The 288358-nt window shown below is 39.8% G+C and overlaps 8 protein-coding genes across 13 annotated transcripts in view; 6 read left to right on the top strand and 2 right to left on the bottom strand.

Moving 5' to 3' along the window:
• The first annotated feature begins 12497 nt into the window (after positions 1-12497).
• On the top strand, positions 12498-14071 carry LOC115779431 (serine protease 57-like). Its single transcript, XM_030728098.1, has 5 exons — positions 12498-12551; positions 12723-12876; positions 13119-13248; positions 13407-13661; positions 13751-14071. The coding sequence occupies exons 1-5, from the start codon at positions 12512-12514 to the stop codon at positions 13901-13903; spliced, it is 732 nt and encodes a 243-aa protein (XP_030583958.1). The 5' UTR covers positions 12498-12511; the 3' UTR covers positions 13904-14071.
• A 1983-nt stretch (positions 14072-16054) lies between these two features.
• On the top strand, positions 16055-20175 carry LOC115778967 (spindlin-1-like). The gene is made up of 5 exons (XM_030727369.1): positions 16055-16205; positions 16917-16958; positions 17291-17538; positions 17710-17943; positions 18620-20175. Exons 2-5 carry the CDS (start codon positions 16939-16941, stop codon positions 18823-18825), a joined length of 708 nt encoding a protein of 235 aa, XP_030583229.1. The 5' UTR covers positions 16055-16205; positions 16917-16938; the 3' UTR covers positions 18826-20175.
• A 209-nt stretch (positions 20176-20384) lies between these two features.
• Positions 20385-24845, bottom strand: micos13 (mitochondrial contact site and cristae organizing system subunit 13). The gene is made up of 4 exons (XM_030727370.1): positions 24676-24845; positions 24200-24356; positions 21590-21647; positions 20385-21373 (listed from the first exon to the last, which is right to left on the bottom strand). The coding sequence occupies exons 1-4, from the start codon at positions 24702-24704 to the stop codon at positions 21276-21278; spliced, it is 342 nt and encodes a 113-aa protein (XP_030583230.1). The 5' UTR covers positions 24705-24845; the 3' UTR covers positions 20385-21275.
• Positions 24846-25104: 259 nt separating this feature from the next.
• On the top strand, positions 25105-30823 carry LOC115778495 (hydroxysteroid 11-beta-dehydrogenase 1-like protein). Its single transcript, XM_030726537.1, has 6 exons — positions 25105-25294; positions 27636-27766; positions 27974-28177; positions 28259-28352; positions 29612-29777; positions 29855-30823. Exons 1-6 carry the CDS (start codon positions 25210-25212, stop codon positions 30036-30038), a joined length of 864 nt encoding a protein of 287 aa, XP_030582397.1. The 5' UTR covers positions 25105-25209; the 3' UTR covers positions 30039-30823.
• Positions 30824-37144: 6321 nt separating this feature from the next.
• On the top strand, positions 37145-43704 carry LOC115779330 (hydroxysteroid 11-beta-dehydrogenase 1-like protein). The gene is made up of 6 exons (XM_030727935.1): positions 37145-37284; positions 41550-41680; positions 41805-42008; positions 42090-42183; positions 42757-42922; positions 43009-43704. Exons 1-6 carry the CDS (start codon positions 37200-37202, stop codon positions 43208-43210), a joined length of 882 nt encoding a protein of 293 aa, XP_030583795.1. The 5' UTR covers positions 37145-37199; the 3' UTR covers positions 43211-43704.
• A 33307-nt stretch (positions 43705-77011) lies between these two features.
• rgmd (RGM domain family, member D) lies at positions 77012-82792 on the top strand. Its single transcript, XM_030726536.1, has 3 exons — positions 77012-77233; positions 80003-80514; positions 82050-82792. Exons 1-3 carry the CDS (start codon positions 77140-77142, stop codon positions 82746-82748), a joined length of 1305 nt encoding a protein of 434 aa, XP_030582396.1. The 5' UTR covers positions 77012-77139; the 3' UTR covers positions 82749-82792.
• A 6314-nt stretch (positions 82793-89106) lies between these two features.
• Positions 89107-263680, bottom strand: celf5a (cugbp, Elav-like family member 5a). Of its 5 annotated transcripts, none has more exons than XM_030726977.1 (12): positions 263323-263680; positions 247679-247761; positions 166037-166085; positions 123434-123562; positions 121350-121429; positions 113482-113628; positions 105618-105783; positions 97167-97379; positions 96757-96852; positions 95571-95714; positions 93336-93499; positions 89107-92860 (listed from the first exon to the last, which is right to left on the bottom strand). In XM_030726977.1, exons 1-11 carry the CDS (start codon positions 263678-263680, stop codon positions 93372-93374), a joined length of 1593 nt encoding a protein of 530 aa, XP_030582837.1. In that variant the 3' UTR covers positions 89107-92860; positions 93336-93371. The 5 variants fall into 5 exon arrangements, with proteins under 5 accessions (XP_030582837.1, XP_030582839.1, XP_030582841.1 ...); XM_030726979.1 differs by having other exon boundaries at positions 96763-96852; XM_030726981.1 differs by having other exon boundaries at positions 105639-105783.
• An 18152-nt stretch (positions 263681-281832) lies between these two features.
• Positions 281833-288358, top strand: part of creb3l3a (cAMP responsive element binding protein 3-like 3a) — an 8489-nt gene continuing 1963 nt past the window's right edge. Inside the window, exons 1-10 of one of the 2 annotated variants that reach the window (XM_030727749.1) lie at positions 281833-282149; positions 282481-282585; positions 282724-282970; positions 283642-283775; positions 284687-284797; positions 284899-285005; positions 285520-285588; positions 285787-285871; positions 286243-286336; positions 286999-288358. The exon at positions 286999-288358 is cut by the window's right edge and continues 1963 nt beyond it. In XM_030727749.1, coding sequence (XP_030583609.1) covers positions 282129-282149; positions 282481-282585; positions 282724-282970; positions 283642-283775; positions 284687-284797; positions 284899-285005; positions 285520-285588; positions 285787-285871; positions 286243-286336; positions 286999-287315 — 1290 coding nt within the window. In that variant the 5' untranslated portion in view covers positions 281833-282128 and the 3' untranslated portion in view covers positions 287316-288358. The remainder of the gene's footprint in view (positions 282150-282480; positions 282586-282723; positions 282971-283641; positions 283776-284686; positions 284798-284898; positions 285006-285519; positions 285589-285786; positions 285872-286242; positions 286337-286998) is intronic. The other variant, XM_030727750.1, reaches the window with a different exon arrangement.

Here is a 288358-nt window from a genome sequence, read left to right as displayed (position 1 = left end):
ACAGATTCCTTGATCCTTCAAGTAAGCCTTGCACTCTTCAGTGGTTTTTAGTCTGAAGCCACGGCACTTCTTTAAGGGGTGAGGTTTGTTATGGATCGGGCAATGCTTGGCCACATCATCTTTAAGCGATGCTTCGTTTTGTATAAGTCCTGAGGAGACTTTGGTCTTGTGCACTGAGACCGGGGTTCTGAAATTTAAATGACGCGAGATTGGATTTTCTGTCGCAGAGCTGCTTCCAAAAAAGGCAAAGCTAGGATCGTTTCTTGTTTTGGCTTGGTAGCAGATAAAGGTGGTGAAAAAGGAGAAGGGGGGGGGGTAACCGACCTTATAGTCCTCTTTATACTTTGACCCTTGAGTGATCCATTTTTCTTGCAGGTTGTATGGCAACTTTTCCAGAATGGGTTTGATGCCACGAGCAGTGTCCAAGTATGCCAAGCCGGGTAAGTAGCCATCCTCCTTTGCTGAGAGTAGCTCCATCAGTAGATCCCCGAGCTCTCTTAACTTGCGATTATCTTTGTTTGTGATTTTAGGAAAGTTGTCCAGCTTCTTGAAGAGAGCACTTTCTATGACTTCTGGAGCACCATAATATTCATCCAACCTGTCCCAGGTCATTTTAAGTGCAATATTTGGGTTGTCAATATGAACTGCTCTTAGGCGTTTGACATATCCTGAAGACTCCTTGCCGAGCCATTTTGAGATTAAATCCAACTGTTCACTGGCAGTGAGATCCAAATCCTTGATGGTGTTCCAGAAGGCAGATTTCCAGGCTCTATAGGACTCTGGACGATCATCAAAGTGTGATAAACCAGTGCTCACCAGCTCTTTGCTTGCCAAGTACTTCGCCATGTTCATCATTACTGAAGACTCTGGTGGGTTTGTGTGAGAAGTGTCAGAATACTGTGGAAAAGTTAACTTGGTATTCGGCTGAAGTGTATTGCGCTTTGGTTGTTGTAACTGTATCTCGTTTTGAACTTGAAAGTGATCTTCTCTGGCTAGCTGGGCTGGTGTAGTCGAAAAGTGAGTGGTCCGATATGGGTTAGGGGCTTCTGAACTTGGTTGTGGCTGGAATGGTGGGGACCAGCAGTCTTTCACAGTATACTCGTCTTTATTACTGTACTTGGTTGGTGGCTGTGGGCCATTCTCAATGGGATACTCTGATATCTGGGACATATTGACAGACTCAGTATGTTGGTTAAGCTGCATAGTTTGGTCTTTGATGTAGTCACTTACACGCTCGTGTGTATTCTGCATCACATTCGAGAGGCTTTTCCAACTATGGTGTTCTTCGGCCTCCTGTTCTGCTGCTGCTTCCAAAACCTCAGCTTGGGCGATAGCAGCTGCAGCTTCTTTTTCAAGATTCAGTGCTTCAAGGTTGGCTTCTAGTCTTGCTTTGTCAACTTTAATGCTGATCTCTCTCTGGGCGAATGAAACACGTGCACGAGCAGCTTCTGCTTTGGCCCTAGCGCGTGCTGCTGCAGCACTGACTGATGATGTACTTGAGCGTTTTGAACTTGAACCAGCACTTCTTCTGCTTTTAACTGACACTCCATCTTGAGGAGGCTTCAGGTCTTTAGGTCTTGCACCTTCAGGGTGTACTTCATCCATATTTGTAGATGTAGCTGTTTAATATTGTTCAGCCAGCTGCAAATCGTCTTTTTACTATTCTGCTCTCCTTGTGTGTGTCTAACACAATTTAGCAGTAAGCCTAACTCCAGTCGAATGAATACGTGAGTCAGGATGTAGCTTCCTTAGCTCCACTTTATTTTGATGAACCACGTACACGTTTAACATGGAGTAAAACTGTAGGACAGAAATAAAATAGCTACTTTTAGTTTAGCATCATTAAAAAGGAAGGTTAAACATAAAAAATTGGAATGCCTTGTTTGCCTTGAAGTAAACCAACATGAACCCATAGGCATCGCACAACAATCAAACCTCACATTTACTGTAAACATTCTCCACAAATAATACTTAAATAAATTGTACTGCTGAATATTAAATCAAAACTTACAGACGGTGGTGTCGATGGCGTGAACAGAAAGCAGATTGCAATGGATGAACTTTCTCACGTGGCTGACTAAACTAAAAAAAAGATGGCTGACTTCCTGTTACCTGCCCGAGATGACCTTCAAAATAAAAGACTGGATGAACTGAGATTAAATTAACATTCATCATTTATCTTATAACAGGTTAAAGGGCAGAACACCAACATTTGGAGTCTATCACCCGAGAAAGCCACACCAGATCAGAGTAGTTTTCGACTCTAGCACTCAGTACAATGGCATCTCTCTGAATAATGTACTACTCACTGGACCAGACCTGAATAACAGCCTCTTAGGTGTACTCATCCGCTTTAGGAAGGAGTGGGTGGCAGTGATGGCAGACATTGAGCAGATGTTTTATTGTTTTCTCGTGAGAGAGGAACATCGAGACTACTTCTGCTTTCTGTGGTATCGTGCTAACGACCTAAGCAAAGATCTAGTTGAGTACAGGATGCAAGTCCATGTATTTGGCAACAGCCCCACACCAGCGGTGGCCACCTAATGCCTTAGAAGAGCTGCTCAGAGGGGAGAAAAACAATATGGGTCAGATACCAGACACTTTGTAGACAACTTCTATGTAGACCATGGTCTTGTTTCCTTACCACCAGAAAAGCAAGCAATCTCCCTGATTAAGAGAATGCAAGCCTGTCTTGCAGAGTCAAATCTGAGGCTTCACAAGATTGTATCAAACAGCATAAACGTTCTCAGAGCATTTCCAGCAGAAGATCATGCAAAAGATCTTGATTTAGGCACAGAAGCTATTCCTACACAGTACAGCCTCAGTTTGAGCTGGAAGTAGCTACAGATACTTTCACTTTTCAGGCATCTTCCAACAACCAGCCATTTACACAGCGTGGTGTTTTGTCCACAGTAAACAGCCTCTTCAATACACTTGGATTTGTGGCTCCCATCACTATTCAAGGAAATTTCCTACTCAGAGAGCTGTCTGCATTAGGAAATGACTGGGATGTGTTGCTCCCATCAGAAAAATACAGTGAATGGGAAGCGTGGAGGGACTCATTACAGGAACTCCAACAGCTACATATCCCTCAAGCTTACATAATAAACTCCCCAAGCAAAGAGAAATCTGCATCTTCTCAGATGCCTCAACCAAAGCTATCGCCACTGTAGCATACCTAAAAACAACAGAAAAGGAAGGTCAGATTAACAGTGGCTTTATCCTAGGAAAGGCAAAACTGGCACCGTTAACTGAGCCCACCATACCCAGATTAGAACTGTGCACGGCTGTGCTGGCTGTGAAAATGGCTGAGCTTATTGTTCAGGAGATGGACTTAGAGCTTGATGCAGTCACCTTCTATTGTGATAGTGAAGTGGTGCTTGGATATATGTCTTCCAGGGGCCAGAGCAGGCGACATTCATGGAAATTTGAAACTGCTGGCTAAGGCTAATCGTAGATTTGGTAAGATCGTTATTCACGTCGGCAGTAATGACACCCGGTTACGCCAATCGGAGGTCACTAAAATTAATATTGACTCGTGTGTAACTTTGCAAAAACAATGTCGGACTCTGTAGTTTTCTCTGGGCCCCTCCCCAATCAGACCAGGAGCGACATGTTTAGCCGCATGTTCTCCTTGAATCGCTGGCTGTCTGAGTGGTGTCCAAAAAATGACGTGGGCTTCATAGATAATTGGCAAAGTTTCTGGGGAAAACCTGGTCTTGTTAGGAGAGACGGCATCCATCCCACTTTGGATGGAGCAGCTCTCATTTCTAGAAATCTGGCCAAATTTATTAACCCTCCTAAAAACTGACTACCCAGGGTTGAGACCAGGAAGCAGAGTTGCAGTCTTACATGCCTCTCTGCAGCTTCTCTCCTCCTGCCATCCCCCCAAAACCCCATCCCCATGGAGTCGGTGCCTGCTCCCAGACCACCAAAAAACAAAGCTAAAATCAGCAAAAAGCCATTTAAGCATAAAAATTCAAAAACAATAAATAATACAGCTTCATCAACTGCACCAAAAAATAAAACAATTAAATGTGGATTATTAAACATTAGGTCTCTCTCTTCCAAGTCCCTATTAGTAAATGATTTAATAGTTGATCAACGTATTGATTTATTCTGCCTTACAGAAACCTGGTTACAGCAGGATGAATATGTTAGTATAAATGAATCAACACCCCCGAGTCACAGTAACTGTCAGAATGCTCGAAGCACAGGTCGAGGAGGAGGATTAGCTGCAATCTTCAATTCCAGCTTATTAATTAATCACAGACCCAGACAAAGTTTTCATTCTTTTGAAAGCCTGACTCTTAGTCTTGTCCATCCTAATTGGGAAAATCAAAAACCTGTTTTATTTGTTATTATCTATCGTCCACCTGGTCCCTACTCAGAGTTTCTGTCTGATTTCTCAGACTTTTTATCTGATTTAGTGCTCAGTTCAGATAAAATAATTATAGTCGGTGATTTTAACATCCATGTAGATGCTGAGAATGACAGCCTCAACACTGCATTTAATCTATTGTTAGATTCAATTGGCTTCTCTCAAAATGTAAAGGAGCCCACCCACCACTTTAATCATACTCTGGATCTTGTCCTGACATATGGCATAGAAACTGAAGACTTAACAGTATTCCCTGAAAGCCCCCTCCTGTCTGATCATTTCTTAGTAACATTTACATTTACTTTAATGGATTACACAGCAGTGGGGAATAAGTTTTATTACAGTAGAAGTCTTTCTGAAAGTGCTGTAACTAAGTTTAAGGATCTAATTCCTTCATTGTTATGCTCTTCAGTGCCATGCGCCAACACAGTACAGAGCAGCTACCTTAACTCTGCTCCCAGTGAGGTCGATTATCTCGTCAATAGTTTTACATCCTCACTGCGTATAACTTTGGCTCCTCTGAAAAGGAAAGCTTCAAATCAGAAGTGCCTGACTCTGTGGTATAATTCACAAATGCACAGCTTAAAGCAGATAACCCGAAAGCTGGAGAGGGAATGGCGTCTCACTAAATTAGAAGATGCTCATTTAGCCTGGAAAAAGAGTTTGTTGCTCTATAAAAAAGCCCTCCGTAAAGCTAGGACATCTTACTACTCATCATTAATTGAAGAAAATAAGAACAACCCCAGGTTTCTTTTCAGCACTGTAGCCAGGCTGACAAAGAGTCAGAGCTCTGTAGAGCCGAGTATTCCTTTCACGTTAACTAGTAGTGACTTCATGGATTTCTTTACAAATAAAATTTTAGACATTAGAGAAAAAATTATTCATAACCATCTCAAAGATTATTCTTCATGTCCGGCTGCTTTCAGCACTGCTGGTATTTGTTTAGACTCTTTTGCTCCAGTTGATCTTTCAGAGTTAACTTCAATAGTTACTTCCTCCAAACCAGCAACATGTTTATTAGATCCCATTCCTACTAGACTGTTCAAAGAAGTCTTTCCAATTATTGATGCTTCAATCTTAAAAATGATCAATCAGTCTTTATTAGTTGGCTATGTACCACAGACCTTCAAGGTGTATGTAATTAAACCTCTACTTAAAAAGCCATCACTTGACCCAGCTGCCTTAGCTAATTATAGGCCAATCTCCAACCTTCCTTTTCTCTCAAAGATTCTTGAAAGAGTAGTTGTAAAAAAGCTAACTGATCATCTGCAGAGGAACGGTTTATTTGAAGAGTTTCAGTCAGGTTTCAGAATTCATCACAGTACAGAAACAGCATTAGTGAAGGTTACAAATGATCTTCTTACAGCCTCTGACAGTGGACTCATCTCTGTACTTGTCCTGTTGGACCTCAGTGCAGCTTTTGATACTGTTGACCATAACATTTTATTACAGAGATTAGAGCTTGCTATAGGTATTAAAGGTACTGCGCTGCAGTGGTTTGAATCATATTTATCTAATAGACTCCAATTTGTTCATGTAAATGGGGAGTCTTCTTCACACACTAAGGTTAATTATGGAGTTCCACAGGGTTCTGTGCTAGGACCAATTTTATTTACATTATACATGCTTCCCTTAGGCAGTATTATTAGAAAGCACTGCATCAAGTTTCATTGTTATGCAGATCATACTCAGCTTTACCTATCAATGAAGCCAGATGACACACATCAATTAGTTAAACTGCAGGAATGTCTTAAAGATATTAAGGCCTGGATGACCTCTAATTTCCTGCTTCTAAAAACTGAAATTCTTGTACTCGGCCCCACAAATCTTAGAAACATGGTGTCAAAGCAGATACTTACTCTGGATGGCAGTACTTTGGCCTCCAGTAACACTGTGAGAAAACTTGGAGTCATTTTTGACCAGGATATGTCCTTCAATGCACATATTAAACAAATATGTAGGACCGCTTTTTTGCATTTGCGCAATATTTCTAAAATTAGAAACATCCTTTCTCAGAGTGATGCTGAAAAGCTCATTCATGCATTTATTACTTCTAGGGTGGACTATTGTAATTCATTATTATCAGGCTGTCCTAAAAGCTCCCTGAAAAGCCTTCAGCTGATCCAAAATGCTGCAGCTAGAGTACTGACAGGGACTAGAAAGAGAGAGCAGATTTCTCCCATATTGGCTTCTCATCATTGGCTCCCTGTTAAATCTAGAATAGAATTTAAAATGATTCTTCTCACATACAAGGTCTTGAATAATCAGGCACCATCTTATCTCAAAGACCTCATAGTACCATATCACCCCAATAGAGCACTTCGCTCTCAGACTGCTGGCTTACTTGTGGTTCCTCGGATACTTAAGAGTAGAATGGGAGGCAGAGCCTTCAGTTTTCAGGCCCCTCTTCTGTGGAACCAGCTTCCAGCTTGGATTCGGGAGACAGACACCCTCTCTATTTTTAAGATTAGGCTTAAAACTTTCCTTTATGATAAAGCTTATAGTTAGGGCTGGATCAGGTGACCCTGAACCACCCTTTAGTTATGCTGCTATAGGCCTAGTCTGCTGGGGGGTTCACATAATGCACTGTTTCTTCTCATTCACCTTAGTTACTTTGTTTATACTCCACTCTGCATTTAATCATTAATTGATATTAATCTCTGGCTCTCTTCCACAGCATGTCTTTCTCTCCCCTCAGCCCAACCGGTCGCGGCAGATGACTGCCCCTCCCTGAGCCTGGTTCTGCTGGAGGTTTCTTCCTGTTAAAAGGGAGTTTTTCCTTTCCACTGTCGCCAAGTGCTGCTCATAGGGGGTCGTTTTGACTGTTGGGTTTTCTCTGTATTATTGTAGGGTCTTTACCCACAATACAAAGCGCCTTGAGGCGACAGTTTGTTGTGATTTGGCGCTATATAAATAAAATTGAATTGAATTGAATTGAATTGAATATATACACAATGAGTCAAAATGGTTCTATGTGTATGTTTACAATAGAGTTCAAAGAATTTAACAATCCAGACAGCCAAAACAGTGGCAGTTTGTTTCTACAGAGCATAATCCAGCTGATCACGCCTCAAGGTCTGTTCAACTTTCTCTGACATAGGATGTCCTATATAGACATGTCTTTTTCCTTTATTGCTCCTCTTGATTGTTGTGGAATAGGTAAGTACATTTAAAGAAGCATGGATGCTGGTGCTATTTTACATTTGTATTTTGATATTTGATATGTGGAATTTTCATTTCTCTCTGTACTAACAATGCAGTGGCAGCTATACCTTATGCATTATTCAACATGCATTTAGAGTTATATTATATAACTGTGTTACTCATTTTGCTTATTGTATTTCTTTGTTTCTATGGTTTAATTTCACTCTTATTCAATGGTATATGCAGCTTGAAATAAAGCACCTGGAGCATGAACGCTACATCCTGACTCCTGTATTCTTTTGAATGGAGTTTGGCTTGCTGCTGAATTGTGAACGTTCGCACAAACAAGGAGAGCAATATAGAAGATGATATTTTTAAATTAAAGTTAAAGCATCTTCATGCTGACACTCTAGCAGTTCATTCCCAAATTATTTCCCTGCTGTGGAGAAAGGCTGATAGAGATCAGTTGCTTAACTGAGCATACACATTCCCCCACAATAAAAGAATGTGCCAGACCTGGGCCCAGTCACACACATATTGACTAATATAGAGAGAATGTGCTACAAAGTCAAGCATAACTTTCTTAGTGTCAGACACACGGTAACACATCTTATACACCCTTATGAAATTCATCAGTTTGTAGAAATGTGCAGGAATGAATCAGTTCTTTAACTACAACTGACAGGTATGGATGACAAAGGGATGACATTTCTATAATGTAAGAGAATGGCTCAGCATCTGATATAGACTTTTTGTATTCAAAATACAGACCTGAGCTGAAAGCCCTTTCAGACATCTCAGTGAGCTAAAATGTTCAAGAGCCTCTTCCAATGGCTGAACAGCAGGCATCTTCTCCACAGGGTAATGAGATGAGAACTATAAAGCAACAGATTGATTGTTTAGCTATAAAGCAGATAAAATACTGAATAATGAAGTAAGATTAGTGTACAAAAAGTAAATGAGTGATAAATCAGCAAAAAAAAAAAAAAAAGACCTGTGTATGTGCGTGCTGTCGTACAAACTATAGCAACAGCTTATCTTGATGCTGTGGTGTCTGTGGTTCATCTAGTTCACTGCAGAACTCAAAGCTCCTGTCATTTATCTGTGCCAAGGCTATTACAGTATATTGAATAGGATGCATTCAACATGAAAGAAAGCACATAATATCACAGTGTATGTCTACAGAGAAGAGGTACATTAAAATAATACTGCAGGTGCATTGGACCTGATATTTGACTATCAAGTCTGTGTCATCTGTTGGATATAAGTGACCAAGTCAAATTACACATATTGTGTTTACTAGAACAAAACAATATTTTTGTGATTAGATTGGCAGTTTATATGAAAGCAACCAAACTTAATACAGTGAGCAACAGCCTTCATAATAAAGGAAATATTGTTGTAATCAAACTGTAATCTGCTAACACTGTTGTTTCTGTCATTATAGTTCTGTGTGTTATGTGCTGTGGTACTAGCACATTACAAACCATGCCAGAGTGGTGGCTGGGACTTTATGATAGCGTGCCATCTTGCAGTTTAGCTCCTCTGTCTTCTCCAGTTAGTTTTTTTTACTGCGTCAGGCGTTTGATGTTCTGCACCTCGTTACACATTTAGCAGTAATTGATGAATTGATGGAGTGATCTTTTTTTTTTCTTTTCTTTAATCTGTGTAATCCATTGCTGTGATGCACTGTGTAACATTGTTTTGACATCCACCCATCCATTGTCTTCTGCTTGTCCAACTAGCTTTTAAATTTTTTTTAACATAAGTTATAGCTGATTTAGCTAATAATTGTTTAACAATCTAATTTAATTTCCTAGTAAGTCAGAAAATCTGTAGTATTTTAAGATGGCAAAGGTCACTGACAAAGGAAATTCTTCAACCAAGTCTCCTGTTCAAAATAAACACATGGTGTGATCTGGCTAATTAAATAATACTAATTAAAAAATTGTTTCTTAACTGGAAACAGAAGAGTCTGATGATAGAACTGAAGCAGGAAACTGGTTTCTGTGGTTCATCACTGAATGCAAAGAAGTGTTTGAGTTACGTAGCTGTCTCATCAAAAACCAAAATATCAAAGAGAAAGTAGATGGAAATCGTATAGACCAATGTGTGAGTTTCCAAATGTACTTAACTCCAAAAACACTAAGAAGAAGCAGTTCCAGTCCCTGCAACCGGCAGACGCTTTAGCTGATTTGAATGTTGTCCGTCTCACAAACATGTCGCTCTCCAAACACTGAATCACAGAGATAACACATGGATCATATTGTCCATGCCCATAATTTCCAAGGTTTAAAAAGTTAAAATCACGAAATGGTTTCTGGTGTACAAATACTACTACTGTTATACTAATACTACAACAGCTACAGTACATGAACAAGAGAGAAATTGGCAAATTAACTTGTGCCAAAATAATACGATTAGTGTGTGCATGTGTGTGTGTGCGTGTGTGTGTGTGTGCCAGTCTGTCCCTCTCTAATTATTTCCGATAACTCTATCAATGTCCTTTGTTTCTTAGCATTTGTAGCCAATAGAATTTTTTTCATCAGAGAAGCAACAACACCGTCTCAGTGGAAGTATGTCAACACCTCACAAATGCAGCAGATTAGGGTTCAAGAGACTTAAAGATTGAGAGCTTCATCAAGTGCGAGAACTGGTTTCAGGGGCCTGAGTTCATGCCAAATGAAGGTGAGTGGCCAGAGCAGCCCGAACAAATTTACCTGATCAAATGCTGAGGTGAAGACATCTGCTGCAGTACCATGCTCAAATCAGGATGAGTACAAAGATCTGCTAAACAAACTTATTGAGTATTTTAAGCTTGGCACAAGCTTGAAAAGGCTATTGTTTAGATTTTGTGCTTTAAAGAGACACTGGGGAATCTAAGTGAGAAAATACATAAGAAATGGAACAGGCCATACAATCCAAAAATGATTTAGAAAAGCAAAGAAACTTGACTGAATAGCAGATGGTGAGATGTAAGAAGAACCTGGCTAAAGGAATACTTCTGAAAAAGAAATGATCAAATACAGTCAGAAATAGACCTACACAGAAGAGATAAAAGCTTTGCTGCTTGGAAACGCCCAAGTGAGAAGAAACAGTTCAAGCTTCAAATTGGCATGTTGAGAGTAGGAGGGCATCTGAGCAGATCAGTGATGTCCAAGGAAGCTGCTCAGACCACTTAATCCCAGTGCGCCTTGTGTATGAATTCTTGTTGTGCTTAGTGACCTCGAACCACTTTTATGTGGTACACTGCACTCAAAAATCTGTCAAAATGTTTTAGTGCGACTTTGGTAAGGGACGCTTAAGAAAGATCAATATTTTCCAGAGCGTACAAAACGTACGACTGGGGGAGGGGGGGTAACACCCGGGGAACGCTTTTCAAATAGTTAGAAAATGTCGGTCGGTCTGTGTAATTTGAGCCCTGCCGTCTGACCGCCGATGGCCGAGGCATCCACACCACTGCGTGTGGATCAGTTCAAAGGCCTCATTGAATTCTCTAAAATAGGCCATCATCGATTCACAAAATGATTCTACTGATGATATTAGACAGGAACAAGCTGTGAGTGCAGCGCAGCAGGTATAGAAAGCAGCCAAAGCCGCTGGAGATAAATTCAACAAGAAGTGGAAGCATTGTTCAAAAAACGGAAACCGTACACAGTAAACCGCAGAAAACGGTGATGGATTTTATTCCACATGTTCCTGGCCTATTTTCATCTATCCTGGCCTGTATATTTGTATATTTTAATCTGACGATCATTCTTTGCTTATATCGGTAAATAGACAGGTGCACAGGATTTGTGAAGGGCTTATATATAAAATTACTTGTTGTTACCCTCATTAATAAAGAATATATTGTAGCTTCTGTTAAGACGTTGAAGAAAATGGCAAAAGATTGCCAGCAAAAGTTGACCTTTTATTAACAATTAATAAAAGGTCAGATGACTGCCCCTCCCTGAGCCTGGTTCTGCTGGAGGTTTCTTCCTGTCAAAAGGGAGTTTTTCCTTTCCACTGTCGCCAAGTGCTGCTCATAGGGGGTCGTTTTGACTGTTGGGTTTTCTCTGTATTATTGTAGGGTCTTTACCCACAATACAAAGCGCCTTGAGGCGACAGTTTGTTGTGATTTGGCGCTATATAAATAAAATTGAATTGAATTGAATTGAATTGAATTGGTTGCTGTTGCACTGTTGCACTGTCAGGATACATGTGATGATTAAAAATACTTTCTGAAGTTTGACATTTTTGGTATCTATTTTTTTTTTTTTAATTTTCAGCTACTTGTTGCCCCACAAAGATGCAAAACTAAAACCATATTCAAAGTTGCCGTATTAATCGTTGCCATTCTTAATTTGGAGCGTTCATTTTTTTTAATTTAATAAACCAAACACAATGGGCTGTTTCTCTGTGTTCAGTTGAGCTCACCACAAACATGTTGTCGAATGTTACTAAAAAGATTTTCTTTCTTTCTGCCTCTTCTGTAATCACTGCACTTCTTATTCTGTACATGTAAAGTGCATCTATCAGTTTTCTTACTGGAGAATCTTACACAGCTTGCGGTTGCCACTTAAAGCAGAAGCTATTCAAAATGGCATAATTTCTTAACAATACTCTTTTTAACGCAACCACGACTTTAAAAAAGCGGGAAATCTAAGTATCCCATACAAAAACAGATAAAACCGCAAAGACAGACATTAGATTTTTTTTTTTTTCCACAGGCATTTACCTTTACAAAAGTTTTATAGTTAATTGCAAAATAGAATTTGGGAGAAACCCTTAAGGAAATCTGAACTTTCTCAGCATTGTGAGCCTCTGGTAAGCTGTTAAAGCTTTAATGCCACTCCTCTCTTATGAAACCTTGTTTTGTCATTTTTACTAATAATTTTGCAAGAAAGTCAACAACGTGTTAGCAAATGCACTGAAGCAATAGGAGAGACTATAAAACAAGACCTTCTCTTCTCTAAAAAAGTAGTGTGAATTTTTCCAGCCACCATGGCGCTCAGATACCTTCTTCTGCTGTTTGTCCTCAATGGTAAGCTTTCTTGCCTTTTACGATACCAAAAATAAATAAATTTAAACAAAAAAATCAGGCAAACACTTTGCATATTTTTCTCCATAATGTTTCATTTCATTTTATATTTATTACAAAACATATATTGTCCTGGATTACTAGAAACAAATGACGCTGTAATTTGTGCTACAGGAGCCGACAGCTCTCGTATTGTTGGAGGCCGAGATGCCGCCCCCCACTCACGGCCCTACATGGCCTCGGTGCAGTTTAGAGGTCGCCATTTCTGTGGGGGAGCACTAGTGAGAGAGGACTTTGTGCTCACAGCAGCACATTGTGAGACACTTGAGTATGTATTCAGTGTTTGCTTTAATTAGCAGCATTTACAGAACTCTAACAGCTAGGAATCTGAAATCTTTTTAAATCTGATTAAAACTTCTCTATCAGTTTTTCCCCCCATATCATAATAACAATGTCTTGTATAATTTGGGATGCTGAGAGAAAATAATCCATGACAGGAAACGCTATCTGTTAAAATCATTCTCAATCTTAAAATGCATGGCTTTAACCACATGTTGCTGCAATTTGAAGGTTACACACAGTCGTGCTTGGGGTTGATTCCCTGAGCAGTAATGAAGCTACAAAGCAGCAGTTCATTGTTGTCAGAGTCTTCCCGCATCCAAAATATGATGGAACAAACAATGATCTCATGCTCCTCAAGGTGAGAACAACTGCTGTCTACTAATAGTTAAAAGTGGGTTGATGTCTCTTCATTAATATTTCTGCTTTGCAAAAAACACAACTTGGGATGTTAAGATTATGCTAACTCTAACATCAATATGCTTTTTTGTATGTTTATGCCACTGATCTCCTTTTCAGCTGAACCGCAGGGCCCAACTGTCTGAAGCAGTGCAGGTGATCTCTCTGAAGCCAGGCAAGCTGGAAGGTGTGAGCCAGTGCATCACGGCAGGCTGGGGGGATATAGGGGATAACAACACCTTACCAAACAGGCTTCAGGAGGTCAACGTCACCACCCTGCCGCAAAGGACATGTGAAAAGAGATGGGAACCACTTTCTGTCGCAAGCTCAATGGTTTGCGGTGTGGGGGACCACCGCTTGCAAGGATTCTGCACAGTAAGGAAAGAAAAATGTACAATCAAAACTCCTGTCTTTTTAAACATAGTCCACTTATTGTTAAGTGTTCTTTGTCATTTCTCTTCAAGGGAGATTCAGGTGGACCGCTCGTGTGTGATGGAGCTGCAGCAGGTGTTATCTCCTTCTCTGGGAGGCGATGTGGAGACCCCAGTAAGCCTGATGTCTACATGCGCATATCTTCTTACCGGGCATGGATTCAAAACGTGTTAAAGAACAATTAGGACAGTGAATTTAATTGATAATGGGTCACAATTCTTGAGTGGATTATAGTGCTGTAGTTGTGATGAGGATAATCATGATTTTTGGTCATTCTGCACTCATCATAATTTTCTTTTTGCTGTGCAGTATGCTTGTTGAATAGATTAGGAAAGGTTGAATTTAAATTTGCAAAGCTAAAATATAAGGTAAATTCCTATGCACACTTTTTGTTTTTGCTGTTGCTGTATTTCAATGTGTGCCAAATAACACCATGTGAAATCATGAATAAAATAAATTTGTTCTACAGTCATTATAACTTGGGATTTTATTTATTTATATTGATGAACCAAGATGTTGCATGGAAATCTACCAAACATTACATTAAACACATTTTAAACATTAAAATGGTTTGCATGAATTTATAAATTCATGCAAACCATTTTTTTTCTCATCATGCAGTGATACTAGTACAATGATACCACACTGAAGAGTTTTTCTGATTACACTTACATTTTTTAGTGGGAAGCACAGGCTGTGTGCCTCACTGAGGATCTTTGGCATACTCAGATGCACTGAGGCTACAGCAGTGATCAGTCTAATTTCCAGGCAGTCTTTTTCATTCTATTGTTTTAATCAGTTATTACAAAAAAAAGAGGTCTCACACAGATATGTGGATCCTTTTTTTTTCTCTCAGTTTTCAGCTTCATGGCAGCTATATTTCAACCATTTCAACAAGTGTCTTGATTTCTTTCTGTCATTAAATATTGGAAAGTCACTCCACAGTGAGCCTGATTGTATTTGTTGCTCTCTAGATTATTTATTTAATATAAAATGTGTCCAAGGTCAATGCAGCTGTCTACCAGGAAGTTTTAGAGCACTTCATGCTTCCTGCTGCTGACCAACTTTATGGAGATGCAGATTTAATTTTCCAACAGGACTTGGCAGCTCCACACAGTGCCAAAGCTACCAGTACCTGGTTTAAGGACCATGGGATCCCTGTTCTTAATTGGCAAGCAAACACCCCTGATCTTAACCCCATAGAAAATCTATGGGCTATTGTGAAGAGGACAATGTGATAAGCCAGACCCAACAATTCAGAAGAGCCGAAGGCCACTATCAGAGCAACCTGGGCTCTCATAACACCTGAGCAGTACCACAGACTGACTCACTCCATGCCACGCCACATTGCTGCAGTAATCCAGGCAAAAGGAGCCCCAGCTAAGCATTGAGTGCTGTACATGCTCATACTTTTCATGTTCATACTTTTCAGTTGGCCAACATTTCTAAAAATCCTTTTTTTGTATTGGTCTTAAGTAATATTCTAATTTTCTGAGATACTGAATTTGGGGTTTTCATTAGTTGTCAGTTATAATCATCAAAATTAAAAGAAACAAACATTTGAAATATATCAGTCTGTGTGTAATGAATAAATATAATATACAAGTTTCACTTTTTGAATGGAATTGATGAAATGAATCAACTTTTTCATGATATTCTAATTTTATGACCAGCACCTGTATGTTACTGGCTGGGTGTTACTGTTAAAATAAGAGTAAGATAGATTCAGAGCTGTGTGTGGCAGGACACAGACAGGTGGCAGGACAAAATATGAAGGTGCCCACATCTATTAACCGCCAATACTGGAAAAGCCTACATGCATTTAGTCATCAGTCTATATATGCTGTGCAGATGAGATTAAAATATGTGGGGATTTTTGTTGTTGTTGTTTGCTTGTTTTAAAAAAAAAAAGCAGTACCATTTCCTTTGATAAAAATTTTTTAGAAAGTAAAGGTTGCCACAGGCCAAACAGTGTCGCCAAAAATAAATAAATAAATAAATCATTTAATTTAAAACAAACAAACAAAACAACTATAAAACAAAATGCTGTCTGTCCCTTTAATTGAAACCAAGGCAACTCCTGCGTCATAGAAAATTCTGACCTCATTTTACCTGCTGTGGTTTGTGTTGTGTAGGTACCTTGTTATGTCGCTCACGTGTACTAATAACTTAACGGCTTTATTTCTGAAACACGCGAATTCATAGGATTTATGAATCACTGTCGGAAACTGTTAAACTCCTGTTTAAAAAAAAAAAAAAAAATCAGTTTCACCGAAACAAAAACATCATTTCCCACTATTCACTGGGCTCTTGTCCACGTTATTCGCTGTGGCCATGGTGACCCAATGCTTGCTGGGAAATAGAGTCTCTTCTGAACGCGTTCCTGTTTCCTACAGGTTTCGCGAGATTTTACATAGGCGGGTTGGTGTGTGGCAACATTTCTCTGCCAGACGAGCTGAACAATGCTGATATGAAATCTGCTTAAAGGTAATGAAAATATGTTCCATGTAGAGAATAAGGCTGTAAACACCCAGTTTCTGGTTGTGTTTGCTAGCTGCCATTAGGGAGACCGAAGAGCGGATGTATTTATCCGCCTACACTTACCTACAATAACATCTGCATTGAGGCAGAGCTAAGACAGTGTTTCTGATAACCTACAGAGGTGGTGTTAGGTTGGATTTAGTCCAGGACAGGTAGGGTACATGTGACTTGCAGCGTCTTATGGCCTTACCACATCACCTTATATATCTAACTTTGTAAATCCTTTGGGCTACAATATAACCGGCTAACGTTTCAGCCTGTCATTTGGCACATAACAGTGAAATGTCTTTTATGAAAGTTGCCAGACGTATTTTTTTTTAAGACTTTGTAATCTTAAATTGAGGGGAGACTTGCTGTCAGCTATAACACACACAGTTTTGCCTTAGTATACAGTGACCTCTATGGTTGCGTGGTGTCAATAAATACCCAGGAAGTTATTCCGTCATGCTAATCCATTGGCTGGAGGAGTTGTCAGTCTGTTGAGCAGGCAACACACACACACACACACACACACACACACACACATATATATATATATATATATATATATATATAAGCAAGAGAGGGAGGGGCCTCTCTTAATGCGTAGCACACGTGTGTTTGTCTGTTTGACATTCACAAAATAACTAAAAATCACCCTGTCTTTCTTTTAATTAGTAACCTTTGAATTTCTGGAGGCATGTCCAAGAAAAGGGGCAGGTATGTAGAATCAAATCTACTGTATACCTCATCACATTATAGCATCATTGTCACAAACAGCTAAAAGAAAAAAAAAGTGGTTAAATCAGGTGTACGTCACTGGAAGGAATAAATAGCTGAAACGTGTGACAAAAATCATACTGTAATTTGATCTGGGTGCATTTTAAAATAGCAAATTAGGTTTAAATAGTGGGAATGATGTTGAGAGGCCTGGATAAGAAACAATGGTTATTTGTAGTGTGCTCAGTTCAGCATGTGTTTAAGGTACATACTCTGTTTTAAGCCTCAACCACAGGCTCGCAGACCTGCATATTTGTCTTGTTTTTAACCAGAAAGCGGAGCAGCGGGGAACTGAGTGACACAGTAACCCCAGACCCCAACTGCATTCTGGGACTCCGTATTCAGCATAACTGGCGGGAGAGGGGAAACCAGAGCAAATGGAAGGGAACAGTACTTGACAGAGTTGGTGTGAATCCTTCCCTCTTCATGGTGAAATATGATGGCTTTGACTGTGTCTATGGCATTGAGCTGTTCAAGGATGAGAGAGTGTCTAACCTACAAGTCTTGCCAGAAAAAGTTGGTAAGTTGGTGCACGCTTTTCCTTCAGTCAGTGTCTGCTTTCTTCAGTTCATACTTAAGATTCTGAAGTCAGCACATTTAATCGTTTTCTTTTCATTTAGATGACAGCTGGATCGATATTGTGCTCTTTCGTGCTTCCATACTGTCTGCCCTCATGATTCTTTCTTCACAGTAAACAATAAAGTCAAGATACCTCCAGGGGCGGAGGAGTTGGTTGGCAAAGCAGTGGAGCATTTGTTTGAAAAGGAAGATGGAGAGAAGAATGAGTGGAGAGGCATGGTCCTCTCCAGAGCACCAGTTATGACCAACTGGTATTATATTACTTATGAAAAGGACCCCGTTCTTTATATGTACCAGCTATGGGATGACTACGCTGAAGGAGACCTCAGGATTCTGCCTGAAGCAGGTATTGCTAATTTGTGTTTAACAGAAGCATCCTTATACAAAACTTCACTGAGTTTTAAACAGCACTGTCCTAAGGCTTTAGAGAGGAGTTAAAGCAGGGCCACTTGAAGTATGAAAATCAATTTTCCACTTTGAAGACCATCTGAGCAATTTTTTTTCTTTTTTTGCACGCATACCATGTGAGCTAAAAATCAAGTATTTTATGTTAAATTTGATTATTACTGCTACAGGATATTTCTGCCATGGTGTAAAAATAAAGGCCAACATTTGAATCAGAAGTATCATCAAACAACCATTTCTGGATGGGTTCCAGCGTATGTTTAGACATGCGGAAATTTCCCCATCTAATTTGGGAATTCAAATATTTGGCAGAGATAAGTATTCAAAATAACTCCAAGAGAAGTTTAATGTAAAGAGAGAGAAATCTTTAGCATTGCTAAGCATTTTAAAAGTACACATGAGTACCAAAGCCAAAGTATAAAAACAAAGTAATTTATTTTTTAGTGAAAACTATAAGAATGACACAGTCTATTCATTGTTTTATGTTTTGCTTCATTTTTCAATTCAGAGCAACAGGTTTCATCACAGCAGTTGCGACAGGGATTTTATTTTACTGTTCATGCCGTTTCTTCTGGAATTATTGTCTAAGCTTTGTAATGATTAACTCTTGTCCACAGAAAACAAGCACCTGCTGCCTGCAGACAGGAAGCCGGGAGAAGAGACGGAGAGTCTCGTTGGGAAACAAGTGGAGTACGTTACTGACAAGGGTGTGAAGAGAACAGGCCTGGTCATCTACCAGGTCCCAGCCAAGCCCTCTGTCTACTATATCAAATATGATGATGACTTTCATATTCATGTCTATGACCTTGTCAAAACCACCTAGAGATAGTGGACACTTTTATCTCGTTCCCCAGCATTTTTCCATCTGCTACTGTTCCACTCATTGCTGCAATCTTTTATTCAAAGCCTAGACGGGTTTAAATAGTTGACATGCTTTACTGTTCAGAAGTCAGTGCAATCTCTTTTTTTTTTTTTTTTTGTATGCACAGCATAACTGTAGCACTGCTATGCTTGGATGTTTTGCGGAGAGAGTCTTTGTTTTATTGTTGCTGCTCTATTTTAAACATCACTTTAAAGTTTGAACAGGCGAAGATTACACTGCACAGCATTTGTAAAGTTGAAAATACGTTATGCAGTGTTTTCTGAGATCTGTCTCTTAATTAAATTCCAATGACTAACAATGCTGCTTAGTATCTCCTTTCAAAGGGCACTTTATTTTGGCTTATCTAAATTGATGATAAGCATGACACGCACTTGTGAACTAGATATTTTTCCATTAAGTTAATTATTAAAAGAAGTGGGCAGTCACACGTGTGTGTTTATTTAACAAATTCAAACACACTGTTAATACTAGAAGACATAAATTGAAGTAACATTGTAAAATCACCTCGAGGCCCATTATTTTTAAAAGCCAACATGCACCTTTGCACCATGTGAAGTATTGTAGCGTTCATAGCCGTATGAAGTGGCTATATGCTGCATTATGCCATTCATGCTGAACATCTCCTTGTGACCTTGAAGGAAGGTTTCTTCACAGGCCCTAAATTGGAACAAAAGCGCAAGTAACACATTTGTGCTGGTAATTAATGTACTAAATTTGTGTATGAATTTGATCCCACTGATATCATAAAGTGCCTTTTGGCTTGTCATTTTGCAATACTGCACTTATTCTGAGTGTGCTCTTGTTAATGAACCTTTGCCTGTGGAGGCTGCTATGTGGTTTTCATTTTGAAGTGGCGACACTGACTAGAGCAACGTTTTAAAATTATCAGTTTGTATTAGTGATGTGTGTGTGTGTGTGTGCTCTTAATGCAGTTTGAAAATGTTATTCAAACATAATGCACATTATCATTGGTTGTAAAATCTCATTGTGGGGAGCACTTTATTGTATAAAGTTTACATATTTAGGTTATGGTACACTAAGTTCCCCAAAATGCTATTTCCTTATGTGCAAATGTGGAAGAGTTACACTTTAAGATACATGCATGAAAAGGAAAAAAATAAATAAATAGCTGCAGTACATGACAGTATTTAATCTTCAAAACTTGTGTATGATTACTTGTAATGTTGCCTGTTGTGATTACTTCAGTTTATTGGACTGTCTCATTAAAACTTCACCAGCTTCTTGTAAAAAAGTAATCTACATTAAAATATATTTAAAGATTGTAATCAACCAATTTGTTCAGTGACCCATTTTGACTCCTGCCTTTAGAACTCAAGTCTTGTAAATATGAGCAGCCAGTTTCCCAGTCATGGATTAAACCTAGTCCTAGACTTTAAAGAAAAATTCCATGTCAAACTCTACTGGGAAAGGTATTTAGGCTGAGATTAGGTATAATCCATGTCTGGGAAACTAAGCCTATATGTTTGGTTGCCATATGGTCTTTAGTATTTGCTGAACTGGTCTCAAGCTTATCAGCTTTGCATTTTTTTTTATTGTTTTGCTGTAAAAACTGCATGCATCACATTGATCAGTGCCTCAATGTTTCTCAACTTTATTTGAATATGAAGAAGTGACCATATTGGGCAGAATAAGTAATGCTTTCTTACATTTAAATAAAAAAAAAAAAAAAAGGTTGACAGTCAACATCACCGGCAGCGGTGCTGTGGGGTGTTTCTGCATTGTGTAAAGTGGAGTCACGGAAGGCTTTGTGGGCTCTTCACGCTTTTAGTCATCTCCTCCTCTTCTGAAGTTGTAGCAGATTCAGCAGTGAATTGTGTCATTATTATTCTGTCATGATTATTAAAGATTTTTGCACATTTGTATGGCCTTATACTTTACACAGTGTGACTACTGTATGCTTTATGACTCAATAATGAGACAAGATGTTTCAAGATTGGTATATTGCTCATAAACTGTGAAATTGCATATATATACACACACACACACACAACATACATTCTCTTCATAACATTTGGGCAGGGTGAGAACAGGGCAGAATAATAGTCTACTGGACAGTGCTGATAGGAATTAGTTGGTATACGCAACTTTGAGGTATACACAAAATGAAAGATTACTTTTTTAAAAATAAATTTTGCTTCCCATTATGTACATGTACCATCAAAGGCCACTATCAGAGAACCACAGTACCCGTGAACCAGAGTACACTCTTTGCAGCTAATTTTTTTTTACAACTTCTTTTAATCTAGCAGTTTTCTTTCATGTTGGATGTTGCTTCTTGTGGCAGGGTACAACTTTCGAAGAAAGAACGTCATTCTGAAGTGCAAAAGTCAAATGGACTGATAGGTTGAGGTTGCCCAGAGAGTTCATGTTCACTTCGTGAGGTCCTTCAAGTACTGCAGGCCCTGATTTGTGTATTCAGTGACTTTAGTTGGGGCCTCAGAAAGACTTGAAATTGTCCACCGTACTCCTACAACAAAAGAAAAAAAAAAAAAAAACATAGTTTGGGTTTTAGATATAAAAAAATTAGGGTCTTCACAGGGTCAACATTACACTGAAAATTACTGCCCCAAAGTAATTCTAAAAATATTACCGCATGTAACAAATTAAGGACACAACTGAAAGTCTGTGAACACTTGTAAATTTGTACCATTTTTAAAAAAGGAACAACAATATCAGTTCTTACCAGAATTCCACGTATCAACTGGGGAGAATTCAACCTTAGGCACGGTTGGAAGCTGAGCCTGGGTAGAGTGACAGGATGCATTAGTCTCTGCTAACAGCATAGTACACTGCAGTGTAGCTGGCTTTGCAGTTGTGTGTAAAGTAAAATGTCTAACTAAGTGGGATCATATTTCTCCAAAATTATACTAGAGAATGATTATGAAATACAATTGGGATTTTTTTTTTTTTTTTAGGGAAAAAAAAAAATACTGATACTTTGTTATTTTGCAAAGACACTGTTGGATAAATGAGATATGGTGTACTTATTGTTTTATCAGTGCTCTGATAGGAGTTGGTATACTCCTTATTTACATTAAGTAAATAAGTGAAAACACTCCTCTGGAAGTTTAAAGTCTAATCTGTCCTCTGTGTGATTTGGGGATATATACTAATCCAAAAATTTTATAGAACACTTTGAAAACACATCACAACTCAATGGCTAAAAAAGAAGTCATACTGGATATCTATGCTAATATGGACTGGATAATGTGTTAGGAATGAAAGGATGCCACTTTCTTTGATGGAAATAAAAAAACCAACACACAGACGGCTGAATTCAAAGATACCCTGAAAATCAAATTGAAAAATTGATGTGGCAGGCTAGACCATTTTGCTGAAATTTTATTTCAGCAACTCAAAATGGTACTCAGTCTTTTGTATGGCCCCCACTGGCTTGTATGCATGCCACCACCAGACTGCTCATGCTGAACGATGTTAGCAGCATTAACATTGACCACGGCTTCTCCAGACCCTGTCACATGCTCTCATCTGTGGACAGCACAGGCCACCAGTGGTGAACCTGCCAATTCTAATATTCTTTGGCAAATACCAATCGGGTTTCACGGTGCCTGGCAGTGAACACAAGGCCCACTAGAGGACATCAGGCCATCCTCATGAAGTCTGTTTCTGATTGAGACATTCCCACTGTTGGAAGTCATTTTGTAGGGCTCTGGCAGTGCTTATCATGTTCCTCTTTGCATAAAGGAGCAGATACCGGTCCTGCTGATGGGTTAAGGACCTTCTACAGACCTCTCCAGCTCTCCTAGAGTAACTGCCTGTCTCCTGAAATCTCCTCCATGCTGTTGACACTGTGCTGGGAGACACAGCAAACCTTCTGGCAATGGAACATATTGATGCGTCATCTTGGAGGAGTTGGGCTACCTGTGCAACCCCTCTGTAGGGCCCAAGTATCAAATCATGTTCCCAGTTGTGACACTGAGCCTAGCCAAATGCACAACTAGTTAAAAAACAGAAAAAGTGAAGAGGAGAAAAAAAAAAAAAAAATTCATGTTTTGGGGTTGTCTCATTGTTGCCCCTTTAGTGCACCTGTTGTTAATTTCATTAACACCAAAGCAGCTGAAACTGATTAGCAACCCCCTCCCAGAACTTTAATTGACTGGATGCTATATTCTGATTAAAAAGTGTTTCTTTAACTTTTTTATATATACACACACACACACATTATATACATACCATGTAGTAACACTGAATGCAATATAAATAACAATTTTGTTTATAATGGAAATTTTTTTAACCTATGTTTCAGGCCAAAACTTGCTTTTTATAGGAGTTCAGAAATACAATCTAAAACAAGTAAGGATTGGATAAATACCATTCATTCTTTGCATTTTGTTTTAATCACCTGAACCCTTTTGTGAGCCATGTACTACAAAACCATTTCAAAATACCCAGGATATCTTTCTGTTATCTGGCTTCAATTGCAGTAACACTGACAACCATGATAAGCAGGAAGGTGGTTACAACTCGTTAACCCAGGGTTTTATCAATCTAGCTGTGAGTGCATTCGTGAAAAGGGGTGGTGGTGTTGGCAGCGCATGACCAATCACAGACGCGAACAGGTCTATTTGCAATTGAGAAGCTGATCTTACAAAGAAATATAAAACTATGATATTTGAAAAAATATAAAGAGGTTAAACAAATAATACAGCAACATCAGTGCTGCAGCTAAAACAGCGGTGTGAGTGAATGTGAGAAGAAAGGCACAGTTCAAGTGCTTTAAACACTTTGGTCAGTAATGCTGGAAAAGACATACTACACTAATAATACAATTAACAGACTTAAGGATTTAAGATACAGGATAATCTGATGGATTATAATTATTAGAACTGCTGATTACTTCATTTTCCAGAGAGTTGATTGGTCAGTGTTGATTTTATGCCTGATGATCTCTACTCTAGACCATAACCTGCTCTAGAACAGGTTAGGTCATACATTACCATGGTGCAAACCGCCTTTGCAATACTGAAAACCGAGGTTACCTGGATATGCCTAAATCCTGCTTCATAATAAATGCCTTAGGAAGCTGTGCAATGTGAGGTTGTACTATAAATATTTATGTATTGTAAAAGAATTTTCTGATATCATATGGAGTGGGCTACGAGACAGCAAATAAATTTCCACACATTTATGGTATGAATCATAAAATGCATTGTCTGCAGCGCTGATCTATTTAATGCAATAAGTTTCTAAATCATTTTACTTTATGCTGTATTCTGATGCCTATTGGCACTGATCCAGAAAGGCCTGGTTATTTAAGACGTGCATCTTGTACCTCCAGACCGAAGTATTTCATCCATTCCTCGATGGCGGGTGGCATTACTGCTTTGGCCTTCTCCAGGGCCTCTGCGCCCTGTTTACTGTTCCCCAAGAGACCAGAGTCATAGGCAACATAGACAGCTCCCCCTGCAATGGTCACCTTGGTGGCCAGTCTGGAAATGAAAGAACAGAGGCAGTCAGGCTGTTAACCTGAATGACCCAACCCCGCAACAAACGCATCACACTTATTAAAAGCACATCACAATTTGCTCTTTGATGAATGATCAGTTAATAGTCACTTTACAACAACCCGCATGAGCTCACGTTGTGGTAGAAATACGTTAAAGCTAAATTATGGAGTTAAAATGCAACAGCTGAAAAGGTCCCGGTCAGCCTGACAGCTATCTTAGCCTTAGTTAGCTTACCGACTACTGGAGCATTTACAGCACCAATACTTTAAGGAACCACAGTAGTTGAATTAAAAATACTAACTTCATAACAGGCCAAATCCTTGTCGCCATGGTTCAGCGCGGTCTATTCTCCTTTTAGAAGCTGTTATTACGAGAACTCCAACAATGAGCCGTAGTTCAGGCTAAGCTGGTTAGCTGCACTGAAGGACAACGCTGCTTGACGTTCCGTGCGCACCAGTGTTTTGTCAATAAAGTTGCTCTTTCAAAAGTCAGTGGGGATGTAATTTCGGAGCCGCAGATTCGACAACTATGATTTAATTAATTAACTATGATTTTAATTAATGTTTTTACTAAAAATTTATAGCCAGTTAAATGAAACATTTTATTTTAAAAATGAGTTAAGGTAGTAAAAAAAAAAAACTTGTTTCTGTCTACAAAACTGAGCAGGCCTTTTAAGCCACTTGTTTGAACAACACACGCCCCTTCTAAAGTGGAAGGAGGGGAGAAGTGGGAGCTTGCATAAAATGCACTTTGTTTCAGCAAACTGGAATTGTGAAAGTCGGCATAAACGTCTAAAGCTTAGCACCTTCAGATCAACTTGCACCAAATTCCCATAATGGGCGCTTTCACAAAAATGATTTTAGTTAGTATTTGTGTTGCTTTCCTGGCTGCCAAATGGACCGCACCGAGATTTGATGCAGGTAATGTAAGACCGTGTTCACTATCATTGTGAGAAAGTTAGTATGTACTTTTTGCCGTAAACCTGCAGAAGGCACGCAGTTTTATCCAGCAGACAATAATATCACAGGTGGTGTGAGATTTCTTTCGCTTCTCCTAACCTAAGCATGTTATTTATGAACAGAATGGTGTGAAAACCATGTATTATATAAAGACAGGTTAAGCAAGTCAGACTTACAGGCTTACTTAACTTAAAGCTGAAGGATTCAATAGAGACGGGAAACTTATGTGAAATCGTAGATACTCTTCTGGCTGTCATAGCCTAACTTAGTATTTCCTTGAATCATCATTGTTCTGAAAATTGAAGTCACGATTACAAGATATTAGATCATATTTATGAGAGTATAATGATATTAATATCATATATATTAATTTTTTTCCGTTATGATGAATTGCATTGGATCTGTTTTTTGTATGTTTGTTTTTCAAGTTGTTTTAAATATCTATGAACTCTGTGGTTATTGCTGTATATTACATGTGTGGTGCCATCCAAAAATGAAAAGGATGTTTTTAATATTTGATAGGCTTTTGATTTTGATAGAGGCCCAAAAACATCTGGGCCAATAACTGATATGCAGCTTTATGGCCAGTTGTAGCCAGATTAGGGAGATAAAGGGTCTGAAGTTGAGTCCAAGAACTCAATTTGCATGTGGAATATGGGGTTCAAAGATGTACTGTTGAAACTGAAAATCAGCAGTTTGCTACATTCTTGGAAAAAAAGAAACAATGCATCAGAAGGCCTGGAAAACAAGAAGAAGAACAGATATCAGAACTCTCAGTAAAAATGCCAGGTCAGACTCATAGAAACTGAAAGGAAGGTTTCATGATCCAGAACATACCAAATCATCACCAAATAGAAGGCAGTGGTTTGGCGTGATTGTGTATAGCTGCCAACTTGGAAAGATGGTATATTAACATTTTAATGATTCGTTCAGGAAATTGAGTGAAAAACAGCACAAAATGAGCGAGTAATTGATGATAATCAGCTCTCCACTTGTGACCAAGGGCTTACCAAAGAGAGAATGCAGCATTTATTCACATTTTGAGAACACATTCTATAATCAAGTTTCCACAAGCAATGGATTTATGTGGTCCATGGCGGTGGACTAGTGTTACATGCTAACGTATCACATGTTTTCTTTTCAACAACTGCAACACTATGTGACCTTACAAAATACCACAGTCTAAGTATGTTTTCTACAAGGTGATTTGTTTCAGATGCCCATAGATGTATAGAGGTTAGTGATCTTCAAAATGCAGTTTGATTGGCTGCTTCCTTTTGAAACATAAACCTGTTCTGAGACGGTACTGACATGTGCTCCATTCTCCAGCATGAGAAGTGAACATTTTTAAACCTACATGACATTTAAATCTTCATAGCACCAGGCAGAGTTAAAGCAACAAAATCAGTGATATTTTCAAAAACAAAGGATACGCATTTGTTGGACATTGAAAAGCTCATAAAAACTCTGGCTAAAAAAATCAACGCAATCCGAGCATTTTACTACTCTATATGAAGAGTATGCATTTAATAATGTCTCAGGGCTGAAAAGTGTCTAATGCCCTTTGACCTGAAGCAATAAATCGAGGACAAAGATTAGCTTATCTTTTTAGGGTATATGTTGATAAATTAAACCGAGATAACTATTTCATATTCATCCATCCATTCGCTTCCGCTTATCCTGTTCAGGGTCGCGGGGGGGCTGGAGCCTATCCCAGCTGTTATAGGGCGAGAGGCAGGGTACACCCTGAACAGGTCGCCAGCCTGTCACAGGGCCAACACAGAACAACCTTTCACACTCACTTTCACACTGTCATTCACACCTATGGGCAATTTAGATTAGCCAATTAACCTAACCCCAGTAAGTGCATGTCTTTGGAATGTGGGAGGAAACCGGAGTACCCGGAGGAAACCCACACAAGCACGGGGAGAACATGCAAACTCCACACAGAGAGAGGGAGAGGCCTGGGCCAAGGTGGAATCGAACCCAGGCCTTCCAGATGGTATTCTATCTGTGAGGCAGCAGTGCTAACCACTGCGCCACCGTGCTGCCTATTCATGAATAAGTAATGCTCATCAAGTCAATGCTCATATTCATCAAGTTAAATTAAAAACATTTTCTGCATGTTTAGACAGATTAATAATGTATACAATAATAGTAACTGTGGTAGCTCTTTATTTATTGTTGATGAATAGAAATAACACATTTTTGTTGTTTCTATTAACCATTCATTTACACTTTTTGCATGTTTGGTGTATTAATATAATTGCATGTAGTTGAATACAGCAACATTTTGTTTCAGATTCTCTCCGAGGTGCTAAGGTATTGGTGACTGGGGCCAGCACAGGTATTGGTGAACAACTAGCGTATCATTATGCCCGCTTTGGAGCCAAGATTGTTATTACAGCGAGGAGAGAGAAAGTGTTACAGCAGGTCAGTTAACTTAATAACATGTACAGTGTTCAAATACTATCATTTACTTCTTGTGTCTTGTGTGAGTCAGATACAGTTTTTTTTATTAGAGGTAGACTAACTAGCACTTATAAAACTAGACCAGAAAACAGTGACAGGTTAATAGAAACATTGTCTTGTTCTTTGAAGAAACTGACCAGTTACATTCTTAATGATCTTGGCCTATAGGTAGTAGAAAAGTGTCTGAGTTTGGGAGCCCAGAAAGCTTTTTATATAACAGCAGACATGGCCAGTGAGTCTGACACTGACAGAGTGGTAGATTTCGCTCTGGAGAAGTTGGGAAGTTTGGATTACCTGGTTCTCAATCACATTGGCTCAAGCCGCTTCGGCATGTGGGATGGAGATGTAGAACACACCAGATGGTTGATGAAGGTAACGGGACATTTTGATGGTCATTTAAAGCATAAAATGAAAGGAATGCCCTGATTTATGAATGTGTGTTTGTGTATAAAGGTCAATTTCTTCAGCTATATTCAGATGGCTTGGAAAGCTTTGGCCTCCCTTGAGCAAAGTAAAGGATCACTGGTGGTTGTTTCATCAATCTTAGGTAGGTTTTCCATATTATTTTTATGCCTAGCTGATGATGACAAGCTATGAAATACCAATTTTGTGTATACATATATACCTGCTAATGCATTCACCCACCAAGTACAATAATTTGGCATATTTTTAAACCCATTTTCTACAACAATAAATAAGTAAATAATGATAATACAGTAATTATGATTAACTTAATGTATTATGATGACAGCAGTAAGGAGTCTGGACCAAGGATATTGGTGCCCCACTCCAGAGCCAGAGCTAGGAAAGGAGCTTGTTATGCGAGGACCTGGTGGCTGGGGCATGAGTTCTGGTTGGGCTCAACCCAAACAACCCCAATTGATCTCTCATACTACGGGCCCACTACCTGCAGAAGAAGCTGTAGGGGTAGAGTGTTTTCTGAATTGGGCACTGGTCAAAGGCAGAAGCACTGGCAGGCCAATCAGTGGCTTTTCAAACTGGTTTAATGGACATGGATCCTCTTTACTGGGGAAGGAGGCCGAGCTAGAGCACAAAGCTGACCACCAAAACTAAGCTGTCGTTTTACTGATAAGTTGTTACCAATAATATGTGGCTCCATCTGCTATAATTGTAATTACAAGGGGTCACCGCAGCAGATGGAGGAAGGAAGAAGAAAGAAGCTTTGATAAAATGAAAATGAACCACATTTCAAAGTGAAATAGGGCGCCCGGGTGGCTTAGTGGTGAAGCCGGCGACCACATACGTATGCCGCGCTTTGCGGCGCGGGTTCGAGTCTTGGCCTGTCGCCAATTTGCCCGCGTGTCTTCCCCTGTATTTTCCCCCATTTCCTGTCTTTCTCCACTGCTAACAAAAGCCGCTGTGGCCAAAAACGCAAAAAAAAGTGAAACAAAGGTTAGCATAACAGAATCAGCAAATGTAGGTACATTTAAAAAATGTACCTACATTTCCTGTCCATAACCTACCCTCTTCCCCTCCTGCAGTGGATCTGTGAGAGAACAACTGGACTTTTGTTCTAGTCCAGTTGTTCTCTCAGAAAGTTTGAGAACAACTGGACTAGAGCGAAAGATAAAAATGTGGACTTTCAAAGTTCGTTTCGACATTGAAAACAAAGGAACGACATAACAGTCTCACCTTGAATTAAAGTTAGAAGCTGTTCTGAAGCCTGAAGTCATTAAAAAATGATCTTCGTTGTCTTGTTTTCTGTCACTCCGTGATATGTTTAGTAGCTTTTCTGGAGCTTTCAAAGAGACTTCTCTTACTCTAACAGGTGTTGATTCTTCACAGGTAAAATGTCTTCTCCCTTTGTGGCTCCATATACCTCAACCAAATCGGCCTTGAATGGTTTCTTTGGGTCACTTCGTTATGAGCTGGCTATGAAGAAGAGCAATGTGTCCATCTCTGTATGCACGCTCGGTCTCATTGATACCGATTCAGCTATGGAGAAAGTCAGGTTAGTCAAACATATGTGCAAAAAAATTTGGCATCAAATAATTTGAGCTATAGTTAACTTTTTTTTTTCTATTCTAGGGGAGTCACTAATGTACCAGCCTACCCCACCACAGATGCAGCATTGAACATCATCATTACAGGAGCTACAAGACAGCCGGAGCTTTTCTACCCTTGGTTCACATACTTTATAGCTATCACCAAAGATTGGTTTCCTTCTCTCACAGACTATATAATCCTGAACTCCTACAACTACATCCCGTGAAGAACATTTATTCAGCACAATTGAAGTGCAATGATACTGTCCTTGATTAAAAACATGGATATTTAAGATGAATATTGGCGTAGAGCTTTGAAATTCTAATACACCCAATTTTGTGGCATAGTTTTTGACTTTCCAGTTTCCATGTTGCTAGTCATGGTTTTAAGAGCAGTCCAGTTATAAAATGTTTATAGGGAGAAAAGCTTATTGCTTGTATTTTTAAAAATTTAGGCTACTGTTGAGATTAGTGCATCTTCACAGTACAGCTACTGCTATCCAACCTTTATTGCACCAAAAAAACATCTGATTTACTAATGATAAGACACCCCCCACCTTAGATGAAATTCAGTTATGAAAGAAATAAATAATAAAATAATATATTACTGCTGTTCAGTGATAAAGAACACAAAACAAATACAAAACAAGCAGGGTACAGGATAGTTTGCCAGGGCTAACACAGAGAGACAGACAACTGTTCACACTCACATTCACACCTGTGGGCAATTTGAAATCACCAATGTGTGCCACTAACATTGTACCATAAAATACAGTTCAACATATTTTAGTTTGGTACAGCTCAGTGGAAATGTGAAGAGTAGGAAGGAAGCTAGTGGGCTCACACAGTGCAGAAAGTAAATGCAACAACAAAGAAAGAGTCATGAATGTGAAATTATATGATAAGAATAAAAGGAGGATGATGCACATAAAAGCAAATTTAAAGGAAACAATAATGTTTTGTCCTTTTTTTTTTTTTTTTTTTGCATTGGATTAAAGGAAAAAATTTTAATCAGAATATAGCATCAAGCCAATTGAACTTCTAGGATATTGATTTGGTCAGTGAAGTAGCAGAGGGGGGTGTTAATTAGTTTCACCTGCTTTGGTTTTAATGTAATTAAGTGCAGTAAAAGGGCAACAATTGGACGACTGAAAACTGGAATGCTTTTACAGGTGGAGGCCACTGAGATTTTTTTTCCCTTTGTATCTTTTCTGGCTGTTTTTTTCACTAGTTTTTACATTTGGCTAGGGTTGGTATGAGGTGATACCTGGACCCCACAGAGGTTGCGCAGGTAGTCCACTGCTGGATCATTTTTTCACTTTGATTTTTGGGGCATCTTTTAATTCAGCCCTCTATTGGTTGATCATTTTTATTTCCATCAAACAATTCCTAACACAATGCCCAGTCCATATCAGTATATATATCCAGCATAATTTCTTTTCCCCGTTGAGATCTGATGTGTTTTCAAAGTGTTCCTTTAATTTTTGGGATTAGTATATTTAACTCTGTGGGGGGAAAAAAAAAAAAAAAAGGTGATTAGTACTTTAAGTATCCACTTGAGGGCAGTAGTGCCTAACTAGTGCCAGTCTGGAAATGAATGAATGGATGGAGTCAGAAAGCTAGCTTAACCTTTATCCTACTGACTAAGGCAACATTAATAGTACCATTAAAGAAAGGAGTATTGGAGTGAAATTAATCATTAATAATACTAACTTTACTAAAAGCCATATCTTTACCACTACAGTCCTGCTTGGTGATCCCTTTGCACCAGTGTTGTGTCAATAAAGTTGCTCTTTCAGTTTTTAGCTGTCACCTACAAATAAGTCTTGCCTGATAAAATCAAAGAATACATATTACCCACTGAATTATATATATATATATATTTTTAAATATATCCCTGATGTTAAAGGCAAGTCCACTTCTTATATATTCAACTATTTTTTTTTTTTTTTTTGGAAACTCTAGAAAATGTATTCCCACGTTCTCCCTGTGTCAGCATGGGTTTTCACTGGGTACTCCAGTGGACTGTTCAAAAATGTCTTTATGAAGTGGGGCGTGTTGTTGTTGCCATCATCTGCTCCTTCTGTTTTAACCAGATTATGTTTTTATTCTATTTATGTTTTATTTTTTTTGTTTTACAACTGCACGACCTGAAAGCTGCCCCAAAAGTGAGGTAAAAATGTCTCAATAGTCTTATACCCCATCCCCTCTGTGCAAAAGTGCATCGCAAATGAATTTTTCCCAAATAATTTCTTTCTGCAATTTCAAATACTTTGTATCAGACTGATTTGGTTTCAAGATACCACTTTTCAAATAGGTTTGTTTTTAATTAGCTCTATTACTGGATGCTGTACAACAGAGTGCAATGTCATGAAAAATGTTCACCTCCTCATGCAGCTGTCAGCTTTGACTGGCAGTTGAAGGCATGGAGAAATTTATGTCTTCAGGAGCTGCAAGTAGAGCAGACAGCTGCATTTCTTTGACTACAGCTGTCTATTTCAGACTGCAAAGTGAGTTCTGCAGCACAACATATATAAGGATGCTGAGGGATCCTCAGATTTTTTTTTCAGTAAGTTAAATATGAGTTTTCTAAGCCAATCAGTAAATTGCCATTATTAACAATTACAACAAGCAATCTTTACCTATGAGTGGGTCAAGCAGGTGGAAGCTGGCTTGGATGTTTTCATTTTAGCTCATTAAACATGAAATAACTTCCTTGAGTACTGGAAAGTTCATTGAGGCAGGTAGTCGAAAATGAAGTGAGCTGAGGCGCTGAGACTGTTTCAGGCCTGCTCATGACTTCCCACCTAACATTAGTGTTGTTGTACTTTTATTATGGACACATTTATTGTTGCACTGTGAGAGCAGTGACTTTTGCTCAGCTCCTGTGCAGGGCTGAACTCATTTTATGAATTTATTCATCACTGAAACAACACTAGTAAAGGTTATAAATTACTGTCTTGTGGCTTCTGACTCATTTTTGTGTTTGAATTGTTAGACCTCAGTGCAGCATTTGATCATAACATTTTAATACAGAGATTAGAATACACTGTTGTTCCCTATGATCTCTTTTTCTTTCCTCTTCTCTTTCTTCTTTTCCCTTTCTCCTCATGCCTCAACCAGTTGTGGCTGATGGCTGAACCTCCCTGAACCTGGATCTGCTGGCGGTTTCTTCCTGTTTAAAGGGAGGTTTTCCTTCCCATTGTTGCAAAGTTCTTGCTCATAGGCGGTCATTTGATTGTTGGGGTTTTCTCCTGAATACTGTAGGGGCTTTAGCTTACAGTATAAAGCAGGCGTGGGCAACTCCAGGCCTCGAGGGCCGGTATCCTGCAGGTTTTAGATGTGTCCCTGATCCAACACACCTGAGTCAAATATACAAGTCATTAGCAGGACTCTGGAGAACCTGACTGCATACTGAGGAGGTAATTCAGCCATTTGATTCAGGTGTGCTGGATCAGGGACACATCTAAAACCTGCAGGATACCGGCCCTCGAGGCCTGGAGTTGCCCACCCCTGGTATAAAGCATCCTGATGCCACTGTTGTTGTGATATGGTACTATATAAATAAATCTGAATTGAATTTTAAATATCTAGAGGACAGCAGTTTGTGTGTCTCCACATATACATGGGCAGAATCCTTAAAATTAAAATTACTTTCTCACAGTATTTTAAACTGACATTTACTATCTGTATGTAGCCAAACTGTCTCAATTTTTAACATATATTAAAACTAGTCAAAGTCTTGTAGGTTAGTATTATGAGCTCGGTTAGTCTAAGACAAACTAGCAACTTCTCCCTAGTTGAACATCATATATATCATACGAACATCATATAGTGTTCTATATGATGTGATGCATTTCTCACATCATTGTAGAGGAATTTTGTCCCACTCTTCTTTACAATGTTGCTTCAGTAGATTGAGGTTTGTAGGCATTTGTTTATGCACAGCTCTCTTCATGTCCCACCACAGGATTTTAATAGGGTTGAGGGTTGGACTTTGACGCCATTGCAACATCTTGAGTTTTTTTTTTTTTTTTTCCCAGCCATTCTGTTATACATTTACTGCTGTGCTGGGGATTATTGTCTTGTTACATGATCCAGTTTCAGCCAAGCCTTAGATGCCGTACTCTTTAAAAATCAATAGCTGCAAGGTGCCCAGTTCCTGTGGCGGCAAAACATAAGCTCTATATCACTATGCTCGACAGTTGTTATGAAGTATTTGTGGTGATAAGCTGTATTTAGGAACTTTGTAAACCTTAAGCCATGCTGCCATGTTCTTTTTTTTTTTTTTAAACAAAGAAGAGGCTTTTCTCCTGGCATCCCTTCTAAATACACAATATTTGTTCACTTCTTTTCTAATCGTATAGTCACGAACATGCTGACTGAGACCTGTAGAGTCTGAGCTGTTGGGGTTTTCTTTTTAGTTTCTCTGAGCATCACACAGTCTGACTTTGGGTCACTTTGCTGAGATGTCCACTTCTGGGAAGATTGTGGCATTCTGTTAACACATACTTGAATGCTTCAGGAATCTTTTGCTTTTATACTTACTTATGATCATTTAATCAAAAGCATTTGATTAAGAGCACCTAGCTGCTTTTTCCCCTCTTAATTCCTATAGAAGCAGTAAGGGTATAGTTAGTTTTTCACTGAACTGACTGCATTTTGTACAGTTTTCCTATAGGTGAGCACAACTGAACCATACCTGGAAACCTGGATCATCATCTAGCCTTTGCATCTTTCATTTCAAAAAGCATGCTCAAAGGTAAAATATTTTGCCTCCGCTTTTATTCTAGTTGTTTTTATTTGTTTGCTTTATAACAGCTCACATGTCAGTCAGCAGAACTGTAGAATAGGGAAAAAAGTAAAATGTCAAAGAAGGTAGGGAAACAGAAGATTGTCAGGGCCTCTAGAACAGCAGGTCAGCCTTCATTTCAGATGCTTTAGACCAGTGATTCCCAAAGTGTGGGCCACTGCCTCCTGGAGGTCCACGAAGGTATTGCAGGGGGACATCAATAATAACACAAATTCAGTTTGAAATTACTCACAAGTATGCATAGTTACATATTTATATGAATGTATTTATTTATATAAAAAGTCAATTAAAACTAGCAATAGGAGGTTATTAGTTAATGATATTACTCATTACTCTGATCTAAATTTGCTGCTCTTGTGTCCAAGTGGCAAGAAGGTCACGTATTGGCATTAGCAATTTCACAGGGATTAGGATATTCTGATTTTTAAGTGGCCCTGAACACTCTTGACTTTGGGAATGGCTGCTTTAGACCATTCTTTTCTGTAATTAAAGAGCTGCCCTAATATTAAGACCCCAGCACCACCTGACAACATGAAGGAATCATCGTGTTTGTCCACTCTAACTGCTGAGTAAATGTTGTGTCTTTTTATTGGAATATTTATTTATATTTCTCTAGTGATTTTTAAATTAACAATTGGTGAAAAATGTACACAGGCAAAAATGACACTGTTGTCACCCTGTGACTGTTTTACTGAGAGAGTAAGTGCAAAACAAATAAGTGAATACTGACTAAATCCACATGTACATGTAATTGGCATCATTACATATCTTTCATGTTTCACGGGTGAGGACTCAAACGCTGGACACTGAAAAATAGTCTTTACGGAGTTTATTTACAAGGTAAGTCAAAACTAAAAGGCTGCAGAGAGTCAATGGCAGCTTAAGGCTGTGGGGTGTCCATGAGCGTCTCACACACATTCATAAACATCAACTCCAGAGGGGATTTCCAAGCGCATAAAGTCTGTATAGAGAGGAATTAATCCAAGAGCAAAAGGTAGCAGAATCCAGAACAGGCACCAACTTGAGTACCTGGCTGATGCAACAGTCTGATGAAAGCTTCCACCAGCTTATAACACCACTTCATCAGTGCACATGAGAAACAGGTGAGTGATGAATAACCTGCAGGCCACCAGGACACGCCTGCCTCCGCACACAGGCAAGATACCGCACGACATACCCACAAGCACACAAACACACACACACACACACACACAGACAGGCAGAAAAACAAAACCACAGAGAAAACACAAACAAAGGGCAGGCCAACCAGAGCTCCCACGGGATCATGACCTCATCATGCTGGTCCACTCACCTACTTACATGCTGCTCTTTTCATTGAAGCACATAAAGTATCAGTCTGTTTGGTGTTTAACAAATAAGTTCAAGTGCTGAGACTGTGCTTGTCAAAATTTCTCAAAGAATACATTATACAACAGCATTACATAAACCTGATATGATGCAAACTAAAAAGACTTAACTTGTATGTTGACTTGAAAACTTTAATCAGAGATTTTTTTAAAAATGCACTGTGTTCTGCTAATAGTGTATTTACTGTAGGAAACTGACATAGTCCCTGGATCTAGGATACAGAGTTTTGAGTTTAGTTCCTGGTTTCTTCTTCATAGTTATATTCCTAGCTTTGGGGTTCTTGTCTAGTCCTGCCCATGGTTTCAGTTTATTGGTGGTTGCTTTCTATCCCTCATTTAGTCATCATGCTTCCCCTGTGTTCCCTGTTAGTTGATATTAGTGCCTTTTTGTGTCCAGTCTGTCCTAGTCTCATCTCTGTCCCTAGTGTCTCTGTGTCTTCAGCATTAAAGCTGTATTTTCTGTTCACGTCCTGACTCCCAAGTCCTGCATCGGTTTTTGCTGCACTTTACGACAGAAACAGAGGCCTCAGAATTAGAGGGTTATGCATTTTTATATCTGTATGTGTGCTTTATTGGAGGGTGATGTGCAGTGCTTCTAACATTACACTAAACAAAGGTAGGATTACACTGTTCATAAAGTGCTGGGTTTTGCTAGCTTACCTATGCCAGCATTGCTGGAAAAACATGTTTATTTGAAGGAAATGCTGGTGGAGATTGTAAGCCCTGCTTGACCCTTGCAAAGAGTTTATATATATATATATATATATATAAGTGAAGAGCAACTGTCAGTCACTCAATGAGAAACTCAATGAGAAAAACACAGGTGTGTAAAGAGAACTACAAGATAACAACACAATAAATTGACATATTAAAGTTTTAACTGTGCTTTTTATATAATCAGCGTTTCTGAGCTGCAGCTTCATAATCCTTTTGGAATAAATTTATAGCCAATTAAATCAAATATTGGATAATATGTAAAAGAAAAAGTTATAGACTTTTAAGGAAATGTTTTTAAGTATGAAAAAAACTTTATGTCTGAGAAACGGGGCAGACCTGTTTGAAGTCCAATGAACCACTTCTCTGAAAGCCTAACCCCTTACAGAGTGAGAGGGGGGAGGGGAAATGGGAAGGTTACTAAAATGCACCTTGTTTCCTCAAACTTGTCTAAAACCTAGCACTTCCAAATAACTGGCAACAAGTTGCTAAAAATGGGAGCTTTCACAAAAATTATTTTAATTAGTGTAGTTGTTGCTTTCCTGGCTTCCAGATGGACTGCACACAGATTTGATGCAGGTAATGCAAAAGCGATCGTGTTAAGTTGTTACTGAGAGCAAATGCTTATCTGTGTTTGGCTGTAACCTTTGGTTCGATAACATTAAGAGCAGCACATGTGCATTTTTATCCTGCTGACAAAAAGTCAGACGGTATTAAAGCTACATACAGGCAGGAGTGTTATTTAACAGAATGGCATGAAAGCATTTTAATAGAGTCTGCGTGTGAAACACAAGCTCTAAGTTTTACTTAGTTAAGTTAGAAGTTAAAGGTAAAAGATTCATAAGAGATTGTGAATTATGAGTTAGTAAATAAGACTTAGAGAAAATGTCTTATAATTGTGATATAATCATAATTATGAGAATATTTTTCTGTTGTGACACATTTGTTTTATCTTCTTTTAAAAAAAAAAAAAAAAAACATTTTCAATGGCTTCCAGGGTATTGGCAGCAGGAATAGGTGTCATAAAATAAATGCTAGATGGAAATAAAAAACAAAAAAACAACAAAAAAAACAAACAGACTAGGGATTAAAACTAGGGTTTTTATGGTTTGTAGTTAATGTTTGAGTGGTTTAAACAGTTATACAGACAATAAAACTGTGCAGTGCCGTCCGAAACATAAGCAGATATTTTTGACCTTGTTTTTTTAATTTGATTGGCGCTTTAAAATAATCACTGATAAGCATCCATCTTTATGGCCAGGTGCGGCTCGATCAAAGAGAAAACAAGTCTGAAGTGCAGTCCAAGTGTTGAATTTGCATTCAGATGGTTCAAAGGAACTGCCAAAATGGGTCTAAGGCTGCTGATAGGATGAATTCTGAAGCATGTATCAGTAGACTGTCAGATTCTGTTAAATGCTACAAAACCGATGGCACAGCACTTCACATTACAGATGAATAATGACCCAAAAACACACAGCAAAGGCAGGCCAAGTGCTTCTTAAAGCAAAGAAGTGTATTGTTCTTGCATTGTTCTGTTGTTAAATTACAGCAATTTTTATACGCAATCCCCCATTTTCAGAGGTTCAAAATTAATTGGGCAGTTGACAGACAAGTAGTTTCATGGTCAGGTGCTCCCTTATTATTTCATGACAAATGAAGCAGATGTATCTAAATTTGATTCCGAGTCTTGAATTTTTATTTTATAGCTTTTCACTGTATTTTTAATATATTTTTAAATCTGAAGACCAAAGAGTTTGTGAAGTGAGGGAGGCCATCGTTAGGTTAAAAACCACAATAAACCTTTTAGAGAAACAGCAAAAACTTTAGAACTGGCCAAATAAACAATCTGGTGCTTTGTTAAAAAGAACTGCATTTACCAGCTCAGCAACACCAAAAGGCCTGAAAGACCACAGAAGACAGCTAAAGTGCATGATGACAATTATTTCCATGGTTAAACTCAAGACCAGGAAGGTCAGATTAGACTTTGCACTCTAATAAAGTGGCAGTGGAACTGGACCACTAGTGTTTAGTGATAATATGACTGCTGATAGAAGCAGCAGGATGAATTGTAAAGTGTGCAGGGCCATACTCTCTGCTCAGATCCAGCCAAATGCTGCAAAACGGATAAGACAGAACTCCACAGTGAAAATGGATAATGACCCAGAACACACTGCAAAAGCAACCCAAGAGTTTCTCAAAGTAAAGAAGGATATTCTTCAATGGCTAAATCAATCACCGGATCTCAACCAGACACAGCATTTTTTTTTTTTTTACAAATATGAATGCAGAAAGACCCACAGACAAGCAGCAGCTGAAGGTGGCTGCAGTAAAGGCCTCGTGGAGCAAGTCAGCACAACATTTGGTGATGTCTGTGGGTTCTAGACTTCAGGCAGACATTGGCTGCAAAGTTTTTTTCACCCAAATTTGTCCCATTAATTTTGAACCTCTGAAAATGCGGGACTGCATGTAAAAATTGCTGTAATTTCTAAACAGTTCATGCTGGATTTTTGTCAAATCTCTTGAATTAAAGCTAAACATTTGCACTGAAATCACATATTGATTGTTTAAGTTACAGCCTGCTGTGGCAGTAGAGACCAAACTACAGAAATTGCACCTTTGTCCCAAACATTATGGAGGGCAATGTATTATAGTTTACATGATCCATATTGAATGTGTGCCATATAGTTTCCACACCCCCGGAGGAGGGAACGGGGTATTGTTTCTGGTATTTAACAATATTACAGCAAGACAACCAGTCTGATTCAAATTTGCAAATTAAAGATGAACAGTGACCCCCTAGATCACCTGATTACATTTTTGCCATAATTGGGTCAAGGTCAGAGGTCAAGTTTTTCTGAAAATCTTGTGAATGTGATAACTTGAAAATAATGTGAGGTAAGATGTTCAAATTCACACCATAGATGCATCTACTAAAAATCTTGGACAATTTTGAAACTCGGCAACCTTGACCTCAAGGTAAGGTCAAAGGAAAATTATGGGCATGGACAAAAGAACCTATGTGTTATCTCTGTGATTCCATGTTTGGACAGTGACACGTTTGTGAGACGGACAACGTTCAAATCAGCTAAAATGTCTGCCGGGGGCGGGGTTTGTTGTTGATGCGACTGTGAAGCTTAAACGCACTGCCTAAACTTGCACATGAACCATTTAAACTTATTACATGTAAACATATTGCTGTCTTCATAATGAGATAATGTGCATGACTCCTGCTTTGCATGGACCAACATTATCTATATGTAATGATGATGAAAATTATGAAATTTAGTGAAAACAGTATAAAGCCAATTCCAAAAAATTTTGGATGCTATGTGAAAATCCAACAAAACAAACTGCATCCCTCAGTTATGCTGCAATAGGCCCAGGCTGCTGCAGGGTTCCCATGATGCACTGAGTATTTCTTTTTGATTCACCACTCTGCAGTTCATCATTTGTTATCATTAATCTTTGGCTCTCTTCCACAGCATGTCTTTTGTCCTGTCTCTCCCCTCAGCCCCCAACCAGTTGCAGCAGATGACTGCCCCTCCCTGAGCCTGGCTCTGCCAGAGGTTTCTTCCTGTTAAAAGGGAGTTTTTCCCTTCCCACTGTCGCCAAGTGCTTGCTCATAGGGGCTCGTTTTGACTGTTTGATTTTCTCTGTAATTACTGGAGGGTCTTTACCTTATAATATAAAGCACCTTGAGGCGTCTGTTTGTTGTGATTTGGCACTATATAAATAAAATTGAATTGAATTATGAGAATAAAGTTCCTCATCCTCTTCAGTACATAATATCGTCAAAAGATTCAAAGAATCTTGAAAAATCTCAGTGTGCAATGGAAAAGGCTGAAAATCACAACTGGACGCCTGTGTTCTTGGTGTCCTCGGGAAGTACTGCATTAAAAATAGGACTCAGGAAAATATCCAGAAATCAAGGTTTGTGAATAAAGTCTTTCTTCATCCACATTTTGAGGGCTTTATGGTCAAGTTTTTACAGGCAATGAACTGATATGGTTTGTGAAAGTGGACTAGTGGTTATGCACTTAAACCATGTGCTCAGCAGTTACAACAGTTTACAGCCTGTCAGTTTACAACCTACTACACGCTGTATATAATTTTTGCAATAGTAAGTGACTGTATTTCACAACAGAACGGCATTTAATTTGTTTGAAATGTCTATCTAGACGTAGATATACAAATGTGTGGTATCCTCAACATACCGCTTCCATTTTTTATATGTGTGGAAATAAGAGACACATTTAAATTTTTTTCTAGCATGAGAGGTGAACGATTTACAAAACTAGATGTCAATTAAACCATACCAAACGATTAGATGTCTCAGAATCATTTTCTTGGACAAAATGTAGTCTATAAATTAAATGTGACAATTAGGTGACCATTTTACCACCTCATACAAAGAGGATGCAACCAGAAATGTGTCAGTAGTTAAAACATTTCTAAATGTCCTCCAACCTGAAACTTGCGTAGATTATGGGTTGCAAATGCAGTACTCAGAGTACTCAGGCAGGCAAAAAAATAACATAAACACAAGCTTTTTATTATGGCTGATGGCAAAAAGTCAATACATAAACAGAACAAAAAGATAAGGCATTGAAAAAAAAAACACCCCCACTCACCCCACCCCAAAATAAACAAAATCCTGATACCCTAACATCAACAACATATGGAGGCATAACTTTGGCTCATGTTCCATTTTATTTATGCAATGCAGTTCACAATAACTGTTGTCTCCACACATCTATTGCTATTAATTGCTTCTTACACTTTTGACATGTTTTCATATATTAATATAATTACATGCAATTGAAAATAAAATCATTTGGTTCCAGAATCACTCAGAGGTGCCAAAGTATTGGTGACTGGGTCCAGCAAAGGTATTGGTGAGCAAATGGCGTATCATTATGCCCGCTTTGGAGCCAAGATTGTTATTACAGGAAGGAGGGAGAAAGCGTTAAAGCAGGTCAGTTAACTTCACGTTTAAATTATTCTAATTAAATTCTGACATTTAGTTTCAGCATCAGGTTAATAAAGATTAGCTTGTTAGCTATTAAAACAACTGCATTCCTACTGATTGTGGCTTACAGGTAGCAGAAGAGTGCCTGAGTTTGGGAGCCCAGAAAGCTTTTTATATAGCAGCGGACATGTCCAATGAGTCTGACACTGACAGAGTGGTAGATTTTGCTCTGGAGAAACTGGGAGGCTTGGATTACCTGATTCTCAATCACATTGGCTCAAGCCGCTTTGACATGTGGGATGGAGATGTGGAACACACCAGATGGCTGATGAAGGTAATGGAGCATTCTGGTGGTCTATCGACAGATGAAATGAAGGGAGTACTCTGATTTCTGAGTGTTTGTTTGTCTATAAAGGTCAATTTCTTCAGCTATATTCAGATGGCTTGGAAAGCTTTGGCCTCCCTTGAGCAAAGCGAAGGATCACTGGTGGTTGTTTCATCACTTGCAGGTAGTTTTTTTTTTTTTTTATGCTTATCTCATAACAGTAGATTATGATACTATACACACACATTTATTTATCTACACATACACAGTTACAATTAACTTAATCTGGTTTTTAGAGGTAAATTCTCATACTGCTAATAAAACCTATTAGTAATACAGTATTCATCATTAACATCATATATTATGATAAATTTCTTTGTGAATCATTTTTACATAATGAATTACAAGCTGCTCCCCATGTAGGAGAAAAATAAAAGTGATTGCTCAATTTTTATCAATCATTAACAATAAAAGTGACTCGAGATGAATTTCAAGCTTTAATTAATTTCTAAAAATCCTTCAGTCACACACACTGATCTATCCAGTTTTTCTGATGCACCCCCTAAGGCTATCTGGTGTAATAAATAAATAAAAATCTGCCAAATGAAACATGCAGAGCTACCCACTGTGGTGACCCTTTGGTTACTGAACCAAATAAGGAAACAGCCAACAGTAGCGATAAGAATCCAATGGCTAAAGAAACTCAAGACATGTTGTGTTTGAAAGCTCCAGAAAAGCAGCTGTTGATGCTTCACAGGTAAAATGCCAAGTCCCTTAACGGCTCCATATACCGCAACAAAATGTGCCTTGAATGGATTCTTTGGGTCTCTTCGTCATGAGCTGGCTATGAAGAAGAGCAATGTGTCCATCTCTGTGTGCACATTGGGGCTCATTGATACTGAGACAGCTATGAGTAAAGTCAGGTTAGTCAAACATGTGCAAAAAGATCTGGCATCAAGTCATTTGTGCTATTTACTTTAGTTAATTGCAGGAATTTTCTCTGTCCTAGGGGAGTCATTAACATGCCAGCCAACCCCGCCACAGATGCAGCATTGAACATCATCATTACAGGAGCTACAAGACAGCCGGAGCTTTTCTATCCTTGGTTCACATACATTTTGACTCTTATCCAAAACTTGTTTCCTTCCCTCACAGACTACATAATCCAGAGTTCCTACAACTATACCCCAAACACAATTACAAAAACATAGATATTTGCCTTGGATGTTGGCTTACAGCTTTGCCATCAATTTTTTTAACACAGGGCAGGATTATGCCATGGACAGCTTGTCTATAGCTGGTATATTTCACTTACATTCCTCTGAAACTTAGCCTTCATATTCTAATACACCCAATTTTATGGCACGGTCTTTGACTTTTCCAGTTTCCACTTTTCTTGTCTTGCTTTTGAGAGCAGTCCAGTTATAAAATATCTACAGGCAGGAAAGCTTATGGCTTGAAATTGTTTCATTTTAGCCAACCTCAAAGAGATTAGCTCCTATCTGCTTAGTACAGCCACTGCTGTCCACCCATTACTGCACCAGTAAGTGAAAATTCAGAAGAATCCAGAAGTAAGAGACCTGATTTACTACTCAAAAGACAACTCTCTCTCTCTCTCTCTCTCTCACTCACACACACACACACACACACACACACACACACACACACACACACAACACACACACACACACACACGAGATTCAGTGTTGAATATCAAAGTTTCACATTTCTGCTATTCAGTGATAAAGGAAGAAAACCAATAAACACATTTTCTCCAGTTTTGCTTCCTGTTAATTGTGGTTACATTTGATCTTTAAAGGGTTTTTAAAGTTACTGTTAAATTTTGCTTTATTTGACAGGACAAACGGGGAAAGGAAAGCACGTGACAACAAGTCACATAAATAATCTCAAGTCTCAGGTTTCCCCACTTGAATCATGATTGTACCGTAAGATACAGTAATATTGATGAATGGATATGTGAAGTGTGAGAATGAATATAATGCAGAAGCCTAAAACACACACACACACACACACACACACACACACACACACACACACACACACACACACACACACACACACACGCAGACACACACACACACACACACACAGAGCAAGAGAGCAGTAGTAAGGTGAGATTACATTATGAAGAATGAAAGGCACATAAATCCAAAGACAGAGGAAAAATATATCCTTTTGAATTCAATAAGTAAAATATTTATTCTACTGGATCTTAAAGGTATGACAACATAAATAATTTTTCTAATATTAAGGCAGACCTGGTAGTCTGCACTACAGTACCTGAAGAAAGTAGAAATCTAAGTTGATTAGTACTTTGAATGTCCACATGAGGGCAGTATTACCAAACCATGAAAGTAACATTGGTGTTTCCTAGCATAAAAATATCACTGTTAAGAAAAAAAAACCTAATAGCGTGTATTTAATAGTATTAAAGTAAATTAGTTTCAAATATTTTATCTTTAACACACGTGTAGAATTTTTAAGCCTTCATCACCATATCAATAGTGAGCCTCTGTGTTCCTTTTCTGTATTTCCAACCCCTGGATTGTCCTCCATCTCCTTTCTTTTCCATTTCATTTAGTTTCATCTTCCCAAAGCTGGCCACAGTAGGCGCAGACTTCCTATAGAGCAGGACTTTCTCAGTGGCTTCCTTTGTGCCTTTGTTCATCATCCCCAAAGGCACCACAGGCTTCCTGTGAAGCTGTTGGTTCAATCCATCCTGGTGGTCTTTCTCTATTGTAAGACAACCTAGAAGTTGTCCCCTGCTGTCAGAGCAGTTTTCTACTGTATACCAGAGTGAGCTGTCCTTGTCACAAAAAAAAAAAAAAAAAAAGACTCACTAAAACTAGTTTGAAAAGTTGAGAAACAAACTGTTTCTTTTGAATACATTTACATGAGATTCCAGAGAAAGAATAAGACGTCCTTGATATATAATAAAGGAGTTTTCACAGTTCACTTGCACTCTGCAGTTTTCTGTCACTGATATAACTGATGGCAAGAAGTCATTGGAATACATGTTCTCTTTGTCCTTATCTCAACACTACTGGTGATTTCCGAGGATTTTGGAAACGGTATAATCTCCTTTCAGATAGCAGAGAAAGAGAAAAATCTTTCCTTTCCTCTCCCTCTTTCTGTCTTCTCTTCTGTCACACATGCACACACAGTGGTGGGGCCTCCTGGAGAGAAGAGCAGGCATGGCCTGGGAGAACAGCCAGAAACACCTGCAACAGATTAGTGCTCCTAATGCTTGGTAATAAATCCTCTCACCCTACTCTAGCATCTCTATCTGCACCGTGCATGGATCTTACAGGCTGAGGAGCATCCTCCCACAACAGAGAACACACAGAAAATATAGTAAACACTAAATCCTTAATACATTCACTATTTTATTTATATTTCTTTCCATTCTTATCCACTTCTGTAAAGGCTACAAATAAATTCCTTCTGTGTCATCAAGGGTTTTCTTTTTGTTTGTTTGATTTTTTTTTTTTCTAGCCAGAACATCATTTCATTGTGGCTGCAAACAGCAAAGGCCAAGAATAAAGTAGAGGCTCTCTGCTTTACTGGCTACACGTAAAACTTCTCCTACTTACTGAGGTATTGAGTGCAGGTTGAATTCAGCTTTTTCCCCAATGATTTAGCATGATTTAATCTCTGTACTGTATCTACAGATATACTTTAGGTGTGCTGCAGTAGTAGTAAAATCAATTAAATGGAAAATAAGTCTATTACCTTTTTCCACATATCATATAATGTGTCCTCAGTTTTACATTTGCACACAAAGTTTGCTGATGCAGCAGACATGTCATGTTTCAGACCATGAATAGTCACCTATCCATGAAAATAATCTGATGTACCTCAACCATTTTGCACCAGTCCCAGTTTATAACTCTTCCTTGTCCTGCTTCTTTGAGCATAAAGGCACCACTCAACAAATTCTGTCCAGCTACATCCATCATTTCATTGAGCTCTACAGAAAATGGGGCCTTGGTGTGTTGTGCATGTGTGCCGGCTTGTGTATATTACCTTTTATATTACCTTTGACATTAATCATGGCCACCACTGGATTGAAAATAGTTGACCAAATGCTGAGAATGGGAAATGGGAGTCTCATGGTAAGGTATGGTAAACGGCAAAGATCTATTCTATATGTAATTTAGAGGAATGCAGCACTCTGTAGTAATTTGTTCATTAAAAAACAGACATGAAAAAGAAAAAAAAAAAAGGAATTTGCTGATCATTCAGTTGTACTATTTTAATGTAAGTCTGGGACCCAAAACTGCAGCTTCTGGAATGGTCACTTGAGACTAGCTCATCAGTCCCCACAGACTGTTGTTAACTGCATTAACAAGCATGTTTACAGCCTAGCATAAAAATTGTTTTAGTCTCCATGGACAGTTTCCCCCTTCATAACAAATCTGGATCTTAAAAAAAAAAAAAAAAAAAAACTCACCCTTTTTGATTTCACTGAAAGATGTGACTGAAATGTGTTTAACTGCACAGGCAGGTGTAGCTAATAGCTGTCAGCTTGGCTTCACTTCTTCTAATTCGTCAGTGGTGTACCAAATCCAGACCTCACAGTACCTGATAAATACTATGGTCTGCTGTGAGATACTTCTAGTATTCTAGTATTTTATTTGTTCGCTACATAGATGCAGCTTGCTAGTGTCACCTGTTAAATTAGCACTTCAACCGCTCATCCAAATGTGGTCAATTCTGGTCCAGAAACTAAATGGTGAACCCATGCTGGCTCTGTCCATCATTTATAAATAAATAATTTATGATAAAAAGCAATGGGTCTTTAAAGAAATAGTTCAACATTTCATTCACGATGGGGAGCCCATCACCATGCTCAGGTAAATAGTTTTAGCTGATTGCTAAGCAGTTTTTTTAATAGGCCAAAAGGCACCGAGTGGCAAAAAAATTAAAAGATTTTCTATTGTCTCAATAAATTCTCACAGAAATAATAAACAGTTTTAATACTGTGGAGCTTTTGCAGTAATACGTGAGTGTAAGGTCAAGCCTGAAATTTGTGAACATATACTCAATGATGGAAGGGAGGAATTGCAGGCTACTCAAAACAAATAGCATAAATATTCAAATTTAATTTTATTTTATATAAGTTTTATAAATTTCATCCATTTATTCGTCTATTTAGCTGTGTGAGATGATTCATTTTGAAACGAATGTTATTCTTCCTGAGGGCCAAGCACGTTCGTGACCTCTGAAAAGTTTTGACAAAACACTGCACTAAGATAACAAAAGGAAAACGCAAGTAAGCGAGATGGGGGGAGGAAGGGGCAACGAGATGAAAACGTATGAAAGGGAGCGTCAGTGTGAATATAAACTGTGGGTGTGTGAGCGGTGGCTGAGGTGGCCCTGTGACCCCTGACCTCCTTTCCCCAGGTCCATTCAGAGCAGCACAATGGTTGACACCTGTGTCTTTTCAGTACTGGTTCTATTATTATTTACATCAGTCAGTGGGAGAGAGAGAGAAAGACAGAAAGAGGCCAGAGGTGCTGTGAAGCAGAGTGCACCAGCCTCATGCCAACAACACCCCCCTCCTCTGCCCCTAACTTTTTCAAACACAGGTGCCTTCCTATCGTTCCTTCAGTGTGTGTGTGTGTGTGTGTGTGTGTGTGTGTGTGTGTGTGTGTGTGCGCCAGTCTGTTCCTCTCTAATTATTTCAGATAACTCTAAACACATTGGCGGAAGGAGAGGATTCACAAAGAGGACAGACAGGGTATTTTCACATCCTGTACCTAATGGTCTAACATTGTTCTATTCCTGCTGTCCTGTATCATCATTAACACCGAGGGCATCGGATGGGGGGTTGAGGGAAGAAAGCTGAGAATCTTCTTACACACATTCAGAAGCAGAAACACATTTTTAACCCTTAAAAAAAAAAAAAAAAGAGGATTTCTTGCTTGATATTTTGGCTCCTACAGAAGCAAACCAGAGTGAAGAAGCCTCGATTTTCCCCAGAGCAACTTTAAGAAATAAAAGTATTCCATGTTATATTTTCTCTGAATTCGGCTTGTTTGGTAGTAGCTACCATAACCAGAACAATTTCAGTGTGATTTCAGTAAAACTGAAAGCATGTAAAATTTGAACGACATGCCCAGGACAATCCCTTCGTTATGTTCTTGTCATTTATCCCTCTCTTGCTGATCTGGGTGGTGGGGTGAGTCACTGGGAGCATGGGTGGCAGGCTGGGGGTTACATGAATTCTTTTTTTTTTTTTCACTGGGGGAGAGAATGCCCAATTAACAAAGGATAAGAAGTGAACCGTAAACACCCTCAACAAGGCCCAACAAACCTACAAGCACAAGCTCTCTCTCTCTCTCTCTCTCTCTCTCTCTCTGTCCCTCTCTCTCCCTCATCCCCCCCTGTGCTGACCACTCCCCCCTCCAGCCCTCTTCTTCCCTCTTGCACACTCACTCTCTCTTCCACTTCCCTCACAAAAGGAAGGCTCAGAGCTTACAAAGTGCCAATTAACACTGAATGTTTGCCCCTCGCACCTCCCTCTCTGAACTGCTGACAGCTCTGGTGTTTGGGTTAATACCAAAGGCCTGCAAAGAATTATAATTCTCCTCCTTTTCTCCCCCCACCCTCCCCCACACCACCTTCTCTCCCTCTCCTATCCTTTTATTTTGTTTCCAATGGGGTGGTTTTACAGTTCAATGAACAGTCAAAGGGTGATATAAAATGACTTTCCAAAGAATTTCATTTGGGGAGAAGAGGGGCTATGTTGCATTGGGACAGCCAGGGGTATGACAAGGGATAAGGGGGACACTGGGCGACACAGAGAAGCACAATAGAGAAAACTATAAAGTAGTAGTGAAAGTACAGCAAAGTAAGTTGCTTTAAAACTCTTTTTGCATTTCATGCATATCACATGTTGTTAATCCTTTTAGTCCCAACTACAAGCATAAATTAATAATTTGCTAAAGTTTTTTTTTTCCACTTTGTTTCTCTTTCGGCTCATTCAACATTTAAAAAATTTAATAAAATAAGATAAATGAAAAAAAAAAAAAACCCACTGCATACGGACATAATTTCTCTTTTGTTCTCACCCACTGGAACTGTAGGTCCCACTTGAGATGAAGATAGCGGTGTGGGTCATTTATCACAGGCGGGGCTGATGGTTATGCTATGCTTGTTTTTCTCCCTTGTGAACTTCAATAAATCAGCCCACTGAATAAAGGAGCAGCCAGTAAGAAGAGGTGAGAGGGTTAAACTCTGGGAGAAACAGAGACCACTAGACTCTTTATGGGAGCTTCTGCTTGTGCTCAATTCCCTGCCTAAACTGGGTCTGTCTCAACAATTTATGACCTCTTGGGACCAGGTCTCCACTCTCCTCTTTCTTTACTTTGGGATCAGGTCCTGAGTTAAAATGGGTTATTCTTGGCGATGGAGCAATGCTTGAATTGGATTTTGCTTTTGTCAAGAAAAGATCTGATTGGTACTTATAGGTCACAATATGGTATAGAAACAATACATGTCTTACATCTCAAATAAGTTAGTTTATTCATTGTTTAGCAGATAAATACACGAGAGGATCAACGTCCAAGTGTCTGTCCATTTAATGCAAAGGTAGAGCTTTCAGCCAGTTCCATAACAACCCAAATTTTTATTATTTTCAAAAGTGAAAAAAAAAGAAGTTTAAATAAAAGACCCTGTTGTCAGAATGCCAATGTTAGCCCTAACAAAAGAGAGTGAGTAGTATTGCTGATGTGGAACCAAGCCAGGCTGGCTTTATTTACATTCAAGTAAGGAGAGCCGAGCAGAGAGCTGACATGACCTGACACGGTTCATGGTTCCACCAGTGAGGGCTGACTGCGCCTCTACCTCAACCCTGGGACCCTGAGGTCAAAATGCTCTGCAGCCACACTGGGATGAAAGCTGCTGGTAAAACATGTGACTTGCAGCCAGTAATTTAAATCCAAAATTCTTAAATTCACCTAGGACAGAGTGCAAAATGGGAGTTTACACCTTGATGAGAATGAAGAATTCAGGTGGGAGTAAAAATCTGTGCATGCACAAGAAATCAGATTTTTTTTTTAAATCTAAGATTTATTTGGAAACAGGTGCTCCTCCTCTAGCGAGCAGCCAGGCAACAAAGGAGAGCTCTTTCTCTTCTCTGTAACATCTGATTCACATGAAGAATAATTGCTGCACGCCAAATGACAGATGCAAAGGCTAGTGATGCGTCTGTGTCAAATGAGGGTCATGAGAAAAGCGCAAAGAAGCACATGAGTAGAGAAAGATGAAGGTCAAGCTCTGGGTATGTCTCAAGAAGGGGTAAGTGAGTGGAGTCACCTTGACCTAAGTGGAATTGCAGGATTCTCTCGGAATTTTCTCTTTCTTTCATTTTACCCCCCCCCCCCCCCCAACACACACACACACACACACACACACACACACACACACACACACACCCTCCCCCCAACAGTAGTGCGTGCATGTCAGGAGTCTACGTGACCCCATCAGTGCTGAACAGTACAGAGCAGACTGCTCCTGTGGGACACAGATTCTGGTCCAGAATCTGCGACGGCCCTGCACCACACTGGAGCCTGAGCTGTAACTCACCCTCACTGTCTGTGGTATGGGATGGTGTGGAGGGAGGGGTGAACTGCAGGTCAGCCATGGAAAAGCTTGCTTTATTGTCTGTCCGAGAGAATGAAGAATAAAGGAAAGAGTGAAAGAGAGTGAGCGATGGTTGGACGTGAGGGTGGACAGCAGTGTAAGGAGGCTAGTGGCTGGACAAGATAGAAGAAGCACTGGGGGATTAAAAGGAACAAATCTGAAATTAGGATAGAAGAAGAAGCTTTCACGTGTAATAAGATGGAGTAAAAAATGTATAAAGTCTGAAGGTAGAAATGTGGACATCATTAATTCCACACGTCAGGTTCGCTCATCTCTGATTTTCATCTCTTCCATATGGCAGACTGGACTGAAATTTCTGACGGCAGAATAGCTGTAAGGCACATGGCTATCTTTAAAGCAGAGCCAATACCCTTGACACAGTATTAGAATCAAACAGCAAATCAAAGGAACCTCTATCAGTATGTATGTGCTCTACACTATAAGTGCTTATGAAATTTATATTGAGTGCACCTGACACTTTTGAAACACCACAGAGAAAAGCACTGACGGGGGGCACTGGCACATAGTGGAGAAAATACACACCTATCATTCACACAAGCAGATTTGTAGCTTTCTCTGGGTTATCAAATGAGATGATTTCTACCAGATTTGGGGTGTCAAAGTTCTTTGTCTAAAGTGATAGATGAATTCTCGGTAACTGTCCATTGTGAGGAGATGTCAGAAGGAGACAGCATGTCACCTCGCAGTGAGAGTAAAAGAGCCGGCAAATGGAAGTGATTACATCTAATATTCTCCATCTGGGAGTGATTGCCTCAGAAGACGAGTTTCAAAGAGGAGAACGTCGGGGAGAAAAGGAATAGGCAACAGCAATTTGCACAGGATTTACAAATCTCCTGAATCAAATTCGGGAATCGTTTTTGCACATCTTGTTCTCTTCCCCGAAGATAATCAGTCTTGAAATGCACGCACACATGCATAAACAACCTCCACCCCTACCCCTCCAAAAATAAACCCCTCACATTATTGCATTGTACATATTATCTGTGTTTCTGTTTTTTGCCCAAACCCTAACAGTCCCACAGAACTAAATTGTAATATTCATTGGAGCTAGGTTCAATACTCAATATATCTCTATACTGTCTGTGAGCAATCACAAACCACCCAAGAAATGGCTGCCAGTGTGTCAGAGTTGAACTGGAGCCAGGTCAGAAGTGATCAAAGACTGCTGAGGGGGGAGGGGGGGTATCTGGTCCCAATTACATTCAATCATGGGAAATTGGCAAAGTGCAAAGCGAGAGAGATCTCCATGATGAGAACAGGAGACCAGATGAGCTGAGGTGGTCTGGCGACTTTTCTGACTTGACAGAGAAGATGGGAAAATTAACATCAGGATCCTGGTGATAATGGCTTTTTTTGTTTGTTTCTGGTATATGTTGAGGTCGTAGTGACTTTGATTTAAATCTTCTTTTTTAAATTCTGTTTCTTTCTTTTTTTTTTAACTTGAATTCTAGATAACACGAGAAGAACATTTACACTTGTAAGTGAGGCGTAAAGAGTAAAAAAAGAAATAAACTGCTTGCAGCACCACATTAGAAAGTTTAATATATGAAATCTGTATTTCATCATAGAAGATAGAATGCCTTTATTGTCATTATACAGAATGTACAATGAGATTGGAGATCACCATTTATGCACTGACATAACTGGAGAGCAATGCAATGTTTAACTTTTACGTTACAGTTTCTGATCACTGTAACACTCCAAGACACTAATATTGGCCTCTTTGCTTTGGTTACAGTTTTGTGGTTGCATGCCAGCTAAAGCAAAGAACTACAACTCTTGGTAACACCAACTGTATGTTAGGTTTTCTTTATTTACAGCTGGCTCATTAACATCAGACTGTGGCAAAGACCTGGCTTAATTAACAGTGGGATGATGTGAGAGAGAACTTCTTGCACCCGCTTTGGCTAATATTAACAAGTGAGTGTTGATCAACAATCACCCCAAACTGTCAGATGGGAGTTGCTTAAATCAAAATGTGTCTGTTTCTGCATTTTTTTTTTTAAAGTCCCCTCTGACAAAGCTAGGCTGAAGGATTGAAGGTAGAGTAACAAGTAATATTATTAATTATCTGTCCAGGGTGTGCCCCACTTCTTGAGCAGTGTTAGCTTGAATAGGTTCCACCACCTTTATCTGGATATCTGAGTACAAAAAAAAAAAAAGATGAATTGATGGGGTATAATAATGTAATAATCGTGAAATAACTTTTAAATCAGCTAAATTATTGCACTACTCCAACAATGAATCAATATTGTGCAATTTGTAAACTCAGTTTGTAAACCATAAACATGATTACAGGATTTACCCTTTTTTTTTTTTTGGTGTGGAGTTCACTTTGATTCGCGATTGAGGCTCAGCTGGTTATTCCTCGATCTCAGCATGTAAACAAAGGTGACGAGGCCTTTGTCCTTCATGCCCTCAAACTGTGTTTCCCAACTGTGATCACAGAGGTAAATCTCTCCCCAACATCTTCAATCGAAAGGCTATTATTAGTTTTATTATTATTGTTTAAATGCCATTTCCAAAGGGGCAATAATGAGCAAGAACAGGACCTTTAAGCAATTGAGAATCAAAGAGTTAAGTGATGACAGTGCAGGACAATGTAATAAGTTAAAAGATGATCCAGCTCAAACAAAAGCTTTTCTTTGAATGCAAAGGTTTGGAACTGATTACATTTCCACACCTAATGAATGCTGATAAAGAAGAGAGGAGATAACCAAACAAAGGGGATTTTTTTTGTTTTTTCTGTGGGTTTCACCCTGATTTGTCAAGTGTTTTCTATGATTGGTCAGAAGCTCTAACCAAATAATGCCAACAAAAAAGTGACCCTCCACTGAGTCCCTCCTCCCTCATATCCCTCCACCCCCCACCATACCCTCCCTGCTCACCACCCGTCCTCAACAACTCACTCTCCCCTCTCTTTCATTCTCTCCTAGTTGCCTCACGGCTTGCTGTGACCCATCTTGCACCTCCCAAAGCCCACAACAGACGCTTGGTGTGTGAAGAAGGTCAGGAGTTCAGGCTTGGCTGAGGCTCCATGCCTCCCTCTGCACAGAGGAGGCTGCCCTGCGGGTTTATAATTATCTGCCGTTGGCATTCAGCACAGGTTCAAGCACAGTGCAAGCGCTGGCACCAGTGCAGGGGGATGCGCTTGGCTACACACTTGGTGATTAGTTGTCCCTAATTGTCAGTTCCATGTTCCTTTTTACCTTTCTCTCCCTCTCCTCCAGTCTCGGTCCTTCTCACCAGTTAAAACATATTTACATAAACCTTGGTGTTTAGTTTATTGTCCCTGAAATGTGCTCGGCCGCGTTGCTTTCTGCTTCTTTGGATTAGTCTGGCAAATTTTAGAATTCTTCATGTAAATGTAAAAGTCTTAATTTCCTTGCTACAAATTCATAAGAAAGTCATCTGCGATCCGAGCGTGCTGTGATCCACTGCTGCGAACACGCTGCACCTGTGAAATCTTCCAGACACAGGTAAATTCAAAGCATGGAAGCTTTTTAATTTTTTATTGGATTTAAATATTGTTTAATGTGCTATTATTTCTATGATAAATTTCAGCATTTCACTATGTACTTTCTAAACCTCACTCATGGCCCATGCCAAAACTACGGCATAAAAAGACGAGCAGGTCTACAGTTAAACTCGTTCCACAGAGGGGTGGGGGGGGTGTTGTTACAGGTCACAGTCACTGACATGAGAAAAACAGGTAAAGGAATTCTCACTACACGTCGTGAACTTTGAACTTTGAACAACTTTGAACTGCAGAGTTTTTCATTAAAATTGAGCCGAAATGCAGGGCTTACTGGCTTTAATGTGTATGTAGAATGTGACATCTTGAATATTAAAGAGAATACAAATCTTTCTCTTTTAGATGTTGTAGTCATGGTTCATCTTGTTTCACTGCAGAGTTTCCCTTCAGTTTTTGTAGAGCATCTGAGTCAGTTCCACTCAAAGGTGAATGTGTGCTTTCTATCAGGCATTTTATATTGGCAGTGACAGGCAGTGTGATGAATGACACTGGATAAATCCATTCTTCAATGCCTTCAGAGATGTCTCCGCGCCATTAGTCACTCACACTAGAGATCTCTGCAAGAGTCCATCATTGCTGCTCTAAGAAACACATCTGCAGACCTTGAGACAGACCCTGAAATGGTCTGACAACTGAACCAATGCTGTTGGGGGGGGGTGGAAAAAAAAGAAAGAGGAACAGCAGTCAGGCAGATGTGTTGCCTGGATCACTGCCAAGCGGCACCCGTCATCCTGCAGCAGACCCTTCATCTCAATATGAGTGAGAAAAAAGGAGAGTAGGAAAGAGGGAGAGATGTGGAAAACAGCAGGGTGTAGGAGGAGCTGAAGGGGGACATGGACAGATTTGGTACAAAGGCTATTCCTCCATCTTAGAACATGTGCCAAACTTCTTGGTATCATTAGACCGTGACTACACACCCACAGTTCAGTCAGCTGTGCAATCTGATGTTAGTTAGAAAAAAAAAATGGAATTTGAAATAATTTATTGTGCAAACACCTCGCTGAATGCAGCACCTTGAATAGCCTATTATTCTTTGACATTTTGGGGGAAAGCAGAACTAGCCCTTTGAGCCTTCCATAAAAATCTATATTTAACACATGCACAGATGGTTGGAATAAAAACCCACATTCGCCCCTCTTCCCCTCTGTTTTAGCACAAGGAATAAGTTGGCTTTTTTTTTTTTTTTTTGCCAATTTCCAAGAGCTGTGTGAGATGAGACGTGGATTTTTGACAGGTGTTTGTTTGAATATCAAACAGAGCAACAGAGGCCTGCAGACAGCAGGCAGATTTCATTCCAGACAAGGACTTCAGCCTGGGCCCAGACCAGTGGGGGAGAGCCCATCTTTCCATCTTTGTTCTTTTTCTGCGCTGACTTTCAGTATCATCATCTTTGTCATGGCAGTTTGTCCACTCTGGCACTGACTTTTCATGAGGTATGTGCAGAGATGGATAAGTGTTGGGTGACAAACAAAGACTCTAGGTCAGAGTTTTTTGTCTTCCTTTTTTGAATTTAGAAATATTAATGTGATGGAAGATGGGTTACATCGAGATCTTAGCTCTTGGCTATGATTTGGCTGGAGACAGTGTTTGGGGTTCAGCTACATAAAGTTAGGGTTATGTATACAGCTTACAGTATTTAGTAAAAAGCAAAGGGCAATGGTAAAATTATTTCAGATATAAACATTCATCACTGTTTACAGACTGGCGTAGTTTCACATTTTTTGCAGCATGTAAACCTTCATATGTCTATATCTTTTTTTCTTTTTTTTTTACTTTATTGCAGTGTTTGTTGTGGTAATGTCATTTTAATATCACAGCACTATCTTTTCTGTATTTCATGACCGAAAGGAATCATGGCCAAAGCTCTGTGACTTGTTCAAGGGACATGCAGACTGTACACATCACCACAAAGACTCTGAAGAGCCACTCAAGATAATTGTCTACAAAGAACACTTTGGGGCACCCCTGTCACAGTTTTGGAGGATGCAGGAAAGCCATTGCATCCACTCCTTTGTAGGAGCTGATGCTGATGTTGTGTCTTCCAACAACAGCAACCCTCTGGACCACCAGCTAAACCAATACGACAACTGACATCACATGTGAGGATGTTCAGCCAAGAGAGGATACTGTTTTTCTACCAGAAAAAAAAAAAGAAAAAAAATGTTTCCAGTTCCACAAGACTAAACAATAGTTTTAGACAATAGGAGGCATTTTATAATTCTTGGTAGTTTTTTTGTAGTTTGGGGGCATGGACTTGTTTAGTCTTGAATTTCTCATTTGTTTTGATGGCTGGCTGATGGCTTTCTTAACTGGCTAACTGACAGACTTGCTTGAGAAGTAAAATGAGAGTGGGAGGAAGGTATGAATAGCTGGCAAACTGCACCTCAGTGAGTCAACAGGAACTGGCAGCTGCCAGAAGAGGACTGTTTGGTGTGTGGCTAATGGAGAGGCAAGTAAATCTGTTTGTCCTAGACTCAGTGCTATGCTTCTTGTCATTAAATTTCTTTCACAAATCTTAATTAACAGCTCTTATTTGCAGTGAGTCTCCACAGCTGTTTGTTTCTGTCACCTTACACGTGTGAGCCGAAAGTATATGATGGAGAGCGGAGATGTGTGGAATGGGTAGGGAAAATATGAAAAACTAAGGAAGGGGTGAGAGGCCTGTATCATGATGCTTTCCTTGACTGGCGCTAAAGGAACATGGCCAATGTCAGCAAATGTAAGGTCACAGCTTGCAGATCCTGCTCACTCATGCATCACCTGTTTAGATTTCATTGCATAACCTCTTCAGGGAACAACTGGTTAGTGTAGACTAGTTACTTCTACAAGTTTTTATTCTCCTGCTGCAGCTCAGCAGCTGTAATTGTATTCACCTCCACACAGGTTGTAAGTGCCCAGAAACAGCTGAGAGACTGAACCAGCATAATAAATTTCCAAAGGGGAAAGCCAAAATCCCCCTAAGTTCCATTTTTTGTATTATTTTTTGCAGAAAGGAGAGGATTTTTTTTTTTTAAGGAATTCAAGACCATCTGCACTTTCAAGAAAAAGTCAGTCCACACAACATGTACCAGATGTGCTTTTAGGCTCCACAGCCAACTCTCCATCAACAGCCTGCACTCTCCTTCCCCTGAGGCTGACTGGCCAGCAGCATGCATAATGCCTGAGGTGTTTCAAGCAACAGGTAGCCTCAATTTCCATATTCACCCCCACAGCTTAGAAAAAAGCAATTCTGCAGATTTCTTACTGTGAAAAAACCAACAGAGAAGAGAGTCTGTTCACCCTACAGCTCCATTGTGACCATCCCCATGCTGCTTTATACTCTAACAATGACCTGCGAATGAATGCATCACCTACCATCCCAGCCCCCATACACCCCTGACCCCGGCCCATGGTGGGGTAAAGACACAACACTGTTTTCTTAACCTTAATGGAAGACAAATAGAACACCCTGAGAAGGGATTTGGAACCAAATTTGTCATTTAATTCTAAAAAGATTGCCATGTAGTGTACACTGCCTGGAATGTTTGACTTCAATCTTTCTGAGCGTTAGGGAGGAAGGTCAAATGCTTCTCTAGCAAAACCAAGGATTTACTGGCATTTACTCTTAGCCCCATGCTCTTCTTTCCATTAATCTGGTGGCATCTGAACATTGTAGCTTCATGCCTGAATGAGCACCCTGGTCACTTTTCTGTAAAAATCATGAGGAGCAACATAGTGGGTCTGAACTAATAACGTACTGAAATACATGGATTCACAATAACAGACAGATGCGCAAGATGACCCCTGAGCATATGTTAAGTTGCCAGGATCACTAAAAAGACTTTACTTAAAAGCCAGTGAAGGAATTTTAGTAATAAGAGTGTGTGTGTGTGTGTGTGTGTGCTGTTGCTGTTTAAGCCTTTAGGTTTCTGCGTGTTCGTTTGATCGAACAGGAATTACAAACAACAGAATAAGGAGTCTCAGGGAAGTAAATGTATGTAAGTAAATGTATGTGGCATATACCATGAATATTCCAACACCAGCAATAACATACAAATTAAAAAAAAGAAAATTACACTAACACTGTTTTTAAGTTGCCATGTGAAGATATTATCTATGAGGCATTTTCTTTATTCCCATTCCAAGAAACAGCTCTGTCCTGGAGCCTGTGTGCAAAAGGTGGAGGCAGCTGTCACTTGCTGCAGCATGCACAGCACACACGAAGACAATGGACAGAAGCAATCATCTAAAAATGCAGTTACACTTCACTCGAGTGAATGCTCGTTGCTAGAAGTACAAGTCTCTCAAAACCTATGGCAAAAATCGTACCACACTGTGGCTCTTTCAGTCACTTTGGTGTGTCTGAATCAAGCTTATCAATATTAAACATATGCCAAATATGTATTTGTCATTCTTTTAAGTACCTTCAGTCAAGGTTCCTGAGAGTTGTTCCTCCTCTAAACATACAAACTGGTGCTTTTACTTTGAAAGAAATCAAAGAAATTGGTTAAAAGGACTGACATGACAGTAGAATGTGACCACATCGTAAGCAATTTGAAAAGAAGTGACTCCAGTTTCTCATATGTAACTCTGCAACAGTGACACTTTCTCTGATAATATAAATGACCTCCCAAATGTTATGCTTTACTCCATAGAAGTCAGTGAGCTGGCACTCACACCCACCATGTCTGAAGTGTACTGAAAGAAAAGCCCTCACACAAACACAAGCTTCAAACAAAGAAGGAACGGGGGAATCGGTGTTGAAGGAATGTGATTCTTCTTTCAACTGCTGGTATGCTCTTCTTGCAATACCTCCTGTCAAGAGAAGAAAAATCCCAGGAAGAAACAAACTGAAGAAATGCAAAACAATGCTAACCTCCTGCCGCTTGCTGACTGATCCATTAGGACTTGTCACATCTCTCTTGTTTTTGATTTGCTGAAGGCATAAAAGCGGTTTTGGTTAATGGGTCACTTATATAATCCAGCTTTACTGTTTTGAATCTCATCTCATTAACATTTAAGTTACTTCCAGTACAAAGCAAATATTTCCTACAGTTTTTACACTGAAAGGATACAGGCAGTGAAATGCAGGTGCTTTTATTGTGAAGCAGTCACAGGAAATGCATGTATTTCTCCCCATGGAATGTGGCTACAAATCAAAATGGCAACGTTCTTTGGCTTTACAGTTTATCTATTTTGTTTTCAAAGGGGCCACTGAATGAGACAGATTAACCACAGTGAGCTACCGCAAGAAGACACTCCTGCTAGATTATAAGCTTTATTGTACACTACTGTATAGAAAGACAATTGTGCTGCACTCCAGAATGAGTATTGGTTTTATTCCAAAACACAGCTCTTCTAGCCCTTTTGGTTTTATTTAAGGATAAGCAAACCTTTGCCTGCACTTTTACCAAACTCTTTAAAAACTGAGCCAATTGTTGGCTTGTTTGTTCTTCTCCTGTTGCTTTTCTTCCTTTCCTCAAGCTGCAAGTCTTTAGTCAGAGCTTCGCTTTGACAGGTGAAGATCAACTGGAGTCATCACTATTGGCAACCACGTGGGACCGAAGGGAAGAGGTGACCATGGGGTCACTGGCAACAGAGTTATTTTATACCTGTGCAATGGCACACCCAGCTGGGTCAGGGTTCATATCATGTCTTTATCCTCTTCCTGCAAACAAACTGCTATTTCAGATTTAACTCCAAAGGCAACAAGAGAAGCAGTCTCTCATTTTGTTTCCTGTGTTGGTACCTCTCCCCTATCAATACGAAATTATGAATGTGATCAGTTCTAATACCTGTTTTACCTTGTGTTTGATTTCTTTTCACACATGCTATTAGATGACAACAACTATCCTGTATCCTATTTTCTCAAAAATGGTCAGAGAGGAGCAATTGAGCATTACTGACTTCCACTGCAGACTGGAGTGATTAAGCAGCAATCACATTTCTAATTATGATAATGTCAATTGAGCTTGTCAAGGATGAATAATTTCAGGGGAGACAGTAAAATATACCTAACAGGGCTTTTCTCAGCGGTAAACACAGGGCTTTTAAAACTGCAATTAGCCCTTTAATGTCTAACACATGGCTTACAAGCCATCCATGGGTCCAACTTCCCTTCCTTCAACCACTTTCACCTTCTCTCTGTAGGACACACTTTTCACATAGCTGGAAATCTAACCACACAAATAGGAAGCCCTCCCTGTGGAGTGGGGGTGAGGCACAGGCAGGCATATTTCAGCAATTGCAGGACAAATTGTTATTTTCCTGTGCTTAAAATAGGCACACACGAGATGCAAAATAATGTTTTTCCTCGGCCTACCTCTAACTGCATGCAGTAAATATAATGTTACACATTCCCCTCACTTGTGTGTACCGTTTTTGTTGATTAGTACAATAAAATACATAGTAAAGAGCTATTTGTTCACTGCGGTTCCTCTGAAAAATTTGAGGACAAAGACAAAAGGTCTGAAACTAACAAATGTATCATCTCTCCAACAATTGTCTCTTTTTCATTCTCCATACACCCACCCAAAGTGTTCCAGAATTCCCCCTTTAGAGACAGACACAGATAATTGGTCACAGATTTCTGTTGGCAGGTCACAAAAGGACCTTCTATTCACCCCTACACAGCTGTCTACATCCCATTCTCCCGTCTTGGTTCCCCCATTTGCAGCATCCCCTTTAACGGCTTCCCGATCAAGCAAGTGCTCAGCCATTGCTCATCCCAAAAACACAACCCCTTTCATTGCCACAGCAAACCCACCGAGACACATGCCTCTCATAACCCTGACCCAAAACCCCTTTCTAGCCTCCTTACACCCCGAGGGCTCAGCTATCCCAAGACCTTTGAAACTGTCCTGCGTTCTCTTTGATTTAAAAAAAAAAAAAAAATGCACCAGTATTTGGGATTCACAGGTTTTGATTAATGCAGCTGATGAATAGCTTGTTAATGATGACATTGTAAAAAGCTTTTTTGTTAATGGTTTGTGAGAGCACAAGTATGTGAGAGTTACTATTGTATGAAGAAAGAAATCCAATAGACATTCCCTTTTGAAATGTGTTGGCTACAGTGCAGAAGCCCAACTTTTACTTTGAAAAAATGTTCTCCGTTTTCAGTTTGCACTGCAAGGCTTGCTACTGCTTGGCTAGCAGCTTGCAGACAAGTCGGCATTCTCCCTGCAAACTACAGGTGACGCAACCTTGATTAATATATTTAGGTACTTCTCATCATTGTTGAAATATAATTGCATATCCTGGATATTCATCAAATTTATGATGTAATCAGAGGTGACAAATAATGAAGTACAAACACTTTAGTTAGTTTGCAGCAATGTGGTGAAGTTTACAGTGACGCACATTGTTGAACTGGTGCAGCTCAGCTGTGGTGTTCATGGTCAATGATCCATTACATCAAAGGTTTCAGACATCAATATCAATTTAAGCTGATGATGTTGATAATGCTCAATGAGTTCTACATTGATCCTAGTTTTATGCAACTTGGGGCTGGAAATCAAATGATTTTTGCGTAACATCTGCAAAGTTCTTGCTGAATTCAGTTTGTTACATCCACAAAGAGCAGCAGCACAGCTCAGCTGGTCACAGCCTGTGCACAAAATCTACTGGAGCTCACAACAGAAATTACTGACTATGTTCGTTTTTCTGTTTAAGTGTGAATTACAATGTAACTGTTTTGTTGTTGTTGGTGTTTTGCTTTTATTCCCTTTGCTTTTAATCTGCATGTGTTCTACACAACACATGTTCAAGCTAAGCTGTACTTTTTCACTTTTATTTGAGTAAAGAAGTCAAATTAGCCCCTCATTTTTTTTTTATTTTTTTTTTTTTAGCACAAGTGTCTCCGCTTCTACTTAGGTTCAAATTTCAACAATTTTCTGACCAGATATTTTTTGCACAGTATATTGGTCCTAAAAATAAAAGAACAATATAATATTTAATTTGTCCAGTCACAATTTGGGAAGCCACAGAAATTAGAAATATGGACATGCAGGAAACTGGGGAAAGTACAAAGTAGAGCAACACATTTCACCCTCAGTTTCCTGTACTTTCTCCCTTTTGTACCTACCTTAATAGATTACATGTGCAGAGCTGGTGTTGTGCTGAATGCCAAGAAGACTAAAACAGATATTGTGCACAAAAAGAGGTGCAAATATAAAATGATATGGTGAAAGAGCAAAAGAAGAGAACAGAAGAAGAGAGAACATTGAGCATTCAGTTTGGAGGGGAAGAAGGCGAATGAGGTGATTATAATTCCAGTCACAGCTAGCACAGCAGTTTGTGCTGTGATCCTAGATTTCTTGTGCAACCTCGCAAAGCTGTTCCCAAGGGGCTCATGTCAAGGCATAGGTCAACCACCCCTTTCCTGACTCACCACATGTTAAAGGAATTCAGTGGTGCATTGTGGGATATGACACTGGTAACCCCTGCAACTTTTTCCAAATTACTAACACATACACTCTCAAACCTGTCTGCAGTTTCAGCAGTGGAAAAATGACAAATGTTAAAATAGAATAGCAATGTGTAATAATAATCTAGCAACATGTCAGTGATAAAAACAAGTGTGCACTGAGTAAAATAAAAACTGTATTTATTCAAGTATATATTTATAATCAAGTAAATTATAATTACCCATCATTATTATTTAATTTATTGTTTACTATTTTTATTACATTTTAATTAACCACAAACCTCAGTGTAAACCAAGAAACCATGACCTGTTTCCATATATTTCCTCTTATCTGTGATAGTCCATGATATTGTTACTAGATAACTTAATAACACAAGTTTAGGCTTAACTTAATTGTGTACCAGTCTCCTCTTATTGTTATCCCTTTATGAGAGACAGTACAAGCGATTGCAGCAGAAAACAAAGATAAAGCAGACAAATAAAATACATTTGGACAGGCAAATGTTTGTAATTTGCTTAATTTATTCATCACATTCTTCTCTTCTCTTCTCTTCTCTTCTCTTCTCTTCTCTTCTCTTCTCTTCTCTTCTCTTCTCTTCTCTTCTCTTCTCTTCTCTTCTCTTCTCTTCTCTTCTCTTCTCTTCTCTTCTCTGAAACTAATTACAGGTTATTAATAATCAAACCTAAAGGTTATGGGCTGTAACTATCTGCCATCCTGCAGGAAATTGAATTAGTGAGATAAAGACTGAAACCTGAGTGGTGGATTTTTCCCACGCAGGGACAGAAAACTGCGTCACTATTAGATGTATTAATGTTGTGAAAAGTTTCTATTTACAATGTGTAGTTTGAAAACTAAATAAAACTCCATGAGACGGGAGTAATTTGAAATCATGTGGAACAAACTGTGACAATAAACAGTTTCCAAATGTTGATAGAAGGATTGTGGTAACTGACTTCATTATTCAGATCCCCATAATTATGGTAACAAATGTACTTAAAAAAATGGCTTTATAAACATCATAAAGATCTTGACAGCAAGAATATGGGGTGTCCATTTACAGAGCCATGTTTCATAGAGCAGTAATTGCCAGTTTCTTGTCTCACTGTGGGGCCTGGAGCTGTGTTGGGGTGAGAGCAAACTATGGAGCTGATGGGCATCTGTCAGCCAGCCTCAAGACGAAGAAACAAACCTGCAGAAGTGGCAAAAAGGGAGGGAAAGTTGTGAAGAAAGAGGAGAATAAACACTCCTCTGATCACTGATCACTTCTTTTGCATTACAGGACAAAAAAATGATGTATTTTTTTTTTTTTGGCTCAAACATAACACATGGTTATATTTGATGGGAGTGGGATCTGTCTTAGCCTCACTAGCTTTGACATCCACAGTGCCTATGAGCCCAGAGGGAATACTCAAAGTCACAACAGGCCTAAAGGAAGGCTCGGCCACAGGTGGTGTCCAGCAGCTGCTGTGGCTTTGTACACCCAAACACACACACAGCCTGAGCTAATGCACATTCCCTGAACGTATTCTGTCTCACACACATGCCATAAACTGTATGTATATAAGTGTGTGTGCTGCATGCCAATATATTTAACAAAGGAAGACACAAAGAAAAAGTACACATATAAGTGTATGCAGCAGCCTGCAAACCCACAGGAATAGATTATAAGATATGGAGTCATGTTTGTACATATATACACACAGACATAAACATGCCCAAGCGGTCACACAGATACTCCCTGCACTAGAATAATCCATCGTTAAGCCAAATGATGCATACTGTATACAGACACTCTTGCACCAGGCTATTATTTTAAATATTCTACTCGCATCTGGTCTGCACACATGCCAGGATGAAGTCTGCCTGTCACTCAGAACCAAGGAAAAAGAATTACTCCCTCATGACACAATGCTATAAACATGCAAACATATGCAAACGCCACACATAAGTTAGATGAACTTCTAGCCCTGCACAGCCACAATCACACACAGAAGAAAAAGAAGGAAAGAAAGAAATATGGTACTGTATGTTCATGTAAAGCCATTCACACACCCACATAGATTCCTAAGAGGAAACTCCAGGGTTGCTGTCCATCTTTCAGCTGTAATGCTCGACACACACCCTTAGAAGGGAAAACCCGCAACTTTACACTTTTACTGACTCCTGATTTATGACAGTTTTCACTGCCAACATGTCTTTCTCTATGGCCGTTTCAGTTTTGTTCAAATGTCAAGCCCTCATATGTTGAAATGTATTTCTTTTTTTTTTTTTTTACTTACTTATTTTATTACATACTTTATTACACAAAATGTACAAATTTTATGCTGATTTTATGGCACAGAGATGAATATTTCCACTGTTTGTAAATGTAACTATGCCAAAAATGTAGTGATTGATTTGGTTTTCCTTAACCATAAGCAGAATTCCCTCTGTTATGTAATCCAACAAACTTGAATAAATATGGCAAATGCTCACCAAGTTTCCAAGCAAGCCTGCCCATTTTGTAAACAAGATGAACAACAGTGGCAATTTATCCTGGATTCCAGAGCAATGAGGCAACAAATTAAAACAGGCATCAGTGGTGAATATGAGCTCTCTTAGGGAGTAACAAGACACATGACTGACAGAAACATTATGAAACCCTCCCACAATTGTCCCTTTCATTAATCCCAGGATACAGACTTTTTGCCTTCCAAACAAGTGACTCAAGTAGAGGGAGAGGACTGCAACTAGGTAGGTGGGATCTATTTAAAATCTATCTTAAATCTAAAAAAAACAACAAAAAAAAAACAACCAAGCAATCACATACATCCCTGTTTCCAACCACCTTGTTTGCATATTTGCACCCAAGAGTTTCATGTGTCACTGCACTAAACAGAATCAGAACTTGCCTAATGCTCCTGTTTTGCTTGTCTGCTTGCACACTGTCACTGGCACACTGAGCAAAAAATACAGTCCCATCAGGCCACACTTCTCTACCTCTGTCAACTGAGTGCCACATACAATGGCACATGAGAGCACAAAACAAAAACAAAAAAACAACCCGATTTATCTGATGATGTTAAAAGGGACAAAACAACGACCCCAGGGGTCTACCAACTCAGTTCAGACGATCCTCTTCACAGGGCCAGAGAGTGTTGTTTGTCCAGGCTGTGTAGAAGAAGGGAATAGAGTGAAGTTCATATTTGTACCTGGTCCCACAACACTCAACCCGAACCCCCACTCCCATTTTCCTGTCCCTTGAGCCAACACATTTCACGGCTGCCATAAAGAAAAGACACTGCCCTCAATTTCCTGTGAGAGAGGCCTTAACAGGGTAGAAAATGTTTGAAGAAGGAGAGTAAGCAGTGAGAAAAGATGGTCTAAACTGGCTACATAATACTGATAGCAATCCGAAGTGTACAGATTAAGATTAACAACACTTTTTTTTATTTATCCAAAGGGAAAAAGAATTATGGATTGATGGCATGTGAATGTTGTCAGCTTATTTGAATGTACAATCAAAGAGTAAATCAATATTCTGTCAAATTTGATTAAGTAATGCTGATGCATGAAAGTTAGGTGAGTGACTATTTGTTAATACTGCAGGCCTTGTCTTGCCCCCATGTGTTCAGATCTTATATGTCTCATCATGACTGTGCTGGAGGCAAAGTGTGCAGCAAGCATTCGTGGGAGCCTGTGATTGTTGTGCTCTCTAACATTTGTCTTTCAGGAGATGTGGGGGATAGTGGGGGATGGTGGGGGCTACTCTAAAATCTGACAAATTGCTGAAAATTGCCTTCACGCAGTCATTCCTGTTTGGACACACTTGGCACATCTGGTTGTGATCTGGCAACAAAAGTGCTGCGGTGGAGGGCTCAGCTCTCAGAGTGGTGCCACATATTATCCCCACTCTTCTCCACCTCCTCCTCTCTTCTGGTTTGGCCTGCACACATACTGATGATCTTCACCCCCAGCTCTTCTCTTTCTGTGGGGCACTTGGAGCTGATGGTGTTGTGTAGTGATGCTTGGCAGTTGTCCCAGCAGAGCATTCCTGAGCGCCTCTCTTACTTTAAAGGGTATCAGTGGGTTGTAAATGAGGCGTCTGCAAAGATGAATACAGCACTGTGATGCTGCAAGCAGCACATATTATCAAAGAGGAAAGCTGCTCACAATCTGAGAACTTTAAACAAGGCTAATAAAAGTATTGAAGTGATAAATTATCTGCGTTTGGCACAATGTAGCACACATGTCTCCTCGCACATGTTAGTAGTTCAAAAGCAGAGCATCACAATCCGCAGAGATCTTTGAGCTTTTTCTTTACGAATAAATAAATATATCACAAAAATCCTCATCTCAGTGTTTCACTGTAGCCTTTACTAATCTCCATACTCTGCACAGCATCTGCTAGGATGACTGCGTGTTTTCCATGTTAACACTGCTGCTGCTGCTCCACGGAAAAACGCAATATGAATAAGAGGTAAGATACTCCACTGACTCAAGTTCTGTGGAAAAAAAATCCCAAGCATAACTCAAGAAAGGCTCTAAAGAATATTTGGCATACACTTGTCTTCCTTTTTTCCCCCATTATGGAGCCAAAAAACAAAAAAAATCTTTCACTTCAAATAAGGAACTTGGATAGATTCAAATCTACGCTCCTTTGTAACACATACATCAAAAAAGCATGCACTGGATTGTGAAGTAGAGGAGAGGTCATGGGTAAATACTTGCAGCATTGTCAGTCCTGCAGCTGTGTGGCTGAGAGAGGAAAACTGAGTGCACAGCTGCAGACTTAGGCCTCGGCTTCTCAAATTGCTTGTGCCTCGGTTTCCTGCTCTTTTTACCCGACAGGCCAAACCAGGCCTTTATTAGACCCACCCCCACCTTAATAATCCATGATGTCACTCTCACCATCACTGCTTTGCTTTTCTTGATTTTTTTTTTCATTTCTACTGCTGGTGCCACCCCCATTGTTAGTTAAATATTAACAGGTGTTGGAGTCGAAGAGGACAAGGAGGAGAAATGAATCCATTTGGCTGAGGCTCTTCTGTTCCTGTCCATCCATCTATCTGTCCATCTACTGCTATCACCACATCTGCTTCAGTTTTTACTTCTCCTGGTTTGTTTGTCCATCTGTATTTGTAACCCCCCCCAACTCCCCCATCACCACCACCACCAAACCCCACTCCATCAGTGGAAGGAGGCTGAGGAATGATCAGTCAAGCTTTGATGCTGCTGGCCCCTGCCCTGGCTTTCCACTGCTCCACTGCACATGAGCCCAGGCAATTACAAAAGTGCTCCTAGCTGCCTACCATTAGTCTGTAATGCCCCTGTCTAGAGTACAAGAAGGGCATGCAGAAAAGAGATGAAGAGTTGGAGAAAAATGAGGCTGATGAGGAGGGGACAAAGAACAAATAACGGGCTTGTAAAACTGACTGCTAACTTTCTCACTCAAACTGTTGTGTGAAAAAGAAAGAGTAAAGTGTACTATACATTTCTGGATGCTGCAGCGCACATGTGGCAGGCAGGAAGTCCTTTGGCATGAGGAGGGGTGGGGTGGGGGGTGGGGGGGTAGGGCAGGAAAGATGATGGCCTCTTTATTCTCAGCAATCATTAGACAAGACTCCAGAGGAAGTCAGAAATCAGCAAACCATATGATCCATACTTCCTGTCTTCCTAGAATATAGGATTTGTGCTTTTTAAAACCATTCACTGTGTAGTCCACAGCTGGTTAAAGCCTGCCATTCATTGTACATAATGGTATGTCTGTGCACCATCCATTAGAAGTAAATCACTTTGGATCATCACTTCAGCTTGGGACAGTTATGCTCTGCTCTAACCAAGCGGTGGCATTTGTCAAACATACACTTTCAAAATTACATTTTTTTTTATTTCAGCTCCATTCAGACTGGTTAGTGAGTTCAAAGAGTTCAAATTCATTGTGTATTGTAAAATTATAAAACTAGCTGAGTTAAGTTAATTAACTTAAAGCAAGTTCAGTAAACTTTAGGGGAAATCAATGGACGATTGATACAGCCAAACATGCTTTCCTGTTTACAATTTTCACATTTTAAAAAGCTTGTGCGTTAAATAACATGAACTCACAGCTCCAGATGTTAAATTCATTTTGAACCAGTACAACCAATCCTAACCAATCATTCATTCAACTTAGTACTTTAAATTAAACATCTCACATTAGAAAAGTTAATGATTAGTTTCAAGTCTGAATTTGAAGTTAAATTAAGTAGCAATAAAAAAGATCATTTACGATAAATAAACTAAAAAATATTGTTTGGTTCAGCCAAATCACTGCATCATTTTTTATACATGGTAATGAAAAGGATAAAAGCAAAAACAACAGTGAGCTGTTTTAAACTGAATCTGCCAAATACCAGAGATGAAACTGTTCTTCAATGGAATCAGTTCAGGCTTAAGATGTAAAATGAGAGGTTTGGGGTCACTTTTAGCTAAAGGTTCTGATTTTGAAACTTAACCATGTATGAATGATCTTCTGCTTCCAAAAGTGATAATGACTTGCAGCTATAAGAGCTAGCAGCACCATGGATGTTTTCTGGTCTGGAGAGTGGAAAATAATTTATTTTTCTTTTTTTTTTACATTTTACATTACGACAACTTCTCTTTCTCCTAAAAGCCATTGTTATATCATACTAATTATCTTCATTCTTTGCCGTGGGTTAGTTTATATCCACTCATTCAAATTGTAACAATAACTTGGCTCATCCATGAAAAAGACTTCTGGGAGAAATCGATCTTGCTCCATGTAGCTTTCTGATATAGGAAACACTCCTGCATCCAAGCTTGACAAGAACCAATATTATGTTGTGTGATGAGTATAATCAAACAACAAAAACAGGAATGACTCTGTAACAGAAAAAGTTAAACTAAGTCCCCAGAATGTGCTTGTGCTATATCAAAAGACAAAATGCAGGGCCAAAGCCTTAATCCTATAAAATTTTCAAAATCAGTTCCAAAAGAACACACACTTTTAAAACAATAGAAACACTGTTTCCAAGGACTGCAGATGATCCAGTCCCAACCCACCCAACCCAGCTCTGTCACACTCCCCCTTGCACCTGCTGTGCACTTTGAGAGGAAAGAACAAATGGGGGAATAGACAATGAGTGTATGTGTGTATGTTTGGAAGAGAGAAGCACAAATGAACATGCAAGCGCTTTTATGAATGCGTGTGTTTACGTGCGCATGAACATATAGGAATGCATCAGTGCTTGCGGCACAAGGCAGGGCCTCAGCTCGATTTAACCCTCTGCTGAATGCCACTGTGACGCCAGTCAGACTTTGTGTGGCCACATGCCTCCACTGAAGAAGCTATGGAAAAAATCTGTGGACCAGTAAGTCTCAGAGATTACATGGCTCCTCTCAGCTCTGGCCTCAATAATGCCTCAAATCCAGCGGTACCATGTCACTGCAATTTGGGGCTTTCCTCTTTAGAAAAAAATTCAAATCTCTGTTCCATCATAGATCATTGGTCACTGACACTCTTGAAGGGCATGTTCATGAGCATGTGCATATATCCATGCTCAGGAAAGAGCTGGTTTGTGTATGTGTGTACATAAAAAAGGGGTCCATGAGAAAGTAAGAAAGGGGGCTACATGTTAAAATAGCAATACATTAACTAAAACACAACATTGGCTTGTTTTTTTTTTAATTGCCTCTCAGCTGCAATTGAATGGCAAGTGCAGCTGTCTGCATGAACAGCTGCTTGACTGAAAAGATTGGACAGAGCAGGCTCTGGGAGGGAGGAAAGAACAATACTGGAAGAATCATATGTGGACTATTTTGCAATTTCACAACTTTGAAAAATGCATGCAGGATTAGGAATCATTTTTATTGGAAATTCACAGCTGTTCCCAGGCATATTTCCCAGGGAACTTGCAGAGATACATTTTCTAAACTGTCTGGACAAAGCAGAAGCGGCATGGTGTATTGATACATAAAGTAAACTAAGGTTGTTATTTTTCTTCTTCTTCTTCTTCTTTGGGCTTTGTTTATGTGGAATTTTTGAGCCTACAAATTGCAATTTACAACTGTGAAAGAACCAGGGGGTCTAAGAGATTTGATGGAGCAGTCTGTATGGATTTCCTGCAGAATATTTGTCAGACTTGAATTAAGTACTGTTGTTTTTCTCACTCCCTCTGTCTGCCTCAGCCTGAGGCCCTGTGGCTGACTACCCCACATCTATAAATCACCAGGAACGCATGCTTATATCCTGAAGCAAGCACACTGAGTCAGTCTGGCAAGGTTAATCACATTCACATCTCCTCAGCCTGTTTGCAGCAGCCAACTGATAACCAAACACACGTTACGGGGCATGATCCCTCTTGTTTGTGAATTCTGCTCATATTCTGTTTTACCAATAATCCCACATGAAAGAGTTTGATGTAGGCAAAGCTGCGGTTCCACTGTGTTTTGATGATTGTTGCCAATCATAACCTGCTGTGTCTCTGGTGCTCGAACAGCAAAACTATAACACAAACACTGTAGGTGTAAAAGCAGAGAGATGGAGGGTGTAGGGGTGGGGCAGGGGTAGTAGTAGTAGTGGATGAAAAACAACCACAGTAAGAGACAGGAGTCTCATACACATTGCACACATGCTCAGCCTTTATTGGGGCCAGTGGTCTGCTGCACTCATATCTTTCTGTCGGTGTGTTTGATGGACTTCGGATAATATGGGAAGCTTTCCAAGTTTGACACATGGTTTAATGCCCAGGAATATGTCTGAATATAGCTAGTATAAGTATATTATCAGTGTGGGTGTGATTGCAAATGTGCATGTGATTGTACTTCAATCTTTTTTTTTTTTTTTTAAATGCTTTCATTTTTTTCCTCCTCTCAGAAGTGCCCTACCCAAATATGTAGGAATTATGCCACATCGCTCACTACCATCCTACTCTAATCAAAGTGCCGATTCTTGAAACAGACAGCTGTTGTCATGTGCCTTGATTCCAATGGCTATATGTCCCTGTAGCTGCTTGAGTTCTTAGTTGGCCAGCTGAATTTGTAGGGGGAACAAGGCTAAACGGCATCTACCAATTCAAACTCCTTTCAGAGCAGTGCGCCAATTCACAATACAGAAAAACCACAAACATACTGATCTAAGGTAAGTTTCCTTTTTTTCTCCTCTCTGGCATGACTCCTCAGATTCACACATATGTAAAGATGCTATTCAAGATTTTAAGAAAAAAATCAGTAATATTATAAGAGATCATGTTAGATTGGGCTTGTGCTTTATTTATTTGTTTTTTTTCTCATCTAATATAAAATTCATTGCAGTCAGAAAACTGTATAACTGGATCTTTCGGAGCCTACCAGAGTGTTGTTTGGGTTCCCGTTTAAATATAAACAGAGTAGGTGGGTTTAGGTTGTGTCTTTCCATGTACATGATGGCATATAGCCATATAAGGACTGGCTGAGCTACAGACTAAATGCGAATGTGAGAAACATCTGCTGAAAAGCAAGGCGAGAAAAACAGCTGTATCAGTTTCCTTCCGCTCCACACAGGCTTTTCCCCACCTAACTGAGCAGTGTTCAAAGTACAGTGTGAAGCAATGAGTCAATCAAACTTGTTCACCCTCGGCATGTTCGTCCAACTTTTGCTGCCTTAAATCAGCTCAAACAGGAGGAAAAATCTTTAAATGCTTCCTGGAATAAAAGAATTGGTAGATCATAAATGCCAAATTTATTCTAAATGCTAAATTTAAAAGTTCCTCGAGGCAACTGTTGCTGTGATTTGGCGCTGCATAAATAAAACTGAACTGAGTTAAAGTAAATGCATGCTCTAATTGGTTATTGTCTATCTATTCTTGGTTCGGGGCAGTTCTCTGTGAGGGCAAGGGCACAAACATTGTCAGCAGCTGCAGACTAACTTAGGGTTTTGTTGCAAATACAACTTAAGCTTTAGATGCAGAGAGTGAAAGAGCACGATCTATTTCAAAAGAAATCTAAAAATAAATCACACCAGGCAAAATATTTGAAAAAGAAAACTTCAGAATGGAGCAAAACCTTATTTATGTAACCCCTAACATGTCACACGTTACACTAAAATAAGTCTACCTGGATGAATTCATGTCATGAGCCATCTAATTATTTATCGCTGCTTATTTATGGTAAAGATTAGAGAAAGTTTGATGCAAAAGAAAAACAGCTTTGGATTTGTTTGATCTTTTTAGTTATGAGAAATGCATTAATTAACCAAAAGAAAAAACGTTTGGTGTGAACTTGACTGTTGAATTTTTTACATTTAGCATCTGAAATCAAATGAAGTACTATGTCTTGAGCTGGACTGTGAGTAGGCCTCTGAGCCTTTTGATTTCTGAGATCAAAGGAAGTTGTGATAAGTCATTACAAAGCATCATAATGTATCATGTTCAGGTAACTAGAAATCGGAGGGTGCTGTCACGAAAAAATAGAAAGATGAGGCATGTTCAAATAAATTTAGTCACTGGAATAAGTTTCCATGGGCTGCTTAGCAGATTTAATTTGAGTTTTTTGCTGCATGTTTTTAAAAACCCTGATTGGGAGGGGGGGGGGGTTAAAAAAAAAAAACATGGGAGAATTTAAATTTAGGCAGAGACATACCCACACAAACAAGCAGGGCTTAGGTCAGAGGTGAAATATTCCTGAACTCTCTCCCTTTAGGCTGAGGACATCAGAGGTCCCTCTGTGTGCTGCTTTCCATTTATTTTACCCATCATCCCTCATTAGGGTAGGATGACTCTGTGACCCCGGAGCTAGGGTTACCTGTCAGTTGACTGTCCATTCTTGAGCATGGGGTTTGATGCTGTGTCAACATTTGTCCTGCAAAACAGGAGTGAGGTAGAGTGAGGAGTTAATTTCCGTGGGGCGAAGAGAAAAAAATAGAATAGTTCAAATTTGTTCTGTATTCGTCTTAATTAAATAACAGTTCCTTATTTGCCTTCACACTCATAAGTTCAAGCAATGCAGGGCCCTGACTGGTGCACTGTCCACGCAGATGACACGAATGTGTGATAATTCCTGTTTACTCAGAGACAGCAATTCAAATGAACACAGTAAACACATGCTTGCATGGATATCTACGGAGGGGTTCCTACAAAAACACTCCAAAAGCCCCCTTTGTGTGTGCTGTCAGCTATCAATCAGGGTGCCGTAAGTGGGATCCTTGAGTGGAGATGCTATCAGCTCTGCCCCATATACACTCACACCACAGTTTCCCTTATCTTTGCAGAGATAACAGATCCCCTCTCACAGGGAGAGGCCTGAGCCAAATACACTCGCTTTCTGCATCTCTTTCACTATCTGTTTCAACTCTGCCACAGGCCACTTCTTTTCAGACAGAGGCCCTCAGAAAAAAAAAAAAAGAAAAAGAAAAAAAGTCAATTTGCTTGGGTTCCTGTTTAAAATTCAATAAGTGTGTCTCTTAAATTGCAGCCGTGTGGTGCTAGCAGAGGCTACAGAGGGCACGTGCTGCGTTTGATTTCAATCTCCGATGTTATCAACCTCCAGAAGAAACATGATACATGTCTCGGTTGACAAATCTAGACAGGCATGAAATTAAACAAAAATCAGAAGCATGAAACAATACCAATTTCCTGCAACTGTACTTTTTTAAAATTATTTTGTAAACATTACATTTCCGGAAAAAAGTGTTTAAGGTTTATGGTCTATGTCAATACCTAAAGTGAACAGATGGTTCAAAGTTGCAAAGTTAAGTAACTTTACAGGTTAGAGTGCAGGATGGGTAGATATTAAATTAGATTTGAAACTGAATTTTCATGTAGCCTATTGCACTTAGTGTTTACGCTGTCGAGCGGTAGATTTGTAAAATCAGTGCAGTCTTTTTTTTTTTCTTTAGTTTGAGGACAGCGAGCTGAAGAGATGGTCCTGAACTGGCAGTATTTTGGGGCTTCCACCAGACCACAGCACGTTTGCCTAATAACAAAAACAAGCATCCTGGTGTGGAGCTGGTCCCACAGTGTGAGGACCTTAATGAGGAACATGTGGAGTTGCCCAGACACACTGTCAGAGGAAACCCTATCCCTCACTCCCTCTTTTTCTCCCCCTTCCTCATCCCTTCCCCCTAGTCTCCCATTCTTTCTTTCTCACTCTCCTTTGCTTCACTTTCTACATTCTGTCACAAAGCCCGGTGTCTTTAGCACTCTTTTAGACTTCTGAAAAGTCAAATCCTTATCCTATTCTTTCTAATTGCAATAAGGTTATTTCTCTGGACTTAATGTTTTTTTTCTATTATACTGCTATTGTAAGGGACCTGCTGTGAGCAAGAGAAATGCACTAGCTTTGTTTTTTACATGATAGACACCCTTGTCATATACCTGGTCTCTCCAGCTTGTTTTAGAGAGAGTTAGTATTGTATACATAAGTGCTGGGTCATGCAATGCAATACACCAATAAGAAAAGAAAGGAAGAAAGAGGTCTTTCTCCACCCATCAAGCCTGACAGGCGGTCTCTGAGTTTCTTTCATGTGCTGAATTCATCCATACCATCCACCTGGATCAATTAACTGTTTGCTTCAGTGGCCATCAACCCCACAGTGTGGAACTTCAGCTCATTTAGTAGACACAAGCTTTTTTAAGTATAATTATGGCTTTGATTTTGTTGTTTTTATAGACATGTAACAGAGATGGGTTTGATCACTTACTAAAATCAGGAGGGTTTTCATCTTCAGTCGTTATAAAATGAAGTAAAAAATGTGTTTTCTTTTCCCAGGAAATGTCATCTCTTTCCTCTGAAGGTGCATATTGTAAGAGGTGAGACAAACCTGACACTAACTCATTTTAACTGCTGCATAACAGGTCACACTATCAGCAGATCTCGCTGCAATACTGCAGTAGTGCTCTCTGGCCAAGCTGTCATTGGAAATACGAAGTGCAACCTGTTAAAGGGAATTTAAAATATGACCATGAAGTATTGCCATAAAGTAGATCAACTAAACAAACCTCCAAAATTAGCTGCACAAACAGAGTAAGGTAGATCCCTCTGGGGAGATAAACATGGCACAGTGGATCCAGTGTGACAGAGGCCCTTCTGGCAGCTCAGAACAATCCAAACATTCCACTTCGGTTCTCCTGTCTTTCCCCCTCTCACCACACACACACACACAAACATATATATATATATATATATATATATATGAGCTTTTGCTGGAATGACAGGCCACCTGAATCACACAGTTGTGTTGCTGGAGGAGTCTGTATGTGTACAGAAAAACCAGTGATCCAGTAAGTGTGTAGGTTCACTTCACTCACATAAAGTCAGGAGGGAGGTGCTGCAAGAGACACACACATCTACAACTTAAACATTCCAGCTGCACTGAAACAAAGCCTTAACTTTTAATCTCACTGAAATTACACCAACTTTGACTCTATTTTCTAAATATCAACATTTTATTCAGTAATTGGTTGGTGCATTAACATTCTTTATTTGCATGGCACAAAAACCACAGAGTGTGTCACAGGCAAAAGGCTGAAATCTGGTGAGTCTGCATGCCTTGCAGATGGTCTGGCCTCACAGCAGCTGTGCAAATGAAAGACAGAGTGTCATTGAAGGAGTGAGAGGGATGGAAAGTTGGCCACAGAGGGAAAAGAGTAACACACAAGTTGCTAACTGAAAATGTCATGGGGAAAATTAATAGAACAGTGAGATTTTGCTAGGAGAGAATAATTTTGTAGAGAATTTTCTTTGAATTTTGGAAGGCAATGTCAGTGTTTTTTGTCACGTATGCCTATGATAATTTGCAGTTTAATGATAAACTCAAACTCAGTCATTAGGGATTTTTCACTCAATACCAGCTATCAAGCAATGCAGGGCATTTGAAATATTCACTAGATGATCTAAGAAGTGTGTAATCTGTCAGTCAAATGCTATTATTTAGTCACCAAATCTGTAGTGAGAAAACAGCAGGTGATAGTATCCTGCTCGATTCTTAAAACACAGAAACGTTTGCCCTGGTGGGTGGGGAGGGGGGATCAAACGAGACATTTGCCCACCGGTGCTTTGAAGTGCAAAAAGTCTCTGGCATAACAAGCTTATATCTTAATTCTGCATTAAAAAAACTGTATTACTCTTCACTTCTGAATATACTAAATAAACCAAACTCTACTCTTAGAGTAAATATGTGGTTTATCTACATTGTTAGTAGTTTAACTATTATAAACACGACATGCTGTGATTCTTCAGTTACAATCGGGGCAATTATAGTTTCACACCGCATCGACTGTTGTTGAAGGCCCTTTTTCCACTGTTCTTACTCCCAGTAATTGCCACTACATGTAAATATCAAGTGGTTAGTGAATAATTAGTCGTTCATTGGCCAGCAATCACCTCCGGGCCCCGTCTATACTTTAGACCCCTCCCTCGTAGAGCCGCCCTGAAGACAGGGGCCCCTTTTGAATGACAGCGCTTGGGAAGGAAGACGAATTTTTGTCTGATTTCCCGCAGCCGCAGCGTCGATGAGAAGCAGTCGAGGAACTCCATTCTAACTGAATGGATTGGTATGGGGAGAAGCGGACCTCAAACCACGGCTAAGCGGCAGCTTTGGGACTGTGTAACGTTGACGATGGTTTTACTTTCACTGCTGTTTCGACCAGGTAAGTGGTGCTTTTCCAATCCGTGCTCCCCCACTCCTTCTCTCCTGCATGCAAAGCTGTGTCCCGGCAATGGAGGTGGAGAAGGAAAGTTTTCCTGGTGTTGTGTGGCTGAAATCGGACTCTTGCCAGTATTAAGCTCTGCTTGCATACATTTTCCTTTAAGGAGTAATTAATGTGGTATTAAATAAAGGGAGAAAAGTCGCTGTTGTTTAGAAGTTCTCCGTCGGCTGCAGGGACAAAGTAACTAAAGTCCTGTTGCTGCGTTATCCCAACCTCCAGGCTGCACTGCAACACTGCTAGCAGAGCAGCACGAGTTAACTCACTTTCTGGACTTTTTTTGGAGGTTAAACTTATCACTTTTCCCATACCATACAACAACACCAAACAGTTTGCCGCTAACCGCTTAACAGCTAGCACATTTTGACACGCCTGCATTAGTGGTTATCTTTTTACTAACTTGTTTAAAGTTACAGCTTAGCTTCCCGTTAGCATAGCCCACTAGCAGCTGTCGTCCAGCACCCACAATCAACCCAAGAACAAAACCACGGAGCTTTTTTTTTTTGTTTTTTTTAGCCAGAAAATACCGCTAGTCGGATGGCAAACCACCAGATTTAGTCCTGTAAACATCGCTCTCGTTTCTTTCACGTCTGTTTTAGTGTTTGGCAAAGATAAGAAGGAGAGCGTGATAATTCACCTATTCATGTCTCATTTAGCTATCATGCATGGGGGTCCAACTTTTTGGCCTCTGAGCGTGTGTCGGGGGCTGCTTTATTCCAGCCCGAGACCATAAACCAGTGTACTCAAGAGGCACACTTTATTTGGACTGTAAACTTCACAATACCTTTCTTTAAGTTTTGTTTCTGACACGGTGGATATACAGATTTTTGTAAGGAGATTCGTTAAAGCACTGTCGGTAGTATGTTGTGTTTTTAAGCGAAAGTCACCAGCCACACTATGCTAGTGTGTGCAGTGATAACATTAAGGAATAGTCTGTTTACTAAAAATATATATTATCACTTTATACTTTTTTTGCAGTGTTAAATAACTTCAAAAGATGATGATGCCAAAACTAATGACGGCAGTACTGGCTGTTCAGCAGCTTTGCTTAAAAAAAAAAATGATAGAAATCTCAGGTTCATCTTCGATTTTGTACCTTTCACTAGTGTTATGATCAAAAAGAGGCAACTAAATCTATCAAGAAGCTGCTTAGAATGATATACTATGTCTGTAGTAGTTATAGTTCAAAGGTTATTATTGTTACTTATATAAGCCACTGTGTCTGTCTTATTATTTCTGTTGTATTACTATGCTATTAAAAGGGTTCACTAAGGGCTCAAATTATTAAATTCTTATTAGGCTGCAGTTCAGATTTGCTAATTCATAATTTACTAATGGAATTAATGTTTGTGTGGTCATTTTGATTTTCTCATTTACGCTCTTGTTTTTCCCACGTTGTCCCCAAACTTGTTGGTAGCTTACTAAGTGCTTGAACATAAAGACCCTTTGGGGAGCTGTATGGCTGTTGATGGCTGTGCTGGCAAGTGATTGTCAAAAAGTGTCAATCACAGCAGACTTGGGTGACCTCGCAGCAAGATGGGGGGAAGGCCTGTTGGAATTCAGAGGAGGGATGTGTCTGACTTGACCTCTCACACTCCATCTCAGATCAGTGCTGATATTGAAGCAGAGGCATTAATCATCTGCTCCCTCAGTGCACCAGACTTCTGTGTAAAGGGAAGGAAGGGTGGAAAAAAAAAAAAAAATATTGTGTTTACTGGTGTGAAATCTGTGTGCTTATCTTGTCTTTGTCCAGGCTGTTTCAGAGATTAGGTGGAGCTTTGAAGTAAATACAAGATTATTCTGTTGCAAATGGAGAGCAGTTTATTGCAGTTGATCTTACTCTTGGAGTAAAAGTGATGTATACGTTGAGATTCTGGCTGATCCTGATCTGAAATGGAAATGTATCTGCCTAGCAGCAGGAATTTCTATCCCAGTCAGGATATGAGACACGATACCCAAAAGTAATGAGAACACTGAAATGAAACTGATGAATAGCCACACTTTTGACTTCTCTTAAAGTAGTGGGTCTTTGTTTTCCTTGATATTAAATGGCCCACTTATGGATTATTACTTAACTGGAAGCCCCAAAATGGACCACCTAAATACCCATACTGCTTTCTGGTCTGTAGTTTGGCACTTAAAAAGCACAACTCTGCGATATTATTTCTGCAATCCTCTTGAAGTTGGCTCTTCCCATACACTGAGCCTCACCGTGCCATGCATTGTGTCCGGACTTCACTTACCTCAGCGACAGCCAAACCACATTCAACACCCTCCGGCAAACTAACACAGGTTGGTTTCCTCCTGCAGTGAGGCTACATGCTATTTCTGTGAGGGCTAGTTGGGGGAAATAAGTTTTGACTGACTTTGGAGCACAGTGTGGGATTAGGGCCTCGTGAGCTCATGCATTTGGGTTTTAATGGCTCTCCTGATTGAGCTAAACTTGATAGTGGAAAAGCAGTGACTCTGCTGCATCATCATGCACTGAGGTAATATGTCTGTAAATGTCAGATGGATGGTTGGTTCTTCTGAATTTTTTTTTTTTTTTTTGTCGAGGGAGGGGTGTACATTAGTTGAACTTTTCAGCATATTCATATTCGGGGGGGGGGGTTCTTACTCAAAAACAGAAATTCCCCATTTAGTAAATATTTAGTAATTGCAACAATTCCAATTGTAGAACAAACTTTCATGATCATCATGTTTGTTTTTCAGCACACTGCCAGCAGTGTCGAATCCAGCGCTGTAATGCGGAGTATGTGGCTTCTACCTCACCATCCAGTGGTCTGCAGGAGGACGTGGCTCTAGATGTGGACTACTGTATCGCCCTACGGGCCTATGCCCTGTGCACCCGGCGGCAGGCACGCAGCTGTAGGGGTAACCTGGTCTACCACTCAGCTGTCTTTCGCATTAAGGAGCTATTCTCTCAGCATAACTGTTCCAGCGATGGGCCGACCTCTTCCGCCAAGGTACCCAGCACGTCTCGGCCGGCTGTGTCAGAGCTCTGCGACTACGAGAATCGGGTCCTCGTGTCGGGCTCAGCTGGTCAGCAGAAGAAATACGCCCACTGTGGATTATTTGGCGATCCGCACCTACGGACATTCAGAGATGAGTTTCAGACCTGCAAGGTCGAGGGGGCTTGGCCCTTGATCGATAATCGCTTTCTGTCTGTACAAGTGACCAATGTGCCTGTTGTCCTAGGCTCCAGTGCCACAGCAACCAGTAAGGTAAGGGTAACATTAGAACAGCACTTTGGGAGGTGAAGACAATCAAACTGAGTTTAACTGGTCATTTTTAATGTATTTTGAGTTGAAACCTTACTACGGCTGTTCTTTTGGGTGCGAGCTTGTGAGCTCAAGTTTTTGCCATAAAGTATCAAACATGTGAAGTTAATCGTCATTCCATGGTGCCTCTCAAGTCTCCAGCATTCCTCATGTCTTGGAGCTCCTTCAGATCTGTGAGGGGAGAAGAGAGAGGAGGGGAGTCCTTCGGTGGTGTTGAATCACAGACATGCATGAGCGCTCTACCTTTAACACATGGGTGGTCATATGGTAGTGATTAACGCTCACTCAAACATTTTCCTCCACCGCCACGATTTGGAATGTTTTTTCACCCCTCTGGTCAAATAATTAACTCGGTGCTTTTTGTGTAAATATGGAATCATTTGGAAAAATAAAGGAATAATTGGCCGAGAGCAAGGATTTTTTTTTTTTTTTAATTCTGTTAATTAAATAGGCTGTTCTTTCTGGCCTGATTGTGGTGTGTGAGTGTGTGTTCTTCTATCTCTATTTAGCACTTAGTATGTAGCTCAGAAACCTCAGTTTTTAATATTAATGTTTTATTCTTATATTTTTTTGCCTAAGTAGTAAAAAAAAGTTCTCAGTTATAGGACATTTCTCTGGCTTTCCTAAATTCATTTTAATTCTCCAACCTAAATATAGACCAATAAACTTTGTAATGTTGTATGAAAGGATTGCTGGTCAAACTTTAAGTGAGTCGTAGCTGTGCAGCCTGATGTAAACCTGTAGTATGGGTGTAGCTTTGCCAGCGCCCACATGCCCCCATCATGTTTTTGGAGTTGTTTTCAACTGCCAGACCCAAGACAGGAAATCATTCATCAAATAAAGTACAACCTTTAAGTGTAAACGTAACCACAGCCAGTGCTTTGTCAGGATCCTTTCAAGAACCAGAAGTTAGGCCCATTTTATTTTTTTTAAAGCTCAGCTGGAGAACAACTCAGTCAGTGAATAAAATGTTAACAATACCAGAAGAGAAGGAGCGGAGATTTTAGACTATTATGTCATGCCACCTTTTGATACAATATTCACGGACAGCTAGTAGAGTTATGCTAGTTCAGCATCAGTTCTTTGATTTTTAGATAGAAAATAGATGGGAGATGATAGTGAAACTCAGAACTTCATTTTCCCTGAAAGATTACCACCATTATGTGCTACTGAAAATACCTATCCTGTCTTATATAAAACTGATTTTGTACTTGTTATTAATTAATTGGCTAAAGAGTACAACAGAGAGAAATTGTTCTTCAGGAAGACAAATGCAAACCACAAACACCCTTTGAATGTAAATATTTGGTTTTCTTCTGCCACCTTGTGGCTTTAAGGTGTATTACTCAATTTAGGAACCCACCAGGCATCTTTTATGATCTGACTTAGAGGTCCAAAGTAGTTGGTTGATGTAAGAAAGTGTAAAAATTTCAATCAGTTACTCAACACTAATTTAATTTTTTTTGCCCTTATTTCAGATCACAGTGATCTTCAAGTCCTATCATGGCTGTACAGATCAGAAAGTGTACCAGGCCACCACTGAAGATCTGCCCCTGGCTTTTCAGGATGGGACTCGCAGTGGTGGTGAAGGTGATAGCCTGACCATTGCAGAGCGAGGTGGCTCTGGAGTCGGTCGGCAGGTGAGGATACAGGCCCATTACATCGGCACCTCCATCATCATTCGGCGTGTGGGCAGCTACCTGACCTTTGCCATCCGCATGCCGGAAGACACCTTGGACTTTTCAGAAGACAGTGGTGGTCTACAGTTGTGCTTGCACGGCTGCCCGCGCAACGAGCTCATCAAAGAGCACACCCTGGGCCATCAGAGCCAGCAGCCTCACCTTCAAGGCACCAACACAGAGCTGGGTCCTTTGCGGCCTCCTCACCAGATCTACACAGTGGAGCGAGCCACTGCCAAGTGTAGAGAGACTCTGCAGGTGGAGGATGTGTACTTTCAGTCTTGTGTGTTTGACTTGCTAACCACAGGAGACCCTGAGTTCTCCATGGCTGCCTATGGTGCTCTGGAGGATTTAAAGGCACTGCCACCCAGTAAACTGAAGCAAAACTCGCCAAGGCCTACTCATCCTCATAACCGAGGGGTGCCACAGACGCTGGCTGCTACTGCAACCAACAGCTCCTTGCTCTCACTCCTACTCCTCATTCTGCTGCTTTTGTAAAATAAATAGAAATAAATATGAATGACTTAAAAAAAAAAAAAAAATAGAGAGAGAAACGTGGACACAGATGGAACATTGGAAGCATTACCAGCTTGAGGAATTTGTGGATTTTGTGAACTTTCTGTTGTCATTTGAAGGATTTCACAGTCAGAAAACATCACATTTCTTCCCACTTTGTTCTTTTTTTTTTTTCTGTGGATACTTACATGCACCACATCATTTGAATGAAAACATAAATGCATAAAGCTCACACAATTTGGGGTCTAGTACATGTTTTTGTCACACGGTCAGTTCATTTATTTACAGTTTTAAAAGACGTTCAGCTCACAGTTGTATGTGCTGACCTTGAGGCAGTAAGGTTTTTGTAAATATTTCATTCACACTCATTAAGGAAGTGCACAACCTCTAAACACTCCACCATTTGGCTTCTAGGTCCTATATAATCCAGTATCAGTAGCACACAACAGTTTAGCTGCAAATGTGTATTCATTTCTTTCTTTTTCATCTGTTGTTTAAAAAAAAATGGTGTGCTAACCACACAGGATCCAACAACTGTATGTAAAAACTACCTATCTCTTAATATATGATGTGTCAGTGTGATATTCAACAGTTCTGTTCTTATTGTCTGTGAAACACTCCCTCTTCGAGCTGTTTGGCTTCCCATTTTTAAAGGTTTAAAACACAAATCTTTATATAATAATATATTAAAAGAGTGTATATATGTGTTTTATATTGTGTAAATTTGCCTGTGTATAGATGTTTTAACTGCAATATGTTTTACATTTGTTGTGTTTAGTAGGCTATTTTGAGTCATTGTAATAAAAATAAACTAATAAGTGTTTGTGTTGTATCTGTAATATTCTTTATTAAAGTGTTGGACACTCCAGATTTTATTTTTCTTCTTTTTTTTTTGTCTCTTCTGTCCCATACTCAGCATTTTTTGTTTGAAAAAATTACATGTCATGGTCAATATTTTTGTGAAGGAGTCAATTCTGGTGGAATGAACTGTTACTGTGAATATGGAGCTACGTTTACTAATTCTAGGTCAAGACGGCTCATAAGATGAGATGCAAAAGTATGAAAGATTTCCCAAACTAATGCACTGATTTTCGGTAGTGTTTTCCAACTGTGTGCTTGCAGTGCTAGTCCTCTCCTGGTGGTGTCCTCAGTCTATAAGTCCTGACAGCTCCTAGTATAAAGACAGTTTTGACAAGCTGGCTGTGTAGCTGTAGGGATCCACAGTATGTTCTCAGTCCCCTGTGTAAATGTTACCTCAGAGTGCTGACTTGGCTGCTGGCTTTGCTTTTGTCTGCCAGAATGCTCCATGGCTCTAAATAGGATTTAGTCTGTGGTTAACACCAGGTTAGAGTCAACAACAACACACAGTGCTTCTATTTGTAATATATACGAACAGTGAGTGCTGCGATTAGAGAGAGAGCTGCGATCAGTTTTTATTTCTATTAAAAACGCAATTAAGAAAGCCCGGCACACTCCTTATGAAGACATTAAGAATTAATGCTCTATAATCAGTCTACATGGATGTAATTTATATCTTGAATTGAATTATAGGAAAGCTGACTGTAATTTTATAATACTGAGTGACAGCATGTTTCATCACACACCCAACCATACTTAATTTCTCCATGTCCCATTTCTTTAAATAAAGACAATGTGACAGTTACATGATGTGTGAGATGGCAGATGAAACCCGTCGTGAGTTTTTAATCTTTCACATGTGAATCACATTCCAGATGGATGAAATCAGGTCTTTCTTGGCTGGCTTCATCACCTCTTTCTCAGTATTAGGAGGAAGGTAGGGAGAGACTGGGATCAAGAGAAGGACTGATGTTATGATGAACTTGCTTTTTGGGGGGCAGTCCAGTAGTAGAAATAACTGCATTTACTGAATTATTGTACTTGGGCAGAATATTAATGTACTTGGATTTTTAGACCAATATTTATTTTCCTCAAGCTACTGTTTATTTTTCATTCAGATAAAGTAGTTATTTCAGATTTAGACTCAACGTTAAAAGTGAACAATCAGCTTGCAAAAACACTTAACATGTTGAAGGAGTAAATGTGGTTTCCAAGAATCTGTGGCTGTCCTAAGAGTAATCGTTTGGCCTTTAAAAAATAAAAAAAGTAAAAATGTTTGTAAATTTCTTCTTTAAAAATTACCTTGACCAAAAATGTCTTATTGTAATTGTTATTGATTGGCTTTTGTAAAGATTAACAACACTCTACATCCCATTTATCTTGTGACCCTTTGACGACCCCTGACCCTGACATTATATAACATAAAGTGAAAACTAGTTCAACCTGAAAAACAGTAAATTGTTTCCTATGCAGTGCATTAGTGTCAACAATCTACTGACGTTTTATACATAACATAAAACACCTAGCTAATATTGTGCAGGTCTCCCTAGTGTCCTCAAACAGCTCTGATTTATCTAGACATGGACAAGGGACCTCTGGGGGTATTTGTGTTGTCTGCTGTTGGGATGTTGGCAGCAGATCCTTTGGGTTGGGGGGGGCCTTTGGGGATTAAGCTTGCTCTGATGCATCCTCAGGATGCTTGTCTAAATTTGGATTTGGGGAGTTTGAGGCTGGGTCAGCACCTTGGAGTCTTTGTCATGTTCCTTGAGCAATTCCTGAGCTGTTTCTGCGCTGTGGCAGGGTGTGAAGTCGCTGCTGACACGGAGTATCATTGCTGTGAAGGTGTGTATGCGCAAGTGGGTGGTATGTGTAAAAGTAGCATCCACACGAATGCCAGGGCACGAGGTCTTTGGGGCCCTCTAGATGATGGTTTTAATGTTATGACTTTTTAATGTGTGCATGAGATATATGTTACATCCATCCATTTTCTTATTGTGTAAAATAGTATTTTGTGTAATATAGTATTTTAATTGTTTGTTTGGTACTTTAGGTAAAAGTTATGAATACTTACCTTACATTTTAATCTATGACATCTTTTTCTCTAAAGGTCTGATCTCAGCTCAGTTGAGATGATGGCATGGGGTTATATAATAACCCCATGCATGAGCAGCCTCTTATGCAGTCCGTTTAAAGGTGGCGAGCTCCTTGACATCTTTTGAACATTTAAAATATGGAACGTGCTTTTGATTGGCAGGGAAAAACGTACATTTCTCAAAAACTGGAAATGAAAAAAAACTATGTAAAATATTCCACACTCCACAGACTTCACAGGAATCCTGTCAGTGAATTAGCACAGAGGATGTAACATGCTGCCAGAGACTTTTAAAGCCTGTAAAGATTGCTTGTCCACCCTCTTTGAGCCATGCTTTCTTGACTTTCCCCTGTAAACAAGGACAATTACTAAGCTAATGAGTTGAGAAAAACTGCTTGAGTGATTGATACTCTCAATGGGGAAATTAATTTGATATTAATAGAGCACTTGGCAAGATAAATAGATAGTGGTGTGTTAGTCCTCTCCTTGATTGATAATGGATAGATTGATGGCTGTCTTAATGCAAGATGTTCCTTAGACATAAATGAGGTGGTCTTGATGAGGAGAGATTTTTGTGTCATGAGATGATCAAATGTTCAGCGCATTAGTTTCACCAAGGCTTAGTTTTACCAAGAAAAAGAGCTCCACTACAACTACAGAGGATAAATAGTGATTACTGCATATGTTAAAAAAAAAATCCTACATGAGGGGCATTCTGCCAGTTTTGACACTTCATTTCTGCATGTTAAATGATGCAAAAGATGCTGGTCAACTATTGCTGTAAATGTTTTCATCTGCTCTTGTGAGTTTCTGTTTGCTCCTTAAATAATCACCTTGCATCATTCCTGCAATTCCTGATGACTCGTAACCCTAACCTTCTGTTGCTGAAGCATTTTGCCCAATGATGCACTCGCAGTCTGATTGTTGCAGCCTGTAAATGGCATCCAGCATACTCGTATATTGCACTCTGTTACATGGGTCAATGCTGCAGAACAAAGAGTGAGAAGTTACTCATTTCTCAGGGAGTTTGCACTAGTGTGTGCGTGCGTGTGTGTGTGTGTGTGTGTGTGTGCGCGTGTGTGCTTTTAGGGTTCTAGTTGCAGCGATTACACAGCTATCTCATACTGCAGGCTCTCTCATACCTGACCAACTCAATCTTTCTGTGTCTCCTCAATAATCAGAGTGACAGCGAGCAACTAGACATATCTCACCCGCTGGCTCACTGCAGAATGGGTATTGACCTACATATCAAATCATACACTTCTGGCTTGTGTGATAGAGATGGGGGAGGGGTGGTTGTGGTGGTGGGAGATGTGTGTGTGTGTGTGTGTGTGGGGGGGGGGGGGGGGGGGGGGCACCAGATGATTGGCAGCGCTTTCTTTAGTAAACACGTTGCATCCTCTGGGTTTCTCCCGCTTCATACGTATTTGTTATAGGTAAAATAGCACATCAAAGAAAAACGTCCCGCAGATCCTACCAGCTTGGAGTTACTGCAGTTTCAGCAATGTTTCCTCTGCTACTGTAACAGTAGAGAACAGCTGAGAACACCTGGTTGTCTGAATGTGTATTTTTATTAACGAGCCTATGTCACCAAACTTTTAACAAATGGCCCCCCGGCACCCTGACGCCCTGAAAAACCCAGCTCGGAAATTAAGCATCTGCATCATAAATCTTGGAAAGTTACAATAATTTGCAATTCACTCCCTCATCAAAGGCAATATTACCCTAATTTATTATCTCCCGGCACGAGGGGTGCGCAAAGGCCGTGGAGATAAGAGTTTATCAGGAGGGGGATTGATTTTCATTAACTGATTGTAATAAAGATGAACTGCCTGCCGTGCACACTGACCAAGAGTCACACTTTATTGTAATTGGGACAATTTATTTCATGAGCCAGTAGCTCTACTTTTTTGTTCCTCCCTTTTTTTTTTTCATATCTAGCTCCACTCTTCAAAATATGAATCTAATGTGTCAGCTGTTCTGCTTCTTTTGTTACAGTGACTCCTGATGTATGAAGATGATCATTACAAGATGTATGTGGAGACAATTCAAATGTCAACAGATGTTTCTTTAGATTCAGCTTCTGGCACCAAAGCCACAGTTTTCTAAACTTGACTGATGGCCTGTGCCTTTCTTATATCAACTTATTGCTTCCTGCTTGTCTACATTGTAATGATATTTGTTGCCGTCATTCTCTTGCAGCTTTTCTAAAGCACCTCCTGACTGAGATTTTTTGTTGTTGTTGTTCCCATCAACTATGTCCTGACAAGTTAAGTTCCTGCAGCAGAGCAGCATCAGGTGACCTACCAGTGGGGAAAACCTTAAGTGACAGATAATCAAAATAATTCTATATGTTGAACCACAGTTATCATATGAATATAAAATGACTGGGATTCCCCCAATGAAGCTTTTCAGGATGGATTCCAGAGTCGACTCCTGATGGCCCGAGAGCTGCAAAAAATTGCTTCATGTAGAAAATTAAGTGTTAAAATGGTTTTAAACAGCAATCCAGAGTCCTTAAAGGGCTATTACACAATTACCACAGCTTCCTCACGCAACGTGGATAAAGTGTGAGTAAACGGCCTCTGAGGTGGCGAGCTGGACGAGGTTGCAACATCTGCATCCTGCAAAAGTCCTTCGAAATGCCGAGGGGAGCGATTGCTTGTGCAACAACTCCCCCTCTCTTTGCACTACGGTTCAGCACCTCACGCAATGTAAGTGTGAGAAACAAAACAACCAGTTTGAATTTTTATTGTAAAATTGGAAAAAAAGGAGAGAAAGAGAGAAAAGCCCCGATAAGCATTTCTTTTTGATACATATCTTTATCTTATCATAGCCATAAAATAAAATAAATAAAATTGGCAAAATAAATAAGAAAAAAAATAAATTAAATAAATAAATAAATAAACATCAAATTACATATTTGACCCGATAATTATAAAATTATTAAATCATCAGTCATTAATATGAAGTAATCTAAGCAGCAAGTATTAAGAAATTTCAACAGGGGAAAAATGTTTGGTTTCTCAGGCTAATACAGAACACATATTTTTTTTTAATATTTTTATTTTTTATAAAAAGATACTGCTTTCCCTGTCAGTTAATCCATGCTGTACTGACGCTGCCACAAAAACAGGTGGCGCTCTCCTTTTTTTTTTTTCCTCTTAAATAAAAAAAACAATACTACCTGTAAACAGCATTTTCTCCTCCAGGTTAAAAGAATAATACTGAGATTCTTCTTTTTGCGCCCTGTATTTCAGTAAAGTCTACTCACAGACTCCATACTGCTGTTTCTATGCTTTTGTATGTTTTGTGCTGAGAAACCAGAAAGTTAATATCTTTATAAAGCAACCCCCGCCCCCCTCCCCCGACCCCTCGCCAACCCCAAACTGAATGTACCCAAAGAAAGGTCCTGTGCTGATTTTCCATAATTTACAGATTTCATATTTATAATAAGCTACTATCCTTAGCATTCAAACCATAGTAAAGAATCATACTGTTAACATGAGTAGTACCATAATCATAATCTTTAACGCCCCCAAGCCCCCATTGAGCATGCTCAGAGATTAAAAAGGGCACAATGGCAACATGACAAAAAAGAAAAAAAAAGACAATAAAACATAAAAATGGATGCTAGAGTGAAAAGAATGTAAAAGATTGACTTTAGCTTGACCACATGCAGCCTAATTATAAAACTACAGGGATCATTAGTAATAACTAGCAACTTACAGATTTTAAACAAATTATTTGTGGTGGGATTTTAGCCCCTTCATCTTTTCTGAATCTTATAGTAGATATGTATATATAGGTCTATAAACTACATTAAAAAAAAAACCAAAAAAACAACACACTCATTTTCTTTTGAGCAGCGGTAGATGAAATCAGGCATTAATCTTTTGAAACTCATTAAATTTCAGCCACAGCTGGCATCTTTACTTTGTGTTATTCAAGCTTTTGTGATCGCCAAATCTATTTGAATTGTAATGACTAAAGAAATCTCCAGTAGAGATCCCATAAGAAAAGATATTTTGACTGTGTTCACAAGGCCCCACACTGCCTGGAGAAAAGGGAGGTCATATATCACAACTCCCTAAAGCTGCTTGGGCCGAGCAGCAGAGAAGAGACTAAAAGTAACTTCTCAAGGGAAAGAAAATGTCCTCAGGAAAATATATAAAAATCTAGCCTTTTCACTGAAAATGTACATTATATATCAATACATCCTGAACTGATCCTCCCCCTACAATATTATACTACTTCACAAAATCAGATACTTTATTCTACTAAACAGTTCCTGAAAATTACTGTATTTATAAGAGTAGATTTAAAAAAAAAAAAGATCTGGCACAAACTTTTCAGTCAGGTGAGGAAAGGTGAAGCTTGCATAATTTGGCAATTCATGAGGAGAAAAAGGCATTTTAAAATATTCCTTCTTACCGCATCCAAATACTGCTTGCAACAGAATGTAACACACACATAGTGAATGGGGATAACATTTAGGCGCTGTCTACTGAAAATTATGCACCTTCTCTCTTATAATACTGATCCTGTGAACATTAATCAAACACACACACACACACAAAAAGAAATGATGGGTCAAAGTAACATTAAATGAAGCTATGCAGACATCAGGATCTGGAGAATGATTCTGGAGGAAAAAAAAATTGTTATACCAGACTACAGAGGCATACGCAGTGGTCATGCTATCTGAAGATGCTTAAGTGTATGGGACAGCATTGTGATTACATGTCTGAAGCACTGATGTGTCTGAAGTTCAGAGCGATGATCAGAGTGCTGAGATCTCTCAGAGTCCTGAGGGGTAAGATGCTTCAGAGTGTAAACTGAGTCAATGAATCTGATATTAGAAAAAAATATATAAATGTAAATGTTACTCAGCAAATCACAGACTGAAAACAAACCAAACCAGTGCGTCGGTAAAAGCGAGAAACTCAAGAAAAAGATTTCATCTCGGATGCATTGAATGTGTGTCTCTCTGTAAAAAAAAAAAACGGAACCACAGATAACACTAGTTTAGTTATTTAATCGTATCTTACAGGCTTGATGTGTCGTGACCACACTGCATAGGAGCCGTGTGTGATCAGCACTAATGGTAAGCTGTCATCCTGTTGAAACAGCAGCAGCTGTAGCAGCTACACTTACAGGCCTGCTGCTGTCTAATTGATGGATCATTTTGCTCTTAATTTGACCTCCTAAGGCTGGTAATGCCAAGGCTGCTTCTCTCTGTGTACAAGCTCTTACTGTGCTATTATACCCTTTCAGAAAAAAAAAAAAAATACAGCTGCTCTTCACTGAAGAACATGTACAATCTACTCTAAACACTATATACAGATCTTGATGCATCCACCCTTCACCATAATGACACCGATTTAAGTGCCTTCAAAGTGTCCCACAGGACACGCTGCCTTTCTCTGATTTGGGAGTCCTTCTGAGACTATGGATGATAACGTGTGAGAAGAAGAGTAACATCCAGCTACTCAGAGAAAAATGAACTCTGTCACTCAGTCAATTCATTCAAAATGCCAATGCATAATTGATTGTGCATCTCTTGCCCTGCGGTGCTGCTCGCCATCTAATCAATATTATCATTACCCTAATTATGCTATGGGTTAGCTCTGGGGCACCCGTTAACTGATGGTCCCTATTAAGAGAGAGATATGCTGGCACTTGGAGGTGAGGAAAGAGAAGCAAGAGGGAGGAGGAGAAACAGGAGGGGAGTCTGCTCCCGCCTGCTGAGAGCAGCTGGAGGAGCTTGGCAGTGGAAGAGGGCACGACCCGGGAGGGACCACTGTGACACACTGATGGAAATTTTTACAACTGCTGTCAGGCTCATTTGTATATTTTATTAAGCAGTTACAGATGCTGTGCTGTTTTACTGCTGCGTATCCAACTCAGCCGGGTGGCACTTTTACCACAGTGCTTTATGGTCAGATTATCTGTACTATCAAGGCTTTAATGATGACATGGAATGATTTGTAATGACGATCAATTATGGCGCTGCAACATGCTGACAAGAACAAAGGACAGCATTGTGTGGTTTAATACACTCTAGTTCTTTAGCGTTTGCTTTGAGAAAGTGTTATTGTGTCACTTTTGGCACTATAGGACTGCTTTCTTCTTCTTCTTCTGACACAGTAACACAAACGGATCACACTTCCGAGATGAAATGCTGTGACACAGATGACGTAATGAGAGGCAAAAGAATATATCTGAACATGCCCGAAACAATGTCTAACCCATATATTCTACGGCACTAAAATAGTATAGCTTTATTTTTTTTTTTATACATTTTTTCTGTTTTGTTTTAATATTCTCAAACCCAGTAGTTATAAATGTAAAAGGAAAAGAAATCAAAAACCCTTGCTCTTTTTTTTTTTTTCAACCTGAAGCTAGTGTTTCTTCTTAAGTTTAACTTGTAATATTATTAGTAGTAGTTTGTAGTATTAGTATCATTAATACTATATATTACTGTTCAGAACAATAAAAATGTTTGGTCCTTTGGTCCCTTAGGGGTGAAAGATTTGCAGTCCTATTGTTGCTAATGGAAACCTCAGTGACTGCGCGTCTGCGCTTGCTGAGAGAGAGACGGGGAGAGAATAAGAGAAAGAGGGAAAGATAAAGAAAGTCTGTCAGTGGACGTATAGAATAGTTTCTTTTTTTCCACTGTTTTTTTTTTTTTGATCTTCAAGTTTGAACCCTCATTTGTCCAGTACAGTAAAAGACACAAGCGCCTCTTTCCTTATATATATATGTGTATATAATATGTATATAGAAATCTATTTGTTGTTGCTGCTTTTTGTTTGTTAGTTTGTTGCTTAATTAACAATTCAAGTCTCAACAAGAAAAAGTTCTGTTGTTCAGTTTCATCACATCTTTTATCAGTTTTTTTTTTCTTCTCGTCTTTCTTGCACTGTGCCATCTGTTACTGTAACGTCCCCCGGTGAAGCGCCTCCTCATGTTTCGCATCTTCCTTTTTCTGCTGTAACCTATATCTTCATATGTAAATGCTGATATGTCTTCAAAAATTCCATATGTGTTGATTTTTTTTTTTTTTAAACAGATTTTGCTTTCAAAGAAAAAAAAAAAAAGTTGAACTCCTCCAAAGATATCTTCACGTGTCCTCTAAAACCTAAAAAAAAAGAAAGAAAAGAAATAGAAGAAAAAAGGCCATTTCAAATCTCTCTGCTCATTAAAGTGTCAATCCAAAGATCCATTTCTTTAAACTTTGAGTAGTTCAGTATGGCTCTATTATATCAGTCTAATGGTCTGGAGAGAACTAACCCACACTGCCACACCAATCAATCATTGTCAGTCATAATGATGACACATTTTTTCTTAATTAACTGCTTGCACTGCATATGAAATCAAATCCATATAAGTTTCTACATTTCTTCAGATACCTTTAATATTTAAGCCTCATATTCAGAGAACATATACCAACCCAGTGCTTATCAGTCTAATGATAAGAAAGCTGTAAGAAGCCATTTGACATTTGCATGCCAGGCAAACTCAGTGTTTAGCTGCCTTTAGCTAAATCTTGAGCTTAAAAAGGAAATAGTGGTGAAAATCTAAGTGACATCCCTGTGATACTCTTTCGGGCTCACCTGTGCTGCTGCGATGAATACTGAAGGTAGGCTATGTCAGTAAGGGCGGCTGGCATCCTTCGGTCTCTTTAACTGGACTTTCAACCTCTTCATCCCAATCTGAAAGCCATTCATGGCTTGAATAGCTGCCTGTGCACTAGCAGGGTTGTCAAAGCTCACAAAACCTGCGTGAGAAAAGAATACATACATTTACCCTATCTAAGAATGATGTAAGTGCATTAACAAGCTTTTAGAAGAGAATTTGGATAAATTTTTTACAAATAGTATTTATTGCAAATGACTCATCTGGGTGTCACAAAAGAAACAGGCAGAAAAAAAAAGTCATAATCACAAATTTAAGTGTTCCTTTGGTATCATCATGTGCTGTGTACCTCTTTAAGAAGTCTAGATGGTGTTGTTGAAGCAGGAAGGAGTTTGTGACAGTAGCACAAAAAAAGTAAAAAAAACCCGATATATTTAACAGTTTGGGGGCTGTTACTGTCAAAAGATATCTCTCTCCCCGTGTTGTCTTCTGGTTGACTGTTTTTGTCTGGAAATGCAATATCAAGCTGCATTCAGAGAGGAAGCTGTTTCCATTTTGCTGGAGAAGAAGCATGCAATTGCTGATTTTGTATGGTGTAATAAAATGATGAAACACAGTGTAGTGAATCAATGACCCTCACATAAATCACTGTTATATCTGATAGCATGTACATACTTTCTTTACAGCTGCTTAAAACTACGGGCAAGCTGTCTTACATTTTGAATTTGCAAAATTTAATGAGTGATGATTAAGATGCCTGTAAATATTTACTGATTTTAACTTAGTGCTATTTTTTTTTCCCATTTTCTGACCTCTAGGGAAACAAAAGTGAGCAAGGGAAAAAAATGAAATCACAGAATAAAATAGTTTGATCAAAACAAAAGCAAACAGAATAATCATTAGGAGACAAATCTGCCGCAGACGCACAAAACCTCAGTGCATCTCCTCGAGATAAACCCCTCCTCAAACCTATGAACATCCTTTTTCTATCATCTGTAAAAATAAAGCCTTGAGAATTCAGTGACCAGAAATTGCAGTGGAGTGTGTCTCCGCCTGATGCGCTCCACTGTGTCTGTGGTGTCATTAGGAATAGCTGATGACCCATGAAAAAACAGCAGGAGGCTCTCCACGTCCACCGACACATGGGAGAGAGTCCACATGACCTGCTTGGCTCAGGTTTGGCCCATTATATGGGAAAAGTTAGGCAGCAAAGAGCCGAGCTGAATGGAAGTCTGAAGAAAGTATAGAGGCAGGGAAAGGAGGTGACCTCCTAACCCACCATCAGCTTAATGCATTTGGGCTAGGAACAGAGAGGAGATACCTGTTTAGAGGTCTAAGCTCAGTCTGCTCAGTCCTGTCAGACTACATGTGCATTTTCGCTCTTCCTCTTCATTTCTCTGTCGTTTACTCCCCATCAATCTAAGTTTATTCCCTCTTTCTCCATTCTAGATTAATTACACAAGTGTGCTCCCTCCTTCCCCAGGCCTAACATTATGTTGTAAATGCATAGTGTATAAGTCAATAGTGCAAATAGCTCTTCTTTCATGAATTTATATATTATTAAGTCCCCCAAGGGAGACAGGCCCGGTGATCAATTTTGCCCAAGGTTCTGTGGTTCCCCGAAGTGAAAACAAAAGCTGATCTATAATTGTCCTTTTCCTTCCTTCACCTCAACCATCACTGTCTGCCTTTTTTTGTAAGCCCTGGGGTTAGTCGTGTATGTAGGCTGCCAGAGCTAAATGGAACAAGAGGTGTGGAAATGTGTGAATCAGCCTCAGCAGTGAAGGTATTGACAGATATTGGGGTTACACAATGGTGATGAGGATGCTGATACAGCACCTCAAGGTTTCCAGGTCACACGGCTGCCGAACAGAAACAAGGACATGCGGTCTGATCGACTACATCCTGATTGTTTTGGCTGATGTGTACTCTGCGTACGTTCTTTTAAAGCACTGGTGCCAAAACACAACGGTCATCAAGATCCAAAATTAGGTCAGTCTATCAGGGGTAAGATCACTCAATGCTCTGTGTCCATGCACTCTCAAATGTCATCAGCGTCAACAGTATTTGGGGAAATGAATGTATATATAAACACATTTAAAACAAATTTGTTGTTATGTGTTTAAATATATAAAAATGAACAGAAAAAGTAAAGCACACATATTATTACATACTATATAAAGACTGTGTGTGTGTTGCAGTGAGGGACTCACCAAAGCACTTGCTCTGGTTGGTTGCCCTGTCCATGAAGACCTTAGAGGAAATGACGGTACCGAAGGGCAGAAACATTTGCATGAGTTCATTGTCTCCAAACTCCTGTGGCAGGTGGTAGATGAACAGGTTACAGCCTTCTGGACCTGGATGCATAAAGAGAGCCAGAGACAGAGAGAGAGAGAGAGGTTGACAGAAAAAGAGAGAGAGAGAGAAACAGCAGTCAATTTGTCTTTCTGAGCCTAAAATAAATACAAAATATGTGGAAAAAGCTGTCTCAGACATACAGTACCAGACAAAAGTTTGGACACGCTCACCCATTCATATGTGACACTATCAGTCATAACAAAAAAAAAACAAAAAAAACATCATTTTTCTTTAACATACAAAACAAATTGAAAGCTCTCTGCCTTGATTTGCTGATTCTTGGCAGATATAGACAATACAGTCTGAATTAATATTTACATCACCACTCTGCAACTTAAATGAATATGTAGTACTGAAATCACCAGACCAGTGGTGGTTTCAAAGGTCTGTGGTTATAGTGAACAGTTTCTTCACTCCTCTGAACTTGCTCGGGTATACTTTACCAAAATACTCAAGAATGTATTTAAAAGAGAAAAAATGTATCCTCTCATTTTTATGATTACTTTGTATGTTTCCTTCAGATGTATCTTCACAGTTTCAACATACATTGGACACAGACTGAAATAATAATTAAAATATACATTATGCATTGTTATTTTGTAAAAATGTGAGTTTATGAAAATCATCCCCTTGCAAATTACTTTGAATAGCGACCATTTGTTTCATATTTTCATTAATTTTGTCCATTTACTGTCGGTTTCGTCAGCACTATTATCACAGCTGAGTATTTCATTAGATATGTGAAAAAACATGAGCAATATTTTATATAATTATGCTCTCCATCAATCCCAGTGTTTTACTACTACTGAGACAGTAATACTGCTGTCTCAGACACTCCACTCTATTTATGCATTAAACACAATGAGTTTGGTGTTAAAGTAATATTCTTCTCTCGCTGTTACATTTTTATGTACATACAACAAGGCTCAAAATGAAGTGTGTACAGTGTAAAAGCAAGACTGGTCTCTCGTGCTCATCTCCTTGTTTATCCATTACAGGGTATGAGATATGTGAAGTGTAAAAGCAATAATGTTCTCTCACCCTCACCTTCTCTCTGCTGTTGCTGCTGCTGGATGACCTGTGGTGGTTGGGGCAGTGTTTGGCCAATGGGAGTCAGCGTAGTGGCTGGGTAGATCGCTGCAAACAGTGAAGCGGTAGAAGGAGAAAGGAGGGAATGTGGGAGAGACGAGTGCAAAAAGAGGGATCCCACAGAGAATGGTGTCAAGGATGCTTAAGGTCGATCACACAAGCGTAACACATGTAATCAAAGGCTCTCTGATGTTTTGTTCTAAGGCACTGTCCTACACTATCTCAATACATACCATCTCACACTACTCATACACTAAATACCCCGCAGTTATTGTCTCATAGCTGCTACTCATTTGGTGTTTACAAGCGAGTATGAACCCTCAGAATAACAGAACAGTAAACAAAACAATTCGGTGTCTCACCTGTGTACTGCTGCACACCAGTGAAGGCTTGCTGGAGGGTGTCAGCAGCAGTGGGGCTCTGGGTGGAGTAGGGCGGCAGGCCGTTGGTGTACACGGTCTCCACGGCAGGGTGTCCGTTGGGCTGATGAGGGATGCCCGTGAATCCGTTGACAATGGGTGTGACGATGCTGGGTACGGCGGAGGTGGTGATGTTGGCTGGTGGAGAACTGAGGCCTGCTGGGAAAAAGGTTCACTGTTGAGCACTTTATCGCAATCTCTATGCATAACACTACAACAGTTGTAATGCATTCAGACATATAGTAGCAGGCATACAGACATGTTTTTTCTTATTATGTACAGATAAAAACAGTTGCACATGCACGCACACACACACACATGTTCACATTAAACGCACATAGCTCGTGACCACAAGCTACACTGTGTCTTCTCTCTAATGCAAGGACACGGGTGTGACGTGAATTTGTCACATATCTGCCGTTTGTCATGACACATCCTGCAGGATAGCTGGGGAGTCAACCTGTGAAAAATGAGCCTGTCTGTAGTGTTTGTGCGATACCCTGCTGGCTCGTACTGCTCAAGATGATGAAACCACTATGCAACTTCTGAGGAAAAAAAAAAAAAGAAAAAGAAGAAATAGATCTGGACTAGATAGAAGCAGATTACAGGGGGAGATGTGCATGAATGAGCAGGTAGCAAATACACAAAGATGTTTCCTGCTTTTACACATCATAAACAAGAAGACAAAAGAACAACAGTTGGCAGTTTGACAAATGGGTGGGTCATAACATATATGGCACATGCCTGAAAGGCAGCTGCAGAAGGGTTCATGAGTGGAATCAAAATTGGATGCTCCATGTTCTCTGTCATTCAATGCATTTTAAAAAGGATCCTCCTTTAGAAAGTGCTTCCAATTATGCTGGGGACGTCAAAGTACCCATTCTGAGCAGAATCTCACTTTGTGATGGTCTCTCTAAAAGGGCTTCTCTGTGGCAAAGCATCCAAGCTCATTGAAGTATAGCTCCCCTGAGGACCACCTCTCAATCTAGAAACCCTCATCCTGATTGGACAGAAAGCCCAGGTTGTCACAGAAACCCTTCAGCACGCCATATTTCCACAATCTGGGACCTCAATAATGGGACCTCTTATGAGTAGAACAGAAAGGGTACACAATCACAACCAGATCATGCAAAACATACGCTGAGATTTATGCCAGTGCAAACATAAAGATGCTGTATGTCACCAGAGGTGGGGTCTTAAACAAAGGCACTACATCACTACCAACACTGTACATCACCAGCTGAAACCTCCTACTGCTGACTTGTATTTGGATTACATTTCTTGATTCTTTTCTTTTCTTTTCTTTTATTGTGCCTTTCTTTTCATTCCTCCCCTCTCCTACTCTGTTTTATTCTCCATCTTCTCTCACTGTCTCAGCATTTTAGCCATGAGGAAGCTGACAGTGGAGGAGGCAGATGCAGTGATCAGGGGAATTGCCCCAGTCCAATGAGAGCTGTTGTGTCTTTTGCACTGGTTTCCTTTTATTTATTTATTTATTTTTTTTTATGAAGCCTCCCCACGATTGCTTGTTTCCTGCAGAGCTGTGATGAATTAGACTGCAGCTTCAGCCCGTTCTCCTACCAGGACCCAGGAGAGCGCCGCTCCTATTCTGAGGGCTAGAGACAGCTAGTCTGCTCAGGCCACACGCACTCTACTGTACCACCAGATAATGCACCCTCTCCATCATCAGGCAAATTCATTTTCCAAGGCTTAGCCATGGTGTGGGAGCACATGTCTATGTATTTGCAGCAGTTGTGTAGTGATAGTAGGAGTAGCGGCAGAGGTTCTAGGGAGTAGCGTAGACCCCTTATGTGCAATTTCATAAGTTCCAGGGTCAGCAGTGAAACATGACATCTTTAGAAAAGTAAACCACATGACAAAAGTAGGAGACTGGGTCCAGCCACTGAGTCCAGTCACTTTATCATTTTGGGAATGCCACAGCAGGGAATCGACACAAGTCTAATAAACTAATAAAGAGTAGCACATTTAAACACAATAACTGAATGACACTATAACTGAATTGCATCACAGTAGTTTGGTTATTGGTGTGTTTTTAAACACAGATTATGTTATGACATATGGAAAAAGGAAAAGTCACTATTAAAACAGCTATTTATGTATAGCTTTTTTTTTAGCCTCAATGCCACAATCTTCCAATATCCAACATATGTTTACCCTAAAAAAATATTCTCCTCAGTTTAAAAGGGGTAATATTACTAACTCCCCTGAACTAGAAAATAACCTTCCTTTTCTTTTTATACCTCAGTGGACTTACAGTTGTTGCACTGTGGAAAATTGCATTCATGGCCTGTTTACAATGCATACCCAAGAGTGCTGATATACATGTGGCTGTCAGGATGTGTGGCATGTATCAGCCCGTAATGGCATGTTGTTCTTCACTCTGGCATAGGTGAATGCAAAGCTAAAGGACAGCAGATTACACGCAGTTAGCTCTGAACTACTTCACAAAGAGATACTGGACTGCTAAACACTATGCTTATGTGTATGTCCAATACATATACTTTTGTTGTAGAAGCAAAATTACTCTCATCTTCTTGAAAGCTTCTTCTTAGATTTGCAGTTGATTTGCTCCCTGCTAAGAAAAAAGCCTTCACATGCAACAGAAGTATTTATTATGCTAATTATATATTCAAATCAACAAGGAATGCTATACCCATACTGGAGAGTGTAGTCGTTACCAGCAGGACTGTCTTTTGCTGGAGCAAGTAATAAGCATTCAAAACAGATGCTTTCATTTAACTGATTTAAAATGTGACGCATTTAGAATCAAAGAGAAAATGTCTGTCCTCCGTGAATAATATTGTGAAAGGGAGGGCAGCTTTTCATAGTCCAGCTGCGATTCTAAGAAGATCTGTGACTTTGAATCCTGCCCTTTAGATAAGAAATAAATAAGTATGAAGCAAATCAAGTGTGACATAAAACAAATGAATGTCTTTTATTGTTACTCAGTTTAATACAAGTTTTCATCTAGTGAATATTTCAAAGCACATAAAAAACAAATTTGCGTCGGTGTGCTAATTATTTGTGAAATTTCCCCCTTTGCTCGTCATCGCCACTGATGATCTCCTTAGTGGTTATGAGAATGCATGTGTATGCTGATGACACAACTCTGATCAGCCATGTAACAGCAACGCTTAGATGGCAGTGAGCCCAAACAAATAACCAAATAAATACCAGGGTAAAAAAAATAAAAATAAAAGTTGAATTTCAATTATATAACAACCATAAACTATAAAAAAGATGGACACAGCCACTATGGACACTCATACATAGTGATTTGCCACTGATGAGATTTTGAGGTCCCAAATCAAAATTGCTTTATGGTCTATTTTATTTTAAATAACTTACAAAACAAACACAATTCTGTATTAAATAAGACTTGAGACTTGGTGATTGAGAAAATTTGTAATGAGATTATAAACCAAGTGAGAAGCAGGGTCATTTCTGCATAAAATTCTATGCACTCATTTCTTTTTGCAACTAGAGGAGTCAACCTCTGCTGGCCATCGGGAAGAATGCAAGTTGAAGGAACCTCCACATCAGCTTCACTGTTCAGATCTTGGGGCTACTTTAGTTTTGTTATAGTCAGTATATGGAAATTAATTACATTCCAGCAGAAGAAAGACTCAAAAAGAGTTTAACACCAAAAAAAAAAAAAAAACACCCTGAAGATGAGGCAGAGGTTAAAACTCACACACACACACATACACACACACACACACACAGACACACTCGGTAAATTTCAAGACACAAAAAGCTAGGTCTAGTTACCACAGGAGATAAGAGGTAAAGATATATGAAATAAGATAAGTGGCATTAAAATAAAAACAGGAAATAATAGATAAATGAGAAAACCAGGAAAGATTCAACAGCAGACTGGGATGTAACACATAATACACCTGAGGTAAAGCATGCTTCCAGCATCTGTTGGAAACAAACAGCTGACTGTAAAAGTTCAAACACCCAATCAACATTATCATGGGGATAACCGACTGAACATGATTAGCTAAGCCACAGTCTGCAAAGCGCATATCTGTAGTGTCTTGGAGGGTGCTTCACTTAGTACTCACTTTAGTGTGCTTGATAAAATTCATAAAAAAGAAAAACAACTACTGAATGGATCCCCCAACCGTATGTTATATTCAATGCACCACGTTCCTAATCTATTTCCAAACTCATTTGCACTCTCTCCTTCTAGGCTCAGCAGCACCTTCTTGCACAAAATCTTCCTCCAAACTGCTATTCAAATATGAAACAAGTTCCCCAAGTACTGAGTTGGACAGATAACAGAGAGAGGCCTCCAAGCCTTTAAGGTAGGTATACACAGACACATCCAGACCACGCAATTTATTTCCCTGCCACGCCACAATGAGCAATGTGAGCAGCCAGAAAAAAGGATTTCAGCCTCTAAATATATAATCTTATAACATGCATTCTTAATTGACTCCATTTTATACCAAACATGATTACAAAATATTTGTGATTTATTTTCAGCTGATATTAAAACAAGATTATGTGAAACTTGAACAATCAATCATTACTAAAAAAAAAAAAAAGTTTCTACACTATTAAGCCTCTACTTTTCTCTGCTCTACTTCTAAGGCTAATATGCATGCAATGCACTGACTAAAGCAATGTGCCTGACTTTCAGATCCCTGAGCAGAACAGCTGGGCAGCTCGTGAAGCTCCACTGCTCGTGCACACCGGTTTTTGCTCGCACAGATCAAATCTGGTCAAGGCAAAAGCGGCGGCTGTGGCCTCTGAACAAACTTGAAGGCAACAAAAAAATGGGCTACCTTTTGCTCACTTCTAATTTTGAAAAATGTCATGATTCTGATGCAAGAGGCATGGCTTCCATTTAAAGGCCTGAGGGGGAGCTTTTGCAACTGAGGGACAATGGCAATTTGTCCGTCACACAAGGTGCCAAGGGGCTAAAGTATCGACTTGAACAATAAGTCAGTTTTTCTTCAGGTTGATACCTTCTCCCTTCAACCTAAAATTAATATCGAAACTATATTGGAAAGACATATTCAAAGCCTTAACAAAAGCACTTAGAGTGAAAGCATTCCAGACTAAGAAAGGCTGAAAGCTCGAGGTCACACCATCACTTGGGGGACACAGGTGTTCATCTTTCCAGCTGTTTCATTTGGCTCTGAACAGACTGTAGCAATGCCTTCCAACTGGATGTGATGTACTACTCTAAACATGAAGGATAGATGATGTTTTGTTCTGAATACATATCTGCCCTTACCTGTCCTTTAAATGTTTGTGTTAGAATTAGGCCTTACAAATAATGTATCAGTACAACCACGCCATTTAGAAATGTCACATCAAACAGCTCATTAGTTTTCCAGTGCTTGTCACTATGCAAGTGTTACCCATACATGGTGTAACCATGTTTGAATCCAGCAGGGATGTTGTGGCACATTCAGGCTGGCTGTAAGTGTATGGGGGGGGGCTGTCTCGTGCTGCGGAGCATCTGCACTATACTTTGTGTAATATGCACTTGTGCATGCACATCTTCAGTGTAGAGCAGCACCATGCAACAGAACATTAGAGTGACTTTGATTACACACTTCTCACATCCTAACAAAGCATTCTTGACACTGTGTGTTCCTCACCACATATACCCAGCGGGATTCACATCTCTCTCTCCAGTTCTCCTTCCTCTCCTCCCTCACCCTCTTTGTCTCTCTCTCTCCTCCTCCTCTTAATCCAGCTTTTCCTCTCTCTCTCTCTCTCCCTTGTTTTGTTTAACTTTTATTTCTTCTGCAGCACTCAGGGAGCGGCACCTGGTGAACATTATTTTCAAAAAGCATCATCATGCATCATTGTAAGGATACATGCTCTAATCAGCTGAACCATCTGGCAAACGGCTTATGCACCATCAAGCTTAAATGCTTTGCATCTGTTGATCAAATGGATGTCTCATTGTTTTCAGGGTAACACCCTTAACCTCAGAGCCTCTTTGTACTTCAGTCTTCTGTCAAACAAGATTTGGTATGTTGCAGAGGTTATGCAGACCATTTAAATAAAAGACTAGTGTCACATTTTCACCCCAAGATCAGGAGGGATTTTCATCTATTAAACCATTATTGGTGCTTTATGTTAATGCAGAGCAGTATGTGTTACCTAGAAAGGCAGCAGTGTGGCTATCAATAGGTAATAGCTCTCATTTCAGAAGGAAGGGGGACATTAACCTTTCTACCTTTTATGCTTTTGTACACAACTGCCAAATGTCAGAATTTTATTAAGCTGATGAGACATCTTAATGCATAAATTAAACCTCTGTTGAAGCAGAGAAGCACTGTGCTCCCAGACCCAAAAAAACAGATTCTGATATTACAATGAATAATTCCACTGACTCGTGGTAGACATCCTACAGTCTCTCAGTAGTGTCAGAGTCTCTTGGCCTACTTATACAGACAGCCTTGCCAGTAACGTTATGTATTCAATGAACTCTAAATAAGTCATAGCCACAAGTGTGAAAAAGGAGAGAGAAAATAGCTGTGTATACCAAAGCAGCAAGCTAGACTACCACTCCTGCAGCTGCTGACAGCCACACTCAAATTAATGAATGAAGAAAGGGGAAATAAGATATTTTATATTAATGACACTCCTTTGAACTTCATGAAATCGATGATTTCTCTCTGGGATTAAAAATGTATTACATGCAATAATAAAAGTTAATCAGTGAGTGCAAGCTCACAAAAAAGGCATGTTCAACATTGCATAAATAGCACCACTTCATACACATCACGGGCTTAAAGACGCTCTTCTTATTCTCGCCATCTCCCAAAGCCACGGACATATTATTCTCTACTCTTTGCCCAAGAATTAATATCAACGTTCAACATTAGATTACTAACAAAAGCAAAATCAGCATTGTGTCCTTTGGAGATTTTCATTTTGAGAAACTGAAGCGCAAAAAGAGAACAGCACAAACAATAGAGTTAGACGAGACAAAGCCCTTTCACACAAACACACGCCCTGACTGACACACATACACAGATAGAGGGAGAGAGAGCGCGAGATAGAGGGGGAGGGAGAGAGAGAGAGAGAAGTCCCTTGCATTTCAGTTGCACCATCTTTCATCAGCACTATTGTGTTGCAAAATACAGGTATGCATGCTGAACACAAAGATGTGAATTCAAGTACTGTCAGAGCTGTACGCATCAAAATATGAGTTTCTCAGCAACACTTAGCTCTATGTTTAATCACTGTCTCAGATTGATTACGGCCACCCCAAAAGTGCACACACTGCACTGAAAGCATCACTGTGCATTTTTGACAAATGGGTCTTCTCTCTAGACATATTAGCTGAAGTTGAAAATTATGCTTTACACATACTGTACAGCACATATGCCCACTGCCATGCTCCATTCTTTCACTTTTTAGACACATATATAAATTGATTTTAAAGGGTAAATTTATGAGTTAAGAAGGGTTTCTAGCATTTCATTTTCCCACATATTAATTCAACCGACTGTTGATTGCGTTAAGCTAGACGATGGAGGATTTGTAAATAAAAAACTTATTTTCCCCCGACATAAACTGCAGTTCAGCAAGAATTTGATAAAGTACAGCAATTTCTGCAGAAACGGGATTCTTATGATGTCTATAAAGAAAATCTAAAACAGGCCTTGTTGTGCTGATGATGCTCACACTGACTGGTTTAAAGTTACCAAAGACATCACCTTAAAAACTCAATACTGCAGTGTTGGCAAAGTAGATGAGGGGAGCACAACAAAGACTTTGCTACTGTATTATTTATTTTGGCTCATGCTTTTGTTGAGTGGAGAATCTTGAAGTTCTCTCTGTCTCAAGAAAAATGAAACACTGCTGAATAAGCAAATGTTAAGCAGTGGGTAGGTATTTCAAAGTCATTCTCTTTCCTCTGTAATGTATCTGCATAGGAGGTGTTTGTTATGGAAAACAAAACCAACTGCATGCAGATCATGCACAAGTGGTTCAAAGCACAAGGTCAAAATACTATGTGGAAATTAGTGGCTTATCTGTAAACTTATATATTGATATTCCTTATTCTGCTGCTGCTACACTAACCCCAAATATTGTTAGCATTCACAAACAACATAAAGATGCAAATCCCACTGAATGTAGTTTTTCATCTTTTTTTTCTCGTTTTTCTCTCCAGAAGAATAATTTTGGATTACCAGTAAGCAGGCACTCCTTCTTTATTTATTTATTTTTGGCTGTGATGCATTTGTAGTTTTTTTTCCTCTCTCTCTTTTGTGCACACAAAGACTAACATGTAAATGTACATACAGACATTAAAGCATAAGCTCCCCTCACTGGCCTGGTACAAATAAACAAACATAAGCAAGAGGAAAGGGAATGAAACTGAGTGCTCACCCAGGGTTTGATGAAACTCACCCGACACCGGGGTCATGGGGGTGGGTGGGAGGCTGTTGATGTTGAGTGCCCCCATCTGGTGGATCTGTGTGGCAGGGAAAGCCACACTAGGTGTGAGGTAACCTCCGTGGCTTGCTGCCATGATGGCTGCCTGCTGCTGCATGAGCTAAAGAAGAGTGACACGGAGAGATGGGTAGAGGAAAGGATGGTTGGATAGGGTGTGTCAGACAGAGCAGGAGGGAGAAGGGATGTTAGAAAGGTCAGGGGAGGACAGATGGTAATGAAAAATATAGTAAGTTGCAAAGTAGTCAAAAAAAAAAAAGATGGGAGAAGGAGAGCAACAGAGAAACATACCAAGGGTAGAACAGAGGGGAGGGATGTATGTTGAGGTTGATGGATGGATAGTGCATGAAAAGTACAGAGAAAGTAGAGCGGAATAAAAGAAAGAGAAGAAAAAAGAAGCCTGTCAACCTATGTTTAGTGATTCTGTCTCTCCTCCCAGCTGGAAGCCTGTCACCAGCTGCAGAAACGATTTAATAGCTGTCTGTTGGGCTCACACAAATCAAGGCATTGACATGTGCACATTATCTCTGTACTCAGGGAACAGGCAAAGTTTGCAGAGTTGCAATGCTTTTTTTTTTTTTTCATACAATCGTCAAACTTCACAATACTCTGTTTGCTGTCGCTATAGAAATGCCCCCCCGCCCCCGGACTCGTTCCTAATTTTTGTGATGATTGCTGCTTGTACTCTGACATCCAGATTTTATAATGTTTTATAATTCAGACAGAAACCAGTAACAAAACAGAAGGCAGAATATATCTGGAATTGGTATATCAGTAAATGACCAAACTCTTTGCCACCAAAAAAACTTTGTGGTTTTTTTTTTGCCAAATAATGTTCTTTGGTAAGTAGACCTGCAGTCTGTGTTCAGATGTCACTAAATCCAGACTCTGAGTCATTAAAAGAATATTTTTAAAGCAGGCTTAGTAAGCAGCTCAGGTTTCAGACTGTGTTAGTAATACAGTATACAGTTAGTCGGTTAATAGCAGTCAATTTTCACCCACTGGACAATCCCACAAAGAGATAAAATCAATAGTCTTTCATTCACTCTGCATTTCTGCTTAGCATGAAGTGAGAAGTGAGTGCTGAAGCTATTTTCCATCAAATGCAGCCTATAGAGTGTTTATTCATATGCACAGGAAATGCTCGCATGCATCGCTGCCTTGAACTGCACCCACACAAACACTCACCTGTACACACAACATGCATGACAGAGACTATTTGAGCTTAAATTCTTCCTGTGCAAGCCACATGCTGAATGCGCAAATCAGAAGAAAATCCATCTTTGTACAATTACTTGTACAGTTTGTGAACCTGTGGGTTTATCTAGGGATTCAATAATCTTTTGCAGGCTGCGAAGCTTCCCATCACACATGCAATACTGTGTGGTATAGGAATACAAACACAGTTGGACCAACCTCTTGCCCTTGCCTCTGCATGTGTTTAATACTGCATAGCTTGTATCACTTTTGAGAGCCACTGATGCCCATGGCCTGAGACTCACATGAGCAGAAATCAAACTCCTCTGCCACTAGGACTAATGCTAATGATGACATTGTGAGACAGTGAAGGTATATAATGTCACTCTGCTTGTATTTGCATGTGGACCCTGCACTGGAAAAGCCAATTATTTTCCCTTAGTGCCCCTGTCAGGTAACCTGAAAGCGGCTGTCCTGCTGTAGAATGCCCAGTGCTGGCATCTCATCCATTAACCACGTGCGTCGCCATTGCTATCTATTAATGCCTTTTGTCATTTGCATAATTTTATCAACATGACAAATGGGGATCATCCATTCCTTTCCAAATAAGATGAATTGAGGCTTTAAGAGGATGTAGCTGAAAAAACCTGAAATGGAACAAGAAGCTAAACAAAAGCAATGGCATAGAAACAAATAAGTCTAGAGGTTCTGGGGTTCACTTGCTTTGGATTGCCCTCCTATTAAGACGTGAATAGGGTTGGACATCAGGTTGAAAAGTCTTACTGACCTAGTTTTACAGTATCAGTAAACTGTAACACCACCTATTGTCTTTGTTTTTTTGGGGGGGTTTCGGTCTTGTCTGGGGTCTGGGGACTTTGGGATGATTCAAATAAGCTTGCAGACCACTGGTGGCCTTGCAGCCTTATACACACTGCAGGCCTGGATCATGTAATAATGCAGTGGAAGTAAATAAACGCACACCCAGAATACTATATTCTATGTTTTGAATAATGCAATCCGTCATGCTATCCATCAGATTGTCATGGATTACAACTCTGGTATTAATTGATGCTTCAGCAAATAAATTTATACCAGCAAATTGGAAACCCAAGCATGTAATTATGTCTGAATGCAGTGGTTCATACAAACTGGCTTTAATAAAAAAATGAAATAAAATAAAATAAAGAACATAAAAGAGAGTGGTTATGTTGACAGAGATATTCAAAGTCATTCCATTTTACTTTTCATATGTACATGCTTTTTTTCCCTCCTTTTTACAAAATTTCAAAGGTATTACATTCAAAAGCCCTCCTTGTTCCTTTATTTATGCACTACCCAGCAGATAGCAAATGTCTCCAGTGGAGAATAAGCACAACTGAGTCTTCATCATCACAGATCCAACCTTTTCTTCCATTTTTCTTTTCCTCTTGGAAGTGGAAAGAAAAAGGCGGACAGAAACAAGAGGGACAAAAGAGAAGCGTATGAGATGAAAGGGAGCAAAGAAAGTTGCCCAGGCTCCAGCAGCATTCATTTAGTGTCAGACATCTGCTTTTTTATTGCAACCTGATGGCATTACTCTCCCCTGGTGCTAGCAGGCAATCACCTCTTTATCACATGGCAATTATCTCTGTAGCGCTGCTCTGTGACTCGCTGACTCTCAGCACTGTCACATGTGACCCCTTATAGCCCAACCAGCCAGTGACGGAGAGAGAGGGGAAGAGAAAAGGGGGGGGGATAGGTTGAAAAAAAAAAACAAGTGAGCGAGAGAGACAGTAGGTCAATGAGGATAACTAAAAGACTGAAGAATAAAACTCAAGGGCCTCATTTGTTACCACCATGCTCCAAGGCTGTATTTTGACAGAAAAATTACAATAAGTACTTTCATCTCTGATGCACATTGCTATAGTGTGCATATGTGTGTGTCTAGACACATGCAGGAGCTGTCCAGAGCTTGTGCTCACAAGTATAATACAGTGAAATCAGGCCACACACATGCTGGTGTATACGTGCGGGGGCAGTTTATAGTAGAGCCAAATGATGCAGTAATCTGTTCCCATCATTTCTCATGTGTGCTGTGATGCAAAAGGCTCTTTTTGAAAGTAAGTCCCTCCAACAGGGGGAGATGTTTCCTAATTTGAGTTTATAGCCATCATTCTCCCTCTCATCCACCCACACACTGTCACTATTTGCACCAAGTTAAACCATTTTCTCTCCTCTAGTTTAGCTATCTCATGCTCAGTCTAATGCATCTTTCAGGGAGGCAAGATGGCCACAGTGCTGGAGGTAATTTTAAATCGGAAATTTCTCTCTTAAACTCAAACACAGAGAAACCAAGGGAAATGGCTAGCTTTCACAAGGAGACCAGACTTGAGATGATGAGGGAGGAAAAGCGACTTTTCTCAAATCTGACTGTGTACCAATGTGATGTTTGTGTCGTGAAGAGAAAATATGAAAAGTAGTAAAAGCTGGTTTTACCACTTGCATTCAGTGTTTCACAGAAGAACTATTATAACTCATCACTAACGCTGGACTGAAACATGGAATCTCACTCCCTTGTTTTCCTTTGGCTTGTGTTTTATAAAATCACCTTTTGCAAATAGGATGTCTCCTGTCAGAGCACACCGGTGTCTGTGTCGATTGTGAAAATGGCACATTTCTCATTTTTGGCATATGTTGTCAGTGTTGTACCCCTCCAATTTGTGTTCAGAGCCCCCTCCTTCTCCTGGTTTGACTAAAATCCAATTTACTGGCTGTCAGCTCAACTCTATAATCCTATCCACTGCTGTACTGGAGAGGTAGCTCTTTGAATTTACCATTTACTGTATTTGCTGGTTATAACTATATATACAATCTCTCCCAATGTCTGTATTCTATACCGTGCCACCTCTTCTTCTCTTGGCTAGTGTATATGGAGAGTAGGGGGAGCGTGTAGTGTGTCTTTAGAGATAAAGTCCTTTTTCTGTCACTGCAGGTTTTTCGTCTTTGGGGACTATGTGTAGTTTATCTTGCAGCAAAGAAACATTCATCGTATCATTTCAGCACCTACCTGGTGACTACAGGGGAAGCAAGGCTGCAAACCACATGTATGTAGCCAGCACCAGCATCCAAATGTAATTATAACTGCTGGAAAAGCTGGACACCTACATGGAAGATAACTAATATTTCTCTTTATCTCACATTATTACTTACCTGACAGCCCCTACCAGTATTTAGATTCATTTAGTAAGGAAGATATAAAAATAAGTGTGTTGCTGATAATACACTGCTGTCTGTTGCACATTCATTACTTTATCAAAAGTTAGAATGAGTTTATCTCCAAGGTTGCCCTGCCTCAGAGTTTCTAACCCAACTTTCTTTATTTTGTCAAAGTGATTATATGTAGTTACATGGCATAGATAATATAAAGGAGAATTTCACCTTCACTAACATCATTTATGCTGTGTAATCTTTCTGTCAAGAAACCATATATGTGCAATTTCTCCTTTAGATTTAATGGTAATTGATTCTCTCTAATGCTGAAGTATCCCCCGTGCCCTTGTTACATTCATTCCGAACTCAATTTCCTAGCATCATCCTGCTGTTTGTCGTATTATATGTGTATATGACAGGGGGGGCAAGGGGGGGGGGGGGGGGGGGGGGGGGGAGCGAGAAAGAGCATTTGTTGTGCACTGTGCATGAGTGTGTACAACGCTTGTGTGTGCCTGTATGAGTCGAGACGGGTCTGTGCCACGGTAAATAAAAGTCATGGCCAACCTGAGCGGGGCACAATGGTCTCCCTGCAGACCGCTACTGCCTCCACCACCCCTTAAACATTTGCATTTCTCCACATTTCCTGGGAAAGGGCTGCATTTCATGAATGGTAATGAAGGTGGGAGTTTTACTGGAGAGAGCACAAGAGATGGCCTTGCAATTACTCGGGGATGGTCAATTTGCACATTTCACAGTAGGTCCCATGGCTGTGATATGAAAATGAGGGAAATGGATAAGCCCCCAAGACCCAGCTAACATCAACAATTAATCCTAGCATTTAGAAACTGGAAAAAATATATAACTTTAACATCCAAGTAAGTACAGGGGAAAATGACTTTGTGTTGCTCCTTCTTTGTAAATTATATTTTCTGCAGATGTTTATGTGCATTTATGCAATGTGTTGTGACTAAGGCCCAGGTATAGAAACAGATAGGATAGAAAGCTTTTCTTAAATTCATTTCAGTCTTCTTCAAGTAGTTAGTGTGTTTGTGTGTGCATACACATGGTGGCATAAGCACTGAGGGGGTGCATGTGTGTGCTCTGCCTCAGCAGGGAAGAAGAAAGTTTGCGCGCAGATAAGTTGCCTGTGGAATATTCTGAGTCAACTGCGGCCCCTGAAGCATCTCATAGGCCCAGAGGGAGGGACAGTGGGAGGGAGAGGGGAAGGGTAGAGAAGCAGTGTGATAGAGGGTAGAGGGGGCGCATGGTGAGAGGGGCTGCATAGGCTGTCTGAACTCATCAAAGAGCCGAGGGTCTGCTGTGTGTGTTTGGTGCCGTGCCGTGCCATGCCCTGGGGGGCGGTGGGTGGGCGGTGGTAGGAGGGCAGAGTGAAGCTGATGAAGGGGTTGGAGGGTACAAGCTAACCAAACGTGTTACGTGCTGAGAGTGCCGAAACCCAAGGACTAATGGAATGGCAGTACTGTTTAAAAGGAGAAAAGCTGAAAGTAGTGTTGATGGCATCGATGATAGTTTGCCAAGCTAATTTTCGCCTTTGACAATATTCGCTAAATAAGGAAAAAAGAGGGGGAAAATGTAGTGAAGTTACTCAAAGATGTTTCAGTACAAAGCAGAATTCAGTGAGACATATTCTTTGAATTTATTTGCCAGTGTGTCTCATGTAAATTCCAACACTTTGAGGGGACTATCTCAGCCATATAGTCATCATCCCAACATGGATTATTAATTGAAAGATATGGCACTGATCAGCAAACATAAATACCAGAATTAAAACAGCCTACTTGCAAAATATCAGTATGTGTCCCTTTTTCAGAATTCTGATTTTGGAATTTTTGAAGATATATTTGGAAAAAAAAAAGGCTATAATCCAAGATGATCTTTCATAACTAAAATCTAATTCTTTCTACATTAGATAAATGGGATGAGTTATGATAATGCCACAAGGGTATATATTCTCCTGATATTTGCTGCAAATATAATGTCTACCATCTGTAGCTTTCATAAGCTGGTGGAACAAATTCGTGGATTTAAACCAGTATTAACATATCTTCTGGCTACTTGAGGGCAGTGTAAACAACTGCCCCTAAGCCAGAAGATACTATGAGCACAGCACTTTAATATATTGCCTTTTGGGTCAATAAGTCAAAAATTAATTATCTTTGTGTCTGCTTCCTGGCCATGTATGAATGAGGCCCAGTAGTATTCACTCTGCTCTGCTGTTTACCAAATTCCTGTCATTTTAGCTGATAAATGTGCTACTTTATACAAGTTAAAAACAAGTTAATTGCTAGGTTTTAGCCATTGCCTACTGTGGCTGCATATGATAAAATATGAGTTTTAAAGCAAAACAGACCATGAAAAGAATTGCATAGCTTGGTCGTAATTCTCTGTAGGTTTATCATACTGAGCAATAACATTCACACACCAGCAGTCATTTGATTTGCTGGCAATGCAATCTGAGGACCCACAGGCTAGCCTGCTAACATAAGCCCTCTCCACACAGGAAGCAATTTGCTTGTTCTGCATCGCTTTGTCGCTAATGATTGGTCGCTACGTATTTACTACTCTGTCAGATGTCAATCTACAGCATCCTGCACTTTAAGTTTAAGTTTTTAAGTTTAAGTTGAGACCCGCCTACTTCATGTAACCAATTTCCCCTGTCTCTCACTTAGAGTCATTACCATGACTGTCCAATTTAACAGCCACTCTCTTCCGGCCTTCGCAGTCTTTGTGGCCTCTGAAGGACCCGGCCTACGTACATAGACTGTGTCCTTCAAAGGATGCAACCCTTGAATTTCGACACACTTATTGACTTTCCACGATATCTGGTCACCACATTGCTGCTAGTTGCTTCCTGTGCAGGCGCCCCTTCACCCCTTGTGGGTGACGGCCAATTTTGCTTCCACTGTAGCCAGGACATAAAAGCTATCTGGTTTTGTGACTTCCTGTTCCTTGAGCCATGTCATTGTTTAATATTTGAAAAAAAAATGTAAACGAGCTAATATAAAACTAAATTGTTATCAGATGAAACTCTAGATAACCTTTCAGCAAAGGGAATCCCTCTTTTGCTCTCCACACAGACTGTTAGTCCACATGCACCCAAAGGTTACTTGAATGTAATCGTTCATCAGGACTAGTGGACTACAAATGGAAACCTAAAAGCTCCTGGTGCCAAAAATCGTTTTCCTTGCCTACAGATTCTGCATATTCAAATTCAGATACATGCTTATTGTGATTAATTATAGACTATAAAATATTTTATAACAGTGTTAGCTATACCAAATCCATTAAAATAAAAAGTGTCTGTACTACTAAGGATAACCAAAAGGTCCATTAACCATGTATATAAATATAATAGGACACTGTCTGTGTGCTACATATGCCTTTTCCAACTCACCGCATGTGCGTAAGAGCTGTAGGTGCTGAAGGGAAGGGCGATGGCTGGGTTAAAGATGCCAAACTGCCCAACCATCTGCTGCATACGTCTGATGGTGCGCTCCTTGTCTGTGTCGGCAAACTTGACCACCAAGCTAGAGGAAGCACCCTGAGTGAGTAAGAAACAAAAAGAGAGAGAGAAAGAGAGACACTTAAACTTGGTTTATCCCAGGTACCGCTCACACACACACACCAACGCTCACACTAAAATGAACACAGTGTGTATATATATATCTGCAAAAGGCCTTGAGAAAATTTGCATTTATAATTAACTACACATTTAGAGACAGCTGCAAACAAACGCTTCAAAAAATGCATTAAGAACATTAGTGGTTATTACTTCAAATTTCTTAGTCTGCCATGCTCATTTGCAACAACTGCTGTTAACATCAATACCTAGTGAGCATCTCTACATAATTGTGTGTCAGAGATTTGTTTTTCATTATTGCAGAAAATTGTGGCTGATATACATAAACATGAAACGAACAGATGTGTTGAGAATAAAAATATTCTAGTTACTGAGTGAAAAGCTCAGATATGCAGACAGAATCAGCCCTCTTTCTTTCAGTCAGAGTAAGATATATACAAAGTCACTCAGGGCAAAGCTGCCTCACTGTTTATATCATAAATAGTTTATACCCCTCACCCCATTCCAGGCTTTTCCCTATTCAATTCAGTACATATATATATATATATATATATATACATCAGAGCTACTTCACTTTGTTAAGGTTAAAAGATCTGCAGTGTACAGTGATTTGAAATAAGAGCTATGATGGGCAGTGGTTCCTATTGACCTGGGTAAAAGTGTTCTTCAAAGAAAATGTTTCTTTTCAGGGCAATTTCTCTTTCTGCCCACCGTCCATTTGTCTCTGTGTCTTTGGCATTCATCCTTTTATCAAAACTGCTACCTCTTTTTGCAGCCCAATAATGAAACCAGCAGGTGTGTCTGCCACACACCCTTCATTAAAGAATCTTCAAATGATTTAGCGCTACAGTTGACCTTTTGTGTGCTCCGCCTCTCCTCCCCTCCGCGCCCCCAAACAGGCCAATCGATCCCCATAAAAGGCCGAAATATTACTCTGATCTGACAGTGTAGAAAGGTTGTGTGTCAGTCACGATAAGAGGCTCCCTGAAATTGATGCAAGATTGTCAATAACAGTGGTGACTGGTAAAGTGGCTGGAATGGGGTTATGGTTTTTAAAGTGCTAAGGAGGTTTTTTTTTTTTTTTTTTGGATCAGAATCAAACATGGAAAAAGTTGTGCTGGACTACAGGTACATAGTTAAACATGACATGTGTATTAACAGGTTATTATTGCATAACTAATTAGACTTTCTAAAGTTCTTTTCTGTGTGTTTTCCCCTCACTGAGGTATCCCTCTAATAAAGATATCTACAGACAGCAAAAGATGGTCAAAAACAGGCTTTGGACCTTTTCGACTGTAGCGTATGGATTTTTTGTTCTTCCTTTCCCTTTCTCCCCACATTTCTCAATATTCCCACTAGCCCTCTCCTCCAGGCTAACTCACTAGTTGAATTACAGGCTTGCAGTACTATAGGTGAATGGTCTGTTGGTTAGTTGGCTGTCTGACTAATTGAATGATTGCATAGTTAGTTGAATGACTGGCTGACTGGCAGGATAGTTGACTAACAGGCTAATTGAGCACTGGCTGGCTCTAGCCACATGAGCTTGTTCAGTGCATGCCATTCTGTCAGACTGGAATAATGCGTCTCCCATTCATTCAGAATCATGTACGATTAAATGATGAATAAAAACAGAAGCAAGAGATAGAAGAACACAATAAAAAAAAAGAAACAATCTCTTAAGCAAAACCTCATATTAACACTAAGCTGAGTCACTTCAAGGTTGGCAGTGACACAGTTGCACGTTTAGCGTTTGTTGTTGTCGAGCATTTTACTATCTGTATGATTAACCTTGCTACGAGGTTTAACTTTGGGAGAGTGCAGGACAGAGGTGTGCAGCAGAATACAGAGGAGATGCACTAGTACATATTGAATATTTTACCTCCCTTTCACAGTTAGAGAAGCTATTTAAGGTCGACACTCTTTGGTAATGAGAAGTGTGAATTTCTGCTCTGGTTAAGGAGATTAAGTTGGAATTTTGCAGTCAGCCCTTTGCCATCTAGAACATCGAGTGCATGCCTGCTTGAGAAACAAAGTTTATTGGCCTGTCTTATTATACAAGAGCCTTATGCCATCTTCTTTCATACTCTTGCATGTATGTCCCACTCTCTGCAAGCTTTTCTCAAGGTCTATACACTGAGACTGCCCTCCCACTGTTTCATCTAAGGACACCTAAATTTTATGGCTTGTCGGCTAAGCGTCCATTGCCACATTTGTTTATCTCAGAGGTTTTCCCATTTAGGCCTGTCAGGATATCAGCAAGCAGAATCTCCATTGCTATAAAGAGAGGAGGATGAAGTGTGAAGTGAAAGTCTCATTAAATTTTTAAGCTGCCAAGTGTGAGCAGAATCCCCCTGCCGGGCGTCTCCCAGCTGCCTAGAGAGCCACTGAAGGAGCGGGAGTTAAACAGGAAGGATAAAAAGGTACTACAGAGACTTAGAACCAAAGGAAAAGTCTGCCTCTTTATGGTTTCTTCTCATTGCCAAGGATGGCTGTGTTGGTGTCTGTTCAAGCTGCACAAGCTGAAAACCCTCATGTGAATAAAGGGGATAAAGCTCCATACCTAGTGATATATATTTCATATTCTTTTTATTTTAATGCTTGCTTGTATTAGAAAAGTTAGAAGGAAGAGAGATTCTCTGTCCAGTTTTGGGATTTACAGTAGGTGTACTGTACTGGTTTCAAGTGTCTCACTGTAAAGACTTTAATGGCGTGCCTGTCTTTCTGGGTCAGTCATACTATAACTCTGACCAACCAAGGGTTGGAATGAAACATTTATTTAAAAAATACTTCAACGAATTTATACTATTATGAAACACTTTAAATAGATTCAACAGAGAAATGCAGTCAGAATGATTTTTTTTATAATTATTTAAGACCTGCTATGGCCTGGCAATCTGTCCACAGCAAACTAGGGATGCACCAATCATCAGATATCGGTGACAGTGAGCCGATCCATGATAAAATCATTCGGCTCAGTTCGATCTTGTTCTGTATTTAGGCCACAGCAGAAGCTAACCGCAGAGCTAACGTAGTAAATAGGAAGCTAACAACAGAATGTTGACAGCATTTTCAGGCCTGCTGCACCAGCATCTTTTATATGTTTGCAAATGCTTTTTACTTAACTGCAAACTGTGGTCAAAGCGAGCTGACATCACTGAGAAGATAAGACCACGATGATTTCTCTCTTTGGTGAAGCACATGTCGGTAAGCTTTTATTATACTTATGGTAACATAATGTGTTGTCAATACAGCAACATGTTATGTTAAATGCTATTTCATCTCCGCTGTCTCCTGCCAGCTCCACGCCCGTGTGAGGAGGCAAAAGGAGAAACTACTGTGACTGTAAACGACAGCGGTTTGGAGCAGAGTGAGGAATACATATTATAACTTAAACACTGGTATCAGATATGTACTTGGTATCAGCAGATATTCACAACTCAGGTATTACGGTGTCAGTATTGGATTGGAACCAGAAGCTGGATCGAACCATCCCTACAGCATACTCAGCCTCTTGCCCAATGTCGCGAAATGCTGTGATAGGCTCCAGCTCACCACAAAGTTAATGGGATGCAAGGACTGATTATAAAAGGAAACAGCTGTGTTTTAATTTAAAAATATATTAATGATACAAAACACTTTATTGCTAAGAACAGGTTCTTCAAACTATACAAAGAAGAGTCTACGGAAAGTTTCGCCTCTCTTTAATGCATGCTAGAAAGTCTGCCAAGTTGCTAGTTTTGTTTATTTGAAAAGCTGTCTCTTTCATTCAACTCACCATTTCAAGGTAAAAAACTTCAACTTGGAGAAAGCTAACCTCTGAAAAATTAAAATAGACATTTTAAGTTTGAACTTCAGTATTTACATTAATTAAAAAGGACATATAAAAAAAGAGTTTACCTTTATAATGTTTTACAGTGAGGAGACACTTTAAAATCAGTTCTTTTAAACAAAATGTATCACCACTGTTGATGTAGCATTATATGCTCATCACATTACTTACTATTGAAAAAACTAAAAAAAAAAAATCAAATTTATGTTTAAGAATTGATGACTAAATATTCCATCCATACATTTTCTTCCAGTTATCCAATTCAGGGTTGTGGTGGGGCTGGAGCCTACCCCAGCTGCCATGGGGCGAGAGGCAGGGTGTCACAGGGCTGACACATAGAGACAGATAACCATTCACACTCGCATTCACACCTACGGCTGATTTACAATCACCATTTAACCTAACATACATGTCTTTGGACTGTGGGTAGAAGCTGGAGTACCCACAGAAAACCCACACGGGCACAGGGACAACATGCAAATGCCACACAGAGTTTGGACCTAATGTTAGGTTGTTCGCTCAGGTTTGACTGTCCTGAAAACAAGATGAAAAAAAAATGTCCTCTGTCATATTCAGAGTGTTCTACTATATTGAAGCTGTACAATTATATGCTATAGTGTTTAATTTTTGTTATTTTCATGGTGCTCCTCAATGGTTATTTTTCCAATGAGGCTACCCATTACACCACCCCAGTTAGACATAGAAGAATAAACAGACTTCCTATTCATGCTTAGCTCTTATAATAATGGATGACTGGAAACTGTTAGGTTATTAGAATGTAAATTGACTTGTTAGAAATAATACTGATTAAAATTAAAGACCTAACTTAAATAAAAGCGGAATGTTGTTTAGGGAGTAGCAACACAAAGATTAATCAACCCTGTGAAAGACTGACATTAACGCTCCACATTTCATTGGGTACACAACACAATTATTACTTATACCAGTATTTATATGTACACTGCTGTATCAGCTGTCTCTTTCATTTCATTAAAAGACGTGCCTTGGTGAGTATTAAATCCTGGCGCTCATACCACTTATATGTGCACTCTGTTCTCGGTCTGAAGTAAGATTCAGGAGATGGGGAATCACGTTTAGATGATTTTTTAAACTTCTTTTTTCTCCTCTTGGACTCTCAGTCATCTAACTCTCTCTTCTAAGCAAGCATTACCTCATTTGCTTTCTTTTGTTGTGTGCTTATCCTTCCATCATCCTGCTCTGCTGCTTCTATCTCAGTTCCTGTGTCAGCTGAAACTGCCTCAAACTCAGCTGATGTGCATACGGAGTGAGAAAAAAAAAAAAATCAGCACGGCTCTGCGGACCTGACCCACACCCCCGTCATCTCTGTGTAATTCTGTCCCGAGACTTACTTCCTACATGACCCTGCTGAATTCCAGCAATTTGTTCTACAGCTCTAGCATTTAAATGTTTAATTGAGCCACTCATGCCCTGAACTTTGGTAGCGTGTGCTAGCGATAGCAATTGGTGATCAAGGGATGGTGGCAGTGTATATGGGAGCAGAGGTATTTATGCTTGAATTATGATGGGTTAGGGTGTGATCAACTGCTGATGCAATATGGGTAGATAATTATTCATTTGTTCCACATATGGAACAAATGGAAGTATATGTACTCCCACAATGGACATCTAAACATGCACTGGCCAGCACTCTTCATGCAGTCTCTTGATGTAGATTTCCTTTTTTCATTTCCAACTCACACACAGATTAATACATACAAAATACCCACTCCTCCTCTACATGAATAACACAAATGTATTCAGCTCAAGTCCTCCGAGCTGGAAAATAAGATCAGTCAGGGAGTCTTTGACCCTAGTCCGTGGCTGGACGTGCGTGTCACAGTGAAACAGTGAGCGGAGCAGTATAGAATGAGTGTGCATGCATGTGCTCATGCAAATGTTTTACCCACGTAGTGCTTCTGTTTCTGGATATTTATGTATGCACACACAAGCATTCATGTCTGTGTGCACATGCATAAAATCTAAGAAGCAAGGGTTCATGCTTTGGAGGGGCTAGCATTAATTTGCTGTAGTTATCCATAGTGTTAATATTTGGCGCAGCACACTTCAGCCAACCGCTGCTATAGGCCTTTATTACTGTCATCTCTTTGACTGAAATATGAAAGAATGAGGGAATTGCTTCTTTTATGTGTCTGATAGGGAATTCTCTTTTAAGTTCAGGATGTACCTTGTACTGTGGCTGTCACTGGCATTTATTTCTTTGTTTTATTTCTTTGTGCATGTACTCATTTTTAATCCACCTCAAATTTTGGTAAATGAATGCTTATTTGTTTTTTTTTCATTCAATTAACATGCTTGTACATTACATCTTTTTTGCATTTGCGATTCAATTGTAATCAGAATTAACACACAGGATGTATGGTCTATGTTTTTTTTTACCAGGATCTTTGCTACACTGATGGACATGTAGCTCTGAATAGAACTGTCCTGCTGAGACATAATAGACTATCGGAGGTCCACTAATCTCAGCAAGGCAGGCACACTGTGCCCTCTCCTCCAGCAGCCACAGGATATGAGATGCTGATCAGATTTCTATAATCAATTTACCAGAGCAGGAGGTATAAATCCTGTCCATTCACTCATTCTCTCTCTGCCCCCCTCGCTCTCTGTCTCATTCTCTTTCTCCAAGACCCCCCCCCCCCCCCCCCCCCCCCCCCCCCCCCCCTCACACACACCCCCATCCCTTCAGCACCCTGCTTATAGTTGGATGAATAATTCAGCAGCCAATGTGGTGAAAGGTGGAGTAAACAAGTCTATTGCCTAATATCCCAAGAGGCTGCCAAAGAGAGACGAGTGAGGGCAGAGAGCTAGCAGAGATAGGGGAATGGAGCAACACAGAAGGAGGGTATCTATGGAAAATGGACATCCAGAGTCTTTCCTCATGACCTGCAGTCATTTGCACTTAGATTGACTCAGAGGTTGCGCCAAAATGGCACAGCTGGCTTCAAGTGGTTCTCTCTGCTTTCCTCTCTTGAGCCACACATTGGCAACCATTAATAATGAAATCATACAGTGAAACACAACACCTGTGAGATAGGGTGGGAGAGAGTTCACCGTCCCAGCCTTTCTGAAACGAGAGTTGCTGAAACAAAAATGAGGATGAAAGCACAGTATACTTCAGGCTACTGTATAAAACAAGACATGGCTGTCTGTCCGCTTGCCGAATGTCACAGAGAATAACTCTATTCAGGTTTGAAGTGCAGAGTAAGTAGCTTTTATTTTGACACAATCAGGTATACGGGGACCCTGCTTAAACATGAGACACATACAAATGAGCAGTACAGCTTTTTGTACTCACAGTAAAGCTAGTGCAGAGAGAATTCAGAGGACACAGTGTGCTTACATAAGGAGCTAATGTAATCTCACACTGGAGTTATATTCACTGATTATGCAAGCAGAACTACTGATTGATGACTCATCCAAAATTCAATTATCACTCTAAACATTTTTATCTGGAAATCAGATTAGGTTTTTTTTTTTTTTTTTAAGTACCGTGTTAATTACAGAGACAGCAGGATATTTGCTTTTGGATCTCTTTTAAAAAGCTGCCACATTTATAAAGATGGCCACATCTGATTCAAAGCTGGAAACTGAGAGTTTACAGCTCTAAATCAACAGAGATAGACTGCAGTTTTTTCTTCTTCCTGTGACCCCAGGAAGAATAGCTGCTGCATTGCTGCAGGTAACGGGGACCTTAATAAACTAAACTAAGCGTAACTGAAATGGCAGGTTGTGTGTGCGTGTTGTGTATGTTATGAAGGCTTCATGGCCGTTTGTTTCTGTGTTTTTATATGCGGGATAGAGCTGTACTCACTGGCATAGTCTGGCTGCCGTGGAGTGCACTGATTGCAGACTGAGCCTCAGTATGTGTGGAGAACTTAACGAAGGCGCAACCTGAAAGAAAGAACAGATACACACCACACACACAGGTAAACACACAGGCACACACAAGCAGTACATATACATATATATACTACAAGGGTATACTATATATGTATATAGTATACCCTATACAGTATTCACTCAAGCGAGCATTTAAAAGCATACATTATATTAATAAATTAATAATAATAGTTGAATTATATTTGACATCACAGAAATCACTGTGCAATGAGAGGCTCTTGTTGCACAGCAGGCTGCCCAACTCCAGGCATTAGGCAGGCAGACAAGCAGGCAGAAGCTGCAGGCAAGAGACTGTACTGATGAAGCAGAAAAGCATGCTATTTAGCACCACATGCCTGTCTGTGCATATTAAATACTAGCTAAACTGGCTAAACTTAACTAGAAAACCACTTAGGATCGCAGAACAATTAATTGTTTCTACAACGAAATGTTCTGATAATTTTTTCTGATTTTAACAAGTCCATCTGAAGTCCAGAAACAGCAGAATCAAACCTCTTTGCTGTAATGTCCTTAAAGAAGACTGGCAGGACTAGATCGAGTGAAAGTAAACTATCCACTACTATCCACTGAGCCACTGTGTCATCTTATAATTATACACCTAATTTCATTTCATGTTAAGTTTCTTTTTTTTAATTTTTATTTAATCTTTCATACTGTCAGTCTTATCATCTTCTCTGCTTGACCCAGTCACCCTGCCATTCTTCCTCTGTTAATGGGCTTACCCCTATGGACACCAGCCTATCACGATGCCCATTCAACTGTCAAAGCACTGCCCCCTATTGAGATATGGATAGAAAAGAGCTAGAGCTCATGATGACCTGTACAAGGATTTTGTCATATTAGTACAAACCATGTATCACTATAATTATGCATACAATCTGCAAGCCATGCACTTCCTGAACCTTTTTAAATAAACTGAAAAGAATTTAAATCAAGAGCTAGGGAGCATAAACTATTCTTAACTCCCAAACTTGATGTAATTATAGTGATGGATGTAATTGTACCAACAGGATTTTGTGACGCTGTGTTTTTGTAGGTGAAGGATTTGTTTTAATTGTTTGGACTTTTATTATTTGATATGCTATGAATGTACCACTACTACTGCTAATAAAAATAATAATAAAAAAAAGGACTGTCAGCCATTAGCAGAAAAAGAGAATTGTGATGATGTAATGGAGGATAATGATTTGAGTGTTGACAGTTAACTTAGACTGAGCACAAATATTGCAGCGCCACAAAGAAGAATGCAACTTGTCCCCATCCTCGCAGTGGGGACACTTGAATCGTTTTGACATCCGTCTTTTTTTTTTCCTCCTCCTCCTCCTCCTCCAACCTACTGCAGAGTCAGAATGTTCTTCAAACCCTTTTAGATATAATTCCATAACAATTTCCATAAGCGCCGGCTGGGGAATAGGCTTTAAAGACATGAAAAACCACTAGTCCCTTTGCTCTTTGCTGCATGGCTATCTCAAAAAGGCCTTCAGGATATCAACACTACAGTACCTGTGTTGCAGTAAAGTGTAGCAGTACACCAAAAATGCAAACAAAACAAAACAAAAACACACACCAAAATGAATAAATAAATAAAAAATAGACAGCATCAAGATAATAACCATGATTTTGTCATGCAGGACAGTTTGCTTTCCAAATCAGATGAATGCCGAAAAACTGTTTGCAAAGTCAGCTATAGGCTAATTTCAACACCATTGCTGAATTTGCTGGGATTACAGCAATGCAGGAGTAGTAGTTAAACTTAAAACAGATAGAATAAATTGTAACAATAATCATAAAAATAATAATAATAAAGACTAAAGACATCCATTAATATTTAAATATGACATTTGAAAACCATTAGACTTTTCAGGCATTTTGACTTATATCTGATGTATATGCCACACAAATTTTAGATACCACTGCTAACATAGACACTCAGACACACTGTCACTTCTTTGTCAGTGACCTAAATAATGCTGACAACTGTATCATGGCTCTTACCTTTGCTGTTTCCGTCAGGACCTCTTAGGACCGTGCATTCTTCGATGACTCCATAGGGTTCGAAGAGACGGTAGACATCTTCCTCGGTCTGTTGTTTGTTCAGCATCCCAACAAACAACTTCCTGTCTTCTGGAACAAAAACAAGAGACAAAAGGTTACATTACAATTTTGACCTCAATTATAAAACCAGTTTGAAAACATACAGTAGTGAAATGTACAGTAGAGCCACTGTTTGTAGAACAGCAACAACAAGTTTAAAAGAAGTCTCATTTTCCACAGGAACAAAGACACTTTCACAGAGCCTTGGTACAGTAAAGCAACTGTCTAGTTTATTTAGTGCAGGTTGGCCTCGAGTCACATTGTATTATCTCTTTTCCCAGACTGATCATTTTAAATCTCCACTGTAAGTGGGTTTAGTCCCATGTGGGCACATATACTATAGCAGCAGGGGGTAAGTGAGTGGTCAGGGGCTGGAAAGAAGAAAGGAGGGAAATGGTAGACTAATGAAGAGGTTTCTCACATGCTCACACATGCAGGCACAGAGACCCAAGACAATGAGAGAGTCTTTGGTCCTTTAAAAGCATGAAGGGGCTCCAGGCAGCTCTAACCTCCTACACACCACATTGTACTGGCTGAAAACTCAAGTTCTCGCCTGCTTTCTCTTTTTACTCACTCTTACTCCTTCCCCTTTATTCATCTATCTATTTCCTTCCTCTTTCCTGCTTTCTTATTCTCTCGCTGATTCTACATTTTTCCCCTCATTCTTTTTCAACTGCCCGCCTCCCTCCCTTCCTCCCTTTATCTCTCTCTTACTCTACTAATTGCTGCTGATCCAGTGTTTTTTGTGTAGCCAGAGAAATATTTCAGTGTGCTCTTCAGTGAACAATGGCGTGTCTCTCCAGTGAGAAACGAAGGCTGGGAGACATGCCATGAATAACGCTGACTTTTCAACAGATAGCCTGTATGCCACTGAGTCCTGTTAAATGCTTTGGGATCTGATCTTTACCTTGACCTGACACACTGTGTTTACTGATGTACTCTGGCCTTGTATGATTAATGCCACAGTGCAGCGAGTCTCAGTTGGCAGCAGAAGCACTAAAATCTGCCTTTTATACAGATTGTTTCTCCAACACTGACCTGTGCCATCACAGCAAAGAGACCGAGTGAAAGGCGGGACTAGCAGCCACTGCTGTGAAGAGGTTGAGAGCAGCAAAAATCGCTGCCAGGGGTATTGCCCGGTGTCAGGGTGACCTGCGATGACTATTGATTGTGTTGTGTTGTTGCTGCTCTCTGACCCCAACACAAGCCGATACCCACATTCCTGTAGCGAGCATGGCAGATAGTGTATATGGACATGGCGCCCAGCTACGGTTTCAGCACTCAGCAACCCCAATGATGCACCTTTAAAATAATCACCCGTGTCAGAGCGTTGTCTAGGGAGGGGCATCCCTGGTGCTGGCTCCTTATTGCAAGTGGCAGGATCAGAGGCTATGTATCAAAATGGAAGTGATGCAATGTGACATCTGTCAGGGTGGATTGGAGAGCATTTATCTGCAAAAAAAGGAAAGCCCTGAACTGGAAAATGAAAGGCCAAGATGGTCCTTCCTTTTGCTGGAGGGAGAATATAAATTCTGAGGTTGGATCGGCGAGATGAGTCAAGAGTGGGGGATGGGGCTGGACTGCACATATTTCCCTGAATGCCGTCAGATCACATCTTACATACAGTCCTATATAGAAATAGAGAGGTATGCCATTTGAGCCCCTCCTGTACCTACTTTGGCTGTAACGTCCCCCTTCACGTATGCTATGGAGGTCTGGCAAGTACTAAATTATCAGTTTCGTGTCTTACAATACAACACAGCATCCATCCTTCAGTGGCCACTGCATCACAATATTAGTTCACAGTGAATTACACAAAAGCCTTGGAGTGCTTTTATCTTTGGGAGACATTATTCTAATGTACTTTTGCATTATGTGTGAGAGCCATATTGAGACATGCAGATGGTGACTGCAGTGTATCTGAAAGGTGTGACATACTTTTTTTTTTTTTTTTTTTTTTTCGTATTTAGCAGGAGTTTCTAATCTGCTGCTGAGAGAGAGATGGAGCACATGTTCTGGAACGTAAATGTGCTTTGAAAACAAGCTAACAACGCATGAAAACAGATCATCTAGTAGATCTGTTCCACTGTCTAGGATTCTGCTCTGGCTGCTCTCAACTAAAACGCTCCCTTGGGAATTCAGGTCTTGTGTTCATTGCCAATAGAAACATTATCTTATTTATCTACAACACTGCAGCACAGGCAGTGTGCAAACAGACACAAACAGAGTGAAAAACACCTACAGTCATTTACACATATCTGACAGGGGAGGGAAAAAAATGAGCAAATGAGGGACAAAGGGAGGAAGAAAAAAATTACATGCAGAAACAAGGATACTCTTGCATCCCCTGATACAGAGGATTAGAGATAACATCTCTCCCCCCATGACCACACACATAGTATACACATGAGTGCATGCCTCACTGTTAACTATCTTGTAACTACAGAGTATTGACATTTTCTCAGTAATCACCTTAACCCGCCCGAGTGCTGCTGGCTGCTATTGTTGCTAACTTCCATCCACTAACTGCAGCTACAAAACTCTCATAGCACCCAAGGCTGCTACTAATTGCAATGCAGCTGCTAGCTGCAAGTGTAGTTAATACTAATCTCTAGCTTAATCTAGGCTGCATTACAAGCTGCAGCACATATTACAAATGATCCTGCATTTTCACTGCACTGCAAAGCTGTATATATATATATATATGTATGATATTGGTCTAAACAGATTTCAGCTGATTCTGAAATCTGGATCTTATTAAAAATAAAGAAATCTGGATATTTGCAGAGATATACAGCCTCTGTTTCCTTCAGTGTTTGGGTTTTGTCTGCTATTTTTTGTGACTACAGAACTAATACCATGAAATACACCATATTTCCCTTTCTCCACTTCTTTGGAAGAGTATCTTACTTTCATATTAAGTGAAAACACTTGTGATGGAAACAGCAATATATAAATTCATGGCTAAAAATGAGATTCCTGACATTTATAAAAGAGGGACAGTTTTATCAATCAATATTTATGTTTCTGCCCTTAGGCATGCACACAGTGTTAGTTTTATTAGGACGGAGTAGCATGCATCTGGCCACAGTACTTCCTGGACAGTAGAATTCAGTTGACGCAGTAATTCAGGGGCACCTTGATGTCGCATCCTTGATCTGCAGTTTGAACTAAATTCAGTTTTGATTCCCTGCATTGCAAACGATATCTTTCTCAGAGAAGGTTTTGACTCAATATTAGGTCACATACAACTGCAAAACAATGCAAAAGGCTAAAATAACTAGCAGCTGCTGCTTTAAATTCCTCTTTTCTCTTTTGCTACCTTTGAAAACAGGTGTCTTAACATCCTGTTAGAGTTATTCAAGGTTGGCACATGGCTTCAACTGTACAGTTTAATACAGAAAAAATGAGTAAATTATGAATTGTTCTTTTGCCTCGTTACATCATAACACAGCCTAGTCAATGTGAATATTATCCTAAATTAGTGAAACTCCATAGGCCCTGTAGTTATTAAGAAGAAATATCATCACCTAAACAATTCAGGGGTCCAATAACCACCATCAAGTTTTCGATGAAAGCTGTGCTGCATGCTGGCATTAAGATGCATTTACAGCTCACTGTAGCAGAATACTGTATTCAGCTTCAGTGACACACCACTGGTGTCCTGATATTTACCTCCCCATCATGTTTAATTTACTCTGAGTTACTAAACAGATGCTTGTTTGGAATAAATGCATTGGAAATTAAACTCCAGAATAATGAATTGGCAATGTGCTGTCTTGTTATAAATATTGATTTCCTGATAAGATTTATAGATCCATTTGAAGCAGTTCTAATCAATAAAAGCTTTTCAGAATAAGCATGTTGGCCCTGTGTGAACTCTTAGAGTTAACAGCACTAAAGCAAATTAAATCAGTAATATTTCATATCTCAAGTCGTCATGCTGTCATGCATGACAAACAACAGCACAGCTTCCTCATGCATGTGTTTCAAAAGCTCTGCACAACCCTTTGTTTCCTTTGGTTCCACTGGAAATTTGAAAATTCTCCCACTCATTATAAACAAAAATACATGACATGTCCAGCACAATCTAATATACTGGAGACTTGTTGCACTGTGTTTGATGATTATACTCCACACTGTGCAAAAATTTGACAGTGGATTGAGACTTTTGGAATAGCAATCAGGCAGAATGGGAGTATTTGGAGCAACAAGATGAAAAGAAAAAGGGGGAATCCAGGGAAGCGGAGATGTAGCGAGAGGGAGAGAGTAAATGTGTGGGAGAGTGAGAGTGATGAGCCCATACTGTAAGTTGCTGTGCATACAGTCCTGTAGTCCTTGATAAGCCAGGATGGATGAAAGAGGTAAACCATTGGAGTGGGTAAATCATTGTCAGTGGTGGGTACGATGAGAGAAGCAAAGGAAAGTGAGAAAGGGAGGGATGGAGATGGGGGAGGGGAAGCATACCAACAGCTTTAGAGCTGCTCTCTTGTTTTCAAATTTCCCTTTTCTGACTGTCTCTTTCTCAATTATTTGCAACAGAAAGAGAGTGGGGATGGAGGGAGTGAGAGAGAGAGATGTTGTGACAGAGGGAGAGTGTGTGTTATAGAGAAAAAGTACTTGTCATAAGGATGGGGAGGTTGCTATGACAACTACTTATACAGCGGGCTGTCAGTCATGTTTCATTGGAGTTTGGAGAGGAGGAGATGAATGAAAGGAGCAGAGGAGTTGGGGAAGGAGGGGTTGGAAAAGGGTCATTTCTCCATCTGTCTGCTGAGCCTGAGTGTAAATTTGACTGTCAGGCTTGCAGATAAGGACAAATTATGAACAATATTAGCTGGCTGATAAAAGGGAACAATAATGAATGGATAAATATATTAAAACCAAATGAGATAGCATCCAGGCAGAAACAGGGGCCCTGAGAAGCCATCCAGGTTTTCTCATTTGGACGGGAAGATAAGAGCCGGAGTGAGGCTATGAAGGGGAAGGATCTACCATATTAGAGTTAGCTACTGTAGCATACTTCCTTGTCAAAAGAAAGAAAGAACCAAAATCACTCCGTAGCAGGAATACCAAACACTCTCCCTCCTTCACAAGCCTATTATACTTCTCCAGTGAGCAGGATGCCACACAATAACAGTGTCAGCATGTGTTCAAGCATAAAAAACACAGACAGAATGGAATGAAATTAATTAACCCTAAGAGATCACAGTTCTTAGCCAGTGGAATTGAATCCAATTTATTACATATAGGGATCTAACTAGGGTTGTGTTTGCATTAATGAGATGTGTGTAGGGATGTGTGCTTGGATGTTGGCATGTACAGCACGTGTGCCCTCTCTTGTATAGGTGTGCTGAGGGCATCCTTCCTACCCTGTGTCTGGTAAGGACCGCTGATGAAAATGGAGACCAGTAAGGCAGTGAGTCTGAGGTTTGGCTCAGCCTTGAGGTGAGAAATCCCTGCCAAATTAACACCTGAATAATGAGCCCTTTATTTGCTGCATTAACACCATAGAGAAGATGGACACATTTTGTCACAATGTTGGCGTCACATCAGACACAACCCACTTAGTAGGTTCTACCAGCACACCTTCAGTTAGGAAAGAAATATGGGTTGATAGAATAGTTTGTATACCAATTTCTAAACTAAATTAGCACTCCTGTGTGTATGCGGCTGTCTTTTGAAGTTTGCATGCTAACCCACTGAGTTGACAGCACAAACCGTAAGGCCTACCATGCACCCGCCCTAATGAGGTAGCTTATTAGCGCTGTTTCCCTTACAACTTCAGAAATGTTGCTTGGAAACAGCACTGCAAAGAAAACAATACTGTAGTTCCAACCAAAAAGCCATCAAACCTAGAGCTCCCCGATGTGCAATTTCAACACTTCCATTGAACCACATATGACTGAATAAAGAATGAAAAATAGAACTGACTGACAATTTAATTGTATATGAATGTTAAGCATACTCCATTTTATTGGGATGCTTTCTCAGGTTGCCCATAAAATCCACAGCAACGTCAACCACACAGTATATTAGGTCTACAATTCACAATTGACATGTTACCTTTAACAGATACTAGAGACCTTCTTCTCTAACACTTAGCACCAGCACCTAAGGTGACACTGGCTTGATTTCATGTCATAATTTCATCATTTTGGTGTCAAGGCTTCTCATTGGCAGCTGCGGCCAATAAAAGCCATCAGTAAAAAATGCCACACGGCAGTGGATACAAGGCCTTGATAGTAATTCTTCAGAAACAGTGCATCCCTCAGTGAGCACTCCTCTGGGATGGATTCCACTCCACTGCTTCAACATGCATACAAGTATACACTGCAAACATGCGGGAACCTACACACAAAGTATGCAATTATACACACATATAGAGCAGCAACTCTATCAACAGGCACATATAAAGAAACATTTACTATGCCTAGCTCATGGTGTACCTTATACACCAAGAGGCAAAAAATATTGTACAAACAAACATGATTGCAATGAGTAGGAGGCTGCGGTTGGTAAGTGTTGCATCACAAGCCCTATAGCGTGTTAATCAGGCCAAAGAGCTTAAGATCAAACAGTAATGCATTACCAAACAGCAGCAAGAGAGAGAAGAGAGAGCTTCTGTATGCCATACACATGTCCTATACGTGCCAACCGAGTCGACTCCGTCTTTGCGGGAATTTGGAAACTACTGTAAGTGATTGGGAATTAATTCTGTGCACTGGCAGTCATGATGATGGATAATATATATGACAGCTAAAAGACTCACTCAAGCATCTACACATGCTCACTCACGTTTGTTTGCACATATAAACACATAAAATGCACATATGGCAAAGAGTGTGCGCATTAATGCGATCTAATAGCTGCTTTGTTCAGTGCTGCTGGCTGGGGGGGGATCTCAGCAGTGTCTTGGCCCTGCTGGAAGCCTTGAACATACAATTATGAGCCTCTGAATTGGTTCTCCCTTCTCTAAACGTTCCATCTGAAACCTCTGAGGTGTGTAAGTATAAATGTTGGTGTGCGCGGTTGCTTTGTGTGCTCTTGCTTTCAGTACAGTTACAGTCAGCTCATCGCCCAGTTGACAGCTTACACTCCCACCTCAGGAGAGAGCAGCTGAAAGGAGAAGAATAGAAGCAGAAATTGCTTAAAATATTTTATCGCCACCATATACGTCTCAGCAAATTTACACTCAATATGATAACAAATGTGAAATATTACCCACAGCTTTGTGTCGACTTCAGTGCATTAAGGCGGTGGTCATAAATCCTGAAACTGCTCCGCAACTTGCCTACGTAGCTACTGTATATAAACATTTACAATATGGCTGTGCTATTTATATTCTCTCCCTTCATAATGCCACCTGAAGGGCGTTTTGGCATCCGTTATATTATGGATTTTTTTCTCCCACATTTTCTTCTATCCCATTTATTGCCATTCTTCTTTCCCGTCTAGATTGTATTTCTATACAGTAGAATGGGCCTTTTACCTTTGGCAGTATTCAACACTGTGCTAGCCTGTTTCTTAATTATTTTCTCATCGCTCCACTGACACTGATTCATGAGGGTAAAGTTGGACACACCCCCTCGACCAGCCCCCTCGACCAGCCCCCACCTTCTCAGTGTTTCTCTCTTTCCTTCCTCTTCTTTACAGTAGAGCTGCTCTCAGCTCTCAGATCCAATCATCTCCCAGACATTATTTTTCTTTTTCTCTGGCTCCCATTTTTGGTCCCTTCTGCCTGGGTATCTTCATCTCTCTTCCTTCTCTCACATTACCTTGTGATTATCTTGGCTGGCTAATGAGTTGCCATGAAGATAACTCATTATCCAGCCAAGGTTTGTGGTTATTTTCAATTAATTAACTTTTTCTCATATGGAAGGGCAAAAGGGACTGCATAAAGAGGCGACAAAAGCCTTTACCACACACTGAACCAAACTGAGGGCCACAATTCCCCCACTTTGTTCCATGTCAATATCCTCTAACCTCTTGACATCCAAACAACTGCAAAGTTAATAATAAAATAAAAACATATTCAGGATTAAAAACCTACCACCTGAGAAAGGACAATAGGAAGTTTGACCGTAGCATAAAGCAGAAATGGAAGATAATACCTTGCAACACAGCAACACAGTAAAGCAAGTAAAAGTGAAAAGAAATGATGAGAAAATGAGTGCATGAGTGTGACAGAGAAAGACATGAACTGGAGGAAGCTTAAGAGATAGAGAGCGAGGGGCCATGCCTAACTCCAGCTCAAGAGAGAGTGAGGATGTACCAGAATATGGGCTATCTCTCTGAAGCTTTGTCTGCAAGAGCAACTGAGCTGGCAGATGACTCTGCTGCACATGGACAAAAGAGGCTTACAGGCCACCCTGCATGTCAGCTTTCCCCAGCCAGAAGTGTGAGAGCTGTAGGGGAATATAAGGTGCACTCGAGCACCCACCTGACTAGACCTACAGAGACCTTGGTGAAAGTGGATTTGGATTTAGATTTGCGTTGTGCATATATAGTATGACATCAGCCAGCAGCTTTGGTTTCCATAAATTTTAGTCTGAGGCAGAATGTTGTTTTTACTCAGAAAAAAAAAAAAACTGCACTGTTAACAGTTATGAGATGGGTGGAAATGATGTATGATGGGAGGCTGCAAATGCACAAGTAAATACATATGCTCTAAAGCATTTTACTGGTGTATTTTTATATTTTGCTATTTCCATATTATTAGTTGGAGCAGATTTTTCAGGAGACAAGATGCTAAACTTGGAGGGCTTTTTTTTTTTTTTTTTTAGAACCTTTTCCTTACTTTTTCTTGTTGTGTGGGTTTTGTATGCGTAGCCTCTGTAGTGCTGATATGACTGCAGGGGGAGGACCTAACACTGTCAGTCACTCTGACAGCCAAGCTGCCTTATCTGCTCTCTGCTGGTGCACTTTTAATTGGCTAGAAGGTCAATCTGCACCTTTAAGAGGATGTAATTGTAGTGAAAGCATTTTATAATCCAGGACAGCTGTACTGTTTTGTGGGCCTAAGGCAAGTATGTGTATGAGGCTTTCTTATACTTCAGATTTTTAAAAATTTTTTATCCCTACTTGTAAGAATAATGATTTTGGGGAGTTCTGCACCAGGTACTAATGAAATCCTGCTTTTTATAGCATAATATTTATAGCAGAGAAATGTGCGTGATGACTGAACTAACTTAACTATTACTATCATAGATACAGCACAAAGCTTATGTTGAGATTCCTGACATAAAAATTTGACTTGACCTGGTAGGTGTTTAACACCCCCCCCCCCCCCCCCCCCCAAATAAAAAAAAAAAAACAACAACCAAAAATAACAGTCCTAGCATTGTCTTTTATCCACACAAGAAGAAATTGCTACAGATTTGCAGGGAGCAGAAATACAAGAAAGGAAAGATGTGCTGCCATCATCATTAAAGCTAATGCGACTGGATGAAGCAACATCACACACCCCAGGAGCAGGTAGTTCTTTTGCAGCAAATTTGTAAGAATATCTCACTGGAGAGAAAAATAATATGCTACGTTTGACAATATAACAATGTGCGTGCTTTCCTCTTCCACTTTTATTTCCTCTGCCATTCTGGGATAAATGTATTTCAATTTTATCATGCAAACCATAAGATGAAACTTTATTATCAAGAAAAAAGTGGCTCCACACCCCAAAAGCACACTATTGTTGGAGGTGAGAAGGCTGGCTAGCATTACAAATCTAAGCACTTTTTTTCTTTTGGGGTGGGTTGGAGTGTGGGAGGGCTGATGGTGGCGGTGTGTAGATTTATATCAGAATTGTGAAACATGAGTGTGGACAGACACATTTGTTAGTACACACATGTGTGTTTGTGTTTCTTCATCTCACACACGTATTGGAGGAACGGGCAGCTCTCTTTGTCTACCTCCCCAATTTTCTTGACAGCCCATTTGTTTTCATTTCTAGGAGATTTTGCTTCATATATAATGAAATAAACATCTATATGTTGTGCAAATCATCAAGAGGCAGGGTGGCATTCCTCATGCAATGTCAGATACACTTTGGCATTGCTGTTACACTTCATCCATCAGATTTATAGGATTTGTTTATTGTCATGGCAAATCATCTATTGTCCTGCATGAAAAGAAAGTGCAAAGCTTACACCCTGTCTAACTACCATACTTTCCAATTTAGCATGCAGAATGTCTAACTGCAGTGTGTATCTTGAAGTATGATTGACTTAAGGTAGTGCAAAAAATTTGAAGCTGTCAAGTTAGCACTTAATAGCATTACATTGCAAAAAGACTGTCTTTTCTCTTTCATCAACTTGGACCAAACTATCAGGCAGATGGCCTTTTCCTCTACCCCTCTATCTCTTCTTAGCTCTCTCTCTCTCTCTCTCTCTCTCTCTCTCTCTCTCTCTCTCTCTCTCTCTCTCTCTCACTGACAAACCTTACAGTAAGCATTTTAATTCCCCCTGACCTTTACTGATCTCAACCAGGCAGTTTTGCCCATTGCTTAGGGCCAAAACAAAATGAAATTTGAATTTCAGCTCAGAATAATTTAAGATGATCCTTTCTATGCAAGAAGTCTCAACTATTTTGTAGTTTGGGTGCTGCCAACTGACTAAATAGACTTTCCATAAGAGCCTTCTCCCCTCTATTTTTCTTTTGCCTGTGGGACTGCGGGATCACATACAGTGTGATGTGAGTATGTGAGAATGGGAAAGACAGGGGCGAGTGAATGAACATAACGTCCCCAATCCAGTCCTCCCTTTCACATGTAAGCGTGCATGAGCACATAGCATACACACAAACACACGCTGGCACACAAACACAGACGTGCTCCAGCTCTAGCACACTGAGCACCAGAGGGCTTTGTGTGCAAGGCTGAGAAATGCCATGTCAGCACGCACCACATGGAAGTTTAGAGGGGAGGGAAAAGCTAAATAGTATAAAAAAAGGGAGCGTGTGATGAAAAATGCATGGAGGGGAAAGGGGGACAGTGGCTCCCTGTACACAGCTGTCTACTAGGAAGCTCCTAAGGATCTTTACACTCTTTATCCAGTTGCCTACTGACAGTGCTGCTTCCCTGACTGACACACCTCTAAACAGATAGAAAGATTAAAAAAAAAGGGTAAACTTCATAAACACACGCATCCTCAAACACTAAATATGGGTAGATATTGCTGCTGTTGCATTAGTGGTTCACACTCAATTCTGTAGAAACACCGAAAAACTGCAGCCAGTAATTACATGTCTGCAAAACTATTTTAGCTTGCTTGCGCAGAGCTTTATCCGTGTAGCATAAAATATTAAACCAAGGTGACTTTTTCCAAAAGTGTGCTTGTGTGCAAAATTAGTTTAGAAAGAAAATAAAATACATTTTAATTGTGAACAAACAAATGATTTAGAATATGCCAAGATGCTTCTCCCATAAAAAAAAAAAAAAAAAAATGAAAAATGCTGCTTCAAAGCAGCGCAGCATAAAATAGATGCTCAAATACTCCTCCAACACATTTTCATTTTAGTTGATTGCAAACCTTGTAAGATGTCAAGCCACAGTCTGGTGCTGGTTATAATCAAAGAAGCACTGTTCTGCTCTATTCTTCTCTATTCTCCCAGACAACCTTCACAAGTCTCCTTAATCACATTGTAGAGGTGATGTAAGGATAGAGAAACACTGGTAATTAGACACCTGCAGAACAACTCAATTAATTTGAAGAATCCAACCATCTTGTCCAACAGTGCTCACAAAAGAGAAAGGTGCTTTGTCAACATATGCATTTATGGTATGGACATTTTTTTTTTTGCACTGCAGATATTTAAGTGTATTTTTCCACACGTGTTTGTTTCTACTGCATAACTGTCTGACAGTGTCGTCTTTAGCAGATTAGCAAAAGACGACCACGTTGACAAAACCAATTATAGAGCTTTACGGGGGAAAGGTTCGGCATCAACGCTGAAACAGAATGTAAATCGGCAAAGCTCTTGTAAGACACACCTTGAATGAGCCTACTACACCAAACCTTGCTCTTTCGAATTAATTCATTATAGCATGGGCATCTATTTATGCTAGTAATTGTGGTTCACGCTTAAGGTAATGTCACTGTGTATGTGTTATGTTCTGGGTGTTGTTATGACAGGTCATGCTTGTCAGACAGCACACGGACATGTTGAGCTAGAATTTGATTTTAATCCTCTCAGTGCTCCATCAGCACTTTATCAATCACACCACCTGTTCTGGGAGGGTTGGGTGTTAGCGAGTCAAAAGAGACAAGGGACGTCTGCATTTCAAATATCAATTGCGGCTGCGAGTGCTCGCCCAGTATATTGAAGGATTATCTGAAATTAGTTTAGTTAATTCATCATTTTAAAGGACAGTTGCTTTGCTGCTGATTAGTTATTGTACACACTTGTCAATTACAGATCCCTGGAGAGTCTGTGCTGTGAGGAAAAGAGACTGAAAGGAGACAGTCTAGTGGAGGGATCTGAGAAGTAATCACAGAATAAAACACAGATGAAACAGACAGACTCAGCCATCACCTAACTGAAATTAAAGATAAATATTTTGTCTCCCTGCAAATAATTTGATATGGCTGCAGAGTAAATAAAAAAAATGAAGGAACTAAATATTTTTCTGGTTGTTTGTGGAGGTGGATGATATGTAGTGGATGCGGCTAAAGATGTTGTGAATTAGAAGAATCAATGCGTGAGTCTTTGTACAAAGAGGCCAAGTGGAGACCATCGCATTGACCTCTCCACAGGTTTCTATTCCCATAGTTACTGTTGCTACGATACTGGGTTCAGCTCACCATGATATAAATGGCTAAACAGAGAGACCCTGTCAAAACCCTGTCAGACACACACACTGAATGAGGATGTACAGTAACTCATATAATGCAGTACCCCATGGATTCCAAATGTACAGCTAATTTTGCCCATTTATTATAAACCACATGACTGAAAGTGAGTTGCTTTGATTTATTTGCTACCAACAACACAGCAAGCAGTTATATTTTTAAAATTCATGTGAGGTAAATATTCAAGTGTAAAAAAAGTGTGAAAAAACACTGTTTTAGGTTTATTTGACATTGAACAAGCATTTCACTGCCTTCCATTATAAATTTATGAAATGCTTTTCTGATTAATCCAGTAGCCCGCTGAAAAGCATAAGAGACAACATGCAATTTTTTTTTAAAAAGAATATATCATAAATACACTCTTAGTGGACAAAAATAGGTTTTTAAACCAGCATGCCCATCCAGAAAAACAAGTTTTGAAAACACAATTCATCTGGGAAGGACAAAAGAAGCTTAAAATACCCGAGGACAGCGAGAACAACATTCTTGCCAAACTCTGTTTTAAAATGAGTTTAGATGTCACACTCAAAATAATAATAGCTGAAATCTATTCATGCACATTTGTACACAAACAATATGGAGATACAACATAAATTTGCCACTACTGATTCTGCTTTTATACAGCAGTGGTTTGTCCTGTTTCGGGTAACCCATAATGATGCTGATTTGTTTCTCCCTTTTCATTTCCTAGATGTTACTTTCTTGACAGTAACAGATGTAGTGGAAAAACTATATCTGTAAATTCTCATCTAGCAGTAAAAGCTTTCAGCAGACATTTTGACTGACAAGCACTTTAAATGGCACGATGTTGTGACACAAGACACCAGGGCAATTGTGCACTACTCACATTTCTGTTAGCCCTGTAAGTAAGTACCCGCTGTGGACACGCACAACTAAACCGAAATGTAGCTACAACTCATTTTAATTGTTTGTTGAAAAATACTATTTAACAGAGAATCTGATAGTCAATAGTAAGCAGTCCCATACACCTCAGACGTCTCATACTGAACACCTGGGGCAGACTGGGGCTTCAAGCCAGAATATTATATAATGAGCACTTTTTATAATCAACAGCACTCTACAGGAAGTAAAATTTCTTCTTCTAGAGTGTTGATTCATTATACATGGAGGTTTTTACCTTTCTATTTCGATACATTTTTCCATTCAATTCCAGAGTGAGAAATTGCGTTAAGTGTGTGTCCCCCTCACTTCAATGCACATGTTTCATGGTGCATATCAAAGGAAGAAAGAAAATGGATCCTAAGGTAAGCTACATGGGTTGGTTTCACTGAGCGCTGGCGAGGAGCAGGGTTTCAGTTGCATACCAGTCCAGTTACAAGTCAAAGCTCGTGTGAAATTAACAGAACATTGAATACACTGTGTTATGTCGACCCTGTCTGCCTCTTTCTACCTGGACTCCTCCAAACTACTTTCACTCAGCTCACTATTGCTCTGATACCTCGCCCCTTCCCTGAAGGTAAAATATCCCAGCAAGCAATCGAACAAAATTTGACCCAATGTTCTCCTTGTAAAAGCAAAACTAACCCCATGTGCACAGAGGCAGGGCAGACAGAAGAGAAAAGGGGAGAGGGCTTTCATAAATGCAAAGCAATGTGCTCTAAAACCACAGGGGTGAATATAACCTTTTGCATCAGAGGACAGAGTTATTAGCAAAGCCAAAGTCAGAGCAGTCATTTAACTGTCTTCACAGTAACTGCTTCTCCCATTTGTTTCAGTGGTGACTTGTAAAAAAACAAAAGTACAGAAAGGGGGTAAGAAAAATACAAATGCCAGAAAATGAAATAATAGTGTTTCTAAAATTTCCAATTCAATTTCCTCATGCTGACCTGCCTTTACAAGAGAAATCAATGCAGCAGGGAGTAAAACACTCTGAAGTGAGGGATGGCAATAGTCTCCTTTTTTCTTGTAAAACCAAAGACCAGCTTTGTTTTGGAAGATCATTCAGTGAAAAATAAATCTCTTGAGAGTAAAATACAGGTACTTCTGCTGTCTGCAGAAGTAGGCACTAACCTATGCACTCCCCAGCTTTCCAAGTCAGGGCATTACATCACAGCTTTTAAACTCCACTTCTACAGTGTAATGTACTCAGTGTGGTACAAATTGAAACAAGAAAAATTAGGCACACGGATATACATATTTTCTCGGGATGAAGCAAAGAAAATACCATTAATCTCGTGTTTCATCAGAAGGCTGCTGCAGCAGAGGGAATTAGCACAAATGTCAATAAAAACAGACAGCAATTTCCTGCTATTTCTTGTCACATTTGTGTGAAAAGGGAGCAAAGTGAGAGATATTTACCTTTCTCTCTGCCTAAGGCAAAACCCATCCATCACTGGTGTTGTCAACACAACAATGTGGCCTGCAGGATCATGGTGTGAACACCCTTTGCAGGTCTAAATTAAATCCTTGATCAGAGGTGTTACCTAGGATTAATTCAGGTGCCTCCTTTGAACACAGGAGGCTTAGACAAGAAATCCGGACCAGAATTACAGCCCTAACTTCACTCTATAGACATCAAAGACGTAGGGATAATAGAGAAACGAGAGGGAGAGAATAAGCACTGTCTCCATGGCAGCCGGTGATGAAGACCTCGCCTTCTGGGACCGACAGAACATCACATCTGCTGACTTGAATGAGAGAATAGACCTTCAGAAATGCTACTTTCTAACCTGAAAGTATGGCAAGTTTTAAAGTGTGCCAGAAAAAGTAACAATTTTGTACATTACCACACAGACTGTATAAAAATATATATATATATAGTCGGGCCTGAAATTTGATGTCACAGATGAAGTGCCTTAAACCTGTAGTCATTCTAATAGCCTGCAGCTAAAAGAAGTATAGAAGTCAATGAGAAATGACTCTACTTTTCCCTTGATTTTTTCCTTCCCTTAGTAAACATCAACTGTCTCAATAGCTACTTTCAAGTCTTCGATACAGCATGTGGCTCTTTTAAACAATAAAGCAGGATAGGATTTAGGACATGGTTACATTGTCAACAGAAAAGTCACCACTATATGACCATGCGGTGTCCTTTGGTTCTCAATCAGATCCACGTCTCACTCATGAGTTTTGATGTCAAATATCCAAGATAACTTGAAACATGAAAATGCTTGAGTTGAGGGTTTAAAATGGGAATCTACAAACCGCTGTGGAACATTACAGCGGCAGCATCCCTCTTTTATATACAGGCTATAAAATGAAAATGCTTTGCTTTCTTCGGCCACCCTTTTGTAGTTTTGTGATCTATTTATGCGATGAATGTGAATGAACATGACACTTGGTCTCACTTACACTTTCTCTGTGAGATGGACATATCAAAATACACTATATGGGTTAAAAAAAAAAAAAAACTGGGTCACCTACACATTACACGTACAGGAGCTGCTTGGCATGTGAATTAAAAGCCATGAAGCTCCTGGCTTGTTGCAATGTGGCATCGTATTCAGTGAGCTCAGTTTAGTGGCTACAAGTGCAGCAACAAGCAGAAATAATGTATCTAACCAAAAATAAGAGCATGCTAAAAAAAAAAAAAAACCAAAAACAAATACTGCATAAGAATACGGATCAAATGTGAAGAAGCAAAGAATACTTTATGAAACATATTGTACGTTGCCAAAGATGAAAGAAAGAAAATTGCCTCATTATAATGTATGAATTCTGACCTGGTCTTGTAAATCAATCAAGGTCCAAACCCATATTTTGCTGCAGGTTTCTTACCAATCTTGCCAAAATATGGAGCATTGTTTTGTTTTTTTCTTCTTTTTTAGCTTTTCAACCAACACTTCCCCTCACAACTAAGAGAGAGACCTTTCTCGCATTTGAAAGAAAATGGAGAAAGATGACTGACTGGCCAGAATAAAAGGCCACATAACTGTTTAAGCGTGAATGTCTGAAAATGTTCTTTTCCTCTTCCTCTTGGAGCAAAAGAAAGCTTTCAAGGTCCAGAGATTGTGAAATGTTATTTTTCATCTCCCTTTGCTGAGGCAAAAGAAAACCTGAAAAGCCATGGTTAGAGCAGTTTAGTAACCATCCTATTTCAAAATTGAGGTCTTTTCAGATGTTGTGTGCCATTCAGACCTCCTGGGATCTTTTGCAGTATGCTGCAAGAGTCCTACCATGCCTACTGGATAGAATTGTGGAAATCTTTTTTTTTTTTAGACACACTATACCATAACAGATTCCTTCTTTTTTTTTTTTTTTTTTTTAACCGCCCACAGTGTTCTGGTAACCATGCGGAGTAGCTATGCAGCTAATCTGTTCTGGTGCAAATAAATCCTCCATTTGCTCATTTTGTTCTTTGCCCCAAAACTTGTAACTCAGTGTACGATCATTCCATATCTCTTGCATCAATTTTTGTATATTTCCAAACTCTGTAGTTGAATATGTTATGCTGCTTTGGTTGGTAATTTCCGAGCTCTGATTCATGCAATCAGTGTTTGGGCTCTGAGATGCCTTATCTGCTGTGACAAATAACTATTGAGCAGCAACAACAGCGGCAGATTATAATGCAGAACAGAGCCTTTAATGCAGCAGCAATACAAAATGAAAAAGCTGTGAAGAGGCATGATGTTATAAACCACTCACTTAATTTGCTGCAGAACAGTTTCCTTCTATCACATTAGAGCTGTTAAACAGGACCGAGAGCTGCACAGAGATGTTATGTCCCCCCTATATGAAAACTCATCTTCTCATCAGAAGTGCCTCCCAAGACTATTGTCTTCACTCATCAGCGGATGAACAATAAATCTGTTGTGCTCCAGATATCCTTGATAGTCATCTTCAAAAAAAAAAAAAAAATTAAAAATACCACTGGGATTAGGCCTATGAATAAGTGTGTGAAATATACACTATGGTAATGCAACTATCAAAAAAAAATATATATATATATGTCTTGATTTTTACTTAACCCTCTTCCCCACCTTGCCCATCTTCAGCTCCAACAGACAATTTAGGCTTGTCCTTGGCTCAAAGGCAGCACTGCTTGAAATGCCTTTAGATTTGGTGCACACATACACATCAAAGAGACCAGGAGCTTATTTTCAAGTATTTTGCACCCCGAGGCTAGGAACTACTTCTAAGGCCGCTGTATTCACTGTAAATAGCTTGGTTTTCTGTTCCAGCAAAGCACCATCTACCAGACAGCTGTGGGCATGGGTTTCCATGCTCTCCCATCAGAGGTAAGATGGAAAAATAACTGTGCATAATAGTTCTGATGATTGCTTTCCTAAGGTGTTGATCGGTAATGCTCACAACAGCTAAACCAAGTCAGCCAGGGGAAAGGCATCCAGAGTATGTGCTGCCTCTCACCTTTGAAAGATCAAACTTCTACTGTAGTTGTGTATTTGATGGTGCAGCCCTGTGATGCACTACAAGTTTCGAAGCATTCAAGATCTCTTTTATGCAGTGTTAGTCTTGTGAGGACATAAACACATGTGGCATCTTGTGACTGGATATCGAGGCCATGCAACTCCAGGCAGATTTTACATATTAAGTGTGTGTATTTGAAGATGTTATTTTACAAATTGAAATGAAGCACAAAAAGTTAGGGTTAAGGTTGTTGTTCAAGACATGACAATTGAAAGGCAAAAATGGGTAATGATGTGACAGCATTGACTCTGCTGTTTCATGATGTCAGGATGCATAAACAGAGGTTAAATTTGATAGGGTGTGACGTGAATTTTACTCCATGATACTGTCAAACTGTTATCACTAATGAAAAAAACACTCCAAACAAGAATGTCTGCTTTTCATTGGTGAAGCATTAGTCAATTAAATGTTTAAGATGCTATTGTTTAGCACGGTTTACTGTGGTTTCATTTCCAAGTTAGATTGAGAACAACAATAAAATTTCAGAACGTTATGTAGATTTTATGCATTGTGTCTCTCCCTAGTTAAACTGTACAGAGGTAAATTGGTGAGATTCGGCTCAGGAACTCACTAGACTGAGAACAATAACCCGAAAGAACAGAAAAACAGGTCAAGAATTGAATGTCAGAAGCTATCTTTCCCCTGCCTCTTTCGAATAGCATCAATCAACATTAAAGATAATGGTATCGTCTTCACTTGGTAGTGGAAGCATGCCCTTTAAAGAGAGCTGTTTCAGTTTGCTGTATCTATTGCTATGTCTAAGAGCATCCCCTTTATAGTGATGCCGTTCTTTTTTTAATGACTTCTGTCAGCCAGCAATTCTGATGCCTCGGAGTGCTTAACATCATTCAGACTTCTTCCTGTGATTAGGCTCATGCCTTCAACCATATATAAAAATTAATTTTAAATGTCCTTTACAACCTATAAAACATCCATATTGACTTGGGGCTGCCAAGCTGCAGGGTGTTGCTAATCAGTTCCCTCTATGGTCCATTTAGCCTCGGTGTCATTAAAGATAATACAAATAAAATCACAGTTAACGTGAAGGCACTTTGAATCATTCCCCTAAAAAAAGAAAAATCTGCCTCCCTCACCAACTGTCAATAATTTGCACGAGAAGAAGGTTTTATTTTATTTTAGTTTCCCACGCTTGCAGTGCATTTGTGCTGAACAAATTCCAGTTAATTACAAGGCAAATGGTACAAAAATGTGCTCTGTGACCATTACAATCCTGTTTGCTATGCTCAGCAAGGATATATCACTCATCACACCCACACAAGCACTCTGCACAGATAAATGAAAACACATAAAGACCCCAGTTAAAACACACACACACACATTATATATATATATATATATATATATATATATATATATATATATATATACACACCCACCCACACACACATACAAGCACATGGTTGTCTGATTAGACACATGCATCATGTTAATCTTTCAGCTTCACACAGACGCAAAATTTCAACACTTTGCTCTACCCTCTCTTGACTTTGACCAATATTGTTAAATAGTGGTATTCAGCAATGGAACTTTAATGAAAGGTTTTGCAACGAGGAATAGACGCTTGGTTGATCTAATGAGATCCCTAACTGTTTCTGCCATCTGCCAGACCCAAGTCATGACATTAACTATGCAGCCATGCTAAGCTTTAAACCTCTTTTAGATGAAGCAGCCCTCTTTGCTTTGTGCAAAGTGCTGATGGACAAACAAATGCTCACATATCTACTTTCAGTAAAACAGTAAGCACACTGCAGTCATCGTACACTCACAAAGAAAAATGACCCATTTTCCTCTGTGCAAAGCAAAGTTTGTCTTATTTCACTTTTTTAGCAGTATTAATGTATCCCACGTTTAAGGCCTTGCTTTAAGCTATACTCATCTGCAGTTTTCAAGGGTGCCATTGTTCCACCTGGCTGGGGAGAGGTCACTGCAAGGGAGGAGAATAAATGCTTAGTGATTGACTAGTCTCTGTTGGAGAAATGAGTTCTCCATTCATTCCCAGGCTTCCAGAGGTGAAATGTCCTTCACAAAAGTAAACACAATCTGACAGGGCCCTACAACAGACTCAAAGGCACAGCATGGCACAGCCGTGTGAAGGCACTTTGCTCCACAATCCTGTCCTTTGCTGCATCCTGTCTCCAAGAACAGAACAGAACAGAGTTCACTCAGGAATCTGAACACATTAGTACGATCATTTTGGGACTTTTTTGACGAGTGTAAATTTACATGTAATTTTCATAGTCGAGCTTAGATTTACCTCCGCAATATAAATGGAGTTCCTTAATCTAAAGAGACAGACTGATGATTCATTTAGGTACAGTATATCAAGGCAGTTCTCATAGGCTACAATTCCAGGTTGGGCCCGACCTGAGGTCCCTCCTGGAAAGTAAATTAAAAACCGGAGCACCCATCAGAGACCAGTTTTCCCTTGCATGCTTTAATTGCAGTAATCTCTCCTGCAGATCACATCTGCAACTAATTGATGGATTTGCCAGAAGACCTGAGAGTGGCTAGGCTCAACTGTGAGCTCCTGTTTATGTTAAAAAGGCATCTGCTTTAACCCTTCTGTGGCTGATGCTAGTAAGACTTGAAGGCCATTGAATCTTGAAGGCTAACCCTAACATTTGCCCACAAAATCTGCTTAATTAGAGAGAAAGATGTGCATGGGTTCCTGTTATACATTGGTTTAGCATGAATAATTCAAAGCACACGAGGCTCACCGTTGTTTTTCAGGCCCCCTTTTGCTATTCATGTTACAGAAGAAGCTCCAGCAAAATATAGGATCCTTCCACCTTCTCATAGCAAAAAAAAAAAAAAAAGAAAAAAGCTTACATTAAAAAACTGTTCATCACAGCCATGTTTTTTTTTTTTTGGGGGGGGGGGGTCAAACTAAAGAACATCAAATTATCCACATATTAAAAAAAAGAAAAAAAGAATAGTATGTGGATGTATATGAAAGAGAAAAAGATGGAAAGACAGGACAAATATATACACTACTCATTTTTGCACGTGTGCAGGTATATTTGAATATAATTTCGAAAAAGACATAAGCATTGTCTGTGTTTGGAGATGTGCTGTGTGTTGTGGTTGAAGCAAGCAGTGATCTATTCTTTCCCATTACCCTACTGCATACGTGTGGTTCATTTACATTCATGGTTATCCAGATAATGAAGCTTTCAATCCGGGGGATCCTGTGGTGAGAACAATGAACCCAATTACCTCCCGCAGCCTGTGAGATGGGATGGCAGACTCTGAGACAGATGGGATAGGCTGCACTTGGCCGGCAATCCAATCACATTCATCTTGCTTGCTTCCCATTTCCCCTGTTCATGTGTTCTTCAGCAACTTATCAACAGGCAGGGGCCAGAGAACCTGGGATCATTACATCACACACAACAATTCTGCAAACAAACGTCCACAGCCAAATTCCCCAAGGTCCACTCGAGCCACCACAGTCTCACTCTCTTTGCCCCGCTGCTGTCATGCACATCAGATTTCTTGCTTCCTTCAAACATAGCACTTCACAATGATCTTAAGAGTTTGTATCCTTCACTTGCTGGAGGAGAAGAAGGAAGTGGTAGGGAAAAGGTTTTGTGGGCGAGGTAATATCTACCTCAATCTCGATCTCCTTATCAGTCAGCCAGGGTATGACTAAGAACATTCCTAATGAATTATGCAACATACTCAAGTTTCCTTTTTCTAGCATAAAATATGCTCTGACTATATAGTTATATGCTCTGCCTGGAATATTTCAATGAGCCACTCAGCAAAAGTTACCCGCTATAATATCAGCCCTTGCCTGTGTGTGCAACATGATGGGAGATAATGGATAGAGTGTAAACAAGAAGTTAAACAAGCATAATGAGCAACTATTTTGATCATGTCTCTGATGCCCTCCCATTAAATAAAACACTGAAGATAGCTGCTGAATTAGTTTATTTACTGCATGTAAAAATATCAAGCCTAATAATAAAAACAACAAAACAAAAACTGCAAAACATAAACTTTTAACAATTGATATCATTTTATTCAGTTTTTGGTCTTATCAGTGCTCCTTTTCAGCTATACATTTTGCAGCACCATGGCTACTTTTTAAACATCTCCCAGAAGTTTCAGAGCTAAGAAAAACTATAATGTAGCTCCTCTAAGAGAGGACTTGACATTCAACAGTAGCCAATGATACAGACTGTGCCTGGACGATGCTTGAGGGAATGTATTCCACTACTAGATAATTAGCTTGTGATTGCATGAAAGCTGATACCGATTCTGCATAATACTCCAATATTTTCTGCATGCGTCATGCAAAATATACCCTTATCTCATATTCTTAACCCCCTATGGCCCCTAATTTTGACACTGTGATCAATAGTAATTGACTTATTGATCAATGTGTCTCTTGAAGTTTTCCATCAGTACTGCCACCACGTATGTCCATGCTACTGTAGGGCTGTGTATGGTTTACTAGTGAGGATGTTTATGTTAATGGTTATAACAGTTCTACAGAGTGGCATATAGGTGATGAGATGACAATGAGAGTTGTCATCTCATTGTTAAACACAAATGTGTACATATACACACCAACATACGTGCACAGCCATGTGTATGTGTTTTCTCAGACGTATGCATGCACGCACACACACACACACACACACACACACACACACACACACACACACAAATGCACACAGGCAGACAAAGACTGCACATCCACTGAACCCTTGGATGCATTATTGATAAGATACTAATTACGCTTGTTGCAATTTCAGCTGACCTTTCTCGGGAACATCCAGGATCATTATAAGCTGAATTCTCCCTTGAAATTGCAAAGGTAATCTACAGTCCAGGTTACTCGTTCTCCTTTTACCCCCAAAACCATCACAGCCCTCACTCCCTATGATTCGCTCCAGGATGAAGATGTGTTCTTCCATCTCAAAACAGTAGTAGAAAATGTGAAAAAAAAAAGAGAACACATGATCCAGTGAAAGGCAGATAATGGAATGAAAGAGAACAGTGGAAACACTACAGTCCATAGCTCAGGTAATCTTAAACTTCTACACTCTTACACTTTAGGGTTATAATTACATCCTTAACAGCTTTCCAGTTTAGAAAAATCAGCTTTTAAAAAGGATAAAATAGTGTATCAAAAGTGGTTGTGCACTTGGTGTTTGGGAAGTTCAGTGGGCAATCAAACAAATCTAATATTCCAGGTTTAACCTAAAGAGACAAATCAAATAAAAAGACCACAAAACAAAAACAGATTTTCGGGACCCCATGTGTCACCAGTACAGCTTCAATTTTGGGATTGAAAAAAGTGTTCTTCCATAAGTTATACCCTCATTTAATGTTTTGATGGTGGTAATAGAGGGCACTGTCTAACACATCAGTCAAAAGTGCTCATAGATGTTCAACTGGGTTGACATCTGGAGACTGCAAAGGTCAGAGCATTTGGTTCACATACTTTCATCCTCATTTAAGCATTTTGTGAACCTTCATGCCCTATGGATTAATGCACTGTCACCCAGAAAGAAACCATCAGGACAGACATGGTTCATCATAAGATAAAGGTAACCACTAAGAGCCTCTTTGTATTACTACGCAGTGATCCTTCCTTCAATGGGGATAAGTGGGCCCAAACCATGGCAGCAAAGGGTCATCCCAAATCCCCTCACTGCAGGGGTCATTGTTTCAGGTTTTTCCTTTAATTTGTCATAAGTTTGCACAAGTTCCTTTTTAGGCATAAAAGCAAGATGAATCACAAGGTCTGGAGAAAATTAGAGTATGTACAACATGGCAACACTAACGCTGATTTTTTTTTTTTTTTTTTTTTAGGGAGAAATCACAGCCCACAAAAAATGCCAAAGTCTGGCTCTGATGATAAAGCACAAGAAACAAAGAGCACCAGCACAAAGTGGTAAGTCCTGCTACTGACTGGGTGTTATCCGCTACTGTCATTAATAAATAAATGCATATACAGGTGCATGTACTGTAGCCTTGATGAATCATTTAAATACATATGATAATCCTCTTCCTCCCTAAGAATGCATGAGTTCAGAGGAAGGTCAGCTTTTACAGAAAGAAAATATGTAAAATATTGAAATATTTTAAAGAACAGGCAAGTCTAAAATATATGTTTCTATTCATGTAAAAATCAATCTCCGTAAAACTGCATATTAAACATGAACATTTTAAAAGCATGTCTGTGTTCACCACAGTACTCAAAGATCAACCAGGGGCATTTCAGTGGTTGCAAACCTAGCAAATGGCCTCCCATATGTGGGCGTCCAGTAAAATGTCAATATCCACTGAGTGAACCTTCCCCGCAGCTTGATCTAAGGGCCTATTTCTTTTTTTATTATTATTATTCTTTGACTATACCCATGGGAGACATTTTCTCTCATCGCTACAATCTTGTCTGTCCCACATCACATGTTTAACATAACTGTATTCTGTCATAAGGTGTGATATCTCTTTGAAAAAACAAACAAAAAAACAAAAACAAATTAGTAGTGATGAAGTTAAAGCAAAGAGTTTCAAGGAAGTATAAAGGCTTTGTTTTTTGTTTTTTTTTCAGTTTGCATATGACTGTATGAAGGGCATGGGGATATTTTTTTTTATTTTGCTTGAGTTTCCTCATCTTTTATCTTCACTTGTTTATAATTTTTATCATTCCTCGTCCACAGTTTTCCTCTGAAACACACACAAACATACCCAGAAAAAAAAACCCCCACATATTTGGCAATTCTACCAATAAGAAGCAAATATACCTAAAGAATTATTTTACTCTTCTACTGCAATCAGATTTTGTTGGTGATGGGAACTGAGTCGGAACCAAAATAAATAGATAGAATGGGAAAACGGCTGGGAACAGCAGTTTGCCGGCAGTGCTCTGAACCAGGTGAGCTGGTGCAGGCAGGGACGACACCAGCCAAAGGATTAATGGTCTCAGGGGAAGCCAAGGTAAGCCCGCTGCTCCTGCTTGACATCTTTGTACTTGTAAGAGCACAGAAATTAGCCAGGCAATGCAGTGAGTAATGGCCAGGGTGCTTCCATCAGTCCCATTTAACAATGCATGCAAAGCCAACAGAGGAAAATGCAGGGAGAGAGAAAGAAGTAAATGCTCTCTCGGGCGTGTGTGCAGAGTTGCATTTAGCACTTTATCACATAATATATAGTGCTGTAAATGCAACAGAAATATTACACTTTTGCCCTGCCTATGAGGTTACATATATCAAATATCAGACATACAGAACAGGATTTTTTTTCTCTTATATCCCTTTTAGTATAACTAATAATTTTGCATGCATTTGGTGACAAAAAAAGTGTAAAAAAATATACAGTATATAAACAAACATCACTAAGCTGTTTCTCACAGCACATTATGTAGCTTTAGTGTAATTTTGTGATTAAGATAAAAAAAGATTTTTGAAATTAATCATATTCCACTTTCGAACTCATTTAGCAGTGTGTGTTTATCTTTCAGGAACTCTATGATAGCCTGATGTTTGAATATTACGATGCTTTTGGAGTTGTTCAGTGATGTACAATCAGCTCCCATAATGACTCACAGTGGAAAAAATATCAAAACGCCTACATAGACTTCTAAAACCATTCCTGCAGCACAATCCACTTATCCACTATCCATCTGTTTGTTTGCTCGACTCATCATTTGTCAGTGCTGCATTTGACATGAAGTCAAGTCGACCTCAGTCACTGCTGTCTGCAGAGAAAAAGTTGCCTCGGGGCCTTAAATGATGCTCAATAACAGATCATTTTAAGGACTTTGTCTAATTGTACATTCAGCATCATCATAACAGAGGCTTTTTATACTTATTTCTCCTCGTTGCTACAGTTTTAAATAAACTGTTAATATATGTCCTCACAGTTTGCAATTTGTGTCTCTTTTCTGTTTTCAAAATAAGATTTTTTTAGCTAAAGCACTGCTTATTGTACTAGCTAGTCTTCTGTATGCTCTTTAAACAGGTATTTACATATGAATATGCAAAATCTGTGGGCAAGATACAAAATTTAGGTATTGAGCTCATTGGCTTTCGTTCGTGGGTCACTTGTAGTCTGGGTTCTATTGACCAATCACATATGCGCAGGCTTTGGTTGCATGCAGGTTAACAGAAGAAAACAGGCATTGCATTCGTTTGGATATAATCTCGAAACTAGTGCTATTGTCTGGTTTGTCATCTTTTTTAGATATATCAGTATGAGTAAAGAGTTTGTTCACACAAACACAGACTTGATATTTATTTCAGCACTAGTGCATCCATTAAAATTTGAGTATTCCCTATTTATACTAGGCTACTTCTCATATGTATAATATCTGTTATTTGCAGATGGACATGGTACTGTGAAAACAGGGACAACATATGATGGTGAGAGCTGACAGCAGTCCAGAGCTACATGGTGCCTAGGCCCCTCCAGATGTTCACATATTGTGTCATACTCACACTGCAGTGCACTCTACTCATCAGAGACTTATGTCCCTGTACACACCAAATGTCAGTGACTCACAACGTGCTCAGAATTGTGCCCACTCATATACACAGGCTTAAGAATGTGTATACACATTAACTCAGGTATCAATGTATCCATTTTTCTAGTAATGTTGTTATTTTATATAGAACTTTGGCTGCTGAAGAGTCTGCAGCTGTTTAGACAATGAATTTTAAGCCTACAAATGTACAAAAAAAGTAGCAGCACTTGTAATCCATTATGCGGTTAGGCTTGCAAGCAGGTTTTTGTCAATATTTCTTAAACCTAACCAAGGCCACCCTTTGCGGGGTTGACTGAGCTGTCAGAATAAAATAAATAAATAACTAAATGAAACCTGTTTTAAACTATGGGAAAGGACATTTTCTGCCTAAAAAATGTGCTTTCATAGTTGCTTTTTTGTAAAGTCAGATGAACCATGCTAAACAAGTGAACTACAATATCCATCTGAACAAATATTCAGACATTCTTAAGCATGCACTCTTTGAAAAAACAAAACAACAACAACAAAAACAGGCGATAGATTGTCCTCCTACACATCTTATTTTCCTTTGGATTTTATTATTATTAAAAGAGCACCAGCTTAACAGTTTTCTAGTTGATTCTAATAAGCTAGTACATTTTTTCTTTTTCTAATGCAAGTTTTCTCCTTATATACATTGCTACATATATACTAATTCTCAATATATTTACTAAATTTGTACTTAATTCTCATAACTATGTTGTAGGAGAAATATGTTGAGTACAATACAATACTCTATATGACATTTACTGTAAGAAAAAAAAAATCTTATTCTTTTCCATATGGGTTACCTCCACACTTGCCACATGGGGCCATTCCTTTCCTACTCTTTGTGCAAGGAAATCAAGAATACATAATCCTCTTTGGAAGGAATGGATGAATGAATAGATGGAAAAATGAAGGGATGAGGTTTGGTCTCCCAGCTGTCTAAGACTTAGGTTTACCCCAGCACGCTGGTTCCTACTAATGACCAGAGGCCCTGAATTCCTCTGGCTCCCATGGGAAAACAGCTGCTGCCATCCCCAGCTTCTCCACAGGCTTTGAAGGAAACATGGCAGTAGCTGAGCGGGCTACACTCCTGCCAAGCAGAGCAGCAACTCAGGGATGGGCACAGACAGGCTTGTTGTGCCAGCAGGGTGGCTAAGCCTGCTGAAACCCTATCCAGCCAATTACTCCCTCCGAATGCCAAGCTAGCTCTCTAATGGAGAAACTGGGGACCACACACTGTTAGGTTCCTTCCCGTTTACACGTTTTACAGGTAGGTGTTACTAAAGAGGCAGTAGCACTCCCTCTTCGGGTCACTTTTCTGCCCTTTCTGACAGGTAAAACTAAATAAAAAAAAAGGCTCAGTTTGATTCTCTCCAAACCACTTTGTTTAAAATGACAAATTCTTTTTAGATCTCTTGTTTAAGTTTGCCATCCACTCACACATAGCCCCTGGTTAAGCTTACCCTTTAGACCATTTGCAGAGAAAAAGAAACTGCTTTATAGAAAACGAGTGAAAATGGCCAGACCAGAGGGGGTGGATGCCTATGGTTAGACTACCTAATCATTCTGTCCACGTTCCTACTGTTCAGATAAGCAGCACAGTGCCTCCAGTGAGCCTTTCCTCCATTGAAGGCATACATATACTTTAACACAGCTAATTTGTGCAAGTCTTGCAGCACTTGCACACCATTTAGAGATACACTTCAGATTTCACTAGAGAGCCAGTGGACCGTATGGCGTGATGGGGGTCAGAATAAATAAAGCTGCTTCAACACAGGATGAATAAAATCCAAATAAGTAGTTGTTTCTCCAACCATTGTTCTCTGTCAATGCTGTTGAAGTAGCAATCAACGTTACTGCTATTGTAAATGTTTCCTAGCAGCTGTTGGTAGACTGTAAATTGGGAATTGTTTTTGCTGTAGCCTGGAAACCAGAAAAAGTTACTTTTAATTAGGTCTGGATTGTTTAATCACAAAGAAATTTCTGTGCTTTGCTGTAAAATGATTAAAATACATTAACCCAGCCAATCACGCTGAAGAGAAATGCGAAATTACAGTACTGAGAAAATAATTTTATTACACCTGACAGCTTCTAGACTGTTCCTTTTCCCTCTGTGTTTATAAAACAATTTGGGAGAGTCCACTGAAACAACTTTCCTCTAACAATGTGTTATCAGACTGAGAAAAACAAGAGAGAATCAATAGAACCTGTGGTCATGTATAATTTGCAGGACCAGCACTTGACTGCCAACAAATAAAGATTTTTTTTTTTTCTGCACGTTGCATTCAAGGATATTGATGGTAGGTGGCTATTTTCACCAAAATCCTGCCTGCAGGTCAGCTGAAGTGACTGAATTCCAGTGAGCTCTGTGGGTGTGCACATCACTATCTTCATGTAAACAGGAGGCCTGAATGTGCGCTTCACGCTTCTTTGTGTGTTGTGTTTATATCCATGCGCGAGCTCAGCTGAGACACACTGACAAGCTGCACTTCGCACATGTCATAGCCAAACCACTCTGGCAGCAGAAAAAATAAAATAAAATCTTTTTAATTGCATGGAGACTAGTGTGCAATTCTCAGCATTTTGGTTTTTTTTTTTTTTTTACAGTGAAAATCTTTGTCTAACCACAGCGTGATGTTGTTTGTGTTTGTGAGTGTGCGCGCGTGTGTCAGGTTGGTTGGCAGGCTGTAAGACTGCCTTGGCTAGTCAGAGAGCTCTTCTCCCTGAACCAGCTGGGCCCTCCTGTCTCCCTCCAAAGCAGTCAGTGCAGACCACATGGTCTCACCCCACTCTGAAAGGTGCCACTGAGCCTCACACAGCTAGACACATACACACAAACAGAATGACGCATAGAGTGCAAGCCCTAAGGCCGACATATTCCAAGGAATACCTTCTGCTGTCTACAAACTGCATCCTGACCTGTTCAGCTGAGGCATCCATTCACAATTATTTTCATAAAACAAGCCAGACAAACACATGTATGAGAGCACCAACAGCATTCAACATCCAAAATAAAGAATCACCACAACATGAATATATGAATGTAAGCCCGGCTATTACTGGTAACTCCACAATATTTGTTGGTATTTAATTGGATATAAACAATTTGTACCAAAGCTCTTGCAATTTACTGACTAAATTCTGTCTCCATATTTTATTTTTACTACTACAGCTCCATGCAGGCTTTTAAGTTTTATCACATATGTTGTTTTGTTGAAAATTATATAGGCAGTATATTTTCCCAGCACAAGTTGTATGATTTTGGTGTCTTATGAAGAGATTTTGTTTAGCTTAATCTTTGGCATTTCTTTATTTAGCTGTCCTTAAAAAGTCAGTCTATGTAAATAAATAATTATGTAATTCCATTATGCCCTAGTTAAAAAAAAAAAAGACACTGTTTACATTTCTTTTTATTTAATCTTCAGAACAAACAGGAACGACTTGCTGTTATTTATTGTTGTCTTCCTCCATCTTTAACCCAGTGTGACTATAAATGTCCTTGGGCCATTTTTATGTATAGAAAAATACCATATTTGTACTTTGCTTTGTCAGCTGCGTTATTCTACGAAATGGGTGAGCTTTTGAACTGACCCTTGTTTGATGGAGAAGCTATTTGCTCTTAGAGGTTCATTTTATCAGTCTCTCTCTGGATGAGGTCACTAAGGTGGATAAAGATAAAGAGACATGCTGTCGAAAAAAAGCAAGAAGTGGAGAAGAACAGCAAAAGCCAGATGCTGGGAGGTCCGTGTCACATGGTCGGCCCCCGGACCTCGTGGTGGAAGAAGTGCACTTCCCCTGAGCCTTTTTTACCCTTTAGCTGCAGTCAGGCTGAGTGGACAGACGTAGGGGTGTGTGTGTTTTTGGGGGGGGTGGGGGTGGGGGGGGGTTGAGCTGAAGAAAGAAATGTTGCATTGAATCCTAATGTCAGATCAGAGCTGAGCTGAACATTGACTAGATCACTCCTGCCAGCAGTGTAAGAATAGGCATCTGTATCAAGGGTGAAAATATTGTGATCTTTGAATATTCCCTCTTTCACCTGTCATTAATATCATCCAGATATATGCCAGGGCAGCTTGACATGCACACATAAGCGCAAAACATATTTTGCAGACACACTAGTAAGATAGCACAGGATTTTGACAGAACCCTTTGTTTTCCCTGTGCTGCTGTTGTATATTACTTCTCTGCAGTTGTAGGTCACATTCATTTCATACCGAGCTTTCTGTTGGCTGCTTTCAGCTTTTTTATGTTCTGTTTGTGGGCTCATGTGATAAGAATGGAAAAGGGCAATTTGTACGGTGGTGGAGAGAGGCCAACCCACCGCAACTTAAGAGAGCACATTGAAACAGACAAAAATAAGCATGCAAAGGAAACATCTTCATCAGTTTGAAAACACGTGCTGCAAATGCACACAAGTGAACCGACAAAGATGCACAGCCAAATACAGACATGCACTGTGGCTCAGACCCAACACATGTGACACGCAGCAGACTTCAAAAACTTAAAAAGCCACAAAGCGTTGAACAGCGAGCATTTCCCAGCTGGGTTTGTCACTTTTCCTGTCATTTGGAAGCCTTCCTGTTGTTGTATTTGCCTATTAAAAAGAGCATTTGCATGCAATTTTCTCATGTAATATGCAGCAAATATGGCTGTTATATATGAATCATGTACATGTTATGTTGTATAATTATTATATTGCTAAAGTGGCCACTTTAATGAGTAAATCGTAATTTGAAACATATATATCTGATTAGATATAAAATACTGATATTCTGAGGGTAATGGTGAATACGTTGTTTTTATTTAAAGGCAGGCTCACTTTGTTTATATTTTAATTAGATGGCACAAATAAAATCCTGTTTCCACTGTCATGCAGGGATCCCATTTCTGCATATAAATAATTCAGATTGTACATGCTGGCAGGCCAAGAATAGATTCCTAAAATAACACAAGACAGGAGGGATGGAGGACGATAGGTTGTAGAAAAGAGTAAGTCCGAAGGGTCTGACAGTCAGAGAGCTTGGGACTTTGGCATCTCTCAGCACCTCAACATCCAGTCCTTCTTTGACCTGGGAAAGGAAGCAACTCTTGATACCATTACTGTGTTAGCCATGATTATGCCCACCATGCAGCCAAAATATGCCATCCTCCTGTTTGACGCTCAGATTTAACATGTTCCCCCTGTCATTCCCTGCTTCCTTTGCTGTCAGTCTGGTCTTGCTAAACTGAGCTGTCATATATTAAGAGACCCTTTCAGATTAGGATGCCAAAGAGCCTTGCAAAGCATCCCTTGCTCCAGCAGTCAAAGCAAGATGGTCAAAGTAGTGCTTCAAGGTTTCACTTTAACATTCAGGAATCAATTCCTGCTTCCAATCCAGCATATTAGGTTGATGTGAGCCAGCAGTCCAGGCAGGCAGCTGTCCAGGGCCATACCTTTCCCTAAAGCACATTGTGCCTGCATTGCTTCCCGATTCCCTGATAACATTAATGCCAGGCAGATGGTGCTGAACTAGTCCACACACTTTCTTAATATCAGAGTTGGAGGCTGGCCTCCTTTCTTAACCCCTACCAAATTTCTTGAAAATCTCCCATGGCTTTTAAGAGCAACAAAGTATTGACCCGCAATATCTTCCACATCAACAACAGTCAAGCCATTTCCCTCCCTAATGGTAGGAAAATCAATAGGTGACAAATGGATTTATTCATATTTCAAGCAATGTTTTGTCATATTTTTTGTTTTTCTGACAACTTTATTGCTGTAGGGGATGCTGAGCATAGGAGAATAAAATGTGCAATATAATAATGGGGAAAAAAAAGGGAAAGAAAACAGATCTGTGGACCGCTATCAGCTGTTGTCATTCTACAAGCAGTAACATCAGTTCCAGATGGGGATCTCTTCCTTATCACAACTCTTCGTTCCTGTCATTAGTCCAACTCAGAAGCTAATCTAGAATGAAAAGACAGTTTGGCCCTAAGTTCTCACCCACTAACCTCCTCTACCATCAAAGCATTCTTTGAAGTTCACATTCCTTAAAATTGGTTTAAGTGTCAGGTCAGAGCTTCAGCGGCCAAAGGTACAACAGTCATATGAAGGCCTGTTCCTCACTCTGCATACAGTGATCACTACTGCACCCTTTAGAAGGGACATTCTTCATGTTAAATGCAAAAAAGGTAATCAGGATGGCCTGCATTTGGACTTGACCACAAGATGAACCAAAGTGTCTGGGGCTATGCTCAAGCACATTTTTTTTTTATATGGAGTTCCGTTGCCAGTCATCCTTGACAATGCCAGTTCGCCTGATAGACTCATCATTGAGATGGGACCAGGGGAAAAGTCAAAGTGAGTGTGGAAGAAGAAGGCTAAAGGGAAGAAAAGGAAAACAAAGCACACTTTAGGGGATAGTATAAACCTTGTACAAATATCAGTGCAAGATCTAAGGGATGAAGTGGGAGAACCGAAATATAGTAAGGGTTTTGTTGTGTATGTGTGTGTTTTGTTTTGGTTGTTTTCCATTTGAAGAAACAAAGTAGAAAAAAATAAAATCTCACATGACGAGTTACCAGGGTCAGGCCATGGCAGTCAGAGTATTACCACATGTACACTTAAGGCAGCAGTGTTGTAACAACGGATCAGTCAGGAATGCACACAAGAATACTTATGAATAATGTTAAAACACCTTCTTCTTTGGCGTATCAAACCAAAGGTTACCCCAATCATCTTTTCAGCTGCTGCAGTTTTACAGCCCCAGAATGACTGCTTCTCTCTCCATTACCTCTGCACTTGTTTGACTGGCACATGGGTGGGAAGAGGGTGAATGGAGAACGGGCGGGTGGGTAATCACAGAACTGTGTGTCACAGTGAGTGCGTGCATGCTCACTGCGCTATTTGTCGTTTCAGCAGGTGAAATGGGAAAGGCAGGTGAGATGTGGCTCGGCCTAATTTAAAAGCCTCTTTACGGTGCCCATTGAACCAATGTTGGCATTCACTAATGGTGCATCACAAGCATGTTATCCAATCCTATTCCTCCTTGTCCTTACATCCTGTGTCCTTGTCTGATGTCATTGCTTTAATAGCTCCCAGAGCTGAAGTCACAGACAATATAGACATAACAAAAACACTGATGAATTATATGCTGATTTAATATTCCACTAAAAACTGTATATATATTTTTTTTCCCCTGCAGGCATTCTAATCTCTCTTTAATCCACTGCTCCCATATCCGTGCCTGAATCATTTGGTTGGAGCAAGTGTCCTTTCCAGTCTAGTGGTACCATGGCGCGGTGATTTAAGTGAAGTGACTGACAGTGAGAGAGACAGAGGGTGCTATGAGAGGCTAATGGAGTTAAAATACTGAGATGAAGAGATAGAGGGAAAGAGTGATTGGAAGGACAGACATGGCGAGCGAGCTGAGTTACAGGTACTGTAATGAATATAGATCTAATTTTGTTTTCTCAGTAACTTTGTTTCATGTTTCACTAACTTTATGATCCTGCGTCTGGTTTATACTTTGCAGAGCCTAAACATCCTCCAAAATCTAATATTGTTTTCACACATCAAGCCTAATGTGTAAAACTCTGATTACATATTAAAAAAATATTAAAATACATGAGCTGACATTTTTATTCATCTGGAAGTGGCATATTGTTATATTCAATTTCCCCACACAAAAGTGCTCCTCTAACATTTTCAGAGTGAAATTGTACTGATGTACAATTACAGTGACAGGACTGCATATATTTTGACTTCTCTTTAATACTGACTGAAAAGGCATTTTCTTTGTGTTCATATCCCGAGGTAGAAAATGCTCTTGTCTCTTTCTTTGTCACCACTTTTTTTTTTTTTTTTTGTCTTCTTGTGTTTTCCAATTTTCTTTGTCACTCTTAATTTTTTTTCACGGTCCCAGTCATGAGAAATCCAAGGTTACCGTCAATTTATAATAATCAATAAAAAAGACAATAACATATTTATAAAGAGAGATATATCCTTATACATACAAAACCCACTTGAAAATAATATAAATGTGTAAACACTTTATAAATGTAAACCTGTTAATTTAGATCAAAACAGCTATTAGCTCTTAACACCTAACAACTGTAAACAGTTGGGTTGTGCTCACAACTCTGTCTATTAGGGAAGTCTGCATGTACACTTAGTGTTTGTGTGTATTTAAATGGGCCAATATCTGTTACTCATACACAAACATTTTTTTTTTTCTCTTCTGTCAGTTTTTCTTTACAGCAAAGCTCCTAATAGGCTTTTGCTTCTCTCAGTGAACAAACAGGACATTTTCTTTCCACATGGAGTGCATGGGAGCAAAGGTCTCACAAAATTGGGGCACAGAATTCAGGGCTGGGAAGAGGCCAGACAGTGAAGAAAGGAGAGCAAATCTAACTCCACTGCTGGCCAGAAAATGATCAAAACATCCAAGAAAGCTATCCCAGAAATCTTCTGCTAAAAGCAATTGTTTATTTGTAATTAACTTGTACACTAACCTGTATACCGCAGTGCACAACATCATAACTAACACAATGTTGAGAGTGAAACCTACATCCGTGATGTATTAGTGTTACGTGTGCATATGTGTACAAATTTCCCTGCATGCATGCGTCTGCAGTCTTTAGTCTTTAATCTCCTCCCATCTGCTAGTGGACCTCCTCTCCCTGTTCAGAGGCCTGCCATGCCCCTGCCTGATCTGCCAAGTCTGACCTCACTGTGTATATGTGTATGTGTAGGTGACTGTGTGAGTGAGAGTGTGTGTGGGTTACTTGATGAGCTTGGTTCGTTATGAAGTGGTATCATTAAAGCAGGGAGAAGAAGCAAACGGGTGATTGCAGTGATTTGGCAAAGGTTGCAAAGACTCTGTCGTCCAATCAGAGCCTTTGCCTGGCCTCCTCCAGCTCCACTGCAATCACAGAGCACCAAGTCCGTGGAGAGCAGGCACACACTTATGCTCACTCAAATTGACACATCAGTTTATCAGCCGCAGGTATGGGTTTGGCATTGCTATTATCAGCTTAAATTGTGGGAATATACCATACTGCTAGAAGATATCTCAGTGGGTGTTCATAGAGGTCTTCTAATAGGGAACATTTTTGTTCATAATTATTCATATGTTGAATTTCTATGGCAAGAAAAAAATCTGTATTCAAAATCTAAAAACACACACACACACACACACACACAGAGGGAGAGAGCTAGAGAGAGAGAGAGAGAGAGAGTACAATAATTGCCTGCTGCTAAAGAGGTTAGTACAGAAACCACTTTTTCATGATGTATTGCAGACAGGCTGTTTTTAAGTGAAGGAAGTGAAATGGCCAAGGTCTAATGTACATTTATTGAATAAAATAAATAGCTTATGATTAATACCATCTAAATTTCACGGTCCAAATTACTCAGTGCAGATACCGTTTGGACTATACTCCAAAAGAAAGAATCAAATTTAAGCACAACTAACACAACAAATCATGCAAAACATTGTTGTATCAAGAGGACATTTTTGAATAACAGAATATAAACTGTTTAAGTGGCTTAATGATGAAAGACAATCATTTAGCCTGTCTCAGTCTCTTGCGTCAGTACTTTTTTCTGTTTTAGTGACATTGATACATGGGATTGCAGTATGTATTACGTCTTAAATAAACACTGACGCTGAACTGTTGTATATTATCTAGAGTTCTAGTGTGTTCAAAGGGTACTGAGGGAAAAGAATGGAGAACAAAGGGGGGTCAAAGAGAGAGAAAAAAAGGGAGAATGAAATACAAAGTGTAGAGAATTGAGTACTAAATTGACCTGGGGTCTGTGTGTCCCCAAAGAGGTGGAGTTGCTGTAATGAGAATGGCATACCAGATGCATACGAGGGCCGTCTCTTCCCTATCCTCATCCCTCTCTCAAAGAAGACAAGTTTGTTTCTCAAGGTGATTGTTGCAGTGATAAGGGAGAGGGTGTTATTAAGGGTGACAGCGAAGGGGCTGAGAGGCAGTGGCTGACTGGATAACCTTGTCCCCATCCCCGCCTCGCTTCCTTCTTCATGAGCATCTCCACCACTGGCCTGCCTGCCTGCTTGCTTGCTCGTCTGAACGCAATTGCTGGCTGGGAATTACCTCCCGGCCCCAGGAAACTAAACATGATTCTGACCTTTCCTTTCCTGTGTTCAACAGTAACCTTTGCTGATCCGCCCCACGCTTACAAGACCATTGCAATGAGCAAGGACAGAATGGAAGGGATTTTTTTTTTTTAAGAGAAAGGATGATGTGTGGTTAGCAGAATTTATGTATGCATGAATATTTGTAGGCAAGTACAAAGTGTAGATGAAATACACAAAGCCTGAAACACTTGTACAATCAAAAAAAAAAAAAACCCACTACAGTTAAGAACTGCTAAGGGTTTCAGTTTCAATTTATGTTTATGGTGCTTGTACTTTTTTAGTTTGTGATGTATTTCTGAAAAGGTGTTCCTGCTGTTTTGTCTGTTGTCTGTGGGCTAGTGATGCTTTCATTTGTGCATATGCTGACTGAATATCGCAGAAGCTGCCATATAGTGTATTTGGTTGGAGGGGGGGGGGGGGGGGGGGGGGGGAGCATGAGATACCGTGTTGCAGAAATACTCATACTTTTCAACTAGCCTAAATCATTAATATCACTCTCACTCTGTTGTTCTTTGCTTTGTCAGCAAGTTTTGCATTGGTATTATCATAGTAGTTTGTAAGATAAGGCTAATTGATCTCACCTACCCAGTGTATTAGTGAATTGTTGTGCTACTTCTTCCACTGAGCTGCATAACTCCTACAGCCTCAGCAAAATCTGACCCACAGGAGCAAAGCACCTACCCTATAGGAAATTTAATTTCATCAATCTTTTCCTCTCTCTCTCTCTCTCTCTCTCTCTGTGCTCTCCTGCCTTCTCTCTCCTTGTCTGTCATTCGTAAACCTAATTCACACCACCCCTCCTCTTCAAAACAACCCAGTTCGTGCTGATGTGAGGGTAAATGTAAGAGCTTACGGGCAGTGTGACCTGAACATCCCAGGCAGGCTTGGTGGAGTTGGCTGACTGAAACTCTTGGTGAGCCAAGGCCTGTATATCAGTATTGTTGTGTAAGAGCACCAGGAGGGGATTTGGACAAGGAGTTTGAGCTCTGAATGTGTGACCCAGAGCTGACTTTACTATTGGATTAGCTCACCCTGATCCCCACAACCTCTGAACATGCTCCCTACTATTTCAAGATCTCTCCATTTATGCCCAGCCAAGCACATTGTGACCAGTAATCTATAGTTTTTTCTTCTCTCCAAAGGGAGAAGATATACTGTCAGCTTTTTGCTTTGCCCCTATCAACCCCTCCCTCCATCGCACTGGTTTAGCCATACTTTTCTCTATTTTTGCACTTGGTCTCTCTCTCGCTTTCTCTCTCTCTCTCTCTCTTCCACTTCTATATCTCAGAACACATTCCTATTGTCCACCTCTCTAATTTTGCTGTTTCTTTTTTTTTTTCACAACCGATTTCTCTTTCTCTAACTACCCTCTCTCGCCTTCATTCCTCCTCACTTTTCTAAAGGGATCAGTAGAGCTTAGAGGCCTTCCTGTTGGTTCGATACTAAGCTCCTCTGACATAGGGAACTTGTCTCTCTAGTAAAAACAAAAAAGAAGAAGAAGAGCACTACTTATGTTTAATACATGGGCTACTGTGTTGTCTTGTAGTGCCAGATAAATTTATCATTAAAAAAACTGAGCACAGAACAACAACAGTGCATGTACCCTGCACTCTCAACCTAGATCCCTAATCTTCTTTTTTTCTCATCAATTTAAATTTTACTTATTTCCCTTGTTCTGGTTCTCTTTCTTCTCTCTCTCTCTTTGTTCCGTCAACATCTCAGCGATCCGCAGCAAACCTTTTCATTGCCCTTCGGTTGAGTAAAACATTACAAACAAAACGCAATGCTGCTGCTAGGCCCACAACAGAAAAAAAAAAACAAAAGAAAAAAAAAAAAACAGCTCATGAAAAGATAATAGATCCATGCCATTCAACATATGTGTACACCGTGAGAGTCTCCATGTAAATATGTAACCCTATACTGGGCACGACCCTTGTGTGCATATGTGTTCCTATTAATATGTACATCCAACTTCCTACTGAGTGTGTGTTTGCATGAGAGAGAGAAAACGTGCATGTGTGTTAGAGCTGCATGGGTATGTATGTATGTATTTGCCTGTTTGTCCTCTCTGTGTGGGTGTGTGTGTGGGCGGCAGGCCTGCCTTGAAAATGCCAGAGACTGTTTCTAATCCAGGCCTCCTCAGTGGGCTGTAGCTCTAGCTGTGCCAGGCAGGCCTGCTGCAACACCAACAGAGCCCCAGCTGACAGCTCGCCTGCTCCTCTTTCTGCTTTCTGGACAATATTTGAGCTTAAAACTTTAACAGTAGGTTAAGCTGGAAAATAAGAAGAGCCACAAAGGAATATAAAAATGCAGCACTTGCACAGAAATATTCATTTTAGCCCGTGAGCAGAATGGAGCTTTTAAAAAAGGGTGATACAAAAGACAAAATCAATGAACTGACAGTCTACAAAGAAAGAAAAACACTAAGGGGCAGATAGTAATGATGGAATGCTAAAAGACAAGCTGCTGGTAAAAGGTTTAGGATGAAATCAAAGCGGTTAAAGCTGATTTATCTTGCCTAAGAACGCCAAGCTCTCTAAGGAGGGACTGAGCAGCCTTTCAAAAATGAAATATCAGCAGCAGACAGTGCCAGTCATCAGTGCCATGTGTGATGGAAAATCAATCTATTTCATATCAGAGACCTGCGAGGGAAAAATGAGAGAGACAGGTCCCTGCTGCCTCCTTGCTGTGCCTCTTTAAACGTCACCCCAACAGAAACATCCCAGAACGATCTGCGTCATCAGTGACGGAGACATTCACAGTGCTGGTGGCTCAATGTGTAACGGCTGCTGTTCTGCTAGATTAGGTAGGTGATTGGCCATTAATATTCATTTCACAGTGTGTCTTTGTTAGGTGGCAGCAGGGGCTGACAGAGTGTTTGGAAGGATTTACTCTACCATATATATTTCTATAGTGCAGTGCAGTTTCCTGATATGGATTTTGTCAAGCTACCTACTGGCTGAGTCTTCTTTAATTCTCAGAAATTTGTTATTAATGTCAAACAAAAGTTGAATGCTCCATAAAAAAAATAAAAAAAAATGAAGTTCAGTTTTGATCAGATCTCCAAGAGTCATCAAATATTTAGTGGAATTAGGAGATGTTCTACTGCATTCCTGTGTAAGGTAATTTCAGGTTTTACTGCAATAATAATCAGAGATACTGCACTGTTCTCGCCTGGGCCTGTCTGGTCTTAATAACAGCAGAGAGTTCCTCCCACAGAAGCGGAGGTCCAGCAGGCATAAAACCACAGTAACAGGTCTTTCCTCATGGATGGAAACCTGGTGCAGGTGATCTGAAACTGTCCTTCTCATAATGAGATTAAAGGGACTAATTAGGATGACTGTGTGTTTTAGTGTGACAGTGTTGCACTGAGGAATATGGTGCCCCCTATCGGACTAGCAGTGTGGCCCCTGAGAGAGCAGGCCACGCTGAGTCTGTCCCTTGTGTCCCTCCCTCCACTGCACTGAGAGGCTAATTAATATTTTTTTTGCATCTGCTCTCCAGCTCCTGTACACTATGCTGACTTGTATCCCAGAAATTATTGATCTAGATTCTGGCAAAGGCTGACAGATAAGGATCAAAAATAACAAATAATAATAGTAATAATAATAATAATATAGGCAGTTTTGACAGTAAATGTAGCAGTGATTACAGGAACATCAGAATCACAGCGAATAAGATGATAAAGCTTGTAAAAGGTAGGCCATGGAGGATCATAAGCAGCACAGGCTATTAGCTAACATAAATTATCTTTGGCCAATAATTACGAAGGAAAGAATTCAGGACAGCAGATTAGAAGAAGACGAATGGCAGATTTTAAAATGACAGTCAGATTGTTCCCCTTAGTATAAACTATGTCTTCCCCCTTTCACTGCTATCCTAACCCGTTAAAGTCACGCTTGTGTTTGATTGCCCCTGTGGTGGCACTCTGACCTGTTCATTAAAATGATGTGCAACTCTCAGATCTGTTCCAGCACTCATTTGTTCCTCAGTTGGGTTCCCCACGGCTGGCCACTAAGAAGACCCCATACTGACCAAAGTGCCCTGGGAGCTCTAAACCCACCTACTCACAACCAAGTAAAAGAGAACAGCTGAGTGTCATTGTTAATGTGGACACACGGCACCACAATGGCAAAATCAATGGAGATATAGGGGACATCAATCTTGACAGCACAAAGACCCTTTTGCTTGTCTCACCAGTCCTGTAAATGTTTTAGAGAAGGAGGAAGATGACATAAAATGAAAGAAAGAAAGAAAGAGAAAGAAAGAAAGGAAGAAAAAGAAAGAAAAGGAAAGAAAAGGAAAGAAAGAAAGAAAGGAAAAGAAAGGAAAGAAAGAAGAAAGAAAGAAGAAAGAAAGAAAGAAGAAAGAAAGAAAGAAGAAAGAAAGAAAGAAAGAAAGAGAAAACATGGGGGCTGACAGTGATCTTTATTGGCCTTTCCTTCATTCATCTCAAGGGGTTATGCTGTCCTTTGAAGATTCTGCATGTGACAGGCAGCCAAGTGGCCAGCAATCCTAATTCACCCAAAACAGGCAGGGGTTTTTAGGTAAAGCCTCAGAAGTGCTGCACAGCAGCTGTACACATTTGGCATCATTTTTGCATTTTCTCTGCCTCTGTTTTTCCCTTCCAAATCTCTCTCTTTGCACCGGGATGAGATATAGTGAACAGCATCCCTCCTTTAAATAACAAAAAGGAACTTGCTTTGTTATGGGGTGACACATGAGATGCACACCAAATAATAACAGTGAGGTTTGTTGTCTCTGCCACCGACTTGAAGCATGCCTCCGCGTCCCATTAACATATATGCAGAGAGACAGTGAGTACATAAAAGCCCCCAAAAAATTGAAGAGATCAAAGAGGACAGAATTAAGGCCAAATAATGAGGATCTTGGCAAGAACCCTGCAAATTTATTGATTGTTTGGCAAGCGAAACAAGCTTCTGCTCCATTTTTCCTGTCCATACAATTTAATACTGTGATTTAAATGGACACGATGAAGCAGTGTAGGTTTTAACTGGACCGCTGCATGACTCTCGTTCCAGTACTGAGCCTAATACCGATCTAATTTACAGTGCAGTAATAATTGTATTCACAATAGGAAGCAGGAAAAGAGAGCTGGGCAAAGCTCACCACATGTACCCCTTCAGTGGCACATTCTTTAATCAGAAACAGCCAGTACAAAAGCATAGGCAGAATGAGACGATGAGCAATTAATCCATAAATCCAGAGTATTTGAATTACTATCAATAAAAAAAAAAAAAAAAAAGATTACAAACTGCTGCAAGACCAGTGACATGCAGCTGAATCAAGATTACATCAAACCTCTTGTTTGATGTCATGTAATGTTTTAAATCTACATTCACATAGTTTGGTTAAGCTATTTTGTTTGCACTGATCAAATTGCTTCCATATTGAATGGAGGTGCAACGACAAGAATGAAAGGGAATTGGGATAGGACAAAAAAAAATTGTGTTATTATTATTGCATTTAGAGCAGTGGAACAGATGAGATCAGAGGGGAAGAAATGAAAAGAATTAGCCTAGATAAGGCAGATGAAAAGAGGGACATGAATAAATGATGAAGAAAAGAAGACAACTACCTCCACGACTCTCACTGTCGGCTGGTTTCACCTGGATGGGGCGAGTCATCTGGAGGAGAGAAAAGAAAGAGTGTCAGCAAGGCTAGAGGTGGTAACTCAGGCTGTCGTTGCTGCATCAAAAGACCACAAACCAGCGATCACATGGCCCTAACTCCCATATGAACAGTTATTTTGCAATACTGATCAAAGTTCCTTGGCTGGAAAAGAAAACCGAAACACCATCATGCAACTAATTTGACTTGACACTATAGCGATTCTGGTGCCTGCTACTCAGCGAAAACAAAACAATCTAAGCTCTTATTCAAACACACACACAAAAAAACAAGTGTGTGTGTGTATGCGTCCAATCCTATTTGGGATTTTTCATGGCAGCTGCATGAAGAAGTTGAAGGGCTGCATATGTGTGTCTAAGTGAGAGAGACCAAGGCAGTCCTAATAAAAGTGAATCCAGCCACAGGAGGAGAGAGATCAATGCAGGCCTATTGATCCAGGCCCTTGGGCTGTGGAGAGTGTCTGGCTGGGAAGGATTCTCTGGTTAGGAGGCTCACTCTAATCCACTGGACCCTGATAAGAATGGCATTGCCTGGATTAGATGCCTCTGTCATCACAGTCTTTGTGTCACGCTCTCCTCCTTCCCCAATTTTACCTCTTTCTTTTTTCATTATTGTTGTTCAAGCTGAACAATTTTACCCGACTTTGGCAGATTTATTTGGAGGAAGAGTGAAAGATGTAGCTATGATTTGCAAAATGTTTGTCACAGCAGCAGCTGTTTTTAAATTGAATATATAACTCTTGCATGCTATTTATACACCCACTCGCACATATAATATGTATATATCCTGCAGCAGAGCATAAAGCTGATTTAACCACACACATCAAATGCATCACGCCCTCCTTTGACTGAATCAACAAATATCTCTAACAGCAAAAAGTCTAGATTATTTTTTTAAAAATGGGACCAAAAGTAGCCCAAACATGTTAAAAAGATTACTGAAATATAAAAGCAACCTCTTGAACCATTTGTAGATGCTATTTAAGCACTTGTCATTACTGGTGTAGTAGTCAAATCACTAGAAAACCACCCAGCACTGATATTTTTATAGACAGATATGTATATTTTAAACCATCGTTCTGTCATGTAGCTTTTTTTTTTTTTTTTTTTTTCCGTTCAATTCCAGAACATGGCTGAAAAGGTCAGATTTAAAGACAGGGCAGTCCAATAAAAGCATGACATGTTCAAGGAGAAACACCATAATGGGATTTTAAAATGTCTTAATAACATGCTGATATATGGGGCAGAGGCCCAGGCCTGATTCATTAAGTGCTAAACGTATCCATTTTCACCTTGAGGAACTGAGTAACCTTCCCTAGCTGAAATTATTCCATAAATTTACCCATCGTAAATAATAACTAGAACCAGCTAAGACTTTGTAGGAAAACAGAGATGATGTTATCCTTGTGAAGGTTGTGGTTTCAGCTTCTTGTGTCTTGGGCAGCTCCTCATCCCTCTCCCTGTCCATCTACAAGTGCTTCCTTTTCCTTGCATAACATGAGCAAAGTAGCACTACAGTATGCTAATGCCAAGCCACAGGGTGCACTGCTCCACAGCGTGTATGGATAGATTACAGAATCAACCGCAATACTATTGCACACGTTCAAAGCAACCTCTGAGACAGAAACACCTCTGAAATGGAGAAAGAAACAGCCGCAAGACAAATTCACAGATAAGTTAACAACCCTCGGCTCCTTCACAACAACACAGGAAATCTTTGAATTTGCCTTTGACGTGTCAAACGGACAAAAGATACTTCGATCCTGCCAGTTGATTTTTGTTCAAATGCATGATGGAGGAGGCCAAATCCGTGGCTGTGGCTCTACAATGCTATGATCTCAGCCATCTCTACAGGGTGCCTGTGTGTGGGAGGCAGTTCTCTAAAGCTAGTTACTGTTCAGCCTCCAACATGCCAGCTTAATGGTCTATTTATTTGCCCGAGAGCAATGCATTATGGTCCAGAACAGTCACAGCTGATGGCTCTCAGTTTGTTAAATTTCCCTTGAACACATAAAGAAAATCGTGTAATTCCAGCAGAAATTAAGTGCAAATTGTACACCCGTACTATTAACATGCTCACACATGCACAGACAAGGTAACTTAAGTTAAATTTATTAAGTACTAGTGTTGCCAATGAAACCATTGATTAACTCAGATACTTTAGGGCATCTTTTCACTATGTCCTTTAATGGCTGGAGCTTGTAGGTTCTTGACACACTACAAAAAAAAACTGAGCGAAGGAGTAACTGATGCTTTTCTACAAATAGGTCTGAAGTATAATATTCTCTCTTTTATCTATTAATAACTATGGGGGGAGTGATCAGGTGAGGGGGTCAAATGAAAGTACCAGACAAAACAAAAGGGTAAGCTTTTTGAAAAAGGTAACAAGAGATGGAGAAAGTTGTAAGAAAAGTACAGTACCGTAGGGAGAAAGAGTGAAGGAAAAAAAATGCCTGCAGCTCTTAGATAAGATTGCCTCTCTGCTGAGTGCCATTTCTGCTGCTCTGACTCCACTTTCCTGTCTTTCACTTTCAAACACACAATGAAAAAAAAAAAGAACCCCAGAACACCTGCACTATGCAAACACTGTGTATTTACAGCACAAATTAACCACCTGCTTCCTTATGCCACCCTCTGCTGAAATGTACTGTTTGCATTTTGTGGGACATCAATTATAATTTAGCCAAATGGCAAAATGATGAAAATGCATTTTGAACTTGAACAAATATTGGGAGAGAAAACTTTAATTTGGCTGCTACATCTTTCAGTGGATATATTTGTGGAGGGCAAATAATCTCTTATACCCATTGTTCCTTTAATTTCTTTTTTCAGAATTTGTTTATTATTATTTTTGTTTCTAGATTTTAAAAAAATCTTTAATCAAGTGCAATTTATTGTTTAATGTGTTTTGTGTCTCCCATAAAATCATTGTTACACTAATTTCATCACTGTATAAAAATGCATTTGCAGTAAGATAAAAGTTAGAAACAACAGCAAAATGCAAAACTATTAAAATAAAAAAAAAAAGTAATGTGAAAAACGTGTGGTAATGATCTTCAAAAACTTTGGTGAATACCTTCTGGTGACGGTCCAAAAAATATTTTTATACTGTGTTGAAGGAAAGACAAAGACTTCCTTATTTGTCATGGTTTTCACAGTTCTTTACATATTTTGAATCTAAGAGGCCATTACCAGGAATATGTGAAAGTAATCTGAATGTGTTTGACTGAAATAAATAAATAAGCTCCACTCAGGTCCACTCAAAATCAAACAGGGTTTTTGGTTTTTCCAGTAAAAGCCCTGGTCTTTCTCCATTTCCCATTCCACACACTGCGTTGCTCTAAGGGCTTTGACAAATCTATATGCTTTCATTGAACCGCCTCATTTGCCCAGTTAAGCCCCCAGTCAGCTGAATTAAAGCTTTTAACACTAGTATGTTGCTGTGCTATAAGGAGGGTCAGATGGAAACCCCGGGGCTTACAGAACATAATGTAGTGTGCACTTTGCCTGTAACATACACACATACCCAGCTGGTTTGTCTGTTCATTAGCCTTCAAGACTCATGGTCAGCTATCCCTTTACATATATTGTTACAAATTTACAAAGTCATACACTTAAAGTGGACTATTCTTAGATCAACATATGAATATTACATACCATAGCAGTTCCATATCACACTTAAAATGTCACCTAGCATGGGTGTAATTTCTTTGTAAACCATTCCTATCCACCTCTGGGATCCAGACATTCCATTGTCTGATTTCAAACTACACCACACAAGTCAGGCATGTGTAGTCAAGATTTTGTCAGTCAGTTGTCGGGAGGATTTGAAATCTACTGCTGGCACTATCTGCGACAGGAGTAAGTTCATAACTATCAGAGTTTAGCAGGACTGAGCAGTACGAAGCCCTATTCTCTAAATGCTGAAACCCCAGAGAGGGCCAGTGGGGAGACAATAATACTGCTTAAAAAAAAAAAAAAAAACTGGTGAAATTCCAGTGTAATTTTTTTTAACTTTCATATTAATCAAAAGAGATAAACGTGTACAACAGAAATAACACTGCAGTAAATCCTGTTTTGTTTTTTTAAGAAGCCAGTTCCTCAGTAGAAGCAGTCCTTTAAAAATAGTTATGCAACAGCTCTTACTTACAGGGCTGCAATAAAATAACTCAAATAGCCATACAATATGTGTGATGTCTTCTGGCTTTCATTCCAGTTTAATATAGAGTAATGTTTGTCCTGGGATCATTAATACGCATTAGTGGGCCATCAGAGCTCATACTGCTGCACTGCTCAGTAACAGGAGCATAAACAGCCCCCTTTCGACTGGGCCATCTCGGCTGATATAATTAATATTTCCAATTATTGATCTGAGGGAGTGCTGAGTGGTGACTGTCCGGGGGCCCCAGCTTCAGCTAATAAATCTGTACTGTATACAGTAGGAAGGAGAGCGTAGAGAGAAGGCGTGTAGTGTGTTACAGTTTTAAAGTGCTTAGTTGGAATCACAATAGTAGCTTATTTACAATAACAAATTAAAATTTAAAAGACCGACTTAAACTTAGTAATGAACCATTTCTTAGTTTTCTGAATTAACTGTACATGAAGAAACATCTCACCAGTTTTTTCCCCCCTAAAACAACCACCAGTCCTCAGATTTAGATACTGAAAGGCAAATCAGAGGTTTGGGAATTTTCCTGGATAAACTTTTTTTTTTTTCTTATCAGTGGTCAAGTCCTTGCTTTATTCCCATTACCATAAGTATCTATCCAAAAATGTAATGACTCAGAGACAAAATAAGACAATATATGTGGTTTCAAGCACATTAGATGTTGTGCGTCCAAATGCAAGACTCATGAGTAAAACAAACAAGTTTGAATGAAAGCTGAGAATTACTTACTAAGTCTAGGAACAAAACAATCCAAACAAAGAAACCCAGGACACCTACAATGGCATGAAGAACATGAGAAGAAGACACCAGAGAACCACAGAGAGAACACAAGGGCAAACAGCCAGACCCACAACTGACACAGGAAAAGGCAAGACTACCACCATACAAAAACCTCATTGGGCACAGGCGAAAAACAACTGAACACAGGGGAAACTCATTATTAAATAGAACAGGAAGTGAGTAGAACTCAGTCACAAAGCACATACATATACAAAACAGGACATGGAAATACTGAACAAAAAGAAATGCAAAGAAGGAGCTCAATTAAATAAACAGGAACCAAAACTTAAAAATCCAAGATTACACTCTTGTGCATCTCTGCTATTTTATCAAATACATATGCTTCTCTTCACATGTATGTAAATGCAGGGGCTTATATTCCTGTGCATTTAAGTGATTACTGCATTTTTCAATGAGGATAGACTGATGTGCTCATGCTGTATTACTTATGTGCGCATGTTCATACAGTATACTGTAGGTGTTTGAATGCACGTGGGAGAATGTTTGTGCAAATGACTTATAATTTGCCCATATGTGAAAATGTGCTGGCAGCAGCAGTGTGGTTGGTGGTCCTGATAAGAAGCATCAGTCAGTGCAGAGAAGATGGCAGCCAGTATAAGCTTTGGGATTCCTATCAGAACCAAAATGATTTAAAGCTCGAGGCACTGACATGGACTGACAGACACCTGCAAACCTCAGCTAGTTGATATCAGATTTGCAGGCAAGAAAAGTTCAACTCCATGAAGCTATATCCACTTTGAATATGAGAAAAAACCCCACAAACTTCATTATGATTTTTCTAAGTACAGAATATCATGTGTAGAGGATGCATTTCAATGCGAGTTTTGTGATTCAAAGATAACAATGTACGCTGCTCAAAGAGTGCAGTTTGTTTTTACTTTGTAGTTATTCTGAGGCTGAACAACTCATATTGGAACAAAATTGTTAATATCCATCTGTTACACTGAATGCTTCTTCTTGTAATACACCAATTAGCAATGAAGCCACAGCTAACTCACTAACATGTGCAATCTGTAGTACCATAACCACTAGCACCACTACAACATCTCTGATTAAGACCATTAGACCTTCTGTTGTCTGATGCCATCCAAGTTCCTGTTTATTTCTTCCCCCAAAACACTAACTGCCTCCCAGAAACTGCCTCCCAGCCTGAAGTCCATCTACCGAATGTTTTCCAAAAGACTTTCCAACCCTTTCTATTATCATAGCTTTAGTAGCTGAAGTGGTTGGCCAGCTGTCTGCCTGCTACAGCCCTCATTACACAGACAACAGAACTCAGCTCTCATCAAGATTTCATGAAGGTGAATGTCACACATCAGAAATACCTCATTTGTGGCACCCCATGACTCAGCAGACAGACATGCATGGCATGGATGTGTTGGTTCTCATCAGACTCTTAATTACTTCTGTAAAGAGTCTAATTAACCCAAAATACCATACAAAAATCTCAGTATCCACCTCTGAGTTTACTTATTACTACTACTACTCTGCACAGACATGGTCACTTGCTTTCACACCATGCTTGTCTGTCTAGTTGATTATGTCTTCCTGCTTTGTGGAGTATAAGCTCTCTAACAGTATTTGTATAAGAGACTCTGAGTCCTACAAGACTTGTGCAGTGGACTAGGGTATGTGGGTGATAGAAACAGTGTGCAATCATGAGGGGGAGTAGATAGGGGGATTGAGCTAATGCCTAAATCCTGTCCTACTGAGCCTGTAGCGGGGCGTCCAAGAGATAAAGAGAAACAGAAGGAGAGAGAAGTAAGAAACAGAGAGAGATGGGAAGACAGGGGGAGGAAAAGGATCTTAGAGGAGTGACAGAAAAGGAAAAAAACTAATGAAAATATGGGTGAGAAGATGCAGAGATTGAAAGAGAAGAGTGGGAGGGGATTTATTAAAAAGAGAAAAGAGAAACATTTTTTCCACGTCCCACCCCTCCTTCTCCTACACGTCCTGACTTATGAGCCACACTTTGATTATCAGGGGAAGGGCATCACTCCCAGACATCTTTGGCATGGCTGCTTTTCTAGCCCAGAGAGCTATTGACATGGTGTGTTACTGTAATGCGTGAAGCAGTGGGAGACTCATTGTAAATCTGTGTCAACAAATGCTGGAGCAGGAGCAAGCTCAATCTCTCTCTCTCTTTCTCTCTCTCTCTCTCTCTCTCTGTGTGTCTGCCTTGCTTTGCCTCTCTCTTGCATTTACCAACCTATCTAATGAATCTTATCTGCACAGCACACTGGAGGCTTAAGCTTTTGGTGGGCTCACATCTTTCCCACACACACAGACAGAATCTTTCTCTTTCTTATTCTGCTCGCTGTTTCATGTGGTTTACTCTCTTCAGTTCATTTTGAGGAACTGTCCTTAGAAAGATAAGATCATGACGACAGACCCAACCCAGTGGCTTCAGAGGGGCAACATCATGCCAATCCCAGCATGTGCCACAGAATGGGTCCGGAGTGAGCAGGAAGTAATGGAATGATAGAGGATGCGTGCCGTGACAGAATTACAGATCTGGATTTGTGTGAGGCTTTAATGCTTAAAGGTGCCCTTATGCACTGATGCCATGTTTCCTATCTGGCCACCGCTTTGATATTTGCTTTGAAGATTATGTCCTTCCTGACGGTCACTGAGTTACAGCTAAGGTGATGATGAACATAATCACATACTGGATGTTCACATGCAAGCACACTACTGCACACGCACTTCAGTTTAGACGATATGACGTTACATCCAGTAACAGCAGCATTTACCTTAATAACAGCGAATAAAACCCACTACTAATAAATAGCCTGCCTGTTCCAAAATTCTTTTATTCATTTTTTTATTTAATCCAGTGTAGATTATAGATATGAAGAGACACCAAAAATTATATTTGAAAGGAGCCCTGGTCAAGTGTGGGATTTGCTGTTGTTACTTTTGTCTTGCCCCTGTCCTCACTTGTCACAGCATTTGACCTCCCTGTGCTTTCAGCTGATGAAGCAAATAGTGAATATCTACTCTTGTCATAACTATATTATGAAAATATTTAGGTTTGATTTGTGTTGCACCCTGTTAACAGAAGTTAATGTACCAAATATGATATGACTATTCTATTCTGTAAAGCTTACAAAAGCTCCCATCTACCCAATGGCACACACACACACACACACACACACACACATCCTTAGCTGTATGTTTCCTGCATGTTTCCTTTACCCTCTGTGTTGAGCCCTGAATGCTCCTGCTGCTGTCACAGCAACTCCAGGATTGTGACAGATTACGGCCTGCTGCCCTGACCAATAGGCGCCAAGAAGTGTTGTCTGCCCACTGACTCATAATTCTTGGCATACCTATGCCGAGTTGACGTTTCTTTAATGGTCCCAAGACCTCCAGTAGGAATCTTGTCCTGAGCACTATGATTGCCTATTAGAAATTCACCAGCACCTGCATTTTTTCCTCCACTCCCTATGCTACCCTTCATAGAAAAAGAGAGCAACAGCAGAAGGTGAAGCCAGAGGAGGATAGAGATAGATGGAAGGAGGGATTTAGACAGGGACAGCGCCAAGCATGTTGGCTTTGGTTTGGAGAAAGGTGTGAGAGGAGCCAGAAACACAGAGACACACACACAAAAAAAAATGGAGCCTGAAAAAGAAACAGACCTATGAACAAACCTAACCTAGAAATGAAGAGAGCCTAACAATGCTTTCTTTAACTAATTGTTTTTTCTGAAGAATATCAATATGTTCTCCCTTAACCTTTTTTCCCCCTCCCTATTACAGTACATACTCTTTCATTCTACCCACTCTCCTCCCGAAATCCTGTGGTCTACTCTGATTTGCCACTGTAGGTCTTCTCCGGTCTTCTCTCAGTATGACACAGTGGTTATTATTGACAGAATGATCAGCCATTTGTTACTGAATAGGATTATTATCAAGTTGGTAAAATCTCAACTCGGCACAGTTGCCTGGTACATGTGTATGTTTTCGTGTGAGTCCATCAAAGGCTGGATTGTGACAAGGAGCCAGAACTCACAGGATCAGCATAGGACCAGCCTGCTCTGTCCATCTGCTCCAAGCTTCATTCCCAGCATATCAATACCCCATGTCTCATACACACACAGACACAGCATTCTGTCACCTGCGACTTCTCCTGGTTCCATCACTCTCCCACCACTCCAACCCTTGGCTGCAAAGCCTGCTTATGTTTCATCCTGACACTTAGAGAAAATCCTTGCCTTCTCCTTGTCTATAAGCACATTCAGCACCACACAAAGGGAACAGGCCTGTCTTCTAGCCGCTCTTGTCTCCTCCTCCTCCTCTCAAGTCTGAGGCTACAACACGGTGAAATTGTTTGCTAAATAAACACAAAGACCCCTCTCACTGTGTCAGCTTCAACCTTGAACTGCACAGAACCCAGGGGCCAGACAAGCAGCACACTGGCCTGACCTCTCGCCATTTCTCCAAATCTGCAGCAAACACACTCTGACGAAGTGAGAACAAGAAGCACTGGAGCGGAAAACACATTGGAAGTGTCTTTGCCAACTCCCACTCCTCACTGCCTCCTAAGGCCTTGTGTGGCTTATTTCAATGGTAAGGTTTGAACAGGGTGAGTAAATGGAGTTTTGGGCAGCGTTCTGTATGTGTGCCTGTGTCTAAATTCTGTCAAAAATTTTGGACGCAGAGGGAATAAAAGAAGTTTTGCCATGTCCTGTATGCAGTTTAGAAAGAGGCATGGATTCAGGTTTAAAGACAAGGAGGAGCTGCGGGGCAAACGTACACTGCAGAGTGAGTTATGGTTTGGCACAGAAGATGAGGGATTTGTGTTTTCTAACACACAGGTGAATATGTTCTTAGAGACTATGGGTAGATACCATATCAGCTAAGCAACTAGATTACAAAAATGAAAAAGTGATGAGGGCTGCAAGTGCATCCAAACTGAACCAGCACCTTAAATTCATTCTCAGGGTATTGCCTCTTTTCTTTCCTTTCCTTTTCTTTTCGTTTCATTTCCTTTTTTTAACTCTAGTGCACTTCAATCTAGAGCACTGTCCTCTATCCATCATTGTATAGATATTTACTCAAAGTTGGAAAATTATAAAGATAAATAAACAAAATTTGATAAATAATATTAATATTTATTTTCTAAATCACTAAATTAGACTAACTTAGTCTAAAACAAATAACACTGTATAGCATTTAACTGGCCATTAAATCACTCTTAAGAAAGAGTAAATGAAGAAAAAGAAAGCAGAGAAAGGGAAATAATTTTATGCCTTTTTTCCCTGAGTTATGTTATTGACAGTATTTTGGTTATTTTCTAGTAATTATCTTGTTTAGTTTTGGCCATTCTTTTTCAGATGAGACGATGTACACACAGTTCTATTTCAGGTCAGACTGAGAAGCCCTCCACTGAGCTGTAAGGGAATTAAGCTTCAGTGAGAGATTCAGTTGTCCAGTTATGATGCCTTACCTTGAGCATTAAAATGCTACACATCTTCCCCCTCTGCCATCCTCACCGCTAACCTCATAACGCATCCTCCATTTTTACAGCAGCATCTACAGACCATGACTTAACTTGCTTCTCATGCCACCCACCAGCCAGGGATTTTTGTATGCCTGCATGTATTCATGAGCACGTATTAAATTTAAATATGTTTTTTACAGTCAACAGTCACTGATATACAGCTCTTGCAGGCCAAGAGGAGGGAGAGGTGCAGAGAGAAAGAGAGAGAGAGGGCAAGGGAGAAATTCAGTGCACTCTGTGTGAACTCCAGCAAAATTACCCTCAAAAGCCTTCTATACTTCTCTTGCTTATTATATTGTTCATTGTTATGGTGTTTATCTGCACACATGTCTAACAAATAGGACTTGCAGACGTACTGCACTGTGCAATATCTGACCTTAAATCATAAATTACATTTTAGATTTGAGAAGCATTCTCTTTTTCTTTTCTGTCCTTCCTGCACTTGGAAGGTGGATGGTGTGTCGAGGTCAGGATTGTTTTTCTCAATTCTTTGGTTTTGATGGCAGTCCTGAGAGCTCTAAAGCTAGTTCACGTTCTGCTTTGCATTTCTTCCTGAGTGCTAATGCCAAGGGACAATGTCACTCAGAGAGTGATCCTAAAGCACTTAAGGATGTAACCTACATACACTCAAGCATGGATGAAAAAATGCATGCAGAAAAGACATTCACGAGTGATCCTAAAGCACACACACACACACACATCAAGTCTTCACTTACTGTATAGGACATGGGTGGGGGAGAGCTCGTAACTCATGGTGGTGGTAAGGGTGGTGGGGGGTTTTGGTGTCACACAGGGGACACTTTATTTGCTCTCTCATACCACCCACTGTCCTCAGCCAATATGGTTTACAGTGCTTATTCCAAAGTAATGAGGACAGAGAAATAAGAAAGAAATAGGAGACAGAAGAGTGCACAGAAAATGGAAAGGGCCAAAGAAGTGATTTTACCTCATAGTTCATCTTCATCTGGGTGCCCTGTCCCAACCCCCAGTTCATGAAATAAGTCCTGCTGAAAATCAATGGCAGTCCGAGCCGTGTAAAGGTCAGCCATTCAGCAGCACTGGCCTTGGTGGACCAGTCAAGCCCAGGCTTGTACTGTGAAGCTCAGCTAAGTAGAATTAATGGGGGGATCGATTATTCTGTGCACAACTTAAATTGAACTAAGCAGAGAATCATTTTAAGGCAGGAACTGTACCATGACGTAGAATGAGATGCATTTGCCACATAGCCGACCCCAGAACTCATTTAGCAAGCACAAAGTAAACGGATGGAATAAAAAAGAGATTTTTAAATAAAGGATCTCAGAGTCTCTCTCCACTTCTGTTCCCTTCTTTTTAAGTTTACCCTCTGTACAGTAACCTCTTGATAATACCCTGGAACCACCTGGGACTCAACTCATAGATTTGATACATAGAAGCACTTTTCCTCTTTTCTTTTTCTCCCCCCCCCCCCCCCCCCCCCCCCCTTCCTTTTCCCCTTGCCACTTTTTTTATTTTATTTCATGTCACCTCTGGCACCTCATTCTTCTTGTATTTTTCCCTTGTTTAAAACTAAATCAATATGGAACCGGAGGAGACAAATCAACGTATGGTGGCACTGCAGGGGGAGGCCGGGCAGACTCCCACCTCTCTGGTCACATGTTCCTTGCTCACTTGCTTGTTCCATGGTACGGGGGGAGGGGATGAATAAGTGAAAGAAGGAAGGGTGGATGAGTGGAAGTAAAGATGTAAGATTTGACTTATGGAAGGATAAAATGATAAGAGACCAAAGGGCTGGAGAGGGATGAAAGGGAACTGGTGAGGGATGAAACAATGTTCCAATGGGAGGGCATATGGAAGGAGAAATGAATGGAGAGAGAGATGAGAGAAAGAGAGGAGAGGAGTGGGTGGCAGTAGTGGTGGTGTTGGTGGGGGTGCATATCATGGAAAATTCTGCTCCAGTGACTGGAGCGCGGAATGGGAGCCCTCATCTATAATGTATATCATGGATCCATGAGAGATTTTCATACATATAAAATGGAGCAGCACCAGGAAGTGTCTCGCTGCCACAGCACACCCGAGAATTGCCCATGGGGGCAATTTCAATATTCTGTTCTGTTTGTACTTCCACACTGTTAATTCACATATACCCCTGTGTTCCTTAGTGTTGCTTGATATTGTGTGAGTCAAAAAGGATTAAAAGACTCCATGACTATATGTAAACACGTTTTATTCAAGATTATTCAAATAGCTTCTCTCCAGCATATTTAACCTCTATCTACCTTTAAAGAGAACATGCTCGATCCTTCCAAGCTAGAACTGCTCACTCCGTTTAGAAAAGTTACAGGCAGAAGTTTATGAAACATTATGACGCAGTATAGTGCTTCTATGTTGTTCATCAGCCCTTGTCTCCCCCTCTTGTCTTGCTTTTCTTTCTAAACAGCTTGGACAGTAAACATAGACATCATGTGGGTAACTGGAAAAATGAAATAAATAAACATGACAAGTGGCCACTTAGCCACAGCCTTCCTCATTGAAACCTGATGAGGGCCGTGTCTAGGCTAACTTCAACAAACGCTAAGTGACATGCCTAAGTGGGTTCAGGTTGCGCATCCGGGGTAATTCAGTAAAAATACAAATGAGGCTGGCTGGGAAAACATATCACTATGCACTCATTCAAAACAGAAGGATAGCGGGAGCAAAGGAAAGAGAGAAAGACATTATTTTCTTTGTCTGTCCTTCAAAAGGTTCTCTTTGCCTCCCATCGACCCTACCGAACACACATACAAACACACACACACACACACACACACACACACACACACACACACACACACTGCCCAGCCATAAACAGCATTATATAGACCTGGTGATTTCCCTCATTGGGAATCGATAACAAATAACCTCACTTTTCACTGGCCATTATGGTCTGTGACGACCATACCAAGTCGTCTTTATCTACACACCGATGTCACGCCTGACCTTGAGCTCTCTGCTCTTCTCTCACTCCACTCCCCAGGTAGATTTCAAGCAAAGGGTTCAGTCCTGGGTTTTGGAAAGGTTCAAATTGAGCCCGATGGGAGTGGGGAGAGGAGAGCAGCCATCTCCCATGACAGATCAATGGTAGGTCTTACCACAGGGCAGGGGGCCAGCACCTTGCACAACCTGCTAATAGAATCCCAATGTCATTGCTGACACTACATCGCCGGGGCTGCTGGAGGTTAGCCTGCAGGACAGTAGGACAGCCATGGTTTAAAATGCCTTCAAGGTCTCCATGTTTCACATTCTTCTGGCATGTGTGTCTGTATATGTGTCTGTGTGTGTCTCCAGATATATTTATGAAAAATGAATGTAATGTGTTTACAAGCAGAGTGGTATATTTCAGTTTATCAGATCATTATGAAGTATTACCTTGCACAAAGGACAGTGTTATGCAACTTTCTTTAACTTTCTTAATCTTCCCCCAGCTCTTTGGTCCTTTGTAGTGTCTGTCTCCCTTTAAAACTACTCAAGGTCTCGCCTTTCCTCTTTTTTTATTTATGTTCACAGACATCGATCCACATTGTACAGCAGCAAAACCAATGATTCATAGCAGAAACATTTTATTTTATGAATATGTATAAACACCTACAGTATATGCCCACATATACACAGACACATACTGTATACAGGAGTGAGCCATGAGTTCAGAGGAAATCTCGGGTACCAGCTGAAGAACGTTTGAGAGGGTCTTAAGAGCTCCAGATGAAGAAAGGAATTAAATCTTAAACCCACACCCCCTTGTACTCTTCCAACGTTTGTGCATCAGCTTGAGCCCAAGACACAATTTTCAGAAACTTTGCACTGGGGCTGAAGCTTGATTTTTGTCATGTGGATATCCGTTATGGATCCTGGCTAATAGTGTGACTGGCATTACTGTCAGGATTAAATATGAAGATGTTTAAACAGTATCAACAGTTGAGATTTAGTCCATTTTCTACACTAACTTTAATTACTCATTGACCCATCTAGGCTCATCCTCTTCCTCTTGTCACTGTGAGTCATGACATTTATATAGCATGTCAGCCCCTGGGGATAGAGTAGAGATCCTCAGAAAACAGTTACTGTATTTTAATTAATTACCATGGACTCAGAGAATCATCTTTTCAAGTGGCTGCATTCACTGTGCATACCATCAATGTTTCAATGACTTTACTGAGACCCATATGCCACTACAGTACACTGTACAGAAGTTATTAATGTTTACATGGTAAAGGACAAAGACAGATGGACAGTTAAGATGTCTAAACACATGCACATAGCCACCAAAGTAGTGAATGGCTCAGCCTGGCCAGATACTAGGCTGATAACATAACCATAAAAAAATAATAAAACCCCAATTAAAATGTAGCTCAACTAATAAAACACCATGCCCAATATATGGGTCAATATTGTCCTACTGTACATTTATTAACATGAAATCAAAGACGGTAGAGTAGTTTAAAAAGAACTACTTCACTATAACAGTTCACAGTTCCCTTACACAAAAATGATGTCAGACTTTCAAAAATGCAATTTGTGGGTCCAAACCCTCATTCAGTTACCAAAATCAGGCACCAAAGCACCACTTAGAATTAAAAAGTGTCCAAAGTTATTCAGTTTCAGTAAAAAAAACAAAAAAAACATGTTTATTTGTTTTTTTTAATTCACATTTATGAATCGGTTTTACACCATGACAGCAGGTTTAGTTATTTTGCATAGCAACAGCACAGTTATTTTATCTGTAAATCAGGCATTCTTGCTGTACTCTTTCCCCACGAAAACATCAGTCCTACTGCTACGATTACAATGCACAGTAAGCCAATTCAGAAAACACCACACATAATACGGTCCCAAAGACTGTCTCTTTCACTCTGGAATCTACAGTGGATGTGGCTGTCTCATGTAATAAGACCTCTTCATAAATATATGTTTCGAGCTTTAAGTAATATTTGTAGGCTATGAGGAAGACCAGCACTTCTGACTTGAGCTTAAACAGCCGGGATTACTGACAAGAAGCACTGGAAAGAACCAAAGTGTAACAGACTTAGAAGATGTGGTCCACACAAGGTCAGTAGACATTCCCTAACCTATTATAATAGAATAACATTCACTTAATACAAATTTAGCTGTCTGTCAGCTTGTTCAGTGAAAATAATTTGTATTTTTTAATTGGATACAGCCCTATAAAATTACCTATCTACAGTCACTGCAGTCATAGCAAGTGAATGAGCTCCACAGTGGAGTGATCCCATGCAGAATAATATCCATCTCAACAAGTGAATCTAGATAGGTATGGTTGGCTGGCTCATTTTAGTCTTCAATGATGTAAACAAATTCGAACATAAACTAAGGTACACACACGCATGCATTCACAAACCAACACATTGACACTTATTTCCGGACCAGGGAAGCAGAGAGGAGTTGCGTGTGCTTCTCCCTGCATTAATTCTGTTAATGATCAGAGAGGGTCAGCCTGCCTGTGATCCCTGTCCTACCATTAAACAAATAAAAACAACACTGATTACCAGGATGTTCACTGGATGCATCAATCTTGGGTAATTAGAGAGTGGTGTTTTGACTCGCTTCCCTTTTCTTTTCCTCCTTTTTTCCCTTTCCCTTGCTTATACCAAAGTCAGGCAGCAGTGGCAGACTCCTTTTAATGAACTAATAAGGGTGCGTGCTTGGTTAGCCAAGAATGAGACAGGAAGGAGACAAATAAGTTGGAAGAGAGGCTGCTTTACCAGCTAAATAATGCCACTACAAGTACTAGCTTTCCTGCCTTCCTACAGCAAGGTTCATCACTCTCGTTTTCAGAGTAGAAGAAAATAGCGCTGTCCTGTGTCTGGCGATACCCAGAGTATATGTGTGTGAGTGGGTTGCAGCCTGGGAAAGGACACAGCTGTCACATTAAGATCATCCAGGCCTCTAGCATTAATCAGTCTTGTAAAACCTTGAGTACGTAGAGCGAGTGTGTGTGTGTGTGGGGGGGGGGGTGTTCGGGGTTGAACATTTGCGTGGTTTCATGTGTAAGGAAGGAGTGAGATAGAGATGCTAATAGGGCATATGGTTCAGGATTCAAATCCAGATGCTCACGCAAACTAATGACATATGAATGTAATATGGGAAGAGAAAAATGATTGAGCAAGAGAAGTAAAATGTGGGAGGAAGAAAGATACATTGAAAACTGGGCTTTAAATAGGAATCATAATTAAAAATAAAGGAAATAATGAATACCTAAGAGATTTTTGCCAGTAAAGAATAATAAAAGTGTGTGACACATGAACATACACGATGCTACATCTGACATAAATTTGTGCGCTATGAGCTGAGTTGCTTATATGGTGCTGTACTCTCTTGTGCTGTGCTGAGCTGTGTTTATTCCTGTACTGTGATGTGCGAAGTTTGCTGTTTGTGTGCAATGCTAACCTGACTATGTTGTTTCTGTGCTCTGCTTTTCAATGCTGTGGCATGCTGTGTAACGCTGGCTATGTTGTTTCTTTGCTGTGCTGTCCTGGGTGGTGACAGCCTCAGCCACTGACAGGTCCTTTAAATTCACCAGTGCCAATTAGAGTCACTCCAGACCTGGTGGTGGGTACATGCAGGAGAAGGGAGAAGTGAAAAAACTGACTGGGACAATGGTTACAGGCCTGACGGGGCTGATGTAGAGATGGAAATGTGGTAATTTGGAGTAATTCGGCAACTCGCTGGCGCTTGCTTTGCCTGCCCGTCTGTCTGTCCACTGAAATAAATGGGGTCAGCAGCGTGTGATCGGCAACTTTCATTTATATGTAAATGACCCCATCGTTGCAGCAGCAGCAGCTGTGGAAGCTGCTGCTAAGTCTGTACACACAGTCAAATGCTGGACCAGAGTTAGAAAGCTTGTCAGCCTGGCTGCCTCCGGCCTCTGCTTCTGTATTCCTCGAGCTCTGTGTTAGCTCTTTATCTAATTTTCTCAAAGTCTCTCTGCATACAACAAAGTCACAATAATTAACACATACCCTCAGAATGCTCCTCAACTGTCTTTCTTTCCTGATAAACTTGAGGTATGTTAATAACTTTTTGCATCCATCCAGTCATTACACAACACAATGGGGGCACATGTTTCAAAGATTTACCTGTATGCATTCATATAACCACAGCTTTTTAAAACCAAGAAAAAGGTTAACTCAACCATGTAATTCACAAAACACTCTACTCCAAGTATAAATTTGCTATTTGCTATTTTCATGTAAAAGCTTTTCAATTATTTGTAAATTCACTGCAGGTTAACCTTGCCAAAGGTGATATAAAACAAAATGCAAAGAAATTCTATTTGCAGTTGTTTAAAAAAAAAAATTGCAACAAGCAAATATTTGCAATTTTTGTCTGATAGATAATGTATCTACTATCAAAGCTGCATGTCATTCATTTTCTTTCAATCAACCTATAAACCCAATAATTACTTGGAGATAAGAAAAAAGACAAAAAAATACCATAAGGTATCATTAATAATGTTCGCATCAAAGTCGCTTCTTTTCCAGTGAACTTTGTAATTATTACGATTCTAATTATCATTTTGCACATTGCACAAATATTTCCTTTATGATTACAAACAAGTCATCACCTACTAGCTTATATCTTGCATGCCATTCATGAGATACTGCAATACTGAGGAACAATGTAGCAAAAAGCCACACTGAGAACAGTAGAGTAGATCAGATAGTGTATTGTAGGGCCTGGAGGTGTGTTTGCTTCATTACCTAGCTAGCCATTGTGCTGATGCAGAACCAGGGTCCTGTAAATTCCTGCCTGCTTGTGACACCATAGATAATTACACTTCCATAAATAATGGAGTGTGCCTTTCCCACTTCCTATAGAACTCTCCTAATGAGATTAATATACAGGGAGCAGCTGAAAACACTTGACAGGTAAATCTGAAATCTTTTTGTTTTTTCATTGTGGTTAAAGAAATCGGACCTAAAAATTAAATAAATAAATAACAGTTCTGACATAGCAGCTGTTGACAAGTGTTGTCGACAACAAAAAGCAATTTCAATGCAATTTTGTCCACTACGAATCTGATTATGTAGAAACACCACAAAGAGGACAAGCCATCCTCATTTATAATCCATATTATAAGGTTAATAAGCAGTTTAGTTTAAGTAAATATTGGTTATTAATAAGGTTACAGTTTAAACAGCTAAAGCATTACGTTAAAGTAGGACACCTACTGCGGTTTCTAAATCATGTTTGTCTTAAGAGCTCATTCTCCTCATATATTATATTAAGAAATGATGGGTTTTACTTCTTCTTAAAGATAATTGGCCAAATGTTGACTGTGCAACATCAAGCAATGATGTTCAATGAGAGAAAAGTTTTCAGTTTTCATCAGCGGGTGTCTGCAGGTTTTGGTGTCAGTCCCTCAGAATAAAAGCACAAAGAATATTTTCCCGACTCAGTCTTTTACACTGATACTCAGAAACACAGAGAGAGGCAGTACACTTTGAATTGTGTTTTTTCTTACCTTTTCCATTTACAATAAGAGACAGGACTGGTGCTGGTGCTTTCTTTTTTTTTCTTTTTTTTTGTCTGCATGAAAAAAACTGGAGCTATATTTCTTTTAAGTGTCTCATCAACCACAAACAACCCCCAACTCCCTTCATCAAATCCTAAAAAAAAAAAAAAATGTTTATTCTTTCTATAAATGATAGTCCTGAACATGTTAAAGGGAGCTTTTATGTATATCGCTGCACTGCATTTACTTTGCAGTGCCTGTGTATCATGTTTATTGGTCATAACTAATTCATGAAAGCGATGCCTTTGATGATGCACTGATTTCATTATCAAAATCAGTATCTTTAAGTTGTCTTTCATCTAGAGTATCTCTTATTTCTGCTTAATCTTAAAAGTTAAAATATGGGGGAAGGTCTAATTTGGGTTTTTTTGGACTCAACTGTTTTGGATTAAAGTTGAGTAAATAATTTATGTGCTCAAATAGATCTATCTGCAATACACATGGAGGATGGCAATGATTTATATGAGAATCTTACATCTTTATTGCGAAAACGCAATACCTTTTGAATAAACTTATTTCTTCTGCTTCCTGTTCCTTTCCAGGTAGACCTCCTAACTTGCCCTAAAGTTTGTTCAAAGTATGAGGATAATCCCAAAGAAGTTTCAAAGAACTTCTTTGGTGTGTGTGTGTGTGTGTGTGTGTGTGTGTGTGTGTGTGTGTGTGTGTGTGTGTGTGTGTGTGTGTGTGTGTGTGTGTGTGTGTGTGTGTGTGTGTGTGTGTCATCAATAATGGCAGCTGTAGGAGATTTTAAGTTTTAAGGGTTACTATTGAAAGAATGCATCATTTTTCTCACAGTTGTGGGTCAACCCCTAAAGTACCATTCTGTAGTTACTGAAAATATCTGGGAAGGTCTACAGACAAAAAAAAAATCATAGAAATATGTCACATGATAAAGAAAGTACACCTTCTTTCAGTTTTAAGGTTTTATGTATGAGGACATACTAAGAAAATCATCTGGTCCATGGCAGGTCTTAGGTAACATTAAGTAAATACAACTTCAGATGACTTATTAAACAATGTCATTATTTAACAAAAAATAAGCCAAAAGGCAGAAGCATTATGAAAAACTAAGTACATCCTTACTGCTTCCATAGGAATTAAGAAGGTAAGTAGAAGCCAGGCACTTCTAATCAGACTGGACACGTCTGGCTTGTTTGGAAGGGTTGCCAGGAGAAAGCATCTTGTCTCATAAACATGGCAACATGGCTTAGGTTTGCAAAGCTGCGTCTGAAGAAACCACAAAAAATTTAGAACAATATCTTTTACACACACAAGACCAAAAGTGGAGATGTTTGGCCATAATGCACAATGTTACATTTTGTGAAAACTAAACACAGCATATCATCACAAAGACCCCAAACCAGCTGTCAAGGATGATGATACACGGGCAATGATTTGGGTTTGTTTTGCAGCGCAGGACCTGGGCACCTTGCAGTCTTTGAGTTGACCATAACCTCTTCTGTATACCAAAGTATTCTAGAGTCAAAGGTGAGGCCATCTGTCTGACAGCTAAAGCTTGGCCAAAGTAGGGCCAGGCAACAGGAAAAGCCCAACAACTCTGCAGCAGAATGCCTGAAAAAGAAAAGAATGAAGGTACTCCAACGGCCCAGTCGAAGTCCAGACCTCAAACCCACTGAAATCTGTGGTGGGACCTTAAGAGCAAGTTTGTAAAGAAAAGTGGGCCAAAATTCCTCCACGATGATGTGTTATTGCTGCTAAAGGTGGTTCTACAGGCTATTGAATCATGTGATGTACTTAGTGCTATTGCATATTGCTATATTTTTTGTTAAAGAAATAATCCATCCATTCATTCTCTTCCGCTATTATTAAAGAAATAATAATATGTATAATATACTGCTGTTCATCTGAGGTTGAAGTTAAATAATTTTCAAGCCTCGCAAAGACCAGATGATTTTTAGGTCCTGATATGTAAACCTTAGAACTGAAAATGGGTGCACTTTAAAAAAAAAAAAAAACATGACTACATATAAAACACTGTATTACCCTTCTCATAGTTTTCTCACAGATATATTTGCTCTGCTCCCCAATCTCTTCCTAACTGCCAAGCCAATAAAATCACATCACACTGGAACAGTGGCTAATAAATCTGATTTGATTGGGTACACATACACATCTATACAAGCTGTTAGCACTAAAAATGTTCAATTTCAGTGAGTATTTTACATACTGTCAAGGTCCATAGTGCAATTATCACAAGCTAAGACCAATAAATATGCACGTGCGTTTGTGTGCTTAAATTGGACTATTGATGAAGCAACTGCACTTGAAGGGCATCCAAGAAGTCCAAAAGCAAAGAACTACTTAATTACATCAAAGTTTAACTCCAAGGAAGCATCCATACAGTGTTATGAAGTCCACATTAAATTGGTCATTGGCCAGCTCTTATCACACAAACTGACATTAAATCATTTCAGAATATGTGAAACAGGAAGGTTGGGTTAGGATGGAATACCAAAAAGGGTTTATACAAACACAGATTAAACAGGAATCTAATCTGTCACTGAGATTTATTATATTCCCCCGATTAAGGAATGTTTATCCCCAGATTAAAGAATGTTTATGATGAGTTTTTCTTGACACTGGCACACAACGGAAGTGAAGAAAATAGTGTTATCCTTAACTATTATACATTTCCACTTTCAAAAGGTGATACTAATGTGGACACTTTTGTGTGTGAATGTATCCAGTAAACGGAATATAGCATCACACTGTGGATCTATTAACACAGTAAATCAAGTTAGCTTTAAAGAGGATGGGGACAGAGTGAGGCAGAGACAGGTGGTAAGAAAGTGTGGGGAAAAGGTTACTCCCTTTAACTGCGAGCCCACAACTCCCCACCATCCCATCACAGGCTTGGGTTTTATTGAGGGAAAAAATAGTTCCACTGACTGTCTGAATACTCAACCACAATGTCTGGCTGTGGAGGAGAAATAAAGCGAGAGCTTAATTAAAATTTCAGAGGTACCAGCTGGGTGTCTGATCCCACCCCCACCACCACCCACCAGTGTCCTTGTATCTGAATTGAGACACACTCACCTTGATTTCTTCATTTATTAACCTTGACAGGAGTAAATCCGCATCCCAGCTCACAGTGCCACAAAGCATGGATATTTGGGGAGTATGAAAACAGTAAATGTGAAGCCTCACACACACACATGCATACCAATGTACATACACATTGGTATGCATGTGTGTGATGGGCAAACCGTATTTTGGCACACACAAACACACGCTTGCAAGCATCCCCACACATATGCTTTCAATACTATAATGCACCTGTACGCACATGGACACACACATACACACACAGACCCTCTGGGCCCAGACAAGGCCGCTCTTTAATGAACAGCTAATGGGCAAAGGAAGATACAACAAAGCCGTCTGGGACGACTGTTTGTAGTGAAGTGATCAAATACACTGAGAAATGATATCCTTAGCATGAATAGTTATAATGATACACATAGAAGAATATGAAATGAGGTTCATTTCTAAATTGAAGCATCAGTTTTCTACCAGTGCAGCTTCCAGTGACAGGCAGATCAGTTGGAAAGCTTATTCTTCATCATTTATAAATGTGCAGGTGAAATAAGACTTCCTTTATTGTCACTTAGCATTTTGATTTAGTTTTGTGCTTAACTGATATGTCACAGATTTTCTGTCAATACGTGGAAACTGAGAGGTTATTGGGAGAGCGTGCATGTTCTCTTTTTTCAAGCAATTATGTGGAAAGCAGTACAATATCTGTCTATATGTACATGCATGTATTTTTGTGTGGCTACATGTCTATGGTGTTCCCCTGAGAGTTGCTAAATTGAGGGCCGCATCTCCATTTGGCCTGCCGGATGGCGACCTTGCAGCCCTGTCTCTGTGTGCTTTGTGACTGCGTAATGAAGTCTTCAGGGCCAGACAAATAAATTGTAGTAAACTGCCGTGCTGTGACTGAAAAGTAGGTGTTCCAACACAAATATCCAACTACAAGAAAACACATAATACACTATATTGACAAAAGTATTCACTCACTCTTCTAAATCATTGAATTCAGGGGTTCCAATCACATCCATGGCCACAGGTGGATACACTCAAGCACCTACTGCAGGCATGCAGACTGCTTCTACAAACATTTGTGAAAGAATGGGTCGCTCTCAGGAGTTCAGTGAATTACAGCATGGTACTGTGATAGGATGCTACCTGTGCAACAAGTCCAGTCATGACATTTCCTCGCTACTAATTTTGCACAGTCAACTGTTAGTAGTATTATAACAAAGTGGAAGCAATTAGGAACAACAGCAATGTGGTAAACCGTGTAAAATGACAGAGCGAGGTAGTGGATGCTGAGGCACATAGTGCACAGAGGTCACCAGCCTTCTGCAGTGTCAATGGCTACAGACCTCCAAACTTCATGTGGCCTTCAGATTAGCTCAAGAACAGTATGTAGAGAGCTTCATACAGGACATTAGTGTAAGCTGTTATCTCATCCCATAATATATATATATATATATATATATATATATATATATATATATATATATATATATATATATATATATATATATATATATATATATATATATATATATAGTTAACTGACCACTTATGGTAGTGTGAATTAAGTGCATGCTAAATGTGCACAACTTTATTTAGGGTGGAAATATTCACACTGGGACACTGAAAAATTAGCTTAGTTATAAAAGAGTCTATGTTAGCCCTAACCAAGTGCTTTTGCTGCTAAACCTACCCAAACAGCAAGTGCAAGTAAAAGTAACAAGAACAAGTACTTTAAAAATTGTCCCAGTTGAGATTCCAGTCTTCTAGTGAAGGTCAGGTGTGATAATGGCACCAGCTTAATACCTGTGTTCATTTTCACACTCTTTCAGAGCAGAAGCACTCTGCTATGCACATGGATTGTTTCAGATAAGAGTGGTTTTGCACATGCCTTCTGTGCCCGAGCTCCTGCTTTGTCATAAACAAACTCCTCCAAACCTTTAGCCAATTTCACAAAAGCTAAAGCAGGAAAAAAAATAATTAGAAAGACAAAAAAATGAAAGCTGCATTGTAGTGGAAGGAAAGCCAACAAAAAAGTGAAAATAAAATTTTTGTGAGAGTTCAAACCTGAATGTTTGCTTTTCTACAACATGTGCATGTATGTGTGTGTACTGGATGTTTTAGTTGCCACAGTGATGTGTGACCTTTAACGGTGTTGCAAAGTTAGGTGAAGTTGTCTTTCTTCTTCACCTAAAGTGGAGTGACATTTAATAGTCCCCACAGGTCAAAGAGGGTAACAAACACCAAATAAAGGCTGTCAGATGCCTAAAAAAGGACAACCCTCACTCTGTAGTTGAGTGAATGAGTTTGTGTGTGTGTGTGTGTGTGTGTGTGTGTGTGTGTGTGTGTGTGTGTGTGTGTGTGTGTGTGTGTGTGTGTGTGTGTGTGTGTGTGTGTGAGCACAACAACCATTTCAATAATACTTTTACTCCACACTTTGCTCAACTCTTCTTCAATCTATCTTGTTACCTCTTTTCTAACCTTTTCTCTTGTGGACAAACACTTCTTTACTGCAACATATCTCCTCCATGCTCTAAAGCAATTAAATGTTTGCACTGGAGGGATGGGACAGAGGAGTGACGGCCCTTGGTGCATCGTGCACGCCAGCTGATAGACCCCATTGCCACTGGCCACTGTAACAGATCCATGTCTCTGGAGTTTTAAATGATTCAAACATTTGCCCTTCGCTGTTCTTGTGGTGGACAAAGATGTTCCTTTTCTTCTCTCCAACTCCCACTCTTTCTCCCCTCCATCTCTCTGTCCCCCTTCTTGTCACTGAACTTCTCAGGCAAATCCATCAGTTTAGACTGTAAATTAGTACTATTATATTTCCTCTGCAAAGATGAGATTCTTGTCCATCAGCACAAACTAAGCACAAACTACCAAGGTAAATTTCATGAAAGCTACTGGAGAGGTAAACCATGGGCCAAGAAAGAATCCATAAAATTTTAGTGACTCTAGACAAGTTTCTTTAAACTGGCAAGATCGAGCATTGGCGGCACTATTCTAGTTTTCAGCTTTATATTGTCATGTTTTACTAAAGGTTTAGTTGCTTCACTAAAAGTCTTTAAGCTTTAGTGCAGCAAATTCCTGATCAGTGCCTCCATCCACAACAGTAAAAATAAGTTGTTGTTTTTAATGGTCTATGAAATAAATAAACTTTTAGCAATTGTTTTCAATAAATGCATGAGATAATAAACATTTATATATTTGCATATGAATTTATACAGCCTTCAGCATGGACAAAAGCTTATTAAATGCTTAATACAATATAAGTTGGATATAAAGTGCTTATTGACTAGATACTACAGGTGGCCGTAGCAATAAATTAATATATAAATATTATTACATAAATATTTTTAAAAAATAAAGCAATTTCTTGATTCCTGGAACAGAGAGATGTATATGGATATAACTGCCAGACTTTGCTGAGTTCTTGGCAGGTGCACTAAATGTGAGACAGAACTGTGGTGCAGTCAGCTGACAGAGCTCCAGAGAGGTATGTAGTTCATTCTTTACAACTCCGCAGTTGAGGTGAGCAGATTAGGGGAAACTGTGGGTGCAGGGGGCAACCAGCAACACAGAGGCCAACAAAACTCCCAAGCCCTAACAACTGACAGACAAGAGCAGATGAGCTTGCAGTAAATACATTAATTACACAGACCAAGGTCAAGCAGAGCGCAAGCCAAGCTAGGCAGAGCTGAGCTGGGCTGGGATGTTTCTCTCAAAGCTGAGTTAGGCCTCTGTGAGGGGCTAGTGGTGGAGGATGCCGGCTCTCTGCAGAGCATACTTTGCAATCCCCAGGCCTCATTAGCAATGCAGAGAGGTTCTGACTCCCATCACCTGTGAGCTTTTTATATCTGGCATAATCTCTTAGTAGATATTTCTTACATCCAATAATGAGTAAGTTATTACTCTATACAACAGAAACTGGAAGCAGAGAGGGGAGTGGGGGAAAAGGAGAGAAGGGAGGAGAAGGGAAGGAAGGAAGGAAGGAAAAAAAGAAATAAAAAAGTAAGCAAATATAAAAAGAGCTGAAATACAGAGAATTTGGAAATCTATGCAGATTTAAAAGGCAGTAGAGATAAAGAGGCATCCATATTCACTTTGGTTAACATCAGCAGTGTTTACAGCATTATGACCACAGTAAAAACAAACAACTTGACAGCCCCCTGCCTACTGTCTATTTAGGCCTTAGAGGGAGCAGAGGGGAAAACAGGAGCACAGAAGGGGAGCATAGCAGCTTAATAAATACATAAATAAGTGCATATATTAGCAGAGCATTAGACAAGACATGGTAGTGACAGCACCTGAAGCACTAGAAGACAAGTCATCCTTCTCCTCTCTCTTTCTCTTCACTTTGCTGTCTGCACTGATTGATGTGAAGGAGGCGGATCAAAGGCTGCTGAACGGTGGTACTCAGGAAGATGGAGAGATAGATAGAAAGGGAGGAGAATGAAGGCAAAGGAGGTATGTGGGTGTAGGGCTAAAGTTGGAGCAGATAGAGAAGTTCCTGGCACTGCTGTCTGTCAGTCAACTCCACAAAATGACCCTCTAACTACAGGGCTAAGTCAGACATTAAAGCCTCCAGAGTCAGAGGATTCACTCATTCTCATTCACCCTCTCCTTCTCCGTTCACCTAACTCCCTCCCTCTTTCCTCTCTCTCTCTCTCTCTCTCTCTCTCTCTCTCTCTCTCTCTTCTCTCTTTCTCTCTCTCTCTCTCTCTCTCTCTCTCTCCTCTCTCTCTCTCTCTCTCTATCCTTTATCTTTTCTCCTCTATGTCCCATCCTGAAGAGGAGGAGCAGGCCAAGCACCATTAATCTCCTATCTAATAACACTGGTAATGTTACACATTATTGGAAAGAGATGGGCAAAATGAACCAATAAGTTATCTGATATGGGTCTCCCTTCTCCATGCACGCTCCAATCCCAAGGACATTTAGGCAAAAGAAGAGACACAGATGTAGTGACAGAACAAGATGGAGAAAAGAAGAAAGGAGGGGAAGAGCGAAGAAGAGAGAAGGAGAATTAGCGATGGAAAAAGGGTGGGCAATGTGAAATATTTCCTGCTATCGACCTGTTGGCCAGGGACATGCATAGATTTCTGTATGTGGAAGATAAGTGTCTTTGATAAAGTAGGTTAGCATTGATTAATCCATGAAATCTTGGGGCTGTGGACTTGAAGTTAATGAGTAAGGTTTTCTATTTTCTCTGCAATCTCTCACGACATACGTGCTCAGCACAGCCTGGGGACCCATGGCTGCAGCACGCCACCCACCCCCCTCATTTTAGATGTCTGTTATTTTGGGCGAAGATGGCCAATCAATGAAGTTGACATTTGTTACTGTGAAGGATTCACAATGCAGTCACGGGATAAGAGTTGTAAGGCCCTGCTCAATGCATACAGAGGGGGTGGAAAGGTCACGGCTAATCTAAAGAGAACAGAAGTTATTTATCCATACATGGCAGAATAAAAAGAAGATGAGAGATCTATACATACAGCCCCTCGGGGGGGGGGGGGGGGGGGCAGAAACTCCACATACACATACACAGCAAACAGAATGTCCTATTTCCTGCAAAGTGATTTCCCTCCTAATTCAATTGGAAATAAACAAGGTGTATCAAGTAACCTATCTTGCAGCTCATAACTGTTTGTAAAATGGTGCTTTGCATGTCACGAAGAAAATCTGAATATGCCAGTAAAGAGTCACCCAAGTATGAGGTTAGCCCTGTTTGAAATGTCCACCTGCATCATTTGAACTGTCATATTTAATAGTGTACGATGGTTTCTTTGCATGCAGTCATAGTGAAGGAAAGCAAAGCAAACAACATGTTGGCTACATCAGTCACATTTAGAACAACCTTGAAACAAATAGCACTATGGACGCATCCTCAGGCAAAGAGCGCTGGGAGAAAGAAATCAAGGGAGACAGACAGGCGGGCATTGCAGGCAGGCAAACAGGCAGCTTTCTCTTTCTTTCTTTTCCTATCTCTCTTACTGACTGTACATCAACACCTCTGTTGCCCACACTCTTTCACATTCTAGTCTCTCCCTCCTCTCACTCACATTAATCCATCTCTCTCTCTGCTGTAAATCATCCCTCTCTTCCTCAACCTCAGCAGCAGCTGCGCGGAGGAGGTAGAGTGGATGTCAAAATATTTGGCAGCCATCTCTAGTGCCGGTGTAGCATTTTAACCTCCGTGGTTATTACACATATACAGGTTTGTCTGACATCCCCCCAGGCATTAGCCTTGAAATCTCTCTCTTTTTTCTCCCACTCTCTCTCTCTCTTCATTCATCACATCATTATCATTACAGCAGGGATACACAAACAACAAGCTCACCCCACCCTCATTGCTCAGTGCTCTGTGAATGACTGAAGGTTTACTCCTGGTGCTTTGCATGCCACAAAGAAAATCTGAATAGTCCACTATACAGTCACCCCAAACACAGCATGCTGCAAATCCACCAGACTTAAGAAAGAAAAAAAAAAAAAAGGCAGAGGGCCTTTTCACCTTTTCAGCTCACTGCAACCACTAGACTGGGAGGTGGATGGACATGCAATAACACATCATAGTAAGTCGCATGTACTTCTACACCATATTTCTGACTGCATACAAACAAGCTTAAACTCTGCTCTCTCTCTAAAGCATGCACAGATATTTAACTAGATAATTATTTAATTCATTTTCCATGTCTGCGTGTGTGTGTGTGTGTGTGTGTGTGTGTGTGTGTGTGTGTGTGTGTGTGTGTGTGTGTGTGTGTGTGTGTGTGTGTGTGTGTGGTGTGTGTGCGTATGTTTATAATACCTTGTGGGGACAATTTTCCTGACATATACTACGTTGTGGGGACCAATTGCTCCTTGTGGGGACTGGAACCTTGTCCCCACAAGGGGAAACCCTGTTTTTGGGTCAGGGGTCAGAGTTAGGGCTAAGGTATGAATTGAGTTTAGGTTAGGGTTAGGGTTAGGTATGTGATGGTTAGGGTTAGGAAAAGGGTAAAGGTAAGGTTTAGGCTGTAGAAATGAATGGAAGTCAATGGAAATTCCCCACAAAGATAGCAAAACACACTTGTGTGTGTGTGTACATGTACAGCTAGTGTACACAAGAGAGTAGCTGGATAGTAGTTGTATGTATTTATTGGGGGAGTGGGGGGAAAGAGTTTTCCAGGAAAGAGGACAACCCCAAAACAGTCCTGACAGCATGTGCGTGTGGGAAATGCAGACTAAATGTTGTGTAGAAGATCCAAATGCAAACACGTGGAGGCAGACAGAGCCGTTTATTATAAGATCATTAGCAGTAAACCAAAAAGTTAAAAAAAAAAAAAAAAAAAAAAAAAAAAAAAAACAAAGTCCAAAAGGGGAAAACTGGAAATTACAAAGAAACACTCGCTGGGAAAGGACAAAACTCTAAAGCAACCGGGAACTAGGAAAAAACTAAAAACACTGTAAACACTGAACAAACCAAGAATCAAATAGATTACTTAAAGGAACAAAACTTCCAAGTCCAAAAACTCCGAAAAGCTGTGAAAACTGACCCAGGACCATGACAGCATGTCGTAGAAAGCTACATTGCATTGACCTGCTATACACTGTTGTAGCATGTTGACAGATGTATGAACCATGTATACCACACACAGTTGTATGACATATGTACAATGTAGCATGTTTTGGCCAATGTCTTTTTTTTCCCCGAAGAATACTATTACACTATTTATCTCTAGTCCACCAGTAATATTAATTTTTCCAAAGAATAAGAAAAATCCTCCACTGAACAGAGGTAATGAATTTATATTTTTACTGCCGCTCCACACCTTTCAAGGATCCTCCTGAGATAACGCTAACATGAAGTGCAATCAAAATTATCAATTGATTCAAAATTCATGAACAATATATATTGTTTTGCATTGAAAAGTGGCAATTATTTCACAACGATTTCCCTGTTTAAGAGCACTAAAGGTTTGCAGGTCACTAAAATGCACCTTTTTGTGAGAATGTGCTACATGTATTCACACACGGCCTCTGCAAACACATACGAAAAAAGGATTTAAAAAAAATGCACTTGTCTCCCATGTTTGTGTATTTTGTTTTGTTATGGTGGATCAAGGAGAATACAGGAGGACTGAAGCCACAGTTGTGGTTAAGATACACAAACAAATAAACAAATCTCCTCCTTTCTGCCCCATTAAAACCTGCTCTCCTCTCCCGTGCCCCATTATCGCTGATCCTCAAAGATATTTTCCTGCAGTGCATAACAGACTAACTAACCATAAAAAAACACTTGCTAGCATGCTTCTTAGTATACTGTGACACTACCATAGCACATTAACAGTAAAGCTTAAAAAAAAAAAAGGGTTTACCACTGTTGAGAATGGACTGTGTAACAATTTGAAATTTTACTGGAATTTTTAAATAGTGCCATACTATTGTGGTCACAAGTCTACATATACTTATCATGGGCATGAATGGCATGGTAATTTGAGCTTTTAATAATTTCTTTGAATCTTTCTTTGTCCAGGATGGAATGATTGTACAGCATGCATTGTTAATGACTTTAAAAAAACAAAAAATTGGGTGCACAACTTTGAATTATTTGAGATTCTCTCTAATCCACATGGAGACAAAATTATAGAAACATGCTCAAATATATACATGCATTCACTTAGCTTACAAGGTCTTTTAACTTGACAAGGCCAAGGCCTGTTAATTTCTCATTAGTGATCATGACTGACTACAACTGATTTCTCTTTGCCAGCATAAAAAGAACTTGTTTGACATCACTCAGTGGATTGACCAATCCTCAGAACAATGGGAAAGTTCAATGAACTCAGTGATCTAAGGAGATCACTGAGTGATCTTGTAGGTTTACATGAGTTGGGAAGGTCTCTTGGAGTGATTTCTAAACACCTTCAGACTCCAAGATCATCAATTCAAATAATTGTAACTAATTATAAATTATTTGGATGTGGTAGCACTTTGCCAAGGTCTGGAAGAAGACCGAAACTGTCACCCTTAGATGAGAGGATATTGGTTAGGATGTTCAGGAACAACCCAGGAATCACCAAGGTTCAAACCTGCCATAAACAGGAATCTGCTGGAACACCAACGTCACTGTCCACAGTGAAGCAAGTTTTATATCGCCATGGACTGAGGGGGTGCCAACCAAGAAAGAAGCGTCTTCTCCAAAATCAACATCTTTGAGTTCAAATGAAATTTGCAGCTGCCCACATGGAGAAGCCAAATGCCTTCTGGAGAAAAGTTCTAAGATCAGACAAGGCATGGTGGTGGTAGCATCATGCTCTGGAGTTGTTTTGCAGCCAGTGGTAGTGGTACATTGCACAAAGTTGATGGAATAATGAAGAAGGAGAACTAAGTCCAAATTCTTTAACTTCACCTCAAATCAGCAGGTAGACGGTTGAAACTTGAATACAATTTGGTGTTTGAACACGACAATGATCTCGAACACACATCAAGACTGGTTTTGAAATGATAAAGCAGGCTAACATTAAGCTTCTGGAATGACCTTTGGTCAAGAGTCTGTGCCAGAAAAACCAACCAGTTGTGTATGTAAACATCTGAGTGGACTATGAAAAGTTTCAACAGAAAATTAGACTGAACTATTGATTGAGATGTAGTTTAATGCAATATGAAGCATACTGAATGTAAATCACATTATAATCCATTTTACTTGTGGCAGGGTTTCCAAGTAGGAATCTCTTTTTTCAGGTTTATATGTTCACATATTGGAAATAGGGAATACATACAAAGATAAAATTGTGTTTGAGGTGCCAATTAGCAACAATAATGTTAACAAGTTGTCATAAAATAGACATGAACTGTGAGACTTTTGAGATTTAGAAACTTGTGGGTTTAGAGCTACATGGCTATAGCTGTGTGAGTTAAATTTATAATTTTCCCCATCTGCCTGATGCATACTTATGCACATCATGCTTCAGTCTGACAACGGCTCTGACAGAGAAACCAAGCACAGAACATGATGTCCTGTAGGCTCACCACCCCAAGCATAAATATTAATAGAGAAGTCAGGAGGCCAAGGAGAGTCATTATAACCTTGCGTAGACCTAAGCACAGCATCCTTAAGTCAGATATTTTATTCTTTACCATCATCACCACAATAGGTAATGATGTAGGTGCCATTTGTAATGTATAAAATGTGAGAAGAGCAATTAAAGAGAAGGAAGCATCTTGTCAAAAGTGTGATGACCACAGCAGAAGCCGAGAATACCGTTCAAAGTGGAACAACCCCACCAGAAGAAAGACAGTGAGTGTTTGAGATGAAATGGTTGGGGTGGGGGATGGGGGGGGGGTGCAGATGATAATGAAGTATGAGTATACAGAGTTGGTCTGAGAGACAGAACTGGATGCAAAAAGCAGCTTACTCACACTGTGGTGAATCATTGTGCCCTGCCTGATAAGCTCTGACTCATTGAGAGAAGGGGAAAACAGCAGAAAAAGCAGAGAGTGTAGGTGGAAAACGAGCTGAGTCTGTGTGCATGAGAATACGTATGTGCATGTGGTGTGTGCCCCATGTGTTCACCACATGTAATTTTGGCCACATACTGCTCCCTGCTATGGTCGCAAGAACATGGACCCATGTTAGTGCACAGCTCTGTGTGCATGGCTCTGTGGTGTGTATGTGTCTGTGAGTGTGTGTCTTTCCTGCAGTGGTGACAGTGAAGGTCAGTAGTGTGGGTGTGTCTCAGGCCTCCCAGCTGTGGCCCGGGGCTAAGGAGCCATCACTGTCACATCTCTGTCTTGCTGCTGTGTGCTGCTGGCCCCGCAGCATGGCAGCACACAGCAATGACTCACACATACACACATACATAGTCCTGTGGCTCAGATACACACATACACAAAACACACTCACAGACACAGCACATAACACTAACCTCAGGATACATAAGCAGAGAATCACACATAAACCCACAGAGTGAGATGTCACACAGGCATAGTACACATACATGCTCTATCTACATCAGCTTCAATTTAGCTCCAACATGTAACAACCACACACACACACACACACAAATTATTGAAACGACCCTTTACATTCCTGAGATAGAAAGCATAATGCATGTCCCTTCTCTAATACAGTATGTGAACTTGATGACCTTGTCCACACTCATTCGCTCACCAGTGAAGTGAGCACAATTAATCCAACAGTCTGCTTCGTAGTCTCTGCTGTATCATCTCAGCCTTGCTCTCTGCTGTATTCAGCAAATATGTACAAAGAATCTTGTCTGGAAGTTTTGTGCTTCTACAAGCACAAAGTCATCCAGAGTGAAGGTTTAGAGGTGAACATGATCTACTCTAATGATACTTTAGTCTTTAATTCTGTGTCTGTGCTGGCAACATCATCGCTTTTAAGAGTTCTTTGTAAGTTAAACTTCTCCACATAATGTCTCCTCTTAACATGTCAGTTTAAACAGATCACAAAAAGAAAACCTTGAATCTTTCGTGACCTGCAAATTCATTTTAGCAGAAGCAAACTTGATATTAGAAAAGAAACCGCATGTTTAAAATATCAATTGCAGTAATCTATAACTCATTATGTTAGATTGATACAGCAGTTAAAAGTGAAAGGCACACAGGCAGTTAAGGTGACTGCTTCTTTCATAAGACCCTTTAGAGAAATGCAGCTAAGGGTTTAGCCCAGAGATGGGCTGATGCTACAGCACAAACCCCAGTGTCCCCCTCTCCCAGTCATCCTCACACTGGCCTCTTTATAGCCCAATGCATGGCACATAAAAAGGAGAGCACATTGCGCAATTACCGTCTAATTAACTGGCTGATATTTTATATGGTCGGTGAGGCCGCAGACAGACTGCAGATTATTTGCTAGGATTTTAGAGGATGTATGTCTTACTGGACTCTTTTCAGGCTGATTTACTGACCTCCACTGCTAATTTGTGTCTGTGTGTGTTTGCCTACATGTGAGCTTGCTTTATAGGGCAAATATTATATGTCTCTGGAAGGGGGAGGTTATTTGTTTGATTTGTCTGAGTCATGGTTTATTCCCCACGCTACCTCCCCTACTCTCCTCCCCTTTCCTCCTTCCATCTCCGCCTCCCTGAGCCCTTAACAGCAGCAGGTTTGCATTGGGATTTGAGGTGTAATTAAATTCAATAAATAGGCGAAGGTGAAGAAATAAATCAAGCAGAAACTGATGAACAACAGGAGATTAAATGCCACTGAGCCGTGCAAACAAATATTTCAATAGAATTTTCAACAGAGGGCACTCAGGGCCCCCTGCAAACCTCAAAAACTTTTTAAACTGAAAGTTGGGTCTCCTAAGCTGCCACTGCTATAACTATGTTTGATGCCATTGTCCTCGTTGACATCATAATATGGCACATGATAAGGAAATAAATAACCATTTGAAGGACATAGATTGTAGGAGATGACAGGCTATGCTCCGTGCCCTCTGTCTCTCACATACCTCATCATCCTCCTGCATCATCGCTTATTCAGAGGCCAGCCAACACTTTATTAATGACTACTGAAGTACCAATTAATGTTGCATAATACATGAACTACAGCTGTGCAAATCTGAATAATGTCTGATTAGGTACTAAAGAGGATAGAGAAAATACTGCTGGTGCATATTAATGCTACTATCTTAGAGGGAGGGGGTCAATAGGGGTCTGGTCTTTGTGTCAAACCTGCCAGACTGCCCTGATGAATCCAACAAAACTGCCTCACAGCCAGTCCGAAAAATCACCGCTAGTCAGTACCAAAGACCACACCAACTCGAGTACCCATGCTCCTGTTCAGTTTTATGCAGTGAGTCAAAGTGGCTTGGTTCACACACTGATTTGCTTGCTTTACTCCATATAGCACCATACTGCCCTCCAGGGCATAACAAGCCTAAGTGCTTTAAGTCCCCAGAATGGAAATGAGGTCTTTTTTTTTCTTTTTTTCTTTTTTTTTTTTAACGGGCATCATTCAAGGCTATACATGGTGTACTGAAAGCACCCAGGTTCACTGCTCTATGAATTAATGAAGCAACCTAGCAGCAGGAAGGTCAGCCTTTGACTCTTACTACTCATTCACACAGCTCAGACCAGGTACACGAAACCTGACAAACATCTCTGCTTCCAGGCAGGGGGAGTATTTGTGTGCTTGTCTGATCCTTCACTCTCCATCATGTAAACCAATACATGTTGTCCAATTCCAAATTAAAATGACAAGGATTATCACCCATGTCCATTCCCGTTTGAATTTACTCTCTTTCTGCCACTCAATAAATCTTTAACTCCTAAAAAATAAAAAGAAACAGTCTTGTCTTAGTATCACTCTCTTTCTGAGGCTTTCTCTCTCATTCTTTCCTTCTGTTTTGTCTTTCCCTCTTGTCCTCTTTTGAACAGCTGCACTGCCTTTATTATGTTGTGCTCCCTCTCTCCCTGTCTGGCCTTTCACTCTAATCCTCCATTGGCCTTTCACATGCACAAAATTCCCCCCTGAGCCCCCATTCCTCTGACAGGCTTTCATATACAGTATTAGATTAGGCTTAGCTGTGTTTATTTATTTATTTATTTTGTCTATTGTCTCTAAAACTTTCAGAAACCAAATCCAGACCCTCACTCTCCCTACCCCCAAAAAAACCCTGCTGCCTGCAATTTTCAGCTTCCTTTTTTTTTCCCCCCAGCAGCAACATTCTGTTACATATCAATTTGGCTCTTGTGTCCTCGACTGCAAACATTCTTTGGTGCTAGTTTTTGGCAGTAAACATGGCAGCACTAACTGAGAGTTTTAGAACAGGCTGTCTAATGGAGGCTTGCAGCATTTTGTGGTTTCCAATCATTTGGCGGTAAAAGAAACACACAGTAGCAAATGGGTTGAGCAATCACCCATTAAGCAGGCCACCAGCACCTCAGCCTAATTGTGATAATGAAGTCCAGGCTGACCTTATAATGCAAGGGCCATGGTTCCATTCTGATGATTTTATAGACCTGACCTGAGTTATGACCCGCTCTCTGATAGGCTAGTAGAGAGAAAGATGGCAGCAGGGTGAGAGGGGAAACAGGAGAGAATAAAACGGTATGGAGTACAGTAGAGAGCAATAGACTGCTAAAAAGTGAGGCAATGACAGGTGGATAGAAGAAGGAATTTCCAGTAAATCATTTTAATGAAATGAGTCATTTACGTAAAGGAAAGTGCAGCTTCAAGGAACTGCTTTTGAAGAACTCTGTTCTGGCCTTGCCCTACCATTCAGCCCTCCCCTCCTGGCCCATTAGCCCTGGGGCTGGCCTTCCATCTTTCTCCTCATCTCTCTAACCTCTCTAGTGAGCAGACCCAATCAGGAATCAATATCCATGTCACAGGGAACCCACGCTGCTTTGACACCAGTAGATACGACAAAAAAAGTCTATTACACAGCAGTTATCTCCATTACTGCTGAGCAACTTGGTCTCTAAAAGTCACCGAATGGAGGATGGCAGGCTGAGAAAAGCAGTGAAGAAGGTGGTGGTGACACACTGTGAAACTCTAATTCAGAGCAACATGTCTGATTAACCTACATTTCTCCTTTGGGACCGAGTAAGTGTCCAGGCAGAAGACAGAATAAAAAAAAAATTAAAAAAACATGCTCAAAATGGGGAAACACATATGTTCATCACCTCCACATCTACTTTCTGTATATCACTGTTGTTCCTGTTCTTATCATGTGCATATTGTTTTGTAATTTAGTCTACAGGAGCTGGAGTTAGAAGGAGGTTTTGGTTCCAGAAGTGCCATATTTCCTTAAATCAAAGTTGTAGTCAGTTAAAAGCCAGGCAAGCATGACCAAATAAAATTCATAGTATTAACAGCAAAATGTAGTGAGTTTAACTGAGACAACAGGACCAGATTAAAACAAGGCTTCATACTTCAGCATTATCAATTATACACTCTGAACAGAGGCAATCAGTGATAAAAGCCTCGAATAAAAAGCCTGCTTGCTTCAAATAAAGGGTTGTTACCTTCTGCAGTTAAGGTAAATAAAGGCCCCATTTTGAGAAAAATCTGTGTTGTTCCCTGCTCTAAATTGCAGATTTTCTATGCCTGAAACAGCTCTTTGCAGCTCTACATATATAGTATGTGTCACACTACCTTAACACAAAAGTAGGTCATTTGTCAGTGTCAGAATGTGACACAGTCATATGAACCTCTTCTGATCCATCGCCCACAAGCTTAACATTATTAAACGGAAGGATTGACTGATATGGACACCAGAAGAACTTTGAATCACACATTCCATGCATCAGTGTTCTGGCACATCTGACCTTCTACAAAACAAAAGCTAGTAATATATAAACAACACATATCATGTACAAAGATTTAAAATCTTGCTTTGTAACTTTCCACCCATCCCACCCTTCCCACAGACACTTTTAATGGTAAAGGGTTAACATGAAACAGAAGAATGTTATTTTATTTGTACAAAAGAAATTTAAACATTTTTTGCATCAGGCACCCAGGTGGCTCAGTGGTGGAGCAGGCAACCACATGCATAATGCACAGGCGGCGCGGGTTCAAGTCTCAGTCTGTCACCAATTTGTCCGCATGTCTTCCTCTGTATCTTTCCCCCGTTTCCGTCTCTCTCCACTGCTGATAAAAGCCACTGTGGCAAAAAAAATATATATATATATTTTGTATCAAAAAACAGCAAAGATGACAGCTCCATGACCACAAGACATCAATTACCAGACAAACATAAGCATGGGCAAAATATTGTTGACACTTTTAATGTAGAGAGTGCATTAGTGCACTTTAGACTCCATACAGATGGAGACCTATGTGACTGGAACCATAAACCAATGTGACACTGTTCATGTGCCTTCACCTTGGCCCAGTAACCTTGATCAGTCAGATCATCAGTCAATGTTTAATTGCTCAAATGTTGCATGGGACATGGGCAGAGGGTGTACTGTGCTGTACTCTGCTACCACCCCCAATAACACCCCCACCCAAGCCCACTTTGCCTCTGGCTTGCTTTATGACATTCATTTGCCTGATTAGCTAAACAAATGCTGAATGTTCCCCCCACTCGCTTTTGGAAACACACTTAAAATGAACAATGTGTATGCAGAAAATTATCAGCTGTAAAAGTGCTCATAAATCATGGCAAGGTCTGAATCAGCAAACAGTTGCATTAATCAGTGGATTTAGCACTGATACTGTACAATTAATGCAATCTATTTATCTTCATTTAATATGTGTGGGATGAGCGTACTATACAAGCGCCATGCTTTATAATGTATGATAGGTTCAGAATGAAATGAAAAGAATCCAGTAATATTTTCATCCAGCACTTTGCGTACACAGCATAAGGTATGCAAATGATCATTCAGACCCTCCCACAGTCAAAGAATCAAAACATAACAAATACAGCCTTTGATGCACAGACCGTCAGTGGTAGTAAAAGGTTTCTGTTAGTGGAGATTGCTTTTCCAGAGCTTCATTTTACAGCTTTGTGTTGAATACACTCCTCTAGCAACTCCTCTTGAATGTTTCATCACAGACCAGATCCCAGGGGTTGATACAACCCCCTCATCATCACACATACACACTCACTGCGAGGAACCTTCACATCATGCATGTGGAGGATATGAGAGTCAACTGGATGCCATTTCATCTGCTAGGGAAGCGATTTTATTGCATATTCAATGTGGGAGGATACAAACATGATAGAATGTCAAGACAGGCAGCTATAGATGCTATAGTAGCACTGGTTGCTTTTCAAAGTGTCATTTTCATCTATGACGCACAGCTTCAAATGCAGTTTTTAGTGGGTCACAGATCAATTGTGACATTAAAAAAAAACCAAAAAAAAAACATGCCATTATAACATTATAAAAGCAAGTTTTGTGCTGTCTTAGAGGATTTTTGTTCACTACCATGGTTTTTTATTTGGCTCACACCGGTTAGAATGGCTTTAGACAACTAGAAAGCAACACTTTTTTTTATCCTTGTCGAACAATCAGTCGTGCAATCGCAATATAATTATGCTGTCCATAAACAGTAGCCATAGCCAAGAAGATGCCAGATGGCTTATTGAGGGATTGTGATTGACGCATCTCAGTACAAAAACAGAGTGATTCTCTTCGACTCAGTAGTTCAACAGAACTATACACTACATCTGTCTCCTTGAACAGAGAGACAAGACACGAACGAAAGAGAGCCAGTGGAGCCTAGTCTTTGAAGAATGTCGGGACTGTGTCTAGATTGAACCCACCTACCTGGGGAAACCATGTCAGTGTGTGTGTGTGTGTGTGTGTGTGCGCGTGCGTGTGTGCGCACGTGCGTGCGCGCGTGCTCACACATGCTTGCACATGCCTATGCTCATGCATTGCTGCTTATGGTCTGTTTGATCACTTTGCATGAATTCCCGTCTAAAAGCATGGGTATGTGGTGTTTCAGGAAGAGGAATTTACTTTAGCGAGCTTAAAGTATGTGCATGCCGCTGCCTCTGAACTAGTCTTCAAAGGCATGCTAGGCTGATGTGTAGTCATTTACCAGTGATAAACACACAGACACAGACACAGAGAAATGTGAGAATTGGTGTTGATATTCAGAGAAAACCCTCACGAATGGATATACATTGAATAGTTTTCTTATTGTCTTGCTTATTGTCTTTTGTGGAGGTCAGCTGGCAGAATACATTCAATTTCCTTTATGGTTAAAATTGAAAAGCATGTGCTCTGGAATAATATGCATTTATTCGACTGTTAGACATCCCTGGCTGCTTCACAGAATTCTGTTTATATTAGAAGCTGTTTTCTCTGAAAAAAAAAAAAGGAAAGTCAAAAGCCATATTGCCGTGTACACATGATGACAAGGAACCTGATGTGGACACTGCTGTCATGGGTGGAACTGAACACACTGCTCGCATGCCATAGGCTGCAATTCACAGCACAAGTTGTCTGCAATTAAACCCCCAGACCAACACATGAAATACAGACAAAGCAAAAAAAACTAAATTAGTATATTCCCTTCTTGCTGCATGTGTCTATATGTATACACTCAGCATATGTACAGTATATGCAAATATATTGGGGCCATATTAAATGAGAAGCAAAAGAATAAAGAAAATGGGTCTGATGCTTCAAACACAAGCACACAATAAGGGCTAAAGCATTCAGCTTTTAATTAACATTAGCCATATCAGCATGGAGTAATTTGAAATTGTCTTTAGGACTTCAGAGAGAAAGACTGAGAGACAGAGACTTTAAACCATTAAGCTCAGCTGATAAACCAGTCATACCGGTGGAGTCACTATCTCTTGCAATAATTTGATCTCTTTCTCTTTGTATTTTGCTTCTTTTTTAGAAACACATGGTGCTTTCCTTCCTTCCTCCCCCTTATCCTTTTGATCCAACCTCCTTTTCTTTCCACACTTCTCTTCCTCCAAGCTTCATCTTTTTTTTTCCACATTCTTTTTTTTTTCCCATGTTCTTTATTTCTTCTTGCTCTCAGCTTTTCTCTTGCTTTTATCTCCACTTCATACAGAATAACTGTGCAGCTTGGTGAGTGTAATGAGGCTGTTCCTCTACAACTTCAAACCTTCCCTTCACCCGTTTGCCAGGGTTCTAAAACAAACCCGGAACAAATATTTTGACATTCAGACACAAGGGAAGACGTGTGCAATGAGTCCAAGCATTCTGATTCATCTTTTACAACAACAACAAAAAAAAAAGTAATAAGGAGAAAAACCCTTTAAAAATAGTGTACCGTAAATGAGAAAGGGAGGCCAATCAAATGCTTATGTTGTTGCTTTTCTTTTCTTTTTATTTTTATCTTTTTAACTGCAGTGAGTCCTTTGATCCCGATATTAGCTGTCAACTGTGAAAATGGTAAGCATGATATTGGAGCTTATTTAGAGTGAGAGCAATTAAAGCCAAGAACAGGCTCTATACATTATTTTGTAAATGATTTAGCAGGCCAGCAGTGTACCACATTGTCATGGATCACAGTAAATTGGCCCGGGCAGCTTATTGCAGATTCACAGTCACTGTAGCATGTTTATAACAGTAATTGCTACGAATGAAACGCCCATGGTACTGCATGGCATGCCACTCTACAATAAACTTGATTATTATGGTAATTATATAAGTATAAAACATTTGATATGAGTGCATAGATTTATCATCACAATTGCTTTAAGTGCATTTACAGAGCTGGGAATTGGGACTGGCTATTCAAAGGCCAAACCACTGACTTGATGGGAGTTTAGCAAAATTAGAAATCCATCTAGAGAAAAGGCAACTTTCTTACCATTGTGATCATAATCATTTTTCTTGTACTACTATTGATTTAGGTAAGAATGCTCTGGTTGATTTCTGCTCATAAGAACAGTGGGGGGAAAGGAGTGGTTAAAGTAGGATGAACAAAATAGTGGGGTGATGGGAAAAGGGGGCAGAGAAGAAGGGTCAGTGATGAGTCCTGAGCCGCCCTGAGCAGTAATGAGGAAGCAGTAAAAATGAGACGGCATTGTGTTGTACTTTAAGGTAGTTCATCTTTAAAATGAATTGTCCCTGAAGGGCCAGGTGGTTAATGCCATTTATTAATAGACAGACAGGGCCAGCAGTTTGGGCTGTGGCCCTCTGAGAGCTTTTAGTTACGATAGAGAGAGAGAGAGAGAGAGAGAGAGTGTGACTACAATAAAAAAGAAAGGGTTTGGAGTGAGGGCTGCAACTGAGCAAATGAAGGACAGAAAGGATGAAAAGGGATTGTGTGGAGCCTTCCTGCTGATTGCAAGCTATAATGAGTGTTAATGTTTACAGCTGACAGTAAAGAAAAATTGGACAAAAAAGTGGTAAAATTAAAGTATAATCATTTTCCACAGTTACTCCCTAGAAGAAGAAAAAAAACTTTTCATCTCAGTCCATTAGCCCAAGGTCATGGGTCACGGGTCATGGGTTTATTTGGGAACTGATACAAGACTTCATGATTGAAAGAGGGCTCAAAGAAATCAACAAGTCACACTGATTTTTTTTCAGTTGCAGCAATGCAAGAAATATATTCTGCAACCTCAGTGATGCATTTCTGCACCCATGGGTCAAAGTATGGATGCATTTATTTGTGCATACATTAAAGGACGGTGCATCTGTCCATCAGCCTTGGAACAAGGAGCATAGAGTAGCCAAAGTCTGGTCCTGGGCCCACAGTGACCTGGCCTACTAATGAACCAACAGGCATTACCTCCCTGTTAGCCTGCTCAGTGCCCCACCATTTGTCATAAACTGGGGGGAGCTGTCACAGGAGAGCTGGAGACTGTGGAGACACACCACACAACGGCAGCAGCACTAAAGCAGCCTGAGCCAGGCACTGAGCTGTTTTCACCATTAGCCAGAGCATCTTTAGCTCCTTCCCAGCACACCACACAGTGACAGCTCTTGCCAAATAGCTTTCATTACATGGGAAGTATCAGTCTTGATAAAAGATCCAAACAAAGAACAAGAGGTGGATTTACTGTGCTACTCCACGCGGGCTGTGATAATATTGTTGGTGTCTGAAATAAAATATCACTGCTGCTATTTGCACGTATCTAAATCTTTGAGTGTAGACAGTGCCAGGGTGTAGCTAGCTATGGGCCATATTACTATTGATTGGTGGAATGATAAAACAATTTCTTACCTGATGTTGGAGATGCACCAGAGACGATGGCATGGGGGAGAGAAAAAGAGAGAATTTGATTAGTGGTGGCCATGTACTGTCTACAGTACATGCTCAATACAGAAGTACTAAGGGAGCTGAGTACACTCCATTATTGCTGTCAAAGTCTGCAAGAATCCACCCTGAAAATTATTTCAACATTTCCTGTGTGCTGGTATCAATTTCAGGGATTTAAAAACACCCTGAGGTTCACAGCCTCAAACTATATAAAATATTTTACAATCCTAAAAGCTTTTTACAGACTTTTAAAAGACTTTTTTTTTTTTACCAACTGTAAATGAAGAACCAAAACCCAAGACACTGTTTTGTTTTTCAAGTATTGTATACAGTATGTACTTATTTAGATTCCATCTTACCTTAAAAAAAAAAGGATTTATGGTGACACGTGACAATGTCACCATAATGTGTTCACATTATTACTTTTCTCCTCTACGTCAAAATTCTGCACATTATCATAAATAGTATTAAAATTCTACAATAAAGGAGGGCTTCCTACATACACTCATGTTCAAGTTTCGGTGATAAAGACAAAGACATTTTAAGCCATAAAGCCAGGTGAATAGGAATCCTCATCCCCTAAGCCACACTCCGATGCCCGTTACAGGCCCCTGACACTTACTGAGGCTCTGACTGAATTTCTTGTTCTCATATCCACAGGAGCCTCCCACCACAAATGTGCTTTAAACACATAAATATTCATTGGCTTTACACATAAACCCTACCCATACGCCAGCAGAAGCAGCCATCTGCATTAACAGGAATCAAGCTGTGAGCTCGGCTCCATCCACCAACCTTCTTCATATGTATATACATCAGTGGGAGCCCAGGCAAAGCCAAATCCCAGCACCCAATTCCAAAGCAACCTACACTTGGCAGGTGAGATGGTGCAAACTACAGTTCGACTACTGATGCTACAGTAGCCCTCTGCCATATATAGCTGTTCCACATGATCTTAGTTTGGAGTGTTTAGTGGGCGAGTGTTACTTTTGTGCTACTTTTTTGAAATACCTCCACACAAAACTGCAGTTTGAAGAATGCAGTGTTTGGTTGGTTTGTGTACTTTGCTGCTTGTTTGTAATATAAAAAGAGTTAGAACTCTTGTTAGGTGTAACTTCATTTGGTGTGTTTCTCCATCTGTATCACCTCAAACTATATATAAACAAAGGAGCTTCTGTAAATGTCCTGCCTTTGACTGAAACAACTGGATCCAGCGTAACAGTCAGCATTATCGACATTTGAGTAAATGCTATACAAGAAAGTGGGAAAAACTCCTCTTCACTAAAAACAGTGTAAAAATGAGAAATTATGACATTTTCCAAGTAACACTCGGCCACAAAGAAACCTAACCTCTGATCTGTATAAACTCTTCAGTAAGGATCATCCTCTTTTTCAGACCTTGTCACTTAGATAGCTCTCAGCTGACAGATTCCTTTTACAGATAAAGTCTGGGGATCTTCAGGCAGATACTCTGTCACTAGAAGGCTGTTTTTCCCACAGATTACATCAGACCTGGTTCTTAACAGCCAGCCAAACAGACATAAAGGGACACGCACAAGATGAAGACTTAACCTATTCACCAGTGTGGTGAAAGGGTTAAATTTCACCGAGCCCTAGCTTCCCATTTGGCCGCTATGGAAGACTTCTCTGTGTAATTATTTAAAGGCCTTGTATTGCAGTCTAGAACAGGAGAGAGCAGAAAGAGGGAGGGAGAGGGAGATGGAGGGATATAAGGAGGGATCAGTCTCCTGCTGAGAGACGTAAAGCCTTTAAAGTTAGTCCTGTGCATAAAGACGTTGAGGTAAGTTATATTATGTCTGTTTCCTTCATGTTGCCTTGCTGTAAGGCTGCAATAGTCTACAGCCATCAGCTGGCTCCTGGGATCAGCCACAGGGATGAACTAATTCCCTGTGAAATCACAAATGAACCAACAGCACCACTGCGCACGCATGCGCACGCACACATATTTGTCGGTGCTAGTCAGCCTGCTAATGCTGATGCAACAACCTGGAGCAAGAATGCTCCAATGGTGATAAACAAACAACATTTTGGATGAGGAGGGACGGATGGAGGGCTGGATCTAGAGAGGGAGGGAGTGAGTGTGGCAGTGCTGGGCAAATAAGACTCAGGGGCTTTTTTTTCTAACATGAGATAGTTTCGGTTCTTTTAAAATGTATGTTTGAAGTTGGGGTTCAGCTGAACACAAGCTGTTTGAAAAAGACTGATGCAAGAGTGGAGCAGAAGATGAGAGAGAGGCCACAGAGAGGGAGAGGGGAAGGGGTTGAGGGAAGAGAGAAAAGGATCCATGAGAAAATTACGCATAAACTCAGCAAGAGGAATGTATGGAAAGAGCACGAGGTTATAATGCAAGATAAGAAACTAGACTGAGAAAAAAAAAATGGAGAGGAGGCCTCCAGTGGTGCAAAATAGTTGCTGCAACAGACATTCAATATGCAATAAAAAATCAGAAAGAAATGAATGAAAAAATAGGGCATCATTATACTAAACCTTTTTAAAAAGCAAAGGAAGCTTGCAGAAGAAGTTGAATACATTCCAGTAACAAATACAATCGAGATTCAGTAGATTTTGCATTGATTCTGATTTTTTTGAAGGGGGATTCTGAAGTGGGAAGGTCATTTTTTTTTCTTTCTATGACTTCCAAAGCCTTTCTACTGCCCAACACACACACACACACACACACACACACACACACACACACACACACACACACACACACACACACACACACACACCTACACACAGACACACACACACACAGACACAGAGGCACACATATTTCTGCGGCACTTTAATCAGAGCGTGGCATGCTCTCAGTCCAGACAAAGCCCAATCAGGGCGGTGATAATTTGGCCTCTCCTTCAATCAGCAGCAACGTAATTGCATCAGTCACAATCTCCATTTCATCTCTCATCTCTATGTCAGGGTGGCAGACAGAAGGACACTCTGAGGCACGGACCTATCATTAAAACAGACATCCAGCAAATCCAGGGGAACAGTCAAGGCGAACAATACAACAAATTCTTGTCATTTCAATGAGGCTCACTCAAGTCCTCCCTAGCATGAGCTCTAATGATGGTGACATTTTTTAGATTTTGTGTCTTTTCTATGTTAATCTAAACCGACATGGAGGTGGTAGCAGGTGAAACTGAGTAGATGGCCAGGTAACGTGGAGGATGCTGGGACAGCTTTAATTTTGAAAATACTTTTAAACCAAGGGGGCTGGAATTAAACCAAGACTAAACAATGTGGACGATGTGGAAGTTCTGTTTGTAGTGCACATTCTGCAGTCAACACTATGACACCCCTAAAAGTCTTTCTGGATAGACATTAGAATAAATGAGTTATATATTAGCAATTCTTCATCTGTGATAAGTATTATCAGTAAAACATATAACTAAAAAAAGAAAGGAAACCCTTCTTTTCTGTCCGTTATATATTAAAAATCAAGCAGACCCACAGGGATGAGGCATAAGGATTCATGCCTGGATCTGTGGCCACTGAGCCACATATGTAAACATTAATTCACAGTGAATAAGCTAAAATTGCTAATTATGAATGTCAAAAATCATCCCAACCAGGACTTAAGACTATTGAGTCTGGTACCACAACTGTCCTTTCTCTCCCCCTGCACCCAGAGTAGACTGCCCTTTGCCTTACTTTAAGTACATGAAATAATTTGTTTAGTGAAAAAAAACAAACAAATAAATAGATTGATGTGTGAGCAATGAAACCTCTCAATTACATCTGCTTGCATTCATGCCAAACGCACACGTTCTCAAACGCATGAATACACACACAACACAAATACATCTGTTCTCTCTTGTCCATACATAACCAAACACACGAGGCGCATGTCTCACACTTCAGACTAATGGATCCATGCTGGGCAGCATAGATGAAAGAAGACAGAAGGATCAATTTTGATGATCTATGAAAGTTATTAGTAATGACATTTATGAATATTTTATGGAAGGTAGAGAATGTCATCATAAATTTTTATATAAGGAAATGAGGCAGGAATATAAAACAAACAGCATTAAACATTGAACGTGCCCCCCATGTCAAAAGAATTGTGCCTGGAATAATGGGGGCATTAACAGGACAGAGGTGGTGAAATGAAAAGAGAGAGACGACAACCAGATGTTCTGGATAATTCAGCTTCTTTGCCGAGACAGAAAGGTCAAGCAAGCGTGCCCACCAACCAAAAGAGACAAGGCCATGCTGGACTTTTGTGTGAGTATTCAGCGGTTCCTCGAAAGCAAAGAGCCATCATTATTTATTCATTTATTGATCTGGTTTGTCCCCACCACTTGTGTTGTTCCTCTTAATGTACTGTGTTCAAAATAAAAGCCAGCAAAATGTTTCATGTTCAATATGCCTCGTTCTGACATTACCATGCATTTGGAGCAATTTAGTGTGCAGACAGAATGAGAGAGGAGCCAGACAGCTATTTGCCTCAAATACCCAGGATACATTCAACCACATGGAGACAATTAACACTGGATCCACCACCTCAGACGGTACCACACTGACTACGCATGCTACTATCTTGTGTTTTTGAGATGCAGCATGTTCTACAAACACTGCCTATGTGGAGGAAGTCTGCTCTTTTCTAAAAAAAAGTTGGTACAATTTGAGCCTAAGGCTTTCCAGAGTGTTCTCTGTCTTCTTCTCATCTTTTGCTCACCTTCTTCCATATTTACATAACAGCGAGTGGGCCAGTGTGTACCCTCCTGTGTATCTCTGTCAAGTCAGGTGAGGCCTATAAGAAGCATGTTGAAAAGTTGATCCCCAGTGGCCAGGCAAAGGTAAAAAATAAAGAGATATTGCTCATTTTCATTGGGATGGCACTCAAGCAAAGACAGTGAAATGGACTATAAATACAGGTACAGGAGCTGACATTTTTATTCCATACCATAGTCACCGTGCAGCAGCTGAGGTAGTACGTACTGATGTCCTTGCCTCTGTTAGTGTATATCACTTTAAAGAGGCTATATTTTGCCATTTAGCGCTGACGTGAGCAGATTTCGTAGGGACAGGGGAGGCATGGAGCATCTGGATAGCATTTAGGCTGTTTATAAAGACAGGAAGTCCTCTCTGACCTGTTTTTCACACTTCATTTAATGCCATGGATTGATGTCAAACCTGTGCATGTGTCTGTGTATGCAGACTAGGCTCAGTTACATGTACTACCATAAGGAGGAAAGGCTGCCACGACAAAATTCACACATATGTCCGCACATACACATTATATACACGCTCAACAGCGGCTTTACATTTTAACTACTCTTGACATCACACAACTTAACATCTCTAGGCAGTCTGATTATTGTCCACATGCATGCGGCTCTGAAGGACTGTGCAGCTTTGGAGTGTCTTTCCTTCTGCCAGTGACAGTTGGTTTGTCAGAGGCCAGGCAGAAGAATAGCATGTGGCCAGGGGGAGGGGATTAGCATTCACATGGCACCTGTTGCCAGCCAGTGTGCCCATGCAGGCTACAGATAATTACAGTGATTTTGCGGAGGAGAGGAGTGCAGGGGTAATTGTAGTTTTGGCAGAGCAGAGGGAAGAGGGAGAAAAAGGAGGACAGCACTTTCACTATCTCACAGCACAGAGCTGTTGACGAACACGCCCGCTAATGTGCACGTTAATACACACAAACTGATATAGTAGGGACTAAAGCTGAGGGCGACATGCACACGCACGCTCCCATACACACATATACACATGTACAAATATCACAATTAAGCCTGGGTTTCCATGGCAACTCCTAGCTGGATGGATGATGGCGTTAGGCTACAGAGGCACAAATATTTAGAATGGTAATCAGAAGACCTAATGGCACTGATGTCTGCACAACTGCCGTAAGTAGACCTGCCAGGACTCTCAGCACTTCATAGATCTGCTTTAATAAAAAAAAAACAAAAACAAAGAAAACAAACAACTCTCAGCCATAAAACACTTGCCTCTGCTCACTCACTTAGCAGGCCTGTTGTGCCATCACTTCAGCCATTACAAATTATGTTATTTAGTAAACGTCTGCCGCGGCACCCGAGGGATGGCAGCGGGGGTGGGAGTGGGGGTGGATGAAGGGAACATATAATATTACATAAAGCTTTAGCACGGTGTAAAGCTTCAATGATTGGTGTTAAGGTTTTCATTACACAAAATGAGTAATTGCTTGTCATTTGGAGCTGGCATATCCCACAATCATCCTCACTTCTGTGCCATCAATCAAGCGTTTAAGTGCTGATGACTCGGCTCACATTTAAAGCAGGGCAGCCGAGCCACAATGCACTGGGGAAACTCATTGTTTGCTTCGTTACTCCTCAGAGCTCAGCTACTGTGTGTGTATGTGTTCCTGTATGTGTGCCTTTTGTCTGCATGTGTAGTTAAGTGCGCTTATGTGTGTAGAGGAGAAACAAGATCAGGATGTGGTCTTGCTTTTCTAAGTAGCACTTCATTCCTCAGTCCATAATATGTCAGGCAGTGTTGTGAAGTAGCTCACAGAGCATACCTAGGGGCATAGACAATAAACTCTACTGTAGACTCATAATGCATCATTTATATGTCTTTGTGTGCATGTGTGGGCTTATGTTTATGTGTGTGGTCTCTGCGCAAAAACCAAAGGAAAATTTACTGGGACTAACTTTAAAATTTCATAAGCTCCTCATTGACTGTAAAGTAGGACAATTTCCACACACAAACAGCAACATTCATAGACGCACTTCATTCGATGATGTTGCTCGAGTGAGGCCACAAAACAGCCCCATCTGCACCCATACAGCTCAAAGAGGTGGTGGTGAGTTATCATTGCTTATAACCCTGCTCATGATCAGCAGGACATGGGGGAAACAGTCCATCACACCCCCGTACACACGCCTTTCTCTTCACTCCAGAGGAGATGGCAGAACAGGACAGAAGATGAGGGGAAGGTGCAGCGGGTGTGTGTGTGTGTGTGTGTGTGTGTGTGTGTGTGTGTGTGTGTCTGGGGGAAGAGATGAAGAAATGGGGAGGGGGGGGTGCTCAGTAAGTTAAACTCAAGTGGAACAACAGCTAACTCTCTCTCTCTCTCTAATTCTCTCGCTCCCACTCACTCTCTCACCCCTCACCTCATCTCCCTCTCTCATATCCCTTTTGCGCCCGATTCCTACCAAATCTCAAGCTTGGTTTGACAGCAATAAAATGTGTTGCCCAGGCACGGAGAGCTAGTAATGTACCTTTCTCATACAGATATTTTTGGACTGAGATATAGCCAAAAGGCACAAGATGAATACAGTGTACAAAAGGATAACAGAGAATGACTCACAAACTACAGAGAAGGCCATAGATAGGGACTTTCTTAAGAATACATTAAATCCTTTAAGGCAGTGTGAAAATAAGCATGTATAAGTATGAATACTTTATTTAGTGATCAAGTCAAAAAAGCTGTGAATCAAGCCAATGTAGACTCCGACAGTGACAGTACAGTTGCATTAGAAGTGGTACCACAACCTCACAGTATAAATGTTCTGGGTTTGAGCCTGCTGCTCAGCTGGGGCCTTTCTGCATGCTGTTTGCATGTTCTTTCTGTGCTTTTGTGATTTTTTTTCTTGGTGCTCTTGTTTCTTCCCACATTCCAAAAAATACTTGTTAAGTTAAGCGGCTACTCTGAAGTGGCTTTAGGTGTAGATGAGACTGTGGTTTACTGTTGTCTTTCTGCGCCTTGGGTGAACTCTGGCTTTTGCCCTATTTCAGTCAGGATAGGTATCACCATGGCCAGGGTTGGATAAATGATTAGGAAGAAGAATTGGATGGATGGTGTCAGAACTGCAGTTACCTGTTTTGGATTAACCAGCCATCAGCAGCTTGTCTTTGTTATGTAGTGTGCAGGCTGCTCCCTCTTTGTTTAAACACTGTGCACAAGCACCATGTTGAGAGATGTTTGAAAAGTTATTCTGTAAGATTGGCAGATATTTGGGCAGACGGACAGGCAGCATGAAACTGAGCGAGAGCCCAGGGCCGGGGCAAAGTAAAGAGGTATTCATAGCTAGTACAGAGCCAAAGCTGAGGGAGAGAGATCAATAGCTTAATGGAATTAGCCTGGCTTTGAAACATGGCTGCCAATCATATTTACTGAAGGCTATTTGTGTTTACTGTAGAGCCTGGCTCAATATTTTAAAGCAAGGCATAGAAACAAAGATGACAACAGGAAAGACAAAATCTTCACTGGTTTTTTAACACAGTAGAAATTGTCTGCAGTAATTTAGCTCTGAAGAAAAAGCAATAAGATACAAGGCCATATTAAGTCCACAGACACATGCAAGGCTGTTTTGATTGGATTTCTGTGATCCTCACATAGTTTCATGTTCTGTCTGTTGTACCAATAAAGAGCTTTACATTTAATTAAATTCAATCCATAGCTTGGATCAAATTTTCTAGCACCATTACCAACAATACTGTTGTGTTTACTGATGTTGAAGTAGCAGATCCTGAAAAATGTGGACTTACCTACCCCATGAGAATGACCACACATGTTAACCGATATCTCTGTTTTCACTGATGAATCTCAAGTTGTTGAGATAATTACTATTATTAAGCTCTAGCTCTCTTCCACAGCATGTCTTTTGTCCTGTCTCCCTCCCCTCACCCCCAACCGGTCGCAGCAGGTGGCTGCCCCTCCCCGAGCCTGGTTCTGCTGGAGGTTTCTTCCTGTTAAAAGGGTGTTTTTCCTTCCCACTGTCACCAAGTGATTGCTCACAGAACGCCTGATTTTGTTGCTCCTGATACAGTCTTACATTTTCCTTCAGTTGGAGTTACAGATTATTCTGATTTTGTGGCACTGTGTGAACAAAAAAAGAGGTAAAAGGTGAACCTCCCGCACTGCTATTCCTAATCCTCTGCCTGTGAAACCAAGCTGCATCAAGGGAGTAAATCCCCCTCACCCCTGACTGAAGGCAGCACAAGGGTGACAACACCGAGACACACGTACTGTACACAGATATAAATACATCCTTCCACACATCCACATGCAAACAAGCACACACATACACACATACACATACACAAAGCCAAGCTCACCACAGGGATGGCGGGTGCGGCAAGCGATTAAGGGCATGGAACAGATGCCCACCTGCTCCCTCTGAACCTGGCCATGCCTCAGCTATGCCAGGGTGCCCAGGGTTGCCCCTGGGTGCCTTAATACACTGTTTCCATCTGTTGCCTGGAAAGTGAAGGGCAGAGATGTCCAAGTGTATGGGCATTACCCCCTCCCTCTCACACTCTCACTCTTTCTCTGTCAACCCTCCCTCTTTTAGCCTGCCATCTCTGTTGCATCAACCTACCAATCTGCTGTGAGAGGAAAATTGTACATTATTGGAATAACACAATGTCTGACTCTTCCTTTCAAGGCTGCACACCAACTAAGCCGAGTCCCCAGCTTTCAGCTGACAGACCAGTTCTGTACATTTAGCATAATGATGGCGGGGAGGGAAGAGATGAAGAAAGCTGCCCAGCATGTCTTCTTTGATTTAGCTCAATCTCATCCATTTATCAAAGAAAGGCTTGTATTTGAACACAGAATAAAACAGCAGCAGGATGAAAAAAGGTCTGCTCATGTGTAGAGTGCAGTGTGTTTACAAGTAGGATAAAACACTGATAACTACATATCGTGTGCTGAACTGCCTGTCTGTCAAATAATAGTGATTCTGTTTTTTTTTTTTTTTATGTCTTTACTGCAGTTGTAAATGATTATTATCGGAACAAAGCCTGCCTTTATTCTAATTACCTTGTAAATAAACTTGCTTGTCATTACTTTTCAAACCAATTACAGGCTGCCTAATGGAAGTGCTTAATTAGCAGACACTCTACCAGAAAAAAGAAAGAGATGGGGGGAAGAAAAGGAATGAAAAGGAAAAACAAAAAACAAATGCTGGTGGGGGAGGAACTGTATTCACTGTGTAATTATACAGTCATCAGATGTTTTTTTGTTTTTTTTGTGGGTTTTTTCTTTTGTTTTTATTTTTGTTTTTTGTTGGGGGTTTTTTTTGTTTTTTTTTAAATCTCCACTGCTGTTTTGCAATGGTGCCACAATAGAGGTTGGACCTCTCTCTCCCCTCTCTGTCTGTTAAGCAGGCAGCTGACAATGGAGCGCTCCACAGGCAGTGACCCGAACCCCCTAATAGTGCTGTGGCAGCCGTAGCCCTCACAGCTGGAGAACAGGAAAAAGAAGAATCCTGCATGATGGCCAGTCCGCCTGCCCCAACTACCATCCCACATATTGTCCAAACTACAGCTTCCTACAAATATCCAATACACCCTTCTTAACACCCTATCATCAGTCCGATTCACACTGATATCATGCCAGATACTAAACACCTTCTTCCTGCATAATAGGTTCATCTGAATACCAGCCCAGCTTTGTCAGATTTTAGTACAACAATAGTTAGTTGAATTTTGCTGCCTTTTTAAATTAAATGTGTGAGCGGGATTTTATTTTGCTCTCCAAAAATTTTTGAAACTGCCTGACATTGTACAAGCGCAACAAAATAAAACAGATTTGTCCTCTGATATTGATACTGCCATGTTTGGAATAATGACAGGCTTTTTCTATTGACTGTCACAGCTAGTCACCATTATAATTAGACTCCATTTTCCTTGACAGAGAGCGTTGGGAAAGGGGAATGCCCCTCTGTCATTAGCAGAAAATGTTCCAGCCCTAGTAACTGCCTCCTGAAAGGGTCGTGACTAAGTGACTAGGGGAGCAACTGTCAAATATTTCCATAGAATTCCTTAAGCCTTTTCTAATAAATAAGGCAGAAGGTAAGGCAATATAAATATAATGGGAAAAAATGGAATATGGCACCACACACATAATGTTGGTGGGCTAGGAAATGGAAGACACAAAATAATGTGTGCGGCTGTTAACTGTGACATGTATTCCCCCATTACAGCCTCAAAGATGCTCAGAGTAAGTGTGAAATGCATTAAGGTAGAAAGAGGAAAACAGCTGTAACTATCTCCAAGCTGACAGGAGTGCTGGCCTATTCCACGGAGAGAAAAAAAAATGTTTCTTTAGCGCTGCCGTTATCAGCCACAGTCCATCTGACTAAGAGGGGGTGAGGAGGAAAGGGGGAGAGGGGGATAAGGGGTGTGATTACAGCCATGTTAAGACCTGAGAGAGAGATCTGTACCCACAGAGATTAGACACTCGTCATTCACAGTAAGGTACGGACAGAAGGATAGAGGGATGAGGGGTGAAGGAATGGCAATGGTGGTGGCAGTAGTGTTATACTGGTGTTTGGGTTTAATATAAGAATTCTGCCAGCATAATTGCATCTCGCCCCTTATCCTCTGCTGCATCAGGCCTCGTTTGGCAACAGTTTCGGGTGCCTTATCTGCTGCCATTCTCTCCCTATCCAGACCCAATCAAATTTACTCCAGCTAGCTAGGGACAGCCAGCGGAGGCAGGAATACAGCAATGATAGGGAGGGCGGGGGTGGGGGGGTGAGGGTGGGGGACTTGTATTTTTTATGTGTGAGGAGATCTTTTTTTTTTTTTTTTTTTTTTGAAATGAACTGTTTGCTTGGCATGCTTATCTTGCTTTCATTAGTGGGCTGTCATACTGTGACGGCAGCCACAGTGTAAGGCAGGAGTGCAGGCAGGCATTGGAGAATGAAACAGGCAGGCAGGCTGTTAGACTAGTAGGGAGTCACACAGGTGAGAAAGGAGGAAGTGAACGGAAAGGCAGCCGGTGCAGACAGAAATGGAAGTACACAAGTATAGTAAAAATACTGTGAACCCTTTAACACATCCATTATTTGTGAATAAGAGCTTCTTTGAAGCATGTCAAGAATGACTCACAAACTGAATGATAGTGTAAACTAATGACGGTCGACATAAGATGAACCTTCAGAAATTTCACAGTATGAGTCTTATTTTCATGAATTATTGTCTTATTTCTCTATATTATTGTAGGGTCTTTATCTTAAAATATAAAGCTCCTTAAGGCGACTGTTATTGTGATTTGGTGCGCTATAGATAAAACTGAATTATATTCAACTGAAACTGAACTGAATGATCTGTGCCATCATTTCTATTTTCAGCAATAACAATGAAAATAATTGCTGAGCTCTGGAAACATGATAACATCGCTCTAAGAGTCTAAGATACGAAAATATTTTGTAGAGGCAGTGATGAGTGGGGCCAAGCAGTTCAGCGGGGCACAGCTGCCATGTCAACTTCATCAGTTTGGCTGTAAGCACTGACAGGAAAAACAGGTTTCCACTTATGTGTCCAAAAATTAAGGCCTCATTCCAATCTGGCCCCTACACCCTCTCCCTACACATTTTTACCCCATTTGCCTCTTCACATCGAGCATCAGCCACATTACAGTCCCCAACCAACTAGGCTTAAATGGCCTTAAATCCTCCAGCACACAAACTGCGCTAATGCGGGCTTATTAACAACACTCCACAAATTGTAGCACCTGTTTGGTGTCTCACTTCTTGAAGCTTCTGCTTTTTCCTTAAGTTTCAGGCTTTTATTTCAAGACTGTTTTAGTAATAGACAAAATGAAAAGTCTTTTGTGGAAATTTTCCACACGTGACTGCATGTCTTTTAGGAAAAGTGCTTCATAACAGAAAGAAAAAACAAGAATAGAATGATAAGTTTTGTAAATGTTGTAATCCTCTGAATGAATGAGTCCTTTTTGCCAGTATGTTTCACTACTCACATATTTTAATGTTAATCGTACTTATACTGACAGGACCCAGGGCATATGATACCAGACATCATAAACATTTCATATGCAGTAGTTTGGATTTCAGTGGATTAAGGTAAAAGATCAGATGAGTTAAAGTGCAATGATGCCTGCTGCCTATTAACAGCCATAATCTGATGTATCAGCCACCTACGAGGGGCCTGGAGCAGCACGTGTCCGTGCACCCACTCAACACATGTTCGCACACATACACACATGTGTTACAAGGGTGCTATTGTGTAGGAGGCCTATGAGTAGAGTGTACGATTTTTATTTTAAAATGTATTCTTCCTTGGACCATAAAAAATGTCTGCTGCATGCTCCAAAATATTCCCCGTCATTTCCATAGCATTAGTCATGGTCCCATCCAAAAGAAAGGGAGGAGAAATCTGCATAGGGTGGCGATGTAAATGCTGCATCTACTGCATGACTGTACACATCTGTGACAATTCGCAAAGACATGTATAAAGTGTTCATACCAAACTGTGTGCATGTGCGTGCCACTTTGCTGCTGTACTTCCTACACAGACCAAGCAAGCTCTTTTCTTGTGGTAAAATAATTTATTTGAATGTGAATGAAAAAAAAAAAACCCTTTGAACAGGAAAATTAAATAAACACACTGATACATTCTCAAAGTAAAGAGAAACCCTCGGGGCACCGAGATGGATTTGAATTTTAAGGTTAATTTGTGCAAAAGAAATACAAAAAAAAAAAAAAAAAAAAATTACGCTGGCCTTGGAAAAAAAAAGTGTGCTCTTAGATGTGTCATAATATAAGAGAAAATATTTCAAAAATATCAGGTGACTCTCATCATCATGATCTTTAACTTTAATCAATTCTGTTGATTGTAAATGAAAAGCTGGTGTCTGCATGTGTACAGGCTTCCATTACAAGTTAAATGGATTCTGTCTGCAATAGATTATTAAAAAAGTTTCATCATGTCACAGTGCAGATAGTATTCAATTCAGTTTTATTTATCACAGTGTCACCTTAAGGTGCTTCATATCGTAATGCAAAGACCCTACAATAACATAGAGAACAGTAGTACAGAATAAAATATTTGAAACTAGCATCATCTTTAAGTAATAAAAGTTATATACTACAAAGTTACTCTAATTTTACCTTGAAGTATGACATGTACTAATGCTGTGGTAGAAAGCTAGAAAGACTATGCAATGTTATGAATAGTAGTTGTGTGCCCTGAACAACTTTCATAGCTTTCCAACTGAAGTGTGCAAGTTGATGCAAGAGCAGTTCTACAAATAAAAGGGAAAAAATGTGCATGGCATGTTATCAACAGCGTGTCAGGGGGCAAATGTAGCAAAGATTACAGAATGAATTAAAATGAGATGAAATGAGCATGAAGTACATTTTTGTTCCTAGCCCGCAGTTTGTCTATATTTGTGCACGAGAACATTTAATAATGCAATCACGTTATGCAGTTGCACTTCAAAGTATTTACTGAATCATCGCCCGGGGTTAGGATTTAAATTCTGAATAAATGTGTTTATGGATGAGGCAGGTAGCAGCGGATTCAATCTGACAGATTGGAACAGAAGAGCAGAATGTATTCTCGAACCAGGTGAAGGTTAGCATAGCCCCACAAGGCATCAATCTCCAAGACAGAACACGACAGACAGATGGAAAGCAAGTGAGGCCAGAGATGGAGAGAGTAACTAAAGAGAGACTGATAGAGGGTGGAAAAGTGAGAGCAAAATGAGAGTGAAGGCAAATGTAAAAGGAGATGAGGGCTGGCTAGATCAATAGAGAAGTGTTGCCATGGCAACAGGTCATTGAGAGCCATCATTGTCATGTTTTTTTTTCCTCTTTTTTAGCACCATCTTCACAAAACATAATACAGAAACAAAATATAAATGAGATGTGTCATTTCAAAACCAAAATGGATGCTATAATACAGATACAATGAATGCACAACTCTTGCAGCCTGAAGTAACATCACAGACCTTTATTTGAGCATGTTTGATTGTAGGACTAGAAGCCATTTTCTTGTAACAATGTGTCTAGGCTTAAAGTGAGATTGCTGTTAGCAAATGAAAAGGTGGATGGATTAGGGTGAACAATGTCCAATCAGACTAAAGAGGCCTAGGCCGCAGGTTTAAAGGGAAATATCTGTATGCAGTAATCATGCCCCAGACCCTGTCAGCTGAACCATACGTAAACACAAAAAGAAATGAAATTACACACACACACACACACACACACACACACACACACACACATATATATATATATACTCTAAAATCATAACACTTTCATGATTGTGGGTACAGACTTATCTCAAATAGCTAGTTATTAGTTGCTAGATTTCATTCTGAGTAGGTCCCATACAGCTGATGCTCTAATCGCCCTGAATCTATGCTATCCATTTTTCAGCTGGAGAGAAGCTGCCGTCTTCTCCAGGCCCAGATGGTGTCATTACTGTGGTAAGGCTGAGTGATTATACACTGCTCACACTGGGAGAAACAATAGTTGAGAATTCTATAGGCATCTTTACTGACACCCTCATCCACCTACCCCCCATCCTCACCCTTCACAATCGGCTCCTCGCTTTTCTCGCTCTTCTCTATATTTTCTAGTATTCCTTATCATCATATTTTCTTTACTTTATGATGCCTGCGTATGCAAATTTTTGCCCGTCTTTAGTTTCGTCACTTTCACCCCTTTCTTCCCTCTTTGTCTTACATCGGCCCAAAGTTAAAAGAGAGTCTAAGTCTAAAAGGTTATTTAGGTACACACTTCCACACATAAATATGAGCATGCCCACACACATGCACACCCACAGCCCAATCTCAACTCAGTGGCAGATTGAGATAGGGGCAGCTGACTGGGAGCCGACAGGGTGGCATGGTCACAGCACATCAGCAGGAGCTTTTGTTGCCAGGCAATCTTGTCAATCCTAGCTGGCAAGGAGGAACTGTGAGTCGAGTCATTTCTAAGACAAAGGTCAACAAGTTGAGAGAGTGATGGAGAGAGCCGTGACACACCTGTCACACCTCTGACAGACCAAGAGTCGAGATGGAAGGGGGTGAGAGGACAGAGAAGGAGAAAGGAACGACAGAAGGAGGGAGGGAGAATAGCAGTAAAAGCAGTGAAGGAAAACATTACCAAGGCTTGAATACCCCCCCCCCCCCCCCAAAAAAAAAATTATATATATATATATATATATATATATATATATATATATATATATATATATATATATATATATATATATATATATATATATATATATGAAACAAAATAAAAGATAAAGGGAAGCAAAGGGAGTCAGTGGTTTGAAACACAAAGGAATGGAGTGAAGAGTGAGCTAGATCTGCAGTCTGTGATCTGCTGGGAATTGGGGAGTGGGGAATGGAGGGGAGACGAAGGGGGGTCAGATTTTGTTATTTTTCCTTTTCATGGTCTATTTGGTTTGCCAGACCATGCAGCTTAAATACATTCCCTCATCCCGTTGCAAGCAGTAGTGCAATATGTATGTCTGAACCCAAAAGTACATGCACACACATACATATTCGGATGCACATATGCATATGATGTGCACATATCAACGACTCATGATGCTTCTGCTTTAGAGTATCACAGGACATGTAAATTATTAATAAAACAATGGAATAATATGTAGCATGTCTTGAGTGGTTTTGAACATACATTTGTACAAGGGTACACTTACAGGGAAAAAAAACTACATGCACTACATGCTCGTGAATGTCACATATAAGTTTGCACAAGCACATTCCCAGTTTTACTTCTAAGCTGTGTAATCCCCCATTCAACTCATTTGATTTTAAGGACTCTGATCTTAAAGGTTTACTTTTTTTTCCCTGAGTAGCAGCACACACTTCTACACTCTCTCCATCTTTGGCTATTTTGCCATCCACACAGGAACCTCAATCTGTCGCTCCATAACACCTCCCACCTCTAATGCCGTCTTTCTCATGTTTTGTTCTGCATTTCTTTATGCCTCTCTCAATATTCCTGTCAGTTGTTGTTCACATCTTTTTATTGGCCCTTTCTTCACTCTCCTTCCCCTCTTCTGGTAACAGAAAGTTGCCCTTGTCTCAAGCAGCTGCCCACAGTTCCCCAGAAGCAGCATCTGCTTATGTAACTCAGTTAGCCTGTTTATTTCGGATGCTGGTTTTCTCCCGATGTCCCTCATTTCTGTTCTTTGCTGTTCTTTGTCTTGTGTCTCCCTGTTTCAGTTGCTCCCATCCTTTGTGCACTTGAACGCCACACTTTTGCACACTTTCTCATTTTAGTGTCATTTTGTATTACAATTGTCTCTTTCTCTTCTCCCTCCACCACATCTCTTAACTTCGCTCCCTCGCCATCCACCCCCACCCATTTGCTGTCTGCACTCATTTTCATTCTCTCTTGTTCATCTCCACTCTTGCTCTATTCCTTGTCACACTCACTCCTTTTCCCCTTGCTTTCCTGTTTTCACCCCTTCTTCCCTCACATGCTCTCCTCTCTCACACCTCCTTCTGCACGTGGAGATGGGAATCACACAATGCCAGTAAGGAAAGGGGGACAGCAGGGTGCCATTTCTACATAGTATTCACACTTCTTCTAGAGAGAATGTGACACAGCACTGCAGTGTTTGGAGGAAGAAAAGACATGGCAATATTTGTTACATGCTATATATATACACATACATACAGCAAGAGATTATTCAGTGCTATGGGTTCATATTGGGTGATTCCAGAATATTCATTATGATAAATGAAGTTCACTTTAAGTCATTGAAACACTAGTTTGCATCCTAAAATCCAAAGTTTCACTTCTACAAACACTCCAAATACTTTATAAACAATCAAAGCCATAATTAGGTGCCATCCAGAATGTAGCATTGCTGAGAAGACAGCACCTCTGTCTCTACATGCAAACATGGCAAAATGCCTAGACTTCTCATAAGGATGTGAGAAGTGAGGAACAGCACAGGGAAAAAGAAGAGTGAGAGAGAGAGAGAGAGAGAAAGAGAGAGAGGGGTAGAGAATTGGTAATGCTCTCCCCCAGCATACAACGAGCCGCATGGAGGAGCCAGATAAGACACCCTGGCCCCTGCTCTGACTGCTGGAGTAAAGCCTCTCCACCAACGCAAGCAATGACTCCAAGGCTTTGGCCGACGCTTCGCTCCATCCATCTATAGCCCAGTGATGCCTCTATTACAATGGCTGCCCCACAGCTACGTAGGCCCGCGCCAGCTGCACAGGATTATAATTAGAGGGACCATGAAGAGCCCTGGACACTGGCAATTGATCTGACTGACAGTCCAATATTTCCACCAGGGAAATAAACCTTGCTTTGCCACTGAGGCAAAAGTGGGAGAGGAGTTCGGGGGTGGGAGTGTTATGGATGCAGTGTGAAACAAGGGTAGAAAGTGGAATGGCAGAGAACCGGAGGGGGCATTTGAGGAAAATTCTCCCTGCTGCAGTCTTTGTGTTTTATACTCTGACTTGAGATTTCCAACAGAAATGTAAGGCTGAGTGTATAGGAGCAGATCTGTGCACCAGACTGTGCATGCATGTCAGTGTGATTTTCGTGAGTGTGGATGCACTTTGGTGCTTTATGATTCACACTGACTTCTGTTCCTGCTTTAAATTCATGCAGCACATCCCCTTTCATTTAAAGAAGAATATCTTGTTTGTTGTCACAAGTTATTCTTGCTCTTAATAATGTCTAGCCTTGACATGGGTCTTCTAGCAGACATGCGAGCAGGCACAGCTGCATCTGAAAAGCTACACTAAACAATGTCAAACCCATCTGCTTTTCTATCTCACAAAAAGCAATATGTTGTGTGGTGACAGTTTCTGTGGTAAGACTGAGTGCTGTTTTAAGTAAATCCAGGTCAGCCTGACAAATACACAGGTTTGTGTCGACATTGGGGGTTGTTCTAATGTTTCCTTCTGTTATTTCCTCTGAGGCTCCGGGGAGGCTTTCAGCTTGACAGCATCACTACAGTTCCCACAAGTCTACTGCTAGGTCACATGCCCAGAGAGACAGAGAGAGAGAGAGAGAGAGACAGCTGGAGAGTGAAATCAGAGAATGAGAGAGCAGCAACTCAGAATGAAAATGGAGTATGATGATAACTTACAACATGTTTCAAGGCTGTGAAGTGCTAAGGGGATGCACAGCAGTCTTGCATATATATATATATATATATATATATATATATATATATATATATATATATATATATATATATATATATATATATATATATGCACTCGTAAAGATGTTGAAAAACTAGTATACCCACACAAAGACAAGTGGTAGTTGTCTTAATGAAATCATTCACAGCAATCCAAATATTTAATATTATATTGATTTAGCTTGTATTAAGCCAAATAGCACTGGAGGAGGTATGATCCATTTAAAAAGGAAGTCTCTTTTATTAGCTTGCACGCAGTATTTCATAACTCAAACAGAATTTTTACACAGCAGCCCAGACCTTCACGCCTTTTCCATTTAACACTACATTTTAATGTTTTGAGAGTAACATCATTGCAATCTGAATAAAAAAGATTCAATACTAGTTCCTTCTTCTGAAAATAAAAAAAGTTCACATTTTAGTTGTGTATTTTTTCCAGATGCGTTTGAAGCACTACCACGTTCATGTGACAAATAATGAACTTCATTTTGTTTCTGTTTCATTTTACTTACTCTCTCAGTATTTAAAAAATTGATATTAAATTTGCAGTGGAAAAAATTCAGGTTGGTAAAGTATGATTGTGGCAAGATGGGAGGAAACCCTTTTGGAAACAACAGTGCAAAACCAAGTTAAGTTGCCACTTAAACTGGTACAATGTAACACTACATTATTAAATTCTAATTTTATGAAAGAAAAAAAAACATTTATAATAATTGTAAGAATTCAAATACTCTTCGGACATCTGTTACACATACAAATTCATGTAATCCAACATTTGGATAAAAATCAAAACACTCCAAGGCATTCTCTTTTCAATAACATTCAAATTGCCTCTATTATCCTTTCTCTTATCTATTCATTTACGCTGCTCCTACTGAAACTCAGTTTTGCAGTCTTAGTCCTGGTCTAATAGGATATATACAGTATTTGCATGTATTCTGTATGTGACCCTACATTGCTTTCAATCAGTCACTCCAAATGAAGACTGCAGTAAAGATTCATGTTTAAACAATGATGTTCTTTTACTTGCTTTATATAGAAGAGGTTGACATGCACACTGTCACTGTATCATTCTCAAATCATACAAGAAATACTGAAATTTTCCTGCATCCACTTTTGTGGCTTTCTTTGTTTTCTGATACATTGTTTCTTCCTTGCTTTCCTTTGATTTACTTGAATTTCATTTTTCTTCCTAAACTGCCATTTAATCAAACCTAATTCCTCATCTCTTACCACATCACCTACCTTTCTTTTGAATTTTTCTTCCTCTTTTTTTTTTTTCCATCTGCTTCCTCTACCATTAAGGCAATTCAAAGCAAGCACCCAGCAAGAGTTTCATGTGTCATCTGCCAAGGTGACAGTAATGTACTACTTCTTTTCATCTTTAAGCTATGCCTGCATTATAGGTATATAAGATGTATTGCAAGACAGTATTAATAGTCTCTTTCACCTGTGCCAAATGAAAGAGGTATCAGCAAAACAAACAATCTGCTCTTTCCTCTCAAGGCAACTGAGCAGGTATATCAAAGGAGGGTAAAAAATGACCATTATGTGTGCTGTTTGTCTCTGCTAGGTCATGAGAGAGATGGCTTTCTACAGCAAGAGTGCAGTGAGTGAGTTTGCTCACAGTCTCAGCTTTACTCTACTTGAGCAGGATCCACTGTTGAATTGTGACTGTGCTGCATGGAGCCACGAATGAGAACTGACACTCTATAAGATGATAAAAGCTTAGAGCGATGCTTAGCAAGTATCAAAAGGCTCAAGCAAAGCGGTGTGTGATGCTGACAATGCAGAATATTAATAAGATAAGTAATAAAATCAATTGAATCCTAAGATTTTGTATTACTGTGCATTGAATCATCATACAGTATATCACCAGTGTCAGCATTATGCATTCCCTGCTCATTCAGAATCCAGATCTATTCAGAAGCCATCTTTATTAGTAAGAATCTGAAACTTACTAAAGGTAATGACCGCGAGACTTGCGCTTGTAGCACCTGGCTGTGGAGGGCTAGGGGTCAATTCGTCTGGAATCAAGCAGTAAAGGACAGAGCTGTCACTGCAATAAAGCAAAATGTGCAGGAATAGGGCTTTCCACATGAATGACTGGGTGCAAAGTGATTTAATTTCCTATGCAATGTAGTGGTTTGAGTGAAAAAAAAAGAAAAGGCTCAAAAGACAAATAAGAAAAAAAGCTCAACTGATATTGAGGCATGGGACCCTACTGGCTAATTATAAAGCATAAGCTTAATTGGAAACCAAAACAGTTATTTCATATCCATAATCCAGTGAATGCATTTTATCTATTTTTTTCTATCTTCTTTATTTATGCACATCTAGATTTTAATGAGCCTCTCTTTAAAATTATGCAGAAAGAGCAAGCCAGTCTGATGGAGAATAGGTTAAGAAAAGTGCATTAATAAATTACCCCTCCTGTCTCTATCCATTCTGGTCAGAATCTAGTTTATTCTCACTGAATCTCTGCTATCATTCTGTCTCAGTATAAGGCCTAAACAGGATGGTGCAGTAGATTAAATCCTTTTTTTTTTTTTACTGTATTTATTAGACACAGACATTTTAATAAAATCAGTTTATTGGAAAGCCAATGCTGTATTCAGATGTTTATTATGCTCTCACATCCTGGTAATGTATGTAAGGGCTATTTGCTGCTGAAGAGATATATTACAGCTGAAAATACCTCCCAACCAAGTTATTAAAAACACTAAACCATTAGCTGGCAAAGCTGGGGTTCACTCCTACTTCACTCTCCTGATCTCTTCGCTGCTCTCTTCTCCCGAGAGCCTAAAATTAGACAGAACATCCCTGACACACACCACAACACACTAGCCTGCATGCACACCCACATACACACACACACAACTATTTATAGCACATTACCATAACAGTGACCTATTTGTTTGGTTCTAAACTGTCTGGGCTCCACATTTTATACCGCACACACTGCATGCTGAAATTAGACACTGCATTATGAAGGGCATGTCAGTTAGGGAATTTTACTTTACAGTCACGGTTTCTTTTTTTTTCAAAGGCTACAAACTGCTTTACTGCACACTGCTACATTGGTCTACATTGACAACAAATCCATTGTCAGCTGCCTATTAATACTGTACAGGATTCAGATACTGGGAGACTTTATTTTATTTAAGCAGGACTAATATAAAGGAGTCCTGTCTGGTCTTGGACAGGGTATTTGTAGGCTACGTTTTGGCTCGAGGGAACCCTGCGGCACTCTAGCGCCAATGGTCCCGAGAGAAGTGCCACCACGGCTGAGTAAGGAGAAACATGGCTTTGAGATACAGAGATGGAACAATGTAGAAAAGAGAGAAGAAAGTGGGATAGAAAAGGTGAGAAAGAGTTAGAGTAAGGAAGACAGAAAACCAGTAAACAGGCGAGGCAAGAATTCAGGCAAGAATTTAAAATATTTCCATCCTAAATTTAAACATGAGGAAAGACCATTGCAAGAGCAAATCCGCTGTTAGTTATAGCATTGAGAAGGGCAATATGATGCATCCTTAATCATAAAAGACATAAATTTGCCTATCAAAAAAAAAAAAAACTCATGTTACTAAAAATGTTAAATCCAAGGGCTCAGGGAGAGCTGAAAAATACTGTTACAGCCAGGGCCCACATGGGTTCAGGTAATTCAAAGGAGTTTGGCAGCATGACAAAAGACATAAATCAAAAGGTACGCATTTTGGTTTATACAAAGGCTGAGCTAAAATTACAGGTCAGAAAAGCAATTACACTTTTCTGAGGCTGTCAAATCGAATAAGAAATGTGTTTTAGACAAAAGATGGAAAGCAGTCTGCTAGATGGGTGTCATAACACACTGCTGTTTTGCCCTGGGGTGGTAGGAATTGTTTTGCCTTGCAAAAAGTATTTTCTTTAATGTGCAATTTTCACAGCAAATACTATATAGCATCAGTACTACTCCTGCAACAGCCACATTGTTTGAGAAAAAAGAAGATGTAAGTTCATATCACAGAGAATTAGGCACATTTAGAATTTAAATTAAAGAAACAACAAGATTTCACCTACATGTAGAAGAAATTTTACTATTAGCCACTTCAGCACCATGGACAGCACCGCAGGCAGCAAAATCAGTGACTCTTGCAATGCTGCAGCTTGCAATACTTCAAGCTGTTAAAAATGTTATCCCTGATCAGTTGTGACATTAAAACAGCACTGACAATTAAAATATTGTGTCAGATGTCACATATATCGGATTAGCACTTTAAACTTGTAGCTGACAACATAATTGCGACTCCACTCGTCCGCATACCCTGTGATTATCCTGCTGGAAAAAACAACACATAAGCAAACAAACAAACAAGCAAACAAATTAAAATATGAGGCTACAAAAGCATATAGCCCCGATTTTGGAAGCCAACACTCCAGTTAAAACCTCCATCTGTTGAAATGCATTCCCGAGGTGCTCCTGGAAACTGTAAACGCCCACACACAGAACTCTGCCAGGAGAACAAAGACAAACATTTCAGAACTCCCGTGCACCTCTCGCACCACAGCGCACGGAGAAGAAAAAAATCTTTCCCCCTGCTAAATATATGGGCTTGACGTGGGAGCATGTGGGCTGGTGAAAAGCTCAAGATGCAATGCTTTACTTCAACAAAGCTCTGCAACATTAAGACAGCTTTATCTCTCATCATTTCCCTTACTCTGAACTGCACTCACATTCCCACAACACATAGCCTAGTTTAGCAGGACACATTTATCTTATAATATTTTGGGAGGAACAATGTGAAATATGATGCCATGAATGATATAATTAATTTCCTAATATCTTTGTTAAAGTAGAGTACAAAAATGATTCTATGTACCTAAATCTCATGGTGCATTAGTTTCCCCTGCTATCAGGACTCTTCTCCACAAACACTCATAAACAATTCCGAAAAAAAGACTTCTATACAATAATACCCACAGCCCATTCATATTTATAGTCAACATCAAAGGGAGGAAGAAATGCATTAGAGCTCATTTTGGCTCAAGGGAAGAAGGCATTCCACAGTTACTCAACTACAGATTTAAACTACTATCATCTAGTCAAACAAAGTAATTTATTTTGTGCCAGTGATATTAAAAGGTCTCAGTTTCACCAAATGGTTCTCAACCAGAGGTCCAGGACCAAAGTGTCCCTGAGGCCAAAAAACACAAGGCAAAAAGCCACAAAGATATGCTCCTCTCAGTGCTGACTTTACATTTATGCCAGTGCTACACAGTTATATATATGCACACAGATACACAATGATGCAATAGCATAACCACAAGGGTTTGCTTACTTTGCTTTAATGGCTTTTAGTTTTAGCCCCTACAGTGCGCTACTTAAGGTAGTATGTATCAAATAAAATCAAACCCTTAACTGGATGTATAAGACGTACCAGTCTGAACAATATGTTTAAATTTAGCATAAAAGCACATCATTGTTCAATACTGATATAAAGAATTGTTTGTAAGATGTTTCTATAAGGTGGTACCATCAGAAATTCACCTTGAAAAACTGCTCAAGTGAACCAAAGACCAGATACATTTTAAAAGCACACTGTTCACAGAATATTAATTTGATTTAGCTTATTTGTTTACTGCCTGAGTTACCTGATAAACTAAAATTATTCCTTACAATATTTTTAAAAGACCCACACTTTACTACTTCTTGCACAGTATGCATATACTGCTATTCAGTGCTCAATATTACTTACTTAAGCATCGCTTTGCATTATATACTGTATGAAACACTCTTCACAAATGTGAAACTAGTTCTATAACAAATTCAAATCTAAAATACATTTATATATATATATTCAATAACAAGACATTCCTATGAATAAAACACTCAGCAGTTAATCCAAGTTCAATGTAAAACCACAAGACTCACAGTAAAACTTAAATAAACTCCAACTTATACCATTTTACTTAAAAGAAACTGCATTAATGGCCACAAATACGACCAATTAAATAAAAAATATAGGCATTAATTCCTGTGCTTGTCTTTTGAAGATCACCTGAATCCTTTTTGTCTCCAATATGTCAGACCAGGACATCACAACAACATGCTCACAGACGAAAACCTCCTATTAACCTTGGTCCATCCATCACTGAAGATGCTAACAACAGAAAAACAGACACTTAAAAAGCATGAGGATATCCATTTTGTTCATTGTGTTTGCAATTCACATGGTGACACTAAGAGAACCCATCCACTTCTCTGTCAGAAGAAATCCATTAGTCAAACCAAAGACTGACACTTAGAATGTCAAACACACAGGTAGCACATAATTTGTTTTACAACACCGTGATAGCTGCAAATGGTGGCTGGTGAATAATATCTGCCAACTGCAGAAAAATGCACAATCTGAAATTACCAGAGGGGGGATATTTAAATGTTTGTGTCATTTTAAATCTTGGGAACAGTTTATGCCTTTGGTCATGACTGTTTTGTACATCATCCACTATGGGTTTGTGTGAGTAAGACTACAGCCACAATACATAATCTTGTTCTATTCAAAAAGCAATAATTAAAAATAAATAAATTAAGAGAAATACATTCAATGCTTTCTATCTTCATGAATAAAATGTTTTGACATTATGTGTAATACATGGGAACTATAAATGTCTTCCTATTTAGATGTTTAAATTGTTGTTTTTGAACGCCCTTGTTTCTGTGTCAGTCAGAAAAACATCCTGTCACTTCCTGTCTTCCAGGCAGCAAGAGAGGATGCGGCACACAGGGCTTTGTTGTTCTCCTTAATGTGAGTTAATCTGGATGCTGTCACATCAAACACAGGGACATCTTAGGTGTTATGTAGATAGTGTTAATAGAAACTTAGCCTAGCTCTGTCCCTGTGGGCCCCTCTCTTGCCTTTCCATTTGGTTGGAGGCAGAAAGATCGGCCATCTTCAAAGCCCTCTGTGCGCTTCTGTATCGACCACGCTCCTCTGCAACCCCAGAGGCTTCCTATTAGAAAGGATTTGTCTTACAAGCTCTGTGTGTCACTCACAAAAAAAAGGAAGGGAAAAAAATTTTTAAAAATGAAAAACATGTTACTAGCTTAGCTCTTCTGCCGTAGCCCCTTCACTTCAGAGTGTGTTGGTCATCCCAACACACTCTGCACCTATAAAGCTACATCTGACATAGGCAGATATCTATCTGACCAGCTATCAAGCTCTTTCATCATAGGTCACATGTTACAGCAGGAAATATTGAGGCAATGGCTGTTTCCCTCTATTTGGATTGCAGCATAAATAAACCTGGATTTACAACTCCCGTTTTCAGATGGGCGCTTAGCCGAGTTAGGCCAACATTTTATGAGATATGCAATTTCATTTTTTGCTATTGCCTGAGCTTCATGTTGATCCATAGATAGCCTGCCATCTCTTCTTCTCTCCTGCCTTTATTACTGTATATATTTTGGTAAGCTAAAGGCAAGGCAGACCACTTTCAACTAACCTCAATAAGGGGGCTTGGCTAAAACGAATAACAGTGTTTCCAGAGAACGAAAGTGTGAGAAAGAGTGAAAAAGCCAACAAGACAGACAGGGGAAAAAAAGGGGTGGGGTGGGGAGGGTGGCTTTTATTTTGTAGTCTTTGCCACAAACTGAAATATGCTCAGGCAGTGTAACTATAGATGGCCAGACTATACCCACAGGGCTCTCACTATGTAGGGACACTATAATAAATCCAGCATTATCAGATCCCAGTCATTCAGCAGATGCAGCCTAAGTGCTTTTAGATGTGTCAGAGGACATGACAGACTTTCATTGCTCCACTGATGACTTCCCATTCATCCTTTGTAAAATTACTTAACAGTTCCCTATAGAGCTTTAAATGTTTACTTTTGCTGCTTGTTTATATACAACATTTTTTCACCAAAGCAGACTGTGTGTCTTTGAGGCCTAACAAAGGCACAAATGTATTTCCCACTTCACAAAACTTTTGCAAAGCTTTCTGTATATTCTGAAAAACCCACTGTTCTTGCCTTCCCTTTTAGTGGCAAACTAATAAGACTTTACAGTCTTTTTGACAAATCTTTGCTTTACAGTGTCACTTGTAGTCAAAAGTCACAGAAAGTTCCCTTAAAGTATGTCAACCAGCAAATACTAGACTGCTAGAATACTGATATTGGGTAGACAGAAGTCATCCTTTCCTAAAAGATGGAAAAGCGGGCAAAGAAGTGAGGGGGACAACACGCCCTGCCCTTTCCCAAACTTGAAAGGGAGGCATGGGAGAGCAGCCTTTCAAGAATATATTAATAACACTACAGTAAAAAGCACACCAATGAGGTGGGGACAAGTTGAACCCATCAAATTAATCTGAGATAAATTTGCAAGTCATCATCATAATTTAAAATGTTTTAGAGACAGAATAAATGATCAAAGAATAAAAGGAACTAGACTGACAAAGATGTACAATAGAAAGTGAGGAGAGGCAAAAAAAAAAGAGAGAGAAAGAAAAAGAGAAATAAAGTGAGAAAAAGAGAAGCCAGCCTGCCGAGCAGACATATTTTGACAAAGAAGTAGCCTTACAAGGCCAGATAGGCAGACAGAACCCATATAAGCTGGCAGATGAGACAGGCAGTAAAGCAGCTAGTCAAACTCTATATGCTGCTGTAATGTCATACAGATTGATAGATTCATAAATAATGAATCAAGAAAAAAACAGATAAAATAACTCTCTAAATAAATGTGCTGCCTTGTGTCCTCTGCCCCATTGCCTAATGGATTATGCCTGTGCACGTCTTTCCTTCAGTCCATGTGTGTGTGTGTGTGTGTAATTTAAATGTGTTCCAGCCCACGCTGTCATAGTAATCATTTGCCTCAGCCACATTACTGATGTACAGTGATGATGTGCAACAGCTTTACCCTACCTTATAGAAACATGCAAAGAAATACGCATGCATCACCATGCTTATCAGTGAGCTTGTTTCATGAACTCATAATCAACTTCTATAACTACTGAAATAAACTACCAGATTTAGAAGGCTACATTATATACAGGCATATGCTTACTAAAACCAAGTAGAAATGAATTTACAAGAAGGAAAGTTCAAGATAATTCAACCCTAAAAATCAAAGTGAAAGATTATCACGGGTATAATTCTGCCATTCATTTCCAGACTGAGCTTCATCACCTGTAACAGCTGTGCACAATCAAACAGTCAAATTGGAGAGGTTATTATTTCCCAGTAAGTAATTTGAGTGAGCCTGGCACTCCCTGATTAAAACAAACACAATCAGAAAATAAAGTACCCATATTCCCAAATTTCAAATGCATTTCAAATATACTTTAACTGCTCTACATTTCTGTAATTATTTTTGCAGCAGCACTGCAAATGTATGGAAAACAGGAAAAAATGTCAAAAGACATTTTTGTTTAGATCCAAATCAGTCAATGTTTTATCACATACAGCCACAACTCCTACTACAACTATGACTACTCGTTTTCAGCAGTATACATGCATGTAATGTGAGTAAATACACTGGGTTCAGTACACAGTGGCAGCACGATATAAGGTGCTTAGGATCAGTCTTTTACTGAGAGAATTGCTGTAAAAGGTTTAATGGCATGATCAATATCATATATTAATATACAGACACAAGAGAGCAAACAGTGGATCATCACATGGATTATCCATCAAATGTACAGGGATTGAAGCTACATGATTGCTTTTGCTCTTAAGTCTTATGTTCATTTGATTCTCCTCCTTACTTTTATTTTTATTTTTTCTTACAGCCAATCCTTAAAAAAATCTGAGACATAGTGCATATTCAGACAGTGAACGCCACTCTGAAGGCCTAATTACTGCCTCTGGGATGCCTTTGGACTTCTCCATGGGATTCAAGAAAAGAAGGACCACAGCTGTGCTGCTTTTTTCCAGATTCATGCAGTACAGGTTAAAGCCTGAAGTCCTGATCAGGCAAGGAGGCCCTCCATCAATAACCTCCCACTCTCCATTTCCCTCTCTCCATTTCACTCTATCTCGCACCCTCCATCTCATTTCTTAATCTTTACAACTCAGTGATTCAAATACCTTTCCTCCTACTTCTCATTCCATTTTGCAGTCTCCAAGTCTTCTTTTTGACCCATCCCCACCTACTCCTCTCTCTCTCCCCACCCTCTCTCTCTCTCATCCACACATCTTCATCATTTTCTCTCCCTTTTCCATTTTCTCTTTTTTGCCTCCAATCTCACTTCACAGAGCCACCTCCTGTCTGAGAACTTGGAGAAAGCACATTAAAGGATGCATACTGGCTAAACCTGCCGAGCAGCGTGACTCTAAATTGGATCCTCTAAAACTTGCCTCTTGCATGTGTGCCACAGCTGCGCAGGGAACCCCAAGGCCTGACAAGAGTTAAAGACCAAGCAGTCTCTATGCACAGCACAGTCACTTTGTCTCACGCGCAGACATTCATACACACACATATACACACAGAAATGCAAAGCTCTTCACTGTGCCAACAAACTCTGTAAACAACAACACAACCCAATGTGTCCCTACAAGCCCTTCACAGGTTTATGATGCAGCCTTGCAATGGTTTGGGGGGTTGTGGTGGAAGTGGGAGATTGAGGGGAATTTAGTGTTTCACCTAAATGTGAGCTTGCTGCCTGGAAGACATCAAGTATACTGTTTTACTCTGAATTATTAAAAGCTGCCTCTTATTGCAGCTTGGATTGAAATAGTTTAGATGCCAGAGACTATAGCTGTTGGCATGAAACTATATAATTTATATTCCCAGCTATTCTGCAGCCGTCTAGCTTATTGTTATTTTTCTATATGAAAGGCTGTAAGGCTGCCAATGATGGACCACTTAAAATAAGTGTCAGGTGAACTCTAAGTTTGATAAAACTAAAAAAAAAAAAAAAAGCTTGCAGAATCCTAACAAAAAAGAATATGCCTACGTGCTTGATCTTGCCACTGCTAGCTCAGCTATATCGAGTGTCCGGGTATTCTGCGGGGCAGACGACAGAAGCCTTCACCAGCACCGATCACCCTGACACTGGCTCCCTGAGCGAGCTCTACCGACAACCCTCCTCTGCAATGCAAATAACCACTTCCACATGAGCAGAACCATCACTAGCACTCCCCATACACTTGTATTCCATGTCATTATCCCTGGAGACTCACACACATGCCGTTCTTCTCATCTACCCAATGCCTCATGCTGCTACCCTTATCTGTGATGAGAAGGGGGCTGGGGCTTAAAACAAATCGGTCTGGCTCATGCATTCATAGCCATGATAGAGGGCTGCCACAGGCTTTTTTCTACTCATACCTCCTGTCAGTCACACTCCTCTCCTTGCCCTCCAGCCATGTGTACTGTATATCATTAGTCCTGATTTTTTTGCTGACAAATGCTGGCTGTCGTGCTGTGCAGCCCCCTTACCCTCTCTCTGTGGACACTACACCAAAGCATGGCAGGATGTGCCTTACAAATGAGTTCTCTCTGGTTCCAACACATGCAAGTGTGCCATTTTAATGCGTATATGGACAGTACACACACAGACATCCAAACACACTCCTACATACAGGGGAATAAATGTTTTAACATTGAAAGTATGACTTAAAGCTGTCTGTGTGACCCTGTGGCACCTTCTCCCTCCTCTCCTCTTTTCTCAATATTTCAACTGTTCTGTCACTTTATCCCCCTCTAATCTCTCACACACTCCTCCTCATCCTGCTCTCTCTCCCAAAGGCACAAGGTCCACCAAGTGAGACGTCAGCCCCGATTAGCCACATCGAGTTGATGTGTTTTAAGTGTGTCCTTCATTATTGAGTAATGTGAAATATTCTCAGCCATGCATGTTTTTGCCTCCAAAGTGGTCATTTTGTCTATTTGGATATCCAATTTTTGTGAGCTAATCATTATTCCCATCTATTTCAACATGCATGCAAGGACACACACTCACACTGCAACACATACACACCCTTCTATTTGGGGCCATAGCTTATGATCCACGCGCATACCCCTGCGTTTTTTTTTTCCCCCTTTGTGTCTGCAGGCAGCATCACACCTGTACAAGCTTCTACAGGGACTCGTAGATTGATTGTCACTCAGTATCTGGGCCTTGCCTCTTGCAAGGCTCTGCACAGCCATGCCCACAAGCCTGGAATAAAACCAGACTCATGTGGTTCAGATCCACTGGTACAGGTGATGCTTTCACAGTGCCAAATCGGCATTAGGTCATCACAACTACACAGCATAAAAAAATTGACCAAACCGGTGCATGCTACAGTAGTCAGGTATACAAGCAGTGATATTCAAACTGAAAAACAAACCTACAGTGACACATACGCCCCCACCCCCATTGGACACAAAACCCAGCTCTATAACCCAGATGAGCTGTGTCACATGATTGTGTCTCACAGGCAGGCGGGTAAGCAGTCTCCAGCCAAAACTAAAAAAAAAATGGGTTAAACAGGCTAAAAATATCAAAAACATTAATAATTCAGTTTTTTTGCTAACCTGTACCTCAGAAAAAAATAGCACACTTCATGCTGTGAAGTGGCTTAATGGGAAGGGTTTGCTGTGGATTCTTTTGGTAGAGACAAAGTTAGCAGCGAGCATTAGGAGGGGCCACATTGTCATCACTGCTAATGTCACAGATGGGGTCAGAAAACGTTCATGGGTAACTCAGAGGTAGTTCTTAAATCTTTTAAACCTTGGTAAGGGATTAGCTTTAAATTTCCCAACAAGAGGTAAAATGTCATTTTTGGCTGTCAATATAATAAAGAAATAAATAACATAATGTGTTTTTGCCCTGGCAGTCTACCCTTATATTCATTTACTTTTGTGCATAATTCTTAAATGCAACAAATATTTGGCACTTTTAAAAGTTCATATCTGGGGTATGGGTGGTCAGTGCATATAAGCACTATATATACTGTAATGGCATGAAATTTCATGATAAAACACATTTTCATTGTTTCAGTTGGTGTTCTTTATTCTTCAAAGGTAGGTGCAGAGTGCAGATCCAGCCTTTTTTTTTTAAATACTCCCCTGACGAGAAGAAGGGTTCTCCAAATATGTAGCTAATCTACCGCACAGAAAATCAAGATGAACAAAGGAGAGGTGTTCGTGCTTGTGTGTGTGTGTGTGTGTTATGTGTTTGTGCTAAATGGGTACCAAAGGACCAACAATGGGAGAAGGAAAGCAAGGCAGAAGGAGGAACGCAAGCAACATCACAGTTACCCTGTGTATCTCCATGTGTATGCATGTGTATGTTTTAAGGATATTCAGTTCCTCTGGGGGCACTCTAGTACAACAGCTCTTTACTGCATAAATTACATGAATATACTTTTACAACAGAGGTACACACATTCTATATAAACTAGATCTGTTCTGTTGCGCTCACATGCTGGTACAGTTTGGGAATGTTGTTACATGCCATATACCACAGTGCAACTAATAATAAGTACATAAAAAATGTTTGCTCAAACGTGCGCTAACTTAAAAACTTTTCACTAGCAGGAACCACATCCTGATTTTCAAATATGACATATGATATGGATCTGAGGCTGCGGTTTGGGAAAGGCATCAGTGAGGACCAGCAACGGTTCCCAAGACAGGCAGATCCTCATATACCAATAAGAGGTACGAGAAATGAGAAGGGGGGAGGGGTGGTGGGACACAAAAATGAGAAAAAACCGCCTGTAGTGCAGGAAGGCGTATACGATCAAAAAAACAGAAGGGGAGCATATAAGGTGTGGTCCCATTCCTGAAATTCAGATAAATAATTTTCAATTTATACCACATGAACAGGACAGATTGCAAACATAAACCCATTAAAGAACTAATATCTATAATGTCAATATTCTCATTTCACTATAAATTTGGCTCTTTTTATAAACTCCAGAACTTCGCAGCATATATCCCTGTATAATTCATAAATCAGAAAAAAAAATTAAAGATCATCTCCATGCCCTTTCCAACATATTCTCCAATATTATCTTCTCCCTGAAAATGTACACACACATGCATACAAACGCAGATTCCAGTTACCCAAAGGCTAAATTCTAACGAGTCCCCTTTCCCTGACTACAAGGTCTCCAGTCCTGCCAGCACCGATTGGCTTCATGCTGACCAGTCTGCTCTATACCACCCCCACCCTCACCCACTCAACACAGGCACATACAGTACATACACAATCATCCAGTACACTACATTTATCTACAGATGGGTGACAAATTAAAGGAAAACCCTACATTAGGCATCTTAAGCTGTTTTCACACATGAACTCAGGTCAGTATATTTTCCAAAGTTAAACCTTCTCACATGTAGCACACAGCAGGAAAGCAGGAAGCAGTCCATTTCAGAGATGTTTGCACCACTGGAAATACTCAGTGTGGATTAGACAAGGCGGATACCTGGACAGAGTATGCAGGAGGCATAACTCCCAAAAACTAGCAGTGAATGTGTTGGAATATTAGCTGTGCTTTTTAAATACTGGCACACTCTGACATCACACAGACTTTGTACTGCAGAACTGGCTGTGCAACGACAGGTTGGGATCTGATCTAACTGTATCTTTGTGTTCTCACAAGCAGTTCTACTGGGCCACCGCATGCCACTGGAACAGCATTGATGTTCCCTATAATTGATCCTAGAAGTCACTGGGACTCTACTGGAGTGTATTATTCAATCACATTTTGGTAAAAACAAAATTTAAAAAATTTAAAAAACCACCTCCTATAGGTGTTCATTTGGGTTCACATCTGCTGCTTGTGAAAGGCACAGCATATTCTGGAAGAGAACATTCCCATCAGAACAGACATGTTTCATCATAAGTTAAAGTAGAGCAGTCAACACAATCTTCTTTAGATTTGCAGAGAGCATTTCCTCTACAGGGGCACGTGGCCCAAAACCATGTCAGCAAAACACAGCTACCAAATCCCCTCACTGTAGGGTCAAGGGTTCATATTTTTTTTGTTGTCACCCATCCGTACATGCTACATAGTGTAGCGCTGAATTATTCAGCCATTGCAGCAGGCAGGCAGCACACAGCAAGGCTTGGCTGTAGATAATAAACAGGTGGATCGCATGCATTAGTAAGTATAGGTGAATATGTTATGTGTGTATCTGTGTATATATGAGTATGAATAAAACTCAGTGAAGTAAAGAGAGGCCATTTGCAGCATGTTGAAGAATAGTTCCATGGCATACCAGCCTCATTTCCACAGTACCAGCTCAGCCACTCTCCACAATATAGCCATGCTCTGCTTCTCACTCCTCTCTCATCCTGTTATGGTTCAGGTGAGCACCGGCATATACGCACAATTACGCATACAAACAAATGCAAAGTCACACAGATATAGAAACAGACTGCATCCATGTGCACTCACATAGAAGACTAATAGTGCAGGTACATATAAAGCAAAGGGCACAGCCCAACGGTGAGAGAGCAGAAGAGACAGAAATGGAGACAGAGGAAAGCAATTGAGAGGGAGGATGTCTACTAGTGTTGACATTGCAGGAGGCTACATGTGTGTGCCGGAGCATAATCTTCCCTCTGCTCTCATTGGGTTTTTAATGCGGGTGCTATTTCCATAAACCTGCCTCCTGAATCACTGCCAGCCGCTTACACTACCCCCAGGTTGAGCTGTACTAATACTAGGACTAAATGCATGAAGCAAACATATTTTCCACCAGTGCCTCTGCAGGACAATCACTGTTATACACAGTGCTAGCTCAACAACAACAAAAAAAAGGGATGGTAGCATGATTTGTTCTATGCTACAGTAAGTAGACTTGCTACTGTGGCTGAGATTATTTCTTGGATCTGTTGGATTTGAAGAGTTGCAGTGAGAGGACAGAGTTTTAGGAGAGTGGGGGAGGTGGAGGATGGCGACAGGGAGGGGGATGGGTGGGTGGAAAGTGTGAGGGATGCAGGATTTTGTCATGATGCTAAGCTGGGAGGAGTAAATCTCCTGTGGACTTGTGTAGAGAGCTGTGAAACTCAAGCATACTCACCATTTGCTGTAGAAAGAGCAACAAAGGGTCATCAGAAAACATTTTAGTGGCCATCAGGGGATATTTATATTTTACTTGGCTAGGAATAAAAAGACTGATAGCACATGCTTGAATAGTCACTCACAAAAACTCTGGTTTGGTATGTGTTACCAAAATAAATGCAGCAGAGGAGAACGAAGTAGCCCACAAATATATTCAAGACTCACTGTCACTGGAGGTATGTGATCACGGCACCCTGCCATGTGCGCATGTTTTTCGTCCCACCTTTATACATTGCTATCTGTATATACACAGAGCTGGCTGCAGTGCAAAGCCAGCTTACCACATGTACACAAACACACACGACTAATAGAGCCAAGCAGCACACACCTGGTAAACTGTCAGAGCTTCTCCTATTCTGTGGCCAAACTTATGTCAGGCACTCGTGTCCCTGAGGTTCCCATCACACTTCACTGCAGGAATCTATATTCCAGTCCAGTACACTTCCATTAGGCCATACTGTTCCTTTCAGCAGCTAATGTGTAACAGGGGGACACAGATAATAACATCCAAGAACACTAGCACTTCTTCCTATTAATGGTTGTGTGTGTTTGTTTACGAGTCAGAGAGTGTTTAGATGTGAGATATGAATAAGTCATAATTATAATTTTTAAAGCTAAAACAGTCGTGGTCAATAATGATTGTAATAACATTCTGCACTCTTCTCTCTTCCTTTGTTTGCAGAGTAAATTTTTCCTGCACAGGAACTATGTTCAAACACAAACACAATGGAATCAAAAAATCCATGTACTGGAAGTGATAACAAGACAAAAGCTAGGTTATGTGAAAATTTCACAAAATGTTAAAAACTAATTTTGACCATGAGTAACTACTAGCGCAACAAAAACACATGGCTAAGTGTTTTGAATAATAAAGCCTTTCTATAGTGCCCATTGTGAATTTGGTCAGCTCTACAGTTTGTGTCAGTTCTTTGGCCTTTTCTCCAAAGCCCACACAGGCTTGCTACCCTTGTAGTCAACCCTAAAGTCTAATTATCTCTGAATAAGAAACTAGCAACTGGTTTCAAAATCAAACTGGAATAAAAATATCCTACAAGTTGCACGTTTCAGGTCAGTTTGCCTTGCCCCTCTCAACACGAAAAGCAAAGAAAAAGTCAGAGATTCTGCACTTTGCTCAAGGACATTACAACATACAGAGTTGGAATTATACACTTTCAAAATTCAAAACAGTTCATCTCATGAAATTCAAGTATGTGACTGCTGGTGTCCACGTCTATGCTGTCATGTGTGTATGAGAGGGTGCTTGTTTGTCGGACCAGCTTGAGGCGTAGAAAAGCTAGTTAGGTGGTACAATTTTCATACAAGGTACTTTTCATTTGCAAAAAGTAAAGTCCAGCAGGATTTTGGTTGTTTGGCATTAATTCTGATCCTGGCATTTAAAGTAGCACATATGGATGGGTAACCACACCGGTCAAAGTGAAAGGCAAGAGAGCAGAGATGTAGGGGATAATGACAAAATGCAGACGTTAATACCTCATAACCCATCTCTGGAGAATTCCTAGTTTACATTAATTATACCATAGCCCCTGGCAAACTGCATATCAAGCAGGATTTTGCAAACAAACAACTGGCATATCTACTTACCATCAAGCAGTGAAGCAACAGGGGTCATATCGCAAAAGATTTAAGAGCCGGGAGGCTCAAGAGAGGACGATAAAAGCCATGGGATGCAGACAGTTGTCAAAAACACACTGAAGCATAAATTATTATGTTCTATAATGTAAATGAAAGTTACACTTTCTAAACTTGGCCGTCTGCATATCACATAGGAAGTTTAGGGACACTGGCATGCTACAAAAGTTGTGTGTAGCTAGTGTTTTACCTATAGGTTGTTGGAGTATACAGCACACACTGCCTATGTTTCCATGGACCACTGGTGTGTGTGTGTGTGAGTGAAGTTGAAGGGAAGAGTAAAGCAGCCTCAGCCTGACACCCATCAGCGCCTGCCTGTTACATTTCTATGGCACGCTTTGTCTCAAGGAGAGCAGCAGCAGTGGAGCAGTGGGGGGGGGGGAGACAGAAAGATGTGGGATGGACAGGATTGGGTGGAGTAAAGGGGAAATCAGCAGGAGGGATAAAGTAGGAATGAAAGGTACAAGAAAAGGGTTTTATTTCTCACATGTGATACACGGCAACTTCAGCAGAATGAATGTGAACGTGAGAGTGTGTGTGTGTGTGTGTGTGTGTGTGTGTGTGTGTGTGTGTGTGTGTGTGTGTGTGTGTGTGTGTGTGTGTGTGTGTGCAAGCACGAAGGGAGAAACTTTCAGAGTCTATGTGAAAAAAAATACAGTGCCAGACTAAGTTTGCTAAATTTCTAAATACTGGCTGTACGATCATAAAATTTTATTATTTTGTTAGTATTAACTGTGGCTGTTTATAGGACTCCATTAAGAAGACTGTTAAACCTTACTGAGCCCTGGTGATTTGGAGGTCTGCTCTTCGCTTAGAACAAAGGGGCATGAGCGCTCATATCTCTCATTTATACATTCAGCCACATCTTCTATTTAATCCCAATGGTACGTGAGCTCTTATGGATGCCCCTCCAGGTTCTCAAGGGAAGAGTTATTAATGACTATGAGACATGGGAGGAAAAACTCAGTGGAAAGCCAAACTGCTGACAAAATCAGCAAAGACTCAAATCTGCCTTTTGTAACACAGCTGAACAGAGTTACAACCTCTCATGAAGACATCTTCTGGCATTATGTGTAAGAAGTTTTGTGTCCTCTCTTTTTAGCTTCTGTCCTATTATACAAATGCAGAGGGAAAAAGGAACAGAACAATGGCTTCTAGCCTCATGCGTAGCTAATTTGCAGGATAAACTATACAGCTTGTTTTTCCAGAAAGTCACCAGAGAAACATTTGAAATTGGTAGCTGTGTTCGCGTGCTTAATCTCAGACATATGCCTTTTGTCTGAATTTCTCAGGCTTTTTGTCTTCTATCAGGAAGGGTGTTGGAAGTGTATGTGCGTGTCTGTGTTTTCCCTGGCATAGTTTGATGTGAAGCTACAGTGCCTCTGTTGGTTGTCACTTCTACCCACCCCTGTTTTATTATTGTCTCTCTAGCTGTTTTCACATATGGATTCTGGACAGTGTTGGAAGAATCAGGCGGGGGCTCTGTCCAAAGTTGCCCACACGGAGCACAACAGAGAAGAGAGTCTGCCTCAGTCCTATTCTGACTACTAGAAATATTTGGTGATGAGGGTATTGCCTGGCTAGAACACACAGAAGGCAGGACACATGACACAATGTTGACTTGCTGACACTGAATCCACTGCTGGAACATCAGTAAGGTTTCTCACATGAAGCTTGGTCAGATTTCTAAAAAAAAAAAAAACTCAGGGCTGCAGACTTTTGTTTTTGCCTGAACACTTACAGAAACTCACACAAAAACTTTGCGCTGATGCATCCATACATATGCACAAAAAAAATTGCTATTAGTAAAACTAATTACATAAGTAGAAATGTGGGCAAATACTATCTCACTAAATAAAAAATTAAATTAAAACCTACCCTTTGTTTCATGTTGTCTTTTTGACTTTCCAGAAATGCAGAGCTTTCTATTTCTATGTCATTCTATGCTATTACTTCAAAAGTATGAGGCAGAGTGGGTCTGATCAATGCTGACAATATCCCCTAGAGAACAGACACATGAAAAAGTTTAAACTGGGCCTTCAAAAGGCTGAGCCATTGATTGAATTGCTTTCTAAAGTGTTTTTCATCTCTGACACTATACAAGGAGAATTCCGGCTGATGTGAAGTCGGGTGCAGATGGCATGGCTGACCATCATAAACAGAAAAGAAAGAGGGTGAAAAGTGGTGAGGAGAGAGACAAACACTTACCCCTGGCAGTGTTTTCTGTTCATGCAGGGCATTCTGGGCTTTTATGGCCGACTCTCGGGCGCAGTAGGTGAGAAATGCACAACCTGCAACAGAGGTGCAGCACATATAGATGACATTACATTACACAAAGATTAAAGTCAGAACAATACTTGCACATAAATAATGTACACAATACAAAATGGCACAGCCATTTGAAAGAAATATCATCTAAGGAAAGTAGTACATTAATGAGAATGAACTGAAGGAATTGGACAATTACCAAGTACTTAACACAATTAAAGAACCAATTCTGTGTTGAAGGGTCTCCAGAGTTACTGAAAACACAAAACCCATTGCAAACATCTCTTACAATAAACAGAGCAAGTTAATAGAAACAGGCAGCCATGCAAGACACAAGGCAACATGTAGACAATTTTTGATGGTGGCTAGGGGAGAAAGGAGAGAAAAAGGCAACAAAAAAAAGTAGGAGATGCAAGGAGCATTATTTGGATGAACAGCTAGGCCTGCCCAGTTTCCCCAAACCTAGTGCCATGTCCTGTTCAAAGCTCTTAGCAGCCTGGCCAGTGTCCTCACCCTGAATGGCTGTGACAACGGCGGAGACAAAAGAAACAGGACTACAGGGGAGTATTGAGTGGGGCAGAAAAGGGGATGTAATAGTTTAGAGATCGTCAAAGGAAGAAGAGGTTGCCAAAAAGAAAAAAGCAAAGACAGGCCGTGTTAAAACTCTCTTGGGTTGATGCCTAACTATGAGACTCAAAGTATGCCACCATGTATGCGCACACACATTCATCTAGAACCAAAGCATACACACATCTGTGGAATTAAGAGAAGAGAAGAGAAGAGAAGAGAAGAGAAGAGAAGAGAAGAGAAGAGAAGAGAAGAGAAGAGAAGAGAAGAGAAGAGAAGAGAAGAGAAGAGAAGAGAAGAGAAGAGAAGAGAAGAGAAGAGAAGAGAGCAGATGGAGAAATGAGGCAATCATTTTTCCCCCTGACTATCTGAATAAATAGATTTGCTTGTGTTCTATTAATGAGGTTCATATGGGTTAGCATGCATCATATTTCTGCCACTCTGAATATGCTTTATTAGCAGCCGCTGCATTTTGGATCTCATTTCAACAGCCAAATATATTCAGTGGGTGGTGATGTATTAAGAGTTTTTATACAGACAATATTTCAATCTGTTTTTCTTGTTTCAGATGGGATCACTTTTACCCATCCATGCACCATTTTTTTTTTTTGTGCCTTACCACAAGCATACATGCAGCCACATGTACAGTATTTGCAGTTTTACTGACACTTGCACTACGGCTGTTTCTCCACTGTCACCTCTGCAGTGCTGCATCAAACTGAAGGGTTAAAATACCACAAAACTGATCTACTGGTTGACTTGGAACTCTTTGTGTTTATATGGCTGTATATGCACTGACCCTCATGACAATGTTTAACCACCATAGTCCAAATGATGTTCATGAATTTTCTTCTACACAACCATGCATTTCAGCATAAGAAACACAGAGAAGCAATGTGTATCGAGGGTTGTGGTCTGTGAAGTCACTGACAGTAGAAATGGTGACGTGGTGCCTCTCCTGTCCCAGTACCCCGAAACTAATCATTTTAAATTGCAACCCCCAATTAAATCACTCAGCCACTCTCACTGCTGTCTAATTCACCACTGCTCACTTGCTTCAACCCGTGACGCAATGCCAAGACTGTAAAATGTTGTTGTTCTGGGGTTTTGTTGTTTGCTTGTTTGTCTCTTAAATGGGTGAGGTTAATAGAAGGGAATGGCTCCATTTTGGTTGTTGTTTTTCTCTCTTTTTTTACTCTCTCTGGGCTTGTTGTTGGTTTACTTGACAAATTCTTGCCCCATCTCTGAATAAGAAACAAGTATTTTGCATTACAATCACAAATGCGATTTATTTGTTAATGTGTAATGCATAGGGCATTGAGAATAAATTAATAGCAACCACAACACTGGCAAACAAAAGAGAAACATGAACTCCATTTAAATGTGATTCTGTGCTCTTTAATGTATGGCTTAATAAGAATTTGCAGGCCACAGGCGAAAAAGCTTTAACAACTCCATAATTGGAATCCAAACACGTACAAATTGCCAGTGCTGTGTTGCATACCAAGTGCAAAAGTGTGAGTGGGGGGGAGCATGATGAAATTGTTTGAAACACAACAAAAAGCCACTGTAATCAGAGCCTGCTGACACAGCAGTGGGGGAAGCCTTCCCACTGTGAGGAGATGATCCTCTGCATCATCTGACGAAAACTTAAAACAGCTTTGTCTAAAACATTGATTTCAGCTCCAAAGAGAAGAAACTCCTCTTCTTTTCTCTTCCCGCTTCTCCTCTCTTCTTTCCCAGCCTCTCATCCCCATCAGCAGCTCCCTGTGTCTGGTCTCCGATTTCTTAATGATATATTTTTAAGTGGGGTGCATGTGTACTGGGAAATAAGGCTGAGTCTTTCCATCTCCTCTGCACTGAATTGGCATGTAATTAAAGAGTGTTACATAGAAGAGAGAGAGGGAATGAGCGGGGCAGAGGGAGAACGGGAGACAGTAAGTAAAAAGTGCATTCCCGCTCAGTTGTAGCACTCGCGTGTGTGTCCATGGGGTCTGTGAGACACATGTGAGCCACGTCTTGCTCTGCCATCCGGACTGATTTCCATTTCTGAAGTCCTTCAAAAGTACACATAATTTTTCTCCTGGAGTGTAAAGAATAAGAAGTGACTAAAATGTAGAAACACTAAAAATCTGCACACACCTAAATTAATACAATTTTTAAAAGGATAAATATTACTTAGACTACTGTAGGGCTGTCTGCAAAATTTGCTTCCTTTGCCAGCTTTATCTATTTTACTTTTTCAGTACCCACTGCTGTAAAAATGTTTCTGTTTTAAATCAGTCAGCCAGAAATAAGCAGCATTAAACTGACTAGTGTTGCTTCCTTTGCAAACTGTTGTTCCTTATTGGCTGTTTAAAAGAATAATTACTGGTTATTGCTGATGCTATTGGCATTAAAATTGTGCACTAAGAAAATTCCCCCCAAAAAACCTTTGGGAATTTTTTTTTTCTTGCAAATTTCTGCCTTTATTATCTTAGAGAAAATTCAAGTTTGCTCTCATAAATCTGACTTCAGTCTCAGTAAATACGCACTTTTTTTTTTCCTGTCAAGTCTGCAGCTTTGATTTGGAAATATGTCTTTTATATTTTCTTTTGTTTTGTTTAACTCCCTTGGCAAATTTAAGCCTAATGCCCTAATGCACAAAATTGTATTTGGTGCATATTTGAGATGATGTATAATATCTGTGTTGTGCTTTCAGGAAGATTAGCCTCCCATCTTCCATATAAAATGAATAATTTCTCCGTTTGGTACATTTCTGTCCTTTTTTTGAAAAGCATTTAAAATTCAAGGTTTGTTTTTAAAATCACATGCCCAGTATATCCACTAGCAACATTAATAGACTTATTACCCATTCCCATGTAAACGTCATGTGTGTCTATCACTTACCTTTGTCTGCCTTGATGTCAAAATCTAGTGTCATAGTCATGTCTGACTGAATGAATGCATTAGCATTTATAAACCATACTGTAAACAATGGCTCACCACTTGTTTTGGATCAAAAAGGATTTCTTTCATGTATTTTACATTTCCAGTTTCCCCTAATTGGTATCTTGAATAAGTAGTTTGTATTTCCCAGCTCACAAAGTGTTGCTTCTCAAAGACAGTCTTGATCCTTTGACTTCCAAGAGCTCCTAAATTTGAACAATGTGCCCTTCTTTTTTGTTTTTTGTTTTCTATTATTATTTTACTTTTCTCATAATTTGTCATTTCTGAAGAATTTGTCTTTGAGTCTGGGACTTTTTTCTTTTCTCCTAAGTGTTTGTCTCCATTTTTGTCACAATCTCAGCATTTAGTGATAATGATAAGGTAATAACAATTCCAGTATGAACATAAAGAGGCTCATTTGCACTACCACTCTGATAACTGCTGGTAAAGCTAAATATGAAAAACCTACTTTTACATAGACACTGGGCATAAAATGTGTACTGCAGAATCGTCAAATATGAATGCAATTCCTTGGAGACAGGGCTGGTTTAGGCCACAACCTCTCTCTTTAAACTCCTCCTTTCATACCCTTTTTGCTCCCTTTTCTCCATCTCCTTGCCCCAGAGGAGCCAAGCTGCCCCAGTGTAATGAAAAAGTGTGAACTTGCTCTCACTGTGGCATTTCCTTGGCCAGAAAATGTGAAGGTAGCAGAAACCGAGCCAATCCTGGCACCAGCCTTGTCTGCTCGCTCACACATCATTTGCACTCTTTGGAAAATGCTATCACTGTGGCTAGATTACTTGCTTACTTCATTTACTACCATGTGGGGCTCTAGGGGAGCTGATAGCCTTTCAGAGGGGTTGGAAACTGAAACACACATCCTCAGCGTGGATGCAACTTGATTATAACCTGAATCATTGAAAGTATGTGTGGTAGGAGGTTCTATTGCACAGATTGACCACAAAGGGGGTAATCAATCTGGTCTCATAGAATCTTTTACTTCATATAATTATTTCGTCATCTTTGAAAAAAAGCACCCTTTCATTTGGTCACACACAACAATCATGTCAATCCTTACAATGAATGAAGAAAGACAGCAAGTTAAATAAAGAAGAACAGCTGGACTTGGTAGGGACTTTTCAAAATAGTTCCAGTCATTTTTGCTGCCCCACCTTATTGGGCCCATAATGATAACTTTTAAAAAAAAAAAAAAAAACAGTAGCCTAGTTAAACCTGTAAACCTTAATTACATCAGACATTAATCTTATAGAGCACCAGAAACTATGCACGGTACACATCTCCTGATCCTGAATCTGGTTACACTCTTCCATCATTCCTTCATCAATAACTGTAACCCTTCATCTCTGCTGAATCCAGCTCCAAATCCTTTTCCATTTCCCCTTTCATTACCCCTCCCATCACACCTTTGCCATGAGCAGTAGACTGGGGGAGGATGAACACTGCAGAGCACTGAGGAGCATCGGTGTCTATCATGAAGGCAAGAAATAGCCCCTGCACTCTCTGTGGTATCCTCTCTGACCCCTGAGTAGAAGACCTCAGCCATTGATTTGTTGCTACTTGCTCACACAGACTACACTAGCGTCCAAGAAGTGGTCAAACAGATCCATAGTCAGAACCTCCCAAAGGGTTTTGTGTTGTGTGTCTGTTTACATGTGCATGTGTATTCATTCATGTATCTGGGTGTACATGTGACAAAATGTATAATATATATGCTTTGTTATGGTGTGGAGTGCATTGTCTAATGAATGTGACAAATGCAATAAATTCTTTCTGAAACGCTCAGTATTTGTGTCATGATCAATGCAGGGGCACAGAAGCCATCACAACAATGCAAAGAGATACTGTGTACTGATACCTTCACAGACACTTGCTACAATAACATGCTTGTATTGCTTTACTGTAAGTGGTGCTTAAAGCAATAGATAGATAGATAGATAGATAGATAGATAGATAGATAGATAGATAGATAGATAGATAGATAGATAGATAGATAGATAGATAGATAGATAGATAGATAGATAGATAGATAGATAGATAGATAGATAGATAGATAGATAGATAGATAGATATTAACGATAATATGACATGGTTGACTAGGCAATATTAGGATTTGATGCCCCATCAAATGCTTCTATGCCAAAATAAGTGGATGGATAGGTAGGCTACCACCAGTGTTTTTGGTAGTTAAAAAATGCAACTCTAATTTGTTTATGGGAAACTTCACACATTCAAATTTATTTTAAAATTCAGAAAAGGTATCAAATGTTTATGAGCATTAATATAAAAAACATACCAAAGGATATAATAGAGCTTGGACCTCAAACTTAGTTCAAACTGTTTCTCTATAGAAAAGTACATATTGCCATTGCCACTGTTGCAACATGTGGGCAAATGTGCTTCCACTTTGGGAACACTCATATTTATCCTGCTGCTGTATGTTACCCTATTAAGTTTATTTTTATTTATTAATAAATGCAAAGGAAAGTGTAAAATTAGGAGAGGTAACCGTGTCAGTGTGTTACATGATGCACTTAAAGGGACATGGGTTACAAAAGACTCCAACAATCAGTTGTAAGCATAAACACAATGACAGCTGGCAGCAGGGCAATTGAATTTCACAGGGAGCCTGGGAAAAGGAACCTAATAAATTCTTAATTATCTAAATAATTATCTACATTATATTGCCTATAAAGTATAGTAGTGCCTACTGTGGATGTCCGTTGTATATCTGATGTGCATGTTGGTAACAGCTACATTTGATTGGATACTACCAGCATATTAGCATTGAAATGGAATATTACTTCCTTATAAAGTTCTTAGGATAATGCTGTTTGGCAGCAGATGCAGGTTTTGTAGGTGACATGACAGATTGCAACCGCCAGCCCATCCCCAGAGCTGGCCAGAACTCCCAGTATTTGGCTGGATAACACTTATGATACAGCACTTTGGCATCCTCCACTGTTCAGAAGCCTTTAAAGTAAGCCTTGACTTTTGTAGACTATCTGGGTACTTCATCCCTCTTTTGCTATTAAAGCCATGGTCCGATCTATAAATAGTAGTCCGGTGCCCTGCATCCCTGATGAGCAAGCTAATTGACACTGTTAATGGATAGAGTTTCACAGAGCTGTAAATAATGTGTAGGTTCACACTTACTGCCTCCTGCCGTGTTACTTCTGGGAGGGCAACAAGAGTTTACCTGCCAAGTCCCGTCTTTCCAGCCTGTTGTCCCTCCTTCCCTCCCTGAGCCAAGTCTGCTCCGGTCAAGGGATTTACAGAAATCAATAACTCTCTGTGCGTCCACCCCACCCCCACCCCCAAGCAAAAAAGCCAGAAAACTGCATCCTCTTCATGTACTTTAACAACCTCTTGAAAGAGGAAAACAGGAGCACAAGAAAGAAAATCATAAAATCACTTTCATTTTGGCCCGCACCATTTGCATTTAAAGTCTCCCTTAATGTATGGCATATTTGATGCAAAATTACTAAATATGTATGTCCTCTGTCGAAAAGTAAAAGGCATTTAAACCTCTGAGACAGCTCAATTGATCATAGCAAAGCCACAATCATAGATGACTGGCAGCTGCAAACTGACTATGGACTAAGAGACAGATCAGGTTCTCAGTCACTTTGATTTTACAAATTGAAAGGTACCTTTAAAGACATCGCTTCAAACACACAGAGGTTGCTTGGATGGACTGTTTGAAAGAGGGATGAGAAAGACAGACATGAGGAAAGCAAAAAAACGCCACTTGGCAAAACCCTTCACAAATTCATTCTCCATCGTTATACTACTCTACACAGGCAACCTAATGAGAAAATACAATACCAGATGAGAAATATTTAATTTGTTCCATATTTCAGGAATTGTTAGTATAAAGTAACTATGAAATATCTCCTATGCTGTGTCTGTCCTTGTGGCAGCAGAGCTGGATCAGTCTGTTAGAGAAGTTGCTCCACTGCATGTCCAGGAAGTGGTGCAGGAGGTTTATCCATGATGGATAATATGTTTGTTCAGTTACCTCCACTTGACCACCACCATGCACGCCTTTATAACGAAACTGGCAATGAGTACTCTTTTTTTATAGTTCATGTTAATATAATGTGTTATATTCCAAAGGCTTATTTTCACTTACACCCTGCTTACCAAAAATATAATTTGTGTCCTTGTCCTAACTTTTATTTATTTATTTCATATCACCACTGCAGCTGGTGGAGACTAATAATTAACACTAATGATGTGACTAACAAGCAGACACCAGGGTGTTAATTGCCAGAATGTACTGTATATAACCACGATAGATAGATAGATAGATAGATAGATAGATAGATAGATAGATAGATAGATAGATAGATAGATAGATAGATAGATAGATAGATAGATAGATAGATAGATAGATAGATAGATAGATAGATAGATAGATAGATAGATAGATAGATAGATAGATAGATAGATAGATAGATAGATAGATAGATAGATAGATAGATAGATAGATAGATAGATAGAGCTGAACTGAACATAAATAGCAGTGAAAACCAATATGAGAACCCACAAGCTTTTTTTAATTAAGCCAGATCAACCATTGTACAGTGAACCACTGATTGGATGCCATTTTGGAACTCATATAAAGTCCATATACTCTGCTTATTCAACAAAATTAATATTTGATCATCAGAAAAGTAACACAAATTCTGTCTCTCATCTTTCTATTCGGCACTATCTGGCATACAATTTGCTTGTATCACACAAAACCTCACTACAAAGCCTCTGACCAGTTTATGTCACTGGCAACAGAGCACAGAGACCGTTGGCTACAGCATCACTCCTTAAGTGAGAAAGATAGATGGAAGGAGTGAGGAGAGAGATGGCTGAGCGATGGAAGGGATGGGGTGTGAGAGGAGGCATGGAAAGGCGCTGGAAATGAGGGGGAGATGTCCGTGCAGCCGCCCACAGATGCTCCCTCTGTCTCTCCCTCATTCTCTCCCTCCTTTAGAGAACAGTATGGGAGCAGTCTTTTGGGGAGGCTGGCAGGCAATCAGTGATGTCATGCCAGCAGTGCAGTGATGGCAGCTTAACCTATTTTCGGAAATACCACTGAATATCTATTTATAACCATGCTGAGCAGCATGTATCTTCACACATCCCTCATGGACTTGAGCATTCTTAAACATTTTCCAAACTAAACTGTGTCTTCCTTAAATTTTAGGAATTGGTTAGTATCTGTGGAAAACAAGGTCTGCTAATAGGTCTACATATCCCCACTTAGGGTGGCAAACTATCATATTATTCATGCTGTCAAAATACTAAAATTTTTAGTAGAATATATTTTGTCATTAATTATAAACAGCTTTGTTATTTTTGCTTACATTACAGTCATAAAACTGGAAATCACATCTTGACAGCATAGAATTAACATTACAAATCGGAGTAGTGGTATTGAATTACATATTACTAGTGTTACTAGAGGGATTCTCTCACGTCAGCAGCTTTCAGGTGATTATTTTATCTGCCAAGCTTGGCCTCTGCTCCTCCTCAATCCATCCAATCCACTGTTGCCCAAACGGCAAACAGCCTGTCAGAGGCATCTTCCATGTCCCAAGCTGAGCCATCACTCTACTCTCTCAGTGCCTTAGGATAAAAGCTGCCATTTGTTTCTGCATCTCTGACAAACACTTCGTCTTTTCCCCTCCACTTATCCATCTGTCCATACATTCATTGTTCTGTGCCATGTGTCTGTCTGTCATTTGCCTTGTGGGCCCCGCTTCATACATGTGCCATCCCAACCAAGCAATTCCTCTCTGTCTCACCGGGTTGTATGACAGTGGAGGATTAGGTGAGAAAAGTAAGTCATATCCACAAAGCTTTGTGTTCACATGCACTCTCAGGCAGATACATGTACGACATAAATACATTGTTCATTCACACCAATATCAAGGGCTCAACTATTTGGCAATCAGAGAAATGTGACAGCTTGACTAATCTGTGATTGTTTTTTGGCCAAAACATGGGGGCTAGCCAGCCCTCCAAGGGCACGGTACTATAAGGCAAGACAAATAACTTATTATTTTCCAGGCTTGTACCGGGCTTTATCGCATGAGTTCTCCTGAACCATTCCAAAATGGAGAGGGATTATCACAAAACATTGCATTAAAATCTCCTCTCTCCCCTCTCCCTTGTTATTTCATTTTCCTTCTAAAATGAATCTGTGCCCAGCCAGGCTCAAACACAACATTAAAGAGCTCGTGCTATTCTAACAGAAACCACCCCCCACCCCCCCTTCACGTTCCCTCCCTTTTTCCCCCTCTGTGCCTTTATAACCCCACCCACCCCTTCATAAGAGTACACTCTGCTCTGTAGGCAATGGCACTCTGCAAAGCTACCCATACAAAATAGATAGGCTTCTATCTCCTTCTATTTACACTAAGAAAATAGCTGTGACCTTTGAGCCTGAACAAGAAGTCAGCACGCTTCTGCCAACTCTACCTTTAGAAATGTGTCTGCAAAACACCAAAAATCATTTAGCTCAAAAATATTCAGTATTATAAAATGCCATTGGCACATCAAAGTAAAGTTTCCGAACAGATTTATTAATTAAATCTGTCTCTTCATATTATATATATATATATATATATATATATATATATATATATATATATATATATATATATATATATATATATATATATATATATAATACAGTTGCAATGCATAAATGATGCACAAGCATCATCCCATACACTGAAGAAGAAGAAGAAGAAGAAGAAACAGCCTTTATTGTCCCACAGAGGGGAAATTTGGGTGTAACAGCAGCCGCAGTTATTATAAATATAAATAAAGATATAATAATTTACACTGCTAACCATTGGCCAGTCATGTGAAGTTGTTTTTGTTATTTTATTTATTTGAATGTAATTAACAGGATCAGGATTAGTCAATACTAGCAGTAGTGATCTGAGGATGCAATATAATTTTCTGTTATTGGTCTGTTAAATACAAATTGCTCTGGTTCAAGAGTCAAACACATGCTGTCCAGCTGAGTGGACATGTTTGTAACTCCATGAAAAATAGGTTCATAAACAAAATTTGAATTGTGTTGTTTTTTGTTTGTTTTTTTATGCCTAAAGAGGAATAAAAACACTAAGAAAAAAAAAAAAATCTTGACAGAGGTTCTCATAATTGATGCATGAAAGGGTTAATGAAATACCAAAGTGATATAGGTTTCATTAATGAGTCAGACTTCACTGCCCATTTTCCCATCTTTGTTCCTTTTCTGGGCACCCATTTAGAGCAAACATATCCCACAAAGGTCATGTTATAACAGCACTTCCAACAAACTGAAGGTATAATATACTGCAAGCAATAATGAATGCTGCATTGATGTAAGAAATCAGTCCATCTGAAAGGCTCTCCTGGGCAGGCATTAACGGAGGGAGAAGTGATAACAGTCAGGTGAGCCTGGTGAGCAGATACAAACCTCCAGCAGAGCGCAGCTTTGTTGCCATCTAAGATTGCCACTCTGCTTGGGAAACCAACAGAAAAGAGCAGAAGAGTAAGGGAGGCAGCACTCCTCATCCTGAAGTCAAGGCCCATAGCGCCTGTCAGTACCCGTTGAGCTGTTGCATCTTTTATGAGGAAAGCCCTGTTGCTTATTACAATATTTACAGACGTTTAAAGATTTTGAGGAGAGTGTTGTTACTGCATTAGCTTGGCTCGGTGGCCTTCGCTCACTAGACTCTGACAGGAGACTTTATTCTAGATTTGTTAAATCGAATCACTGCACAAAACTGCAAGGAGACTGAGAATTGTTTTCCAGGTGACTCGGAGGTCACAAACGTAGCTGGAATGGAGTGTATTTCTTCCTTGGGCATTTATGAAATTGGTTAATTTCATTAGTAAACAGGCAATAATGTCAAAAGGAATAAGCTACACTGCTGTCTATTAAGTTTGTAAAATTAACACAGCATGTTGTCTCTGTACCATCCATGTCATATCTACAGCTCCGTTTAAGGGTGTAAGCGAATTTATCCCATCTGTTTCCTCAGGGGGGGATGCTGTCCTACAGCAGTGCTGTGATCTTTGACACTTTCCATAAGGCGCACACAATATGGAGATGTGTGGATGTACTCACACTTCCATAATATCAAAGGAAGAAAGTAGCTTCAAAAACCAAAAATTGATTTAATCAGTTCTTTTCCCTTAAAGCTCCAACTTTATAAAGGAAAGTCTTGTAAAAGTGTATAGTTTTTGTTGGACGGATAGTATTCCAGTCTGCTTCTTTATTCTTTAAGGGGGCATCTCACAGAGAAACCCTATCCATCAGACTGGTTCAGAAAAGGAAAAAAAAAATAAAAACTCGAATAAATATTTCATTAGATTATTCTGTGATTTAATGTGCTTCTGCTTGCTGCGGTCTACAGCAATATCTCCATTTATAAATGCATTAACACAGTGATACCCAACACAAGCTTAATATTGATATCTGGGCAGCCTTGCCCAGCAGATCGGAGCAACATGGGGATTGTTTTGTCTATGTGTCTGTCTGTTATGGTGAATTACATATTCTCTCTCTGATTTGAGCGCACTGTGGAAACTCACATGATATAATCTATCCAAAAGGACAGCACTTTTAATTTGGAGAAATAAATGAAACAAGCAGTATAGGAAACAACATAGCAGGCATACAGCAGCCAGAACAAATAAAAGGAACGCTGGTTCTGCATATATGTATGTGCATACATGTATAAATGTTTGTTCTGCATGAGATAGTTGAAGCTAATTAGAGCCAAAGGGAGAAGTTTTCACAGTCTGTGATAAATTCAACATCAGGAAATCCTCTACCTATTAATACCAATTGGGCGACAATAATTGGCAGGCCATCGACAGCGTGGGCAGAATTAATCATTTGAAGAGGCAGGCTAGACTGAATTTTTAATTGGCAGAGGCAGCCACTGTTTATGGAGGCAACCAGCTGATCACCCAAGAGACTGCTGCTTCAGACAATGCACATTTGCTAATCCTCTTGAGTCAAGTTATTATGGCCATGCATTATTATCACGCTTTACAAACTAATTCCATGTTTTCCCTCATGGATTACCAAGGGGAAAAACAGTTGCATAAGAAAAGAGGAAATAAACACAGTGAGCACAATGTGGATGAAATGAAAATCCCAAAAAAATCCAAATGACAGAACAAGTGCAATGGCTACAAATAATAGTGTGTGTGTGTGTGTGTGTGTGTGTGTGTGTGTGTGTGTGTGTGTGTGTGTGTGTGTGTGTGTGTGTATGTGTGTGCGCGCGCATGTTCCTCTGTCCATCAATCTCTTTGTTAGTATGAATGCGCCACTTTGAGGGTGCTTGCCCAGTGTTTCCATCAGGATGCATACCCCATAATCCTTTTCTGCTTAATAACGTGATTAACTATAAAATAACCTCATCAAGGATCATTGAAACATTAGAGTTTGATTTTGTATTGTTAATTGTGCAACGAGGCTTCATTACATCCTAAGTCATTTAATTTGACATTCAAACTATGCTTATCTAAAATTAATTAGTTGTTTGTACGTAAAAATTAAGGGTAAATAATGACTTGAGAAGTGAATTTGGAATTACATTTTCATCATTTCTGCTCAATCAGAAAGACGGCATAATCTCGCTGCATTTAAATTAAATGTTTTTGATTTTTTTTTTTTTAATAAAGTGCAAAAAGAAATCATAATTGATAATGAAGAGACATAAAGGTTCACTGGATATTTTTTATGGGATTTCACTTTGTTGAAAGGCTTTTTTGAAAGGTTTGTTTTGCATTTCAAACTGAAAAGGGAACTGAGGAGGATGATCATACAGAGGCTCACTGAAAGCAAGCAGTACATCTCAATTACAGATTTTCCCACTTCTTTTACTTTACCACTAGGGTAAGAATGATGTAATATATTGATGATAGTAAAGTACTATGAGGAAATCTGACAGAAACATTTTCTCTTGAATAACAATGTAGTTAAGCACCTTTTCACTATGTTAAGTGAAAAATTATTACTAATTATGAGATATTCTATTTTTGGCCTATATGTAATTATGTCAGATTTTTCACTCGAATTATACATCTACCAAAGATCAGTCTTCTCTATATGAAATGAAAATGTGCTATGTTTATGCTATATGTATAAAAGCCTAAATTGTCTTTTCCCTGATAGCACGATGAGGTGACAATCACTGAGGAGCCAAATACTGCAATCATTACACCACAGGGAAATGACATTTTAGTATTTGCATGAACACAAGCACCAAACACACATACAAGTGAATGCCAAATGAGTGCTATACTGAAAACAATGAGTTCCTTTCTACAGACTGAACAACATTAACTTTAGGACCTTTGTGAAATATGAGGCAAATGTTATCTTAATATACTGTAATTGTAGTTCGGTTTGAAACCTTCACAAACTTTTGTGCCCAACATAAAGACTCGGTTTAATTATTTTGCAGGAGTGGTGGATAACCTTTGTAACAGAAACAAATTTAATATGTTTTGATGGTAACTTGATGCGTGGCATGACAGGGTTTGTAATGTTTACTGTCATACACTGTCATTTGTCTTTTCTAAATGTCACTGTAATAAAAGGCTTATCTCCTGTGCTTACATCCTTCACACATCTACATCTGCTCTGCAAAATGAAGAATCCGTGTGTGTGTGTGTGTGTGTGTGTGTGTGTGTGTGTGTGTGTGTGTGTGTGTGTGGGTGTGTGTGTGTGTGTGTGTGTGTGTGTGTGTGTGTGTGTGTGTGTGTGTGTGTGTGTGTGTGTTTTTGACAAAATGAAGGTTTAGGTCAAGGCTACTGTATGCTGTTGTTTGTGACTTCTGAGGCAGCAATGAAATCACATATTAAACTATAAATGTTCTCCAAATTCATTAATATGCAATAGCCCTTGGCATTATTACCGTGGATCATGAATATGGCGTTGCGAACTTTGTTACCAGTGCATTGGCCTCACTATTGCAACTGTCATTACAGTGAAACTAAGAGTCTTTATAACCAGGAAAGTCTGAATGTCACTGATCAGTTAAACCAGTGTAGCTCTCAGGTTGTGTTTTTTGTTGTTGTTGTTTTGTTTTGTTTTTTCGGGTAAAACCTGGCTACGTGCAAACAGCTAAATTAAAGGTTGGGTGAGCGTTCACGGGTCTTGACGATGACGATGACAATGATGACGATGACGTCTGCACTGCTTGAATCGAGGGGATGGGGGGGCATGTATTGTGAAATGCTTTTCCCACCCAGGCAGTGATCTATATTCTTGCTAACCAACTTCATTATGGAAGATGGAAGTTGTCACTGTATGTACAGTGAGCTGAGAGGATTTACACCCTCTGCTTCCATTTCTGCAGAAGCAGCGCAGCATCACTGCCCGCTCTCCGTGGCGACGTCCGTCATCTTGTGACAGTTCTTGCGCCCTTTGGAGACATTGTAGAATTGAACTGATTTCGCTGTGTCGCCTTTGCACCCAGCCCGCTCGATTCACACATGGGGAGATGTTAAAGAAAGCATATGGATGAATAAATGATGCCGCCCCTCCGCAAAAGATGGGACTGGCAAGAGTAGGCTATTGAAAAATGCATCCTTCCCGAGCGCCTCTGCCCCACTTAGGAGCGTGTTAAGAAAACACTCACATGCAGTAAAATAAAGAATCATTCCTGGTGTTCAAAGCACTCAAAATGTTTGCAGATCTTCCTTTTTGCGATAATATAGCATACTGAATTCTCAGGATGGAAATACAAAAGCTCGTGGAATCATCACTAAATGATAATTACTAGAAAAGCTAAAAACTTGCCTTACACACAAAAACAACTGGGGCAATATTCCTAAATACTGTATGGAAATACAAGCAATGATAAGCATGATAATACAGATCATTTGGAGGGTGGGCTAACAAATTTGCTCGATTAAGCCTGATTAGGCATAAAAATAAAAGTGGCAAATTTCTGCATTTCACTACAAATCAGTTCAAAAGGCACAGATACTAATAAGCAGTTATTAAGCTTCATATGGGCCTCGCAGCCATTTGAGGGGCGACACATTACCTTTGTGCATGCCGGTGTATCGGTCCTTGAGAACTGTCAGTTCGTGGATTTTCCCAAACTGTTCAAACAGGGGTTTCAGGTCTTTTTCTTCCAAGTTCCGCGGTATCTGCCCGATAAACAGTTTAATGGCATCTTGGTCTTTCATGTTGCCGCTCTCCGGATGAATTGAAATGGGTTCTGACCCGTTCATGGGTTTCGGAAATGTGATCTGAGGGTACTGGTGCTGATGTGGGATAAGTAGTAGTGGTTGTTGGGTCGGTGGTGCCCCCGGTCCGGTGAAAACCAGGCTGGAGTGAGAGGGCTGGGGCTGCTGTGGATGGTGCTGCCTTCTTGTTTCAGTCTGAGTGAATCTGGCCATTCTGAGCTGGGAGCAGAGTGGATAATAATGACAACACACACACACACTGTGAGAGAGCAAGCACTCAGCTGGAAACCAGGCTGACTTTCTATCCGACACACAACACACACGCACACATAACGAGGAAGAGGGGGTTGATATTGGCGAAATAAGCGCGCAGAAGCGATATCAGACACTATGGAGCGACACCCAGTGGTGTTTATGTGGTGTTTCAAGTCAGGAAAGACATCTTTCGGCTGGTCCCTTTAGGGGTCGCCACAGTGGATCATCTGCCTCCATCTCACACTCTTCCTATCATCTTCCTCTGTCACACCAACCCTCTGTATGTCCTCTTTCACTACATCCATGAATCTTCTCTGAGGTCTTTGACTTTTCCTCTTGCCTGACAGCTCCATATTCAACATCCTTTGTCCAATATATTCACTATCCCTCCTTTGCACGTGTCCAAACCATCTCAGCCTTGCTTCTCAAACTTTCTCTCAAAGCTGCTCAACCAGAGCTGTTCTTCTGATGTTCTCATTTCTAATCCCATCCATCTGGGTCATGCCCAATGAAAATCTCAACAGCTTCAGTTCTGCCACCTCCAGCTCTGCCTCCTGTCTTTTTGTCAGTGCCGCCATCTCCAAACCACACATCATAGCAGGTCTCACTGCCATCTTGTAAACCTTCCCTTTCACTCTTGCTGCTGTCCTTCCACCACAAATCACCCCGACACTCGTCTCCACTCACTCCACCCTGCCTGCACTCTCTTCTTCACTGCTATTGTGCACTGTTGGTTGGTATTTAAACTCCTCTACTGCTTGCATGTTTACCTTTCCACCTGTCTCCCTCTCATTCAGACACATGTATTCTGTCTTGCTTCTGCTGACTTTCACTCCTCTTCTCTCCAGAGCATGCCTCCACTTCTCCAGGCTCTCTTCCACCTCCTCCCTACTCTCGCTACAGATCACTAGGAGTACATCAGCTTGTGCCGCCAGTATTTTATGCCTGGTGCCTGGCCGTCATCAGGAAGTTATAAAATATCTGCTCTTAAAGCCTGAATCCACTGTCATCGTGGTGCCTATTTTTAAAAATGTATTTGCTTTAAAGTGTGTCAAATGGTAATTTGTAGTAAAATGATCTAATGATTTATAATACTAATATTTCAGTGTCCCAGGGATCAAACTGAGGCTGACCTACTGTGTAGATTGCAGACATGTTCTGAAGTTATCACAAAGTTAGTTAGTTAGTTAGTTAAGTTGCACTTAACTGCAATATTTATTTTTTAAATATAAAAATCTCAAACTTTTAAGCACAGTGTGCTTTTGTTCCCTGCAGTAATTGAGTTAATGTCTGTAAATATTGCCGCTGTAAAACAGAGGTGTGAAACACCACTCTATCAGTTCCCTAATTATAATGAAAATGAACTAAACACACATGTCAAGATAAACCTGGATTCCAGCTGTAACTCTAAATGTTTTCTGTCAGTTTGTAAACAACAGTGGATGAAATTACTGGTTATGTACTCCACTGTTATAGTGGAGAGTGCAATAGCGGAGACCATTTACCATTTATTTGAATTCATGGCACAGAAATAGTATCTAAGTGTGGCTCAGGTGATACCTAAATCAAATCTTCAAAGATTGTCTTTTTAGTGCAGCATTCTTTTTTTTTTTTTTTTTGTTTCTGTGCATACAAAGTACCTCAGCTGGGGAAAAACCCAGAAGAATTTTTGTTCTTATCAGAATGTAACTTTAGAAGATAGCCATTTCATTTGGCTAATTTGGGCTCCTGAATCTTAATGTTAGGACTCTCACTTGAATAAGGATTTGTGCACCAAGCAAGGACTGTGGATCCACCCCACCCACCCCTTCCCCATTTACTCACTTTGAAAGAGATCACTTTACAGCCAGTAATGAGAGGAGGAATGATTACAGAGATCAATAACTCTTTCAACACTTTCATTGTAAGTTGCATGTACAGTTTTAATGAGTATAGGCATGTGAGTATTGTAGAGCGATAGTGATGAAAATTCAGAAATATCAACTATTGTAGACAGCCAGTTAAATAAGTGAGCATTGTAGTTTTGAAAGAACAGTAATCACAAAGACAAAGAAATATATATATATATATATATATATATATATATATATATATATATATATATATATATATATATATATATATATATATATATATATATATTTTTTTTTTTTTTTTTTTTTAATGCTGCTTGTTGTATCAGCATACAATGCCATGATGTCAGCTTGCTGTGAAAAATTAGGCTAATTATGATAAAGAATTCAAATATTATATTCAAGTGCACTGATTCCAGGGTCCTTGTGCAGTCTGGTTCACTGTCATGACTTAAACGAAAATTAAATGGAACTGAGTCATCAATTTTGTTTCACCTGTGCTTTTCCAAGTTAAAATGTTGGCAATTTAAAAAAAAAAAAAAAAAAGGTCTATTGTCATCAGATTGAGTCAAGAGACCAACAAGCATTAACTACAATTAAGAGACTTACCATATTTTTTTCAAACAGCATGCACACTAATCCCCCAAGAGAGGATTTATTTGCATCATTTGCTTTCTCTTTGCTGACTCTGTCAATAGCACTCAAATCCTTCATGAAAATAAAACACCGAACAGAAGAACAACACTGACAAAACTAATGCAAAACAGAGTAGGTAGTTTTGCAACTTAGCCACAAGCCATCCTTTAAATAAAACACATCTGCAGGACAGATTTCTAATTACAGCCTATTTAACAGTGGATTAAATGAAGTGATATACTGTCTGTGACAGCAGGCTCAAGGCTGCAAGGTGAATCAATTCTGTTGGATGCTGCTGCTTCTCTCACTGTGGAGAAATGGCACCACAGGGGGTGCTCTCCCAGATCTTTGACTTCTGAATATCTGCATCACTGTCTAAGTGAACCACCTTCAACAGCCCCTGTTGTTTTGAATTCAGCGGCGCACCTAAAAAGCAAGGCGAGGCTCACTTTCGAAGGGCCTACTGGGTAGTAGAAACAGATTGGTCAGCAAAGTTCAGTGTTGGGAAGTTTGGAGGAAAACATGGGCTATAAAGAGAAGATGGCTGTTTTCTCTGGGAGGGAAGTGGGGGTCATTTCAACTTTATTGAATTCTGCTCATATAATTTATTTTTTGCAAAGTTCAATAAGTGCAAGCATAGAGAGAAAGACATAAGCTGGCAGGGGTACACATTGACACATACCAGTCAATAAAACAGTGGGTGGTGACTACACAGACACAAGGCATTTTGAAAAATGAATGTTATTCTTTGAAGCAGTAGGTCCCAGAATGCCATGTAAGTGAGAGTTGCTGAAGCTGCTGTTTGTTTTCAATTTGCGCACCCAAGTCAAAGTCTTATTTTATGCTCTGTTCATAGTGTTATTAATTTATTGATTAAAAGAGGCAGGGTTCTCTAGCCATTTGAATGGGAGCTGGCAGGGACAGGAGTCGAAGTAGATGAGTTTGGCATATGGCTCAGCATGTTAGCCCACTTACATCTGTAGTGGGGAAACAAACAGGGACACAGTACAGCTCATATTGAATAAGGGTAGTGAGCTGTCATTGCACTGGCTCAGTGGCCTCTGAGGGAGGCTGAGTGGCTATTTTTAGGGATATGGTCAGTGCAGGGGGAGGGGTATTGAGAACTTCCACTTCATGGTTTTTATATTGACCAATGCCATTAGTGTTTTACCAAGCCCAAGGCAGAGACAAGAAATCAATAAAGGTCACACTATTTGTGCAAACTAAAAAGTTACATACAATTTAACTTGCTGGCTTTTATTTTGCTGCTTGTTAACCAGTCTGGACCCTGAGAGGGAGGCTGCCTAGCTTGAGCTGTTCAGCTTGGGAAGTCTGTGAGGCCCAGAGGGAGACAAAGGCAGCTAAGGGAGTCATTTTGCATTCTGTGAGCTCTTGTAGACATACAGTCAAGACAGACATACTCCTCCACTCATATACACACACACCACCCAATTATCCAAATTCAACATTGTTCTCCAGATTGAGTAACTCACTTGCATAATAAGCAAACACTGTAATGCACAGAAAGCATACAGTGCATATGAACACGCACTTTAAAATGCCATATGCCATCTTGTTATGAGTTGAAGTCAGTGAGTGAATTAGGAACTTGACATCACAAAGTGTGCAACACTTTGCTGTTGAGAGAAAGCGCCTCTCTGCTCGAGCTGGCGTGGTGAGTGCAGTTGTGGGTTAATAAGCGGTAAGAGTAAGATGTGTCCCCTGGTGCCTAATTCACCGTTGCATTCTGGTTATGCATTGCAAAGCATGCTTGTTCAGCTGTAAGATGTTTTTCAAGAAAATTAGGGTGTGATGTGATGATGGCATATCACACTTGAGACAGCTTTATGGACCAGTGACTTAACATGCTGATGAGATGTGATAAGAGCTGGTTGAACTGTGGAGTCGGGGTGATACACCTTTCTCTACAAGCCTTAGGTCCCTGGTATAAAAGTGGCTCAGAACTCTTTGATATTAATCAGTTATTCCACTGAAGAAGGACATTTCAGCACATTTTTCATGATGTTTTGGTTCTATTGTAACTATTAAAAGGACAGTCTATGTCAAATACCCATCCATCCACTTTCTTAACTGCTTATCTAAACAGGTTTGCGGAGGGATGAAGCCTATTTTTGTTGATACTGGGGAAAATGTGGGGTACAGGTTATCAGTCCTTCACAGGGCTAATGCAAAGAGACAAATTTGGAAACACCATTAAACCTAATATGCATGTTTTTGGACTTCAGGATGGAACTGGAGAACACCTGCACACCGACAGAACATATACTGTAAACTTCCCACAAAAAAAGGCTTTAGCCCACCGCAGGGTCGAAGCCAGAACCTTCTTGCTGCAAGGGGACAGCCTTAACTACTGCAGCACTGTACTGACTGTGTGTCAAACAAGATCAAGAAAATAAGTTTAAATGCTTAAATAATTGAAAGAGTGATATATTTTTTAAGACCTAAAGTAGAGATAAGTGCTACTTCACTACATCTGCTTGCTCTAATAAAACTCCACAACCCAAAATGACAAAATAGTAAAGACTTGCACATAAATTCTATAATCTTGGTGAGTGCATATAATTATCCAACAGAGCTCATTTAAAAAGCAGCCAAAGAGTACATACCAATCTCCCTTTTCCAATTCCAGTTAAGAAGGGCCATGAGTGTAGTCATTAAGAAAAAGAAGGAAATGAACTGCCTCTTGGAACTGTGCTTACAGTAACTAGCTGTCTAAACCACAAGTTCTAAATAATAATTAAATCAACCTTCCTTAACTCTCTGTAGAATAAGCAATATAATTTTTAAAAGGACCTCAGATTTAAACTGCATCCAAATATATTTAATTCTAATTGTCTCTGCCCATTTTAGATGTTCATTATTCTGGCTGCTTTGCAGCAGTTCATTCTGGCACAAAACAGATGCAGATCCAGTTTGTGGTTTCCTCCAGCTGAATTGGAGGAACTGGTTGTTCTTTGTCCACGGAGGAAGTGAAGCAGACGGGTTTCTCCTGCACTAGTCTCTTGCTGTGCATTACATGAGTTGACGAATAAGAGAAGGGACAATCATTGAAAATAATTTTGACACATTGCAGATTAATTTTATCACCCAAAAATTGCCTCCCAGAGAATCCTGTCACCCACTGTGACTGCGGTTTTGTTGTAGAAGAGAGAAATAGTCAGCCTGCAGAGCAATCATGTCTCCTAATCTGAGTCACTGCTGTGATCTGAGTAGCCTCAACAGCTACCTCAATTTCAAGATTGCGTGGACTGCTGCTGTTTTAGTATTGATACAATTATTGCCAGAAAAACATCATTATATCAGCAGACTACATGGTGTTCAGGCTCCTTTTCCACAATCTGAGGTCAGCAGTGTTCATTTTATTTGTACATAAAACTGTCCATTTCATAAGAAGACGTGTCTGTCCTATGATGCAAAAATATACGGCTGAAAAAAGAAAATAGCTGTAATGTTACAAGTAAATCTTCGCAATACTGAAACAGGCACACAAGAGTGAGATGATGAACCAAGGTTTTATATATGAAAGTTGGAAAAGTGCATGGGCCTTGCAAATACCCTTCAGAAAGAAAATGGAAATAGCAGGCAATACAAACAAATTTTACAAGTCCTTGTAAAATCTGCTCATTGTGATTTGAACTAAGTTGACCATTTGCCTTTATATGATTGATTATGCTGATTTCAAGAGCATTTTACTTCCACTACAACACATCCACACGTGATAATTGATTATGGACTCTTTAAAGTTTCACATTAGACATACAGATTATAACCACAAGGTGGCAGTTGTGCTCCACTGTGATTTTGTCTCTGATCCCAGTCGTGTGAGGACATCCATGTCTAAATAATGACTAACCTATGATAAATTATTGCTAGTTTCCCTAAAGCTGTGTTAGGAAAGCCAAAAAAGCAGATCTAGTAGCTGGCTCTGAATTTTGGCCTCCTTGGTTGTCTGATTATTTCTCTGCTCTGGCGCAGTCTATGCAGAGGAGGCTTTTGCACAACTTTTGTGTTGGGGACTTCCTATTTGCTGACAGTAATGTGCCAGTCATTTCAGTACTCAGTAACATACTTTGAGACATATAATTGCCAAGTCTGTGTTTAAAGCTGTGACTCAGTTTCAATTTTTTGGTATACCTAACAACATTCAAACTGATCAGGGCACAAGTAACACATAACACACATTTTAAGAGATTCTGCAACATGCACAAAATGAACGTGCCACTAGAAAGGTTTCATCAGACTCCTAAAAGGACGTTTGGGGTGAATTCCATGTGTGGGACATGTACTTACATAGGAAGGCTAATGACAAACACAATTTTTCAGACCTTTGGTGGAATGACACAAAGTATATTTACTCAAATACTCTTCTCAAGTACAACTATGTGGTATGTTTAGTTACTTATTGTTTATAACAACAATAATTTAATGTCTTCCCATCAAGAAGAGTGAACAGTGAAGATAAAGTCAGGTTTTTAAATTGACCTTTGAATAAAATAAGAAAAAAAACAGACCATTGACACAATCTGACTATAGAGTAGCATTAATGCTAATAATAATGAAATATAATGAAACCATGTCTTGATGCATGCTCAATCATCCAGATAAGGAAATCCTACAAAGTTGATTCGGTTCATCTGAATGTAGCCTCCAGATGAACCGAATTAATTTTCTGGGATATAATGAAAGCAGAAGATTTGCTAACTACATTTCAAAAAATAATCTGCATTTACAGACAGGGTCCCTGGAAAGTTAGCAGCTGCAGTGTTCAACCTCGGTGACCTCACAGTGTGGTGAGCAGTGGGATAGATTTTATATTAGACGTGTCAAGTGCATTTGACTTTGGTAAAAGAGAAGAAAACAACAAGATCCAACAAGGATCACACTGGTGCATTGTCTCTTACTTTCGCTTTGCTTGGCAGACATCTCTGATGATTTACACAGTTCTGTTGTCATAAATAATGTTTCATCATTTGCCACGACACGAGGTGAAGTCGCACTTACCCCAAGCTTATTATTTCTGTATGAGGATACTGTGTAGTGTCTTCTTGAACTTGTGCCATCGATCATTTACCATGGAAGCAGTACAGATTGTCACCAAATAAAGATGTATGCACTTACTCTGATTTATAGATAATTTTGTGATATTCATGTAGCCTGTAACATTGCAAAGTCCGTATAGGTATTACTGCTGTAGATATATTATATTATGTGTATGTTTATGTGTATGTGTATTAGAAAGATGTTGAATCACCTTGTATTTAGCTACACTACATGAAAAATGTTTCCAGTGGTTTTGTCTAGTACAGTCAAGTAAACTTTTTTTTTCCATTAAGAAAGCAAAATATGAGGAACACTTAAGTGGTGGGGAGAGTATTATGGTTAACTGGTCCATTTAAACTTGTGAAGACTTTTCACCGTATTCAAATAGAAAAAAAAAATTCTGGAAACAAGGTCTGGACCTCTCAACATCACCGGTAAATATTGAGAATATGGTGCAGTGCAGATCAACTCAGTTTTGTAAAAAAAAAAACACTGTGGGACCCCCTGATGATGACCTGTACTCAGACCTTTCTGGCGCCTGTTGCTTGAGGTGGACCCACAGACCATATTTTATATTTCCAGTATCTATCCAGTGTGACAAGTGTGACAAGTGTGACCAGACTGCCTGAGCATAACTGAATCAGCCATACACACATAAAGGCATAAAGTGTTTCTGAGAAGCTGAGGTTATTTGGCTTCTAAGGAATTTAATATTACCCTTAATTGGAAACAGTTTTGACTTAAACACATTTCAAATTGTACATTTTAAATCATCCTACATGTTTCAAAAAAAAAAATTACACTTGGTGCTCAGACATATTTGAACAAGCTCAGCTCCTTTGAGTTGTGGTCTGCTAAATATGCCCATAAAGAGGGAAAACAGTGGTTAGTGACTGTTGACCACTTTTGCGCTTTTCATCAAACAAAACAAAAAAAGTCCTCGTTGATGGTTAATCTTGATGTTTAATGCCCTTAGGAATATTATAGGAACATCACAGACTTTCTCTGTGCAGCCATCTTTTATTCAAATTTATCCTACTCAGGGTTAGAGGGTTGCTGGAGCCTGTCGGAGCACATATTAGCCGGCACTGGGACAAATTGTCCTCATAGGCAATTCCATTTACACCCATTTTCATACTCATGGGTAATTTTGTGTTTCACATTTCTGACCTGCATCTCTTAAGCCTGTAGGAGGAAACGGGAGCAACCAGAGAAAAGATAAAATGTGCCATAAGGTGCTGTTGCTGTGTTTAAAGTTAACCAGCATTAACCATTTATTTCTTTGTACAAATGTTTTCTTTGTAGTGAAAGAATATTGTAATCCAGACAAATCCGCCTATGAAATGAGCATTATTGGAGTCTTACAGACATGAGAGGAAATTTAACAAAACAAGTTGAAGCATAAACAGTTACAGTGAGGGAGGTTTTTGTAATGATATCTTTTCATCTGGTTATGGTGCTGGAGCTGTCTGTGCTTTAGTAAATGGGATTTGACTTTTTCACAGGCTGATGCATCTCAGTGCTGAACTGAAACTGAAGTATGGGCAGCACACAGAAAATATTCAACTTATTATTTTTCAGTAGCTCCAACTTTTCTCTCTCGCTCTCTTTTTTTTTTTTTTTTTTAACCAGGTCTTACTTTGCTGATATGTTGCAGGTATTGATACATGACCGAGGTATGCACTGCACAGAATTTATACACTAAATAAGCATGTTAACACGGTTCATTGTGATGAGAAATTGTTTCTATTGTAAGGATATTTAAGTGGTATCCCAAATGCAGGTTAAAAAAATTACACAAAAGTTTAAGCTCAATTAAATAGAAAACAGAAAAAAAAAATCTCAATCAAACCTGAAGCCAGGTACAGTCACTCTGTGGTCCATGAAGCGTGAGTGTGGCATCATGAAATACATCACACTATTACATTACACTAATGGCACTCCCTCTGGATCTTAATCAACCCACCAAGCTGATCCACATTATTGTCCAAAAACCTCGTATTCCTTATGATGATTGCTGGAATTGTTCCAGCACTAAGCCCTGTCATCTCCTCCATAGCTCCTCCAGGATTACAGGACAGCACAAGCTGGTGAAAATTCTCCATTGCCAAGAATATAATGAAAAACCACTTGCAAAACTTGACATGACAAGACTTGCAAAACAATAAGTAGCCATTTCACCTTTACATAAAACACAATGAACAACGAATATTGATTTTATTTGTATGCACAAAATGCTTTGATTAAGCTCACGGTAAACTTCACTTCATAAGGAAACTTAAGGAAGCTAAATTCCTGCTTCAAGTCTGAAGTGGAACAATAGAAAGCATCCTAAGTGCATGGCCTAAAACCAGAAGGCTCAGCGAGGATAAATTATAACTACCAAGAACAACACTGGCACCCATCTACCAAGAATTACTGATTTCTTTGACATACGGTGTTTGTCCAGATCCAGAGGATACTAAAAAAAAATCCAAGCCAAAACATGTTTACATGTGTGCTGTTATCAGGAAACCCATACAGATGTAGGAGCTCCCTGTCATCAGATCATGAGCAGTTTCCTTTATCAGTTTGAATGAATTCATCCTCCACACTTTTTAATGTTTAAATAGTGTTTTTATTATTTTATCATTTTCATTTTTTTTTTTTATTTACTAGCTATGAGGAAACTAGATCTGCACTTTCTTTGTGCATCCTAGTTGTGGATAAGTAAAAAGAAGGGATATGACAACAGACCAAAATGAAACACTCACAATTTTTGCATGTTTTTTAAATGACAAAGACTTGTGGGCCATAAACGGAAATGAATGATTTCATCTATTATTTTATTGATTTTAACTTCTGTACTGAAAATGAATTCCTCTTTATTCAGGGGCATTACTAACATAACCTAACACTCGGAAGATAAGAAATCCCTTTATTAGTCCCACGGTGGGGAACTAATAAAGGTGCATATATAAAATCCTCTCAGTTGGAAATCCAAATCCCTCTTAACATGTTCTCAGGTGAGAAAGGAGTGATTTTTACAGATGATTTTTCCATTAACTTTGAACATACCCTCTGGAGCACTTTCAGCCTGTTATCATGAGGAGGCATATGGCAAGTTCCTTAACTCATTTCATTTTATATCAAAAATATGTTGCTTTTGGTTTGTGATTTTGAGTCATTACATGACTCACAAAAAGTAAATAAATATTTCTAGCTGCCGTAGCTCTGCTGCAGTTTGTTTTCTTGTGGCAGTTTTTAGATTGCGATGCTATGTGTTCGAGAGGACTGTAGTTTCATTCAGGGGTCCTCACACTATAAGCCATATTCATTTATTAACACACGTCTAAACAGCACTTAATCCAAATGGACTAGTTCTTTTCTACTCTAGCTGAGCACTCACAGCACTTTATACAACATGTTTGCATTCACCCGAGCACTGTTTTTTCCATATCAAAGCGCTTTCTATTTAAAATTAACACACATTCATGCTTTGACGGTTGCATCGGAGAGCAACTTGTTCAGTATCTTGCTCAAGGATACTTGGGCATACAGACTGGAGCAGCCAGGAATCAAACCACCAACCTTCCAATTAGTGGATGACCTGCTCTACCTCCTGTGTCACAGCCAATCCTCCCAAATCTAACAGCTGTCTCACACTGCTAGTATGTGATTTTAATCTGCATTTTTTTTTTTGGGTGGGGGGGTGGGGGGGTTCAGGGAAACTGAGTTTTGTTTTTTCTTTTTTTCGATGTTTGTCTGTAATCATGCTTCTCACTTGGGAGTTCAGTGTGACAGTTCCTGTCAGCCTGGCATTTACAGTAATGATTGGCATTTGGTCTTCTCTGTCTGTAAATCTCACTATGATGTTGTTCACAGGCTCATTACCATATTTTTCCCTCCAGCTTGCAATTAGGAATATGTTGTCGTCTGACCCTTTTTCAGACTTCCTGGAATGTGAAACAAAAGAATAGCGCTCTGTGAAATGTCATATAAACGCAACAGAATTTAGATAGATAGATAGATAGATAGATGCTATCTATCTATCTATCTATCTAGTAAAGGCATGTGTGCTGCTGTTATGGTTGCTTCTGGCATTAATGATTTTTAACTGAACAACCACTTCATGTCCACATAAGAGAGACTTACACAGTAATCTGTTATTCAGCAAAATAAAATATGGGATGATGGATTCATGGTGGTGAGCAAAGTTAAATTTAATTATATTATTTGTGTTTACTTGTTTGTTCTTCCTTGCTACAGACAGCTATGCAGAAACTGCTGAAATGAGCTGGAACGCTCAGTTCCAACCTCCGACAACCAGAAACAAAACATTTAGCTTAAACACTTTTCACTGTGTGTATTTCAGTGGATCAAGGAATAATTTATGTCATTCTTGAGGTGATCTGTGCAATTATGTGTGTTTACATATCCTCCTGAGAACGGAGGCAAAACACACCTGTCAATTGAACTTTTTTGTGTCTACTACAGACTACATAAAGTCTCAGGAGGATATTTCACTGGAATAAATCCATATTTTGTCATATTTTAAAAATGACACATCTGTGTGTGGGCATTTGATGGGCATTTTCCTCATCATAGCATTGTTTAATTTAACCTAATATTAAGCAAAATTCTAAGAACCAGTCCTGTTGTCAGTGCCAAAAGGCTGTAAACTATTCCTTCTTCCTGTTCAATGTGCATGATAGTTGTTGGGATATTTCATTTGGGACTTAAGTGGTTCTGACTCACAAACAGTCACAAACTCAGTATCACATGAAAGGACAGTAAAACACAATTTGTGAAAAGTACATCACAGAGTGAGGTCATAAAATCCCGGCGTTAACACTAACACGAGCTGTGGACACCAGGAACCTTTTGCTTTTCCTATTACACTACTTTCTTGTTTGGTTTGAGTGCGCTTCCAGGAAGCATGTGCAGTTGGCATCCCTGTAATGTTAGTGATAAACACACACAAACTTGGCTTAAAAGGGTCTGTTTTAACCAAAATCATGGGCTTTTCCTAATCCAAACCAGATTTTTTTTTTTTAGGTTAAACCAACCATACATGAAAACAAAAGTGAACTGCAAGTGAAAGCGTAACTTAAAAATTACCCAGAAGAGACTCATACTCCAGGCTCCTAGCTGAAAGTCAAGCATTTGAGGCCGCAAACATCCTCCTATCTACTAACACAGACTTAGTAACTAATGTTAAACTGGAAGCACTTCTTTATCTCAATACACAAATGCTTACTTGGGTCATTTCCAACAGCAGGAACAAAATACATATGAATGTTTAGTTGGAGGACTTGTTTCATGAAACGTATCTGTTACTCTCTGAGGATGTGGATATCAACATGAAACTGTTGCGGCAGGGAGACCCGACTTTAATTGTTTTCTGTTAGACACTAACATCTCAGGGATGGGGGGGAGTTTCTGTATCAACTTTAAGGTTAATTAGTATGTTTGCCCTTTGGAACCATTCTTATTCAGATAACAAAGCAATAATGATTACGTAACCGTTCTTTTATGAAATCCCAATAGACTACTCCCAGCAAGTCTCTGACTTTGTGCTGTGTCAGACAGCTAGTTTATCATATCCATCAAATCTCAGCACACTGACTTGGATGTCTTTTAAAGGTCTGCACACTCATATTCACTATTGCTGCAGCTTTATAAAAGCCTGTTCTTCCACAGCTTCCACCTACTCATACTCCGCTTTCTTTTGATAGCTGTGGTTGCTTTGTTTCTTTAATAACTAGTTACTTCTTTAGTTGTTTGGCATGCTCCTTTTATGTTCTTTATCATGTGCCAGCTCTTATGTAGCCTACTGCTGGAAGCCTTTGTTCTCGTCAGCAGATCTAAGCCAAGTAAACTTCTTGCCATCTCCAAATGCAACACCTGACATCAAAAACTGATAAACTGATTACTGGTGGTGACCTCATTTGAACTTTTACATAGTGGTGGTTTAGAGAAAACGTGACAGTGAGAGTTTGCTTAAATATATCAAAGTGTGTGCTACAAGAACTCATTGCTGGTGATTAAAAGAATAGTTTGATTTTCATGTTTGTACAATATAGCTAATATTTGGTTACCTGTAGCACAACAATTGGAAATGAGGGAAACTGGTTGCCTGTGAATTTAACAAACTAATCTTTGAACAACAAAAAAAAAAAAATCCATCCATCCACTGTTCAGGGTCGCGGGGGGGCTGGGGTCTATCTCAGTTGACATAGGACGAGAGGCAGGGTACACCCTGTACAGGTCGCCAGCCTGACACAGAGAGACAGACAGCATCCGCACTCACATTCACACCTATGGGCAATTTAGAGTTTCCAGTTAACCGAACCCCAGTAAGTGCACGTCTTTGGACTGTGGGAGAAAACCAGAGTACCCGGAGAAAACCCACGCAGACACAGGGAGAACATGCAGGCTCCACACACAGGGGAAGGGGGAGGGGCCTGTGCCGAGGTGGAATCAAACACAGGCCTTCCAGATGGTATTCTAACTGTGAGGCAGTAGTGCTAACCACCATGCCCCCCCCCCCCAAATCCTTTAATTAAAAGTCAGAAGCCCACAAAAAAAGAAGAAGAAGAAAATGAACAGACAGAAGACTATAAATACATGTAGAGCAAACTAGGGAAGCAAGGCACAGGGTCCTATTTCAGGAAGCAGGTTTAGCTAACAGTTTGTTAACCCTGAGATCAGAGAAACTCTGACTTTTCTGTTCCAGAAGGAGAGTTAACTTCAACTCTGATTCTGATTCATTTCCTCATTCAAAAAGTTGCTGTCAAAGCGATCAGTGGAGCAAATTAACTTGCAGGTATTTACATTTTTACAAGCACTGAAATTCCATTCATTACATTAGTTCATTATTTATTGTACTTAACATGAGCGATTTTATAGTCATTCACTTGTCAATAGGCTATACAGACATGACAATTGCATGGCGAATTTATAATCAGCTCAAAATAAAATCTATAGTCTCCATCTTTCTAACTCTGAGATTCTGTGGACAATAATGCAGCTCTCATTGTCAGCCAGTTTCTCTAAAACATTTACTGTATCTGATTGTGGCAACCATTGTTTAAGTCATATAGATTGCTGTGTAAAGCTTTAGACACAGAACACACTGATCGATGGAAAAATGTCTGTCACAGTTGGGATCTTGGAGATGATGTAAATATTTGAGAGAACATGAGGCAGAAATTATTTTACGACTCTAAAGATGTATTTCAAAGTGAGTCTTTAAATGGAGCTGCAGACAGTCTGTGTTCTGAACTTTTAATGTTGATGTTTGTTCACAGATTGAGACTCACTCATTAAATGATGTCGCATAACATTTTGAAATGTAAGGCGTCTGAAATTCAGAGTCTGTATCTCAACATATTTTCTACTGTAAATCACCTAAATCAGTCTCAGTGGGTCTACTCAGAACTAAATCTACCCAAAGGGATCATAGGCTCGGAGTCTACATGCATGGTGGGAGGGATCCAAAACCGGTGAGGATCACGGATTCAGACAGGATCAGGCCAGAATCCAGTTCCCATTCATAGCAGCTTATTTTGATCTATACGCCTTATTTAAAATGGCACATCTTCCCAAAATCTTAAAAAGCTGAGACGTTTCATATAACATGCTTGCCTTTACTGATAAAGTGTTATAGTCAAAGACTTGGAAAGTCGCCCTGTAGTTTTTCATTTAAACACTTACTATTACTTAACAGTAACTCAGTAAAACAGCTCTGCTATGGCTGTAAGATAGTAATCATCTGTCAGTGAAGACTGACAGATGATCAGAATAGAAATGTTTTTTGTTTTTGTTTTTTTTTTATCTTTTTGTCCCCGTCAGTTTGCAGCTGAATAATTAGATTTAAAAATCAGATGTAAAATTAGGATTCTAGCTTCATCTAATGAAATTTAAGTTAGGTAAATGATGAACATAGACAGTATAAAAAATGATATATCTTATATCAAACTATTCTGTCTATGATGGTGACTAATCGTAATCATTGATCAAAATGAAAAGCTGATAAAATTTTTTTCCTCTTTATTTTTTAAGATGAATATCATGGCCCACACTGACACATGTTCATATTCCTCAGTCCACTGGATTAAAATGGAGACTCTGCTCTTTATTTACCACTTACCACAGTGAATCGTGTTATTAGCGCTCCACTGATGCGCTCCACTCACACACATGCTTAACTCAGGGTGAACATACTCAGAGTTGATTAAACTTACTCTGACCAGCTGTTCTGGAACCGAAACCTCAGAGTTGCCAATCTCAGAGTTAATCAACTCAGAGTGAACAGAATCAATCACAAATAGGAAGTAAAACTCAGAATAAGGTGCAAGGGACAGAAACTAACAAAGTAAAACACGAAGTAGTAAACACGACACAAGGAAGTGCTAGGACCATGAATCAGAATAACAGGGACTAAATGAAAGCAACAAAGTCTAATCACAGAACAATTAAAAACATAGCCTTGAGCTCAGAACTAATGCTAAATATACTAAAGAAAACCACAAAACAATTTAAACAACTCAGAAACCAAATGGAAAACAGTTTAATAAATTTAATCTAAAAGTCCTAAACTCAAAAACGTGGGTCCAAACTGTTGAATGTTCAAGCTTTTCAGTTAATGTACTTTTTCATTTGTGCACCTTTTCTTTGAAATGTACAGGAAACACTGAATTCACCAGTTAACACAAGTTTTGTATACTGGTTTATTATGCCTACATCTAGCTGTAAAATTCTTTTGTTATATGTATGTTTTTGTGTAGAGATTCTCTGGGTTTTTGATGAATGCTGAATTACACCGCTAATCAAATCAGGCAAAAAATAAAACGCTTTCATTCACTACTTTAGAATTCAGTCATGTTTAAAAGCTTCCTTTCCACCCTGTCTAGTAATTTCATTTCATTCATTTAACCCTTCGAATTTATGTTAGTGATGTTCTAGCCTAGAGCAATGTCTTTGTTTTTAAAAACAAAAAGTTTTTTTTATTTAATTTTGTTTATTTCTTTTCAAATGTGTCTTGGAGGTTAACTTTTGTTTCATAGGATGCTTTATGCAAATTACTTCACTGCTTTAATGAATAAATAAATGATAAATAATGGCAAAGCCTTTTCTTTAAGACTGGAAACTTTTAAGGAACAATAGCTCTAAAAATGAAAATAAGGCTACTGGAAGAATTACTGTTCCATCTATGAGTTTAATTAAAAATAAGATTGCAAGTACATACATCATTTAATGACATGTCTGTGAACTCAGATTTCACAAATTTGAAACTAGTAGGGGGCGGCACAGTGGTTGGCACTGTTGCCTCGCAGCAAGAAGGTCCTGGTTTAGCTTGTGTTAACTGGTGAATGCAAACTGTGCTTAGTTTGCATGTTCTCTCTGGGTACTACGATTTCCTCCCACAGTCCAAAGACATGCAATTAGTGGGGTTAGGTTAATCTGTGATTCTAAATTGCCCATAAATGTAAATGTGAGTGCAAATGGTTGTCTGCCTCTCTGTGTTAGCTCTGCAACAGACTGGCAACCTGTCCAGGGTGTACCCTATGGCAGCTGGGATGCCTCCCAAGTGGAAGAAAATAGACGGATGGCTACACACACAAAGAGATCTAACACATGCATGTGTAGGTTCTCAGTCATCCAGGTCATAGTAGTTTTGAGTTTTTGAAAAAGAAAAGGCAACTGGACTTCTTCTTGGTTCATGAAGACTAATGGGGTTATCCTGTTCAAGGTTGTTCCCCAACAGGACAACCCCAGTTGGAGATAAATACTTGAGACTCTCCATTGTTTTGTTTTAGAACTCAAAAAGCCTCTTGGATAAGAAGTGAATTGTCTTCATGGATCAAGAAGTCCAGGTGCCTTTTTTTTTTTTCGAGCACTGAGCTCTAACAAGTGTACTCTCTTCTGAAAATTTACTGTCATTCAGCTGTTGTGGTCATGGGTGGAGAAAAAAGTGCTACACCTTCCTAATGAAAGCAATTTGTCCTAACTATATCAAACTGTATGGAAAACCACTGTAAATGCAACTGCAAAGAAATGCACTGACTAATTCTGTTTTTGGTAAATGGTAGTCCACGAAAATATAGATGGCTTGATAAATATATAGATTGATAAATATATATTAGTGTATAAAAATTTTTTTTTACATAAACTATAACTGACATTTTAAGGAAATTTTATTTAAAAATGTAAAAAAAAAAAAAAGTATTTTCTTTAAAATACAAATCACAGGCCTTAAAATACATAAACAGCATGTTTTGTTTTATTTTGTCTGTTGATGAAATGTAACTTTTCTTGATTGACCAAATGACACAATTGTAAGACATACTTCTGTGAAATAATGACTTAAAAATACTTAAACAGATGATTAGAATTGTTCCATGTTTTTCAAAACCAGAGTTTGGGAGGAGTTACAAAGAATCCTGCCCTTGTTTGATCATTGTGTCATGAATATGTGCTAAAGGTCACAGCTATCCTTATGTCAACAAACTATCCAAAAAAAGAGAGCGAGAGAGAGAAAATAAAACAGCAGACTTTGCCCTTTCTGATGTTCACATCTAACGAGTGACTTCATGTCTTCTGTCCCAAAGTAGTCCAGTTTGTGAAGTTAGCTAGCTGTGTACCTTTAGCCACCAATAAGATAACTAGCATATCATCTGAGAGCCAATAAGGACAAAAGCAACCTAGTCAGCTGGGTGTGTTGAGTTGGAGTTTAGACTTTGGACCCCAGAATAGTCAAGAGATACAGTGGAGACTCTTCAGGAACGGAGACAACAAAGTAAATCAGATATTTTGTTTGGATCTCAGTTGTTTGGGAGGCTTCTTTGGTGTGCTGCTCAAGCAGGGAAATTATGGAGCACTACCCAGATCAGGTAAATGTTTTAATATTTTCATACAGATATAGGACACTGCGGTCTTTAAGACCCACAGAGCAAAGTTCAAGCTCGAGAGCAAATTGAAAACCTATATACATTCTTTAATCTACATATGTACAAAAATGTCTTAAACTTATCAATATCTATTTAAAAATCATACTAACTTGTATATAGAGTATATAGACTTGTATACAGACTAGAAGAACATAATTAAAGAGGCGCTCAGTGAATTGTTGGCAGTGAAACAGACTTTCCCAGCAATCGAAACCATGATATTCTTGTTGTTTTTGCTTGTTTCTTGCTATTTAATGTCACGACCTGTCTTCAGGGTTGTGATGGCCTTGAGCTGCTTGACTGGCTGTTTGATCAAAACAATGGTATTCTTCGTCATGAAGAAACAGGACAACACACTTGGCCAATCCAAGACCCAAATGTGTGTGAGACTGTTGTATCTTTTTCATTTCCCATTTCCTTCTCAGTGTTTTCTCTAGATGTTAGTTTAAAAGACTCTCCCACTATTTTGTTACCCCTCAAACACAGACTAATGATAGCACTTAATATTTTCACCCAGCAGATGCTGCAACCAGCCGAACAAGCGAACGATGACTTTCTCAATGCCCTCCTGAGTGGAAATGATTCTGTCTCGGCATCTCCGATCTGGTCGCCATCTCCCAGTGACAGTGGGATCAGTGAGGACCCTGCCTCAGACCAGATGGACAGTCCTCAGCGATCTGAGAGCCCACCTGGAGACTCTCAGTTCTTTGGTACAAGACCGCTAACCAAGGCAGCCCTGGAAGCCAAAGTCTCCACTGACCTCAGTAAGTCACAAATATCCAAAAGTAAGACATTCACACTGAGACACATTACAAATTGGGTTGTAATTAATAATATTTTTTTCATCATTACTGATTTAACTACAGATTATTTTTCTCTGTTAACTGTTGGGTCTTTTTAATCAAACTGTGGAAATTAAGTCCCAAGAAATATCTTCAAATGTCATATTTCTTCTTATGAAAGCCCTAATACTAAGCTATTTGCTTTATTATAGAAGAGAAGAAAATGGAAAATATTGCTTGAAAAATTGCCATCGGTTATCTACATTTTGCACATTTTTAGATAACCACTGTGTGATAACATTATCATTTCATTCTAATGACATTATACTAAATCCAGCCCTTGTAGGCAAGGAATGATAATTGGCACTCAATGTGAGTTTCAAAGTTTTTGTTTCTGAATACAAATCCAAGTATCACAAAAAAAAGTAGGATATCATGCATTATTAGTGCAGGAATAGTTCAATTTTAGACACAGACATTACTGATAATGACAAAAGAAAGTAAACATATTCAGTACCAAGCAGAGTAATCAGTATTTACATAACCGAGCTCCAGAATTGTTGTTCAGAATCCAACCAGTGAGACGAGCGTGTCTTCATGATCTTTATTTGCATGTGCTTTATGTTACATTCTGCCTGTGTGTGTGTGTGCAGGTGGCTGGAGGCTCGGCTTTCCACCGGGCAAGACAAGGATTACACAGCATCCTTCTGATGTATATAGACCACAGCTTTCCTCTAGCTTCCCCCTAACCGTCAAAGATTTGCTATTGTCGGGCACATCAGAGCCAGTAAGTAGCCTGTTGCTTTCTGATAGAGAAGGTGGGTGTGCTTTAGGGCAGGGTGAGAGTGCTAGTGTCTAATGGATGTTTGTGTATCTCTCACTGCCTTCTTGACTTATGCAAGAGACCTGTTGTTTACCTTTTGTGTGTGAGTGTGCATGTCTACTTTGGTGAAAACAAGTGGATTACTACAGTCCCTGAACTTATGAATTCAGCAAGGGGCAAGGCCTTTGGAATTGCAAATTAAATATCTATTTTTACTCTTTTGTTTATGGGAAGCTTTGCTGAACATGCAGCAAGTGGGGGCTGTTTTTCTGAACCAGAGAGAAGGAATACACAAAAGACTTTAATTAGTATTCTGTTGAAGATTATTTTTTTACTCTCCCATAATATTAATTCATTCATCCAAGATATATTGAGAGATAAAGCCCTTAATGTGTGCAGAATGTGCTGTTGTGTAGCTTTACTAAATAGCATTTTGTGGAGAGAAAATTTATTGTGTCAACATATCAAATACTCTTATTTCACACACACACACACACACACACACACACACACACACACACGTGCACAAAAAAATTAGATCATCAAGTCAAGATCACCATGACCAGAATAATATGTTAGTGCTTCTGAAACTTAAGTAGATTTTAGTTCATCTTCTTAGTATTGATCCATCTTCTCAGCCTAGTTTAATAAGATGAAGGAGAGACCAGCAGAATGAAACTTAGGTTCTCACTCCGTAATTACTCTGAGGAAACCGTGTAATGAGAGTGATGAAGCTGCCCTGATAGTCTGCACCCATTTAACTGTGAGGCTCATGCGACAGAGAGTGGTGGCGGTGGTAGAGGTGGGCAGAGAGAAAATGTAATCAAACAGCAGTGGTGATATTTTAAAAATTGGAATTTGTATTTTCACACCAGACCCCACAGCCATCCCAAAAATCCATTCAAGAGTTGGTTCTCAATGAAGATGAGAAGAAGCTTTTAGCAAAGGAGGGGGTCACTCTGCCCACCCAGCTGCCTCTTACAAAGGTAAGCTGCTATCTATACCCAAACAATGAAAATAGTTTCCAGCTCCTAGAATTTATCACACAGAGGCTCAAAATGAAACTGCTCATTACTTTGTCAATCAGTATGAAGAAAGGATTCTGAAGAAAATACGCAGAAAGATTCGCAATAAGCAATCTGCCCAGGAGAGCAGGAAGAAGAAAAAGGAGTATATTGATGGTCTGGAAAGCAGGTAATATTCTAATTTATATTAGAGTAAAAACACGACATTAGAATGGGTTTGAATGTTTTAGCACTTTAATTGTAAAATCTTACTGATAATAATAGTCTTACTTACTGATAAGCATAAAGCAATTCCTCGATTATTTTTGTGATTGCACCCTCCAGGAAGTCCTCTGCTTTTGTTACAGGTTAATGTATTTATGAGCAGGGAAATTAATAAAAAAAAAATCCACACTTATGGGTTTTGAGTATCAGCTTTGAAACAGAAAACCACTTAACAGTGTGCATTGCAAAACGTTTGTGAGTAAGGCATTATGGATGCAGTTTTTAAATAACTGACTGGAACATTCAAAATTCCCTGTATACCCTCAAATCAATTAATGAATAAGAGAGACAGCTTTAAACCCCTTTTGAGGGGCACTATTCACTGAAGATGAAAAACTAAAATAGAAAAAAAAAATGGTAAAATTGTATTTTTTCTTTTTTTTTCTACTCCTGTCTTTCCCCACATGTATCCCCTCTAGGATGACTGCTTGCAATGCGCACAACCAAGAGCTGCAGAGAAAAGTGTCCCAGCTGGAAAAATGCAACATGTGAGTGATCCAAGTAAAAAAAAAAAAAATTAATCGTTCTGTGATCTCATGGTAATGTTTGTTTTGGCATTTGCTCTTATTAAAAAAAAAAAAACTATATTTGGAATTTTGCCTTGCTTTTCTGTTCCCTCAAACCCTTGTTAATCCTCTTATCACTGTCTTCTCTTTGTATTTTCTTTTCCCCATTCCTCCCCACAGGTCACTAATGGAACAGCTGCGCAGACTGCAGGCTTTGGTCATGAATACATCTAATAAGCCAGCCCAGACTGGGACATGTGTACTGGTATGGAAATCCTCTGTGATAAGATAAATTGTCACTGATACATACGACTCTTCAAAAACAAATCCTAGTAAACAGACACCAAAAATTATTCCTGCTGGATGAGCCATTACAAAAGGACAGTCTATATTGGTACACACTGGATAATGCAACAAGGGACAGATTCCATATAAAGAGAGATAATACTGTTTCAAACAGAAGTCACTGATTGCCTCTGATCACTACACTGGAATAAAGCTCTACACCAGAGGCAAAATGAGTCGAGAGGAACTTTGTGTATCTTTTAATCTATAAATATAACTGAATGCCTTCAGAAGTCAAATGATGTAGAAAACACCAATACTTAATGTAACCCTCTTTTTTCATATTCTCAGGTGCTCCTGCTGTCCTTCTCCCTAATACTGTTCCCAAGCCTCAAGCCCTTATCTGACGCCAAAGTCAGTCAAGGTGACTTCACTCCAGTCAGAAGTGAGTAACCTTCAGCACCAAACAGCTTTGTGTGGCTGCCTGCCAGCTAATCCAGTACCTATACAACTACATTCACACACACTGCTGGAACGGTTCTCATCTGCAGAGCTTTCCAGCCAGTTTTACTGTTCTGAGGATTTACTGTCAACTTCAGATTTTTACCATTAGATGGAGGGCAGAGATGAGTAAGGCCATCACTGTGGTTCCTAAGCTCTGTTCTGTTAACAGCATCTGAATGGTTACCACTAATTGTCAGTTCAGTATTGAATGTTTTGGCAGAAACCTACTAAAATGGTTTATGTTTTGTTTTTTTTAGTCATAAGGCAAGATTAGTATTTGCACAGCAGCCAGGTGTAATTTCTTAACATAAGTGGTTTGACAGCCCCGAAAAAAGCAATCAATCTTGTGCTTTTTCCTGACTGCTTAAGGCTATGTTACATGTTTTTAGACATTTTTGAATCTTTAATGTGTTTAGGTTTGAGCTTTCAATCATCATTCAAACATATGAGGGCATTTAGACATGAAGACGTGCACTCGCCTACCTCAGTGCAGGCTTAGAAAAACTAAGAAAAGCTGAAAAATAAGCAAAGCTGAATACCTACAGGTATTCCTAATTATACCTAATTATATTTTTTTTATTTTTGTGTCTTATTCTCCCACAGTCCAATCACGGTCCCTGCAGAACCTTCAGGCTTCCCGTGTATTGCATGTCACCGACTCCCCGTTCTTCACCGAGGATGAATCAGAGCCTCTGCACCAGCATTACCCAGAAGACCAGGGATTGAAAGATTTTACTGCACTGATGGAGAAGATGGCAGTAGACCAAGAACAATCCACTTTGGAGTCCATGCCTCTCAACAGCAGTCAGGGAGACAAAGTCAGTCATTTCCATGTAGACCCAATTACTGGTCACATAGCTACTGTGACCTTGAATCCCCCCCACTCTGCCAAGTTACAACCACATGCTGATGGTATGTAAGAGAAAAGAAGAAACCTTTTCTAAATGATCTTACTCCTAATGGTAGAGCAGGGAATTATCAGGGGCTTTTGTTTACACAAAGGGAAATTTTTTAATCATTCCCATTTTGTCTTTAATACATATGTAGCCTGTACGCCTTTTTTTTTCTATTTGTGATACTGTTTTATATCAGTATTTGAATTTGAATCCCCCACTGAAAATTATTTTTCTGTGTACACTTTGCCTTTGATGAAATGCCAGTTTAAAATTACTGTTTCAGAATGTCAAAAAAATTGGTGAATAGAGCTGTGATTAACTGTATAATTTTGATCGTAACGAATAATTTTTTTGAAATGTTAAAGGATTTTCAAAGCATGTTTTCTCTGGAGAGTTAATCGCAGCAGTTTGGATTTATTCATGGTTTAAACACCCTTAAATTAAAGAAAAAATAACAAAACAAAATCAGTGATTTGAAAATACTGTGGATTCCTTGTCTATATTTTCAAGCTTAAGTAATTAAAGAGTGAAAGCATAGGGTGCAACATCTGTGTTGACAGCTCTACTTGAAAACGAGCGCTGTGGGACGGATGTCAGGAGTGGCATGGCTCGTGCAGAGGGAGACAGAAAACTGGGACAAAGGTGAGACAGGTGACCTGTTATCTCGTTAGTCAGACTTGACATGTTGATTTACTTTACTTTAAGCATTTACTTGTTGAAGCCGGGTTGCAGCTAGTGTCCCTGTTTGTCACTGTCAACCACGCAAAAAAAAGGAATGGGGTTCTTAAGCTTGCTGCCATTTCATCTAGCATTTAGGTCTGACCTGTTCAAGATGACATTTTCCGAGGTCAGCTAGAATTTATTTCAAGGAGGAGCCGGAGATTGAACTCTGGGATTAAATGATCCACTCCATCCAACACTTTGGTCCTTTTTTTTCGTCTTAGATTCACAGAAGAAAAAATACATTAAAAAACCACCATGGTTTATATTAATACACATTCATTCCAAAGCAGGAAGATACATCTCTGACACATGGACATGTTATAACACAAAAATCCTCTTTTTGA

Source organism: Archocentrus centrarchus, chromosome 4 (assembly GCF_007364275.1).
Source record: "Archocentrus centrarchus isolate MPI-CPG fArcCen1 chromosome 4, fArcCen1, whole genome shotgun sequence".
NCBI classification, from domain to species: domain Eukaryota; kingdom Metazoa; phylum Chordata; class Actinopteri; order Cichliformes; family Cichlidae; genus Archocentrus; species Archocentrus centrarchus.
The sequence above is the reverse complement of the archived record's forward strand: the minus strand, read 5'-3'. Positions and strand labels throughout refer to the sequence as shown.

What these genes read in the sequence shown, in the direction of transcription:
- rgmd (XM_030726536.1), top strand. Translation starts at nt 77,140, where the DNA reads ATGGGGAGAAGCGGACCTCAAACCACGGCTAAGCGGCAGCTTTGGGAC. An exon ending in TTCACTGCTGTTTCGACCAG is followed by an intron (nt 77,234 to 80,002) that starts GTAAGTGGTGCT and finishes TTTGTTTTTCAG; the next exon opens with CACACTGCCAGCAGTGTCGA. An exon ending in GTGCCACAGCAACCAGTAAG is followed by an intron (nt 80,515 to 82,049) that starts GTAAGGGTAACA and finishes CCCTTATTTCAG; the next exon opens with ATCACAGTGATCTTCAAGTC.
- micos13 (XM_030727370.1), bottom strand. Translation starts at nt 24,704, where the DNA reads ATGGCGACAAGGATTTGGCCTGTTATGAA. An exon ending in AGGATTTGGCCTGTTATGAA is followed by an intron (nt 24,357 to 24,675) that starts GTTAGTATTTTT and finishes TTTCATTTCCAG; the next exon opens with ACTGGCCACCAAGGTGACCA. An exon ending in TGAAATACTTCGGTCTGGAG is followed by an intron (nt 21,648 to 24,199) that starts GTACAAGATGCA and finishes CACTCTACCCAG; the next exon opens with GCTCAGCTTCCAACCGTGCC.
- LOC115778495 (XM_030726537.1), top strand. Translation starts at nt 25,210, where the DNA reads ATGGGCGCTTTCACAAAAATGATTTTAGTTAGTATTTGTGTTGCTTTC. An exon ending in CGCACCGAGATTTGATGCAG is followed by an intron (nt 25,295 to 27,635) that starts GTAATGTAAGAC and finishes ATTTTGTTTCAG; the next exon opens with ATTCTCTCCGAGGTGCTAAG. An exon ending in GAGAGAAAGTGTTACAGCAG is followed by an intron (nt 27,767 to 27,973) that starts GTCAGTTAACTT and finishes CTTGGCCTATAG; the next exon opens with GTAGTAGAAAAGTGTCTGAG.
- LOC115778967 (XM_030727369.1), top strand. Translation starts at nt 16,939, where the DNA reads ATGTCCAAGAAAAGGGGCAG. An exon ending in ATGTCCAAGAAAAGGGGCAG is followed by an intron (nt 16,959 to 17,290) that starts GTATGTAGAATC and finishes GTTTTTAACCAG; the next exon opens with AAAGCGGAGCAGCGGGGAAC. An exon ending in AGTCTTGCCAGAAAAAGTTG is followed by an intron (nt 17,539 to 17,709) that starts GTAAGTTGGTGC and finishes CTTTCTTCACAG; the next exon opens with TAAACAATAAAGTCAAGATA.
- celf5a (XM_030726977.1), bottom strand. Translation starts at nt 263,680, where the DNA reads ATGGCCAGATTCACTCAGACTGAAACAAGAAGGCAGCACCATCCACAG. An exon ending in ATACACCGGCATGCACAAAG is followed by an intron (nt 247,762 to 263,322) that starts GTAATGTGTCGC and finishes CCTCTGTTGCAG; the next exon opens with GTTGTGCATTTCTCACCTAC. An exon ending in TGAGTTTCATCAAACCCTGG is followed by an intron (nt 97,380 to 105,617) that starts GTGAGCACTCAG and finishes TTTTCCCAGCAG; the next exon opens with GCCTCAGTTCTCCACCAGCC.
- LOC115779431 (XM_030728098.1), top strand. Translation starts at nt 12,512, where the DNA reads ATGGCGCTCAGATACCTTCTTCTGCTGTTTGTCCTCAATG. An exon ending in TCTGCTGTTTGTCCTCAATG is followed by an intron (nt 12,552 to 12,722) that starts GTAAGCTTTCTT and finishes TTTGTGCTACAG; the next exon opens with GAGCCGACAGCTCTCGTATT. An exon ending in ATGATCTCATGCTCCTCAAG is followed by an intron (nt 13,249 to 13,406) that starts GTGAGAACAACT and finishes TCTCCTTTTCAG; the next exon opens with CTGAACCGCAGGGCCCAACT.
- LOC115779330 (XM_030727935.1), top strand. Translation starts at nt 37,200, where the DNA reads ATGGGAGCTTTCACAAAAATTATTTTAATTAGTGTAGTTGTTGCTTTC. An exon ending in TGCACACAGATTTGATGCAG is followed by an intron (nt 37,285 to 41,549) that starts GTAATGCAAAAG and finishes ATTTGGTTCCAG; the next exon opens with AATCACTCAGAGGTGCCAAA. An exon ending in GGTTGTTTCATCACTTGCAG is followed by an intron (nt 42,184 to 42,756) that starts GTAGTTTTTTTT and finishes GATGCTTCACAG; the next exon opens with GTAAAATGCCAAGTCCCTTA.